The sequence below is a fragment of the Ruditapes philippinarum genome, unplaced genomic scaffold (assembly GCF_026571515.1).
Source record: "Ruditapes philippinarum isolate M1 unplaced genomic scaffold, ASM2657151v2 ctg923_1_1_1_1, whole genome shotgun sequence".
In the NCBI taxonomy this organism is placed as follows: domain Eukaryota; kingdom Metazoa; phylum Mollusca; class Bivalvia; order Venerida; family Veneridae; genus Ruditapes; species Ruditapes philippinarum.
The window spans coordinates 1-275,926 of NW_026855018.1; the positions used below are offsets into that span (position 1 = coordinate 1).

General features: G+C 32.3%; 2 protein-coding genes and 2 long non-coding RNA genes across 7 annotated transcripts; 3 read left to right on the plus strand and 1 right to left on the minus strand.

The window, feature by feature from the left end:
* The first annotated feature begins 9,205 nt into the window (after nt 1-9,205).
* Nucleotides 9,206-11,248, plus strand: LOC132741851 (uncharacterized). The gene is made up of 2 exons (XR_009627352.1): nt 9,206-9,382; nt 10,906-11,248. It is a non-coding gene; the product is annotated as an uncharacterized LOC132741851 (long non-coding RNA).
* Nucleotides 11,249-16,115: 4,867 nt separating this feature from the next.
* Nucleotides 16,116-37,886, plus strand: LOC132741853 (lysozyme c-1-like). Of its 4 annotated transcripts, none has more exons than XM_060730113.1 (5): nt 16,116-16,241; nt 20,047-20,221; nt 22,750-22,914; nt 25,481-25,556; nt 37,466-37,886. In XM_060730113.1, exons 2-5 carry the CDS (start codon nt 20,080-20,082, stop codon nt 37,527-37,529), a joined length of 447 nt encoding a protein of 148 aa, XP_060586096.1. In that variant the 5' UTR covers nt 16,116-16,241; nt 20,047-20,079; the 3' UTR covers nt 37,530-37,886. The 4 variants fall into 4 exon arrangements, with proteins under 4 accessions (XP_060586096.1, XP_060586097.1, XP_060586098.1 ...); XM_060730114.1 differs by lacking the exon at nt 25,481-25,556 and adding an exon at nt 36,577-36,652; XM_060730115.1 differs by lacking the exons at nt 22,750-22,914; nt 25,481-25,556 and adding exons at nt 32,485-32,649; nt 36,577-36,652.
* A 5,631-nt stretch (nt 37,887-43,517) lies between these two features.
* On the minus strand, nt 43,518-208,907 carry LOC132741855 (tensin-1-like). The gene is made up of 28 exons (XM_060730117.1): nt 205,958-208,907; nt 130,393-130,431; nt 121,723-121,770; nt 121,139-121,274; nt 120,115-120,212; nt 116,529-116,767; nt 115,413-115,496; nt 114,125-114,298; nt 111,701-111,903; nt 110,893-110,961; nt 110,113-110,223; nt 77,598-77,828; nt 73,792-74,661; nt 73,283-73,669; nt 70,557-70,858; nt 61,072-61,267; nt 59,323-59,412; nt 57,715-57,765; nt 55,657-55,893; nt 52,465-52,694; nt 50,860-51,041; nt 50,185-50,432; nt 49,567-49,788; nt 48,210-48,287; nt 46,658-46,738; nt 46,211-46,376; nt 44,957-45,025; nt 43,518-44,182 (listed from the first exon to the last, which is right to left on the minus strand). The coding sequence occupies exons 1-28, from the start codon at nt 208,598-208,600 to the stop codon at nt 43,990-43,992; spliced, it is 7,677 nt and encodes a 2,558-aa protein (XP_060586100.1). The 5' UTR covers nt 208,601-208,907; the 3' UTR covers nt 43,518-43,989.
* On the plus strand, nt 132,738-135,751 carry LOC132741854 (uncharacterized). Its single transcript, XR_009627353.1, has 3 exons — nt 132,738-133,684; nt 134,933-135,016; nt 135,324-135,751. It is a non-coding gene; the product is annotated as an uncharacterized LOC132741854 (long non-coding RNA).
* Nucleotides 208,908-275,926: the final 67,019 nt, after the last annotated feature.

The following is a 275,926-nucleotide window of genomic DNA, read 5'->3' on the forward strand; positions in this document are numbered from 1 at the left end:
GGGATGAAAAAAAAGAAATCAGTCAAACAAATAAAACACGTTGTTCTTTTAACAACTGTATTTTATGTGTTTCCCATACCATGTTGTTTATTTTCATTATCAGGTTTGAACACCGCAGTCAATTGTAATGTATATAGTTTATTTATTTTGTGTAAATAAACTACATAACTTCTATTAGTATATTTACATATTTTCACATGGAGTATCAAAAATAAATAGTTCTATGCTCGGGCCTCGATGAATTTTATGCTATTTGCGTTGATCATACTACAGAAAGTTACATTTAGTACAGCAAAGTTCTTTTAAAGTGTACATGTAATTTAGATTTAAAATAAATTGATTATCCATTAATTGATGGTAACAACTTGAATTGTTTTAATGTTTATGTTACTTTCTAATTAATGAAAAATGGGGGTTGGGCAATCAAATTTAAATTAGTAACTTACATGATTTTTTCGTATTATAGATTTTGAAAAGGGGTACCCTTTGGGAAAAGGAATTTGTCCAAAATCCCAAAAAGGCCCAAGTTTAAAATAGAAAAAATTTTGTTTCATACGGGCACTGGATAATTTTTTTTAATTCATATTGTATAATTAAATTTAAATTTTAATTTCAAGGTGTCGGGTTTACTTTTGGATATAATCGTAAAATTCCAGAAATTTGGGGTTTATAATTGTTTTTTGGGGGATTTTTCCCTCCAAATGTCTAAACCAAATAATTAAATATGTTTCAGAGCGAAAACCTCCCAATTTCCCTTTCTGGTACATTTTGGCAAATTTGTTCAACCTTGGGAAAGGGCTTCAAAATAAAAAAACCACATTCGGAACAAGATAAAAGAAAGACAAACACACCCACAGAGAATAAGACGTCTTAAAAACATTCTAACTTTTTTTAATCGCGTCACATGGAACTGTTCCTCCTTTGTGAAGAGTAAATTTAAATAATAAACCCAAAGTGACTTAAACTACAGACAAGAACTTCAATAGGCATGATCGAACATTTACTTAGGTTAAATTTTAATTGATGTTGTGTATATGTAATGTTGTTAATATAGATGTTTAAGATGCTGTTAAATGTTAGTGTATTAAGCTGCAATATTTTATGAATGTTTACTTGTATGCTTGTTGATTTTTTTTGTGTACTTTAATTTATTGTTAATTGTTAGCAAGTCTCTAATAAGGTGTGTTGCATAACTGTTATTTATTTAACTTACATATTATTTGGTCATTTTGACCAATGTGCATTGATCTAAGGTAGGGGGGTGTAATAGATGACCAAATTTACTTTATATAAGTACTATATTTCTATTTAATTCTGATACCTGAATTTCCATTATGCTAGTACTGATACTTTACAATCACTTTTGAAACACTATACGATCACTTTTGAAACACTATACGATCACTTTTCTTGTTTAAAGTTAGGCAACATTATCACGCTGCTAAACAATAAGTAATTGGAATCATTTGGCACTTTTGCCAACTTAAATTTATCCCATTTTGTATGTTAATTGCTATTAACAAGTGTTCTGTTAATGGACACGTTTATGACGTCACTTTGTGACGTCAAACTTGAACGAACACTTGGACGTGAAGGTTTGACGTCATAAAAGACCAGAAGCGCTCTGACCACCATTGCGGTAAGCCGTTGTTTTCATTTTTCGGAAGTTTTCCGATTTTCTTTTATTTCCCCTACCTTATTTATTTTATATGTATGTTAATTATGAAATATGATGACTTAAATATTTAATACAATTCATAAAACTTACATTTGCCTTTATTCTCATTTCTTTTGTTTAATTTACACAAACGGTCCTGTGATATCGAACCGAAAGACTGTTCCCCGTTTACAATATCATTCAATATTAAAATGACATAAAGTAGTTATGATGAACAGACCTAGAATATTTTGATAAGGAACTGTCAGTTGTAAAATGTTATTGTTATCTTATAATGAACAGTCGTCATACTTGCTGGTATGTCATTCATTATTGACAGTTTAGGTTTTTCAAAATTTGCATGATTAACAGTCCGAATGTAAACCTCAATGAAATGTTCTGGAATATTAACAAAATGAATAGTCAACCATAGTAATCATATATATGAATGGTTGAACACAACAGTAAGGATGAATGGCGCAATGTGCATATCTTCTTATTTTGGTAAAAATTGAAATAAAATCACATTTTATGCAAAAAGAAAAGAAACTATAAGTTTGAAACATTCTGTTATAGCCTCCCCATTAGTACATTCAGTGCTTTGGTTTGTATTTGTAACAAATTCAAAGTATGGTACACTTTGTGCAATTTGTTTTTATATCAAATCATTTTGTGTGTAATATTTATATCTTTGTACATATAAATTTCCTGATAAGACAGGTTACCATGCAATATGTACATACATATATGACCGGTACCGTTGGCCTAGTGGTTAAGGCGTCCGCCTTCGGATCGGGAGGTCGAAGGTTCGAGCCCCACGGGCAGCGTTAATTCAAGGATAAATGTTTCTCATGGGACTCGTTCCGAAATGGCCGCTTCGTGAGCCGCGAGGTAGTTAAAATGAATGGTTACCGATTTCTATCCGCCTGGCGCCTGGCATAGTGGTTGGAGTTGGGAAGTACATGGTATGCAAGCAAAAGGTGTCTCATAAGTCAGAAATGGCTGGCCCTTTCAGTAGGGGTGACACTATAATAAACAAGACCTTTACCTTTACCTTTATATGTCTCATGTACTAGAATATAAGGGAAACAAATGTGTCAATTCGCGGCTTTTCTTGGAAAGAGTTTCCTCCCTCATACACGTAGAGGAAAGGGTGGAACATTTAAATAAAACCCAAGTTTTTTTCGCGATTAATTTTGAGGCATGGAGGAGCACGTGACCTGTTTTCGGTACATGGAGGAGCACGCGATCTGTAAACCGTACTTGATTGGCTATTCAACCAAAAGAATTAAATAGTGTTGTAGTCTGTATCATTTAAGGGAAATCTGAATGTACAGACGGATGTCCTACATATTGACCCTCTACGGTTTCCGGTCTCCAAAGACTTTCTTCCTTTATACTATATTCATATTTTTGAAAACAGTCAAATGAAATATTTTTAAATTTTAAAGCAGAAATCATTTTAACTTGTCTTAAACGTGACATGATTTAAGAGAACCGTGATTGAAACAAATTGATGAAGAAAATTCGTGTTATTTGTGTTTTACCCTATTTGCTCATTTAAGGCCTGATTTGTTCCAAGAAATATGGACAATTATTTATATAATTTTAATTTCTGATAATTCCCAGGTAATATATTTTGTAATAACTATAGGACAAAACGCACCTTTGACAATCCAGAACAAGAAAAGCATTGATGCAAAGCATCAAAGGGCGTCCAAGCAAGAAATGCAGCAAGTGAAGATGAACTAGTACACTATGATGACAAGATATTCTTATAAACTACCAGAAATGTATACCATTTATGAATGAGCGGACGAAAGACATTGTTCATTATGAACTTTGATTGGCATGCTAGAGATTAGAATATTACTTGTTATTTCTTTATGATCGTGGTTATTAATAGCAATGGATATACATGTATGCAATCATTTATAATCCATATGTGTAACGCATGATCAACACGTACCACACATTTGTCCCTTATTATGTTATCGCTATTAGCGAAGACCCCCTTAAGGTATCTGTTCACACTTTAAGTTAGTAAAAATATGACAATGGTTATATTACCATGTTGATCATGTTGAGCATAATTGTTTATCATACAATAATTGTAATATCTATTAATTTTAATTAAAAAAAATACAAATTTTATGAATATTGTTTTCTTTTATTCTTTTTTGTGTTTTATGTGCTATTTTAATACTGAGTTTTTACTACTCTTTTTTATTAAAATTGTAAAATAAATTTTAAGAATTCAATTGTCATATTGACCGACGATTATAAGTCAAAGCTTAACTGGAAAAAGTCAGTAAATTATTAATTATGGTTTATCTTTCAATATATAATATTGTATATTCTTAAACCATGTACATGTACATTGTATTTTTCTTTATCATTTTTTAAATTATCGATCAATTGAATAATTCATAAAATCTAATTTGTAACTTTGAATAATTCCTCGGCATCTTTACTAAACACGGATAACAAATTAAATAATTAAATAAAATATTTCAAAGTTGATAATGTCATTTTAATACCATAAAAAATGTACCTTTTTCTCAATTATTGTACATATCACGGATTTATGTTACATATAAATCCGTGTACATATTTATTGTGTTTATCTCATATAGATAAAATGAAACATGCTATTGTTGTTGTTTTTTTCTAATTGTAACGATATCAAACATCTACTCCAAAACCGGGTGAGACCAGACAATAAACGTGTGGTACGTTTTCGCCGGTCACTAGTAAATCCTGGTCAAAATAGACCGGGAGAGACCGGCATTTACCGATAGGAGTGATAAATAGATATATCTATAAATAGGTTTTTGGAATATTTAGGTCATCAACTGATCATTCTAGGATACATGTACAACAATAACATACCATGATAACCGACTGTGTATTACAAAATGATAAATAAAAAATCCCGAAGAGCGCAATTTATTGACGGAAAAGGTTATTTCATTTGAAAATGTTTGCATTGCGAAAATTCATTGTAACATATCGCGACATTTCATTCTTATTTAATAATCAAGCACCCTCATACCGATCGGAATTATCGGCTTTTATTATGACCGACTAAAAGGCTCGAGAAGTTGCTGTCGCCCTTTCACAAAATCTGATCTCATTCCATAAGAGCGCCGCGCTTCGGCGCGGACGCCAACAAAGAAAATAAAATAATTCTTTGGTGAAGCATTACCCCCAAACATCGTCTGGCATTTGTCAGATCAATTTATACAAGATACGTCTCTTGCCTTAATAAACTAAACTTGTATTTGACTTGTATAAGACCACTTTATAAAATCACAATGCTTAATAAAAAAAACTGGTATAAGAGCAAACTTAGTGAAGTATTGCAATGCTTTATATTTAAACCAAGTTTAAGAGCTAAGTGAAATATCATAATGTTGAATAAATAAAACTAGTATAAGAACAGAATGAATATCATAGTTTACTGAAATCATGATAAGACACTTAGCTCTTACACTTGTTTAAAATATTAAGCATTGTAATAGTACACTTTGCTCTTATAACAATTCTCTTTACAAAGCATTATGATATTACACTTTGTTCATATACTAGTTTTATTTACTAAGCGTAATAATACTACACTTTGCTCTTATACCAGTTTTCTTTACTAAGCGTTATGATACTACACTTTGCCCTCAAACCAGTTTTCTTTATTAAGCATTATGATACTACACTTTGCTCTGATACCAGTTTTCTTTATTAAACATTATGATATTACACTTTGTTCATATACCAGTTTTATTTACTAAGCATTAAGATACTACACTTTGTTCTTATGCCAGTTTTATTTATTAAGCATTATCATATTACATTTTGTTCATATACCATTTTTATTTACTAAGCATTAAAATACTACACTTTACTCTTACACCAGTTTTCTTTATTAAACATTATGATATTACACTTAGTTCTTATAATAGTTATATTTGCTAAGCATTATGATATTACACATTGTTCTTATACCAGTTTTATTTACTTAGCATTATGATTCTACGCTTTGCTCTTATACCAGTTTTCTTTATTAAGCATTATGATATTACACTTTGTTCATATACCAGTTTTATTTACAAAGCATTAAGATACTACACTTTGCTCTTATACCAGTTTTCTTTATTTAACAGTATGATTTTACACTTTGTTCTTATAATAGTTTTATTTATTAAGACTTATGATTTTGTTAATATTTGTAGCTGCATGATCGTGCATATTTTCAATGTAGCTATTGGGCTGTTGTAATAGTATATTGCAAGATAGTGTTCACAAGTACATTACATTCTTAATATGCATTAAAACATTAAGATATACACATTGATTTTGAAGTGTAAAAAAAGCTTTAAATCTGCTGTCTGTAGTTAAAAAGTTATTAGCTGAATTTAGCAAAATTAGTTCTTCCAATAGATCCGTATGAAAGAATTTTGTCTGTATATTGAGAGTTAAATAAGAAAAGCGCAAAATCATTGCTATGTATAGGTAAGTGTTTGTATTAGGACGACCGTGTATAAAACTGCAAATTGGCTCTTACAACTCAATACCAGATATGAAAATAGTGAAAGTGTTACCTTTTTAATCAAGCACACAATGTCTGTCACCAGCAGTCACGTACAGAAACACTTTAATTTACGTTGACAGGTGAATGGGTCCAATTACTTAATCTAGCATGTAAAATAATGAGTTTTCGAAATATATAGGATTGTTAAATAAATGAAGTTTATTCCTGTCACATGAAACAACATAATGTTTTTCTTACTTGTTCTATAAAAATATAAACAGTCAGCAATTTATAATTGACATTTTTCTGAGAGTTAAAAGGATGTCAAAAAGTCACCGTGTAATGATTTGTCCCTGCGACCTCTACGTGTATTATCTATGAAATAAATTTTAATGTGTCCTCACTTTGGGTAATATCAACTGAAACACCTGATCTCGCCTAATGCAAATTTACCAATCACAATTATCACTATAAGCACTCGTCTCTTAATGAAAAAAGCGGCTACACTAATTTCTGCCAAATAAGAGCCAATTTGCAGTTATACTGTTAAAACTCTCTAGTTGGTGTGTATAAAATACTAGAGACACACAAAATAACAACTGTTTCGGAAATCAAGCATACGAGTATGGAAATAGAATAATTTAACGATTTTAATAAAAAATAATCCGTATATACTTCATCAATTACAGCTTTTTAATATTCTAACTTCCATTTTTAAAGAAAATGGTGCAGCGATTGTTAAGTCTCATTTACCTTTTGTAGTAGACTTTTACCTCCTAGGAAAATTGAAGTGTTTGTTTTTGTCTGCTCAGGTTGGGGTTTTTGTCAGTTCTGGAAAACTCTTACAGGTTGGGGTTTTTGTCCGCTCTGGAAAACTCTTACAGGTTGGGGTTTTTGTCCGCTCTTGAAAACTCTTACAGTTTGGGGTTTTTGTCCGCTCTTGAAAGCTCTTACAGGTTGGACTTTTGTCCGTTCTGGAAAACTCTTACAGGTTGTGATTTTTGTCCGATCAGGAAAACTTTACATGAAGGTGTTTTTGTCCGTTCAAGAAAACTCTTACAGATTTGACTGTTCAGCAATTAAATATTTAAAACAGTCTATACACGTTTATTCATACACGATTTAAAGGCCAAGTTTTCCTATAGTTACAAGTTCCAACTGTAGCTATTTTTTTCAGTATTTCTGACAGAGACCAATATATTCAAATCTACGCACAAAAACATTTTGTTTACTGCAAAAAAAACAGCTGTGGGAAATAGAATCCTTCATGTACTGATGCTTTAATGTAAAGCAAACTGTTCATAGATTATAAAGGAAAAGTAAAAGGTGGGAAGCAAAGGCCATGTGATGTAAACAGAAACATCAGCAATGCCTTGAGTAAATATTGTACATATTGTTAACTGAAATATATTCACGGTGAATGCCAAATATAATACATTTTTAGATAGTAATTTGTAATAATAGTATTGAAACGTAATCATATTTTACTATGCAACTTTAAATATATAATTTGACTTTTACCTCATCAATTTCCTTTGTTTCTGTTTCAGCAATTGACTGACTGTCCAGTAATCGCCATCTTCCCGTCAAATTAATCATTGCAATATCTAAACGGTAATCATTTTGTCTGCAAGCAATCCATCAATTATATCATTCACCTTTAAACCCACACATCCAATTTTAAATGATTATAAGTAAATCGAGTATATTTGTAAATGAAAAGTTACAAAAACAACATTGGGGACACATATTTTACGTGTTCAACATAGATGACCTCAACCAACCCGTTGAATGGATGGACCGAACCTCACTGATTTGAGAGACGGTGGAATTGCAGAAACGGTATACCAATGTAGATATCCTACATACACGACAGATGACGCTAATAAAATTTTATTCACTTTGAATTTATTGACAACAGGTAATTTCATGAAGGTTTTCGGTGACACCTCACCGAGAGATCTACCATCTCTCGGTAATAAAGTAGCTTCCAAAATCAAGGGTCGAGTGAGTACGTTTTTCTGTGACGGGTTATGGACCTTCGACAAGTCATGAGTGGATTTTACCCAATAAATGAATGTTGTTGTTTGTTTTTTTTCTATCCGTCATAGGTTATATAGGTTATAGAGATGAGACAGATGTAAAAATACAAAAGATTGCCTCGAGTTGACTGTTAAACCATCAATTATTGTTTCTATTACATGGGGAGCATAAATATATTTTACATTTCCCGAGGTTAACTGGTATGTTTATAGTCAATGATAAATTACTTGTATTTAATCACACTGAATTATGTCTGTACAGAAATAAAATAGCCAAAACCTTGTTATCTCATTTATCATATTACATAAAAGCTCCATATGCTAAGCAACATTACATTTCAACCCTGTAGCCATGGAAATGAATTCAGTGCGTTATCAACTACTCTGGTAATTTATAAACATGTTTTTTCTTTCTTTTTCTTGCCGACTTAGAAATATTTTTCTTTTTTCTTTCTTTGATCCGTATCGCAGCGGTCAGTCACACCAAGGATAACTAACCAGTACTTGTCAATTTGTTGCCAAAGGAATGGCTACTTAGCCCACTTGATCTCTGAATCAGCGATTTAGAAACACATGGCAAATAGTCTCAAAGTTCGAACCGATTTTTTGCCGAAAGGTTACGCCTCACACGATGATCGAACCAGCGACTCCTCCCTGTTTTACTAAATGCAATATTCTCCTAGATAAACATGCGGACAATTATTTACTGCTGTACAGTCTCAGTCAAAGTATATTTCAGGTGGAGTCGAAATTTTATGTTCTTGTACGGGTTACATATAGGCTCAAAAGTTTCGTGTCTTTTTTCCCCTTGTACGTTATGTTATTGTACTCATGCACATGTCGCAATACTAAGCAATATTCTATCTTATCTGTAATTATGACTGAAAAATAAGGTTTTGTATACCCCCTCCCGTTTCTGTCACAGTTAAGTGACAATGAATTAACTCTTTTTTCCTTTTTTTTCACTTAGATCCTAAGGACACTTCCATGCCTGTCAAATGTTACACAATGTCATCAAATGATTGAAGTTCCAACCTGTTACAGATTGCCTTCCAGAAATATTTGACAGCTAAGGGCAATGTCAAGTTCTAGCATTTACTATAAAAAGCGCAGGTTGTTCTAACATACCGAGAACACTTGAGCAGCTTGTCTGAGGTAAGATTTTGTGATACTTGTATAAAATAAATCATCTATTTGTGTGTAACAATATTTCTTCTATCTAACTAGTATACGAAACGTCTTTTACATCTCTGTATGTTAGAATAAGAATATTATAAAGTTATTTTGAATATATTAATTTATCATCATAGAAACATTGTACGCTTACGTAACAAATCAAAAGCTTTAAATGGTCCTATTTGCTTTCCTTGTAAAATTATGAATTTTAAAGATATAATATTTTTATCACAGAAATTTATTGAAATCAGGGTCACAGGTTATAAAGAGATTTTTCAAGCTCAAACTCAGATATCAGTTATTTGTTTGGTCAGAAACTCTTATAGGATGTACACTGACCAATAAAAATCTTGAGATTTAAGTCAAAACTCAGAAAAATGTTTTGTAACCTGGAGGCCAGTTTTATGAAATTCTTACTGAATATGTTTAATTTTGAGAGAGAAAGTTCAAGAAAAGCTCAAGAAAGCTGCTTCTTTCTAACAAAAATATTATTTAAAAAAAGTGATAATTTTCTTTTAAATGGCACTATAGATTCATAGTTTGACCACCTATAGTATGTAGAAATTTTGCGAAATCAAAACATGTTAATTTTATATCTACAAAAAGACTGTGTAGCGATCATCATTATTATATGATCTATAAATACCTTTAAAATGACTTTCTCCGACTGGTTAAGATGTAATTTTTTAGTAAAATATAACTAGTGAATATAAGAGTATATTCCCTGTTTTTTCGTATAAAAAGTATATTCATCGTTTTTTCTCTACAAATAGATTTTCATGAAAGCCCACAAAGACGCGGGCTATGACTTGACTTGACGCCAAATTTGTTATTGTTTTTAAACGATGGGCAACTCGCAAATAAAAGTCAAATTAGTCTAGTTTAGTTACCGTCTTTACATTTTTAAAAAATAATTCGAATTTAGCGTGCCATTGCGCTCATTAAATTGTCGGAAAAGTAGAACAAGCTAAAAAAAAGGGCAATTTTTGTCGTATTCAATGGCAGATTTGATATGATCCCATAAAAATTATATAATATAGTTAATTATAATTATAGATTTTATAATAAAACAGATATATACTTTTGATGTGATATGTACTGAAAAATGAATATTGACCGTACATATTACATCATATTCACCAGCTAAAAAGTCCATATTTGTATAATATTTTCAAGTCTCAAATTGGAGCATAATATATCTTTAATATATTCAATGGGCAACAAAATTATATGTTTTCTACAAAAAATATGTTTTCTTGATATTTCTAAAACTACAAAAAGAAAATATAAAAATTAATTAGGAACATGAAAAAGGAAGGACGATTTGGTTGTGTTTATGTTGGTTTACCATCGACACATAATTATGTTTCATTATAAAAAAGGACAAACATTGTACATGTGACTCCGTCCGAAACATGAACCCATTTTTTTTATTCTATTCTATATTTTCAAAAACAAATAATATACTGTTTGTCATCTTGGTTTATCGTTTCCATTTTCAGATATACGATAAAAATGAAGCAATTCATAGCAATTATTCTGGTCCTCGCCGTTGGTGTTGCCATGGTAACGTGCCAATGTGACAGGAAAAAGTGTGGCGGGAGAAGTCCTTCAATCGGTGATTGCAGGAGGTCTGACAACGTATGGCGATGGAACGGGTTCAGTTGCGAAAAAATGCCAGTAGCATGTTACGATGTAAAACCAAAGCAAAACGCTTTCGACACTATGCAGGCATGCCGCAGTCTTTGTGACAAATATCAATGAACATTTTTTAAATGAATTAATTGACGATTCTTTCCGTTTATTTTTGGCTATTTTAGTCAAACTATTACACTGAATACAATTGGGAACATATGATATTTTTGTTATAATTTTAAAGTCATCCTTTCATCCGTTAGAAATGGTTATGACCATGTAACTCTTGTCTCTTGTCATATTTTAAAATTATTGCCAATCGTTACGAAAATTGACGATGGTCGTTGTAAGTAAAATGTTTATGGTCATGTTGACGTATAGGATAAAAATAAAATCATGCATTATGATATGTACTTTAGTTTAGTTTAATAATATTTAATTGCATATTTTGTACATGATATATTTAAACAATCTAACATCATTATCCTAAGGATAAATGCAATTAAATGTACATACGAAAGGGTTTGACCTCAAGTTATACCAACATTATCTAGAGTATCATATGTACGTGCGAGATTGGTTAATTTATCGAAGAAAATAATTTCTAACTTTATTCCAATTGATTTAAGATCCAATCAACTGCAAATAGCGATAAAAAAATCAAAGGCATCTCAATAATTTGAAATAAAGCATTACCAAATAAATATATATTTCAGTACTTAAATTGCCCCTAATCGGATACGAAAATATTACATTCGAAAGTGTTCGAAAACACTGAGTAAGGAAGTGACATAAAAGGAGGTAGCAATCGTAACAACTCGGCAATCTCCGTCAACTTCGGAGATCTTGAAACCGCCCGAGGTGTTCCGAGTAAGGGGGCAGGGGACATATTCCGGTCAAATTTTTTAATAACTTGAAGGTACTGGAAACTTCTGATATTTCTCTGTCATTGTAATTCTTTCTTGATTGTGTGTAGGAAATGAGCAGTATTTTTGGGTTTTTACCCGGAACTAAGCATATTGGTAGCTTTGTATATATATTTGTGACTCTCCGAATGGAGGTGAAAAAGTTAAAAATCAAGCTTTGACAGTTGGCGTCAAACAAGTAAGAAATTTCAGATAAATTTTGTGAAAAGTCTAAACGTATGACAGACACTTTATTGATCATTTTTGAAAATGCAATAGCTTGCACTGCGTGTTAGTGATATTTTTAAAGGAACCGGGCGGATTCTGGAGTATTCTGCACCTTTATGAAGATTGCCAATATTGGTATATTTAAGGTGTGATTTTGGCTGGGTGGGGGTAAATATAAATTGCTGTCAGTCATGCATGCAAAATATTATTTTCTTCAATGTATGTCATATATCTTTGAATAGTGCTGTGCAACTGGTTATCTGCCTGTGAAACAGATTTTGAAATATTTGGAATTGTGTTTCTGGCCACACTGAAATACAAAATTGTTCATTATTAGGTCCCCTGCCCCCTTAAGCCTCTCTCTCACAAGTATGATGTTCTAATAACCCTAGATTGCCGATGTTCCACTATCGCTCACTGTATGAAGTAACGTGAGTATTTTCAATGAGCTGCGAAGAGAGCTTATCTACATACATGTAAGATAAATGTAAAGATAAGTGGCCAAGGCCGTCTAAAATCAGATGAACTTCCTGTAGAATATACTTATATGGAAGAATAAGACGCTTACATAACATAAATATAGCTCTGTTGATGAACTAAAGCAATTGCCAATAAATCTATGCGTATATTAGGAAAAATAAACTTACATAAGTTTGTTCTACATTATCAAATATCAAAATTGGCATGTGAATATGAAGACCATTGATATTTAGATTAATCTAAAGGAGTTCCGGAAACGAACCTTCTTCTAAAGATTATTTTTTAGATTTCTTTCTAAAGATAATTTTTTTTTAGATTTTTATCTTCTGTTTTATCATAATTCCTCTCACAATTTATTTAACATTGCTTAAATATCTCATTATTTAGTTTGTCCAAAATAACGACACAAACGGTAATGTTGTTCATGAAAGCAAATAAAACGAAATATTTTTTGCAATAAAACCAACTTTATCTCGGCCATATATCGTTTTAAAATATACTTCTTTTTTATAATCGAACGTGATTAAATATTGTTGTGAATTTATTGAAATTGTATGTAAAAAATCTCTTTGCGAGAGTACGAGACTAACAGTTAGTTAAGATATTATCACACGGAACGGTCGAATAATAATTGATAAACAGTATGGTTTGCAAAGTAATTATCTAAGACACATCGCTGATGATTTTCAGACGATTCACTTCTAACACAAGTCACCCCAATGCATTATGTTGAAGTACTTACTCTTAAGTTTAAGGACATCATATGAAACTATGGTCTAGCTTTAACAAAGTTAACCTTAACGAATTTCTTTGTATAGTCAGCTTGACTAAACGTACATTTATATACGTATTAACGAATCATCGTTTAGTATTTGAAGAGAATTAAGTATAGTGAGTTTTCATCTTATCGTTCGGCACTAAATTTTGCCTCGTAAGAATAATTCAGATTACATATTTGTTCTTGTATAAAAGGTATATTCAAAATTCATCGTCAGTGAACTATACTCTAAACTGTTGCCCTCTTTTATATTCTGTCGAATTCTAAACGACTCTATGAAAGCAGAACACCCTCAATAATTGTGTTGCAATCGAAAAAGGTAAAACAAATTATGATTTTGTGTATTAAGCTTATTTATGAAACTAACTTCACGAAAAAATGGTTTTTTATGTGTCAAAATATGCTGAACTTGCCACTACAACATATTTATTACTGCTATTATAGAATAGAACAAAAGAGAACATAATTTTGTTTCGCCTCTTTGTTTAGATGGTGGACATTTTAAAGGATGACTGGTATATGGTCGACAAATTTGTATAAAAGTTAAAAATGCTGTTTTATTTTATAAACAGAGGAAATGTCGCTAAAAGAAGGATATCAATTAACTCTCAGTGTCGATGTACTGACGTATTCGTCCAAATGTCATAGTCGAGGAAACGATAGAAAAGTCACATTCAGATGCTCATATATTTGTTATTTATTTTTTGGGTTTAACATTGTGACGACATAGAACATGCTTTTATTATACTCCCCTCGTACAAATCAGATAGCCTCGTGTTTCAATGCTCTTTCTATTTCATATTTTGTTTTTAAATTAGCTACACTTACATCATAAGTGTTCGATTCTGTCCCGTAGACGGTCAAGAGAGTCCAACAGGATGTTTTAATGATTCAACAACATCGGGAATTTTATTGGTCAAATTTATGTTAAATTCACAACTTAATTCACAATATTTTACCATTTTTTCCTTTCATCAGTACAAACCCATATAACCGTATATCTGTCTATATGATTATCAAAATGATAACAATTTTTCATGTCAGACTTTAAAGTGACATTATGATCATTATTTCGCTGACAATGCATGTAATATATACTGTATGAGGGTCTATTCGCCCGTTAAGGAAGAAAAAGTATCCTTCGCCATCGGAACAAGGGTAGTTTGGTCTCCAGGACATGCCCTTTATGTAACACAATAGTCGCTTGGATTTAACATGTGTCCACCAGGTTTTGATGCTCTGTGCCATGTGCCTTCTCTGCGACGTGCATGCTCCGTTATGAAGAGAGAATGTTTGCTGTCAAGTTACATATGATTACATGTAGTAATATATTTCAATAGATTTAATATCCTCCTAAACCACTTAGCCAATTTCATCCAAACTTCAAATGAATGTTCCTTTGGTGGTCGCCTTTTAAAATTTGTTCAAAACATTTATTTCCACTCAGAACTCTGGATGACATGGCACCCGAAAGAAAAAGCTTAAAAATCTTCTTTTATAAACCCAAAGAGCTATAACTTGGATATTTGGCAGGGAACATCTTCTAGTGAGTGTCTACCAAGTTTGTTCAAATAAAAGCCCCGGGGTCATAATTGGCCCCGCACCGGGGTGTCATTGATATTCCTTATATGTTTTTTGTAAAAACTTAAAAAGTCTTCTTTTAAAAAACCCAAGGAGCTAGAGCTTAGATGTTAAATATGAAACATCTTCTAGTGAGTGACTACCAAGTGAGTTCAAATAAAAGCCCTTTGGTCAAAATTGGCCCCGCCCAAGGGGGTTATTGATTTTCCTTATATGTATATCGAAAACTTAAAAAATCTTGTTTGAAAAACCCATATTTAGCATGAACATCTTTTAGTTTGTTCAAATAAAAGCCATGAGGTCAAAATTAGCCCCCCGAGGGGGGGGGGTCATTGATTATCCTAATATGTACACAACTTTTGGAACTGTTGTTTTTTCTTAGTAACAGCAACCAGTTATGTTTTTACAAATGTACTATTTCAGATACAAATATCAACTTTGTAATATCAGTACAAGATTTAGATTTTATGTCAGCTTTTGTTTATATTTAACAATATTACTTGTTCCTTGTCATGAAGGGTTTCTATTTTTAGGTGAGCGACTTCAGGGCCATCATGGTCCTCTTGTTTAGGAATTTAGCGTTATTTTAACGTCATTTTTTAAATATCTGTTGATTACGTGTATCAATGATTTTTATTTTTTCATTGTAAAAAATAAAACTGAGCACAACTATGGCAAAATTTATTAAGAAAAAAGTTATTTTTTTGTAAACTTGTTCGCTTGAATGGGCATAATGTCACTTTAAATGAGGTGAAAAGAAACAAAATAATACAAAGTGTAGATAGCCGGTCTATCGGTTCTCTGTATTTTTATTATTGTTATTATTATTTTATTTATGCATCAGTTTGATAAAAAAAAAAAAATTTATTTATTTATTCATTTTTTTAATTTAAGTGGATTGTTTTTGTTTTTTTCTAATTTAATTTTATTTTGTTATCGTAAAATATTTTCTTTCTATTTCTTTATTTTCGTTTTATTTGTTTTATAATGTTGTTAATGTTTTCAACTTTAATACATTTTTCTGAACTTGGCCAGGATGTTTAGATACTGGCCTTGGCTAGATAAGCCTAATGTTTTTCTCAACATTTTCATCAAACTAGGCGCAGGGTCCTATCCTATCGTAAAATATCATAATATTTCCTTGTTCCGCATTGCAAGACCTCCCAATATTGCACTATATAAAGTGACGGTCGTATGTACTTTAATCAGCTGGAAAGAAGAAAGAAATCCGGTACGTTCCTAATTTTTATTTCTTTTATTATTTTTATTATTATTTTATTTAATTATCATTTTTTATCTGATTAAGTATGATATAATGTTATTTGTTAATACGCATATATACTCGTACTTAACTATAACTAGGAAAGAGTGAGACTAAAAAAAGGATTGGAGCACCTCACTAAATATGGTATTCCGGTATATACCGGGCAAGGCGCTTGAATCATAAAATGCTAAAATCTTGCCTTTTTACCCAACGGAATGAACTTTAACAGGTCTAATTCATCTTTTCACACCGATTTATGTACGATAATGAATAAAAAAATGTAAAAAACGGCGAAAAAAAACGATATTTGTCTATTTTGAGATCATGATTTCTGAAAGGGTCTAGAGGTACTGCTCCAATCCTGTATTGAGTTAAATCCATTAGGAAATATATATCAATTCTGAGTGCATTGTTGTAGAATAATGCACGGTTTGAGTTCAAATGCGTATTAATATAATCACGAAGGCCGATAGGCCTGAGTGATTAATTACAAAGCATTTGAACGAAAAACGTGCATTATTATACAATAATGCACGAAGAATTAATATCTATTTCCATTCTAACACGTCAAGAAAAAATATAATTATTATTATTAAGTTGGACTTCATGTTTGGTGGTTAAATTTGTTTTTACCTCAGAGGTTCCAATAGAAACGTTTTTTAAAGGCTGTTCCAGTGGGTTGAAACAAAACTGTCGTTAAATCTACCGTGTGTAGAAACATTTTCAGAATAACGAATTTTGAAAACGTTGATAAAACTGTTTTTGTTTATTTTATTTCACTCTATAACTTTTCAAGCGAAATACAAATTATTAAAAGTGAAATAAATGTAAAACTTAACGGATTTAACCCAATACAGGATTGGAGCAGTACCTCTAGACGCTTGCAGAAATCAATATCACAAAACAGACAAATATCGTTTTTTTTTCGCCGATTTTTACATTTTTCATTCATTATCATATATTAATCGGTTTGAAAAGATGAATTAGACCTATTTCAGTTCATTCCGTTGGGTAAAAAAGCAATATTTTAGCATTTTATGATTCAAGCGCCTTGCCCGGTATGTACCGGAATACGGTTTTTGTATTTTCTGATCGCAAGATCAGTAAATACATAGCTAACATCCACGGTCTAACACAGAATTTCCTTACAGGCCTAACGACGCAAAGTAGTTCTCACGCAAAACGGCTGAAAAACCAGCAATTTAAAAGAAATTATAATTTTTAAAGCAGGCATTGAACGAATTACAGTGCATTTAATGTTTAGATTAGTCAACAGAGATATGAGGTTACAATCACAAATTTGGCGAATGAATATCTTTTTTTACCCAATGAAAAATGTTCAGCTATTTCCATAAAGCTTAATCAATGAAAATGCTATTTTTAGCTATGTCGATTACCGAATACTCCAGAGCGTAGTACACAAATAAATCTGACTGTCGAGTAGTGGAATATATACATGTCGTACTGTTTTGTCGAGAAGATTTTCGCTAAATTATTTTTATCAGTGTTAAACAACAGGTTTATCGTGAACAAAATATCTCGAAATTACTAAAAATTACAAACACGAAATGGAAATTCTCAAATTAGAATTACAATGTATTTGTTTTTATTCAAGCTACATATGTATTACTTCACCGTGGTGCAGAGGTAGCGCGCTCGTTTAGGGTGTGAGAGGCCTAAGGTTCAAATCCTAGTCGAGGCAACTTTTTTTTGAAGTGTCTTTTTTAAGGAAGTAGCCACGATATGCAAGGATAAAGTGTGGCTGTCATAAAAAATGAAAAATGATTTTTTGATGCAACTCGTCATGCAAAATTCCATATGTATCAATCTCAAACTGTTATAGACGCAATCACTGCGTAAGATTAATTACAGTATATAAAAATAAACTTATACAGGAAAATACATACAGATAGTCAGTATGATTTAGATTGCAAAGATCAGAAAATACCACAGATGTTGCAGCCCTTTGATTAGTGTGGTGCTCCAATCCTTTTTTTAGTCTCACTCAAACTTAACTCGTTTGCGACATTAAAATAACGTACTTGATTTGATTGTTTTGCACGTGATGTTTGGCGCTACATTGTGACGTCACGTAAACAACACTTTAAACGTCTGTACAGCGTTAACGACTGAATTAAAGATATTGGTGTTCGGATTCATTTTCTTAGTTAGACCATTTTCTTTCATTCTAGATACTTTTCACAACAAAATTCGACAATAAATTGATTTTATTTATCAGATTTTTCAAACAAAATGGCGCCCTCATTGAGAAATTACACAGGGAGATAAAAAGAACGGCGAGTGCATTGTTGTAGAATAGTCTTCTTTTTTTTATGTAGAAAAATTTCCGATAGTGTTAGAATATTTAACAAAGCATGGCATAGGAAGATCTACTTGAAGCAGGACGCCTCCAGTTTCAGCTAATTTTCAAGAATATTTTTTGAAAATGAATTAAAAAGTAAATTGTTGTCAAGTTAACAAAGAAAGTAAATTATTTTGATTATTCTTCATCTTTTTGGTACGAAGGACTGAGTAAGTCACTGAAGCACAAACTTCAAGTAGCACAAAATAAGGTTGTGCGCTTTATAAAAGACTATACACCTAGGACTTCGGTGACAAATAAGGTTCTGTCTGACCTTAAAATATTTAATGTTAATGATAGAGTTAGACAGTTAAGACTCAACCACATTCATAAAGTTTATTACAACAAAAGCCCTTCTTATCTAAAGGAATTGTTTAAAGTACATGTATGTAGAATATCCAATTTAAGATCTAGTAATTTTAATTTTGTTTTTCCTCAAAATGATTCTCATGTTACAAACACAATTTTCTTCAATGCCATAAAAGACTGGAATTCTTTACCAGACAGCATTAGGTCAATTGACAATATCCAAACATTTAAAACGAAAGTAAAACTGTTTTAAGTAATGAAAATGAAAACAAGTGAATAATATGTTTATTTATTATTAAATTGATGTGTAACTTATGATAAGGTTTTGTAACATGTTTATGTGGTACTTGATAATGTTTTAGTTCAAACGCAATTTATTTCATTTTGTTTGTGTACAATGTACTTGTCTTATTATATTGAAAAATGTGTCTTGATTGTTGAACATTTTTTTAAAAATTGTCATTTAATTTAACTTCATTTATTATTATTATGTAAGTTAGTGTGATAATTTTACAGTAAATGGACTCCAATGGAAATAAGCTTTTAGCTTAATGGGCAATCCTAGGGTGACATAGAACATACTCATTAATTAATCTGATAATTATTTTTGTTGCATTTATGTGTGTGTTTTTATATATATGCAAGTTGATATATGTGATAACATTGTATGTGTTTATGTCTATTCCCTGAATAAATCGATACGAATTACGCATTGCAAACAAGCAAGCTCTTTGCTTGTTTGTTTGATTGGGGTTTTACGTCACACCGACACAGTAAAGGTCATACGGGCGACGTTCCAGTTTTGCTGGTGAGACCTAAGGTGCCCATCCGCACGAACGGACACCTGAGTAGAACAACCGACGTTCCGTATGCTAGCTTGATAGTTTCCTCACATGAAAGACTTTCCAAAGTCCCTGTCGGGATTCGAACCCACAGCGGTGAGGGGCAAGTGGTTTGAAGTTAACGACCTTAACCACTCGGCCACTGACATATTTAATGATACTTCATAAAAAAAAAATTGTAACAAACTTTGAATATGTATATAACATATATAACCATTTCATATTACACGCAATTCCATTGAAAATGTTCATATTACAGTGTCGCAAAACTGAAAAAAGGTAATCCTCAACCATGTTGGAAGTGAAAATGCTTGCAGTACTTTTAATGACGATCGTCGTCTTGGATGCGTTAATATTCACACCAACAAAAACTAAATGCGAAGTTGTTGACGCTCTTCGTAAAGCGGGTGCTCGAGAAGAAGATTTAAGAAATTGTAAGTATATATCACTAGTATTGAAATGGAGAAATATTCAATTTTTGGGTCAGGTCCGTGTTTCCAAAATAATTAATTCAATTGTGAAAAATAATTCAAAAAATTAAAGAAAATCCAATATTTCAACAATTTTCACTTCAATCAAGCTTCGAATTGCCCAAAAAAATGCGATTTTCAATTTAATTTGGGTTACATTTGTGTTTTATCTTTTGCAATTATTTCCGTTTTAAGTGCGCCATTTGATCTATATAAGGAATTCAAATTTTATGTTTTTAGGTGTCTGAATCGCAATGGAGTTCCTTTAAAAAACGACAAAGGTAATGCTTTGAGCTCCGTCGAGGTACCAAAGACTAACTCATAGAATTGTAAATAAATTATAATATAGTAGATCAAGTGGTACACTTTAAACGAAAACTTATAACTAATTCAAAAATAGTAGTTGGGAAATATGCTTAGAATTAAATTTAAATCGGCGTTTTTGTGCAGTTATTTGCAAGATTTGAGTTTTAAAACTTTTTGTCTTGGGGTCATTTTATTATAAGGTAATGATCTGATTGCATACAAGAACTTCATATAAGGGTTAACCCATCTTGTAAGAATAACCTGTGTTGGGTCCCTATAAAAATCGGTCAAGGAATATGATATATTACGAATTTTTATGTGTCCAGTTACTCGGTTGGATTTATTTTAAAGATGAATTTGAATTTATTGAAATTAGAGTGATCGTGTTTGAAAATTATTGCATTAGTTACTAAATATAGCATTCTAGTATACATTTTAACAATATGTATGGAACGCCTTTAGTGCCTCATTATACATGTCATTATTATTTTATATGCATTAACGCTTATGTTATGTGCATTTTTTATCACATAATTTGCATTCTTTATTAGTCTATGTCCATTTTGTTATAACAATTTGTATAATGTTATGATCATTCTTGATTATATTATGTGCATTTTTTGGGGTTAAATCTTGATTATGTTATGTACATACTTGATTACATTATGTGCAGACTTTATAGTATAATGCGCCTGCGCCTGCATATTTGTTTTGTGTGCATATTTTTTTTTATTACCCCTCACTTTTTTCGAAATGTTTATTTCCCATAGGCCTCTGGGTGTTATTCTTACTGTTAATGCAAGTGTACCACGTGTCTAAGAATTTTGTACTGTTACATAGGCAACAGTATTTTTTAACAGTATAAAAACTGGTCACGTGGTCTATTTTCTAAATAAAATGAAATAAAATGGCCGCCATTTTTCTCTCGATTCATTCTTATTTTAGACGTTCACCACAATAAGAGATCACCATCTTCTCTGGAGTAACTGTGACACCAACAAAATATTGTTGTTTGCACCCTGGAGTGCTTTTCGCGTATAAAATATCTTTTAGTTGAATAGTCAAAAAGTAAACATCCGTTTTCAAAGGAAGTAATTGCAATGTGAATAATTATGTGTCAAACTGGAACATGCAGACGATTTAAGCATGCAACAAAGGATTATTTAACAATTTTAATAAGTGAAACGTTACAGATATTGTGGGACAGGCATAGGATACAGTATCATCGTCATTTTGAAAAATCATAAAAAACAATGCGAAGAATATTCTGGAAACAGAAGAATCAGATTTCACAGATCATAACCGTATGAATGGGTTAATGTTTTGTTTTTCTAAATAAAACACAGCTTATTGTATGTTTATGGCTAGTAGATATCGTGATGATATCTACTAGCCATAAACATACAATAAGCTGTTTAAGAAAAAGAAAACTTCTCAAGTAGGCCTAAAGTACACTTAAAACTTAAAAGGTAAGGACAGTTTATTATTGTTACTCTTGGTTTATTTTTGTTACCGTTTGATTTAATTGACAATTTCAGATCTGTCATCACAGTGTTTTTGTTTGGAGTAATAAAATAAATAACACATGGTTTTGTGAGTAACAGTAAAAATATCATCCCTCGGGTAACAGTATTTTCCTCGGGATGATATGTTTACTGTCACCCACACACCCATGTGTTATTTATATGATGTTATAAAAATTATTGTTTCATGCAAATAGGGGCGTCCGTGGTTGAGTGGTTAATGTCGTTGACTTGAAACTACCTTTAAACATTACAAAACTCACGTCTGTCCTTTCTATATATAATTATTTGTTTCTGAGATATGATGTGTCTTTAAGAATGCACAAACTCTGATAAAATGCACATTGTATAATAAAGTAGGTACATAACATAATGGGACATACACATAATACCATAATAGATGCTACTGAAAGACAGTTATAATGAGGCATTTAAGGCGTTCCATAAAAACGAATAGTATAGACGAGTAACGACGCGTTTCGTTGCTATGAAACCCGAACAGAGTGATAACCTGACGGTCACAAATAATCAACATAATTTCTGTATTATTTTTTGTTAAATAATTTCAACAAAATATGAATTCGATTATTTTCGAATGAGTATAGAATTAGCGTATTGTAAACGTTTTTTATTCACCCTGTTTTCTTTATTATTTTCTGTCAGGGGTGTGTTTGGTAGAGCAGGAAAGTGGATATCAGTACAATTTGCGACATTATAATGACTCTGGTATATTCCAACTAAATGATATTTGGTGTGACAGACCATCCGGGTATTTTGGTACGACGTGCTGGATGTTAAACACATATGGATGCAGTGACACGTGCAGCAGTAAGTAAAGGGTACGAGGTATAGTGGCTGATTTGGAACGCTTTTGTGCGTCGTATTGTCACTAGCGAAAGCACGACAAAGCGTCATGCGGTCCTGTCGCTAACGATGTACGCCAAACGGCGCGTTGTCGTGTGGCGTGTTCTCGCGATGTCATATAGTCGCTCGGTTCAAATCGAAGGATTGGCGACAGGGCCAAGCGACAGGGCGACATCGCGACAACGCGCCGCACGACAATGCGCCGGTTGGCGTGATTCTCTAAAGACAGGACGACAGTGCGACAATGCGCCGTTTGGCGCATTTAGCTAGCGACAAGACGAAAAGGTGATAACGATATAGGTTGCGTGGTCGCTATCGACAACACTACGCGTAAAGTGTACCAAATCAACCACCATAACGACGGGTGTTCAAATATGAATGCAGCTCGGTCAATTTTCAGAAGTGATAAACAGTGCCAAAAAAAATCTCAATTCTTCAAAATACTCACCAACATGTAATATACAAATTTTTAGTCTTTAAATCCAATTTTAAAATGCGTTTTTATTATATTTTCGAGGTATACTGTTCAGACACTGGAAAATAGAAGAACCAAGATTTTTTTCGTGTTTGATATTTTCTTCCAGCAAAATGATATTTGAGCTTCGGAAATAGGAAAAAGTCACACGGGGCAAGGTCAGATATTCTCGTGCAATGGCCGCTTTGTGTGACGAAGCATTCTCATGCAACAACCTGACACCACAGAGACAAGTTGCTGGTCGACCGTTTTTGAAATTTTTCCTTAATTTATGAAGGACCTTGCCTTTGTAAAACTTGGCATTTACAGATTTACCCTTTGATACGGCAATTTTAATAGCAGGACCTTGATTGGTAAAGAAAAAATTTTGACGCTCATGGTGCGTTTGTTATGCAAGGTTTTTGACTTCCTTTGGTTGCCCATATTTTGTTATGTATCTTTCGTTTTGGTTCATAAAGGTGTACCCACGTCTCATCGTAAGCGATGTTAAAAAACTATTTGCGAAAGATCGATTGTTGTATTTAGGGAACTGTTTCAACATTTGTTTGGAGATTCTTATCCGTGCAAGTTTTGGGTCTTTTGTAAGGAGGTGGGGTATCCATCTAGTACAATTCCTTCTCATTTTAAATCACGTCTGAGCATTGTACAGTGATACCAACGTATTTAGCTATATACCTAGTTGCATCAATAGCAATCAAATCCTTTACTTTCTCACCATTTTTGGCGAAGTTGCAGTTTTCGGACGGCGTGCATAAGGTGCATCTTTTTTACTGAATGAACACCACTTTTGAATTTCTTACAGCATCGTGTGACAAGAAAGTCTATTGAGCCCATAAACACGACATATTTCATTAAATATGTCTGTCGCCTGTATAGCAAGAATACAGCGGTTCTTGATATAGGACCGTACCCAACCATTTCAGCTTTAGTATACAAAAGTAGATAGCGTTAATCCAGCTATTGTCAAAGCTAGACTGAACTGATTTACACATGTATTGAATCAATTGAGAGCTTACGCAACCATCTATGCGATACATGTTTAGTCCATAGTTCATGCAAAACGTGGCTAAAAGCGAGATATGTGCCTAGTTACATTCATATTTGAACACCCCTCTTAGCTTGACAATTGAATTTATCAAAAGAATTGAATAAATATGAAATTTTGCTTGCCTCTGGCGAGTATAATATTATTACTTTCAATGTGTTCGATAAATTTCGCTCTGAGGCTCATCATGGTTCATCATTTTACATTGTGAGCTTTGTTGTTATATGAATTTTGACCAACTTTTACTTTGGAACAAAAATGGCTGACAAAGCGAAATCACCTTAACAGAAGGACATTTGATTCTACACATTGGCAATTTGGAGCCATTTACTGAAGAATTTGTACCACAAAATATCAAAATCGACTAATGTATTGATGCTACGGCTCCAAACATTATTGCCATGTTTTCATAAATTGTAAAATTTAGCTTATCTATATATACTGATAATTTCATCTCATATCAGGACATCTGGTTTAATATAATGTCAAAATGAAGCGATCTATTGCTACCTTGGTTTCATTCATGTATTTTAACTCTTGCTTAATATAATGGCTTCCCATTGGATATAATTGGGTTTTCAATTCATATAGTTTCGAAGTGAAATTATGAAATTTTATACAGAACTTAAACCTACATGATGAAGATATTTCGAGGACCACCAGTATAAATTTGTGGAACAACAGAGTGAATTTGTGGAAACAAGTGTAAATTTGTAGAACACCAGGGTAAATTTGAAGAATTGGTACTATATAATATCTGAATCGTCTTATGTACGTTGTAACCGATATCTCGCTGAAACCGACCTTGTTATAAATGGTATAAAATGAAAGGAAAATTGAAGGAAAAAGGCTGGGACACAATAGAATGTATGTCATAAGCGATACCTCGTTAAAACTGATCTCGTTATAAGCGGAGTGACTGCATATTGTTACTTCGGCTCCATAAATTGATTACATGGTGTCATAGAATGAAAGTCAGTTTATACTACTACATTATTTATTCTCAACAGGTTTACTGAATGAAGACATCTCAAATGACGCCTACTGCGCTGTGAGGATCAAGCAATGTAAAGGATTTAGCGAATGGTAATTATGTATTGCTAAATAACTTACAAACTGAAATACAAGTTCTTAAACAGTATATACAGTCAGTTATCATCCCGCTAATGATACTGAACTCCTTTAATTTGCAAGGGGAAATAACTTTTTAATACAAAATTAATGTGTACTGCACTTGAAAGTACTCTCCTGTTGCTAGCACGTCCCCGCGGACACCGTTGTTGCCATTACTGGCAAACATTGCCCACTTATAAACATGAAGATTGAACTAAATGTCTTTGAACATTCCCTTTCTCTTTGACGTCCCTGTGCACTTTAGTAAAAGTCGGTTAAATGAAATAATGAATTATTGTGGATCTTTTACCAGTACATTATGTACTGGTAAATACTATATACCGTACTCATGCCGTTAATAAAGTTGCGGCAAAAAGGCATTTCATTTGTAAAAAGAAATACAGTTTGTAAGATATTGAAAGTAAATATAGTTTAAGATAGCTATGAATGATATATTTGATTTGAATTTTGGTTTTCAAATGAAATCCCTAAAGATATAATTTATAATGAAAAAAACTACATTCTAACAGTTTAATATCTAAAATCTTGTTTAAATGTAATTATAACAAATCTTTTTACATTTCTCCACTTACAGAAAAAACAACATATTATTTACTAAACCATGACGCATCCCCCACTGCAACTCCCCCACACACCACCATCTCCGTCCCCTTATTCCCATGTAACATGTAACTTATTTGATATACAATGTTAATCAATTATTACATACTTTTTTTCTTTCTTATTTATACCAGGGCCAGATGGGCGAACTATTGCAGGGACTTAACAAGTGCAAGATATGACTATAGCGAATGTTGAATAATATTCAACTGTGTGTATCACCTTTTTCGGGACGGAACAAACATGTGCCATTTGTATTAATAAATATACTTGCAATTTAGAACCTTATTCTGTCGTTTTTTAATTGTTTACTGGGTTACGAAAGGTACGTTTGTATGTTTAAGTTATCTAAGAGAGAAAAAAACAGCATTTTTTGGAATAAAGTTTGCAAGAAAAATGTATCGACATATTGGCGGCCATCTTGAATTTCTGTACTTTTGCCCAGGCTGCGTAACTTAAGAAATGGGTTTTTAGAAAAAACAAACAATATGCTTTATAATGACAATGTTTCTGTTTGTGATACAGTAAATTGCAATAAAAAACCGACTAACTTGATAGTTTGGTTTTAATTAAAATTTGATTATAATTAGAATTTTCTGATACTTTCAAGCGAAGAGGTGAAAATGAAGAAGATCCAAATACAAGGGGTGAAAAGAAAAAATTTCAAACTTGTGTTTTTTTAGTAATTTTTGTTTGCCTTTGGATAGCTGGCAAATTTAAGGAAAACCATTCAAGCCGATAATATAAGACGTAACGCAAGTTTCATGGGAACTACAATTATACTTATAGACATTTCCTGCAGTTCTTTTTTTTTTTATTTTTGACAAAGAGGGAAAATTAAACCGGCTAAAAGAAAATTCTGTTCGTTAGTCTAAATATTACTTATTTGTCTATGTTAAATAAAATAAACAACTAATGAAAACGTCTTTAAGCTGGTTCAATGACGTTACTTGCACTTAAGATACTGTCTCTCACCGAGTGATAAAATGCCCCGTAAAGTTCTACATAAATATTTAAAGTCAAACTCAAAATGTCTGCAACTTTTTGTTTTAAATTTCAACAAGAGCCATGTCAACATGGCCATCCTTTGCTCATTGGAAGAATGTATTTGTAGTAGAGCAGAATAATTTCCTTTTTTTGTAATGAAAACTGATGGCTGAAGTGAATACAGATTTGAAACCTATGTGAAAACTGATGGCTGAAAATAACAAAGGGCAATAACTGAAAAATAATGCAGGGTAGGTTATCATTCTTGTGTGCTGCACCCCTTCTCAGTAAAATCTATTTTTGAGATAAGCTCCGGACAAAATAGTATGAAAAGGAACAAAGGGCAATAACTCAAAAATTATACAGCAAAGAGTTATCATTCTTGCGCACAGCATTCCTGCTCAATAAGATCTATCCACCTATGACATTTCATTTTCACATCTCAAACACTTTTAAGTTATGCTCCACTCAGGTGAAAAATTAAGTATGAAAAAATAACAAAGGGCAATAACTCAAAAATTATTAAAGGTAGAGTTATCATTCTTGTGCACTGCACACCTCCTGAGTGAGATCTATGCACCTATGAAGTTTCATGTTGATATCTCTATGGCTTTTTGAGTTATGCTCTGGACAAAAATTAATTTTGAAAAACAACAAAGGGCAATAACTCAAAAACTATGCAGGGTAGAATTATCATTCTTGTGCACTGCACTCCTCCGCAATAAGATCCATCCACCTATGAAGTTTCAAGTTGATACCTCAATTACTTTTTGAGATAAGCTCCGGACAAAATAGTATGAAAAAGAACAAAGGGCAATAACTCAAAAATTATCTGGCAAAGAGTTATCATTCTTGCGCAAAGCATTCCTCCTCAATAAGATCTATCCACCTATGACATTTCATGTTCACATCTCAATCACTTTTGAGTTATGCTCCACTCAGGTGAAAAATTAAGTATGAAAAATAACAAAGGGCAATAATTCAAACTTTGAAGTTTCAAGTTGATACCTCAAATACTTTTTGAGATATGCTCCGGACAAAAATGTCGGACGGAAGGACGGACATTCTTACCAGAGCTACATTATGGGGTTTTCTTTTATTATTTCTTTTGTTCTTTTTAACCCCACAATGCAGAAAATAACCCCACAAGAGAAACGGAATGAATAACATCAAAGACATCTATTGTTATGAGAACAATAGACTAAACCGTACGGACGGACGGAAGGATGGACGGAGACTATTTCTATATCCCCCGCCGCCTTTTCGACGGGGGATAATTAAAGAAGAAACAGTGTGTGCTTTTAAGAATCTATCAGACAATAAGTAATAAATTGTTTATAGATCTCTTTTACATTCTATAAATAGAAATGGATGTCCCTGAATGTCACTGTATAGTCTGTCTACAACATGACAGTGTGACAGCATGACAGTGTTACAACGAGACGAACAGACCAGGGCAAATATATATGTCCCATCATCCCCTTAAGTCGGGGGAGAGACACATTGGAATAATTTTCATGTCAGTGGAATGATATGCTTATCATGTCCAACATTTAACATATTTTTAACAGACAATTCATATACACATGGTAATAAAATATATTCTTTCACCATTTTTAAAAAGCATTTAAGTTTTTTATCGTGCCATGATAAAGTCGTATCACCTATGAGATAAACAGGTTGTATGGAATAATTTTAATATAAGGATGTCCTAATTTAGTGACTGTCCTTTTCTATTGATTGTTGTGGGCATGTTGGGTATAATACCTTATTGTAGCTTTGAAGAAAATAGTGAGAAAATACTAAGTGTGTTACATCATATCCCATAAGCAGTTTCATAATGATTGTTTTAAGATTGCAGTTTCCTTTTTAGTGTTTTACTTTTTTTGTGAATTAGTCAATTGAGCTAATAAACCATATCATACTATGCAAAGCGAATCATTTCATTGCGTTGTTTTGTCCCCACTTTTGAGGACGGGCAGATGTGCACTAGGTTATTTGTCCCATTGTCACTGTCAAACTGTCACTGTGTCACGATTTCCCGCTGTTTGTGCAATTCCGCAGACTGACATAACAGTGGAATGTGGGGGAATACATTTCTTTAATATAACTGAAAGAATGAAAATTGTTAATAATACAATATCGACCTAAAAATGTACCTTAATAATAGAGAGACTGACCCATTCCTTTTAGGGATTAGGGATTGAGTGCTATCGATACATTCTGGACGATATTTATTGAAATTTCTGTTGGCTTTGTGGATTGGTGATTTTGTTTTTCACTGTAAAATATAAAAATGATTGCAAAATGTCAAGTTTTTTTTCATTTTAGAGCTATTATTTTATGTATTTTATTTTTCTATATTTTTTTATTTATTCATTTTATTTTATTTATTTATTGTATTTTTGTTTTTGTTGTTTTTTTTTGTTTTTTTTTTTTTTTTAGGGGGGGGGGGGGGGGGATTTCAATTTCAGTGGAATATTTGTTTTTTTGATTTTTTCATTGTCTTATCATTATTACTTTTTTCTTTATTTATTCTTGTTTTTGTTTCGTTTTTTGTTTTGTTTTGTTTGTTTGTTTCGTTATACTATTGTTGTTGTTTTTTTAACTTTAATGCATTTTTTTCTGAACTGGGCCAGGATGTTTACATACTGGCCTTGGCTAGATAAGCCTAATGTTTTTCTCAACATTTTCATCAAACTAGGCGCAGGGTCCTATCCTATCGTAAACTATCAAGATATATCGTGTTCCGCATTGCACAAGCGCCCCAAATTTGAACTATATAAAGTGACCGTCGTATGTACTTTTATCAGCTGGAAAAAAGAACTTAATCCGGTAAGTCCCAAAGAATTATATTTTTTCTGCTCATTTTACAGCTGCCTTTGTATAAGATGATTTGTACTTACAAACAAAAATACTTTTTAAAACTGACTGAAAACAGCTAAATATTTTGTGAAAGCTTATCCGATACGATTAACGTTTTGCCCAGTGTCTATTTTTTCAATATGTTTACTTGTGTCTATATAAGTCACAAAGTTAATTTTGTATTAAATTGCTTTTGTCTATACCTGATAAAATATGATACAATGTGGTTTGCTAACTATATACTTACTTTTATAATAACAAATATAGCATAAGTATCTTACATGAATCTAAATTTGGTTTAATGATTTAGAATTAAAAGCAAGCACCAGTTCGCTATTCTACTTTTAATGAAATTATTGAAAATGATATTCTTAATAAAAATTGTTTCGTTGAACAAAAAGAAATTTTATTGTAATAAACACTTATTGATACCAATTTTTTTATATTGATATTATATAGTATGCCTGAACTGTATTAATGATACCATTATAAAACTTTGACTTATGTTGCTCTTAGAAATACGTAGTTTTAAAACTAGACATATATAGAGTATAACATAAGTCACACTTGATTACGTTAAATTATAGTAATATATTCATCTAAGAATTCAACCTGCAATTATAACATTTATGTCATGTCCAGATGTAGTTATAATTGATATTTTGTACTTGTAACTATTATTTCACGCTGTTAGATTTAAGCTGTTACAGTGTAACAAAGACTATAAACATCAATTCATCTTCAAAGGCAATAACATAATGCAGTGAAATTTTTGCACGATTAATATTTGTATGCAGTCGCCAAAAACTAAAATGTACAACAAAAATGTATGAATAAAACTATATCATTCCCTTTCCATAATGTTCTGTTCATCACATACAGCAGATTTCTTTCTCTTCGCTCAAAAACAAATTTTTCGAACGTTATAGTGCTTAGCGTACACCTATAACAAATATATCATAATATCACTCAGGTAACATTTAGTTTTTATATTTTTATGCTTTCGAAAAATACAATTCATTAACTTGTCTTCCGTTTAAATGTTCGTTTCTAAATAGACATTCATTTTCCAAAAGGGACCTCCTATCTTAATACTCGGTGGTATTTGTACCGGGTTTGTAGCTATCTTAGATAATTTACAAAACCCAACCCAAGGGACCTTTTACGTTAATACTCAGTGGTATTTTTACCGGTTTGTAGCTATCTTAGATAATTTACAGAAACTCAACCAGGTCGACAAAGTTTTCGCATCGACTGTCTTACAGAATCTCTAGAGTCGTGCAATGATATTATGATATCCATGTAGCTGAAACATTTCTTTGCCTGATGAAATACAAATACCCATCTACTTTCTTTTGTACAACAGATGAGTTAGATTAAGCTAACAATGTTAAAGGTACTAGACTAAACGGGACTGGCTTTTTTTATCTCGACTTATGCACCATTTCGCGTAGGTCCAAAATTATTATTTCACTTGTGAATAGTGACCAAAAGAGAAAAAGCACTTAAACGATTCTAACTTAAATCAAGCTACGAACCGCCCAAAATGCGATTTGCAATTCAATTTTTTGATTACGTATGAAAGAAGCTCCATCGAGGTCCCAAAGACTAACACATAGACTTTTTGTGCACTTATTAGCGAGATTTGAGTTTAAAACAACCTTCGTCGTCGAAATGGCTATTCTAGATACACAGTGTGAGCGAATGATCTGATATTTTGCACATAAGAGGTAACAAATCTCGAATAAAATTCTTCCAGTCCCTGTTGAGTCCCTTTGAAGCAGAAACAAATAAAACAAATCTTTAGAATGGACGAACATTGGTTTTATAACGTTAAAATAATTATTCTTAAGCATCATAGATGCTTGACAAACGTAGAAAATAGAAAATAAAGCTGAATGTAAAAGTATTTGTCCTGGAACTAACACAATAAAAGCAAAAAATATGACCTTCAAAAATACTAAATCATTGTAACTGTGCAACAAAGCAAAAGATGATCATATCTAAGTAGGCACAAGATAAAATAAAGTAGGCACAATACATATGAAGAACGTGGAAACATAATATGAGATAATAATAGTTAAGAATACATATAGTATCTTTAAGAATGCACATACCGTAAAAAGGATGCATATTGTATAATAAAGTGGGCACATAACATAATGGTAAATGCACATAATATATAATAAGGCACCAAGGCGTTCCATAAAAACGTACAATGTAGACAGTAATGACGCATTCCGTTGCTATGCATCCTGAACAAAAAATAAGAAGATGGTCATAGAAATTTAATATAATTTCTGTATTATTTTTTGTTAAATAAGATATTTTCAACAAAAAAGTGAATTCGATTTATTTCGAATTAGTATAGAATTAGCGTATTTTAAAAATATCTATTCACCCTGTTTTCTTTATTATTTTCTGTCAGGGGTGTGTTTGGTAGAGCAAGAAAGTGGATATCAGTACAATTTGCGACAATATAATGACTCTGGCATATTCCAACTAAATGATATTTGGTGTGACAGACCATCCGGGTATAATGGTACGACGTGCTGGATGTTTAACACATATGGATGCAGTGACACGTGCAGCAGTAAGTAAAGGGTACGAGGTATGGTGGCTGATTTGGAACGCTTTTGTGCGTCGTGTTGTCACTAGCGAAAGCACGACAAAGCGTCATGTGGTCCTGTCGCTAACGATGTACGCCAAACGGCGCGTTATCGTGTGGCGTGTTCTCGCGATGTCACATAGTCGCTCGGCTCAAATCGAAGGATTGGCGACAGAGCCAAGCGACAGGGCGACATCGCGACAACGCGCTGCACGACAATGCGCCGGTTGGCTTGATTCTCTAGAGACAGGACGGCAAGACGACAGTGCGACAATGCGCCGTTTGGAGCATTTCGCTAGCGACAAGACGAAAAGGTGATAACGATATAGGTTGCGTTGTCGCTATCGACAACACTACGCGTAAAGTGTACCAAATCAGCCACCATAACGACGAGTGTTCAAATATGAATGCAACTCGGTCAATTTTCAGAAATGATTAACAAACAGTGCCAAAATAATTATCCCAATTCTTCAAAATACTCATCACCATGTTATATACAAATTTTTAGTCTTTAAATCCAATTTTTAAATGCGTTTTTATTATATTTTCGAGGTATACTGTTTAGACACTGGAAATAGCCGAACCAAGATTTTTGTTCGTGTTTGATATTTTCTTCCAGCAAAATGATATTTGAGGTTCGGAAATAAGAAAAAGTCACAAGGGGCAAGATCAGATATTCTCGTACAATGGCCGCTTTGTGTGACGAAGCATTCCCATGCAACAACCTGACACCACAGAGACAAGTTGCTGGTCGACGGTTTTTGAAATTTTTCCTTAATTTATGAAGGACCTTGCCTTTGTAAAACTTGGCATTTACAGATTTACCTTTGATACGACAATTTTAATAGCAGGACCTTGATTGGTAAAGAAAATTTTTGACGCTCATGGTGGGTTTGTTATGCAAGGTCTTTGACTTCCTTTGGTTGCCCATATTTTAATATGTATCTTCGCTTTGGTTCATACAGGTGAACCCAAGTCTCATCATAAGCGATGTTAAAAAATTATTTGCGAAAGATCGATTGTTGTATTTAGGGAACTGTTTCAACATTTGTTTGGAGATTCTTACCCGAGCAAGCTTTTGGTCTTTTGTAAGGAGGTGGGGTATCCATCTGGCACATATCCTTCTCATTTTAAATCACGTCTGAGCATTGTACAGAGATACCAACGCAATTAGCTATATACCTAGTTGTAAATCTTGCATCAATAGCAATCAAATTCTTTACTTTCTCAACCATTTTTGGCGAAGTTGCAGTTTTCGGATGGTGTGGATAAGGTGCATCTTTTTTACTGAATGAACACCACTTTTAAATTTCTTACACCACTGTGTGACAAGACAGTCTATTGAGCCCATAAACACGACATATTTCATTAAATATGTATTTCGCCAATACAGCGGTTCTTGATATAGGACCGTATTTGGTCAGTGAACCCAACCATTTCAGCTCTAGTATACACGAGTAGATAGCGTTAATCCAGCAATTGTCAAAGCTAGTCTGAACTGATTTACGCAACCATCTATGCGATACATGTTTAGTCTATAGTTCGTGCAAAACGTGGTTAAAAGCGAGATATTTGCCTAGTTCCATTCATATTTGAACACCCCTCGTAGCTTGACAATTGAATTTATCAAAAGAATTGAATAAATATAAATTTTGCTGGCCTCTGGCGAATATAATATTATTACTTTCAATGTGTTCGATAAATTTCGCTCTGAGGCTCACCATGGTTCATCATTTTACATTGTGAGCTTTGTTGTTATATGAATTTTGACTTACTTTCACTTTGGACCCACTTAGTGAAAACAAAACTGGCTGACAAAGCGAAATCACCTTAACATGTTTTTTGAACTTGTGGTCCAACCCTTTTTCTTGTTATTTGAACTTGTGGTCCAACCCTTTTTCTGTTATTTGAACTTGTGGTCCAACCCTTTTTCTTTCAAAATGTATTTATATATTTTTCTTTCTATATATTTGCATTGTACATATTGTAAAAAATTGAAAGGAATAAAATATGTTTAAACTAAACTAAACCTTAACATAACGACATTTGATTCTACACATTGACACTTTGGAGCCATTTGCTGAAGAATTTGTACCACAAAGTGTCAAAATCGACTAATGTATAGATGCTACGGCACCAATCATTATTGCCGTGTTTTCATCAATTGTAAAATTTAGCTTATCTATATATACTGATAATTTGATTTCATATAAAAACATCTGGTTTAATATAATGTCAAAATGAAGTGATCTATTGCTACCTTGGTCTCATTCATTTTTTCATATATTGTTACTCTTGATTTATCTAATGGCTTCCAAGTGGATATGATTGGGTTTTCAATTCATATAGTTTCAAAGTGAAATTATGAAACTTCAAATAGAACTTAAACCTACATGATAAAGAATTTTCGAGGAACACCAGGATAAATTTGTGGAACACCAGGGTAAATTTGTAGAACACCAGGGTAAATTTGTGGATCACTAGGGTAGACTTGTGGATCACAAGGGTAGATTTGTCGAATAGTACAGTATTTGATATTCCAATGGCTACTCTGAAGAATTGGTACTATATAATATCTGAATCGTCTACTTTACGTTTAACCGATATCTCGCTGAAACCGACATCGTTATAAATGGTATAAAATGAAAGGAAAATTGAAGGAAAAAGGGTGGAACACAGTAGAGTGTACGTTATAAGCGGTATCTCGCTAAAACCGATCTCGTTATAAGCGAAGTAGACTGCATATTGTTACTTCGGTTCCATTAATTTGATAACATGGTATCATAGATTGAAAATCAGTTAATAGTACTTCAGTTACATGCACTGGCGGTAAGGTCTCATATATTGTAAGAGATAACTTTTATTTTGATAACTCGGTCTCATATAACTACATCTGGCTCATACATGACACTTTCTGTGCCATGTATCGAAGAATCAGTATCATCTAATGTCAACATGAACTCATAATTATATTGTTGTTTCCGTTCCATAAACTTATAGAATGGTTTCAAATGATCTTAAAGTGAACTAATATATTCAGTAATTCGGTTTCATATAAGGATATCTGATTCCATACATTGCTGCTTTTGTGTCATATATTGAAGAATGGGTATCATATAGTGTCAAAATTTATGTATTACTATTATGGTTACATACAGTGATGACGCTGTTTCGTTTATCATTTATATATTGAAAATAAGGTTCAATAAAAAATATGTGGTTACATTCATGACAAAATTGGTACCATATATTGAAAAATTGGTATCATAAATTTCAAAAATCAACTACTAGTATATATATGCTTCCTCTATGGTTTCATACACTGATGTACTGCATACTGGTTTCTGGTTTAATATCAATCAGTTTTGTTTCCAATTTATTTATTGTCTGTTTGAACGTAAAAGTATCACTTAAAAACGAACAATATAAAACAGCCATGGAGTTCTATATTACAATATGACTATATTACAATACAGATGCTCCTGTTGGTCTTGGTGTTTTGTTCTAACGGTATCTGATCTCATAAATGTTATTTTAGATATATTTAAAATAATAAAGTCACAGCAATAACACGTATAATATCTTTTTTTTTTTCCAACGTTTCGGCATTTGTATGCCTTTTTCAAGGTAAATAAATAATAATAATATCAACGGACGTGACGTCGTAATTTTACAATTAACGTCACGCCCACTTTAGCGGAAAAACGAACAAATACGAACAATTCCAATTCATGATAAAAGAGATAAGTGCACCAAACAAAGCATCAAAATATAAAAACGACACAATAGATATCGGATTAATAAATACGAATATTTCCTATAGGGTTTAATTATAAAAAAAAAAAAAACTTTTTTTTTTTTTTTTTTTTTTTTTTTTTTAGATATATTTAAACAAAGACTTATTATCAACAGGTTTACTGAATGAAGATATCTCTAACGACGCCTACTGCGCTGTAAGGATCAAGCAATGTCAAGGATTTAGCGCATGGTAATTATGTATTGCTAAATAACTTACATACTAATATACCCTTTCTTATACAGAAAATTCAACCTGGTATCATCCCGCTGATGACACCGAACTCCTTTAATTTGCAAGGGGAAATAACTTTTTAATACAAAATAATGTGTATACAGTGTGTTACATGCACTGCACTTGAAAGTACTCCCCTGCTGCTAGCACGTCCCCGCGGACACCGTTGTGGCCATAAGGCCCACTTATAAACATGGAAGATTGAACAAAATGTCTTTAAACGTTTCTTTTCTCTTTAACGTCCCTGTGCACTTTAGTGAATATCGGTTAAATGATATAATGAATTCTTGTGTTGTTTTTTTACCAGTACATTATGTTGGAAAAAAAGAAATACATGTACTAAGAATACAAACATCATTGTCAAGTCTCTAGTGTATGTTTTACACAACGGCGTTTATAAAGTTGTGGCAAAAAAAAAAGATTTAATTGTAAAAAAAAAACAGTTTGTAAGATATAGAAAGCAAATACAGTTTAAGTTAGCTATGAACTATTTGCATTGAATTTTGGTTAAATCCCTAAAGGCATATAATGAAAAAACTACTTTCCAACAGTTTAATATCTACAATCTTGTTTAAATGTAATTATAACAAATCTTTTTACATTTCTCCACGTACAGAAAAAAAACATATTATTTACTAAACCATGACGCATCCCCCACTGCAACTCCCACACACACCGCCATCTCCGTCCCCTTATTCCCATGTCACCTGTAACTAATTTGATATACAATGTTCATCAATTATTACATGCTTTTTTTCTTATTTATACCAGGGCCAGATGGACGAACTATTGCGGGGACTTAACCAGTGCAAGATATGACTATAGCGAATGTTGAAAAATATTCAACTGTGTGTATCACCTTTTTACGGGACGGAACAAACATGTGCCATATTTGTATTATTAAAGAGACTATCAATTTAGAACCTTATTGTGTCGTAATTTAAAGTTTACTGATTAAAGAAAGGAAAGTTTGTATGTTAAAGTTATCTAAGAGAGAAAAAAAAACAGTATTTTTTTAATAAAAAAATTGCAAGAAAAATGTTTCGACAAATTGGCGGCCATATTGAATTTCTGTACTTTTGCCCGGGCTGAGTAACTTATGAAATGGGTTTTTAGAAACCACAAACAATATGCTTTGTGATGGCAATGTTATTGTTTGTGATACAGTAAATTGCAATAAAACCCCGACTTATATTATAGTTTGCTTTTAATTAAAATTTAATTATAATTAGAATTTTGTGATACCACGGATTGTAATATAAATCCGTGGTGATACTTTCAAGCGAAGAGGTGAAAAAAAGAGGTGAAAAAGAAGAAGTTCCAAACACAAGAAATGAAAAGAAAAAGTACCAAACTTGTGTTTTTTGTAATTTTTTGTTTGCCTTTGGATGCATTTAAAAAAATATGGAACGCCATTAAAGCCGACTGTAGAACACGTAACGCCAGTTTCATGGAAACTAAAATTATACTTATAGACATTTCCTTGAGTTCTTCATTTTTTGACAAAGAAGGAAATTAAACCGGGTTAAAGAAAATTATTTTCGGTTAGTCTAATTTTTTTATGTCTTTGTCTATGTAAAAATGAATAAAAACTACTAATGAAAACATCTTTTAGCTCATCCAAGGACGTTACTAACACTAGAGATACTGATAAGATGCCTCTCAAAGTTCTATATAAATATCCAAAGTCAAACTCAAAATGTCTGCACTTTTTCTTTGAAATTCCAAGTAAAGAAGAAACAGTTAGTGCTTTAAGCTCCTGTCAGACGACAAGTATGAGAGATCTCCTTTACATTCTATAAGTAAAATGGATGCCCCAGCATGTCACTGTTATGTCTGTCTATAAAATGACAGTGTGACAGCATGACAGTGTTACAACGAGACGAACAGACCAGGGCAAATATAAATGTCCCCATCCCCTTAAGTTAGGGGAGAGACACATTGGAATAATTTTCGTGTCAGTGGAATGATATGAGACGCGTCATGAGAAAACCAACGTAATGCGTTTGCGACCAGCATGGATCCAGACCAGCCTGCGCATCGCGCATCAGTTTTTGATAGGAGCACACATGGCTGTGATCGCTATCCCGTGTTGTCCATGCTTTGGGTTTCAAATAGTGGTTTTTGTGACGCGCGCCATGGATCTGTCCATTTACATATTTCAGACAATTCATATACATACTGTAATAAAATATATTCTTTCACCATTTTTAAAAACACTAAGTTTTTGATGGTGCCATGATATGTCGTAGCACCTAGAGATTAAAGGTTAGTTTAGGAATATGTTTATATTAAGATAGCCCTGAAATTAAATCCCTATGTTTATATAACATTTTATTACAATTTTAGACAAGCATAATTTTTGTAGTTTCGAAGAAAATTTAAATTTAAAACATCATATCCCATAAGCAAGTTTTCATATTTCTTTTTAGTTGCAAACTGCTCAGAATTTTTCATGATTTAATAAAATACTCCTTTACACTGCATTCAGATCTTTTACATTTTAGCGAACTTTCTTCTTCATCTCGAATATGGTTTATTTTACACAAAATCTAAGTTTAATCGAGTCAAACGGAGGAAACAACTATCAGGGGCTTTTTTAAATGTTTAGTCTGTCTGTGAATCATAATTGAAGTTTAAAGTATTTCCATCATGCTTACATGTTGTGTCCGAATTTCTTAAACACGGAGATAGAAATTGAATTCACTTACCGAAACACGACAGGTTCGTTTAGAAACATATACATCTAAAAGTGTACCAATTTCTTCAAGAGTAATAACCCCACCAGTTTTACTTCGGCCGAGTACTTTTGTTTTAAAGATACTTCTTGTTTCAAATGATCGAATAGGTTTTATGACCAGTGTCATACGTTTAAGTACGACAGTCTCTTTCTGAGCAAGAGGGAGGCGAAGCACCAGAGAGTTGCAGGATATCGAATTCGCTTTGAATTGTCATACAGTTATTAATAGAATGACCTCAAAATTAAGATCACTTGTTTATAAAGAGCATGCTTTGTCTCTTACTTAGATGACCTTTGCTCACATGTTTGACTGTATTTCTTATTTGACTAGCGATCCATTTACAGCGGTAATCGGTGCCAGGCTACTGGTCAAAATCCTGTGTTATGTCAAAACCCTTATACTTTCGTGCTTTTTTGTTTTATTACAAAGGTTTTGATACAAATAAAAAATGTTGTGGTATACGGTAAGTCACTTCGGTACTGTAAGCACCATGGTTCAACTTTACAGAACAAGCTTTTTTCCTCCATGAAGACTAATGGCGCCCCTAAGCAGAAGAATAGAACCACTGACCATTCGTAAGCTGGCTGGATAGATTACTTTCACATAAAGTATACGAAATCTATAGGTGACAAGTGATTACAAGTAGGCAATCTTCATCACTCATTCGCCATATGTATATCTGAAATGAAACTATACAAATAATCTAGTGGTAAAACGCTCATTTAGTAATCCAGGAAAAGTTAGTTCAATCCCTCATATACACCAATAGCATAGTTACGTTTTAGGGTTGTTTTGTTTTATTTTCTGTTGAGACCTTAAGAAGTAAGGTCCAATATATCTGTGCATTGGGCTTGTTCAGATGGTCACCTCTTGAAACTGTTATAAACATGCCCTACCTCCGAACAAAATAAAACAACTCTTAGTCTACATTGGGCGTGGCATATAAGTGACAGTAAATTAAACCAGAAACATAAAAACAAATACAATGTATATGGTCATAAAATATAAGATAAAATATATTAAAATCAAGCCGTATTTTTTTATGAACGTTTATTTGTTCATGATATATATAGATACACAGTATGACATTTTGTTTAACAATCCTAAATCATTGAGGTCTCCTATGATAATCATGTTTTATAGCAAGGGTTGCTCCCCTTGGCAGCCATTTTATCGTGAGTTACTTCCCATTGCAGGTTGTTTCCCTTGAAAGCCATTTTAGTTAATTTTGCTTAAATGACATTACTTTTTAAAAACTGATAATACATAACAGATGTTTAACATATACTGCTTTTACCAAGAAACTGTTTAAATATATATATATTTTTTGAGTTTTTGCTCGGTTACAAATTCAAAAATGGCTTACAAGGGGAGTTAACTTTTGTATTGACCATATCATAGAAAGACCCCAATTACTAACAATCTAAACAAAAAAAGCAGATTTAACAATGATATATAGAAAGTTGTTTTTTGATGTTCTAAATTCGTGTTCCAACACAAAATTTCAGAGAAAAAAAAGACCGTGTCCTTTTATCAATAGGAGAGTTGATTTTATATTTTTTCATATTATATAAAGATGAATCATTCAGTAAAAAAATCAGAAATAACATTTTGATTGAAAGGTTAAGACATCAACAGTATGTGAGAAAAAATATACTATCAACCAGAAATAAAGAACAAATGAAAAATAAAACAACTTTGGTTTAGAGTTGAGAACTTATATTGGGGTAAATTTAAGAGAGATCTTGTACTTTATGATAATCATATTTTTAAATAGTTTAAACATATCACAGTAGTCTTACCTTCCAAATTATGTTTATATATATATCTATATATTCTTCTTTCCAGCTTAGACCACGTATCAAGTCGATAACAATATACTAACCATACTACTATCAGGTCATTCAATAGATCGATGTTCTTAGTTTTATTCAATATTTTAGAGAATCATTCCAGAATAAGAAAACCATCTATCCTCATTTACTTACTCTAAAAAGTTAATTTACTGACTCTTAAATTTCAAGGTTTTGACTGGATTTGTTTTGGTCAGGCATAAATCTGAGTCAGTCGTGAATGAATTTTATTTTCATGTCAACACGGAAGTCTACAGCATATTTTCTGATTTGTCACAGGAAGTTTTGAACAAAACTATATAAACATCTTCAAAATATTTAATTTTTGATGGCCAACGAAAAAAAAAAGGAAAACCAATTCTGTTATTGTTTAGTCAGTAAATTGTGATAGAATATACATAATTAATTGAGGTAAATTATTTGTTCTTATATATATATTATTGTGCATAATTTTACTTTTTTAAAAAATGCAAGCGTTATTAAATAAGAGGTACAATAGTGGTAACTAGAAAGCATTAACTTGGCATGATAAATTTTCGTAATGTGACGAGAATAAAAAACGCATATTACATATACAACAAATACATGATATAGCACCTTTAAAAAATCCATAACTAAAATCAGTAACAATTGCTCTTGAAATGTTTTTCAAGAATTAGTTCCGAAGTAAAATTTCTTTCTCTCTTTCTCTATCTCCAAGGCCATTGATTGGCTTTTCAACCGAGGGTTTATCATCTATTAATGTTTTGATTAATAAAACCCTCCAATAAATGGTAAATAGCCAACATTAAAATGAAGCTTTTTTCATCACCAGTGACCAAAACCAAACAATTTTGTAAAGTACCTTGTGATTGGCTGTTCAGGAAAACAGATCTTGAAATTGACCAATCGTGAGTATGCTTTTAAATTTGAGACTGGTACTTCTGACTGGTTCCCTTCCTTGTTAAGTCTTTCTCTCAGATCTTTTTCCTCATAATATCAAGAAGGCCCAAAAGCATTAACAAATACGAATAAATACATTCTTACATGTTTACATTGATAATGACATATTTATCAAATGTGTGGAACAAAATGTAAAGACGTTAACACGTAAACAAATGTAAAATAAAAACATGATGCAAAATTAAAATCCTCAGCCATTTTTTTTTCAGATTAAAAATGAGTCAATAAAGATAATAATAATTACATAATGTTTAGTACTACTTAAATTTTATTTTTTTTTATAAAAGATGCCTTTACATTGATCATGATTTTAGACTATACCATACATATTCTTTTCATTTAAATGAAATAACCTTATCATAATCATAAAACTTCACATAAATAATCACCATGGTTACAGAAAAAAAATCATGGATATCTCAAAAACATCTTCTACGGGGTGAAGATAGGTTTCAAACAACAAAAATAAGGCATAAACTGTTTGTTTTAAAAAATGCATAACACTTTACAACAAATATTAAATAAAATATTAATATATATATACTATAATATACACATCTTTCACATGCATTTTTACATTGTCAACATTTTTATTCTGTACGAACAATGTCATCTCAAATCAGAACCCTGCTGACTCAAAAACCGGAAGAATAAATACAATTTTAAATGGGTAAAAATGTTCTTTTTTTCCCTTTCATCCAAAACATTTTATAAAAAAATGAATTCAATAAAAATATGTAACATTACTAAAAATAGAGCATATATCGGTTATAATATGCAAAACATAATTTAGTTTGACCTTCACACCTCAACAAAGGTCATATGAATACATGTACAACACCTTGATGAAACATCTCTTTCAGATGAATTCGCTTGACTTACTTTTTCAATATTTTACTTTAGTTTATTATTATCATATAGAAAAAAAGTCATCATTTTTTTCCTTCTGAACTGGTCTGACCTTGTTTCTAGATTCTGACCTTGTTTCCAGATAAACTAACATGATGCCCTTTGTACATCAAAATCTTATAAATAAAATTAACATGATTTATGTCAATAACAAAACGTAGTAATAAAGCATTATATTGTGCAAAAAGCACTATGTCAATTGATAATTATAATAATGTCATTTACACCATGCATACAAAACAGAATAAATTTAAATTTATTTATAAAAAATGACAAATAAAGAAATGTTTCAAACATAAAGCAAGAAACAATGTATGTTCATTTTCATACATAACCCTTTTAAAATTCCGTAAGAAAAAAAATATTCAAAGTTTAAAAAAAAAAATTTACTATACAAAAATACATTTACATTCAATCAAGCCTTAATAAAAATTCATTGCCTAGCTATCTAACATATAACATGTTATTCAAAGCAATGTTACACCAGTCACTAACACATTACAATATGGTGTTTTCTATACATTATAAAATATTCATGAGTACAGATAAAAGATAGAAATGGTCACAACACAAAAATATAAATACATCACATATCTAAAAACAACCAGTGACATTAAGCCTTTTTTTATTTAAAATATCAAATCTGAACACAACTCTCACCAAAATCTGGATCTACCCTTTAAAGCATTCTTTTTTAACCAATCATCTGGCACTAATATTCTAAACAACCAATAATTTTTCTTTAAATCCTTCACTGCAAGGCACTCTGAACAAATTTTGCATAAAACAATGAACCATCCAATCAAAACAATTCTATAATGTTTCTTTTAATTTCATGTCAACCAATCAGCTATGACTTTATTTTTCCCTGTCCAATCATGACCTTTGTTACAAAGTTAACAATGGCACTGGCAGGCTGATCAGGATCACTTTCAGCAAAAAGATGACAGCAGTTGTCTGACACAGATCCCTGCTTTCTGGCAACAAAACCGAACACTCGGGCGTCTGCTTGAACTCCTGGCATATCTGTATTACAACGCCATCTGCAAAAAGAAGGTAAACTCAATAAAATATTATCCAGGTCTTTCTTTTCCATTAAAACAGAAACAAAGAGAAGAAAACAAGATAAATTTTAAATCTATTAAGAAAAAAAACAAAACAAAAAACAAGACATTAACTTTAGTCTGATAAAATTTGCTGTGCATATGAATAAAAAATACATGTTGTTTTTTTTAATCCTTTGTGTATCATACTAATACATATAAATTTTGGCATTTTTGGCAGTCCATAACTCATATACATCTGATGCTTTACAAAAATTGTAATTTAATAAAAGAAATATATGAACCTTCTCAATGCTACATACATGTGAATTCTCCCACTTTTAGTGGGAGACTCCCACTTTCTGCAGCCATATTTTCAAAGTTTTTTTTCAAATAAGGGGTATTTTCACAAATTAAAGAAATCTCCCTATTTTTGATGTCAGAATTTCCTTCTTTGTCTATTGCAAATTCTAAAATCTCCCTCTTTTTGAAGAAAAATCTCCCACTTTATCATCAAAAAAGTTCACATGTATGATGCTAGACATAGAAAATTTACAAATTTTAGTTTAAACATTATTTATTTCTTCCTCCGTGTTTCCAATGCAAAATAATACTAAACAAAGCAGCATAAACGAAACTCTCTTTCTTTAAAAATTTCATTGTTTGTTTCTCAAAACATTGGATGACAGCATGAATTGGAATTCTAACTTGTACTTTTTCAGGTAAAGGTTCTGAACTTGGAAATTACACTATGTTTATTCATATAAGACTTACTTTCTGTCTTCAGGATCACCCCCACAATAAGTTACAGCAGCAACTGGATAGTGACGACGGAAAAATAACCTGCAAGAAAAATAAATGTTATAGTATTATATTAATCAAAGTTTTCACACATTCTGTTTTTAACTAGTCTAGTACATGTAACTGACAATGCAACTTTAATTTACTTTTTGTATTTTTCACCCCCCCCCTTTAGTCTAGCAATTACTATAGGAAGAAGAGCACATGTTCCCCATCTTTTTATTATTTCAGAAATCACCTGAATAGAACCATTAACCTTCTGTAAGCTAACTGGATAACTCTGTAAGCTAAGTGGATAACTATGTAAGTTAACCCATTACTTCATGAGCATTTTGTCAAAAATGGCTGTTTTCATTGAAAAGTCTCCCGTTACAAGTTCAAATTGCTATAAAACTATAAAAACTGCTTCAACACTAATCAAACTTGGCACAAATGTTGACTGGACCATTGCCCTTGCAACAACATGCTCAGGCTTAAATTTTCTGTTACCATGGCAACAAGGGGACATCTCAAAATTGCAAAAAATCACTATTTGGCGTTGATTTTTTCCATCAAAATTGATTTCAAAGTGCTGCAACTTCTCAATGGATTGAGATAGAGTCAAATGCTTTTCAGCGTTGGTCACACGTTACCTTATGATCAATCTGGGGTCATTTATAGCCTCTCACAAGTCCAAAATTTTCTTTTGGTTGGGGGGCTGCGCCGAAAAAGAGGTCACTTTTTTAAACAACATTTCTCAAACAAAAGCAAGTGTTGGGGGCCTAAATAAGGCTTTTTTTCACCATTTGAGACAACAAAATGGGGGGGGTGAAAAAGGCGTTAAAAGGCGTGTATATAATGTAATGGGTTAACTGGATAACCTCCTTACATGAAATGATACAAAATTCCTGACCAGATTGGAACCAACAGTAGAAAAGAAACAAATAGTTCACCTCAGTGACCATAACAAGAAGCCCCTTTTATTTTCTATATTATCCAATCCAATCATAGATTTGAGTGCCTCAGTGGCTGAGGGGTCAATGACATGGACTTTAAATCATTAGCCCCTAACTGTTGTGGGTTAAAATCCTTAAAGGCTATCAAGCTTACTTATGGACAGTTGGTGGATGATATAAGACAAATTTGGTTGTCTTGTTTCATTTTTTACCACCTTGAAGCTAAGAAAGAGAAACATTCTAACTTTAAAAGCCCCTAAAGTCAATAATGAATTATCTAAGGATGACTTACTTGCGCTGGTTATCAGTCAATGTTATTCCTTGGTTGGACACCTTGAAGTGTACTTGAGTGGTTTTTGGGGGTGGATTTTCAAAGGTTACTTTACATGCCCTGGCCACAGCCTGGGGCCCTGTCAGAGATTCTGTGTCCACAGAGTTCAGGTACACAACATTGCAGGCTGAAATATAACAAAATTTTCTCTCCTAAGTCTTTTGAGTAAACTGTAAATTAATCATGACAATTCTGTTTTAGTTCTGTCTAAAATCAAGATATTTGAAATGAATATTTCCATTGAAACTAGTGACCTACTTTACACGGGAATTTCTATAACTCTATTGAGGTAAATATAGGTACTTGAATACCAAGTTTTGTTTAGAATTTTTAAGACTACAGAATAACCTCTTATAAGAAATTTCATAAAAACAAAATGCATTGAGATAATCTATATAAAGTTATTACCTGCCCCTTGTGCAAGAAGTTGTGAAGCTGAATTTGGCATCTCTTGTGTAGGTGAAATGTCAGTCACTATGTGTGAAGGATCTGAAACAAAATTAAAATGAATGTCCAGTATTTACATACTTTATTTTGTTACATTTTAAAGATCCATCTATCAAAGAAAGTAAGATTATACTAATTTAATTTGGTTTGTGTTGGAAGCTATAAGCTTATTGAAACACTCTGTAATCTGTTCCTGGAACCAACCAGTACTAAGCAATGAATGCAAAGTGACTTGCACAAGGAAAAACCAGCTAATGCCCCTGAGTAAGTTGGTAAAGCAACATTCTAGCTTGACCTCCTGTTTATAATGTCGGGTAAAACTATAAGTAGACACTTGGATAGAATCACAAACTTTCTGTAAGGTAGACAACTAGCTTATCAAAATGACAGCTTTTAAAACCAGGCCAAAAGTGTCTTCAAGTCTACATTTTAAACTACTTGGACACTATAAGGTGACAAGAATGCAACTATGTTGAGTTCTGCTAAAGCTGGTGCTAGAGGGGGTTAACAGTAACCTTACTTTTACCACTGCCCTCCACAAACATTTCAATTAAATGCAGTCTGAAACCGGCGGCACGAAATACCCAAATACACCCAAATATAGCAATATTTATTTTTGTTTGTATAAAATATAGATTATAATGAGAAATAAATATTTATAAAAAAATATGACTTAGCCTGCTATAACTTTCATTCATTCCGTTGAAATGGGCAGTTAAGATGTTGTAAGAAAATAAAGTTGTGACATTTTCTTATCTACTATATAGGTTCTTTATGGATGTACTTGCAATTTTAACTCAAGATATGGTATTTGTTGTCTACAGTACACTAACATTTTTAAGGTGTTATTTTGTTGACTTTTCATATCATATACAAGTGTCCATGTTATTTAAAAAAATAGCTTTAACGGTGTACATGTTCAAAACACAATGATAGGAAAATGTATATTTAGGTATGTTTGCTTATATCTTAGTGAATGAGTATATTGTATTCATGATTAAAACAGCACTTTTATAGTATGAAACATATATTTTTAGTATAATTTGGCATTATTTGGGTATATTTAGGCATTATTTGGGTATATTTGGGCAATATTTGGGTATTTCGTGCTGCCCTCTGAAACATTTTCAAATATGTCCTGTTACTACATTCAATCATCAATGCTTCACTTTGACTGTTCATACTTCTATAGGACCAAACATGAGTAAAATATAAATTAATCATGTTTTTCTGTATTCCAGATGAATTTTATCAAACTTTCAAGAAAGTGAAAGGCAATATAAAGCTGCATAATAACACAGATCAAGTCATAATCAAGCCTCAAGAGCTTCCCAATTATCCAGATTAAGTCATAATAAAGCCTCTAGAGTTGCCCAATAACACAGATTTAGTCAGAACACAGCTTTTAGAGCTTCCCAAATACCCAGATTAAGTCATTACAAAACCTCTAGAGTGGCCCAATAACACAGATTACATCATAATAAAGCCTCTCAATGAATAAGACTGCACTCACCATGTTCAGGTAATACAAGCTTACAGGGTAATGCCAGAGGTGTAATAGAATGCTGGTAAACCAGGGATGCCAATGATCCTGTAAAAACAAATACAGAATATTGCTTGATTACCTAATTTCATTCATCTAAAAAATATTATTCAGTAATGGATGATATAATTACATAGTCTTTTTAGAGGATAGTGAATGAATGTAAATTCAATACTGAATTTATTGAACAAGTTGAAGGAAATTATATTATGTGTAAGCTTCTGGCAAGCATAATAATATGAAAAAGGCAAAGCCTCAAAGCGAGCTCGATGTACTTTTTACGTGAAATAGTATGAAATAATCGCTCATTTTAATTTCAAATGCAGTAACGAGTGCGTGTGACGTCACACGTACTGTGTTAAATATGGCTCCGCCCCTGTCGTGAAATGAATAACGAGTTTTGAAAACGTTGATAAAACTTTGTTTATTTTATTTCACTCTATAATTTTTCAAGCGAAATAAAGATTATTTAAAGTGAAATAAATGTAAAACTTAAAACGTTTGCGACATTAAAATAGCGTACTTGATTTGTTTGTTTTGCACGTGCTGTTTGGCGCTACATTGTGACGTCACGTAAACATTACTTTAAATGTCTGTACAGCGTTAACGACTGAATAAAAGATATTGGTGTTCGGATTCATTTTCTTAGTTAGACCAATTTCTTTCATTCTAGATAGTTTTCACAACAAAATTCGACAAAAAATTGTTTTTATTTATCAGATTTCAAACAAAATGGCGCCTTCGATTTTCATTTTTTATACACAGCTTCCGTTATTCTGGTTCCCTGACCAATTATGGTTCCCATAGACGTGCGCGGGTGACCAGTCTACACATCCGTTTTCATTCAGAATTCCTCAGTTTTTATCGTTATCTTTAAATTCGAAAGGTTGCGATGTGTCCGATTCGGTACTTTGGACGAAAGTTTTCAAAACCATCACTTAGCAGGTACTCGCGTTACCGTAAAGCTCGCTTTGCGAGCAGGCCCTTCGGGCCAGCTCGTCGAGCTCGCTATTATTTTATTCAAGGAGTTCAATAAATTCAGTAATAAGCCTACATGAATATAATAATATTTTATAAAATTTTATCAGATACCCAAAGTAAGACTGTTTAAAGTGAAAAAGAATTATTTTTTCATTGGCACACTTATAATGATTACTGTAAAAGCAATTAAGCTACAATCACTTATTGATTTAAAATTTGCATACGTTTATTAAGCAATATTGAAACTGTTTTCAAATCGTGTACAAGATTAAACTTGTGAACTGTCTGAAATGACAATTCATGTAAGTTATTATATTCATTTCATATAATATATATTTTAACTTACCAAATACTGGTTCATTTGAACAGCCACGTAGACGTACACCTTTACTTGTGGGCTCAATAAGGAAGTGCCTGACCAGGTCAGCCTGGGGGTCACCTGTGGTTTTAGTCTGGACATTTGGTGGCAAGGTTGCAACCTTCAGAGCAAGTCCGAATGCCCCAGGGAAAGAGTTTGAGTCCCTGACCACAAAAGTACCTGGTGCCTTGTCTTTCAACATTATTATAGCTGGGGGTAAAAAAAGATTTATGTTTTATCATATACAGCAAGATTTTCAAGATTTTATTATTCACTCAATACACAATACATGTAAAATTCTACATAACTCCTAGAACTTATGACAAACTATAGGAGTAACTTAAGACTGTTTCAATAAATATTTTAATCTTTAATAAATGCTTAAGACTCTAATTCATTCTCCTGAAAAAAAGTACAAAATACAATGGCACAAGCTCCAATCCGCAATGTGTAAATGTTCATCAGACATCTACATTGCTATTCAGAAACTGAAGAGTCTCATAAGTGAGAACATTTTCTTTTAAACAAATATGTTTAAGACTGAGGACTTTCAAATGAAATGCAGCCCATATTTGTACCATCATCGTAACCTTGTACAAGACTTACCTTCTTCTCGGGAAATACTCGGCTTGTACCAGTATTTTGACGTATCTTTAACAAATCTAGGTGTAGTGTGCATCGCTTCGGAGTCAGCTAGGGAGGTGAGACTGCCACGTCTTGAGAGACCGAAGTAGACGCTCGGTGAACTTTGACCTGTGGCCGAGTGTGGGCCTGGGCTTACAGCATTGTTTGACATATTGTGGGCCACATGAAGTTGTTGCCGTAATGTATTCAAGTTACCAGGCGATGGTGGGCTGAAAAAAATAAGAGAATTGATAAGAATGTTATTTGTGTTTAATACAAAAGATTTATCAATGGCCCAATAGTTATTTTATTAATAATGATAATTTATGCGTAATATCTGGAATTCAACTATTAAATAAGTTTCAAAGAAATTTGGAATGTCCAGTTTCCAAGCTGATAAAATATACCAAGATGATGTGCACAATATAACTTTAATACCAACAGTATTTTTACATGATTTGTAAATGATTTATTCTAGTGCCATGATTCACATACATTGTATTCTTGCACCTCCTCTGTGGAGAGTTTAAACTACATTGTATTTTTGCACCTCCTCGTTGAAGAGTTTAAACTACATTGTATTTTTGCACCTCCTAGGTGAAGAGTTTAAACTGCATTGTATTTTTGCACCTCCAAGGAGAAGAGTAATTTTCTTACCTCCCTGGAGAAGAGGGGGATCTAGCAGGCTGGGTCATCAACATTCTGGGGTTTGTGTCTACGTGAAGACTGCCATCCTGCGAGCTAGTTGAGTATTGCTGAGTGCTGTACTGCTGACTTGAACTTGTCTGGTACTGCTGATACTGACGCTGCTGCTGCTGCTGAAACTGTTGATTTTGCTGCTGAAATTTATAGTTTATAAAACTTTGCTAACATATTTTCAAATGATAAATTTCCTTCAAAGGGCATTAAAAGAGAACCATTAATGTAAAGGTAAGCTAATATTATTACAACAGGGCTGGGATAATGACACAATCTAACTTCAATTAAAACCCATAGATTTGTTCATAAGTAAAGTAAAAAAAATAATCAAAAGTTTAACTAAATTTTATGAATACAAAAACCACACTTTGATTTACATCAACAAGAGTCTGTGTTGTTTTTTTACAATGTTTATATACAGTAGAACTTCTATGAGTCGAACTTCGGTTAGTCGATTTTCTCGATGTGTCGAAGTAAAATGAAAATCCCGATTTTTTCCCTTATATATTCCTTATAAAAACCTATGTATGAGTCGAGATTTCATGTGTCGAGTTTTTCGATGTGTCGAAGTTTTTTTGTGGTCCGTATATAATAAATCTACAATTTACCACAAATAAGTCGAAGTTCTTCGGTTATTTTGACACCTTCGATCTCGAGACATTTTCAAACCTTTTCTGGCCGCGAAGACGACTTCCGATCAAATTTAGGGACAGGTGTTAATTACACAGCCGAGTGTTCAAACAGTCTTTGTATGCGTTTAAATGTGTGAAAAATGCTCTAATCATTACTATTTAATTGCTGTAGCGGTATTTGAAAGTACATGTAAACAGTAAAATTTATCATTTGAGTATTTCCGTGACCCGTTGTCGCGTGAAAATCACATGCGAAATATTTACTATAAGCTGTTTTAGTTATTGCCCTTTTGTATTGTTCGCCTTTTGTAACTTCATTGTATATGTCACGTCAACAGGGAGTCCAAATCATTAGCCGTGAAAAGTAACTTAACATGTCATATTTATCTTTGTATAATGTAAAATATCAGATTAATGAATGAAAGAAAAACATGAAATAGGTTACATTATAGATCTTATAATTAGGGCTAGTCACGGTTGAAATTTTGTCATGAAATTCAGACCGATTCATGAGTCGAAGTCCCGATATGTCGAAGTTTTTACACAAGTCCCTCCAACTTCGACTTACCGAAGTTCAACTGTATAGGAAAACTGTATTAATTTTTTTTTTCATTGATTGTATGATACTATCAACAGGTTAATAAAATGTGACAGCTGCTGTTACAAAACAATAATCTAAATCAATGAATGACATACTTCCTTTACTTTGCGTTTGTACTTCTTCTTACATATCTGAGTAGATTTCGACTTGAAAATGGCATAAATTAAAGCAAAAATGACTGTTTCAAATGCAAACTAATAAACTATTCTATACCAGTCATGTGGTCAAGAAAAATGATGTAGGGGTCAAGGATATGGCTCATAACCCTAAGGTTTAGAAGTTTCTTTAGAATTTTAAGATAAAGGAAATAATTTTCTGTCAGTCACCCACCTGGTTGAATCCGGATTGATGTGGCAAGGTACTGCTTTGAAATGATTGGCTAACAGGTTGTGGTGCACTATGGGGAAGTGTGTTAGTCAAGTACTGCTGGCTGGCTAGAGGCTGTCCACCATGTGGCAAGGTGTTTGTCTGGTACGACTGTTGCTGAGTGTTATATTGTGTCTGGTATTGCATCTTCTCAGACTGTAGGGTACCAGTCGGGCTTGTCACATTGCTACCAACTATAATGTCATAAAAAATATAGAAATTTCAATCAAAATACATTTATTTCAATTATTCACAACCATATTATTATTGACTGTAGAAAAGGAAACTCAGGAGAAAATTGTTAGTAGATTGTTGTGTACCATGAGCCCCAGGTCAAATGCCTTAACAAGGTTTAACACCACACCCTCTACCAGGAAATTCAACAGCACACAGCAGTCAAAAATATTGCTACCCCTTTTATATTTTTTTTTCCATCTTTCATCCCCCAAAAACTCCATGTATTTGTTACAATGACCCCCCCCCCCCAAAAAAAAAAGTTTTATATTGGCATATCCAAGACACAGAAACAGGACTTTTAAAACAAGAGCTGTCACAGGAGACAGCGAAGCTCGACTAATAAAATACTGGACGCAGTAAGGAGGACAAACTATGAAAGAAAAATCAATTATGTATAATTATGTATTAAGTTATAGTAAAAAAATAACATTTGTTAACATAAATTCCAAGATCAAGGGGAATAATTCTAGAAATAGTCATGCTAGAGTTATGGACCTTGCCACACAACATTTGTGTAATGATAAGAAATATCTATTTGAAGTTTGAAGTAGATACCTTAAAAAAAAAAGAAGTTATTATATTTCTTAAAGAAAATCCTAAGTTCAAAGAGAGATAAATCTGTAAATATTGCTTCAAGAGTTATGAACATTGTCACATAAAATGTAATTGATGATAAGGAATAAGTATTTGAAGTTTGAGGTAGATACCTTTAAAAATAAAAAAGTTAAAATAAAAAATAACATTTTTCTAGTAAATTAATCTAAGTTTATGGGGAGATAATTCTTGCAATATTGGTGCTAGAGTTATGAACCTTGTCACATAAGATGTGGATGATGATAACGTAAATATATTTGAAGTATGAAGTTGATCCCCTTAGAAATAAATAAGTTAGAGTAAAAAATAATATTTTGTATGGAAAATTCTAAGTTCAAAGGGAGATAAATCTGAAAATATTGGTGCTAGAGTTATGAACCTTGTCACATAAGATGGGGATGATGATAACGTAAATATATTTGAAGTATGAGGTTGATACCTTAAGAAATAAAGAAGAAATAGTATTTTTTGCGGAAAATTTTAAGTTCAAGGGGAGATAAATCTGAAAATATTCGTGCTAGAGTTATGAACCTTGTCACATAAGATGGGGATGATGATAAGGTACACATATTTGAAGTATGAGGTTGATCCCTTAAGAAATAAAGAAGTATCAGTAAAAAATAGTATTTTTTAAGGAAAATTCTAAGTTCAAGGGGAGATAAATCTGAAAATATTGGTGCTAGAGTTATGAACCTTGTCACATAAGATGTGGTTGATGATAAGGAACATATATATGAAGTTTGAAGTTGATACCTTAAGAAATGACAAAGTTATAGTGAAAAATATTTTACTGCACCAAAACTTTAATCTAAAATCTGGACGCGGACGCCGACGCCGGGGCTATTGGGCAGCTCTCCATATACTTCGTATAGTCGAGCTAAAAACATTCAAATACAAAATATCATCACAGATACTTTTTTTTTTGTTTCTTGTGTACGGACATTCACAAACATAAATATATTAGAACATTTTTGTGTTAAAAAAATACAGTAATCATACACAAGTACTTTGTATACAGATAGTAACTGACAGGACATCTTTTAGTTTACAAGATATCACTCACAAACAAGTTATTTTGTGTACATATACATGATTGTGTATGTTATGAAACTGCTTAAATTTTTTGCTGAAGGTATAAATAAGCGACTTGTGTGCAAAATTTCAGATCATTTGATCACTCATTTTTTTCCAGAATAATTATTCCACTTGTGAGATATGACTGAAATTGAACAGCATCCAATTTATTTCTGAGTCTATTTCTTAATTTTCTTTTTCTGTTTTAGATTCCCCATTGATCTTCTGTAAGAAATTCAAAATTTTGTTTTTTTGGGTTTTTGACCTCTTATCTTACATTTTGTACGACTTTTTAAATCCACATTATATTAAGCTTATATAGAATTCATTTTAGAATGCTAGTGAAGGAAGAAGCTGTAAAGCTTCTCAGCTGTTCAAGGAAACAATGTCTTCTTGACTCCTGACCAGGTTTGAACCCATATGGCCAGCAATCTTTAGATGACAAGTCTAGTGTGTTAACCACTTGGTCATGGTGCCACATGCTATATTTGACAGTTACATTTGACTTTTTCATCTTTTTTTCTTTTGTGACATTGCTAATAATTGAAAAATATCAATCTCAAAGTTTTGTTTGTTGGACAACATTTATATTTCCTTACAAAATTGAATGACTATAAAAATCACTAGCTTTGAGACATTGTTCTTTGCATGAGATAGGTGCATATTTACTGACTTTTATTCCACTATCAGACCTCCCAGAACCTACAAGTCATTCAATCATTCAATGGTATTAAACAATCACTCAAGAACACTAACAACCTTGTGATGTGTAAAACTAAATAACTTTGTTGAATTATTCATCCTAAACAAAATTATATCCTAAACAAAATGACTATGTTAAATTCTAGATAAAGTGTCTACAGAAATTCTAAAAATAGATATATGAAGCACATTCAGAAAATGCAAAGCGTAATGATTTTTAAAAAAAATATTTTTTTAAAATCTAGTTATTTAATCATTTAAAACTAGTTTTTCTTTTTAACTCTACAAAATAATGACTATAAAATACTATAATTACTTCAACATAATATCACTTAAGTGCTCTAGTTAGAAAAGAGAAGAAAAAGAAACAACAACAATATATGTCAGTGAAAAGAACCAAAACCAATTAAAACTAAAAATCGAAGAGACAAAAAAAAAGAAGACCAAAATACCAAAAGAATGCTACAAGAAATGATAAAAATAAAAAAAAAGATTTCAGAGAGGGTAAAAGCAAATACTGCACGAAGCGTCTAAATGTTTACAAGATACCTTTAGCATTCCCAAATTCATGGTCTGTTATAGAAGCGTAAGTAGGATCGTTGGCACTACGCATAAGCTGCCTAGAGACTATCGTATTGTAATGGTCCCTCGGCTCGTCACGTTCAAAAACGCTATTCAAAGACTGCTGGGAACTGTACTGTCCCGAGGTTACAGAAGACCCGTAGTTAAAGGGGCTCTGCTGGGGTCGGTTAAACTGACTTTGAAGGTGGTAGGGACCCGTTGACACTAAATAAGTCACAAAGCAAAAAAAAAATTTTGTGATGCGATTATATAGGAAAAGAAAACCCATCAAACCAATTATATTTCAATGCTGTAAGCTAATGACACATGCAAGCATCCAAAACAATTTCGATCAGTAATTTTCAATTCTAGTTCGGATTTTTCGGGATTTCGAAAAAAAAGCTCAAAATAACAATTTCATTTTTCAAGAAAAAATGTCAAAAGTAGCAAAATAAGAATTTTTATTGCATAAAGCATCATGCAAGCATGTTCACTGTAGCTTTCAACTTTGACTACATGTGCAGAAACAAGCTATGTACAATCAAACCAAGGGAAGTTACTCTTCAAATGTGTGTGATTAAAGGAGAATAACCAATAGACACTTCAAATTCATTTTGCATGGGAGATTACTTATGAGACATGTTTTTTGTTTGTCTCAGATCTTCAAAAATGTTTTATGGCTAGCTGTTAAAGCTGAAACCTTTGGTCTGATATCTTTAATGTTTTAGAAAGTGAAAGTTATCTGACTGGTTCCCCCCCATCAATCACACTTTGAAGATTATTTTTTTCTAAAACAACATCAGTCACAAATAATGCACCAGTCTAATTTGAAACCCAGGCTTCCTCACAAGGGGACTTAACAATCATCATATTCTTCATACTGGCCTCTCCCTGCTGGAACAGTGCAGCAATAAAATCCCCCACACTGTGTGTTGTAAAATTTTAATATTATTGCCCCTGTTGTGGCACAAAACAATACCACCACTGGGGCAAAACCATGGTAAAAACTGTAATAATATACCCCACCCCGCATTACCCTGGGGTGTTGAGGGTACCCGGATTGAATATAACTGGTGCATAACTAAACTATATACATGCAAAGAAAAGAAAGAACATTATGGTGCTTTGAATAAGAAGTTAAAAATAAAACTCAACATTTTGACATAAAGTTACTTTATCCAAAAGGCTATAGACATGATAACATTTCCTGCATTGCAGTTGTTGTTAAACCATAATTATGAAAGAACAATAAACCTTTAGCACCCTAAATAATTATCATAAATGAACTTGTCCGTCTTTTCAAACTGGAAAAAAACATTCATCATTTAAGGGGAAAATTCAAAATATATACTGACTTATGTAGCAAACAGTGCAGACCAAGATTAGACCCCATGGAATTGTGCTGGCTATTCCTCTTGGTCTGCACTGGTTGCAAGAATTCAGTCACCCATTATTGCATTCCTATTCGTGTTTTCATTAACACAGTCTTGTGCTTTAAATCAGTCAATGCAAATGATCTTGTAACATTTAACAAAAGGGAAATCTTACCCCCCCCCCCCCCAAAAAAAAAACAACAACAAAAAACTGCACAATTGTACCTCACTGACAAAGAGAATCAAAAGCGCATAGAACATGCCAAAATTCCAACAACTCTAAAACATGCTAGATTTTTTAAACTTGTGATATTTTAGAAAAAGATTTTAAAAGAGACCCATCATACCATTGACTAAACAGGTTCAATATTCAGTAAAAGTGAATATACAAAAATAACACATAAAATAACATAGATATCTCTTCCCAAAGTCTCCAAACTAAAAATGGCAAGACTCATCTTAATCCACATAATCTCCTAGCAATGTTATAACCCCTTACATAGACAAAGATGTTCCATAAACATAATGTTATTTTTCATATTCACTTTTACTGAGCATGCAAAAACAACAAAAAGTGATGTAAAAATTGAAACTACTCAAACAGCTGCAATATAAATATGGGATGAAGGTAAAAATAAATAATTGAAATAAAAATAGTGTATAATCTATATACCTGAGATATTTGTATACGGGGTCCTAGGAGTAACTGGAAATGGTGGGGTCGCTACAACACAAATATACAAAAAACAAAATTTCAATCACAGTTCATGCATACAACACAGCAATTCATAGGTCAATTTCATGTGTTTAAACAAATTCATTGGTCGCTATTTATACAGTGTAACCTGTTTGAACCATTCCATTGGTCACTATTTATAGTGTTACTTGTTTGAAACCATTCATTGGTCACTATTTATAGAGTGAAAAGTGTTTTAACCAATCACTACCATATCATAGATGTTTAATAATGTATAACAAGATTTCATTGGTCTAAATTTCACAGAAATGATATATTTGTATGAACCAATCACAATTGATGTCACTTCAATAATATTACAATATTTTTTTGTTCTTAGAGTCTTGCTGATACATAATCTGATGTATTATTTATTTTAAGCTCAAATATTTTTTTTGGGACATCACAATTGAACAAAATAATTATTCATGTAACAAAAAAACATTAAAATATGAATTGTAAAGTGTTTAATCTAATAAAAAAACAACAGAAGCTTCATATATATAGTTGTTTAAATACTGTCTAACTTCTCCACAGAATAAATGTCACCCATTTATACTGTACATGCTACCATATATAATAGATATCTGCTTGAAAACACTGATTAACTATAGACAAGATAGATAAAACAGAACACATAAAGAAAATGAGAGAAAAAAATATTTCACAAAATGAAAGTTGTTTCATAAAAAATTCCAGTGCAGGAGCATAAACTAAACAAGTACAAGTGCTATTTTCCCTCTATTTTTGGTGAAAATCTTTGGTTTTGGCAGATATTTACAGTTATGCTTCTTTCCAATTAACCCTCAATATCACCCTATATATCTTAAACAGAACTGTCCATCTTTAAATCTGGACAAAATTTATCATCTATAGAAAAAGAGATTTAAAATATGTATTGACTGATAAGTGAACAGTTCAGACCATTATCAAATGGCACTGCACAAATGTGCCAGCTAATCCTAGTCTGCACTGGCTGCCAAGGTAGAATCTTTTCCTAGAGGGGTTTAAATTAATTCTGAACTTTTTTATATATTCATTTTATTTCCTTGACTTTGAGAACAACATAAGAGAAAAGGGACACAATTAAGTCACTAACACATCATGCTAGAAAATAATTATTTCCATGCTTACAGATAGAAAAAACACAAACCAAACATTTGTCAATTTCTTTAAAAAATTAAAATGCCCAAACACATATTTTTTTTACTGAAAAAAAAAATTAAAATGCCAACACACATAATTTTTTACTGAAAAAAATATCAAAAAGTTAAAAAAACAAAAAAAAACAATAATATTAAATATTAAAGAGTGAGAACACAAGGCTACAAATTTCATCTGCAGAAAGTGTGCAGGGACAAGAAATCAAAGAGTAATTGTCAAGGCATACAATATTATAACACAGTAGAGAAAACAATATAAGGAAATTAGGCGGGAAAGAAAAAAAGAACACAAAATAAATCATGCTTGATACAAAAAGGCAAAATGCAACATGGGTATATGATGGTTTATGTGTTTCCACGGTAACAAAATAATCATGTTTACCAAGGTAACCACCAATGCTATTCAGTGATTGGTTAGAGGAACCTATTGACATCCGACGAGCTTTCTCATGCACTGCTTGTATTATGTGCTCTGTACAAATCAAACAAGTTCAAGGTTGTTAGCAAAGGTCAAATTTTACAACCATATTCAATACAAACTGGAAGTTCAAGGTCATTTGCAAAGGTCAAATTTTCAACAATTTTTAATGCAACTTGAAGTTTTCAAGGTCAAATTTGGTAATAAAAGTACAGTTCCAAAAAAGAAAAAGGAAGTTCAAGGTCATTTGCAAAGGTCAAATTTTTAAACAATTTTCAATGCAACTTGAAGTTTTCAAGGTCAAATTTGGTAATAAAAGTAAAGTTCCAAAAAAAGAAAAATGAATTTCAAGGTCATTTGCAAAGGTTGAATTTTCAACAATTTTCAATGCAACTTGAAGTTTTCAAGGTCAAATTTGGTAATAAAAGTAAAGTTCCAAAAAAAAGGAAAAAGGGTTTCAGGAGGGATATTTTCAAAGGGGTTTATCCAAGGCTGCACAATAATTTTAAGAAATTAGTTTCAAGGTCATTTAGATAAGGTCAATACTATATTTTAAATTCTGATGAACATTAAAGTTGTGATCAGAGCGCTTTTCATATGTGACAAGAATTACCATATCTAATTTAAGAAAGTATATGCCTTTTACTGCATACTCTTTCTACAGCCTGCAATATCTATGCAGTCAATTTGTATATCCAGGAATTAATCCTTAAATTCCATGACACTTTACATAGAGAAAATACAGGAATCAGAGTTGTTTTTAGTATTTTGTATAAAACAAAAATGAAGAACAATCCAACTTTTAAAAGCTACTGTTATGAAAAATAATGAAATGCTTAAAACTGCAAATTCTGGCATAAAACTAATAATTTAATATCAAGAAAAAGCATGAAATAGAAATTTAATTATTAGTATGTAAAAATATCCAAATTATTCATAAAACAAAAATGCAGCCCTTCTAAAAAGCAAGATAAATCCTTAGGAGCACACTGGATATTTACCCCCCAAATTTCACAACCATATGATTTTATGTCTATTTAAAGATATCTAGGACACCAAGGACAGTTTACAATTTCAAAACACAATATAAAGCAGTAGAGACTTCAAAGATTACTTAAGGTACTGGATGCAGACAGTCACATGATAATCACATGATAGAGTCACATGACACACAAACAATGCTGCCATGACAACAGTAATTACAAATCAACAATATTCTTTCTAATTATTGCATACTTCAGAACAATTAAAATTGTTTTTTTTCTTCTTATACAATCAAATACAAGCATGATTTCAAACTTTCGAGGATTATTCTGTAAGCCGATAATGTTTAATAGTTTTCATCTTATATGTATAAAACAAAGATAGTAACAAACCAAGCTTAAGGTACAACAGGTATTTATAAAGTTTATCATTCTATTGATACAATTATTTAATAAATATAAATTTAAGGGAAAGAATATAAGAAAGGAAATGGTCAATAATGAACATAACATTATTATACATTTATAGTTATTTTTAAGGCACATAACATTATTTTTAAGGCACATAACATTATATATTAAGTAATTTTTAAGGCACATAACATAATATATAAAGTAATTTTTAAGGCACATAACATAATATAATCATATGATATTTAAAGTCATAGAAGGGAGATAAAAAATAATAAAAAATGTTAGTTTATTTTAATACAGTTAATTCAAAACTAACCTGCAGATGCAACTCCTGGACTTGTTGGGAAGCTAGGCGTGGTTGCACGACCAAGTGTGCTGTCCCTCCCTAGGGTACTGCCAGAGTGCGAGCCTTCAGGCTCCAACTGTTGAACTCCTGGGCCTATTGGCTTCAGCGTGATGCGATCTTCTTCAGTAACTTCAATCTTTTTAGGCTCAACATGTGTTTGCTGCACCTGCAATAGAACAAGATCTGTTTTAAACTATCTTTACATCATTTCAAATTCTTGTTTCTTCTTAAACTCTGCTAGTGAAGGAAAACTGTACAGGTGCATCTTTACCTATAAGATTTATTTGGGCCATTGAAATTTTTTTTTTTATCTGAAAAAAAAATCAAATACAATAATAAGTCAGCTGCCTTTGACCTTCACTGACAATGGGCTTGATTTTTATGGAATTGTTTTCCAATGCATTTAACATAAGAAAATTGTCTTATTTATCAAATACAATGTAATGAACAATTTTTTAAAGGAAAAATTCTATCAAACCTGTTTGAATTGTATTTTGTATAATATTATAATAATGTTACATAAAAACAGCAGACTACATCAACAACTCATCACATGCGCAGGCCCGAACATTTTCGGCAGACATCAAGATTGGCATCAAATCAAATCACTAAATTCCTCGACAATACCGTCAGTTTGATTTGCTATTATACATTTTTCAAAGAACAAATCATGCATCTGCAGCTGAGGAATAACAAGTGTTAGACGCATAACAGATCTATGTATATCTTTTAATAACAATATAAATAGCACAGTTTTGAGTATAGCGTTCAATTTTTATTCCTTGACATCAGCCTTCATGCATATAAATATATACTCAGCATTTTATTTTTATGGAATATATATTACATTTACAGAAAAACACATGCCATTTTTTATGACAATCCACACACAAAAGAGGTTTTTGATGCAATAATATTGTTACGCTTTTAAAAATTAGTGAACAATTTACAACACTAATGCATTTGTTCCAACAAAAATGCAATTTAAAACATGAAAATGTAGTTTAGCCAACTAATAAATAGTTAAATTTAAAAACACTTGCCTGTTTTTAAACAATAATCCATATGTTATTACAAAATTTATTTCAACATAAAATCACAATGTATTGTATAATTACCTATAAAATTTTATAAAAATTCCCTAAATATTCTTTAACATACCATACCTATTTTGTGTCAGAACTGATATTCACAAACATTCATCATAAAGTCAGAATTCATTTAATCATTAAGTTTTCACTGCAAAGGTTAACTCAGTGCAAAGAATTAATTTCCTGTCCTCAGAAGTTTTGCAATTAGGTTTTATCTTGGCAAAATGCCAAATAAAGGTATAATTATCATTTTACTTATCTCAGAATAAAGAACCTTGAAATTAAAAACCCAGAAAAAAAAACCCACCTAAAACATACTGTAGCATGCAAAGTAGTTCAACTTGTTTAAATTATTTTCTATTTTGTTATCTTTAAGTGTGAAGTATTATAATTTGCTTTGTTTCTTTTTTATTACATGAATTTATTAGTGCACAAATGTTTTATGTACGGAGCAATTCATTAATGATTTAATAAATACTGACAGGTAAATGTCATTGAAAACAATTAAACAACTATCATATTGAAGGTTATGACAATGATTTTAGCCAAGACAACTTGCTGCACCCAGAGTTGCTTCCCTTTGTTTAACTGACTTCATTTGTACAGAGTTGCTTCCCTTTGCTTAACTGACTTCATTTGTACAGATGTGCCTGTAGCACACCTAAACTGCTGAGAATCTTGTCCTCTTAATTTCTTTTGCCCATATGTACTTGTTGATCTTTAGCCAATATAATATATTACCCTAAATCTCTTAAATTTGGTCTTTATTTTCCAATAAAAGCACAATAAAAATCGGAAAACTGTTTTGCAAACAATTAAATTAACCTTGAATAGACCATTTTTTAGCCAATCTATAGGTGAGTTTATTAGGTAAGTTTGTTTCTGCGTAGAAAGTAGACACTTATAGATTTTCAGATTAGTACCAGATCGCTTTTAAAGTCAAGAGTTTCAAGTTTGAATAATTACAATCTAATTTACATATTTCACGAGAGGAAAGCTAAATTAAGTGATATTTTCCCACACAATCTTATGAATGAATACATTAAAATGCATTTAAAGCAATTTTTAAGCATTTTCTAACATGATCATATAAGTCTCCAGTGAATGCACTCATTGGAATTTAAAAACCAATTTAGACACAAATTCTTGTCAAAAAATTCACTTGGTCTTACAATGTTTAGACCTTAATTTTTATGCACAACATGGACATTTATATAGTTTTAAACCTGATATGGTTTTACATTTAAGCCTTAATAACACATGGACATTAATACAAGTTTTAAACCTGATATGGTTTTACATTTAAGCCTTAATAATATGCACAATTTTGCACATGGACTTTATGCTTGTGATACTTCTTACATCATAACAAACAATTAGTGTAAATATCCAGTTGAGTTCACTGAACATAATAATTTTGATTAAACAACACTAAACATTGTTCTTTTTTTCTTGTTACAAAAAAGCTTGTCTTACAATGTTTTTAATTTTCTGCATTAAGTCATTAAGTTTAAGTTCAAACATGCTTAATAAATGCCCATCCTCTCCCTCCTTGGCAAACACTTGGCAATACAATGCACTTACATAGAGACTATCAAGGCCAGATTTTATCGTTATGAAATTAATATTATTAACTTCAATTTCAAGTTTGAATTTGAATCTAATATGACAAAAATATGGGGTAATATAGAGTAAAGATGGGGGTATCAAATTCTATATATACATTACAATAAGGAATGCAGGCACTAAACTGTCAACCTTGTCAACAATAATACAACCTTGTAACAGACAACCAATAAACAAAGTTTGTCCTGTAATTATTTAAAATAAGAGATTAAGCCGGGTTTTATTGATTACAGCTATCTTTCTAAAATGAATGAACAAGCAAACTTATATGATAAAGTACGATCAAAATAAACAATTTAGGCGTATATAACTCAGGGCTACAGTCATATTGCTATGTCATTTTATGAATTTATTAAGGCTACAATCATAATGTATTACTATAGTCTTCAACAGCCTTTTGTGAAATATTTCACGGTTTGTTACTTAACAAAGTCAATGAGAAAGTTTCAAGCCTCCTTAAGTGTATAAATAATTCTCTTTTCTATGTATAAAATTACGTGCGATCAGCAGTGTATATGCCTTTAAAATGTACATAAACTTTAAGATGAAGCATAAAATACTGTCGGTATATGATTTTAGTATTATTAATTAAATGTTTCATTGATTTGTTTCAATAAATTTCAGCTTTGTTGGGGTTTTTAAGTGACATTGATATTGTAATTGTCACACAGACAAGTTGTAAATGTTTTATTAACACTGTAAATGTCACATAGCCTTTGTAAATGTCACATACTAGACATTGTAAATGTCACATAGACATTGTAAATGCCATATAGACTTTGTAAATGTAACATAGACATTGTAAATGTTTCAGCAACACTGTAAATGTCAAAATAGACACTGGAATTGAGGCATCTTTCTGTATCTGTACACAATGAAAACTTCTGAGGCTCAAAATTTATCTTTAATTCCAAAGTTTCCCTTTTGACAGTACAGTATGAGAAAGCAGATCCAGAAGCTATGCATCTTATAGAACTAGCCTAATATTCATTATCTTAAATTTATCAGTAAATTCCAACATTTATTAATACCTTAACTATTGTACATTAACAAATCATGCACCAGTCAGGTTAATGGTGACCTTTGACCTAGAGTGCTTTCATAGCAGAAATCAAGTTTGTTTATAATAAACACATTTTACCAATTTTCATTTATTTATCTTTATTTATCTTTCTAACACATCTCCAATTACTAATGTTTCCTTTATTTATCTTTGCCCTTAGTTCTGTTGTAAGATAATGTATACAGTATTGAACAGAGATAAAGGCCAATCCAAGTTTTTTTTTCCTTTTAGTTGTGTTTTACATGACACTGTACTAAGATCTTTACTGTGAATGGGTGACAATGTATGATGCCTCCTTTGCACAACTCCCCCCTCCCTCACTCCCGCCCAACCCCCTACCACACTCTAACCAAGTACTTAGGAACTTGGAAAGAGCAACTGTAAACTACAAAGGCAGACATTTCTAAAATGAAGCAACTATGACAACCTGATTTTGACCTAATCCTAATTTTTGTAGATTTACAAAAAATAATACTCATAATCAAATCTTGTATTCTTAATCACTTTAATCACTTTGATGTTAAATGTTACACCTTCAGGAACCCTACCAAGTTTAAATGACTGAATTCATTAAAATTGTGCATATTTTCCCATCATAACAAATGAAAATGTTATCCCCCCCCAAACATTACACATTCGTAATATTAACCTATGAAGTTGAACACACCTTTAACTGTTGAATTTAGAACAAGCCATTTCATTTCTTATTTTTCGATAAAATTCAATTTTAACCTACCTTCTATATATCTATATATATATATATCTACATGTAACATAAAAGTTTTAATCCACAACTTTCTGAAGATCTGTTTCACATGATTTGACTTTTAAACACATTCCATTAAGCCAATGCTAATGTACATTTGTTTACAAACTTTAAAATGGTTGGATAGTAAACCACTATGTTTACAAATGTCACAATGTGCTATTCTCACACCTGATTACTCAATATCCTTCCACTTTTTACCTTTAATATAGATCTATACTGTAATGTTATTATTTCTTTGTATATTTTTAACAATAATATCCGCCTTTTTTTTTCTTATTTAAAAAAGGAATCCTATCACTTTTAATCGTGTATACTTTTATACATTAACATCCCGGTTTCCAAGGTTCATGTACACTAAATAGCCGTACTAGAAGATAAACTGAAGATGTTTAGTGTGCAAAAATTACAGCTTGAAAAATTAAAGGTAGTTTGCCCGAGGCAGTAGTCTGCTCGTTTTATATGGCCGATGTTTTTAAACCATAAAGGTGGAGAGATTAAGCCAAATGATAAAACGTCTAATTAAAGGTGCTTCTAAGTTACAATGCCCAAGGGGTTATTTGTCATTAAATACCACTATATATATGATTTCCAAATGTAAAGAAAATAAGTAGGGGCACAGACACTGTACACTTAAGATCTAAAATATTTCACCACTATAAAACTGATACCATCTGGCCGGTTCTGATTTCATTTGAAATTGAATAAAAGAAAGGAAGTACTTAAAAAGCTGATCAGGCAGAGCTCGGATTTGTATAAAAATATGTGCATTAATACCACTGATATAACACTACGCCCTTTCATTTAAAAAACATTAGCCTTTGAAATTGAAGTCAACATGGATTGGTCAATATCATGTTTGCCGCAATTGTTGATCTCGGTTAACCACTGATTTTAACAATATTCAACTGAAACTTATCCTCTCCTATTGATAATCATTTATTCAGAACTACTTTGACAACCATTCCACAAGGCAAAGACAACTTCCTCAATCATTTGCTTATATATTTGATATTTCAAACAAAAAACAATGAAAAGATTTACCGTAAAATTCCTAATAAACGCCCCTCCCCTAATAAAGGCCCTATTCATCAGTGCTGAACTCATAATTAAAGCCATAATTTTATTCAAATCATTCAGAATTCATTTTATTTTATAGTTAACACAAATATGTATAATATGAACTTTAAAACCTTAACACTTTTTAATGTTATTACCAACACTTGCTAACACTAAATGTATTTACAGTGATTTTTGGATTAAGGAAAAACTGTATCGTAATAATGGCCCCCCTTTTGAAAAATGTTTAGCCCCCGGGGGCGTTTAATAGAAATTTTACGGTATACTAAGGAAAAGTCAATAAAAGACATTCTTTACAAGACAAAGAGTCTTTTAAAAGCAAAGACAATCTTTTTAAGAAAAGGAAATCTTGTTATAGAAGACAATCTTTTAAGGAAAAGATATGATCTTCAAAGGCAAGGACAATCTTTTTAAGGCAAAGATTCTATCTTTTAAGGCAAGGATGGGTTCAAAGAACAATCATATGGTGACATATACCTTTTGTAACCAAAGGCAACTCTAGAAGCTCAAACCAAATCCTCAGAAAATACAGTATTGTATAAATAATCTAAATTCATTGTATAAATAAGAATATAATTAAGAAAACAAGAGCTAGTGTAACATACCCAGGAGGTAATTGACTGGCTGTCAAGATATGTCACTGTGTATAACAAGATAATTAACTCTGACAAGATGGATGACAAAGTCTGTCTCAGCACCTAGCTATCATTATATACATTCTTTTGTATTTTACATTTTCTTTTTATTTTCTTGTGTGTTCTATATTTTATGGAGAGAGTTTGTAGTGGATGGAAGGGTTAGAGTTTGTAAGGTGGAGGGCATGGAGTTTACAAGGTGGTCAGAGCTAGGAGTTTGCTAGATGTTTGGGAGGTAGAGTTCTGTAGTAGGTGGAGTGAGGTGAAGTTATATTGTGGGTTGAGGGAGGGAGATCTGTAGTGGACGGGGGGTAGGAATTTGATAGTGGGTTGAGGGACTGGCATTTCAGGGTGAAGGAGTTTAAATATTGGTGGCATTGGTAGAGTTTTGTAGTGGGTGAATGTGGAATTTTTATAATTTAAACCAATTAAAGATGGCTTCTGTCTAAATTCGTCTTCACTGAGCAAGATAATTGACTTAATACACAACCAACAAATCAAACATTTTTCTCGTAATTTAACCGTTTGTCTTCAGTTTGAAAGGTATTAATAGTCAGTCATTTTAGATAATGATTTTATATGTATAATTCTTTTTATAAGCCCATTTAATGTATAAAGCTTACAACTAAAATAAACAACTTTTTCATAATTATCAGTGGTGGCCGGGCCGGGGACTTGTATCATTAAGTCTCAAATTCACTATCTACACACCACAATGTACCTAATTATATCAGACAAAGTTAATATGTTTGCTCTTAATTTGATGAACACAGGGTTGAAATTATCTTCAAATTACTTCTCATTTATGCAACAATTTTCCATCAAAAGTTTAAAATTTTGTGTGGGCTATGTTAATTTCACATACTTACATGAGTCACCCACAAATAAACATTTCAAACCTTCCAATATGCAGTGTCATTGTTGGAAGATAGTCAAAATTATTCTTACATTAAGAGATAAGGTGCCTGTAATTTTACATAAACAGTTTTGAACTTTGGAACTTTGAATGATTACTTTTAATTTGATTTTATCATTACTTTCAGATAACATCTTATAACATAATTATATTCCTCCTAAAAGAATTAAGTTTAAAGTTTAGTAAAAAATGTTTAAGCTTTCTTCCTTAACTCTTATCAACCTAAATATCTTAGACTTGTCCATTTTTCAATCAGGACAAAACATGCATATCAATTATTTTCAGGGAAAATTTCTAAATAAGTACCGATAGAATAGCAAACGGTGCTGACTATAACCTTAGTAAGTAACAGGTTAACTCCTATTTATAAGAAGTACATTTGTTATACATGTAGCACTGGACCAGGGGTCATACAGGATTCCAATCCACAACCCCTGGTTAAGAAGCAGATCTTTAAATCCAAATTTTACTGATTGAGCAGTTTCACATTAGGTACAAATTAAGTAACTTTACATGACAAAAAACTCCAGTGCTACCCAATAGTCAAAACCTTGTCATTAGTCAATAAAACATTTATAGAAATAGAGAACCTTGATTATTCATGTAATTATAGGGTTTTGAAAGAATATTTATGCAATTTAGTTTTAACTTACAATTTAATACATGTACAAACAGTTGTCATGTTATAACTAAGTATATGAATTATCTTCCCAACGAGATATATTAAAGAAGCATGCCTCCAGATTAATGCTAATTTTAATGAAAAAAAGTTATTTATAAATGTATTTAAAAGTAAAACATTGTAAGCAGACACAGTAATTTTCACATTACAAACAACACTTAAAATCCATATAAATTACCGCAAAAAGGTCAAAATATGCAGAAATAGGGCTGTGTGTTACTCACACATTAGAAATATGGTAATAAATACTCAAAAATCATTCATTAGTCACACAAAACATGTAACTTATTACTTAAATCTTGCAACTTTTTACTTAGTTCTTAAAATCTTAGCACATTTTATTCGGGTTTTATTATCTTAAACAATTTTCGCAATGAGTGCATCTTTAAGTTAATATAACAAGAAAAGATGGGTTTGTAACAGTCAACATTACCTTAGGTAACTATGCAGACTCTCAAATAAAGATTTCATAACAGTTGTTTCCCTTTCTTTTTTTAAATTCTAAGAAAGACAACTCTATATCATCTATATATAAAATGTATGTGAGAGTTGTTTCCCTTGCATTATACAATTTATTCAAAACAAAATATGGCAAATAGCACTTTAGCAGTCAGCTTATTATTTAATGCATATCTAATATATATATATGGTTAACAATCATTTTTGTGCAAGCAGCTCTTTTATTTTGTGAATAGGCTTAAAAATATCTTAACCCTAAACTTACTATATATCTATAATGGATCCTTCAGCTTTGAATTTGAAACAGTCCGGATTTCAATATCTAAATACATTAATTGAGCTACTAACAGTATAGAGCCTGGTCAGACTACATGGAGGTGCAGACTGGCCTGGCTCTGTACTAGTGGCAAAGGCTGATCACTTTTGTTCCTGCAGGGTTAATTGCATTCAAAGTTACAAAAACACTGTCATAGAGTCACTTTTCAGTTATAATTCTAATCTTAGGAATTTCTCAGATTCCTCTATATATACAGGCACGAAACTTTTTGAAGCTGAGTAAAAAAAAGACTATTTCATTTATAACAGTTGACTAAAATTCAGCAAAAGTAAGAACTGCTTACATAAAAATCATTCACATCATTCATACAAACAAAGCAGAAGACACTTTAACCCTTACCACTCTAAGTATTTTAAAACAGACACATCCATCTTTCAATCTTGGCAAGACTTTCATTATTTAGTGAAATTTTCAAAATTGGACACCATGTGATCAGACAGCATGGATGTGCCACTTGACCTAGGTCTGCACTATGCAGTGGTCACATGGGTAGATTCAGTTGCCGCAAACATGGTAAAGTTTAAGCGTATTCTGCTGTACGATTGAGGTCAAGGTCATTATAATACATGTAATAACAAACAAAATTTTAGACTTAGTTAACGGAACTGCATAGAATTTTATTGATTTAATTTTTTGTTAACATACCAAATTTTACAGCAAAATAGTTTAAATGAATGTGATTCTTGTAACTTGTATATTAAGATACAATTGTCCAATAAAAGAAGAAACTGAAAATATAGACAATGACCTTTAACCTCAATATATGAATTACATGGTTAAACAGGGTGACGGATGCTTACATGCTCAAAATTATCCCACACGGGCGACATGCTACGGGGATAACCTCCGTTAATTTCCTCTCTACTCACTCGTTGCTGCTCATGCCGCTGCTCTTGGCGTTGCTCCGTTTTTGTCTCGTACGTACGCGTCTCAAACTGACGCACTTCCTGTTTCATAACATTCTGTTGTTGTTGTTGTTGCCATGGAGATGACTGTATGATAGAGTGTTGCGCCGCCTGGAGGGATTTCTCGAGGGCGTCCAAACGGTTATCAGTATCTTGCCTATCCATTTCATTTCTGTTCAGAGTACTGTTCTTAGAATCTGCAACATAACAAACAAAAAACTTAAGAAAACTTATTTTATATTCCACTCACATTTCTTTGTAAAAATTCAAGTTTAACTACTCACTTATTATTTCAAAGCAATTTTCTGTCTTAGACACTGAGAAATTTCCAAAGCATCTTGCACATATTGTTTAAACACCTCCATTATTGTATATTTAAATATGTATACACACAGTTGGCCTTCTACATAAAATCCTTGTTTACTCTAACAATATTGAACTGTATATAATGTAAACTTGTGTCATCCGAACCATCAGTGTGTTTAATGTAGTATGTAAAAGTTCGAAAAACCTGATTTGAATACATATCCATGCATAATTATGCAACAACATTTCAAGAATTAAATTTTTTTTTTTTTACATAAAATTACGATACACAATCCAATTTCGCAGGAGTGTACTCTCTCAAAATGCACCTTAAGCAGTAAAATATCAGGTAGTAAGATGTTTTATGACCTAAAAGATTAACTTTTCTAAGCTGTAAATTTTGCAGTGTGAGAATGCTATATACTTTAGTTATGATGAAAAAAGGTCTTCTGATAATTATTTACCAAAGTAAATGCACCAGTCTTTTCTTACTCACCCACACCAAAGCTGCTTGAGCAAAGGGGTAAAGTCCCCATTTTTCCTAAAGGGTTGGATTGTCAAAAGTAACAAATGTTTGGTACCAAAATGACAGCAAATTTAACTCCTGACTTGCAAACTTTGACCTTCAACTGATCTAACAAAGGTCAGTTAGCATTTGTTCAATGAAGACACATAGTTAATTCACAGTAACACAGAAATTTATGTTTGAACAAGATAAGAAGAGCTTAAACCCAGGGTTCTCGGGGACGCTTATTTCGGCGTCCCGGTACGCATGTTTATTACAGCTGGACGCAAATATTTCAGAGCAAGGATTCCACGTACGCTTAATTTTGCCTGGGGACGCATAAAATTACCGATTGTTTACAACCACAAATACACAAATGCGTCAGCGCGTGTCAGTCTATAGGTAGGCGGTCCTATGCACATCGACCCGTGAAGCGATTAGCCAATCAGCGATAACGCTTCCGATCATTATCACGCAATAGTTATACACGCGCTGTACAGTACATGTAATTACCAGATATAACACGAGGTGATAATTTTATATCTTTGATCAACAGTTGATTGGAAATTAGCAAATTTTACCGACAAAAGGATAAAATTATCGACTATTTACGCCGCAAGTTTAAAGACTGTTTTCTCAAATTACAAATGAGTGTAATTTTGAATGATTGTCGAATATTTTCGGCATTTTCTAGGCACAATTTTGCTTTAGTTTCATTCTTGCAAAAACTTTCTATAAGAGTATTAAGAATTTAAGATATTGTGCCGAAATGCCAGGACAACAAACCAAAATACACATACGCTTTTCTTTGATATTTAGATTCTATCCGAAAAATGATCCCGAACATCGGCGATTTCACGTTCGCCAGAAACCCTAAAATTTCGCAAAAATTCTCGGTTTCCAAGCCAAACATGCGAATGAATTGTTCCTTTATTATTTAATCAACATTAAATCTTTAAATATCGATCTTCAATTTGCCCCCTTTTGAAGATATTTGCTAAAATAATTGTCGATCGGATGAATCTCTTACACACTGTGTGAAGCTGTACACGATTTTCCTATTCATTCCGCTAAACGCTGCCTATATACATTTACGTTTTTTTTTTACAAATATAATTTTTTTGTCTTTAGAGTGGACTTATTTAACCAGAATAAAATTTGATTTGGTATAAAAGTGAAAAAAAAACGATTTCCATGTGTTGATGCATTATAATGAAATAATTTCATAATAAATACTAACAACAAAACAATAATTATACTATGTAGTTCAGAGTTTCTTTTGAATAACTATACACTTTGGCAGTCTCTTGAAGATTCAAAATATCAGCAATGCTATTGTGAGCATTGAATGACTAATCTGTAAACATATTAATTGCGACGCACTTTTGGACTCCAACTTTTTCAGGGTTGGGAGTCCATGGACTCCATGTTTTAAAGTCCTAGTGAGAACCCTGAAACCATTCCACACTTTCCATCTGGACAAACCGTTTTATTGTTTTAATGGAATTTTCCATTAATATATACTGTACTGACTGAAAAGCAGAAGACCATGATCAGACTGAACAGACAGATGGACAGACAAGCCAGCAGATCTTGGTATGGGTAAAATCGGTTGCCATCTACATGCCAAGAGCTAAAATTGACATTTGAAATGTATATGTGTGGGTGACCATGATCTACTAAAAACAAGGGAATTTGTGCTAAAAACTGAATGGCTGAACTTGGTATGGTAGCGATATATTAGAAAATAATTATATATTTAACTAAAAACAAAACTCTTAATATCAGTGGTTACAAATAAATTACCCACCTGACCCTCCTGTCCTTTGAACTATGACCTCTGTTATGTAATGGGGTTTATTTGCTTCCTGTTTAACTGTTTGTTGTTCTCTTTGTATCTGTTTTTCTAATTGAACTTCTATCGGTTGAGGTTGCGAAAAGTCCGGTTCATCATGGTGTACTGTTTTATACACAGTTTTATAGCTTTGAAACGTATGGGGTGACACTGATCTTGGAGATAGTGGTGGAGTCCTATATTGCGGACGCGATTCTCTCTCGGTATGTTCACGATCATAAGTCGATTCAGAATTATGCCTCTGAATAACCCTGGGTTGTGTATGAGTCTCACTCCTCCAGGAGCTTGCATTCTGCTGGTAACCTCCCCCGCTATATGACTTTTCGCGTCTGTTTGGCTGTGCTGCGTTGGTTGCATTAAATCTCTACATTTGGGCGCGGGGGGGGGGACAGGGCAGTATTACTGTAGAAATAACAATCTCGTAAATAGGGATGGGGAGGTTTTTTTAAATTTTTGAAGGAGACAAAGCTGCTCCGTTATGTATGTTGTGTGCGAAGCAGCCACTGGCAATGTGTCATGAGGTCTAAATGTAGTTTCACTAGGTGATTTGTCTGTATTATATGTATGAGTACGTGAAATTGTATAACTATACGGGCTAGTGGGCCCATTTTGTAACGGAGATGACACTTGTGAGGACTCCTCACTTTGCGCTCGCTTTTGAAAATATTTATTTTGAGTTTGAGATTTTTTCAGTTCTTCGATCATCATCTGTTCATTTCTTTGACGTTTTGGGTCACGTTCCGTACTCTTTTCTCGCAATTTAGCTTGTTGTTGTTGTAACCATGACAACGAGTGTTCACCATCGCTAAGTGATGATGGACCATTTGTCTGGTAATTGTAAGATTCTTTTCTATAATTATTCTCGTAATCAGTTCTATATGGAGCTTTAGGGCTCGTAGGGCTCCGGGACATTTCTGGCGAAGATGGTGTATAGGTAAATGCATTCACTGGTTTGTACTTATCATCAGTAATAGTTTTACTTTCAGTTTTCACGGTATAATGTTTTTCTGACCTCATTTCTGGCACTTTGTAAGTAACGTCTCCTCTTTGTACCACTAAATTGCCCTCAGGGCTTGTATGTTCTTCAACAGTTTTAAAACTTCGTGTCCCCGGCGGAGATTTCTGACTCACGAATGCTTGATCGTTTAGCAAGTCACTTAAAATTTGATCAAGTTGTGTTTGTTCATCGAGCGCCACTTTCCCAGATCGTGGACTTGTTGAAGAACTATATGATTTGCTCATACTCGACATATTTGGTTGATGAAAATCTCGTTCACGTGTATTATAAGACCAACTTTCACTGCTTTTATGGGTGGTAGATGCCCCCATAGGTACTATAAGAGAGAAAGAAAAATAAACACATTTTATTATACAATTATAAGTTATAAAAAAATTCTTACATAGCATGTAAAGATTATCACAGGCAAAATGTTTATGAAATATCAAAATGTTGCAAATAGAATTCTGTTAAATACAGTAGAACTTCAACAAGTTGAACTTCGATTAGACCATTTTTTTTTAGTGCGACAAAGTAAAATGAAAGTCCTGAGACCCAGTGTAGGGTGATAATCACTCAGGATATTTTTTTACTATAAGCTGGTTTAGTTATTGCCCTTTCCTTTTGTTACACCTTATGTACCACGCTTGTAAACATCAAATGCTTGATTTGTCATTAAAATGAGACCCATTTATGAGTCAAAGTCCCGATCTGTTTTTACACAAGTCCCTTCAACTTCAACTCACCAAAGTTCTACTGTATACAGAGCAATATTCAACATATGTCACATCAATTTCAAGAGTTTTATTTTCATTTGGTTATTTTGTTATGAATAAGACTTAATGATATGATACTTAAGCAATAGTCAGGTAACTAAGCAATGTAATTTTACTACAGACATTTTTATCATAGTTCTTTAAACTTGTCTCAAAAAACTTTAAACTTTCCTCAAAAAAAGCAGACGACAAAGTTGACAATCATGCAGATAAAAGATATGAATAAACAACAATAGTAAAAGCCAGAATCACATCCATAAAATGCAAGTTTTTGGAAAAGAAGAACAATAATTTCAGAAGAGCTTATTAAAAATTACTGCTGTTTTCTCTTACTACTGGATAACAGACTAAGCACCGATAAAAAATGGTAGAAGAGATGTAGACAAATAAAGGTGCTAACAAAACCTGTACAAAATCGAATTGACAAGGCAATAACCAGTCAGAGCTTATGTAATGGCAAGCAATAAAATAAGTATGTAGGCATTCTATATACACAGTGATACCCTTAAAATATTGCCCTTGTATTGGCAAGCAATAAAATGGATACAGATATGAGATAAACAACCAGACCCTTCAAAATTTAGTAAGAAGTAGGCATAGCATTTCTAGCAATGATGTGGATATGTGATTTACCGTCAGACCCACAAAACTTTGCCTTTATAATGGCAAGCAATGAAATAAAAATGTGATAAACCATCAGACCAATAAATGTGATAAATGGTCAGACCCACAAAACTTTGCCTGTGTAATGGCAAGCAATGAACATGATATGGAACAGTCGTTGATTTCTTTTTGACAGTGTACATTAAATTCTAGGTATATGTTTTCTATATCTGCAATTTGATCACATAAGAGCAAATAAAGTAAAGCCATTACTTAAGTTTTATTACCTACACCAAACACAATTGTTTTCTTACATTTTTGCAAAAAATTTACATATTTGCAACAAGCCTACATTTGATGCTAAGGCATTTACACATAACTCATTCAGATAACTACTTCAACCATGTTAAAAACAGATTTTAAATCATGATGTAACGAATATCACAACAAATTTTATATTTTGTGAATAAAGCATAAAATATAATATAATGTTTGATACCAAATATGGTAAAATATTTTTTTTAGGTTATGATTTAATACCTGATATGGCAAGTATGTGTAATTAATACAGGTATAGGCATTATAAAACCACAATCACACACTAACAACAATAATGAAATGCACAGTACATAAAGACGAGAGAAGAAATTAGAAATTCGAGCATGCACTGAAAAATAAAAGTACAACGTAGGTGGAAACATGTGACATATTTCTTCTTTTTTTTTAATAATTAAAAAAATATATATATTATTTGCTTAACAGTGTTGCACAAACCAGGGGAGGGCAAACAATAATGTTGCAAAAACTTTTGGCCCAACTTGCGTTACAAGTACTGTTTAAGTTATGGCGTGTGTTAATATATGTTATCAAATAACAAACCAATGTTTCAAACAAAAATATAGCCAATATTTGACCTTGAACTTGTTTCTGATTTACATTATACTTATCATCAAACTGTCAGTGACCTTGACCTTTCCATGTCAATGATGGCAATATAGGGACAAAAAGGTCAACAATATTGGACTGTAAATAGGTTCACTACAAATTTAACACAATTTTAGAAAAAAAATAGAAGTACAAAGATGTAAGAAGTGAATCCATTGTTGCTTTAGAACATTTTGCTAGACTGCTTAACAATCATACTTATAGGCAACTGTGACATGGCAAAGGCCCCCCTCCCCCAGCTTCGTAGCCAAGTAGTAAACTTTTTAGTTTGTTTGTATGTCTAGGATTTTACTCTGCTTTCAACACGTTTTAGGTCATATGCAAATTGGTCAAGTTCATTGGGTTCCGGTTCAAATACTGTATCAAAATTTAAATTCTTCATTCACCTAGCTAGAAAGGCAGTGCTGCTATAAGGTTATCAACTTTTGCCACAAAAAAATACTTGCAGTGGCACATGAGGTAACCCCCTAAGCACTTGTAAAACTGGGATTAAGTAGCCATGTGACTTTTACAGCGTCAAATTTGATTTACAAAAATTCAAAGAGCCTTAAATAATTTATGAAACAAAATTAATGTTAGCAAGAAGATGGCAAAGGAACTGCTAATTGCTATAATTACTTCCATACAATCAATTCTCCCTTATTTTGAATAGAAAAAAGCAACAATGAATTTAGATAAAAAAGAAAGTAACCATTTAATTCCATTCTGTTCTATTATTAGCTTCATAATATTGAAAATAGAAAATTAAAAGCCCACTATCGAAGCATCCAAATTTTTGTTAATTCAACCCAAATTATTAACAAAAACATATTCATAACAAAATACAAAACATTATTTCTTTCATTTTGTAGTAAAAAAGTTCAAACAAATCATAAAGTTGATTTAAAATGTCTGAAGAACTAAATGGTTACTTTCTAGACCAAGATGCAACAAAAAAAGGGAACAATACCAGAGAATGCAGAAATACCCGAGTCTATGCTCGATGAATACGAGCCGCCATTTTGTAGTTTGGTCGGCCCGTTCTGTATGATTTGCGACTCCAGCTTTCTTTTGTTGACCTGCGCGTAAAGACTCCCGTCAACAGGACCTGATGAGTGGTCCAGTTGCGTTACTCGAAAACTGTCGACCCCGTGTTGTTGTTGGTGGTGATGAGAACTATGAAGGCCGTTAGCATTCACATCTGAAAATATACAAAGGATGGGTATAATTTTCTGAATATGTGATTCACAGATTCAACTATAAAATTGTATGTATTTATAATATGATGATACATAAAGCACTTTTATTTTTTGTTGGCAACAACCCCATTAGTGCAACTTGTTGTACTTCGCGATGAGATATTAAATGCCATTTTGTGTATGGGCAATATCTGCCTCTAGAAGCGAGATTCTGACTAAGAACAAACATATCTCAGAATCTAGCATTGGCACATTTTTATATTTTGACTATAACCCCATTTGCCTCACTTTAAAACCATTTAAAAAATAGGGCAAATAGTGAACAAGCCTATTAAAACAGTCATTTGTTGCTATAAAATCACTGTTTTTAAAGGAATTTAAGTCCTAACTGAGTAGGAAAATTACAATTCATTTACACCTTACAGTAAGATAAGCAGGGATGTGGGGGAAGGGCAGGTTACAATTAGTATTACTAAAAAACTTACTGTGTGTATAGTACATTTTACTATTATGTGAAGAATGATGCTTTAAGCTAAATCCAGTTTTTATTCCACAATGATATTCCAATAGTTATTTATTTATTTCAATATTTCTAACACATATTCAAAAAGAATTTTTTTCAAACTTAACACTTTTAAGGAACTGAATTTCTAACAAGAATTTAATACACATGCAAAATGTCACATTTTATTGCATCGATTAATCCACTCATTTGACTTTATTTTGAAGGTGTAAATTACACTGAGTGCATTAAACAAATTATCCAAACTTTCCATGTATAAATTACATTATTATAATCATCAACTTAAAAGTACACAAAAACTACCTCCAGGTAAAAAGGAGGAAGATTTTTGTGTGGGCCGAGTTCAGATGATTAACTCCAAATGGATGTCTTCAATTGGTATATAACATAGTTAACTCTGTACCTTTGTAAAACCACAAGATATCAGGAGTGTCAAAATGCTATTATCAAAATATCTGTTTTTTGTGTACCAAAAGAAATATACATATTATGTTTAATAAATTGGCAATGTCTACAGGATGATTCAACTAAATATTTACCAAATTATTTCAAAGGCTGTAATAAACATTTGGGATCTTATGCATTGAGTTGTTAATATTACAAAACAAAACATGGCGAAAAGCCCATTTTACTCAAGAATCTGTTTTTGTTTATATTATTCATTATGTGTTTATCACTCCTCCTTAATTATTAACAAGGATCTATAATTTTTCCTAAGCCATGATGGGCTGATAAATCCCCCCACCAATGCCATGGGTTTATAATTCCTCCCCCATACTGGAATTTGTTTATATTTCTATTTTTTCTACCACACCATGAGTTTACCATTCCAGCTATAAACCATGGCTCTATTATTTTCTTCCCCACTAATATTCTTAACCTCATTATCATGATCTTAAAAACTGCTCAGCCATGCTATGGATTCATAACTTTGTCCTCACACCATAGGCTTATAAATTCCTCCCTCATGCCCTCAGTGCATAAATCCCTCCCCCATAATATTTCTATCATAACCTGAGTTTTACATTCCTTCTCCATATCATAATGTCTATACAGTATGCCCCATGCCATGGATTTATTAACTGCCCTCATATCATGGGTAAATCAATTCCTCCCCCATACCATGGGAGCTAACAAATCCCCTCTGATACCATGGGTTAACCAATTCCTCCCTCATACCATGGGTGTTATTGAAATCCCCTCTGATACCATTGGTTTATCAATTCCTCCCCCATACCATGGGGATTAACAAAATCCCCTCTGATACCATGGGTTAATCAATTCCTCCCCCATACAATGAGTCACATTTTAACTCCTGTAAATCACCAGGAGCAGAAGCATCCTGTTATCCATCATTTCCAGGAATTCATCAAAACAATTGGAGAAAACATACACACATTTTGATTAGCTTCTGATATGGAGACTGCAAATTGTGGTTAACAGGCCTGTAAATACCTCTGAAAGGTCAACAAAGGCCAAAGTCTGATTTTATGCATTGATTCATGAATTAACAGATTACAACTAAGTGGCGGGATTTTTAGCTACATATTTGAAGACTTCACTGTTGTAAACATATTACCTTAGTGGCTGTTTTGGGCTATTTCTAGAGCCAAAATTTCCTTTTTCCAAAAATTTTTGATATGATACGTAAGCTTGGTATTATATTCTAGCAAACTTCATGTACACTTATGTTTACCATGTTGCTGTTCAAACTGAATATACCTATGGGACCGCGCCTTCTAATCATGGACTGTGCAGTTCTCTTTTTGGTCTAATAAGCTGAGTAAATACTTTGTAATTTTCCCTAAAAATGATGAAAGGTTTGGTTTGTCCAGAAAGATGGTCAAGTCATTTCATTTATTTAGCCTTGAAAGAGTTAATGTCCTCTTTTGTTAATCAAAAGATATACCTTTTTCTTAATGAGAATTATTCTAAATGCAGGTAAAACAAGAACATGTTATATCAATCAAAGTTGCTTGTTTGATTAAAATCCCAAGCACAAATCTTAACTCTCACAAGTGGAAAATCAAGTGTTTCTGCAGCTGCTTAAAATATCTCTTCTGCAAAACTAGAGCAGGAGGTATTTTACCGGCTGCATGAAGACAGAGAGCATGTGCCTGCAGATATATTCAGAAAACACGAAAATCCAGAGTATTAAGAAAGGAAGATAGTTCTCATTCTAATCAAAATTCCACAAAAATCTCAGCTTACTGTAGTTTCTAAAAATAGAATTTCTAAAAATAGAATTTCTGTAAGTACATACAGGTAATCTCTGAAAATTTTGGAATCTTTTAAAGAATCTCATAATCCTTTCATCTTATTATATGAGGTGTGTAATAATTTGATTAAATTATGAGTTAAACAGCTGCTCCTTTAAATAACTGCTACAGAGAGGTGAATGTTAAATCCAGAGGGGGCAGTAAATTATTAAAGAGCAAGTGGTAGCTGCCATTTTGTTTTCAAAAGATTCAAAGGTTTATATATCTTAAGATAATCCATTTTATTTTATGTACCTGATTTTTGTATCAAAACATAATTAATTTGTGACTATTGCAATTCAAAATAAAGGCATTTTCTTCTGCAAATTTCATTGAATATCTTTGATTTTATAAAAGAAAAATCGGACATTTCGAGTGTTTTTTTTTTTCCCTTTCCTTTTTTTTCTCTCTACAGATTGAATGCATCTCACCAAAAATTCATTTCCATTCCAACAATTATTCATCATGTTTTACAACCATTATTTCACTAGACTCTCTCTCTAATTGAACAACAAAAAGAGATGATTTGGCAACTATCACTTCCACAGCATGAAGTATTCTATAATATAGTTTCTCACTGATTAGAATGATTTATTTACAATAGAAAAAGACATAAACAATGGGCTATAAAACCTTATAGTGAAAAACAAATGGAAACAGAGTCCCTAAAGTTCATTCCATCCGTGAGAGTGCACATAATGAACATCTTAATATATCACCAACATTTTCAGTTTTGCACACAAAAAAATATTTTTTAACCAAACAGATCTTTAAATTTTTTGCTTCTGATCAACACTGGATTCCCCCCCCCCTCTATTTATTAAGCATCTATAGAAAGTTTTAAGGTTAACCATTTCAGAACAAAATTTGTTTGTTTTTGTTGTTTTTGGGTTTTTGTTGTTGTTAATTTTTTTGTTGGGATTTTTCCGAATCATGGTTATTTTGAAATATTGCATAATTATAATTATAAAATGGTTTTTAGATGGAGTTTAAAGAATGCAATAATATAAATCATAGTATTATCATTAACAATTACACAGCAACCAATAACAGAAAAAGAGTCTTTATATATCCAAGAACTTGCTTTATAATACTTGCAGTTTTAGCTTGCTTAAATACACCATTTTTGTGACATGATCACAAGCACAACAATTCACAGAAAACATTTACAGTGATATATATATATACATAACATTTTATAAATTATCTAAGATCCAGATTATACACTCATTAAACACTCCAAGATTTGTCTCAGTATTCTTATAAACTTACTAGCATTATATGTTTAATTACTTTGCACCAAGATGCCAATTTTCTACCAAGCATTCAATGAAGACACCATGCCAGAACAGCTGTTTTGTATCTATATCTATGTGTCTTATGTCTTGTTTATTGCCAATGAAAGCTGTGTTGATACATTCCCCTGCTGCACACCAATCTTAACATGTATTTCAGCACCATCCAATGTGCAAAATATCACTGCAGTGCAATAGGTGAAAGCTGGTTGCTAATTGCACCAGTTGTTTCATTTCCAAAAGTTTCAATTTGCAGCAAAAGCTTTTCATTAAACACTATATACCGGTAGAAGCAGAAACTTCTTTAATTAGCAATTAATTAGAAATTAATTAGCAATTAACTAGTAATTGTTACATGTATGCTCCTATATATAAATAAAGCAGTATTATGCTTTTCTCCAATATATCAATATAATTGAATTCAACATTACTATAAACAGCATTATAAGTCTGATCTACTCTTTAATTGATTTGATATTAATCAAATCAACATTCATATCAATTTAACATTCAAAATCTACTGTGAACTCTGACAATAGTAAGTATGCTCTGATAGATCCATGTTGTATATATTAAACACAGTGAAAAACACACACTTCAATATTCATGTTGAAATAATATACTTATGTTGTATGTAAAATGACACTTCTGATTATTAACATACAAAAAAGTCTCCAAGGCCATTAAGTTAACAAACATACAAAAAATGCAAAAAAACCAACCCATCCAATCAAAACATTGCACCACACTTACAAGAAGATCACAAACTTTTTCATCTCTTAAGGGACCAACTCCATATATGAACCATTAACTCTAATTAGTTCCTTACAACTTCCCATTCTCTGTATACAATACAGCATCAAAACTAGTTGGGACAATTCCGAGTCAGATACAATTACAATTTTTTTAAACTAAACAACCTGTATGCTTACTCAATGTTTCTGTTACATTGACCTTAGCCAGCACTGAAATATTCTTAAAGACCAAAAACGACATGCCAAAAATAGTGCTGATTTTGTAACAGAATAGTGGCAACTGTTTTTAGTGTTGAAGTAATGAAAAAATTGTTGTTTTTCAAGTAGTGTCTATAAAACAAAAATTTATTTCATAAAACTCTCAGTCTTTCTTGTCATTGTATAAAGAAATCAATTATATTTTTAAGGACTGATAGTACGATGTAACAAAAGTACTAAGGCACAAATTAAGAGGGCCATAACTCTTCTTGTTTGTCACAGAGTTTTTATGCCCATTTCAAGACATTTATGGTAATATCTCGATAGTCGTCCAACATAAACTGGCTTCCAATGGTAACTAACCAGTAATTAGCAATTTTCCACAAGTAACCAACTACTAATCCTAGAATGATTTCTGAATCCCAGAAAAAGGTCATAATTCATTAATGCAACCATAGGACAAATTCAAAGTCATGAAAGGTCAAAAATGTTTAAGATCTACCCTAACAAACAGTCTACTAAGTAATCCATAACTAATGGCATATATATATATACTTAATTACTAAGTTGCTGACAGGATTTTCTTCAGAGCATTTCTCAGAAATATTTTTTAGCCATAATGAATTCCAGGCAAGCACATGTGCCTTCCAGTATTGTGATGTACTGACCTCTATCATTATTTCCTGACAATCAGAGGTTGATTAGCCATATCATTATCGGAACAGGTGCAACTTCCATTCTTTTAGCATGACCATACTGGTGTGGGAGGTATTCATATTTATGGAGTGATGTAGGAGGGGAAAACATTCATTGGTATGTGGGATCAATTTAAAAATGCAAAAGCAACTTTTGAAGTATTTCAGTATTTTTCATTTTAGTGTAGACTGATTTGAGACCTTCTCTTTTCTTTTGGATTTCATCTCCTAAAACTTTTATATACCTTCTTCAGGGCACTTGATTTTGTGATCTTTATCTTTACACACACTCACTTTTTATGCCAAATCACATTTCATTTTTAAGTCCCATCCTTTTAATAAGTTACTTTGCCATACACAGGTGACATGATTTCAGGGCATTATAATGTTGCAATTTCTTGATTTGTCATATATAACTGTAGCTAGTACAATCTTCAGGAGTCACATCTTTTCTTAATCTGACCATGTTGAGGTATTTCAGTACAACTACATCTATTTAATTCCAAAACGTTTTGGTATGCACACATCCTGGTATTTAAGGTCATCTATTTAACTCAACATCATTTTGGTTTGTACTCATTGCAGTCTTCCAATCTTTTCTTTTTGACAAGAAGACACCAGGAAACAATTTTGTTGCACGTCTTTTCTCACCATGGTAAGTTTTCAATTCAATATCTGGTCCAAAGCACTCAGAAATTTGTCAAATTGGGTAATTTAAAATTGTTCACATTTTTTGCAAGAGCATTGGAACATTAATCCCTAAACCACTTTCAAAATAAAGTGGTGCAAATTGAACTATCTTCTAAGTAAATTATCTTATCTGCTATTGTGTTTAGGATAATAGAGGAAAAAACAAAAAATCTGAGGGACTTTTCATTTAAATAATTCCATAGGATCCTATTTTTGTGATGCTAAGGAATTTGCTTGGCTAAATTTCAAAAATAAAATGCATTTTAGATAAAAACTGTGTGACTTGATAAAAATTTCAGAACAAGTTCTGGCTAAAACTCAACTATTTAATCAAGCGCATAAAAAAGCTTACAGTTTGAACATTAAAATATCTATTTAAACATGAACCTGCCTTGGGTAGCATTATTTACGATTCAGCAGTTTGCAATAGAGCATCACATACTATAAATTAACTGACTGGTTAAATTTCAGCAGAAAAATGAACCCAAATTTTCCCTACAAAAATAATGTAGTATGCCATTTAAAAAATACACTTACATGTATCAAGCATCATTCAAAAATTATTCAGATATGTCGATTTCATACAATCAGTCATGTTGATTTGCTTAACAAAGTCTTGCAAGTAATAATAATCATTGTCTTCTTGAAACCAACAAATACTTGTGTCATATGGATAAGATATTCACGGCTGTGAAAAAAATTGCTGGTCTGAGCCAAAGATCTTAGGGTCTTCAAGACAAAACCCTAACAACTTAAAACCACTTCCATTCTTTTGAACTGTTCTTAGTTGTCATTGCAATGCACTGTATGACAAAAACATTTTTGAAGTGAAAGATACTGAAATCAATCTGTAAAAGAAGCACAAGCATTATTGAAATTCAATCACATTTCATCATAATTTAAACCAATCAGATGCCAACATTTGATATCAAATTTGTCATATTTTGTTTAAGACCATTGCACTTCATCACCTAATTTCAGACATATTATCTTATCTTTCGGAAATATCGAATATCTATACAACAATTTTAAACAACATAACCATCTACCAGAGTCTAGGGTAGTGGTAGCCTTGTGGTTAGAGGTGTCTGCTAATCATGGATCCAAACACTAATATGGTCATGACAATTGACACAAGTACTAGTTGGTTCCAGGAAGCGGACTCGAACGTGATTAATGTAAGTTGCAAGAACTCGTTTCGCAACCGGAGATAAATAAATATGTTTCAAACCAGAGTCTTCTACTGTATAATGTATCCTCAATATCTCAAACAATCTTTCAAGAGGGAAGACACAACTTAAAAACTTTCTTCATGAGATTTAGCCAAGATTTAGTTTTTCACCTTTCACATTGGGAGAGGATACATTCCAGAAATCATAGATTATGTAAACAAATATAAACAAAAAAAAATCTCTCAGAAAAAGTAAATAGTTGCTATGGCAGCAATTATAGTAAAAACACTGCAAAATGTTTGCCTGATGATTTATACAACAAAAACTTGGGAGAGATAGGATAGTTGGTAATATAAATCATCCTGTATTATATATATATATTGTAGCCAGGCAATATTTTGTTTTATGTTTATGATCAACCTAATAATATGCTAATATGTGATCTAATAACATATTTTGGTTCTTTGGAAAGCTGAGGGGGATAGACTGAAATTAGTTTTGGTCTGCTTCCTTCAGCTTCTCAAAGCAATATCACTTAGGTGTGAAATCCTTTGATGTAAAAACTTAGAAGATGGTCAAATGCACATGTGATAATGTTTTATTAATTATGATAGACAGATTAAAGATAAGAAATATATTATTTGATTGGATAAATTCAAAAAGGGGGCAGATACTTTGTTTTGGATAGAATTTTGGACATACAGATTGGGGGGGAAAGTTAAGTCAGTTTAGGTTTAAGTCTAGGTTAAAAAGGTTAGGAGAAGAAAAGAAAATAAATTGAGTAGAAAGATTGGAAGTGTATAAAAGGATTTAATTTGATATTGTAATAGATAATAGTTGATTAATAATAAGGTGGACTGGTGTAAAGGATTTAGCAAATCATTTGGAATAAAAGAAACTGAATGTGGACATTAAAGTTTGTTGTTTATATAAATTTCAAAAGCAATTGTGAAGTTACGAGTTAAAGCTAATTCCCCGAGTGGTTAGACCTAAGAAAGGGCGTCTGGCCACATAATGGTGTGAGAATCCGGAAGTATTCTTAGAACTTTTATTAAATTATAATGTCAAGAAATAAACAATTGATAGCAACACCAAAATATGAACAAAATGATAATGTAGACTTTTTTTGGAGAAATTCGAGAAAATCGGACAATTAAATAATTGGAGCAACGAAGAAAAGTGCTTTCAGTTTTGTTTAACTCTGAACCAAAGTGCTGAAGCTTGGTATCTAAATTTAAATAGAGAAACGAAAGAATCGTTTGAACTTTTAAAACAATCTTTTAAAAGCAGGTTTTCCCATAAGACTGACAGAGTTAACTTGTATGCAAAATTTATGAAAATAAAACAAGATGGCAGAGATGTATCTGTATACATAGAAGAGGTGGAGACGTTAGGGAGGTTACTTAAAAAAACGGAGGATGAAATTATTGACAGAGTTATATTTGGTTTGGACAATAAACTTAAACAACAAATAATTATTCGAGATATAACCAGTATCAATGAGCTGATCGAATTTGCGAAGAAACTGGACACTTTACATGCATCTGAGGTTGAAACATTAAGTGAAGTATCCATTCCAAAGGATTATCGTGACAAACAACATACCGTGACGTACAATCCAAGGAGCAGGGAGGAAAATTTCAGAGCCAGGCAACAAAGACCAGGACCATACAGAGGGCGTCAGCAAGGAAAAGATGGAATAAAGTGTCACACATGTGGAAGGTTTGGCCATGTTTCTTTTTCTTGTTATCGCAATAAACGTTGCTTTACCTGCAATAAGATGGGTCATGTTAAAAGTAAATGTTTTAAGAGTTAGGGGTGCGAGCCCGTCTCACAAAAATTGGGGGATGGGCAAAACATGGGTAAGAAGAAAAAGGATAAGAATATATCTATAGGGAAAACATATAAAATTGGAGATGAGAAAAATTTAATTGATGTAAGATTAGGAAATTTTTCTACTTCTGGTATGATAGACAGTGGTTCATCAATTTGCTGTTTAACCAATGATATGTATAAAAGAAGTGGTCTGAGTAAGCAATTTGATCTTTTACATTCAGATTTACCAAGTGCCCAATGTGCCAATGGCTCATCTATGAAAATCATAGGCAAGGTTGTTGTTCCTATATCTATATGCAGATTAACTTTAGTACAAACATTTTATGTCTTTAAAAAGTTAAATCAGTCTGTTATTCTAGGAAAAGATTTCCTTACTGAGCAAAATGCTACAGTTGATTTTGGTGAAAACATTTTAAGCATTCAAAAGGGTTTGATAGCTGTAAAAATGTTTGGGGCTCCATCTAAGTCCAGTCTAGCAAGACTTGTCAATAAAATCTCAGTGCCAGCTAGATCTTGTGTAATAGCAAAAGTAAAAGTGAAAGGGCAAAATCAAAATGGCTTATCTGTTATTCAGCCTATAAGAACTTTACCAAGCAAAGTTCAGGTTATAGGGGCTAGGTCAATCTCAAATGTCCAGGGTAATAGAACTTTTATACAATTTTAAATCCAACAAGTGAAGTGATGTATTTAAGGCCAAAATGAACCAGTAGCGAGAGTTGAACGAATTAGTGTTGATGATATTTGTGAGAATGAGTTGCATACTGGTGAGAAAATACAAATGAATGAGAAATCAGACAGTGAATACATTGAGATTGCTAGGTCCATAGGCATTGATCTTACTAATTCTGACTTGACTGATGAACAAAAATACAAGTTGCTCGTTTTTCTTGGTAAGAATAGAGATGTGTTTGCCACTAATACAGCCGAGTTGGGTCATTGTACAATTTTCCCTCATAAGATTGACACTGCATTCCCAGTGTCAATTTTCCCTCATAAGATTGACACTGGGAATGCCCCTCCTGTTAGAAAGAGGCCTTATAGGGTGTCGCCAGCACAAAAGCAAGTTATTGAGGAGCAGTGTGAAGATATGGAAAGAAATGGTATTATAAGTCCTTCTACTACACAATGGCAGAGTCCTGTGGTCTTGTTAAGAAATCTTCAGGTGAATATCGTTTTGCTGTAGATTACAGGGCTGCAAATAAATCTATTAAATTTGAACCTTTTCCTATACCTAAAATTGATGATGTTACTGATGCAGTAGGGGAGAAGAAACCTACTATCTTTAGTGTTTTGGATATGGCTCAAGGTTTTTTTCAAATTGGTTTGGACCCCGCCACGAAGGATCGCACAGGTTTTGTTACACATCAGGGTGTTTGGGAATTCAATCGTTTACCATTCGGGCTTATAAACAGTAGTTCTGCTTTCAGTTCGGTAATGCACGAGGTTCTACGAGGTATAAATTACATGTATGCATTGACTTATATTGATGACTGTTTACTCTTCTCACGAGATTTTGATGAACATTTAGAACACTTGTCTGAAGTTTTTAATAGGTTCAGAATGGCATCCTTGAGGCTTAAACCAAGTAAATGTTTCTTTGCAGCTAAGGAGGTAAAATTTCTTGGACATATTTTCTCAAAACAGGGTATTTGTGTTGATAAAGATAAGGTCAAGGTAGTTCGAGATTTTAAGACACCAACCAATCAGACTGAGGTCCGCTCTTTTTGTGGTCTTGCAAATTATTATCGACGTTTTATTGAGAAGTATTCCTGTATTGCAAAGCCTTTGCATAATCTTTTGCGGAAAGATTCAAAATTTATCTGGACTGAGCAGTGCCAGAATGCTTTTGACACTCTAAAGGGAAAACTAACAGAAGCTCCTATTTTGGTATTTCCTGATTTTGAAAAAGAGTTCATTCTTTACACGGATGCTAGTGGTATTTCTATCTCTTATATATTGGGTCAAAAGGATGAGCAGGGTCGTGAACATGTCATTTCGTATGGTGGGAGATCACTTCGTCCTGCTGAGAAAAACTGGGGTATTTCAGATTGGAAGGCTTAGCTTTAGTTGAGGGTATTCGATATTATCATACATATTTGACTGACCGCAAGTTTACTGTTGTAACAGATCATATTGCGTTAAAATCTTTGAAAGATAATAAGGCTAGTGGTAGGCTTGGTAGATGGGCTGTATACTTACAAGGTTATACAATTATGAGGTAGAATATAAAGCAGGAAAGCTTCACTCCAATGCTGATGGATTGAGTCGCCGAGAATATGATGTTGAGCAAGTGAAAGAAGACAAAGACATGGACTGCGACAACATTCATATCCACCCTCAGGTTTGTTCCATAGAATGCACGTCAACAACCATGGAATATAAACTAGAGTACCAAGAAGTTGTCACAGCAAAGGTCAACATGGTAACCGCAAGTAAAGAAAGAGATACCCTTTCTGGGATGTTAGATGCCATGGATGACTATGAAAATTTAAATCCTGCCAATCTTATTCAAGAAGTCTGCAATTTGTCTGCTGCTCAGTTGAGGCAAGAGCAAATACAAGATCCAGACTTCAGACTTATGTTTGAGTATAAGGAGCAACAAAAAGTTCCAGAGGATGTGCAGCTGCTAGAAGATTGGTTGCAGAAGCAGAGCACTATGAAATAGAAGATGGTGTCCTTTATCACATGTATCATCCAAGGGGCGAGAGGTCGAAAATTGGTGGATGTCAAGAAACAGCTGGCAGTACCTTTTAAATACAGGGATATATTACTTAAGCAGTATCACGATGCTTTGACAGGAGGACATTATGGTATTGAGAAAACCTACGAAGCTATACGTATATAAATTTTTCTGGCCATCAAATTTATAATGACATTAAGAAATATTGCCAAGTCTTGTGAGCCTTGTCAAATGTCAAAAAAAGGTATGTTCATCAACATATAGGCTTACTTAAAGCCATTGCCCTATAGGTGAAGTATTTTCAAGATTACATTAGATATTCTAGGGCCATTGCCGACAACAGCTGATGGTTTTAAATATGTTCTTTTGATTGTTGATTCAATTCAGTAAATGGTGTGAGGCATTCCCTTTGAAAGACATGGAGGCAAAAAACTGTAGCTTGGAAAGTGTATGATGAAATTATTTGTCGCTTTGGTTGTCCGAATTCTATTTTGACTGACAGGGGGTCTAATTTTATGTCAAAGTTTAATGAAAGGAGCTTTGTAATATATTTCAAATTAGTAAAATTAGCACTAGTAGTTATCATCCAGCAACCAATTCTACTGCTGAAAGGATGAATTCTGTCATATTGCAAAAGTTGCGGGTTTACTGTAATGATAAACAGACTAATTGGGCCCAACTTCTTCCAAGTATTATGATGAGCTATAGAGTCAGTCCTGCTATAGATTCTACAGGTTACTCCCCTTTCTATATAATGTTCGGTCGTGAATGCAGGCTTCCTCTTGATACTGCACTTATTCCAACTGTCACATCTGGAACAACTCAATGAACAACACTTGAGACGTATTATCGAAAATCAGAAAGTATGTCGGGAGCTGGTGAAGGAAAATACACTAAAAGCTCAACAAAAAGTTTAAAAGGTATTATGATAAGACAGCAGCAACGCCTAAAATTTATGGTTCGAGACAATGTATGGCTGTATAACCCAAAGACAGAACCTGGAAAGTCACCAAAGTTGACAAGAAAATGGACTGGGCCATACTACATTTCTGAAAAGTTAAGTGAAGTCAATTTTCGTCTACGAAATTTAGCCACGCATCAAGCTGTCAAAAGTGTTGTACATGCAAATAGGTTGAGACCCTACACCCAATCCAGCTCTAAGACCCGACAAATCCATCAGGGTTGCCAGACAGAATACAACAGCTGGAGATGGATGACCAAGAAAAGGATGAGACAGAGCCCCCCCGTCTTCATCAGTTAATGATCAAGATATACCTGAAGTTTCAAATTTAGATAACTTTGATTTGGAGAAAAATTGTTAAGGCAAGTTATCACAGAGGTAGATTGGTATAAAATATTTGGTAAGATACCGTAATGAAACTGGGAGAACACGAACCGAGTGGCGCTATAGTGGAGATTTGCCAGAAGATGTGAGAAAGAATTTTCACATTAAGTACAACGTTCTCAGGCACTGTGCGCGAAACGTCCCAGTATGTGAGAATTAAGAGTGGTATGAGAGATATAATTGTAGTAAAAATAAAAAATATAAAAATAGCAAAAATATAGTATAAAAAAAAAAATGAGTTTATATAATTATGAAACTGCTTAAAGTATGTTTATGAGAGTATTGTTGGTCTATTAAGATTCTTGTTGTTGGGGGTGAATAAAAATGTGATGTCCTTTCACTGCAATTTCCATTAGGGCATTGTGTTAAATGGTTTAAGTCTGGCTCATATAAAATTTCTATGTCATGTGTAACTAAATTCAAATTCTATATGCGCACATTTTTTTTTATGTTTAGATTTTTTTGTTGGCAACATTTATACTGGCATGGTAAATCTGAATATATAACCTTTCTTACTATTTTCAACTTTGTTCTTTATTGGTATAACGTATATGTGATACCCTTGCTAATATAAGAATACAAATTCGGAGGTTATTGTGATTTGATGTCCAATATAATATTATATACATAGGTATAGAGTTGAGGTGATTTAGAGAAAAATAGATGTGTAAGTCTAATTGATGAACTGGCTGTATTATCATAGTCTATTAGAATTTGTATCATTTTACTTGGGGATAATGATGGACAAAAAGGCATTTAAGGGAGATAAAATGTGAGTTTAATGAATCTTTGGTGACAGTTGAGCTGTGCAAAGCTTAAAATAGTCAAGTCCCAAGAATTTCTTGAGTATTATATGATTATTGTATATTTTTATATGTAAAGCAAAAAGAAGAATGTTATAGTTACATTTTTTTGTATAAACTTATTTTTTTAAGTTTGCTATTTTTCACATCTTCTAGCTTTACAGTCATAAATTAAAGTTTACAAAAATGCTTTTGTGGGTAAATACAGAAGTTTGTATGTTTAATGCTACAGGTGTTTAATTGAAATTAAGTTTATTTGTCGATGACATGATTGAAAAATATGGTTGAATCATCATAAGTTTATGCAATATGTGATTGAAAAATGATATGAGTGATTTAAGTGTTTTAATTGATTACAATGACAAAGATGACAGTGAAATGACAGTGTTGAAGTGAAAATGTGAAAAACATGTGTGTTTAACTGTAAATACAATTATCTTTATGCAAAGGAAATAAGACTAAAATCAAACAATCAAAGTAAGTGTTAACCAGACAAAAAGAACTAAAATGAAATGGAAATAAATGGAAGTCTTGTGGTGACATTATATCAGAAAAATGGATTTATATGGAAATTTAATTATGAACATAATTATATAAAGATCTCCTGTGGTTAATTAAGAATATCAAGACTTTAAAAAAATAATACTATTTCCTATAATTACACTGTTAACTGTGTTGATTGCGTAATGATTATATACATTGTATTGCATTTTAAATTGTGTTTTATATACTTTGAAACATTGAAGTTTTCCAGTCCACCTTATCTGTATATTTATATGTAAATTGCTAAGTAGTGATTTTAATTTTGTTTATTACTTGTCTTATTGTTAAATGTTCATTGATATGTTTATATTTTATGTATAAAGTTTGACGGAGCAAACTTAGCTGGGTGGCGAGATAATGTAGCCAGGCAATATTTTGTTTTATGTTTATGATCAACCTAATAATATGCTAATATGTGATCTAATAACATATTTTGGTTCTTTGGAAAGCTGAGGGGATAGACTGAAATTAGTTTTGGTCTGCTTCCTTCAGCTTCTCAAAGCAATATCACTTAGGTGTGAAATCCTTTGATGTAAAAACTTAGAAGATGGTCAAATGCACATGTGATAATGTTTTATTAATTATGATAGACAGATTAAAGATAAGAAATATATTATTTGATTGGATAAATTCAAAAAGGGGGCAGATACTTTGTTTTGGATAGAATTTTGGACATACAGATTGGGGGGAAAAGTTAGGTCAGTGGAGGTTTAAGTCTAGGTTAAAAAGGTTAGGAGAAGAAAAGAAAATAAATTGAGTAGAAAGATTGGAAGTGTATAAAAGGATTTAATTTGATATTGTAATAGATAATAGTTGATTAATAATAAGGTGGACTGGTGTAAAAGATTTAGCTTATCATATGGAATAAAAGAAACTGAATGTGGACATTAAAGTTTGTTGTTATATAAATTTCAAAAGCAATTGTGAAGTTAAGATTTAAAGCTAATTCCCCGAGTGGTCAGACCTAGAAAAGGGCGTCTGGCCATATATATACACACCAATTGTTTTATCTCAGGTAAGAAATTCACATACAAGCTGTAAAACTATATTACCTGGAGGGGGGGTCAATAACCTTATTTTGTCACAACTACTTTGTAAAAAGTGTCAAAAAGCAAAGAAACAATAAATTAAACCAACATGTCATTTTAGAATCACATTAAAAATGAAAATATATGTTTATAATAAAATAGTACCAAAATAGCAATTCCAAGTATTGCATTATTATATACTTAACGTCTATATGTTACTGTTTTTTGTTTTTATTGTGCGCAAAATAAACCCCTAATATACAGAGTGACACCATACCCCTTTTAAAAGGATGTAATCATTTAAATGCCCAAATAAATGTAGACACTGCAAAGTGGTAAGAACATATGAACAATAAATCAAATGAAAAATTGGTTCGTTTTTATGTACTACAGGATTTATTCAGCCATATTTCTGTCCTTATTATCCATTACAGAGTCCAAGCTTATCAACCTAATTTCAGAAATTCTAAGATCCTTATAAAAACTGAGACATAGGATATATATCATCCATTCACCTAATTCACACTGTCTGCATTTATAATACCTTTATCTGAAGAAAAGGGGAATATCACAAGGGGTTCCACTTAGCCCAATGTTATTTTGTTATCATTTTCATCTGTAATCTGTCTTATCTGGTATTTAGATAACTCATCATCTTAAGAGGGTAAACTATGGCCTAGATCTTTACAAAATAATGCCTAAATTGTATTTTCCTATGTAAGAATACATAGAGTGTGTAACATTTTGACTACCATAAAAATTGAATTTAAAAGTAAAAATTATGAACAATTCTTCATATACATGATTAGTTTATCAACTATTAAAGACTTATGTGAAATAATTATTTATATTATCTATCAAACAAAATTTCAAATCGCTTTCAAAAAAATAAAATATCATTATAATAGAAATCTAGACATTTCATGAAAATAAATATTAAGTATTAATCGATACAAAAAGTCAAAAAAATAAATAGAACATCATGATTGTGATGATTTTATAAACCTCAACAAATGGTTTTGGTGTGGAAAAAAATGTTCTCATTAAAATTACACATTTCCCATACCGTCTTCATAATTGGTGAGAAAGGTTATCAATTTCCAACTAAAATGGCTCACTAAATTAACATTAAACTTATTAAAATCAGTTCACCAAGTTAAATTGAGCTGAGGATTTTAACAGAGGGTGTATGGATTCTACAAACTGATGCAGCATGCGCATACACACCTCCACACTTTACGAATATGAACAGATGTGCAGAAGATAATCCTGGGTAAATGGGAGATTTATCTGTTGTTTGTCTATCTTCTACACATTATCTCCTTAATTTATCTAATTATCACCTAGTTGTTTGTGTCTAAAGGATAATCTAATCAAGCATATAGGAGAGCTTCTGGTAAAATCTGTGAAATTTTCAGCCATACATTAATAAAGATTGGATTAGTATTATTTGTATTGAATATTGTTTATATTGAATAGATCTTTCTTGCAATATTGCTACAGAACTCTTGCAATTTTGCTCATTCTTTACAAAACTTTTTATCTTAATGGATTGAAAAATTTCTCCATTTTAATGGTTACACACATTGCTTTAATTAAATATAGCCAGGTGAGAAAACCGAATAGCTTGACCAAAACTCAAATACAAGACTTTTAGTTTACCTCTAGAAACGTCTACAACTAAACTTAACCCTTGCAGATATGCATTTCTCACTTATAATGGAGAGAAAGTCTTAAGAAAGTCACTTAGTCTTGCATTAGTAATATTCTTGTTCTAGAATGTGACTAATATATTATGAATTCACCCATCAGGACACCTCTTATGATAATTTCAGTGTAATACCAGTCTATATGTCATCCACATAAAAAATTATGATGACAATTCATGTATTGAGAAATCTCTAACAAATATTTCTTTATCATTCTCTCCCATTTATTCCTCTAATCTTTATTAACCTTTGCCCTTTTTCTTGCTCATTTGGCACACCCTGGTAGGTTCTTATTCTCAGTGTTGAAATAATCATAATCTAGAGTATGCTTCTGTCAATCAAACAATTAATAGGGCACAAGAACATCATCACATGGACTTATGCCAGCTGATGCTTTCATTCTTTAATAACCTTGACAATAATATCAGTATTAACAGATTTTTATCTTACTATGAACTTACTGCTCTAAATGAAATGAATATGCGTTAATTGATTTTGGTTCATGAAAGTCTTCATTTAATTTAAGTCTTTGTTTCTAGACTGCTTTTCTTAAAAACAAATCTATTCCAATTTCCAGACTGCTTCCATAATTTTAGCTAATCTTAACACAATACTTGAATAGTGAAATTTGATTGTAACAAAAATGAGCTTTAAAACACTGACATGAACAGTTCAATAGTTATATTCACATTTCATCACTTATCCTTCACATAACTACAGTTATCAAAGTCCCCAGATATCTTCTGTTTGCTGATCTCCAATAATTGTGTGTTACATTTTATAAAATCCATCTTAAGTTTTCTAAATAATCCTCAAGTTTTCTAACACTGCTACTTATGTCTTTACTCCATTTTGTTAAAAAACTGTACTCTTTTTGTCTTTGAAACAATCCAATTTTTCAAGTTTATCATTTCACTCTCCTGAATGGCCTTCACTTTGTGTATCAATGTCATCCTGTCACACCATCTTCATTTCACTTGTATCTAATTTTTCCCCTTCTTCTTCCTCAATCAAACTTAAAACACTTTTTTCTGTGCCAAGTCAGCAAATGTGTCTTGACATTATTCTTCTGACTTAAGGAATTTCCTCATTTTACAATCCTTACAAACTTCACAATTTATATATCATAATGCAAGACAAAATAATACAAATGATAAACATACAATTATGAGACAAGAAAATGTAGCAAAACTTAATCTTACCCAAAGTAATCTTGATTTCTTTACTTTTCGACTTCATAATCCTGTATTTCTATTCTCAAGAAAAGACAACAACTTCACCTATGAAAAGTCATTAACATATTTTTCCAAAGCAGACTGTGTTTCATATTTTCTTGATTAACAGTAACAGAGACTGGTACCCCGCTGTTTTTGAGCCTACCTGTAATGATACCAGTCTACTGATGGAATGGTTCTCCACTGAGATATCTCATTATCTCTTTTTGGTGCATTTTTAGACTGGCTTTAAGCTTGTGCTTTATTAGACTTATTACCGCAGCACTTTCTGGTATGATATCACTTGTATAATTATACAAACATGACTTTATACTGTAGTAATATTATAAAGACAACAAGACTGCGGCAGAAAAAATAAAATCCCTTAAGAATGTCCAAAGCAGTAAAACCGAAAATGTTTGCAGACATGGTATGATAGAGCCTGTTCATGAACTGCAATTGTTAATTCAAAGAACTGTGCACTGATTTATATGTATACAATTATAATGGTACATTCTTTTCTAAAATAAATAGGTCACTGTACCAGTACCTTGGTTTATTATTTGTCTTGGGCTGACTTTTTTGCTGGAACAGATAATTATGAGCTATCCATGAGGTAAATCCTTAGATGCATTCAAAATACGAGTTCCAGATCAATCTACGGACAATATAATTATTTCAGATCTAACATAAGGAAATCAGAACAATGGATATTCTTGCTTGGTTTCTTAAGATCATAATAAAAGACAGATTAAAACTTCTATAATAGTCTGTCAACAGAAAAAAATTGTTGTTTTATCATAAAAGAAACTTGATGTCCCTACATTGACAATTCTTATTACAAATATTATATTGATTTAAGCTACATTATCTAAAAGACACAAGTAATTACCCATGAGAGGCAAGGTTCTTAATTAGTTTATGGAGCAAAAAGAGTAACAGGTATATTAAATTCATATGACCTTAAAAGAGAAACATATCTTAAGAGAGATTCTCATAGGGTACACAAACATTTTTTGTTTGTTTTGTTGGATTTCAAGTAACATTGAAACTTGTAAGGGTCATATGTTTTTTTCTGGCAGGGAAAGACCTCATCTTTGAGCATTATTTCAGACAGGAGTGAACTCCCAACCTCTACATACCAGCTGGATAGATAGCTTCCTCATATGAAAGAATCCAAAGTTCCTGAAGGAACTCAAACCCACAGCAAAGAGGGGCAAGTGTTTTTGAAGTTGGCTGTCGTAACCACATGTCAACAAGGCCCAATTAAACTTAAATAACACTATAATGAATTAGCAATAATGTGTATTGCCTGTCTGATATAAAATATAGAAGAAGTCTCTCCCATTTAAGTGAAAAAGATAATTTTCTTGCCAGAAATACAACACTTTAAAATGCCAAAAGAAGCAGAACGGCAGTGTTTGTAACAGCCATAATACTGTGTAACACATACTACATAATCTTATCTCTCTATGCAGTGGCAAGTCTAGTAAAAACATATATTACCACAATGCGGTAACTTAGTTCTTCAAATCTTCTCTCTTACATCATTATTGTACTACTCTCTGTGATATCTTGTGCAATATTTCCTCTGGGAGACTTTACCTTGATGATTCAATAACAAGGAATTTTAACCACCTTACATCTACAAGAGTTGTCAGGAATGGGTTTTTGACTGATGTTCCTTTTGATCCAATGTTACAAAAAGAAGATACCTAGTGAGATCTGTTACTCTCCAGGAAATGATTTTTATGTTGCCTGCCACACCGGCAGCCATGTGTGCCACATATGCCCTGTTAAACTAACGCTCTAAACCTTAATCTTTCAAACAGGAAGTTGTAACTTGAAGGGTTTTAAAATCAGAATGACTAAAGAAGCACTGGCAAACTGATTAATTTTCTTGATGTCTAATAAAGGCCTGGATGAATAAAATCAATGCTATGCAATATTGCTGTTGTTGTCAATAAATCCCAAATCTTTAACAGGTTTTTTTTCTGGGATATAAATTTGATATAAACAGAGTTATTGCCCTTGTTTCAGGAGCTGTAATCTTATTATTATTACCTGTGCTAAATTACTAAAATGGGACTTTTTTTGCAAAAGCTTAAAAAGAGGGTCACTTAAACTTGTCCAACAATGACAGCCAAACAATTAATTGCAAGTAAAGAAGATGTTGCAAATGGGATTCTGGTCAATTTGATTCAGATTGACTTTAAATTTATAAATTTAAAAGACCAAAATACTTTAAATTATAAGACCAAAATACTTATAAATTTATGAAACCAAAACACTTTAAATTTGCAAGACCAAAAAGACTTTATATTAATTAGACCAAAAGACTTTAAATTTATGAAACCAAAACACTTTGAATTTATAAGACCAAAAAGACTTTATATTAATTATAGACCAAAAGACTTTTAATTCATAAGACCAAACCAATGGTCCTTTAACACACTCGTACACTTCATTTAACAAAAAAAAATAAAAAAATCTCAATGATTTATATTCAACATAGTTTGTATGTGGACTAAAACCATTACTTTACATTTCTCAGATAACTGATAGTCTCTGTCTCCTATATTATAAACTATGTAAAATATACTAGAAATGTACAAAACATTTGTCACACTAAATCCCTATGGCAAGTTAATTTACATTTTTTTTCAAGCATAAAGATATATCAGTATGATGCCTTTATTATTTAAATGATAATAAAAAATAGAAACAAAATACAATGTATTAAATGATGGAAAAACAATTATATATATTTTAAACTGTATACACTAGCTTTTTACTTGTACAATTATATACATTGTAACTGAAACTATGAAACAAATTGGTTTTAAAGACATCTTCTATTTGGGAACATAAGTATATTCTGGGGTCAATATTGTGACTGAAATGAAACATACAAATGTGAAGCGTTTTTATTGGTCACCTTTGAAACTGTTCATCAAAATTAACCAATCATATCATAGATAATAAAATAAATCAACCACTGCCTTGATACACCTGAGGAAGGTCAAATTAAAATTCAGGTCACAAATCATACTGCTTATTCTTTTTTAATCATGATATATTGTGAACATTAATCTTATGTCATAAAGGTATATATTTATGATGTAAATGCCAAATAATTGACTGGTTGGAGCAGGTAGGCAATTTATAAATATACATTGAATAACAAATGCCAGACCAAAGCTTTGCATGAGTGCCAAAGAATATCATATGCAATTCATCAATGGTATGTCTTGTTTATGTAATATCAGTCATGTAAAGATATAGAAGATGAATTTCATTATTTATAGGAATACACTTGACTCACTGTTCCTGCAAGGCATTAAACAATTCATCATTAGTCATTTTATGCAATGTTACAATCAATTTAAAATCATGTATACCCTGTTATTAGAAAAAAAGAACCAAAGCCCTATTATACTCGTTACGTATATGTAATTAATGATTGGAAGTGTTAAAATGAAGAGGAAAGATTTCCAAAGAAACTTTCATGACAGTTTTAAGTATGTTCTTTTGATGAATCTTAGTCATACCAAGTTAACACTATTGGTAATCAGGCAATATGCAGGTAACTAATGCCTTGCTTTGAAATTTGGAATAGTCAGTTTTGAATCATCACAAAATATTACAGCAAAACTATTTCATGTATAAGCTGTAATGTGCATGATGTTAATGTGACAACGAAGTTGCTAGCTAAATACTATAAGTTGGTTAACAAATTTATACTCAGACTTGCTTTTTAGACAGAAAACCCAAATACCTAATGTTTTCCATACAAAATAAGTTGCCATTGTTTTTCCATCCAGTATTATTTGAAAGTGTTTATACTTAAAATTTCATCAATTTTTAAAACTTGATATTGCATCCAATTAGCAGACATCTGGTAAGAACTACACTCTTTGCACAAGCTGGCAAGATTGGTAGACCTTTATTAAAATTGATGCCATTATATGACAATGATCTGGTCATTCTAGATCAGTAATAATCTTATCCAATCAACCTGCAACAGCACCCCTTACGACTTGAAAATAAAAATCAGAAACATGTTTCATTCAGTAGTAACACCTATAATAAGAGCTTCAAAGAATGCCATCAGAAAATTCTTTCAAAACTTTTTCATTTTCAAAAATTCATTTATTTCTCATCAAAATTTCACACACAAGTTGACTAACCTGATTATAAACACTATAAACAAATCCCTTTACAAAAGGAAGTCTCAGATCTTTTTTCTGGTGAAGCAACACTTTTAACTTCCTATAAAAAGGTTGTGAGTTAACTATGAAAGATATAATCTAAATCAAAACCACTTTTCAAACTGGTATCTCCTCAAATCAAATTTACAATCACAAAACTTGAAAAGGTTTTTTTTTCTTCTTATTCCCGTTTTATTTGCACAGAGCAGCACCACACAAAGTATATTTATTCAAACGCAATTTTTTTTTTACAAACAAGTTTTTTTTTTATACAAAATGATAACTTTGACTTCATGAAATGATATATTGCCTTCAAGCAGAACGAAAAAGATAATAAAAAGATATCCATAAATATCAAAATTACTAAACCATATATATATATACCACTGAATAAAATTATTATCCACGAAAAAAAAACACATAAAATATTTGGGTTCACAATTAAGTTGCCCTGTCATTTTTTTTTAAAAATATTAAAATGTATAAACATCATGATGTTTCAAGTCTTTGATGAATAATGCCTTTTCATAATTGTGGTAACAAAATTGCCATGGCAACATTAGAATAAAGCAAATTTAGTTGATGTTTTTTTGCTACTTACAACAAGTAAATTTTAGATTTCCTTTAGATTGTTTATCAATGCAACAGTGACACTGGCTACAACGTGCACAGATTCCACAAGGGTAAAATAGGGAAGAACAGAATCCCTAAAGAATGTCCTAAACGACAAAATTCAGAATGTTGCAGGCTCGGTTTGATTGAGCCCGTTTATGGATGGTACTGGAAAATGCAAGCTACCGTCCACGGCCCCTAAACCCCTAAAAATGCAACTAGAAATGTATATAACAGACTTTACCGTAAATAACTTAAATGGACTTGTTCATTTTCCAATCTGGACATAACAATTCATATTATTTAGTGATAATTTCAAAGAAGAACTGACTGAATTATAGCAAACACTGTTCAGACCATGATGCCGACTACTCTAGGTCTGCAATGGAGACATGGGTGGACTCAGTTGCTGCCAAAAGGTTTTAGGCACAGTCAAGAGAATCAGGTAAATATGGCCATTGAAATGGTCAAGTGCAACATCTCTCCTGCCTCAACTTAAAACACTAAATCGAGGGTTGACCACAAAACTGTTGCAAGGTTTCTTTAATGATGAATTTTCATATATAATAAAAAATTATGTAACAATAAGATCAAACATCATGCTTGTAAAACTAAATGTTCATATCCAATGTAAAAATTGCTATGAAACTGTCCTGTACAAAAAAAACCAAATCCTTCTTTTTCAAACTAGGTGAATGAAACTTAAAATCAGTATTGACAAATTCATTTGTGAAAACATGTTGATTCAATATAATGAACCTAAAGAAGATAATTTAGATCCATCATCGGCACAGTGTAGTTAAATGCCATTGAAAACATTTGTATTGAAATTTTTTAAAAATTTGATCGTCCCTTTCAAAAACTGTGTCTGTTCAAATATTAAATAAATCTGAACATTTTGCAGAATATATTTAAGTGCCTTTTACTTCTCTCAAATTATATTCATAATTTGTGCTTGCTCACCAAAAAATTAGCTGTTCAATTAAAAATGCAATAACCTTAGCTTGAAAGAAGATCAAACAATGTTCTTACTAGAGAACTACTTTCTTCCTAGAAGAACTACTTTCAAGTTTTTTTCTGCAAGATTTTCTTAAACAAATTTGTTTTAAATAGCATAAAAATAAATACACCATACCATTTATACAGATTTAAATTCCAAAATCACATTCATTAAAGGTCCAACGAAAAAACAAACAAAATATCCCACCAGGCACTATTTTTTTTTTATCTCCAGGCAACAGAAATGGACCATAAAAGAATGGCAGGGCGATACAGTACAGTAGTAAAAGATGGATCCAATTTCACAGGATTTAGTGGATTATGCCAGGCAATAATGTTTCTGGGATGCATTAAAGACTTCCAGCCTTGATGAGACTGTACAGGTATGGAACTTACCGCATATACCTGCTTAAAAGCCAAAGCCTGATGTTGTAGAAAAAATTGTACTGTGTGTAATGCATATGTAGTTGATGAGGCACATCATTATATCATATTTAAATCGCATCTTCTGTAATCATGAATATGAATTGATCTACCCCCTGTATCATTGTCAAAAATCAGCTTTTGACTTCAAATATTGAAAACACATTATTATTAACAAAAATGAGTGTGTAAGTAAAAACAATAATGTTTTTTTTTTTTCCTGTTTTCATTTTAATTTGATAAAAAAACTTTAATAAATTCATATTCTGCAAATAAATGAATGCTGATGTTCATCAAATAAAGTTTCTGCAAAAATGTGCAAGAACAATGCAAGTTTCTTGAAAATAATATACCTTATCAATGTAATTTATTTTTACTGTGGTATTAACACTTGTATGAGAGACTTTAATGAGAAATCTTTAAGAGATTTCTAGAAACATGACAAAGGACTTAAGTTTAATGTTGCACACTAATAGTCTGACATCTACCTTAACAACATCAAACTTTCATCATTTATGCTATGAACAATTCATCTTATGCTATTAGCTATCAAGAAGATAAATCTGTTCAGAAATACTGGTTTCTTAATTTTTTATTTAAAAATTCTGTGGAATAATTTTACTATTTACAGGTTGATATATGAATCGTTTTGAAGATGATATTAAAATAGAGAAAGATTTTATAACAGTAGCATGGTAGATATAAAAGTAAACTGAAGCCTGACAACACAAACAACACATTTCAGGCTTTACTGATGTTTAAACATTCTAAATCAACTTCTCAATTTGTAATTTCTTCGTACATCAAAGGTAATCTGCTTAAATTTTCATCTAGAACTACTTTCAAAGAGTTCACTGGCAGCAGACGGCATTTGAATGGGATAGATAACAAGCCAGCAGAGAATGTAAGGTGTTGTGCTGCCTGTATGAATAATGCTCAGTGGTTGTAGAGGGAAGAGACTTCCATCTGATTACACAGGTAACATACCTACCTGAATATACATACATACAGGTAATACACAATAACTACACATCTCAAAACCATACTACACGGGACATAATTCAGTTTGGCATAAAGGCAGAACAACTGCCTATATGAGAATAAAAGATCTACCTTTGATTGAAATATAACAGATGTAGGTCAATATGGCTTTAATATTTCTATAGGTAAAATAAAACCAATTCACCAGGATGAACAACAGTGTATTTATATATAGAATTATTGTGAAGATATGACAGTGTTTGGTTAACAGTTTGTTACTAAAAATAGATCTGGTGTAGTTCCAAATATCACCATGTCTTAAATATCTGATAAAGAAGTGATAAAAGGATAGTGTAATATATATTTTCTCAATCAAAATCAAACAGTTGTGCTTCTTAAACATAATCTAGGCCAATAGATAACTGAGTTCTGATTCTGTTTTCATAGAGAAGCAATGTGGTATCAATTATAGTATTATCATACATTTAAAAGATACAATCTTGACAGAACAGAAACATTTTTTGCAACTCTCATTACAAGGGGATAGGACATATTCTCATGACAGTCAATACATTAACAAAAAAATCCCCCCAAAAAAGTTACCCTTCTAAGGGTATGAAATAACAATTCAATTCCCTTTTTTGTATCTTTTTGTTTGTTTGGTTTTTGCTGCACCATCACAGTTAAGTCATATGGCATCGAAACAGGAAAGATGATTTTGGCTAACCTCGATGTTAAAAACTTTAAACAACACCAGGGGTATAAACCACCTCACCTGCTGGAGCTAAGAAATGCAGAGACTCAATTAGTTTGAACCCATTTAGTAGCCTCTTATTATCCCGCAGGCTTAAACAGTGACTGCAATTCTGATGCCTCAACCTGTAAACGCATCCCCTCAGCCATATTTCATTACAATGGCAATAAAAATTTAAAATAGTTAAAGACCTTCAAAACATTCTTTGTCATGGGTGTAACAATATTCATACACATATAAACTACAGATACTGTTTTAACTGAGACCCCACACTAACATATAAAATTCAAAAGTTTCAACACATAGTTTCAAGATTGCTTTAAGCAAAAGTAGCATATCACTTTTAGGAAGCAGTAAAAATTAGTAACATGGAAATATTCTCCTGGTGTAACAGCTACATCAAATTAAATCACACCATCAATTATGCAAACACACATTCATAACCCCAAACTTCACAATCATACATCTTCAGATTTTATCTTGCCAAACTCTTTTTAGCTCTTATATTTTCAACTACAGTCTGACAGTTATGAAGAGGAGTTTGTCAAAAGGCAGAATTAATCAGACACTCTTTACATTAGACGATATATTTTTTATGAATTGCATGTGCACCTGTCGCTGTCGGAAACAGAGGGAGCAAAAATTCTTATCTTCCCCATAGGTTTGCAAAATTAGTACTTCAATAAACAGACACAAACTGTATATAGTTTAAAACATGGAATGTGTGTCATCAATATACCTCTACTTATTTTTGGCAAACATGTGTTCATCTAAAGTTATTTTGAAAGTATGTGTGAGTGATTTTCTTAGCTTAAAGCAACAAGAGCAATATTGTAATTCAGTTAATGTTTCATTAATTAGTATAAGTGTTTTGGAAGACTGGTTGAAATTAAGATAGTAGTAATTTTCATATAATTACACCATTAAAATACATTCTTATCAATTCTGCCATGTAGCTATAGGAAGATTGAGCTATTTACTAAGCTCGGCAACATGAACATAGTCTTTAAACTGCTGGAACTGTAAGTGATTAGTCTTTGCCACCAACACAGAGCCAGTCTTGCATGCACATTAACTATGTGCAGTCTGAGTCTTTGCCACCAACACAGAGCCAGTCTTGCATGCACATTAACTATGTGCAGTCTGAGTCTTTGCCACCAACACAGAGCCAGTCTTGCATGCACATTAACTATGTGCAGTCTGAGTCTTTGCCACCAACACAGAGCCAGTCTTGCATGCACATTAACTATGTGCAGTCTGAGTCTTTGCCACCAACACAGAGCCAGTCTTGCATGCACATTAACTATGTGCAGTCTGAGTCTTTGCCACCAACACAGAGCCAGTCTTGCATGCACATTAACTATGTGCAGTCTGAGTCTTTGCCACCAACACAGAGCCAGTCTTGCATGCACATTAACTATGTGCAGTCTGAGTCTTTGCCACCAACACAGAGCCAGTCTTGCATGCACATTAACTATGTGCAGTCTGAGTCTTTGCCACCAACACAGAGCCAGTCTTGCATGCACATTAACTATGTGCAGTCTGACCAGCCATACTTTTCTTATGTATATTGTTATTGAAATCTCTTAAGCTTTTGGATCTATAGCATGGCAAATATAGTACACAAATTACACAGCAGGTTATGGGTTAAAGGACTTACTTAAAGTTTAAAGTACTGCTCAGTGTTTGTACTTTAATAGTCAACAATGGAAAGTTTTGTACACAAATAGTCAACAATGAAAATTTTTGTACTCAAATAGTCAACAATGGAAAGTTTTCAAACCCAAGAAGGAAGTCCCTAATGCAAATTTAGTTCATTTAGTTAGTAAAGGACTCACCATTTTATGACTAAATATTTCATAGATTTCTGTAAAACATAAAATTACTTAGCATGAGTAGTCTATGGTACAATCATTGTGGGAGTAGTTACTAATTTATACCGAAACATAATTATTATTGCCGTCTCTCAAAATCCGAGGCAAAGTCCTTAGAAATATTTTTTGTTTTTGCCTGATGTATATTATAATCTTCAAATTTTCATCCCTTTTTCAGCACAATTATTCTAAAATTGAATGAAAAAAAATATCAAACACTTCTGAAGATATTTGGAGAATTAACAGTGTTATAGCTTCTTATCTCATTGAAGATGGGGAATATCTAAAAATAGGTCTTACATAGAGATATTCAAGGAGTGACTTATCTTGATAATGTAATTTCTTTGAAGAATTTATTTTGTACTTTGTGGTTTGTAGTAAATTTCCAGGAAAAAAACACACCCTCATAACTTACTGTGAGATGAACATGCTGGTTGTAATGTTGTTTGTCTTTTATCTACCTTTTGTTTTATCAATTAAATCAGTAGTAGTACTACAATTAGTATGCTTTAAACTTTAAACATACGTAGATCACATTAGATTTTAATAGGCATCAATTTGATACAATGTAATTATTAATCTTATTATATTCCTAAAGATAAGATTTTTTTACAGAGTATAATTAATAGCCCAGTAAATAGTGTAATTATATAACCCTTGAATCACTAGGAGAAGTTTATATGGCAAACATTTATATATGACCATATATGTCTTTGTACTTTGTAATAATTAACCTTTCCTAATTATATTCCTATACATTTGCACTCGAACTGTGCATTATTCTTCAACTGATATCTATTTCCTAATTCTAATTTATAAAAATTTTGATAACCAAAAAAAAATAGATTTTTCCAAATATTATAATTGAATAATGTAACAACTTCTGTCATATGACATAGACTTGGATAACCTTTGACACTTTGTAACATCCAGCATCAAGAGTGAACAGGTGCCAAGAGATAAAATTTCAGCCAATTAAAACACAATCATTGGGTTTCACTCAATTAAAACCTAATCTTTATCTGGCAAGTAAGAAAAAAATACCTAGATAAAATGTAATTTAGTGAAACATGGGGGAAAAGGTAATGGGAAAGTGGATGGTAAAGAACAAACAGGTGTAGAAATCTGTAAACAAATTACATGACCTTTCTCTTGTGACCTCTCTAAGGTTATATATATGCCAAAAATTGAATAATGTGAAAAACATGCCATACTTATGCTTTAACATATGTGTAAACAAACTTAACATGGCCTTTATCTGGTTATATGCAAGTTATTGAAGTACATGTATTTGCAGAATAAGTAAAATAATATGTGGTATACAGTCGGCATCGTACTTGCGGCCACCTTTATTAAGCGACTTTTTTATTAAGCGGCCGCATAAAATCCCTCCCGATGATTTTTACTATTTAATTTAATTCCATTAAACGACTATTTTATATCGCGGCCAGCGGCCACTGAATGTCGGCCCAAATGTACAAAAATAAGTGTTAAAGTATCTATTAAACGGCCGTGACAAACAATCGTCCCTGCGGGCATTCTCACCTGTGTAATTAGCGAGTAGGTTAGATGTGTACAAGCAAACAAACAAATAATTTTCATGGTCATTGGTCACAAATAATTGTCGTTTAAAAACGAAATGAATAACAATTGCAATCGTTTCAAAATCGGATTTTCCGATCGTAATATTTATTGTGACATATTTTGTCAGAGCAATAACGTATCACAACACCGCGTTTGCATAGTTTTGTCATGTGCTGAGAGTGACCTCCCTTATCGAAAATGATGTCGGATCGAGCGAGAAAAAGACAGACAACTAATAAGACCGGATAAATTGTATGAGGAAATCGTGCATGGAATTGAGTCTGAGTAAATAGCAAATGTCATCGATTGTAGTCGAAATAAAATCGTGAAACCTAGTAGACTAAACATTACAGAGCCGAGCCTTTCATTGCTGATGGTGTAGGTGCTCATCTGATGCTTTACAAAATACATGTAGTATCCCATTAAATATGGCCCTTCGACAAAAAAAGGCAAAAAAATCCTAGATCTCTAAAAATCTTATTGAATTTGAAACCGGGGTAGTGTGAAAACTAATTGTTGAAAAAATCAAGAAGTTTATTAAAACTCATTGCATACATAATTATCTGGAGCTCTGGCTGATGATTCTAAAGTATGTTCAGCAGGAGATGTGTATGAACATATTAAAAATATAAGACAATATGCTTTGTATCATGGTCAAAATGACCTGTTTACAGTATTATGAGCGTAAAACACATTTGTACACAAATTTCTACTAAAAATCAAAAACAAACAATATTGATGACTTTTTTTTTTTAAAAAAAGGCATAAATGTAATTATAAAACGGTAATACATACATAATATTGTATAGTTTTTGTTTTTATAAAAATAGATGTTATTATATCTATGACTTGTAATAAAAAGTCTCGAATTTTCCAGAATTCTATTGAGAGACCACTTTATTAAGAGACCACTTTTTGGCAGTCCCTTGAGTGGTCTCTTAATACAATGTCAACTGTATATAGATACTTTGACAAAATGTGTAAACAAATTACACAACTTTCCCTGAAATACTTTAAAATACACAACCAATAAACACAACCATTCTTCACTGACTTTTATACAGGTAACATTTAAAATTTAAATAAAGGATTTAAATAAAAAGAACTACCATAAGAGTGTAAAGTTGTTAAGAAATTTTCAGATCTCATGTATTTGATTTGTCAGAAACTGGCACATAATGTAAGCTGACCAATGAAAAGCCAGAGATTCGAGACAAAATTCAGAACAAAGTTTCACAACTTCAAGGGCTACAAGTTGAAAATGAGTATCTTCTTGACATTTTTGTTGAAGTTTTGTTAATAAGAAAACTACCTTTCCCATATTTTTTATATTTTACATGAGATGAAATTTATCTTTTCAAACGTATGCAAACGGAAACTCCCAATAAATGTTGAAATCAACGTCTGATATTTTGCATGATCTATGCCAGATCAGGGTATGAAATTACATAAATCAATCAGATACAGAACTGTTCTGTTTTATATAGAAATTATATCATAAAATAAAACATGAATCACCATTTTAGCTACATTTTCCAGGTATAAGTAAAGCCTGTTATTTCAAGTTACACATTGTTTTCTGAAGTGGCCTATTAGTGTAAAAAAAATTGATTCAGAATTATTCCTTATGCTAAACTGGTTAGGGACGTAAGAACTGAACCAATCATTGACCCTCTGTACATGTTTTGCATCATAATTCAAGACAGTAATTAGAGTGAGAAAAAGTCAACTGTAACTATGGGGTCCACACATGGAATAGCAGAGACTTTGATATTATGATTACAATTGCCAAATACACAGTAAAGACCTTGCCCTGTGAGGTCTGTCAAATGGTATAAGGTCAGCTATCCCCTGGGCTCAAACATATCTTGGGGGCCTGGGTCTCATAATTATATATATGATGCATAAATGTGTGCAATCATAAATAGGCTTTCTAGACAGAGGGCATAGTAGTCAAATCAGCTGATCAGAACTGCCAAAACATTTGTGACAATCAAGTGTTATTAAAGCAACAAAAAGATAAGACCATGTTGCAAGATCTTAATAAGATCATGATCTATTATAATAATCATATACAGATCATATAGTTACAGTAAAGACTTACCAGTTTCTTTGCCGTCGCCTGGCTTGCCAAAGTTCTCATAGGAGTCCCATCTTGTTAGCGCTTCCGTGGAGTCGTCAACGGGCACCGTAACATCTGACTTGAAATCTGCCACTGTGATTATAGATACATTATAATATATATACATTATTATAATGTACTATCATGTCAGACATAAAGACGACAGCTTTGTATATAGAACTATAACATTTTTTAAATTTTAATCAAATCATTTTCTTATTCTAAATGTAATATACTTTGTTTGATTGGTTTTTACATCACACTGACACAGTTTAGGTCATATGCAGACATTCAAGCTTTACTGGTAGAGGAAGACCTCAGATGCCCTTCTGTGAATTATTTCAGGCACAAATAGGCACATGCTTAGAACCACCAATGTTCAATAAGCTAGCTGGATAGCTTCCTCACATGAAATGTAATATACAGTATCTATTTTAGTATTGTGATTAAAGCTTGAATCACTCTAAAGTTCATGTGCTGGATCTAACCAGCACTGGTGACATACATGTATAAGTTGGGCTCGCACCCATGATCCCTGGGTAAGAGACCAATGGCTTTAACCTCTACACCACAAGTCTCTTTCTTGATAAAAAAATTTATGAAAAAGCAAAAATGCTTTACTTGACATCCTATGAAATGTACAGGCAATTATAAGAAGCACTATCTCAGTCAAGCATTGAAAGAACTATATAATGCAAATGATATTAAACAAACTAATCAATCCCGAGGGAAACCCTGGCTAAAAATAGACAGTGTGTTTACCTTGAACCAAGCCTTCCGAGTTGTTTCCAAAAACAAACTCAACTTTACCGGAATCAGGAAACCTTGGATCTGAAATCATACCATCAAAACATCTAAATATGACAATTTTATGGCCACATTTATGACAATTTTAATCTTACATGCTTGTTTTGTTGATTTATGTTTTGGATTATCTTTTATCAGGGATTGTTCCTAAGTGTGAATCATTATGTACAGAGATAGTAAATCATTTTCTTTTTTTCGCATTTGCAACACATTTCAATTTCCTGCCAACATCAATTTTTCATTATTTTTTTTTTCAGTTCCCAGGTAATACAGATTTGCCAATAAAAGAACATGTCCTGGATCAATCAAAAATTAATTCAACAATCTGGGATAAATATCAGGAAATCATGGCTCCAGGACATAGTTCTATTAACTCCTATTTAATCTTTTAAAATAAGGTAAAGCTGGCTAGACATGTGTCTGTTTTGACTTAAAGCTTTACAGAAACTTTGGTGACATTCAAACCCCTTTTCGATGGAAAAAATCTTTGAGGATACATTGAAATATGTCCAGTCATATCACACTACTTGAAACTTAATGACATTTCTTTGATACTGTTTGGCTAGTTAAAATGCCAAACAACTTAAGAAAACATTGGCTAGTTTTAATGCCAAACAAGTTTGAAAACAACATAAGATTGTTTGTTGTAACTATTTTATTACAATGCTATATATCTCACTAAGAAATGGCAAAGATATTTTGTTATATCTTCAAGAGAGCAAAAAACTTAAAAATAACTCCCAGATCTTGTATATATATTTACCATTTATGCCAAAGTCAAGTTCATTTTTGCTGAATACCAGGGAATTGTGGGATATAGCACACGTGTGAAACTGACATCCCCAGATCATTTCACGCTGTCCAGCGTTGTTCTTTTTATGGTAACATTTGATGAGAATGTCCCCTCTAAGTGGAATTCCAGGTGATATAGATATACACACCTTCTGCATATTATCTGTCACATTGCTGAAACAGGTAAATTTTATAATTTATAACGCTATTTAATAGCACTGCATCTTAATTTATAGCACTAATCTATAATTTATTGCACTATTTCATTATTTACAGCACTTATCTATAATTTACAGCACTATTTCACAATTTATAACACTAATTCATTATTTACAGCACTAATCTATAATCTACAGCACTATTTCATAGTTACTGCACTGTCTGATGGGGATGCACACTGATTGGCTCATTTTTTTTCTGGGGTTTACTTTTGACAGGGAAAGGGAAACAGTAGAAAAGTCTTATTGGGTTGCTCATATATTGGTTACTTTTTCTGGGGTTTCATATTGTGACAACAGGGAACATTTTTATATTTGCAATCAAATAGCCATGTGTTTTGATGCTCTTTCTATAGCTTAATTCCTGATCATAATTTAGATGCTCAAACCTATATTACTTAAAAAAGCACAGATAGATTCTATGAATAGATTATATCTGATTATTAATACAGTCTTTACCATTTGATTAAAATTTGCAAAGAAATCAAAACTAGCTTTGAGCCACTGAGAAGTGCAGTATCTTCATCTGAACATATTTAATTATTGTGAAGGTTATATTTTGAGCAAAAGAAAAAAGAATATTCTGACAAATTTCCAAAAATTTGAGACCTTGGAAATTTCCCTACAGCAAACTTGTGTTATTTCCAAGGGCAATAACCTTACCTCCCATGTTCTTCATAATTAACAAGTTTATACCTTGGCATATGATACATGTATTTTCTCTTCAAAGTTTATACAATGATGAAGTTACCAGGGTTTGAATATGCCAATTTACAAAGAAAAAATTTGTTTCCATTACTTGTCAATTTTTGTAAAATATGCAATATCACAAAAACCTATTTTTTGCAAAGTCTAGTTTGTAAAGCAAAATAGCATAGAGTCTGAATACTTTGAAAGTTGCACATATCTTGTTTGCTATGTGCAGCTGTTAAGAATTATTGGCAAGTAAATTCCTTCATTTAAAGTAGGCACTTCAAACAGCAGAAATATAAATACCAACTGTTTACATTTCATTCGTAATCTATTTACTTATCAGTTGATTTAAATCTACATTAAAGGCCCAATACTAAATCAAGGCAAATACCTGCTTTCTGACAGGTAGCAAGACAACTTTATAATTATATACAACCCTCTTACATTACACAAAACTATCACATACAGTTTGTTTTACATTAAATTAAATACATACATTACATTATATACAGTGAAATATATACAAATTGTACAATTTTGAGACAGACAAGAACAAATTATCAACAACAAAAAAAAACAAAAAACAAAAAAAAAAAACTTTTACACAATGAAATGAAGATTGATGCCATTTAACATGCTGAAAATTGGTAATTTGTAAAAAAACAACAGCTCTTTAATCAAGAAGACATGTAAAGTAGTAGCTCTTCAATGTAGAGAAGCTACAAAGAGTTACTTAATCACTTCTTGGTATGGGAAAACACATTATCTGCAAAAACGTAATGCATCTTCATTCTAGAAAACCTTTTTTTTAATTGAAAGAAATTAACTTAAGATATATAAACCCAAAGGCATACATTGTGTGCTTATATAACTAGGTGACACTTATATTGTAAATATAGCTTTATATATTGCCATATAACCAGTCAAATAGTCTTTGGAGCAAATTTATGACACAGTTTTCTGATAAAATGAAAATAAATTCTTTATTTGCATCAGCCTTGCTTATAGATAATAAATCAAAATAAATAAATTAATCATGATTGTCTGTTAAAATTGATGCTAAAATTATGCAACATTATAATAGTTAAGTACTAATTAAACATTCATCAGCTTAGTTTGATACGGACAGCATTGGATTTGTAATACTGGGGTGGCTGGTTCGATCGTTGGGCATGGAAACATTTTTTTGTGACGCTTCATCTCGAACATTGAATCTAATGGTCATTTGTCTCTCAATACAGATAACATGTGGAATTAGTAGTGTGTCACATGCGGAAAAACTGGTAATTATTGGTTACTTACTAAGGAAAGCCGGACAGATGCATCAACCACCATGTAATGACCTTATAACCAAAAAGTTTTTTTGAATCTTGTATAAAACAAGGGCTCTCAGTGATGACATATGTCGCCTCATGATAGTCATAACTCAACAAAAAAATCATTCAACTCCATAGAGGCGACACAACCAGAAAAAAACAACTTACTATACACCGGATGTGAAGATGGGATGCATTCCCTGGTAGACTTTAATGAATGGCCGACAGCCACCACGCGTGTCGAAATTGGGCACACCATGGATAAGTATGTGATGAAGGTAAAGAGCACTGCTATTGATTTGTATTGCACCGGAAAGAAGACCCGCAAAATAATGAACATATCTGAAAAAGAAACAATTTTTATCATAGACATGCAAGTTTTCTTATGAAAAGGGGCTTTTTTTAAGGTCAGATGAAATACATACTTCTAGATCAATTATTAAGTATTGCTTTAAAATTGTTACATCATTAATGACTGTGCCACCTATTTAAAGGGAAAAGTATTCCTCAGGATTTGCTCAAACTTTATGCATTCATGCATTCCTCTCTTCTATAATTACTGTGTAAAGTACATGTACGTTAAACTCATCTCAGGGAGTCGTTACCGACATACCAAGTGTAGTGCAATACAGCTTTTCTGAACATTTTTCAAGTTCACTACCTGGAAATTTAACAGTACTGGTGAAATATGAGAACACACACTAAAGTTAAGACTTACACCCACAATCCCTGGGTTTTGCAAAAGGCACCTTACCACTTGACAACTGCTCCAATTTGTTTTATTGACACAATTATGATAAATCATTTTACTGGATAACTTTATACAGATTTTTCTTATTAAGGAAAATTGAGTCACAGTCCTTATGGAGTAGGAGTAAGTGTAATCAAGCATTGCCTAATAAAATATATTTTTCCACAAATTCATCAAGTACATACATTCCATAAATCATAATTGATTTTTGCATGCTTATGTTTACATTAATAACCAATATTTGCAATTACCATACAGTACAATATGTTGATACCTATTCCAAATATGAAATTATTTACCGAGCAAACAATATGAAGTGTACTAAGTAAATACTCTGAGAGGAAAACATTCCGAATATCCTATCTCATTTCCTGTACGGGAGTACAAAAATATCAATCAAGTAAAGAAAATGAGTTTTTAAGTACAAATTCACCTATATTGATTTGAACACTTCACCTTCTAAAGCTATGTAAAAAAGACTTGAAAGCTTGAGTACCATTCTCCATATAGCCTCATTCTAAGCATAAAATTCAAATCAACCAATGAAATGTTTTGTTCTAATCTTTCACTTTCTGACCTTAAAATGTAACTTGAGATCTAGTAAAGAATCATCAAGAATACCTCAAGTCAATATGTATTTTTCTCCAAGCTATTTCTAGACATTTTTCCAGGAATTAAGCCAAGGGAGACAACTACGATACATACCTTCTCTGTGATGGTTGAGGTAATCCCCCAAGTTTATCGTCATAGAAACGTTTCATCGCAAATCTGTCTAATGCCTGGTCAGCACTGTAAAAACAGACAATATCATTTGCTCAAAATAACCAGCTTTTTCACAGGACATTGAAAATTTCAAAGCAGAATTTAGTTATCTTTGAGATATATAATTTATGGGGTATGCTCAAATCTGGGTACAACATTAAGTCTAGTCAATTGCTCAAAAAAGTTGCAAGACACTGAAAATTTCAAAGCAGAATTTAGTTATCTCTGAGATATATAATTTATGATATGCTCAAATCCGGGTACAACATTTTAGTCTATTCAAAACCTGTTTTATTATATTTTATACCTCTGAATGAGTATAGAGATTTCAAGAAACATTTGCATAACCTCTGGGAACCAGTAATCCTGGTGCAGTGTGTGTGATAAATCACTCGGTCTAAAATACCTTCATGCATTCAACTATGTGCTTTGGTCTCTTAAAGCTTTCAAGAGTCTCTCTTGTTTTAAAGTAAATAATAAAAAAAATATTTTTTACAATTCATTAAGAAATTGAATTTCACTGAAGCTCCATATACTTGAGTAGAGATCTATTCTTTAAAATATGTTCAATAATAAAGAACTATCTTCAAAGCTTTACAAATAAAACCAGGGCCAAATATAGGCCTTATTGGTTAATAAAAACTATTGGAATTTCCAAATTAATCTAGGAAAATCCCCAACCCTCCACCTCTGCAAATTTAAATCTGTGGCATAATAAGTGATATTTTAGAAGTTCAAAAAGGGCCATTATTATGTCAAAATTCATGTTAGAGTTATGCACCTTGAATAGTGACCACCTGTTCAAAAAGGGCCATTATTCTGTCAGCATTCATGTTAAGAGTTATGCACCTTGAACAGTGACCTCCTACTATACTCTCAAATAAAAGTGCAGTTTTAACACATTCCCTGGAAAAACAAACTTGCACCCAAAAACTTGACCAAAGTGTTGCCTCGAGGCCAAAAGCCTTTATTCAATATGAACACCAACTGTATCGTAATCTGGCAGCAAAATTTGTAAACGAGAAGTCCAGTTTGAACTGGAGTTTAACTGTATTTTACCTGGCACAGATGTTACTGTATCTCATATAAGCTGCTATTACAACAGCTATCCTGCCACGCCCACCTTTACAATGAACAACAACCACATGGTTTGGATCTGTGCCCATCCATTGGTCGATAGCTTTACAGATACTGCAGAGACGTTCAAGGGGCGGAGCCAAATTATCTGGCCAGCCATAATCCAACACTTGTGGGCAGTGCTTCGCAAGGTCAGGCCTCTTCTCGGAGATATTAATCACCTAGAAAAGAAGAAAGACAGATTAAAACAAAAGTGTAATACAGGATTATTTACATTACACATCCCTACAGTCTGATCATGGTTTGCACTCAGATTCTCTATACAGTCAGATAATATTTTGAAAATTTTCATAAAAAATGATGAATGACTTTGTCAAAATTGAAACATGGGCAAGTCCTTTTAAGATATTTAGTGTGGTTAGCACTATATATTAGCTTATTTCATATTACAGTTACGATAATATTACTATTATTGGCACCTATGATTATCAATAATAAAGGTACCCTAAATAACTAATCCATGTCAGTGACCATTCATGGCAGGCCATTGCCATAAGCAATGCCCTGTGAATAATTTGATCTAATTCTCATACATGTGTGTATGAATAGTTGATTAATGACCTTAACTTACTATTTTTACTTACATTGTAAATTTATTGTTGCAAAAACTTTACATATTAAGTATATGCATTAATGCTATAAGCTAAGTAAAAACATGAATCCTTTCATTGTTTCTGTAGCATATGAAGTACAAACTAAACTATTATCATAGCTCTCCCGGTTCGAAGCAATGTGATATGGGGAGTGTAATAGGGAGTGGAATGGGGTATGGTAATGGGAGTGGCATTGGGAATGTAAATTTGGGGGGGGGGGGGGCTCCGATATGAAATAGACTCCCGTATTTCAAACCATTTAGTCGCCTCTCACAATCACACAGGTTAAACGGTGGCTGCAATTCTGATGCCTCAAATTCAACCCTTACAGGCAACCCCTCAGCCATAAAGATTGATAGTGATCTTGACCAAGACATGGTCATACACTGTTAAGTAATTAGGTTTTCTTCTCTCCATATTCTGCTGTGTTCAGATCTGCTGTCTTAGTACACTGTATCAGATACAAACAGCAGAACTCTGCCTGGCAATTTTGAAGCTTTGAAATATCTCATTAAATTGTAATTATATAATTATATGCAAGCTGCAGCATTTTTCATGATAAAATTAAATCATTAAATTTTAACAGAAACAATTTCACAACTGTTGTACAATCCACAAAGGGTGTCCAATTAAAGAATCTGCTTCAAAGATCAAAGAAATGCAACTCAGGCTAATTGGAAAGTAGCTGGCTGTAAATTAAATGAAAACATAATTTGACTTCATGGTTTATGAACATACTATCAGAAGAAAAGTACATTTCCAGAATTATATCCATCATACAATACTTTCTTGCTATTTATAGATGAAAAGGGAATGAATACAATCTCATTGTCTTGCTATCTCATTTAACCCATACCCCACTAAATATCTTAAAATGGACTAGTCTGGACAAAACCATTATCATTTTAGGGATAATTCTATACTGTGTACTGACTAAATAGTCAACAGTTCAGACCATGATCAGACAGCACTGATGTGCAAGCTTGTTTTGGTCTGAACTGGTTGCATGGGTAGAATCATTTACCGCTTGCAGGATATACAAGGGTATAAGTACTAAATTTACAATTCAGTTGCCCCCACACCAGAGTTGAACTGTGAATCGGGCAATCCGGGTTCAATTCTTTGATGGTGCAAGTCACTTTCATTGTGATTGATCATGATATCATAATATCTATGGTCATTTGCACTGTACCTCTGCTCTGGCATGTATAGAACTATCAGTTCCTTGTGAAAGTTAAGGCAACTAGAACTGGTAAATTGCTTGACAGCTAATATACCCAGGACCGATGTGATGGCTGAACAATGCTCAAGTAAATTCAATGTGGCATACTGCTGTGATCCAGAGTGAAAACTACCAATGCCACCAGCAGATTAAATTAAGCTTAATGTTCTATACAACTGTTTGCTTTCATAAGTTTTTTTTCATCAAAGCTTTTTTAAACTAAATAAAAAATAATATTGTTATAAATCAACCCTCATAAAACTATGTCTAAAAAGGTGTTAAAGTATTTAAATATTCTTCTCAAAATCAATAGATCATTGAACAAATATCTGGATCAATGAATGGAAACATGTTAATTGAATTATTACCTTTAATATAGGACCATTTCAATAAAAGACTATGTAGTTAAAAAAACATACTCTTCAATTGAGGAGATTTAAGTAAAAATACTCTTCAAAATTGAAGAATTGATTTTGGATGAATTAATGGAAACATGATTATTGAAATACAGCCTTTCAATATAAGACTTTGGAGTTAACTATACTCTTCATTTAAGGAGATTTGATGTCAAAATACTCTTCAAAATAGGAGACTAGATTTTATATACTCTCTAATACAGGAGATAGATAATATATCAAATATTTCATTATCTTTGCATTTCAAGTGCTTTAACTGCATAGATTACATATCTTCTATAAATCAATACAGTTCGGTGATTTACATTTTTCTGTCAAGATTGAAGTAGCTGCCACATTGAATCTCTGATTTTTTGCCATTTTCTCTGATAAAATTTATTTATGCACCTGCGATTTACAACTTCTGAAAAGTGAATTTGCAGGGCCTGGTTCCGTTATTTCATGGAATATAAATCAAGCCTACCAACAAACACAATGATTAATGCATCAAAAATTGGGTATCGTGTAGAACTGTTCCTCTTCTAGATCTATAAATAACCTGTCAGATAGTTAAGTATCATAACATCCTGCAGCATTGACTAATCAGAAACAAAAAGTTTGATTGCAGTCAGAGTTTGACTTTTAAGACAAGTTTCCAAGTAAAAAAAAAGCTTAAGTAAGTTAGAACTTATGAACTGAGAGATTAGTAAAAGAGCAAGACAGCACCAACATATTTAAGGTCATATGGCACCAAAACAGAAAAGATGATATTGGCAAAGCTAAGGTGTTACAAACTTAAAGCAACATCAGGGGTCTAAACCATCTCACCTGAAGGAGTTAAGAGATGCATCACTTCAGTAATTTGAAACCCGTTTAGCCATCTCTATCAAACAAACAAGGATAACCAGTGACTGCAGTTAGACCCAGGTATTAGAGAGCATGAGCTAAGTAGGAAAGAAAGATCTGGGGAAGTGACCAAGAGCTTAACTGGGTAAGAGACAAGGTACTGGGTAAAGGAGCTGGGAAATAGACTAAATACTGGAAATGGGAGCTGGTTGCAAGACCATCAGTTGGGTAATATACAAAGAACTGGGTAAGGGAGCTGGCTAGGAGACCAAAAGCAGGGTAATATACAAAGAACTGTATATAGGACCTGGATAAGAAACAAAGAGCTGGTCAAGGACTGAGTAAGGTAAAAGACCAAGAGCTGAGTAAGTGACCAAAAACTGGGCAAGAGTGGTGGCCAGGGGAAATGAAAAATCAACTTGTGAAAGATTGAAGATGAACATCAGTCTTACCAGATAATTGTCTCCATGTTTGGTTTTGAGCATACGTGTAACTTCTTTCAGATTATACTTGTATGTGTTGTCATGTTCTTCTGAAGCAAAGGACATCGCTGAAATGAGAGAAAATATTGTAACAAAAAATTATGATGTGTACTTTATTTGTTCTTGGCATAATGGCAAACATTAAAGACTTAATTCATAAAATGTCAAAAGTCAAGTATCCGGTAAGTAGGAAAACTCTTTCATATCACAAAGTGTTGTTATTTTGCTGATTTAATAGCTGATACAGAGTCATATTTCGAAATGAAAAGTCTTCGAGTCTTTCTGTCCTATCTCATTACCATTGCAAATAAAAAGAAAGGACCTTTTGCCCATGATTTCTGTTTCAATTAAAGTAAGTAGTGCGATATTACAAATTTGTTATAAAGCATTATGACAGGTTATATAATAGTGTATTACCTGTTATTTTCTAATTTCTTATAAAGAAAACCAAAGACTCTTTGTCTTATAAAGGAAACCAAAGTCTCTTTGACATATAAAGAAAACCATATTCTCTTTGTCTTATAAAGAAAACCAAAGTCTCTTTGTCTTATAAACAAAACCAAAGTCTCTTTGTCTTATAAAGAAAACCAATGTCTCTTTGTCTTACAAAGGAAACCAAAGTGTCTTTGTCTTATAAAGAAAACCAAAGTCTCTTTGTCTTATAAAGAATACCAGTCTCTTTGTCTTATAAAGAATACCAAAGTCTCTTTGTCTTATATAGAAAACCAAAGTCTCTTTGTCTTATAAAGAAAACCAAATACTTTGTCTTATAAACAAAACCAAAGTCTCTTTGTCTTATAAAGAAAACCAATGTCTCTTTGTCTTACAAAGGAAACCAAAGTGTCTTTGTCTTATAAAGAAAACCAAAGTCTCTTTGTCTTATAAAGAATACCAGTCTCTTTGTCTTATAAAGAAAACCTAAGTCTCTTTGTCATATTAAAAGAATATTGCTCTGCAGAGGTTTTGAAAATACAGATATGTCGGTAGAACTTACAAATGATTCTCTCAGTGATGTAAACCAGGTCAAGAATACACGCCACTTCACCGCCATCTACCCGATCACGTGCAATCATTTCATTCAAGTTGGACGACATTGTGCCCCGTTGCTGCGTTATACCCGGCACTGCTTGCTGGAAGTAGCGACAAAAACTATAAATTTTCAAAACATAAAAATTATTTTTATATATTTATTTAAGCTTGATTTGTGAAGAAAGTTTGTAGCTTATTTTAAAACAACGATTGAGTTTACTCACTGGAATTAACATAGTATAATATTATATTAACATTCTATAAGGAATCACGATCATGACCTAAGATTTGAACCAGAAATCCCTGGTTTGAGAGGCAGGCTGACACCTTAAAACAAAATGCCACCACTCCCCTCAACTTGAAAACATAACAACTAATTCAAAATTTGAAAAGCTAAAAATATTTTCAATTGTTGAAAATAGGGATTGGGTGTCCCATTTTTATTTCAATGTTTGCATTGAACTGCCATTGACTGTCAGATGGACGGACGGACAGACTAGTGAAAATCTTATGTGGAGGCATAAAAATCAACAATGTTAAGATACTTACAACTTTTGGGTAGCCAGAGTAGTTATGATTTAAGGTGTCCTCATGACTCTGAAAATATACAAAAAAAGAAAATTCTTTAACATTAAAACAAACTTTTTACATATTTTAATTAAGTAAGCAAATGATCATTTTATTAGAATGATTATTAACAAACAGTATTGTCATGTGTTCTTTATTTGACCTGTTTGTCTATCATGTGGTCTAGATTTGTCAAGTGCCCTTAATTTGAGCTGGCCAATTGATTGGTCAATTTGTATAATGAAAAAAAATCGTATTATGTGTTCTTTGATTTATTTGTGTGTGATTGCAGCTATATTAAATCTGTTACAGTGTTTTTGAATTGATTCATAGTAGCCTGTGATTGCAGGATATTAAACACATAAATTAAGGTCATGATGAAAATGTACACCAAATATATTGACATGGTTCTACAGCATCAATATTGTTTACAATAGATTGGGATATTTCATCTTGAAGTACATGTTTTAATGAAATAAAGTTTTTTTTGTTTTCATGATGCACCAACACAGTATAGGTCATTATATCAGCACCAACAGGGGAAAGATGATTATGGCTAACCTTGGGTGTTACACACTTCAAAGCATTACCAGGGGTCAAAACCACCCCACCTGCTGGAGCTACATGATGCATAATACTCCAGTTATCTGGACTCATTCAGTGGCCTCTTACTATCAGACCACGCAGGCTGCAGTTCTTATGCCTCAACTATTAAAGGCAACCCTCCCCCCTCCCGGTCACTAAGGGTATGAAATAAAGTCCAGGGGTACGTTTCACTAACATACTTACATGTAAGCTATCATAACTCACTATTTGAGTAAGCAGAACGTAGGTATTTATTTGTATTTCACTAAACTTTCTTTATTTACACATTTACATAGGTTTAAACATAAAGTTGCTGGCGTAAATTGCACATTCTGTATAGTGAAATGCTGTAAGTCCAAATTTACCTAAAAGATATGCTAAACTTATGGAATATTAGTGAAACGCTTGCCTGATGTATTTTAAGCTTGACAAAATGAAGGAAACAAAGTATTTATTTACACAGAGATAAAAGTATTGCCCGCAATATCTGTATCCTAGATGAAGAAATTTACACCCAAACTTAAATTTTTATTAAACAACGCTTCAAAAGGTTTAAACATGTATAAATTACTTTTGTTAAATTTTAAAGTCATAAACGTCAGTCTTGTGATGAAATAAAATTCGTTATTTTGAAGAGTTCACAATGAAGTTAAAGCTTTTATTGCAACATTGTTACAAATGGCCAAGGACGTTAAAAGTCACTACAAACATAACAAAAATTCTTTTACTTTGGAATGTGGTTAAAAGCACCTTAATGAATTTCTTAACTTTAAAAGCCATGTTTTTAACATTTTGAAATTTGAAAAGAATACTTTGGTTACTAATGAAATAGCGGATTGATATCAATGCACTTGACAATCTTAACTTTGAAACTTTTCTTTTCACATTGCACATTTTATATTATACTTTACAGTTTCGTTTATGCTATGATAAAATTTGCCTGAAGTGTAACAGTGTTTTATAAATTTGTCTTAAATCAGATATATATTAAGTTGAACTATGTTAAAACTGTTGCTTTTTTATACCTTTTAAATTGAAATTGTCTTAAAATTTATGTTATTGTCATATATTAACAGCTAAACCCTTGCCCTGATGGGACTGAAAGGGAAGCCTTTGCTACAAGTATAGAGCCAGACCAGCCTGCACATCCGTCCAATCTCTAACCATACTGTACTGTTGGCCAATCCTTTTAGTGCTTAACAAGGGTCCAATCCGCCCTTTCAGACACTGAGAGTATGGAGCCCCCAACTCCTTTCACATTTTCATTTCATTTTGTTGTGTTATGTCGCAAAAAAATTGATAATTGACAGTTCCAAGACTGGAAGCTGGACAAGTCCATTTATGACATTTTAAGCAGGGTTTGGGTTTAAAGTGTTCTGTTTTAAACCTCTTTGTTTAATGGACTTATGCCCTGAACTTTGAAATTAGTAATTAATCAGTTTAAATAACAACACATGGGTAGCAATAGTTCATGAGTTTTGGTCAGACTGCACACATGATTGTGCTGGTTTGCCAGGGTTTCAACTCAGTGGTGATACTTTGCCAAGTCATTAATATAAAAGGTTAAAGCCTAAAGTCAAGATGTCCAAGGGAATAGTTTTGCATAAGTCATGTGTGGTCGAGTGATTTAAATGTTGATAAGCCATATTTAAGCATACAAATAAAAGGCATATTGCATTTTCTCTGCCAATATCCTCAAGATTAGATCAACATGATAACTTTTTGTCACAATTTTGTTTTTATCAAGGTATAATTTATTTCACAACTGATCTAAATCACGACTATATACAAGTGCATTCCAAACCGTAACTATCTGTTCAATAGTAAAAAAATTTAAAATCCCACTTAATCATTGTAGGTATAATACAATATACAGCTCTTCACCGCATAGTATTGTTGCTAAACAAATAGTAAACCAGTTCTTTTAACAATTCTACGATTTAATTTTAAGCAGAATAAGCCTAGCCTTTTATGCATACAGTATAATCTTATCATGTATTTTTTTTTCTTTCTTGTGTAGGGAGTGAGGGGGCATCTCAAACGTGTTTGATCACCATAAGTACAATGTCATTAGTCACGCCTGATGAGGTTGTGAAGATTAATACGTAAAATATATACCATTTATGCAAATAGGCCTGTACTGGGCTATATTTATTTATTTGTCATACAAGTTTTATTAAAAGGCGGTTCATTCACTCGATGTTTGCAAAACAAGTTTGAATGGTCCCTGAACAACTATACGTTAAAAGCATCAAAGGGAATACTTTATTGTAACATAAAGTCCATATTTCTCAAGGTCAATGAGCTTTTATCAATACAACATGAAAGAAAATGAACTCTTTTAATTATTTATTTTTTTCCCTTTAAATAAATTCTAACATTTTTAAGTGAAATTAGCACACTGCTATCAAAAATGTAAAATTCAATATGCAATATATATATAAATCATTTAGCAGTTTTTTTTCCTACAGGAATACCTTTGAAATGTCTGTGTAAAATTCAAAGAAAAAAAATTATGAAAACATTAGCTGAGAGATAAATGTTCAGTTTTTTTTATTTATCCTTTTTTTTTTTTAAAATAAAATATTTTCATTAAACACTTTTATTTTTATTTGATGATTTTATCAGGGTTAGTCAACTTGTTCCCTTCGTTACAATCAGCTAGACCTTTTTGTATCAGTATTTGGGAAGTGAAGCAAAACATGTTCATTTACTGTTAAAAAGTATAAAGCCAAAGTTAAGTGTGAATTTAAACTTTCTTTAATTGTTAAACTTGCAGTTTTTACCTTATCTTACCTTCATTTAATGTTTTCCTTCAGTTGTGTGCACAATTTGTAATATAATATTTCACACCCCCATAACTTTATCACTGGTAAGCCATTAACCAAATTTATATGAATACTGCATAGATTTACGCACATAAAATTTTCATGTGCATAAAATTTATTAACCAAACAGTTGCAATTAAAATACCATAATTATGGCAAATAAGAAATTTGACATGGCTTTTCATAGCAATTGAATATCAAAATGAAATTATTAAGCTGCAAATGTGACAAAGTACACAGCTAAGAGACGCATAGACATCATAAATTCAAACCCATTTAGTCGCCTCCTAAGATCAGGGATAACGAAGGCTGCAATTCTGATGCCTTAACCCTTAAAAGCAACCCTTCAGCAACATGGGGGAGGGGTGGAAGGGGGGGGTTCATGTAAACCTCATAGTGTTAGAAAAAACATAAACTGCCGTCACTCAAGTTGCCATTTTGCTTCAGCATCAAGTTTTACCATTCATTCATTGAATACAATGTTGAAATATTTCACCTTAAATCCCATTTACTGCACATTTAAATAGTCACGCACAATTTAAAGATTTGAATTCTATTATACCCTATCATTTTACAAAAGCTCAATTAAAGGAACAAAAGAACTCTTCAGCAGGTTTCAAAAGGAGATAGAATAAGTGTCATCTTTGCACCAAGTCAACCACAAGTCAAAAGAAGGTTAAACGGCTCGGTCAAAGATTTTAATCTTGCCATTTGCTGTTACTTAAAGGCTTGATTGTCCGCAACATCATATGCACAAGCGTCTCTTTTTATTTTATATGTGTAATCTGGTCTGACAGATTGCGTATTGGTTTAAGGTAAGGAAGGTTTTGAGTGTATGTGGGGCGAATTGCACCAAAGTTTAGACTCATCTTAAGCATGAATTTGTATAGTCATGAGAGATACTATTGTTACCAGTATTATCTTCAGTATTTGATTGGTCAGAAACAAGCTCAGAATGTACACTGATCAATAAAGATCTGAGACTGAACTCCAAAATAAGTGCCAAGCTGCAGAGTACTCGGGTATAACAAAGCCATTCACTGTTCTAAAAGATAATATTCAAAAACAAAAGTCAGAACCAGAATTTAACGGTTGTATCTTTACTGATTATTCTTGCATATCTTGCCCTCGGGAAACCCGTCCAAGGACCGCAACCTGTCATAGGGCGGTAACTAGGCAAGCCTTGTAAACGCCCAACCAGCGCGTCCCTTTGAGATGGATATTCCAATCCAAACCACAACATATGACAGATATTTCTTCTATACCATATACCTAATCTGCAACATTTTAAGCTGACTCTGCCACATTTCAAAATTGCTGCTCTTTATTCCAAAATGCTTTAACAATTCAAAAATAGCCGTCATAATTATTTCAAAATGGCTGCCAAAAATCAAAATGGCTGCAATATTTTCAAAATGGCTGACTAATGCTGCACTAAATGATGAAAAATAAATAATGCATTACAATAGTAATTAGAGCAACACTCACTAGAAAACTATTTACTATAATAAAGTGATACTAAATTACTTTTTATGGACTGGACAGACAATAAATAATTAGTAAGGACGAAGTAAAACTGTCTAAATACTGGGATTTGTTGTATGGCCTTAAGTGTAAGAAATGACACGCGGACGCGTCAAAACGTCTCCAGGTGTGTAATTATATCAGTAACGGTTTCTTATTATATTTCATATATCTTCATAATTGCGATTGTCCCGACATGCTTTTCAAACAATATAGACTAAACTCCAGGTGATGCATTCTTGTGACCTGACCTTTGTCAAAACTTATGACCCAGTACATATATACAACAGATTAGTCCTACTGTGAATTATCTGTCCACCTTTTCCATTGCTGGATAGTTAAAGCAATACAGAATTTTGAAAAAGGGCCATAACTTTGCAAAAATAGTTTAAGGATTATCTGCCCCTTTGAAATGGCTTTTCTTTATCACAATAAACTAGTATACCAAGGTTAGAGTGAAAAGTTTTTTCAGCTTCTCAGAAAATGGATCTTAACCAATGCTGATGCTTACAAAAATGGTTATGACCTATTTCTTGGAAAAGTGGAGCTAAAATCTATATCAAGAGTCAGACAGCAGAAGTTTGCAGCCTTGACAAACAGACCACGCATTTCTTGTTTATGGACAGGTGTTTCTCTTAAAAATTATACTGAAACTTTCAACTGGCATTGAGGGATGCCAGATGAGTCAGGTATTCCAAAATGACGTCTGCACATTTTATATCAAAATTTTGTTTAATTTTCTATTATTTAAACCAATTTTAACACATTTTTTGGGGTTGTATCTAGGCTTTCAATCAACTCAACCAGCTTTTCTACATAACAAACATTCTCGGAATGGACTTTTTCTGTATGTCCCGAGTGCTTTACTCTGGACAACAGTATTTTGCTGTTATAATTTTAAATTCATAACCGTCTATACGAAAATAGTAATGGATCAAATTACATTAATTTCCATGAAAAAACTAATTTATTGGGGTATTTGACATTTAAAATATGGTACAATATTCATGAAAAAAATATCTGCGATATATTAGTGGTTCAGATCAGAATACCCGTCCCTCAGGTACACTCAGCCCATGGACAGTAACTCGGCATGCCCTTATACTGCCTTGGTCAGCAGGTAACATTGAGACAGATTTTCGGTCCAAACAGCAATTAATAAAAGATATTATCAATAGTACAGCAAGCAGCAAAGGAGAGACTTATCGGCCCAAAATACTAGCATTCAATTTAAATTCATAAGCAATATTATTCAAAAATGAAACTTTAAATAACTAAGATCATGAAGAAAAAGTCTTACTGGCTGGCTTTCGTAAAATCGTCTACTTAAAAATGTTTTTGTAAGGTCTTATTTAGATTGTTATCATACAGTTCTTAATCTGGATTGCATATGAAAATAGTGTTATCAACTATACTAGAATTTATATATTTCTACATATGATGGTGTTTCTTGATTTCAATGAAAAATTAAAATTTACAGAAACTGTTTATGACTATAGGAGTTGGAAACCGACCCAAAGGGTCTTAAAGGGACTCCACTCAGCTTTTTTGACATGAAGGGACTGGAAATAATTTTTCAAGATTATAATGTTCCATTTGATGTAGGTCAAGACCAATGACTTGTGCATAATTTCACATCATTAAGAGCACTCTGTTTTTTAAGAATAAATTTCTAATTGTGAAAAAATAACCAAAAAATGAGAAACGTTGAACACTCAAATCTGGGTTAATAAAGCACAAACATGATTTTCGTTAATTATCTTTTGAAAATGTTTGTTATAAGTGCCCCAGTTGCTCTATGTAAGAAATTCAAATTTTATGTATTTAGGCTTTTGGACCTCAGTGGAATTCCTTTCACTTAAATAAATCCCACTACATGTATATCAAAAACTGATGACCATTATTTATTAATAGGACAGGCCAGGTACCTTCACCTAGGCTTAACCACCTGGTTTACAAATATGTCATTCAAAAAAAATGTTAAGTAATGTGAGCAAAGTTATTTCAACTGGGCCGATTAATATGTGTCTCATATGGCCGTTTAATGTTCATCTCATATAACCAGCCCCCTGAAAACAGACACTTGCATGTGTAAGTAAGTAATACTAAGTAATAACTTTATCCAATGAGGCTTACACATTCCGTTTCCCAATCTTTCATGTGGGTTTCAGGTGTAAAGTAAGAAAAAAGTAGTTTCATTTTTCACCCATTTTCTTTTTCAAAATAAACATCAAAACGAAATGTTATTCTGGCATTATATAAGATGGATGATAAAATTTTAATGTGCGAGGTCTTAAAGGCTTATGTTTGAAAACATGGGGCAAGTTGAATTTTACTCTCTGTTTGCCCACAGACAAGTCCGACACAATATGCAATGTTCGACTCATTCAAATCATAAACTTTCAATATTTACAGTGATTCTTTAGATATTTTGCTTACAAGATTATGAATATTGTCAAAATGCTAGTCATTCGCAATAATACTGTATTTCATGAAACAAGAAGCAACTTATGCCAATTGACTGTCTTAAGTCTAATCGCTCAGCCCTGCCCACTGGAAGCCATGCATTCTTTTCTCTTACTAGACCAAAGTGTAGAAATACTGTATAAACTTTAACAGAAAAAGTGGAAACGGTTAAAACAGAAAAGGATACTGTGCGCATCAACAGGTTTGACGTTTAAGGTCAAATAAGTTTATCAGTGAATATGCCGATAATGATAGCTTTGACAAACAAAATCAGTGTAAAAAGGACCTTGAAATTTTTTTGTTCCCCTTTGCTTCCTGATCCTGCACTAAACAGGTCAAGGTCATTTAAATCATGTATAAATAGCAGATAGTAGATAACCTAGTATATTATCATAAAAGAAGCAGCACTCTGGTTAACTTTTATATTATCATAAAAGAAGCGGCACTCTGGTTAACTTTTATATTATCATAAAAGAAGCGGCACTTTGGTTAACTTGTTGACAAATACTGCGACACTGAATAGGATAAAGATCTTTGCACCATTCTACAGTATCACTTGTTGTGAAGGTCAACTCGACTGTGCTAAATTTTATAATCTATGCTATTTGATGTAGCTTATCTGATATGCTACATTATTTAAGGATGAATTGAGACCAATTCAGGGCATTGTTATCAAAATATTGTTTACCATAAACATTTGAGAACATCTGTGAAGAATGGTAACAAAATTCTTATGAAGGACAAGATAAATTATGAATGGCGATACGAAAATCGCTGAAAATAGATATTTCTTTATACTTTGTTTACTCCCAAAAATATGTCTACAAATAGTCTACATTAATGAAATTATATAAAATACTTTAATATCATCTGCAAATGTTAAAATGTTTGGGTTTTTATTTTAATATTCACTGTTTGTTTTGTTTTTGCAATATGCAGGATATATTGGGTCAAAGGATCAGGATACTAGTTATTCCAGACCAAGTTACTTCCCCTTTTAAAATATTCTCATTTGCTAAGGGGATTAAATCTTATGCAGATGGAAAGTACAGCATTGTCTCAGACATTTGATTATGCTTAAGTTAGTTAATTCTAAACTAATTTAAACTAATCTATTTCTTCTATTATGTGATAAAAACTTTATGTGCAATTTTCTTTAACCAAAATGTTGATTTGGCCATTGGCAAACAGGAAAAAAAAACTATAAAAAAAAAAATATTAAAAAAATAAAATAAAGCAAAAAACTCACCAGCTCATGGTTCAGCTGAGGGACACAAGATGTAACAACCTGAAAGCAGAAAAAAATAAACATTTCTTTACATAACAATTAATTATCAATTCAAATCACTCAACAACCTAGTTAAATGTCACTGCATGTTACAATATTGTCACTTACATGACTTTTTTGACATTCTGTTTTGCTTAAATTTACATAAATACTGCCACAACATAACCATTTGTTGTTATATGCAAATGTGTCTAAATCAATCATTCAAATTAAACCTTTGCACTGTAATTTAACATAATGTTCATACTATTCAATGCAGTTTGTATTCATTCTCAATATAGGTTATACACTGGGCTTCATCACCAGTCTAGAGCCAGGCCAGTCTGCACAGTTTTCATGCAATATGACAAGGCTCTATAATGTTGACTGACCAACTTCAAATTTAAATCTTGATATCTACATACCCCAGTAAAAATGTCAGTGGAATACCAGTGGAATACCACTTTATTCCAGTGGTAACCATAAATCCACTGGTATTCCACTGGAATACTACATAATACCAGTGGAATAACACTGCATTTCAGTGGTTATTATAATTCCACTGGTATTCCACTGGTTTTTCACTGGTAACCTATATTGAGTAGTGGTATGCCACTGGTCAAATTTATTTCAGTTGTAAACCACTGGATTTCCAGTGTAAACCACTGGATTTCCAGTGAACTTGGTGACTTTATAATATATATACAATTTAATAAGGACACTTCCAGTGGACTAATTTTTACCATCGGTATGTACAATTACGACATGAAAAAAAGGTTCCATCAAAATTGTCTCTGTTCATATTTGTGTGTATACATGTTGGTAATCTGAGGTCAAAAATAGAATTCTAGGGTAAACATCATAATCAATATATAGTCATTACAATTAAGTAATTGAATTATTTATTCACAGTTAAAAACAATTGAATAATATAATGTTTCAATTATATGATAGAAATACAATCATAGTATAAATTTACTGGATGATTAGACAGTCATGGTTCAAACCAGTATATCACCCCTGTGAAATAGTGTTCTTGAAATCATGAACTTTTCAATACATTTAAGAACAGTTCACGAACTGGTCCTAAACACTTCATAATGATTGTTCAAGAACTTATGTTCATGAACAGTTCTTCAAGCTTGTTCATGAACTGTTCATTGGCATAAAAAGAACGAAACCAAATTCTTTAAAGGTTCATGAACTTAGGATCATGAATTATTGAAGAACTTTTGATGAAAACCATGGGTTTGTGATTTGTCCTTTAATAATGTCGCGAATTATTGAAGAACTTTTGATGAAAACCATGAGTTCATGATTTGTCCTTTAATAATTGCTGAAATAGAAATGATTACTGCTCAAGAACACTTGATGACCTAAATACATTGGTTAATGAATTTCTGAAGAACTTTTGATGAAGACCATGTGTTCATGATTTGTTATTAAATAACTACAGAAATAGAATGATAACTGGTCAAGAATAGATAAAGACCTGGGCAGATTAGCATAGGCCCAAAACATTTTTTTTGCATAAAATAAAGACATCAGTATTTTTTTTTATTGCTTGACCATGGAAATTCAATCAGTCGATTCTTTAATAAAATTCCCCAATTTTTACTCAACCAACTTATCTATCTATATACTGCAGTAGTGCTTTCTTCTTTATTTGTTTTAAATATGAAAGTGTATGTGGCAGGTCATATTAACATGTACTTCAGATGCTGACGAAAATTAACGATGATAACTTACTCTTTACTTACCCAGCAAACATTAACAATTATCTGTATATTTACGCTAACCAAGACGATAAATATAGGCATAATTCATGACGTATTGGATACGTATACTGATGACGTAGCAACACAAAATTTTTGGAAACTATGGTAGCTTTGTTTAAAATTCAAGTGCCTGTTGGGCAATAATAGATTTGTGAAATAAAATTTGTAGTCATTGTCATACTCATACATGCCATGGACAATCCCTGAAATAAGGTGTCAGTCCCGGAGATGATTTATGTCCCGGTAAATAAAAAATCTAAAATAATCTACTTTGAAGCAAGAAATTTTACTTTTTTATATAATTTTATTGTCAAGTTTTTGTAAACTTATCTAGAACGCTAATAACGAACGATTATCCCCCAACAGCATTGCAATGGTGACACTAATCCTTTGATTGGTATATCTACGTGCCCCTTCCAACAAACAATTATCGGCAATAATTTTGATTAATTAAAAGATTAATTACCCCTTGTGGCTTCCTGGGTGAAGGTGTCATACACTGGCCAACTGGACAGTATAAATTTAATCTGCCTGGAGACATTTATTAGCCAGCCCGCATTGCTCAATCGGTTAGAGCGCAAGACTTGTAATCTCGACATTGTGGGTTCGATTCCCGGGCTGGCCAACTAAAATTACTAATCAGTCTTTCGGATGAGACTTTAAATCGAGGTCCCGTGTATGGGTGCTTAAACACTTGGCACGCTAAAGAACCAGGAGAAGCTTCTGGAATTGGGGCATCTTTCTGTATCTGTAATTGCACTATCCTCCGAAAAATAAAATGACTAATTCTCTTCTGGAGGGCTCGCCCATATGGGCAACCGGTGGCGAGTATAAATAAACGCAAATACACACACACACACATTTATTAGTGGTCAAACACCGTGAAAATTGCCGCTAAATATGAGGTGATAAAATCTACAAGATTCAGTGAATGTTTCAGGTAAACGACGTGGGTAATTGTCATTACTTAACAAAGCTTTATTCTTTTCTGTGACTGATTGAATTAACGATGCCTAAATACTTAAAAAAGATAGAAAAACAGTTAATAATTATTGACATTCTGACTTTGTTTATGGTGTCATTAAATTTGCAAGTTGTAATTACCGGTTATAGGGCCTATAGGTTGTATGCCACTATGTAAATTTAAAAAAAAAGAAATACGTTTGCTGATCAATGCCCCACCTTCAAATGAAAAGTGTCCCGGAAATGAGTCTAAAAATTATGGCATGTATGGTCATTGTATTGACGGCAAAAACAACGGAATTACACGAAATGATGAAAATCGTGCACATGTTACTGACGTAGTACACAGGTTTATTGCGTAGTACACAGGTCTATTGAGCGCGCAATATTCAAAGACGGCAAAAACTTCGTCTCATATCAACAGTGAACTGATGATATAATCTCCCCAATAAAGATATACAACGAGGAAGGTGAAATTGCTCAAGCAAATTATCAGAAGAAGACCTTCAAAGCTGCAATCGGTGAAATTCACTGTGAGTATTATCATAAATGCACCAGTTGATTTTTTTTCCAAACTGAACCGGCGTGTTTATGACTCCTCCAAGAAAAAAATGAAGAGTCTATAACTATTTTAATGACCTTTCTTCACTTCTAAAGCATTATTTTGTAACAATTTGCCGACTGTAACAATAGAAATAATAATTGTATTTCCAGCTCATTCCTAGTTACAGTTAAGATACTTAAACCTTACTGGAAATATTGCGTAAACGGACATTTGTCACATATTTTCGCGACCCGTTTTTATTTATTTCTTTGTTGTTGAAAAGGATCGATATAAAATGAATAAAAAACAAAGCATCGTTGAAGATTGAAGACGGTTCTGTTTCCCTGCAGGCAATTATTTGCTAATGCCTTCTAAAAGATAGAATCTAGTTTAAAATAGTTTTTTGAAAAATGCATGGTAGCAAGTTTTTTTTACCCCCAGACAGTTCAACACCCTAGTATGCAGACAGTTCACTATCTTAGCAATTTTCCCTCATATTAGAAAAAAAGATTTTCATAAAGAGACAATTTTTTTATCACCATTAATTTATGTAGTTTTATTATGGAATATGATCAACAAGGAAAATAGCACATGACTGTCTGTATTTTTAAATCCAAAAATTTAATTGGCACAGAAATCCTGTTTTCTGTTTGTTTTTTTTGGGTGTGTGTTGGATTTAATCTCTAGATTTCTGTGCATTTATAGGAATTATTGGACCACTAAACAGTTGTGTGGGCCACCAAAATTTATAGGTCAGTGGTTCAGGATACGGCCTAGCTAAAATAGCTTGTCTTTGACACTGCCTAAGCTTATACTAGAGAATCTGAATACTGGTACATTAAAGTAAATCCCACATGATGATTTGCAAAGAACATAAATAGCATAAACATTGTCATACTTGAAGCACTGACCTGAATACAATTGAATTCTCAGGCATTGAATTTAAGATTTTTTGAATTTACTGGCCCGTATTCCAGTTTACAATTTATTCTACTATATATTTAACTAAATTCTCTAAAATTTACACTGGTCATGGTAATCTGTTACTGTATTAGTAAGGGGCAGGATGTGAAGTGGTTGAACATGCTTGAACAAGATATTTTGAGTATTAAAACATTACTTAGAACATGCAAATTGAAAAAATTATAATGATACGGTTTGTCGATCAGGATATTTTAAAGATATTGGTCAACTGTTTATGATGTTAGAAGTTTCTTGATTGTGATTAATATTATAGGTCCTGCTGATAGTGTCCAATGTGAAAGTTCATCGAAAAGGCAGGAACTGCTAGGGGTTGTGTGGTTGAGGCTAGATCTGACGGGTAAGTAATATAGTTGAGGTTACAAGGACCCAATTTTACAATTGTCTACAGTAGAACGAGATATCTTTTCATGGCAAAAATTACCGAAATCTTAATTCAGTCTAATTTCACGAGGATTAAAATTCGCATAATTAGCTTTTTCTTCTTAAATATTAATGAAAAACTGATTACCCTGATACTGGGGTATAAAAAAAGGTTTGAAGAGTACTATGGAAACGCATTTTTTCGTAACATTTGTGTGATGTTTAAAACTGTCATTTCAAACACTAGACGTTATATTGTTTTTTTTTTGGTATTTCCAAACTAGATGGGAGGATGAGTGCAGAAGCCTGCGTAGAAAGATTTGGCGCATGGAGGAGGGAATTACTGCTTTAGAGAGTCAGAATACAAAAGTGGAGGACCCCGAATTATAAGCTGTGGAACATCTAAGTGATACTCAAGAAGTCTTGGTTACATTAGCAAAGACTATCTTCACTGTGGAGGAACTTAGAACCCACTCTAGGACTGGAAAGATGACCAATAAGTGCAAGGATTCCCCGAGACCACCACTTGAACCCTTGAAACTCAGCAATCTTTAAAGACTAGTGAGGAAGAAAACCGGTGTATCAAAAGAAGTATTTAATAAAAAACTAGAGAACTTACAAAAGGTCATCAGAAGGAAATAAATCACAAAATAAGTGAAACATTGGAAACTAAAAAAACTAATTTCAAGTTTTTGGTTTTTGCACTTTTGAAAATCAGCAAGCTGTATTGAAGAAACTATTTCTTAGTTTCTTGTTAAACAAAGATGTGTAGTTTTTAAATTTTACATGTAGTTTTACATGTTTGTGGTTTACTTTTGAACAATATAGCTAAATAGAGCTTATGTTGAGTACATATTGTTTAGACTTGTCAGTCCACAAATTGATTGGTATCATCTGTCTGCTCTGTTCTTGCATTTTTCATGAATGTGAAATAATGTAAATGTAGTTTAGGAACTGTTCATGAACTGTAGTACTTGAACTGTTCTTGCACTTTTTGTGTTTTATTAAAACAATATTATTAACTTTAGGAAATCTTATTTGGGAGTAAGAGTGCATCTTTAACAAGGAAATATTATAAAACAAAGCAGAAGAGAATAACCAAAATAACTGTTTAGTTTAGGGAAATATTCTACATCTAAAAAAATGTGTTGAGACTCAATACTTACTATTATATATATAAAGCCAACAAATGTATATAAAATATTTGCTATTATATCTGCTCTTTGGAATGATTTTGTATTTTCAACTAATTCAACTACTATATCCAGTGATTTTTATGCCCCTGAAGGTGGGCATATTAAAATCGCACTGTCTGTCCGTCCGGCTCTGTATTTGGTAGTATTCTACCAAAATTTACTGCTGGTATTTCAGTGGAATTCCACTGGAAAACCAGCGGTAAACTTTTAATGGAATACCACCAAATTTTATCGCTGGTATTTCAGTGGAATTCCACTGAAATACCATCGGTAAAATTTGGTTGAATTCCACTGGTATTCCAGTGGAATTCCACTGAAATACCAGCGGTAAAATTTGGTGGTATTCCACTAAAAGTTTACCGCTGGTATTTTAGTGGTATTCCAGTGGAATTCCACTGAAATACCAGCGGTAAACTTTTAGTGGAATACCACCAAAATTTACCGCTGGTATTCCACTGAAAATCCACTGGAATACCAGCGGTATTCCAGTGGTATTCCACTGGTATTCCACTGAATTTTTTACTGGGGTAATTACAAGATGGAAACTGCATGGACATGTATTTTTAAGAAATTAAGCAAGTTAACAAAAATAATCAGAACAAGAGGGTCAGGACACAAAAGATTATTAAAGAAACATTATTTCTTCTTCATTTTCTAGCCCGAATCCTCCTGAATAAATGATATGCCTGATTTTACTTCTGCAAGAACTTTAATGGTAAAATAATTTCAAATCTTCACAAAAATGGAAGTGTAGTATAATGCTGTGTCAGTTATAATTCACTAATGCACCAAAGGAACTTTTACTAACAAAAATGTAGTGTTATTATATGCAAAAGATCAAAAGCAGGTCTCAAATTACTAATATTGATATATTAATGTTAAAAAAAATTCTTCGACCTCATTATTTTTCTAAAATTTTTTGTAACCTAACCTTTCTAACATTAAGGTACTTTGGGTCATTTGTATCAATTTGTGTTCCTCTGGGGCTGAACATCAGGCTGACTGTAATACAGTCAATTATATATAATCTGTCTACCACAGTCTATTGTTGTCTAATTTAAGACGGAGACAAGTAACAATTTTAATCGTTCAAAATTGTAAATCTTGCTAAATAATGATTTTCACTAATGAATGGGCACACCATTTTGGATAATTGATATGTTACTTTATAAAATTGCCTCCAGGGTAATTTGTCGCGTATACCTTTACTTAAATGTTTAAGTATTCACAAGTTAAATAGACAGTAAACTGTCATTTACCACTCGGAAATTGCAAATATGCCGAATTTAACAGGTTGTTGAATGAAAAGTACCAGTTTTCTAACACAAAATTTACATTAAATGTGTTTGTTAAATAAACACCGTGCTAATTATATTACTTACGGCAAAATGTTTTACAAGTATAAATACAATAAAATGTAGGACTTTAATTTATATCACAACAAATTTTACACCAAATGTTTAGCCACTTTTGCTGAAAAGGTTTAATTTATATTCAATAGCTTAAATTCACGTAGTCATAATATTAGAGCTCAATGGCCCTTTATCCATTGCCGGTATAAGTAACATCTGGTCCTGGTGGGCCTTTATATATACATTCTTATAGTCAAAATATTTGAACAAAATGGGTCTTTAAATCAATTCATGCACCTATATTATGATTGATCTTGATGGAGCCTTTATATAAATTCTTATTGTTTGTTTCATTTTACGCCTTTTTCCAACAGTATTTCAGTCATATAGGCTAGTAGTTTCCTAACCATCGTTCCTGGAGAGTTACACCAGTACTAGACAACCTTCCTCCTAGCAAAGCATCTCCCGGGGATCGAACCCACGCCAGAGAGGTAACTGGATTAGAAGTCATCAACTCTAACCCCTCGACCACGGAGGCGGTAAATTCTTATTGTCAAAATATCTGAGCAAAATGGGCCTTTAACTCAATTCCTATATCTGATCATGGTGGGCTTCAGTATACATTCTTATAGTCATATTTGAGTATTGTGGGCCTTTAAACAAACTTCTATGGACCTATCCATCTTACACCTACACCAATAATATCTGATCATGATGGGTCTTTAAACCAATTCTCATAGGCTTGTAAAATATCTGTAAATGTAGATTCCAGATATTGCAGAATTTCTGCCCCAGGAGGATCCAGGAGGATGATGTAAGAATGGTGTTTCTATATAAAGCTGAAGGCTATCTTAATGACAATCAATCACTCCCTATGTTGTTACATAATACAGATACAGAATGATGTAGTATATGAACAGAAACAGCCATGTACAACATTTGCATAATTATCTGTGGTATTTATATATCACAGGCTTTTTCCTGGTATAAACTCATAATGATGGCAAATTGTGGGAAATTTGTAAATTTATCATAATACAGTAAAACTTGTCTTAGATAACCATATATATTATTATTACAAGAGATAGCAACTTTTAGAGGGCTTGTAAAATTATAGTTTATTGTGTAAAATCAGTAATTTATTGTGTACAGCATTGCTTGTATTATTATAGTTTATTGTGTAAAATCATTAGTTTATTATGTATAGTCTGATTTTATTGACCTGTTAATTATGAATACATTATAGGACTCATTTAAATATTCGATCCCACTTCGGTTTGGTCCGTGTAGTTTACGAGAATTAATGTGGAGTATATTAGTCATGGATTGAAAGTCACGCCAGCTTAATGTGAAGGTTTTCGTTAATTCACAATAGGACAGTCGGTAAAGAGAATGCCTGATAATTGAGAGGTCTGTGGTTCGATCCTAACTGTTGTCATTGTTTTAATACTCTTTCTTTATTTTTGCAGCATATTTTAATGGAACAGATTTGTAGTGTGTTTTACGGCATTGAAAAGACATTTATTGATTTTACTCCGTTTTAATTTTAAACATGAATTCTTAAAAAAACATGTTATTTAAAAAGAGTATATACATAACAAAATTAAGTAAAACATAATCAAACAATACGAACAACATAAAATGATCATATATAAATTCAATAATGTTGGAAGTATTACTAAGAAAAAACATGGACCAACGCGGCCTCGAACTTAAAACACGTGTAGCACTTAGATTATAAACTCGTGATTTACCCTATTGGGCTATAACGCTGAGTACACTTAGTTTAGAGATAGAAATTAAATTAAATTCCATCGTACAGCGTACATCTCACGGAACTTACCGAACATCTCCCGAAGATTAATATACTGTGTGCATCGACCGTGTAATCAGTATGTAATTGACAGGTTAATAAAACCAAACAATACAGCTCAGAAATTTGATTGCTTGTATTATTATTGTTTATTGTGTAAAATGATTATTGTTTATTGTGCATAGCACACAGTAATTAGATTGCTTGTATTATTAGTTTATTTACAATTTATTGTGTAAATCACAATAGTGAATTGTGTAAAATCACAATAGTTTGTTGAGTAAAATCATTACAGTTTATTTTGTAAAATCACTATAGTAAATTGCGTAAAATCATTATTAGTGTATCGTGTAAACAAAGTCATTATTATTTACTGTGTAAAAACATTAATATAATTTATTGTGTAAAAATCATGTAAGTTTAATGTGTAAATACATCATAGTTAATTCATACATGCCATAACGTCCCGGATGCCCGGGATTGTCCCGGAAATCGGATGTCTGTCCCGGAGATGTCCCGGGCATCGATTTGATCCCGGAAAAAAAATTATGATATTTTGCAAAATTTTCATATATCAAATCTCGCACATTTCACCTCTCGATAGTAAAACATATTCTGACCTGGTACACATAATACACAGGAACGTTGACACTAACAAGTTTACAATATACAGCCCCCCAATTATCGACTGTCAATTCCCCTCGGCAATAGCTTTCTTCATGCATCGGCAATTAACATTCTCTGTTGAATTCGGCAGCGTTTAATGGTCGGGTTAAATAATGGTTTACGGCCCTTAACAATTATCGTTAATCCCCGATAATCATTAATTTTTAGATCAATCGCTAACTTGCCGAAAGTCTAATAATTACAAACAATGTAAATATATCTATGAAATAAAAAATTAAAGGTGTCAAATAAATCACCTTGCTGTGTTTGTTTTTATGACTGGGAGAATTGCATTACGTGACATGTAGTAATTATCACGACTTTAAGATATAACGGGTGAACAACATGGCTGCGCCCATTCACCGGGTTTATAATAAATAATAACCTACAACTTACTTGCTTTTAGGGAATAATAAATGAAATAAAGAAATACTATAAAATGATAATTATGTCGACGTAAAAGACTACTTATAAAACTAGTAAGTTAACTGTTTATCATTAAAATTCAGGAGAAAGTCGTCCTAATTAATAACGTTATACGATTGACACCCACAACCCCCCACCCTTTTCCACAACTGCCTACACATCCATTATTGCCGTGATGAAAAGTGTCCCGGAAAGCTGTCCAAAAATTATGGCATGTATGGTTAATTGTGTAAAATGTTAAAGTTTATTGTCTACACAACAAACCTACAGGACAGTAATGGTACAATTAATGCTCAAAGAATGTAGCGTTAAGTAATTTTTTCTTTATTTTACGTTTATCGATACAAAAAAAGACAATCATAAAGCAACATCTGCTGGTATTGTATTGTTATAACATTACTGAGTAAACAATAATCTGCAATACATGAATACCTTAATTCACTTTCAAAGAAAATCATATTAAGCTATGAAACCACAAATATATCATATAACCCATGACCATCAAACTTACTCCCACAACAAAATACTATAACCCAGAAAAAAAATATTCTTTTTCCCACACATATGCCCTACTACAAATACTAACACCCAATACTTCAACCCAGAAAAAAAGGAAATTTCTAAATATAACTTTCACTTGTCGTTATTGAAATACCTTACTTCACTACGATTATCTCTTTTGTGATTTTAAACTCAAATTTTTTTTACACCAAGGACATGCCTCTTGAGATAGCAGTTACGTCGTCGCCCATATTGACTACTATTTGAATAAAGATCGCCACAATGTCTGTTTACAATTCTTACGTCCTTAAATATTTATACGACAGGTGTCACTCTATCGAAAGGATTACATTTCCTTGTATATTATATATGAAGATTTTCATTTACAAAAATTTATTTTATTTTATTTTGTTGTTGGGTTTTACATCGCATCAACACAGTATAGGTTATATGGCTATTTTCCAGCTTTACTGGTAAGGGAGGACCTCAGGTGCCCTTCTGTGCACAAATAAACACCACCAACTTTCCATAAACTAGCTGGATAGCTTCCTTACATGAAAGAATCCAAAGTCCCTGTGAAGATTCAAACTACAGTGGTAAGGGGCAAGATAATAATTTCTGAAAAACTTAACATTTTATTGCATTTGACACCAAAACATTATTTTCTGATTTGTCACCATTAAACGAGGCATGGTTAAACATGAAATTATAAATTCTCCTCAGTAAAGAAATATCGAAATACATTTCTCTTCTGCAAAAAGTATTGAAATTTACTTATAAATAGAACAGTTCCTGCTTCTTAGTGCGTCCTTATGTACCTTCACAAAACATATCCCAAAGAGTACGAATCAATATGTAATTGATTGCTAAAGCGGAAATGCCTACTTCAAATATATTGATGCAATCACCAGATTATACATTCCATTCCTGCCTCTTGAACAATCTGTCGTATTAAGGACAAAACTGATGCAATGTCCTACATACTTATCATTACTTTTGTTTCTTTATTTGATTGGGGTTTACATCGCACAAACACAGTATAGGTCATATGGCAACTTTCCAGCTTTACTGATGGAAGTAGACCTCAACTGTCCTTCCATGCATTATTTTAGGCCCTAACGAGCACCTTGATAGAACCACTAATGTTCTACAAGCTAGCTCAATAGCTTCCTCACATGAAAGAATCCAAAGTCCCTATCGAGATTCAAACCCACAGTTGTGAGGGGCAAGTGGTTTGAAGTCAACAACCTTAACCAATCAGCCACGGATCCGACAAAACAACCATATGACCAACATATGAAAACATCACTTAACAGTATGTTTATTTGGCTTATTTATATCAATTATATTTTGTCAATTTAAAAAGACTTGCACTTAATCGAACAAGAAAAGTTAAAATGCTCGCTTCAGATTAGTGTTGCAGATCTGAACTTTCCTAATGACTTCTTTTATACAAGTGAAATACAAGTCAATATTAACATCATTCTAACTTACTAACTAGGTTCCTGCAGTGAACCAATTCTTTTTAAAATGTATACTAAATACAAACTAAAGATGACATACTTATAATGAGGATAGAGTAGTTAAAATATCATCACTTTAAAAAGAGATACATTAAGTGTCAAAATAAATTTGTTGTATAAAGACAGGACACTTGAATGCTTCTTCAGATAACAAAATTACCTTCCCTGACACTGAAAAGTGGTACTTAAGTATTATATAATATATAAGGTTCTTTTACAAGGTCCTTTTATAGACAGGTACATTCAATTAGGTACGTTTCTATTTTCCAGTTTGGTTTCAAGTTTACATTAGGTTTTGTAAGGTCATATGCCATCTTCTACAGCAGTGAGTGTAAGTAAGTAAGTAACGACTTTATTTAATGAGGCTAACACATTCGGTTTCCCGATCTTCCATGCGGGCCTCAGCATATACATAGCATATACATAACAATATATACATTACACATTTTAAATAACATATATACACAAATAGAAAAAAAAAACAAAAAAAAACTAAAATCAAACAAAAAAAAAAAAAAACAAACAAACATCAAGAAACCACATTTTCATAACCTGGGCATGAAAAATACATTTTTTTACAAGTAAGATTAAAACAATATTGTAAAAACAAAACATTATACATTCTATTCTTGTGTGGCATTATCATTACAACAAAATGTACACTCATTTAATTAGAAAATTGCCACTTAATATATGTGGCTTGAAATTTCTTCAAAGTATCTGAATTTCGAATATAAATTGGGATGTCATTCCATATTTTAGGACCAGAATAGTCAAATGATTTCCTAAAGTACTCAGTTGTTGGTTTCGGTATGACTAGTTTCTCATTTTGAACAGATCTTAAGTTGAAGTTGTGTTTGTCATTTATCATTTGGAATTTATTTTTCATATAATTAGGAAAAGATGGCTCATTAATAGATTTATACATGAGAATAGCTTTTTTGTACATAATTCTTTGATCAAAGGACATCCAATTAAGCTCTTTAAATAGTTCATTTGATGGGGAATCAAAACTTTTATCCAAGATTATTCTAGCAGCTCTTTTTTGAAATTTGATAATTTGTGAAAGTAATTCACTACTACAGTTTCCCCATATAGTGCAACAGTAGTCTAAATGAGGCAGAATATAAAAATTATGCATTGAAAAAGAGTTTTCTAGAATGAAGATCAAGATATTGTTTAATTCTAAGAAGCAGGTAGAGTTGTGAATTGCATTTTCCAATAGTTTTTTTAATTTGAGTTTTCCATTTGAGATTGTTGTCAACAAAGACACCTAGTACTTTTTCTGTGTCTGTAAATTCTATTTCTTTGTTATGAAGATACAGTGTAGATGTAGCATTATTTTCTAATTTTGTATTCCTAATTGACAGAGTCATAGCTTTTGTTTTAAGTGCATTTAGTATCATTGAGTTTTGGATGCACCATGTGTTAACATTATCAATATCTGTTTGAAGATTTTCATTGACTTCTTGTACAGTATTTCCTATAGAAGTTAACGAAGTGTCATCTGCAAAAATATTAGCATTAGATCTTTTTATATGCAGATGTATGTCATTTATATATATTAAGAAAAGTAAGGGTCCTAGGACTGAGCCCTGGGGTACTCCTGAGACAACGTCAGCAGATTCAGATAAAAGACCCGACACACTTACTTTTTGTGACCTGTCTGACAGATATGATTTAATCCAAGTAATGGCCTGTGATGAGAGATGATAGAAAGATAGTTTTTCAAGAAGAACATTGTGGTTTACTAAATCAAAGGCCTTTGATAACTCTAGAAAAACAGTTCCAACAAGTTTTCCATTGCTTAGTGCATTTATCCAGTTATCAGTTACATTTATAAGTGCCCTCCCGCATGAATGGTGTGACCTGAAGCCTGATTGAGCAGCGTAAAGTAAATTATTTCTTTCTAAAAAGAGTTTTAAGTGGTCTGATACATGTTTTTCAAATATTTTAGAGATAAGTGGGAGTACTGAAATTGGTCTGTAATTGTTTTTGTCTGTCTTTGTACCTTTTTTGTAGATTGGTGTTACCTTTGATTGTTTTAAAAGAGTTGGAAATTTTCCATTTTTGATACTTAGATTTATTATGGCACAAAGTGGCTCATCTATGACATCTGCAGCTGTTTTTAGAAATTTGGCACCAATTTCGTCTAAGCCAGTTGCTTTTGTTATATTAAGACAGTTAAGCTTTTGTTTTACATAACTTTGTTCAACAAAGGGTATTTCAAATTTATCTGATTCTTTAGTATTTTTTGATAGATTTTGTAATGCAGTCTTCATTTCATGTGATAATTCTGTTATATTTTCAGCTTTTTTAAATAAATTTGCAAAGAATGTATTAAACGTTTCTGCTGTTAGCTTTGGATCAGTAATTGGTATGCCATTCTCAGTATGACTATATATGATGTCTGTTGAAAATCAGATTTGCCAGACAAACTTTTCAAGTTTTTCCAAAGTTTTTTTGGATTTTTCTTATTTGAGTTGATCTCCTGATTAAAGAATTCTGTTTTTGCTGTATGAGTCAGTTTTTTAACTTGTGATTTCCAGTATTTGAAATCTTCAACATTATGTTTCTTTTTTGCATGGTCCCTATTACGCATTGCATTTGCTATATCTTCATTAAACCAATCAGCTTGATTTTTATGTTTTACACGTTTTTGTTTGTATGGGGCATGTTCGTTAAGAGTTTCTAAAAATAATTTATTAAAAGTATCTAAAGCATCATCTGGATCATTAAACATATTTATAATAGACCATGGTTGCTTTGAAAGGTCACATAAGAATTTGTCAGCATTAAAGTTTTTTAGGTGCCTGTATTTAATTGTAACATGCAATGGACCCTTCTTGATATTTTTTTGGTTTGCCAGTTTTGTGAAAAATATAGGATAATGGTCACTAACAGAAAGTATAGGGACTGCAGTGTATGATATATTTTGTGGTTGGTTACTGTAAATATGATCAATAATAGTGGAAGAAACTGGTGTTACTCTTGTTGGTTGTGTTATAAGTTGTGATAAATTAAAGGAATTGATGATATTATTCCATGTGGAATTATTTGAGCCTGTAGGTCCGAAATTGTAATTAAAATCTCCAAAAAGAATTACTTCTTTGTTTTCTATAAATGTTTTCTCTAGAACTTCTTCAATTTTTTCATTCCAAGAATTTAATGATGAAGGTGGCCTATAGATGTAACCTATCAAAAATGATTTCTGCTTATCAAGTTTCATTTCAAGCCATATTGATTCAATGTCATCAGATTGTAGGTCAGACCTTAACTCACAAGGAAGTGTTGACTTAACAAACAAAATAATTCCACCACCATTTGATTTCCTATCACGTCTAAACATCTGATAATTATTTAAAGATATTTCAGAGTCAGAAAAAACATCACTTAGAAAAGTTTCTTGTAGTCCCAATACATCAATGTCTGGATATTTATCTACTAAATATTTAATTTCGTTTAATTTTGGATACAGATAATGAATGTTTAAATGTAAAAAGTTTATTCCTTTTTTGTTAAATGTTATTTCGTCGAAACTGGAATTCTGATCAATATTAACATTTTTTTCCATAGAATGATGATTTGTAGATAATGTTTCAGTATTGTTTATTGATTCAACCAGGTTATCATTTAGTACCAGTGTGGTAACATCCATGTTGTCCCAGGCCAGGAATTCCATGGTCCCTGATACCCTCTGTTCTTCTGATGATGATGTTGAGGTCTCCGAGCATTTAATTGCCTGCTTTTGGCATTCCGAAAATTTATGTGCTCCTTGGAAGGCCCATTTATTTGATCTCTAGGAGTGGTGCTAGAGATGCCAAGGATTTTTCTAATTCCTGCATTTAGTTGTCGTCCAAGTACAGCTGAACCTTCTTTATTTAGCCTAATTTCATCATAGAAGAGACTTTGGTTAACCTTATCATTTATCATAAAAGCACTGGTGTTATCAATAAAGATGAACTCTTTATTCTTGCAAAGTTCTTCAAGAAGACTATTTGCTTCAAGGATATTTGTCCTAGACAATAGATCTTTTCTTTTGGGCAGTATAGGTTCATTGATTGTAGCAAAGAAAAGAGTTCATTAAAGTCTTCACATACAGACTGTGGTGTGTTGGCATTTGAAATGTTGTCAATGCCTGTATGCATAAGATCTATTGTCTAGGACAAATATCCTTGAAGCAAATAGTCTTCTTGAAGAACTTTGCAAGAATAAAGAGTTCATCTTTATTGATAACACCAGTGCTTTTATGATAAATGATAAGGTTAACCAAAGTCTCTTCTATGATGATATTAGGCTAAATAAAGAAGGTTCAGCTGTACTTGGACGACAACTAAATGCAGGAATTAGAAAATCCTTGGCATCTCTAGCACCACTCCTAGAGATCAAATAAATGGGCCTTCCAAGGAGCACATAAATTTTCGGTGTTGGGGGGAAGGGGGAGGTAATCAATGCCCCTATTGCATTATAGTCAATAATGTCAGCCATACGCATAAAGTATACTCCTACCAGAACCACCGTCCGTCTGTATGCAAAATTATAACTTCCGTACACCAAACAAGTCAATCTGTGGTGAAATTTAAATCAAGTTGCAAAGGACAAGTGTTTGGAAGTATTTAAAGCAACAGTTACAATAAGAGAATCATAGCACGGTCCAAGGTCAGAGTTTACATACATTCATCAAACATATGATAGGACAGCTAGAAATATTAGACTACACTTAAATTCATGTTTGGCTCCCCTGATGATTTTTATTACACATATTTCATTGTGAATACAACTATTTATGGCAAATTGAAATTTACATTGTCCTTCAACCACTTTTTTGTAGACGCATCGTCACATCAAGCGTGTAACTTTGTGGTTACATTAAATTCCGATTTTATCTTCCTAAAAGTAAAATTTTACTTGATTTCAACTTTTATTTTTTCAGTTATATAAGCATGGTTTAAGTTCCTGTCAACCGAGGTCAAAAGCGCGCAACTTCCATAAGGTTATGATGATAGCTGTGTATGGCAAAAGGACAAAACAAATGGATCAGTTTTCTTTTTTGGAACATAATCAGGTAAAGCAAACTCTATACATTCATATATTACAACCAAAGTACTACTTTTTTCAAAATTCCATGCTCAAATATTTGCTCTTTTCACAGAAAGCAAATAAAATATAATCATGGTCACAAAAAAACCTTCGATCATTTGGTTTCAATTGCCTCAAATTTCAGGTTTCTAAATGTCTATTTATGTAAACACCCTCAAAGAAGGGTTGTCATACAAGGTCTATACCTTCTGTCCTAGTCCCAATATTTTGTCTGCAAGACCAACCGATTTTACAAACTGATGTTACATTGATGTTGTTCTTTGAGAAGAGCGACCATCGTCTATATAATATAAAGGCCTACGCGCACAATTTGTTGGGCTAATTTCGTCCATGATTGGTCCTCAGGTTTTGTTTTACGTGTACTCGCATTATTCATTCGATATAATCAGTCAAGCTCGTATTATTTTACTAACCAGTTTCTTTAATCACATGTTCACCAACCAAGGTCACGGGTTAACTAATTTATTTGAATGTTTCGAGCCCGGTTTACTTATTAGTTTCAGAAACTACATGTCTTTCCATGACTGATTTCTCTAAGTGCACTAGTTATAAATTTTTGCCTATAAACTTAGTTCAAATTTTTAGGCCCATTAAACCTCAAAAATGTTATCATTTTCATTTCACAAAAAAACTTTAAATTTTTGTTATCTTGCTACCAAAAAATACACTTTTGTTATAAAAATTATTTTGCTTTGTCAGCAATTGGTACAATTATAGTGAATTAGTATTTTGTATGGAAGTCAATATACTACTTTGTTTACATTTTGCTTTGTACACATTACTGCACCGTCAGCACTACTTTCTTCAGTTGATCATAAAACATTAAATTTTAACATGCTCTAAATCCATTATTTAAACATTATTAAACACATGTTTGACATTTCTAAAGAATTTCACAAATATGGATTTCTTAGGCATAATGTGCCTGTAAAGTAGTGTTTTTAAAGCGATACTGTCAAGATACTTGCTTCCATAACAAGTTACTTTGGACCGATTCCAAAAATAACCGCACTAACTGTTCAAACGCAGGCAAAGTCAGGATTAATTATGAGTCGCCTCAATAGTTTTTATTAATGATTTTCAGTGTATGTAATCACCTAAATTGACCTTAGTTGATATTAAATGATCTTTTAATAGCACCAAAACAGATTTCAGTATTGAACGCTGACTGGATTATACCCAAATAAATCAATTTTTGTCGATTTTTATCTTAAGTCATGCATATTACCAAGAGTTTAGTATGTCAGGTACACAAATCTCGTGTTCCATAAGAAAAATAAAATTTGTAATTTAATGCGGTTTTAATCTCGAAATTCTCAAGGACACATTTCAGTTGCATGCATGAATAACAGAAAATAACTAAGCCCTTTTTCACTGCAGATTTCTAACATATTTGTGTGTTGCTTTTTATTTATAAAAAAAATCAATCAATCGATACATTCTCTTTCTATGCATTTTTAGTGCCCTGGAAAAAAATCATATAATACATTTTTATTTACATTTGATATAAACCTGTAGCTTTAAGCATGCGCAAATAATTTTGGAATGTTTTAAATGATGTTCATGTGTTTAACCCTTACTCCACTAAATGTGTCACAAGGTGAGAAAAATGTGCAGTCTGACCGGGACTCAAACCCGGAGCCCTCATAATACTGTACCGCAGCTCTACCGACTTAGCTATCCGGCTGCTTACACATCTTCTCCCCTAAATAGTGAACAGTTCTGAACCGTGACAAATGTATTAAATAGACTTGTCCGTCTTTCTATCTAGACATAACCATGCGTCATATTTAGGTAAAGCATTTCAAAATAAGTACTGACTGAATAGTGAGCAGTGCGGACCATGATCAGACCTCACAGATGTGCCAGCTGATCTTGGTCTGCACTGGTTACATGGGTAGATTTAAATTCGCCAGCAAGACCTATTATAGCAACATTTAATGATCTGCTTGCAAAGGCTCTATATGAGATGGCGAAACATCCCTGCAGCCCGCAGGGACCTGAAATTTGAGGGGTCTTTCTTTTGAGAAAGTATTTTTGAAAGCACCTTGTTCAATAAAACATGTCAATGTTGAAACCTTTATTTGGAAAACTAAGACATAGTGATTTCAGTTGCTGAACTTAGGTGTCAATCAGTGAGTATTTTAGAAGACATCAGGAGAAACCTATCTGACCAGATTAAATAACCTACCACTTTATCATTACAAGACCAGTGTCATTCTTCCACATTCTAACTCATAAATTTATTAACAAAGTTGCTACAGAACTCTATACATCTCCTAAAGGAACTCCACTGAGGTCTAAAAGCCAAAAAAACATAAAATTTGATTTTCTTTGGGGCACTTATACAAAGATTGTTAAGAAATATAATGTACTTAGAAATAAATTGAAAATCATATTTTTGTGATTTTCTTAACCTGTTTTGAGTGATAAGCGTTGAAACGCTTTCAATTTCAATTTGGTAATTTTTAACAACTTGAAATTTTGAATATTTATCCTGGAAAATCGGTGTGAGCGAATGATCTGAAATTTTGCACAACGGTTTTTGGTCTAGCTGTACATCAAATGGAAAACTTTTCTCCAAAAATTATTTCCAGTCCAAAAAAAGTCACATCAAAAAACCTCAGTGGAGTCCCTTTAAACTGTTAAAAAGTCCAACAGACTAAGATAGACCTTCTAATTGTCGCGAATTTACTTAAATATGCTAAACTAGGTTGTAAATAACATCATAAAAACCTTACAGTTTCTTTGCTTCTCATTGAATAAGTTTCACATTTAAATAATTTATAATACCATCGTATTTATAGATCAAAATGTCCTGATACTTAAGTTATGTGACCGCTACTATTAAGTTAGGTTATGAAAATCCTTGTCATATGTAAATACATAAAAGGAGTAATATCATTATATTTACCTTTTAAACACACTGTGTTAGTTATATATTCCTCTAGAATAAATATAGTTATATATTTTCAATCACAAATAGTATATCCAAACTTTAACACTAAACCAGGTGTCAACTTAATTCCACAACAATAATTTTTATATAATTTAAATTTAGAAATACTTTCACTTAGGTAAACAGCATAGAGAAGGGAAAAAACTACCTATATATTAAATCCACATGTACTATGGTTTAGAACACTCTCTACTTTGACAAATCCGATATACTCCAATGAACTTTACCTGGGGGACCTTATCAAAAGTGTTCTTTTTGTAAACTGGATACACAAATATGTTATAATGGGAAGTAACTCTTGCATGACTTATCAGATAGGTGGATCAAAGCGATTTTTATCAACAGTGTATCATGAATGGCCAGATTGACATATGCAATATTACTCTGTATGAATCAGTGATTTTTATCATGCTAGCTGGTGAATTATCTAAACTAATAAGGAAATATCCCACTGATGCACTGATTTTGAAGGTCAGAATATGATGATTGTGCACTTAGTAAACATTTGATGATATTAAATTTGCACATAATCCATAAAGCATAATTACAATAAAACAGTACACCTGGACAGGTTATGTCTATATTGTGAGGTCAGTCTGACCAGGGTCAAAGGTTTTAAATAAATTGTCTGAGCTCAACTCAGATCTCAAGTATTTGATTGGTCAAAAACATCACAAAATGTTTACTAACCAATGAAAATCCTGAGATTTGAGACAGATCTCAGAAAAATAGTTTTATGATCTTCGGGCCAGGCTCTATACTGTTGGCTGGCCAATTTTTAGATTTTTTCATCTTAATACCCATGAAATTGATAATTGACTGAACTTGTTGAGTCCATTCAAAAAATTCAGCAGTTTTAGGGTTTAGCTAAATTTATATTTTTTCTAATTTTCAAATTTAAGATTTAAATGTTTTCAACCAAAATTTTCTCAGGTACTTTCCATACTCTCAAATATAATATCAAGTTAGGGTAGTACTGCACTTTTATGTCAGGGCACAACTTCCATAATGTAACTATAATGTTTAGCACAAGTACATTAACAATCTGTTACAATCTGGCAAGATATATAGGTCAAAATAATCTAATCCTTTAGTAAACCTAGCTACTTTCTAAACTTTAATCCTTTTGGTATTTTGTATTCAAGGTCAATGATGCATTTTGCAAAATGACTGAAGGTGTTCCGTTAGCAGATTTTAACGTCTTTCAGCAGATCTGCCTAAAAAATGCCTATATCTAATCAGTATGAAAAAAAATTAAGGAGAGTGACATTTTTACTTATTTCTACAAAAAAAAAATTCTTTGGATATATTCTGACAAGTGGGCCATTCTTTTTATTTTGGTTGGGTTTAACATCGCACAAACACAGTATAGGTCATATGGTGACATTCCAAAATTTAACAACTGAAGGAAGACCTGAGGTGCCCCTTAAGTTTGTTCATTATTTCAGGCACAAACAGGCACCTGAGTGGAACTGCTGACATTCAGTAAGCTAGCTTGATAGACAAAATATTCCTATGCCAAAAAATATAACTTCTGTCAAAAATGAATAATTTTTTTCTATTACAATATGGATTTATTTTTCATTGAAAAAAAAATCATAATTTTTCATGTTTTAATGATGTCATATTAACACTTGTTAGGACAACCTTGAACATCAATAAAGCTGAATGGTGAAAGTCAATTATTATCATAATAATATAGACTTCATAATAACTTTTCCCCCTGCCACACTGATAGTATCTGAGAAGTCCTTCTTTTCAATATGAAATGCTAATTTCTCCATTACAAATTTCAATCAAGCAGGTCATCAATCATAAATTTTGAATGAGACCTAACTTCATTGATGTATATAGAACATGTTAATAGAGGAAACGTCTCTAATGTGAATATTTTGCTAAATATTTGTAAGTAAGTAGTTGTACAAGAAATAGAAGCAAGCCTGTTCATGATCCAAAGTCTTTAAATTCCCACTTATGTGCAACATTCCCGTCACTTCCCCTTACTGAGCTGCAAGATCACTCACTTCCCCTTGCAACGCAACAAGCCTCACTTCCCACATAATGTGCTGCAAGATCCCTCACTTCCCCTCTCTGTGCTGCAAGATTCCTCACCTCCCATTACTATGCTTTAAGATTCCTCACTTCCCTTTACTGTGCTGCAAGATCCCTCACTTCCCACTTAATGTGCTGCAAGATCCCTCACTTCCCATTACTATGCAAGATCACTCACTTCCTCCCTAATGTGCAAGATCACTCACTTCCTTTTAATTTGCAACACCTCTCACTTCCCCCATCTGATATTATGAAAGCACAACTACCAGGAATGATAAGCACAATTTGACACTGATTAAGGCAAAATCCTGTGACAGTAAACTTTAAAATAACTGATTATTTTTTTCATATATTACTTTACTTAAGATTGCCAACTTTCTCGTGACTTTGATATATTTACTGTAACATTGTCTCCACTGTAGCAACTTTGTAAACATTGTTAAATAATAGGTTTTGTATGCTAATTAGGGTTTGTGGATATTTTTGGGCAACTTTTTTCAAGCTTGTGCAGTCTACTCCATTAAAACATGAAAACAAAATTCTACTTTCTATACAGAAAGTGCAAAGTACTTTTCATAATGAAGATAAATAGAACAACGTTTGAACAAGTTATGCAGGTACAGATAAAGATTTCTTTATATATGTATATATATAAAAAAAATCTTAAACATTGCATGATGTATGTGATGCATATTAAATTACTGTAATCTATGAGCATATCGCCCACATCATTTTCTCCCCGTGGAGGCTCGTTTAAAACTATATACTTAAAATCTGGCAAATGACACTTGAAAGCTTGAAAAGAACATTTTTCATTTTACTTAAGTACATAGTATATAATGTCTTAACATTTATCATTCTGATGTTCATATTTTGATATCCTAAGTCCCTGAGATAATCATTAAAAAGTATCATTTAACTTACAGTACATTATGTACAGGAATAACTGTGTCACCCTAACACATTATTCTATGGGTACCGTTATTCTGTCAAATTAGGGCCACACTCACCCCAATTAAATTACAATATCTGACATTTTGCATATTGTTAAATTTTCTAAGTTTTAATTTTAACTTGAAGCTTTGATTTTATTTTATCATTTTCGATACTTGTTTCTGTATTTTTATAATTTTGGGTCCCGGCTGTGCAACTTTTATAATACCCTGATGAAGGCTTTTGAATGGCCAAAACATAGGTCTTTAATAAATTGACTGATACCTGACCCACTTTGTTTCCAGTGTGTTTCACATCCTAAATTTTTTACTAATTCATATACATAATTATACACATACGTACCCTGAGAATATCGAACTATCACCTACAAGAGATCAAATTTAACATTATACCAACTTTCTTTACTTCAAGTGATGGCTAAGTATTCATTGGTTAAGGTGTCAGCCTCGCAACCCAGGGACCAGGGCACTAAGCTCAACTTGCGCCAAAACCATGATTCCTTATATGACGTTACTTCCAGTTAACAGTTTTGAATGAGCACTCTATCAAATCATATGCTTCACAATCATCCTTAAAATGAATATATTGTTACGTTAGTGCAGTAACAGGTTAACTCATATTAAATTTCAATGGTATTTAACCTGTTATTGCACTAAGATGACAATATCTAAGTTTTAAACTAAGTTGTTTATTTTTTTAATTCTCTACAAACACTGACTTTTTAACGAATTTACTGTGAAACTTTTACCTACCTTTTTCTCAATTACATACTACTTTTTATGCAACAATGAATAAAACACATTCCATTCAATATAATTCCTGTTTTCCTAATAATTTTTTCCAGAATTACTCACCAGATATCACACTATGCCAAACTAATAAATCCATGTGTTCAATATATAAAATCCAGCAGCCAGAAAGGCTTATCAGCAAAGAAGATGGTTACATGAAGTATAAGATAATAAATTATTGGAGGAACAGTGTATCTTGTTCATGTTCGGTTGTGTAATATATTCCAAAACACTGCCAAATCAGATAGCAAAACTTTTCACCATTCAAAACAACACTATTCACCCATCTATAAATATAATCAAAGGTTTCTCTACCTTAAATTTTTATAATGTTTCAAATGCAAATTTATCCCTTCAAAAACGTGCCTATGAACATCAAGATAATAAGTTTTATCTAAATGAAAAGAAACAAGTACTTTGCATAAAATGTTCATAACCAGTCTTAAAATAAAACACTTTCATTGGTCAATTTCAAATCCTTATTCATAAACAGCCAATCAAATGCCTGCATTTTAGACTGGTGTACAATCTGTACAAAATGGCAAGAAGCCAGACTTGCCCACTTACTTCACACACACACATAAATGTTGCTTTTGAAATAACTTATGCACTTACAAGCAGTACATTTCATGATTTAATGGGCCACTATGATTCACTTTCTGTATTTAAAGATCAAACCAAATTTTCTAGCTTTGAGCTGGTGCAGCTGCAAAATTTGTAGTATGCAATCATTATGAATCATTATTTCAACATAGTGCTTAACTAACATTTAGAGAGTTGCAAATAACTTACTGACAAATTTATGTCTTCATTTCCATGGCAAATGAGTTTCACCCATGTGACTATTTCAGGCCAAGATCAGCCAGCACATTCATGCCATCTGATCATGGTCTGCACTGTTTGCTATTCAGTCAGTACATATTTTGAAATTTTCCCTAAAAATGCTGCATGGTTTTGTCCAGATTGAAAACCGGACAAGTCTATTTAAGATATTTAGCAGGAAAAGTGTTAAAAGTATCCATGGCAGAGGGGAGCAAGAGCTTCAAAATCAGCAACTGTAACCATTTAACCACTGTAGCCACTGGAGCACCCTAATTACAAAGTTAACCTTATTACAAAGGTACCCAAATTACAGAAGCACCTTTATTACAAAGGCACCCTAATTACAAAGGCATCCTTAGATTACAGAAGCACCCTTTTTACAGAAGCACACTTATTACAGAATCACCCTTAATGAATACTAAGATGAATAAAATGAAGGGCCACCTAATTTAAAAAAATGCAAAGCATTTTTGTCCAATTAATAAAAATAATCAATTGTTTTAGAATCTTTCCTCAAATTACATCATATTCTTTAAATCAAGTATATTTCTTAAATTACTTTTAATATGCAAGCATTATAAATTCAGGGGATATATGATTTCTTAACTGCTTGAATTTAAGTACTTGAAAATATATTGATATTTTATATAATCAATATATATATATTGATGAAACCCTACATGATTCATTCACAATATGCAAATTAGAGGCATAAAACGGCTTAAATAATATCTATCATACTACAAAATTAATCGTAATCAAGTTTCTACTTTTATTATCAATACCTCGATTTAGCAACGAAATAATAAAATCATTTATATAATCCATCATCGTGTCCCGTGTAAATGCACCACGCTGTGTTTTATAAATGTATTAAATAATATTCCTTTACATGGTTATCTAGAAATAAAACTTAATGTAAAGAAGTCATCTAATAATAATAATGCATGGAACGTCATTATTTCATAAACAGAAACAATTTATCACCGGTTCTTGTCATTATATAATAAGACGCAGCTTTTTTTTCATGAAATAAGACCCAACTTCAGGGAAATTTTACGCGTTCTATGCATTATATTTTCAACACCAAGTTTCTCTTTACGACTTGATTGATGTTATGTGTAAATGTGCATTTGAAATCGTTTTTTTTTTTTGGTAAATGTTCAAAACATTTAAAAAAGAATAAATGACATTATAATATAGTATACTGAAAGCGCAGTTTTAAGATTTCTGCATTTGAATGCATTAATCAGTTAATGCAAGATCATTCCTTTCAAAACAGCATTGATTTTTGTAAGTTCCTCATAATAGGAATTTATTATAAAAGTCATTGAACTAGCTTATAAAACAACATTTATCATTACGACAAAATACATGCTGAATCTGTGACCTTTTTCGGAAAAAAAAAAAAAAAATGTAACTGCGGAGGAGTTTCTTGTAAATAAAAACCACACTGGTAAAATGTTTTACTGCTAAAGCCAATTTGTTGATTTTTATCTGATATTGACGTTTGTTACAGTTTAACCTTTCCTTTTAAAGTTATTGGTAAAATATTTTAACCATATCATGGATGTCTTTTATGTAAATCCTCACCGCCCCCATACTTCCATTGACATAAAAACGTATTTTCACAAAATCAAAATGTTTAAGTGTCCTATATTGGTTTTGTGTTTATGTAAATTAAATACAGCTGTTAATGTTAAGCCCATTCTTGATTTCTACAGGCATACCTGCAAGGCAACATTCTTTTATTCTGTAACACTCAAAGGGCTGCAACATTTTGATTTTGACCATGTTGGCTAACCAGCTGAATTTTTCTTTAATAGGACATTGAATCACAAAATTCCCAAAATTTTGAACTCCCTATCTATGATGAATGTTCTCCCCAAGATTTAAAGACAACATCAATGGAGGCAAACTTCAGGCTTTAATATACCATCAATAGACACTTTTTGGCTTGACTTTAAGTCTCCATAATTCTATCTATAACTTTTTTATATTGTTTTAATATTTTTTGTTAGTTTATTTTTAACTCATATCTATTAACAGACTTGGGGGTAAAACCACTGCATCAATCGCTTTTTCATTTGAGACACGTCACCACAAAACCAACATAATGGGTTTGCGACCAGCATGCTGCAAATCCGCGCAGTCTGATCAGGATCCATGCAGTTCGCTTACAGACCCTATTACAAGTAGAGAAACTGATAGCGAACAGCATGGATCCTGATCAGACTGCACGGATGCCCATGCTGGTCGCAAACGCACTATGTTGGGTTTTTTGTGACGCGGCAAAAATAATTTTCTTTTCATGCACATATTCATGTCCTGTACTTCACACCAGACTATACGTAATAAACTTTAAATAATTTCATGTGAAATCTCATACAAAATGCATGTTTCCGATCAGTTAAACACACTTTATATCCCTGCAGGTGCATTTTCCCATCTTTATAAAGGAAAATGAATACTGTAAAAGGCTTTATTAAAACAACATTATTACATTTAAATTGGATACCACTTACACAGCCTTGATTGATAGGGAACAGGAGTATCTTACAAAAAAATCTGTTTTTCACAAATCGCAACTACCGGATGATGTAATCGAATCACGTTGCCCCCCAAAAAACATGCAGGATGTAAGTTAAATTGTCTGTAAGGAAAGTAGTTGTTGCAAAAATAAAGTTTTTTTATAGGTCTGAGGCCAAACTTTATAGATTTATTGTCTGGGGCATCTGTGATTGACCCAGTGGTAAAGGTTTTAGACTTCAAACCACTTGCCTTTCTACTGATGTGGGTCCAAATCCCGTAAGGGAAGCTATCCAGTTACTTAAGAGATTGCCAAAGGCTGCTCATGCCAGAAATAATGCATGGAGCACACACAGCACATATTAGTGGCTATATGACCTTTGAACTGTTGGTGCAATGTAACCCCACACCATAACCCCCCTCCCCCCCCCACACACACACCCAAAAAGAGTATTAATAAAATAGATTTATTGTACTTTATGCCTGGTTTTCTTGGATGTTAAAGTTTTATTTTACTGAAAAGCCATGTTATCATTCATAGGATGAACAGAAAGTTTAAAATTCATGACCAACTTACAAAGCCAAGCGATAACATTATCCCACTCTGGAACTTAGCAAAATGTGGGTTTTTCCCATTCTACCTGGGTGTACAAAGGTACAACTTGGCTTAGCTTTTGCCCTTTAAAATGCATTGTTTAAACAAATCTTAGATACTTTTAAAGACTTTATTTTAGCTATAAGTCTTCTAAAACAAGAGCTGTCCGTAAGACAGCGCGCTCGACTTTTTTATTGCTTGCCAATAAAAAAAGTTTTTGCAGTAAAAGGCAATACAAGAATCTCTGTATTTTTAAAGTGAACAATGGCCATGAGCATTAAGATATTTAGTGAAGAATTATTTTACTGAATTGTGTGATACCCTTGAACACTGCAGCAAAGTTTGAAATGTTTAAGTCAAAAGAGGGCTGGTAAGAAAGAAAAAAAAACTGAGTTGAGCCTTAAATAAATTTAATTCTAAGTCGATAAAAGGCCTTAATTTTTAAACAAATCCTTGACAGAGTTTACCTTCTCTTGCGTACAGATGGGGGTAATGATGTGAAATAGCATTAAAAGTTTCAAAGCAATATCTCAAAGGGTTAAGGCAATATAGTGGATTTTACCCATATTCAATGTATTTTCTAAGTCAAAAAGGGGCATAATTCTGTCAAAAACCTTGACAGAGTTATGTCCTCTTGTCTGTTGATGAAGGTCGTGATGGTAAACAAGTATGGTCAGTTTCAAAGCAATACCTCCAATGGTTTTGAAATAAAGTGAGGTGGTACAAAAAACTTAACCAAGCTCAATACACTTTCTAAGTCAAAAAAGGGCCATAATTCTGTCAAAAACCTTGACAGAGTTATGTACTCTTGTCTGTAGATGGAGGTTATGATGGTGAACAAGTATGGTAAGTTTCAAAGCCATACTTGTAATACTTCTGAAATAAAGTGGGGTGGTACGAAAAACTTAACCAAGGTGTGACGCCAACGCCGACGCCGACGCCGACGCCGGGGCGAGTAGGATAGCTCCCCTTTTCATAGAAAAGTCGAGCTAAAAATAATATAATTTTCAGTCCATCGATAAGCAGTCATAGAATCAAATAATTCTATTTTTAGTAACATCTTGGTCCCCATGTGTCTCTCATTGCCACACAGATAAAGTGTCAATCTGGTCATAAATCATACATAAATTAGCTCTAATTAACAAGAACACTAGTTTGATCTAATTGAGTTGTCAGCCATTTTGACTTTAATGAGATGCACACATGCCTAGAGCTGTCATCACTTTGACAAAAAGTTATCAGCATCATCTATTAACAAATTTGTTCTCTTTTTTTTACATTTCAACAATAACAGTCAGACAATCTTAATTAACATGATGTAAAAAAAAAACATCACATGTTAAAATGAGCCCTAAAGTGGTAAAATATTTTAGAAAGTTTCTTTATCGAAAGTCCTATACTCTGGGTTGTCAAATTATATGTACTCATAATTTTGCTATGAAATATGATTTTTTGTTACATATTAAGGATGTTGTGGCTGTAGCCCATTGTGGCTGAAGGGTTGCCTTTACTGGTTGAGACATCGGCATTGCAGCCACCATTTAACCCTGCGTAATCATAAGAAAGGACTAAATGGGTTTGAATTTCTGGGATATATAGATCTAATAGCTTCAGCAGGTGCAGTGGTTTTGACACCTGTTTCTGTTTTGGCGCCATAATACCTAAATTGTGTTCGTTTGCCACATAAATGTATACTTGGAGGCTCTTAATTGTCTCCAAATTTTCTTCCAAGTTTTGCAGTATGATTTAAATCAATCTAGGATTGTTACACATACAGCAACAGCTGTTTGCCAATGCTAAACTATTAATCATAATACATATATATGTTCATAATATATACATACACACATACATATATGTATAAATATATTCATCATGAATATGGCATGGTGCCAAAGTTACCTACATCAAAGAGAAATATAAATCAAATTACCCCTTTATACGGTGCCTGCTCCAAATCTGGTGATGCTCCGTGTACGAAGCACCCTCCGCATAACTTTCCGAAGTCTTTCATTTTCGTACATGTACAAATTCAATTCAAACTACGACCACCATCATTAAAATCCTCTTTATGGATATTTTGTAAAGTTTTTCACCGTAGTAAAGTATGTCAACCACTTATTGCTTTGGTCAGTTTTTTTTTCACATGACCTTATTTTTCTTTAATTCACAAGTGTCTTTTTTGTACGTTGTCAGTTCAAAAAGAATCCCTGGATCGCTTTTTACGAATGCTGTGCCATTGTTGTATACATAATATTAACATGATAGAGTAGTCTTCGTAATGGACATATTATTTAAATTGTTTCACATTCACAATGACTTATCCCATAGAACTTACATTTATTAATGACTTATCCCTCAGCAGAAGTTACATTTATTAATGACTTATCCCACTAAAGTAACATTTCCAGTTTTATTTACAAGCCTATCGTGTATTATTCATGTATAATATAATGTTGTTCACATCCATTAGATTACAAACACTTGGGCGATATTTGTCGTTGTCGCTAGATTATGTTTATAAAAACTGGTCACAGTTTTTGTTTCATTAGTTGCCTGCGTAAGGGTCAAATACCTGGGTCACTGGCAAATAAATATCATATAGTATGAAACATCTCATCAATAACTGTTATATAAATCAATTAATCGCCTAAGAGAATGAAGCTGCTATGTGGAAATTGTATAGAATATTAATAACAGTTTCCGATTTCTACAATAAAATCAATTACAGTATCAAGCTATACTAAAGAACTTTAATAAACAATCAAACAATTAGAATCCTGTTTCATATACACAATCTGATGAAATACACCCAACATTGAGTTATTATAATAGTAGCATATGTATTTGTTAAATAAATGTTGCCCCTTCAAATAACAAGGTAAAGCTATTAAATCTAAAACCTTTTGATTCGAATACACTATAGAAAAATTAACACAGCCAATAATGCAAATTTATGTCATCTAGAAATCCACTTTTATATATTTTTTAATCCATAAAATTTCAATTAATCTAAGTAATGCTTAATTGTTCCATCAAAAAATTAAATACCATCCTTCAGAATACCACCTATCAGCAAAAAAAGCAACAATTTTACATAGCAGGGACAAAGGTACAACAGAAATCAAATCTCATTTTCATTCGTTTTTTTCATTCATATGAAAACACAACAGCCATACTGAATAATAATATCATTTTGATGAAAACCTTGTAAAATTAACAAGTAGAAAACCTGGGAATAAATATCAATCAAGTAACTTTGTAAAACAAATTTCAATGCAAAAACGACTTGAGTTTTCAAAGGACTTCAATGTAAAAGAACCTTAACTGTTTGTAATTAAATTTTACACTTTTCACCAATACACAATAAACATGACAATCATGAAGTGTCATAAACTTGGCATAAAAAATTTATTCAAAAGTATAAAAATAAAAGCAAAACACCAATAGACCATAAAATCTTCTCCTGTCTCAACCATCAAGAATAATCATATCCAAAACCTACAAAACTGTCAACAGAATTATTTTCCGGAGAAAAAAATAAATTTGATTTTTCATCAATAAATGTCACAGGAATCAATCAAACTAATCAGCAGAAGTCTGGCTTTATTATTATACAGGAATCAATTTAATTAATGACATCAAATTTCTGGATGGCTAACCAATGACACAACCAGGAAGTGATTGTAATTGTCTGATTTTTATGAAAGACCAGTGGGGACATTTTAAATTCATGAACTCCAGCTTCATTTTCATGAATTCATGATTTTAACTTAGCAGATTCACAATAAACTTTGTAAAATAAAAGATAACTTAATAAACAAAATGGAGACAAATAAACAATTGCCAAAGAAAGACCAAAAATTGTAAAACAAAGCAAAGACAATCATTATAAGATGATAATGGCATTCAGCACCACAAATAAGGACCATAATTATTTTTATGTTTTTTTTTTGTTTTGTTTTGGGTTTTACGTCACATCGACACAGTATAGGTCATATCGCGACGTTCCAGCTTTACTGGTGGAGGAAGACCTCAGGTGCCCTTCCGTGCATTATTTCAGGCACGAACGGGCACCTGAGTAGAACCACCGACGTTCCGTAAGCTAGCTGGATAGCTTCCTCACATGAAAGAATCCAAAGTCCCTGTCGGGATTCGAACCCACAGCGGTGAGGGGCAAGTGGTTTATTATTATGTCTTACACAAGGAAATAATAAACAAGTCTGGTGTGACAAATTTATTTGCCATTAAATTCAGTTTTTGATATACACATTTTATTTGTACATCATTAAAAATAACACCTTGAGATTTTTTTTCAACTCATTATTCCCAGTTAATTTACCTTACATGTTCCCATCACAATGTGACCTTTCTGTCAATTAAAGGCTGTATAAGAAGCTTGGAATTGTACTAATATGTAATATTTGTATAACCTCATTCTAGGCTATCTCAAGCCTCAATCTGGGCATCCAAAATTTTCATCCTGAACTAACATAAGCAGGGTAACCTTAAGCCTCATTTTGGGATGCATAAAGCCTTGTTCAAATTCCCATCTTGGGATATTGCCTTAAGACGAAGTTAAGCCATTCCAAGATACATTTAAGGGTCATTCTTGCCTACATAAAGCCACATTCTGCACTGTCCTTATCTTAGACTTCCTAAAGCCTCATTCCAGGATATAATAATATAAGCCTCATTCTAGGCTACCTCAAGTTGTCTGAGCCTCAAGTTGTCTGAGTTCTCTAAACTGTCTTAATCTTAGCCTCATTTGGGGGTGTCAAACTCTAAAATGCTCATCATGGAATTCCTCCAGCCTCATCCTGGAATATATTATAAAAGCCTCATTCTAGGCTACATAGAATTGTAAGTTTTGTTCTAAGATTCCTAAATTCTCATTATAGACTTCTTAAAGCCTAATTCAAGGATATATTACATGAGCCTTATTCTTGACTACCTAGAGCTGTAAAAAGTCTTTTTCGAGGCTTTCTAGATTTTTTAGCCTTCTTAGGCTTGTAAACTACAGCCTCATTCTGGGCTCTATAAAAGCATCGTTCAGGGCTATTTTCCGGGCTTCTCCTTTTGGGCCACTACCTTAAGGGTCAATCAGATGTATTTAAAGCATTTATCTAAACCCTGACATTCTAGGCTATCTAAAGACATTTGTTTTAGCCAATGATTTATCTTTTGAAACCACATAATATCATACAAAGCTTCAATTATCTCTGTGTGCAAGCGATAAAATGCTTCAAATTATTTATGATTTACTTTGTAAAATGCAAAATCTCAAATGTCATATAGCAACAAAACTGTAACACAATATAATAGCTTGCATAATATATTCTTTATGTATGACACTTGAATACTGTAACATTATATGATGTTTGTTACACTTAAACTCTTGAAAAGACCTTTTAATTAAATCATTTTGCAAATCAGTTAACACCTAGGCGTATGAATTCATTATGAATTGCGCACTTGATATTGTAGGTGGTATTTTATGAGTGCACTGCCCAAATATAATATACTGTATTGGTATTTTATTGGTGCTTAAACTTCAAGAGCATTCTTCAGCATTGTCCGAGACTTTATAAATAATCTACTGACTTAAAAACTGCCACAATCTCTCTATATGTTAAAGTTTAAGCCCAATTCTGTACTGTATCAGAACTGTCAACATAGCTTTATAGATCTAAGGTTGGTAATGCATGGACAGATTTGGGGTAAAAACTCAATTACCCAAGCCCCCCCTCCCCCAGCACAGCCAGTTGGGGTAGGGTACAGATTACAGTAACTGACAGGTGCACTGATTAAAACTGTCTGATATACCTTACAGAAAAAACCAAATATCATTCAAAATTTGAAAGTCCAAAGTTTTCATATAAACTTAAGCCTACAAATTTCCCTTTTTTCTTGAAAAAGAAGTTATACTTTAATATTTACAGAAAGTTTAAATGAAGATTGACCTAAAACCACCCTATATCTAACAGGTTTCAAATTTATCACGTAAAACAAGGAATCCAAAGCCTATATATCCAAACTCAAACACAATTATTGAAAAGAGGATTTAAAAAATTACTTAAACTGTTGGCAATCTATCTATTACCTCGTGATTTTGCGACATTATTTGACACCCAGAGATAGTGACAAGTCAAAATTTAAATGAGCTGAAAAAGAGCTTAGTCACTGTATAAAAAAACCTTTTCAACATTTAAATTTGTCCAATTTTATCACTTTTAAGGCAACAAAAACTTTGAATCCATTAACCATCAAGACAACATCAGACCATGTTTTGCTTTAAGTTGGCCCTACAACCAATTACGACAAAGATTAATGTCAGTCAGCCTCCCATCTTGACCTTACTTCAACTGAAAATACTTGACAATTACATTTGTTATACATCACCCACTCAATTTATATCTCTAAATAAATTTAACTGTTCCACTATATACTCCTTCAATATGTACCCCAGCTGCACACCCTTCTGATGATTAATAAGGAGTTGTTGCCCTTGATTTTTTTTGCAGATTTTTATTTCCAACTACAATGTAACGTGTGCAGTAAATTTATCTTAAGGCTTTGGATAAATTAAACTATTAAGGTAATTCAAAAGCCAACTAGATCCATTTTCAGTCAACACTAAACTATTAAGGTTGATTTAAAAGCTAATCAGATCCATTGTGCATTAAACTATTAAGATTAATTCAAAAGCCAATTAGATCCATTGTCAGTCATCACTAAACTATTAAGGTTGATTCAAAAGCCAATTAGATCCATTGCCAATCATCACTAAACTATTAAGGTTGATTCAAAAGCCAATCAGATCCATTGTCAGTCAACACTAAACTATAATGGTTGATTCAAAAGCCAATTAGATCCATTGTCAGTCATCCACTAAACTATTAAAGGTTGATTCAAAAGGCCAATTAGATCCATTGCCAATTCATATCAGCATAAAACTATTAAGGTTGATTCAAAAGCCAATCAGATTCATTGTCAGTCAACACTAAACTATCAAGATAATTAGATCCATTGCCAGCCAAGTCTTAAACTATTATGGTTAATTCAAAAGCCAATTAGATCCATTGTCTGTATGGTTAATTCAAAAGCCAATCAAATCCATTGTCAGCCAACACTTAACTATTTTGAGACAATAAAGAAGCTTTATTTTCTGTCAGATGAATTACATTTAATCTCCCACATACCAAACACTGTAAAAATAATGTAATAGTCATCAACAAAGAATTACACACCATTTACAACTTCTTCAAAAACACTGTGCAGCGAACATTCTTTATTTATCTAAACCCAGGCGTCAAACAATCTTGTTTTATTTTGTCCAAAACTTATTTTTACAATTTTTCCCTACTTGTATGTCAGTAAATGTGTTGAGATTTGCAATATCAAGAGGGTTGGTGTTGTTGGGGTTTTTTTTGTGTATATATACAATGCAAACTTTATCTTCTTAAGCCTTTTACCAGATATCATTTTCCGCAGAGGTTTATACTTACATGTTTGAAGAACATTTTTGCATCTCTCTTTTTTATTTATTTTTTGTGCATGTTGTAAGCATAGTTTCAATGATGTAAGCATCATTTGAGATAACATCTTTATTCAGCTTCAGGGTACATTTTGCACTATTTTTTTTATCTCTTTGATGTTCAAACACAGGTAATATTTACTGTCTTATTATGTGCAATAAGTGAGCATCATGCAAGGTGCATTTGAAAAGCAGTGATTTGCTTAATAATGGTCATGTTCACATGCTAACCTGAAAGTTGGTCTGCAAAAATGAACATAATATGTATGTACATTTAGGATAAGGCCTTTCCAAGTTCTAATTTTGAAAAGCAAAGTAAAATGCATTATATGACTGAAAAGTTTAGTTTGGTTTTACAGTCTTTTGAGAAAATATTAACAGAAGTTTTCTGATTGATATAATGACATGCCTGATTAATTGCTTGTATCAGTAAGCTGGTAATTCATTGGTTGTAAATGAATAACTGGTCAGCAAATTTAACCTGGTCATTTCTGTTCAGTTGGACAGTTAAAAAGACACTTCCAGGCTGACCTGAGTTTTTTATGTGATTTATAAAAGATATATATTGCATTTTAAAACATATACTCCATCGCAAACTTAATGGCAAACCATTCTCCCAAATGATATAGTTTTCTGTGGATATTTATATTCTAACAGGACATGACATGCAATTTAAATGACAAATATTTGACATTAATTTCACTTTCCTGATAAATTTCCCATTCAACAAAGACAAAAACAAGTGTTTAAATAACCCAAGTGTTACATAACATTGAAACTTACGTTCCACTTTAAACCTCAAGAACAAACAAAACAAAAGACCTTTGACATACTACAGGAATTCATCAACATTATCTTGTCTGTAATTGAAAAAACAAGCCTTTAAAATCTGTCTTTATTCTTTAGTGGTGTGGTTGTGTTAGTAGTTTTCACTATAAGACACACTGACTTTTCCCACTGCATCGTCCCTGGGCAGGCTGTCAAGCAGTTTACCAGTACTGATTGCCTTCACTTTCGCAAGGAACTGAAACTTCTGTACATACCATAGCAGAGGTACAGTGAGTGAGAATGACTGTTAAGAAAAGATTTCATGATCACTCACAACAAATGTAACTAGTGTGCCGTCCGTGAATCGAACCCTGGTCGCTTGATTCACAGTCCAACACTCTATTGAGCTAACCTGTTTGGCTATTTTCTTTACTCTTCACAATAAAACATAAACTTATAGGAGGGGGCGTGAACCACTGCCAGCACTTTCCTGAACTGTTTATGAACAAACTCGATCAAACCAAGCCTGCAACATTTTTGAATTTGCAGTTTTAATTGTTCTTTAGGGATTCCATTTTATAGAAACTGACAGTGTATCAAAACTTTCAAATAAAAAAAAAGATTCCCGGTTTGTGACATCATGATAGAAAACGTTATTTGAATATTGGCATGGTTATCATTTCAAGCTTCAGTTAATTAATTTTCAATTATTCATTATTAATGGGTTCTGTGTCACTAATTTTCATTCCCTCCCAAAGTGACATTTTGATGCCTTTCTTTTATAGACTTTTTTATGCCCCTCTCTCTTCAAGTTTCCCTTCTTTAAAAGACTTTTTAACTGCAGTTTAATTTCATTTATTTCTTTTTAATGCAACATTTAAGTGACATAACTAATCGGGTATGAAGTTACATGTAATCATGAACTCGCCTGCCATAAAATTACAGACATTTCCCACTTGGTTCCTGAGTAATGGTATTTTGATAAAATACAAACAAATATCCATGAAAGAGACAAAACATGTGCTTGTCCTGTCTCATCATTAAATAAACCTTGACTTAGTAACAAAATTAATGTTGCATGCCAGAGCACATACTTTCCTCTTTTTACAGAAAAACTAAAAAGAACATTGATTTTTAATGACACTAATATACACTTATGAAATTTATCATTGCATACCAATGACATCATTGCGGGTTGACAATTTATGATTCCTTCTGTTCAAAACTTTTACTTTTTAATCTTTCCCTTACTCTAACTGATATAAAACATTTGAACAACCATTTGAAGTTTTAAGAGAAGTCTCTCACTGTCCTGATAATGTTCATTCTCAGGTTTTTTTACATGTACTTTCTTTCACACCTTTTACTAACACATCTGACATGCACTATTACTGCATAAAACACTCAAGCAAGAGGTGTTGGTAGTAGACCCAGAGATAGATTACAGAATGATGTTTCAAAGAAACAAAAACACCTTCTTTTGCAAGTTACAATGGCCAGGTGTCACTAAAATAAATACATGCCTTAAAATTAAAGATTTTATTTCCTTACTGCTTCTGTTTTTTTACTCCTCTCTATTTTCACAATACAATGTGAAATATTTTGATAACATTAAAATTGGGTGCTGACAGATTTTAAGATTTACAAGTATCATTGTAAACATTTTACAGCTTTTTTCAAAAACTACCATATAAAATCTGAAATAAGCAGTGAAAAACTACCATAATTATAAATATTAAAAAAGTACTTAAAAACAACCAATTTCACCTTAAGTAAGCAATGCAAATAACCAATTTCACCTTAAATAAGCCATGAAAACAACCCATTTCACCTTAAATTTTACCAGGCCGTTCCTTAAAACCTTAAAACTTATTTTTTCCCCTACAAATTTTTAATTTTATCAGAGCACCTTTACAAGTTAAACTTTTACCAGACTACTTTTCAACATAATATATCTCAATTCTAAATATCTGTTCAAACTTCACAGAAATAAGCACATTATAAAAACAATTTATAGCAGGCTTCTCCTGTTTTTGCAGATTTATTGGGAGAAAATGTGGCAAATTCACTGACCAGATTCCTGGGAAATGGCAAGTTATGATACAGCCCATTAGTATAGAAACCTGCCTCGATACCATAATACAACATGACACTTCCCATTTTACAAAACAGCAATTGTTTTCAACAAATGAGCATTCCATTAGCCAGAAAATACAGATACAGTGGATATATTAAGTTAGTTATACTATTGAAAACAATTGACCCCTGAACCTGCAAAGTTTGTGCAATGGAGTTTCCATTGTTTGAATTTGTATCTATCCATTCAAATTATATATTTCTATAGATTTCTATGTATATTTCTAGCATAGTTTCTATGCCTTGTTTGCTTTACCAATAAAATTCCTAGAATTTCAGTTTTCCCCTAGTTTTCAGGTATTGAATAACATGAAAATTAATCTGTAAGACCTCTGCTTAAGTTGCTTGATTACTGTGCTTGTGTTGCCTAAATTATTTGCCTAAGTTGCAGAATACATACCTAATGTGTTGCCTAAATTATTTGCCTAAGTTGTTGTGTTGCCTAAATTATTTGCCTAAGTTGCAGAATACATTCCTTGTGTTGCCTAAAATATTTTACTAAGTTGCAGAATACATTCCTTGTGTTGCCTAAATTTCTTGCCTAAGTTGCAGAATACATTGCTTGTGTTGCCTAAATTACTTGCCTAAGTTGCAGAATACATTGCTTGTGTTGCCTTAATTTCTTGCCTAAGTTGCAGAATACATCCCTAGCAGACTCAAACCAAGGGCAAGTGGTTTAAAGTCAAGAACCTTAACCACTCAAACCACTTGATGTAGAAATGATATCAAATAATACAATATACAAGAAACAACATGTATACACCCAACTTCTGTAGCTGAACCTTTTAAAAGGTTGTGATTGGCTGACTGCACTTAAACACTTAATGTAGATGAAATATTTTCACATGACATAATTATTTAAAGTGTTGGGAATAAACCCAAACATGATGCTATTTAAAAACCCACAATATTTTCAACAAATACCTATGCTAATTTCTTTTCATAATATAAAATATGACTTTTAAAAGATAACATTCATTTATGGATGAAAGAACACAAGATTTTGTTAAAATATTTGATGAAAAAAACCTGTTACATCGAAATCAAAGTAAACTGAGTACTGTTCACTAAATGTGTTAACATATGTCATTATATTCTCAAATTAAACACAAATAAAGCACTTTAAACACAGAACAATCTTTGTATCCTTGAAAAGCACAAGAAAAATAAACAAAAATGTCACAGAGTAAATATTTCAAGAATAAATTCTGTCCAAAAATCCATAAAAACGCTTAAAAGAATCTATGCACACTTCAGAATGTTATTCCTTTCAGAGAATATCCTTGAAATGCCTGGAAGAAAAAAAATCTTGATGAACAAAAACCAGGTTATGTATGATAACAGATACAAAAATCTCAAAACCATGAATGATTCTATCAAACATCGGCACACCAAATGAGTGGGCCATATGTTTTATAGTATGTACCACCATGATCCACAGTGAGAACTTGTGAGCGTACCTGAAATAATTGCTTGAAAAAAAAATTAAGGCTAAGAAAAAATTATCCGTTGTAACCATTTAGACATAATTTTGTCTTATGTTAGTATCAACACCAATTTTGCAACCTTGCATTTTAAGGAAAGCTGAACTGTACGTGGAAAATTTGGCATCATTTCAGGCACAAGTTCAGCAAATGTCCATCAGCCAGGCGGATTGTGGTAACTAATATGTACCAACTCATACATGTCTTGATTAATAAGAATTTCAAATTAAGTAAGTAACCTGTGCTCCTTTATAACCACTACAGCTACTGGAGTATCTTCTTAACTACTGAAGTATAACTAGATAACTACTGGAATATCAATAGATTACCACTAGAGTATCACTGGATAAGCACTAGAGTATCAATAGATAACCACTGGAGTATAACTAGATAACCACTCAAGTATAACTAGATAACCACTCAAGTATAACTAGATAACCACTCAAGTATAACTAGATAACCACTCAAGTATAACTAGATAACCACTCAAGTATAACTAGATAACCACTTGAGCATCACTAGATAACCACTGGAGTATCACTAGATAACCACTTGAGCATAACTAGATAACCACTGGAGTATCACTAGATAACCACTTGAGCATAACTAGATAACCACTTGAGCATCACTAGATAACCATTGGAGTATCAATAGATTACCACTGGAGTATAACTAGATAACCACTCAAGTATAACTAGATAACCACTGGAGTATAACTAGATAACCACTGAAGTGTCACTAGATAACTACTGGAGGATAACTAGATAACCTCTGGAGTATCACTAGATAACCACTGAAATATAACTAGATAACCACTTGGGTATCACTAGATAACACAAGACAACAACTAGATAACCACTAGAGTCATGATTGGCAAATGATGCTTCATAACAAAGACTGCATTCAGGTTTGTGATATTTGACTGGTTTAGAAAACCAACAACAAGTTCATAGTTTTTTAACATAACAATATATTCTTGGAGGATACATCAGGTGAGGTAAATTATTGAGGTTATATTTCAAAACCAGTTTTGATTCCATTCCAATTAAAACTCGCCTTCTGACATCATCAACATTCAAATATTCTTGGAAAATTTATGTCAGATCAAAAAACCTAAAAGATCTGGAAAAATTTCAAAAAACCTAAAATAAATACAGGTTATCTACATTGCAACATAGGCTAGCCATGTTGGAAGCACAAATCCCATACTGTGGTAATATCCCTAACATGTTTCATCTTGCCTCAAAGTCAAACAACAAGAAATCAATTTTCTGAAACCCCCCTTGATTTTCTTCCTAAGTCATTTAACCCATCTTTAACCATTTCATCTCTCACCATGGTGACTTATCTGAAGGTAACAATCTTCCATATAATTCCCCCAGGTACTCCGAGATAGCTGGCAACATAACCACTGGTTTTATTATGAATAGTTTTGATAATTTTAAAAGATTGCCAATGTTCTGTGGCTCTTTTCTTCCTGTTTATATCCGGATCATTATGATAAGGTAAATAAAATTCAAGCACACCTTGCTGATTATCATTAACAGTTTGTGTTATGAATTTTTTTTGTTTTGTTTTAATTTCAGCTTGGTTGGACTTGACAAATGTTCAACATTAATGGAGCCTCGCAGAATACAAACAAAGACTGTAAGAACAGCAAAACCATGATGCAAATGAAAAGTTAACATTATAATGCCTTTTAACATATAATATAACATCTTACATCCTGTAAACTGAGGGACATTTGAGGAACATGATCTGAATATCCTTGAAGCTAAAATATTTTAGAGAAACATGACAATATATTCGAGAAACATGATCTGAATATCCTTGAAACTAAAATATATTAGAGAAACATGACCTGAATATCCTTGAAACTAAAATATATTAGAGAAACATGATCTGAATATTCTTGAAGCTAAAATATAAAAGAGAAACATGACCTGAATATCCTTGATTAGAGAAACACGATCTGAATATCCTTGGAGCTAAGATTATATTAGAGAAACTTGATCCGAATATCATCAAATCTAAAATATATTAGAGAAACTTGATCTGAAGATCCTTGAAACTAAAATTATATTGGAAAACATGACCTAAATATCTTTTGCAGTTGGAGTTTTAACATGAACTATTAAAATCAATATTCCGAAAGAATAAGTAAAATGGTAAACATCACATTTGCAAGCCGATGGCAAAGTCATAAAGCAGAAATAGACTTATAAATTACATATGATGATGGCTTTTGCAGACTCTAAATTATTGGAAAGGTATAATAAATCAATATCTAAAGAGAAGAGAGGAAAACAGCATTGCAGTGACATAGTGAAATAATGTACATGTGACAGTTTTACTGACATGCTGGGCAAGCCAAAAGGTTCATATCTGAAAAGCAAAGGCTGTAGACAAAAGCTAAATACCCAACACTCTTCCGAACTAACTAAACATGTGTCAACTGCTTAATAAATAAATTAATAAATGTTATCTAGACCACAGCAAATGTGAATGTTTTTCCAAGCTACTCCCCTTCTTAAAATACTTTTGCCATTATAGCTTTAACTAAGTGCCCTACTGTTCACAATAGATTAAATTAACAAATGGGTAAGAGTGGGTCTTTAAGTGTCATAACTTATTTATTAAACCAAAGAGTGAGTAAGAGTGGGTCTTTAAGTGTCATAACTTAAGTTTCCCATGAGTAACAATCAGATTATTGCATGTCCGCCTTTTCGAGGCATTATAATAACCCCATGTCATATTATCAACAGAAAAGAGAACAATCAATACTACACAGGTAAATGTTGATTCTTACAACATTTCCACAGAACCTATTTCCTATCAACTTTATTACAATAACATTCAAAAAAGCACTGAAAATGGTTTTCAAATCAAGGAAATGCATCAGGCATTTGCTACAGTAGACAAGTTTCCGCCCACATCTTTGATTTTCACGATAAGGTCACAATTATTTATGCAAAAGCACTAAATGCAAAATTTCCCCCCCCCCACCCCCAATAAAATCCATATTCCTGAAAATGAAAAATAAATATCACATAGGTGTTCACATCAAAGAACATTTGTCACTATCCAATCCTCTTATCCACTGATAGTCACCACTGTACTTCACAACGAAATAATGTTTCTACAGCTAGAATGCCATGAATTAATTCCAGAACATTTTCCCCTCATACACATGTTAGCTCCATTAATAATTTTGAGTGCTATAAAAATTTGCTACCCCTCCCTAACAACGCAGGATAATTAGACTGGCAACTGCATGTTTTATAGCTCTTCAAATTGGAGGTAAAATTTTGCAGAAAACGGTATCACTTCAAATTAAAAACAAATTACAGCTGTTAAGAGTTAAAGGTGGTTTGAATTTTATTTTTTTATTAACTGGCATAAAAAAAACAGGCATAATGCTCACAGCACACCATTTTATCAACTACAACAATGATTGACAAGAATGAGTGAAATTCTCTACTGGTTTGAGTGCTTATTATGTTATAGTACTTCTCATGTATGAGCACTTTAAAGGCCTTAGAAGCTAAAGTGTCCACATTTGAGCCCTACTTGGGTCACTACCACATGGTACACATAGAATTATATAGGCTCACAAGACAAGGTACACTGATTTTGTTTATATACTTGTCATTTAACACATTTCATAAGATTTTTCAAGTTATGGGCATGAGGTTATGAAAAAAAAAATCTGAAAAAACTTGATATTCCAACCAGAGCTCAACTTTGAGGCCAGGTTCTAAATTTAAGCATCTTTTTTCTCTTTTCATTTTTATTTTATAATCATGACAACAAATATATCTCGAGCTTCTAAAATTGTGTTAGTTTTAGGTAACTAACTAGTCAGTATAATAAAAGTTTTGTGCCAGTCTAAAGGCAATAAAGCATATGTCTGTAAACAAACGTATGTGGAACCTATGAGGAACAGATTTTTACCAGCAAGTGGTTCAATTACACCTGTCCATTTGAACAAGGTAAGACATTGAGTTATGACCTAAATTCTTCTGTTAGTGGAATTTTCATTGACCTCCTTGAAGAACTCCTGAACATGTTTAGCAAAATTCCGTTAACAACACCACATGTTTTCTTAAAGCCATGCTTTATTACCTCCCCTTAATTTCTCAGAAATAATGAAAATCCACAGATAACTCCAGCTGATCAGATAGTCAAAATGAATTGTCTCCCCTGGTAATAATAATTTCATGTTCTGAGCAAAATTAAAATTTTATTGTAAGAAGCAAAAGAAATGTGTTATAACTGATTATACTTAATTTGTAAAACCTATTTCATTTACCTATACAACAATAAATATTTTTTTTAAATATAGAGTCTCCATTGCTAAATGTTTTACTCAATGATGACAGAGATGTAGCTCATGTAATCTATGAGCCAACTATCAACTGGTTGTGAATGCTGTACATGTATTTCAAATCAAATCAATAATCATACAATATTGATGCTGTGACAAACAGAGGACATTCAGATTAATGTGATACAATGGATGCTAGTCATGAAGACGCCAGTTAGGTATAAAATATGAGCCGCGTCACGACAAAACCAACATAGTCCATTTGCGATCAGCATAGATCCAGACCAGCCTGCGCATCCTCGCAGTCTGATCAGGATATATGCTGTTCGCTTACCAACCCTATTACAAGTAGAGAAACTGATAGCGAACAGCATGGATCCTGATCAGACTCACACGGATGTGCAGGCTGGTCTGGATCCATGCTGGTCGCAAACGCACTATGTTGGTTTTGTCGTGACGCGGTTTATACATATATCAGCTCTGATTATGTAACATTTCCTGAAAATGGAGAAACATCTTATGACATTACACTCTATATCCTTGCAAAGGAGTGACAAATACCACAACCACCTATTTTCATCACCTTGTTGAGGTGAACATTTGTGCCAATTTTTAAAGTGATCCTCCAAGAGAAAACAGGCTTAATAGAGTGACCACAGGTTGAAACCTGACAGACCAACACCACAAAGTGATGCCAGTACAGCCGCCTCCACACTATGTGGCAGTTCAAAGATATTTATCTAAACTCCAGTTAATAATAAGTTCTTCAACTAAACAATCATGTTTGAATCTGCTACTAGAATTAACAAAGCAGTCCTATGAGGAAACAAGTTTGTGACCCAAGAACAGGCTACAGAAGCAAACACACACTTCCACAGGTTTATAATTTGTATATCCTTTTGATATTACAACACTTTCAACTGCTGCTTCATTAAGGAACAAGGTACAAAGTTTTCATCATTAACATATCACAAGGTGAGAAAAATTTGTGACCTGACCGGGACTCAAACCTGAAACCCACATCCTCTTCCCAAAATACTATCCGGAACAGTTCTGAACCATGACAAATAGATTTGAAATCTTTATCATCAGTTAAAATGCTGTTAAATCACTTGTATTTTCACCCTGTATATTAAAATATCACCCTTGACCCTTGGAACAATCAGTTGTTTTCGAAATGGCGCATCTTTTGCTTCCGATAAAAATGATAACTTTGTTAAGCTGGTGCACCTAACTTTTCTCATAATTATAAAATAAACATTCCATGTCCTTGAACTTATAACTGATACACGCTATTGATCCCACAGTAAAAACATATATTAATTTTGTTAAAAAATTTCTGATTTAATGATAAATAAAAAAGCTTGATAAATCAACCTTTCTCATTTTTTTACAACCTATTTATTGCAGTATGGTTAATAATTGCAAATTTCCAAAAAAAAATCAAAGCACAGAAGGCGCTGAATTTGTTTGGGTCTCAGAATGTAAGAAAGGTGCAGGTTGTGAGATTATATGTTTAGTGCCACCAATGCTTTCCAGCGTTTTAATTGTAGTAAATTGGCTATAAGACTAATTGCAACACTGATATTCAATCCAATGTTTATTTGACTTTAAGTTTAACAATTTAAAAAAATGAGTTACCTTTACTGGTATTTGAACTCCAGACCTCTCGCTTCCTAAGCGAGCCCGAAAACCCTTCAGCCACGGTTAAATTTATATGTGAACGGCCTGAAGAAAACCATATTATTCTAAATTAGGGCTTGTAACGACTTTTAACTGTTGTTTAACACAGATGTAAATAATCCTGAAGCTTACTATAAGCATGTATATTTATAAAGAATCAAAGGGCTTCAAGTTCTTTGGTATTTTCTGATCTTTGCAATCTAAATCGTACTGTATATCTGTATGCATTTTCCTGTATAAGTTTATTTTTATGTATTATAATTCATTTTGTAAGGCACATACGGAATTCTGCATAACTAGAGTTGCATCAAAAAATCATTTATGTACTTTTTTACGACAGCCACACTTTATCCTTGTAAATCATGGCTACTTCCTTAACAAAAACAATTAAAAAAAGAATTTAACAAAAAAAAAAAAATTCCTCGACTGGGATTCGAAGTCGAGACCTCTCACTCACAAAGCGAGCGCGTTACCACTGTACCACGGAGAAGCTTTACACATAATGTCTGAATAATATCAAGTGATTCTAAATTTAGAACTTCCATTGCATTCAGGTTTGTAATCCTTATTAATTTCGAGGTATTTTGTTCAGGGTAAACCTGTTGTTTAAAATTGAAGTAAATATTTTAGCGAAAATCATCTCGCCCAAACAGTCCGACATGTAGAATCTATATATTCCACTACTCGGTTTGTGTAGTATTCGGTAATCTACATGGCTAAAAATAGTATTTTCATTGATAAAATCATATTCATCCGCGTAATTTGTGATTGTGCATTTATTGACAATTCTATAAGCCAACGCTATTGTTTAACTTTAAATGCGTTGTAATTTGTTGGATACTTGTAACAAAATAAAATATTTCTTTCTTTTAAATCGCTAGTTTTAAAGCTGTTTTGAGAACTACTTGTTGTTAGGTTTGTCATAAACTTCTGTGTCAGAGATTGAATGTCCGCTTTGTATTTAGTTATTTTCGATCAGAAAATACCAGAAAACAATATTAGAAATCTTCGACCATTCGGGAATTACTTTGCTTGAAAATTGATGCGCCTGTCTTTGACCATCTTTACGCAGTGATCTCCCCTGAATTTTTCGGCTTTAGTGTACATACAAAAGGGAAGTAACCGCTTCAAAAAAGTGGACTACTTTCGGCATTTGCAATTAAGAACATTAGACTCTGAAATTTCGCTACCATTATTTGTTTGGCCTGACGACCCAAACAAATAAAAACATTTATAACTATAAAAAAAAATTCTGTTAGGAGTATAAAATCCACAAAAAAATGTCATAATCATTTAAAATCCAAACATCAATCTATTCAAGGATCCTGCTCTATATGAACTATAGAGATAAAATATGAATTTTGTTCAAATTATATTATAACATAATATATATTTGATTGCCTTCATCATTCATTATATTGTCATTTTTTTTATGATAAATTGCATTTTATTTTGTTATTACTTTTTCTCCCTTTTCGAGAGCTCATTATATTCTGGAGTGATGACAAAGTCAGGGGAAAAATTCACACGCCCTCCATCACTTTTGTTACCTAGTTTTCTTTTGTAACAACCCAGGCAAGTTAAAGGTCAATAAATTTACCTTCAGGATAACTTTAAATATTATTTATCTATTTATTTATTTATATCATTATTAATTAACTAATTTATTTATTCATTCATTTTGATTAATTTATTAATTTATAATTTTCATTATTCATAATTTATTTATATTATATTTAATGATTATTTTACAAATTTATTTATTTATATTTATTTATAATTAATCTATAATTAATTAATTAATTAATTAATTAATTAAAATTAATTAATGTATTTACTCTTTTATGTCCTATATTAATCTCTACTACTATAAAATTTAACCCAATTTTGAATATTTTTGAAAAGAGTTATCTCCCCTAAATGTTCATATCTCGTAAAACAATTCATTATTATTGTATTTAAATCTTCACCATATGTTCACATTACATGAGACATCATATCTTCATTTTATCACAGTACTTCTAGCAAATGTGTCTGAGCTGTCTAAACATCTGTCTTGGCTCTTTATTTTTGTTGTTGTTGTTGTTTGTTTTGTTTTTTTCCTTGGTTGTTTTGTTTTTTACAGAACAGAAGAAGTATTCTTTTTGAATGCTTGTTTATAGCAAGCCTAGCTGCTTTAATATATTGTTTACAATTTGCTGTAGCAATCTATAACTTAATTCTCAGTTGAACCTTGCATCAAGATACTGACAATCACATGATAAAATGCATCAAAATATTGTTACCTCCCTTTTAAATACTGTCCATCATTTGTAAAAAAAAACAAAAAAAAAACAACAAAAAATGAGATGTGAAATAACTATTTTTCAAACAGAAAATTAACAAATGACACAACAGCTTCTTCAACAATTATCAATGTTTTGAAATTAATTTCATATACATGTACTTTTAAAAAAAAAAAATCTTTAAAAGTAACAAACTATCACTATTGATTGGTGATTAATGTGTTAACTGAAAAGCAAAAATTGTAGAAAATCAATTACAGCTAATTAACAGATTCTTACCTTGCGGCTGATATATCTATCATTAACAAATTTATTGTGATGTGACCACCTGTAATTAGGGTCTGCATACACTAATTTAATCATCTTGACAAGTTAGTTTTTAATCATGCAACAGTTACTATAAGCCAAATTTACTCCTGCACTGGTTTTTACAATTTAAAAGTGTCCTTTTCTTCCTGCACATGTAATGTTTTCACTGGAAACATTACACCATTATTATGTAAATTGATTTTTCCAAGGTTCCTAGTCACACTAGCTAGCACAAACACTTCATAGTTACTAATTCCTGCAGACAGTCGTCAACGCATTTTCCCCGTGCAATGTTATTAGTACATTATAGTGTCATGCAAAAGAATAATTAGTATGCATGATTTACTAACAACAAAACTTCACCAAAGGCAGGTTATAAATCCATCAGCGAATAATACTGAAGATTGAAATAAAAATGAAAACAATATTTTTCCGCAGAAAATTCTAATGATAAAATGTTCTGTTTATACAGAACAGTTATTTTTTCAACATTATTATCGTAAGTGCAATTTCTGGAAAACAAGCTCTAGAAATAATGCATAAAAATCCCGATAATTTTCACATATTGCAGACTGTCGTAATCTCCGAAATAATTACTCCCTAAAAACCAGTCTTACAGCAAAGATGTATATCATGAAAAATGGTACATTTAGATTATAAATAGGCGACGTCCTGACATCTATTTTACGAAAAATACATAGGCTGGAAAAGATGTGGTGTTAAAAAAGTACTTTTAGCTATATATCATATTTTATTCACCTGAATTTTAAATGAAAGTAAGCCAAGCTGATAAAACAAAATTTTGACACAGATTTTTATAAGCAAGCTTTTTTTTTAAATAGGTAGGTAAGAGATAGATATGTATCTATATATATATATAATTTTATGATTTTAATTTCCGCGAGGCAGCAGGGCATGTTATAACAAATCTTACACGATGATTATGTATCTTTTAATATAGTCAGGTAAATGATATGCATAAGTATAGATCTAGTTACATAATATCCAATGCAAATCTTGCTGTAATTTTAATTAAATCTTAAGCCAATTTGAGAGATAGAAAATAGTGTCAAATTTTCATATTTCCTCATATCCTTTTGCGTCAGTACAAAAACACTGTGCACATGAAACCAATCTTAACGACATTATGGGCAAAATTTTACACCAGGTTTTATGAATTTATAAATTTTAAATACATTACAACAAAAGTAATTTCCTTTAATTTTGAATGATGGCCTTCTTAAAACATTGTAACAAATAAAATAAAACCTACTTTAAGATGTGTTAACCCTTTACCACATATATACGCGAAACAACGCATTTTCGACCCCCCCCCCTTTTTTAGGCCTCAAATGGTGAAAAAATGTCCTATTTGGGCCCCAAACATAAGTTTTCGTTTGAGAAATGTTGCGTAAAAAATTGAGCACTTTTTCGGCGCCGCCCCCCATCCAAATGATACATCAGGGGGTTGCCAGAAGGGGGATGTGTCCCCTTTTGTTTAGGGGTTTGAAGGGGGGCGGTAGTCCTCCCTCATCGCCAAGAATATTTAGGACTTGTGAGAGGCTAAAAATGACACCAGGTCGATCATAAGGTAACGTTTAACCAACGCTGAAAAGCCTTTGACTCTGTCTCAATCCCTTGCGAAGTTGCAGTACTTTGAAATCAATTTTGATGGAAAAAAATCAACGCAAAATAGTGATTTTTGGCAATTTTGAGATGTCCCCTCGTTGCCATGGTAACAGGAAATTTAAGACTGTGCATGTCGTTACAAAGGCAATGGTCCAGTCAACATGTGTGCCAAGTTTGATTAGTACTGAAGCATTTTTCATAGTTTCATAGCAGTTTGAACTTGTAACAGGAGGCTTTTCAGTGAAAACGGCCATTTTTCACAATATGCTCATGGGGGAAAGGGTTAAGTGATGAATATTGTTAATAAAAAAAAAATAATTTTAATTGATTATGTTAAATCTAAATGTTGACGCCTAAATATAATTTCTGAATAAATTACAAAATTTACCAGAAAATATTCCAAGATTTAATTTATCTACTTGGTTGCCCATTGGCTATATTTAGGCATTCCAAATTTGCTGGGAGAGGAAAGCTTCAGCTTATGCAATATTTCAGTCAATTTCCCAAATATTTTGTACATTTGAGTTTATTTATACTTGTCACCGCTTGCCCCATATGGGCGAGTCCTCAAGAAGAGTATGGGGTATTAGCATTCGCAGACTCTGGAGGATAGTGCAAGGTGCAGATACAGAAAGATGCCCCTATTCCAGAAACTTCTCCTAGCTCTTTAGCTTGCCGAGTGTTTAAGCACTTAAACACAGGACCTCAATTTAAAGTCTCATCCGAAAGACAGATCACTAATATTAGTTGGCCAGCCTGGCAATCAAACCCACAATTTCGAGATAACAAGTCTCAAGCTCTAATTCATAGTTCCTAATGGGCATTTAAACCTACAATGTTGACTTTAGATTTAAATTACAAGACTATCAATTCATGTACCAAAATATTTCAATAAAGCACCAAAAAAATATATGTGAATATAACAGCCTAACAGAAAGGGAAGTAATAAATGTTTCTCAACATGAAAAGGGAGGCAACCAAGTTGTTGTTATTTGCTACAAATTTTGCAACATTTAAGGTGTTATTATTATCAAGTGATTAAAGTTAACAAGAATTTTAGTGACATTTAACATACAGTTATAAAAGATCCATGCTACGACATAAAAATTATTTATCTTGACAGAATGATTATACTACTTGATATTTCTGTACCCACTGCAGTTCATCTTCAACATCATAAATATCACATAAATGACATATTTAATTTTTTATGACAATGAGTACGCATTTTTTGCACAAATATTAATTCAAAATACCCACACACCTATTTAAATCACTACCAAAATACTTAGAAATTCAAATTTATTTTCAAGTATTTCCCTAGATCTCCTTCATTCATTAACACCCCCCACCCCCACCCCCAAAAAATAGTGCAAAAATTGAATAAAAAATATATAATATATTTATTAGTTTTAAATCTGTATCTATTTACATGCAAAACAACATATCTTATCACTGCACCATGAATTTTATCTATTTAATGTACTTAATATTATAATTATTTAAAGCAAGCCTGCATATCTTTGTATTAATATATCTTCTCAAAACATATCTTTCTAAGTTCTTTAAGTCTATTTAACACATGATAGACTTTAAATGTGCAATTTAATGCATAATTTGCATTCCCATAATATGCTAGATGAACATTTATAATGAATATATTAAAATCTGCTTTAAAACATATTTGATCAAAACATCAACAAGATGGCATAAATTTAATGAACAGCTTTACCATTTGAAGCTGGGTATAAAAAAATAACATCACCAATTCATTACTAATTCATTAAAATTTCATTTGCAAGAGTGACCAACATTGACCTACACAGGAAAAGGACAATTATGAATTTACATCATGAAAAACAAATGTATGTCAATACCAATCCAATTCTACACCATTTAAGAGTCAAAGAGTCAAAACTTTATATTCTAAATTTCTATCAATAGCCAAATTTCTACATCCTCTTTTGATTTAGAAATATGTTCTTTAACTTTTCAATATGAGCTAAACTGTAGGATCAGTGCAAAACAGTTATATCTCTTTCTTTATTCCATAATTATGATTTATTACCATTTAACGCTGTAAATATATTAACTACACATCTACTTTCAGACAGGAAGGAAAACCACACTGTTAGGTCTTGGACTTATTGTTTCCTCTTATACTTCAATACAGTAAAAACTGAAGAACTTTTACCATTTCATGTCTATCATTTCAAGAGATTGTAATGTAACATCTGCAGTGTAAAAAACTTGTTTCATGTATACAGAGCCTTTTTCTTTTTTTTTATTTGAAAATGAAATACATTAATTTTCACATTCAAAGCAGGCCAAATCCCTTTGTATAAATTGAGAAGTCTAAGGTTTGGATTTACCTGAACAGTACCTGCAAAAAATCATGACCACTATGTAGAAAAATATTGTTTTTATTTTTGTCGATGTTGACATTTTTCATTCATAATCACATATATTGATGTGAAAAGATCAATCAGGCATCTTAAAGGTGAAAAGGCGAGATTTTAGCATTTAATCATTCAAGCGCCTTGTCCGGTATATACTACAGTATTTAGTGTGGTGCTCCACAGGACTACGGTATTTAGTGTGGTGCTCCACTGGACTATGGTATTTAGTGTGGTGCTCCACCTATGGTATTTAGTGTGGTGCTCCACCTATGGTATTTAGTGTGGTGCTCCACTGGACTATGGTATTTAGTGTGGTGCTCCACCGGACTACAGTTTTTAGTGTGGTGCTCCACTGGACTACAGTATTTAGTGTGGTGCTCCACTGGACTACGATATTTAGTGTGGTGCTCCACGGGACTACAGTATTTAGCGTGGTGCTCCACCGGACTACAGTATTTAGTGTGGTGCTCCACGGGACTAAGTTATTTAGTGTGGTGCACCACCGGACTACAGAATTTAGTGTGGTGCTCCACCGGAATACATACAGTATTTAGTGTGGTGCTCCATGGGACTACAGTATTTAGTGTGGTGCTCCACGGAACTACAGTATTTAGTGTGGTGCTCCATCGGACTACGGTATTTAGTGTGGTGCTCCATCGGACTACAGTATTAAGTGTGGTGCTCCACCGGACTACGGTATTTTAGTGTGGTGCTCCAATACATTTTTTAGTTCAACACTGCTACCAATAAAAACATTAATGCCTCATATAGAAGCAAGCTTTTGCACAGTTTTGTTTTTTGTATTTTGAGTCATTGCATTTGTTTTAATCGGTTTTTACTTCAATGGCCTTTAAAATTCTGTTTGGTCAGACTGACAGCAAGAAATGATGTTTTACCTATGTTGGCTAGGGGATGAATAATGATCTTACTTTGAGCACTTGACAGGAGTCACATGCAGCTAATGTGTGTTTATGATTCCAGGTATGTGAAACTAATTATATATGAGCCGCGTCACGACAAAACCAACATAGTGCGTTTGCGACCAGCATGGATCCAGACCAGCCTGCGCATCCGCGCAGTCTGATCAGGATCCATGCTGTTCGCTATCAGTATCTCTACTTGTAATAGGGTTGGTAAGCGAAACAGCATGGATCCTGATCAGACTGCGCTGATGCGCAGGCTGGTCTGGATCCATGCTGGTCGCAAACCCATTATGTTGGTTTTATCGTGACGCGGCTCATTTACATATTTATTCATAATACAGTAAAGACTGTCTTAGCGACCCCCTGTATATAGCGACGTTCTGTCTTTAGTGACCATAGTTAGGTGCGCCGAACAGTATTTACTATAAAAATGGTCTGTATGTAGCGACTCCCTGTCTAGTCCGTACAACGACCATGATTTAGTCGGCCGTTACAGTATTTGAGCCGTGAACAGCGACTTTTGCAAGAGGAGCAAGGCTTGAACTAGGTGACGCCTTCGGCGAAGAAGTCGCCTTCGGCCTAAAACAAACTTCAGAGATTTTGAAGTCGCCCAATTTTAATAATTTTCCGTCATACTTATTTACGCCGCTAGGTCTGTTAATAATTTGTTTACCTCTCAATTACAACCAATTACCGTTAATCCGCTAATTAAGAACGCGTGTCAACATCAACAAAGTTCTATACACGCCGCAAGGCAAGAGTTCACTATGTTTATCTTTCTCATTACGTATTTATGCAATTGGCGAATCAGTACGCGCGTTGTATCTACGGCAGTTTGCATCGACCAATCGGTGACACGCTAATACACTGTGGCTGTTTGTTGACAATTACACAAAATGGCGACAGATTCAATCAATTTTCGCCGATAGAATGATTAAAGACACCTGCATATACATAATTGCTGCGGTGTTTTGGCGAGTAAAGATAAACAATGCCAAATGTCTTAAAGGTGTGGTTATGTTTGAAACCTCGATTGTTTTCTTTTTCTGAGCACTTATCTGTATCTGATATGTTCATATATCCGAATTATGTAGAGACTGTCCACAGTGACTCCCTGTCTATAATGACCTTTTTTCTTTTCTCCCATCGAAGGTCGCTGTAAACAGTCTTTACTGTATTGCATTCTATCCCAATAAAGCTCATTTTGCCTGCACATAAAATTGATAATAATTATTCTTCTACAGTCTTCAAAATTTTTATATCAGTTTTATTCTGGGTTCTAAAAACAAGCTCCAATAGATCTGTTTACAGCAGTGTTATTATTACTGCCTGGAAGCCTATATAATTTTGAAGGCTGCTTTGAAAACCTACACAAAATATTACTCATACCTGCCAAAATGATTACATAGTTGCCATGGAAACGGTTTCTTGAATAACTCTCTAAGATAAATGAATAGTTTCAAAAGATTTGCGAAATTCCATGAAAAGATCATGACTGTTCAGGAAAACTGACTGATAACTTCCTAAGATTATAATTATTATCTTCCTATTATCATTCAAATTATCATCTAAATGATCAAATTATCATGCTTAATCTTAAAAAGACTAGTTCTGTGTTTTATACTATTTGTCTTTAAGAATTGTTCTTGGGTACTTGTAAACTAAACACTTGACCATACTTTATTTTGAATACCTAAAAATTATAACTTCATCACAGCCCCCCCCCCCCCACTTCCCCTACCCAACAGACTCCCAAACCAGGGGGATAATGGAAGACGGGAATGAGATGGGCATAATGTTGAAATATGTGTTTAATGCATTTTGGTGTAGGAATGTATCAACATGTATTAGGGTTTGTTGTTGTAAATATTTTTTTTAACCGATTTTTTAACACCCACTCTCTCTAACCAAAAATGTGAACTTAAAAAAAAACTTGTCACAAATGACTGGATATGTCAATGACCCTGAATTAAAAAATTGTCACACTTGATTTCACTTTCTATAAATTTTAAAAACTTAAAATTGCAAAACAAATTTCTTGTTTAATGATCAACATTATTTTTTGTCCAATCACATTGTAGTATTTTTCAAATGTCTGCTAAGTCTAACTTTGGTTAATGTGTACTAACTAAATAAAATTTACTTAATCTGTCGTCTAACCAGTTTCAGTAATGCATTTTATTAGGGAGGAGTTAGAGGTGTGGTTTGAACTCTGAATTGTAAATTATAAAGGTTAGCAAAACAATGCCAACGTAAAAATAATTAGGCTCTCTAAATGTGAGGATACGATCAATTGATTTATTACATAGATAATACATGTGGGGCACGCAGAGACAAATGATTACATAGTAACTTTTTTATATCCGTTTAACTCTAAGAAAAATGTCTGTTATTAATTGCTGACTGTTTTAACTTTATATTTTCTAGAAAAAGTAACCAAAAAAATATTTTCTTTCACTTGATAGGAATTAACTGCATTAACAATCCTTGATATTAAGAATACAATGATTATATTTTTAATGGAAAACTCATTGTAAACTGACCCCCTCCACCTGTAAACCAAAATTGACACACAGGAAAAAAATGAACTGTTTTTCAAATGAGCAAATCAATAGGGATTTTAAATGTTTGTGAATAACTTGAAGCTAATAACGAATTTGTATCAATTAATAATCTCTAATGTATTTTTCTCACATTTTCCATTTATTTTAAAAGGATGTACACATTTCATTAACTCCATTGTTTTTACCTACATGTAATTACTGTAGATAAAGGTATAAATTCTGTGACATTTCAGTAAAAATGTGCATGATTATATGTTGAAAGGGCCTTTTATTTAGCTTATCTAAATGTGAAAAGTTAGAAACTTGACAAGGTGTAGACATCTTGTAGAGCGAAAGGGCGGAGCTATCGGTGATTTAGAGAAATGCCTTGTTTTTGGTTGAAAAAAATAATGTTGATCATTAAATAGGTTAATGTTTAATAATATGTATTAACAAAAATAATTGGTCGCCTGCCTGCGGCAGGCTTGACCAATTATTTTTGTTAATACATATTATTAAACACTAACCTATACTTATCATACACTCTATCAAAGTGTGGGAGGACTTTTCATGTTTTAACAACTCCAGTAACCAGACCACCAAGCGCCTCAACAATATGAGTGATGTCAAACACAGGAATATATTCTGAAACAATTATCCTAATCAATCATCTAATCAATATACTTATTCTATTAAACTTGATTGATGGTAAAACAGAAATAATGTAATTAATCAATCAAAGTAAAGATTGAATTTCAAAGTGGGTATTACATTTCAACTTGTAGTTCTCATTTCTACCCACATATATAAAATGATCTCCAGTTATGGACATTTAATAGGCCCTTAGCAAAATGTGTCAATCTGAACAAAAATTTATCAGTGTAATGTACCCCACCCAAGAGATTGGGGCTCTAGGTAGAAGTTTTACCCCCATACTGTGGTCAATGAGACTGTTTTGGAACTAGTGGGTTAAATGTCCAACTTGCAGTACATTGGCAATAAGTAGGAGTTTTACCATGTAACTGAATCTCTCTACAAGTTAGAATCATTACCATCTATTGCAACTGACCTATGTTATAATATTAAGTTGTACCATTATCACAAGAGCAAAAAGCCAGAAAAATATTGTCCTCTACTTTCCTGTCAATCTTACTTTGAATTTAAACAACTTGTCCTCTATACTTTTCTTATATCACCAGAACTCTTTATTTGTCCCTAAAACTCCAATGCTGAGCACTAGTTCTGTGAATGTTTGTTTGATTGGTTTTAATATGGCGCCAACACTGTATTGGTCATATGGTGACTTTACAGCTTTACTTGTGGAGGAAGACCTCAGGTGCCCTTCTTATGATGATGCATTATTTCAGGCCTGAAAGGGCACCAATGTTCTGTAAGCTAGCTGCAGTAGCTAGTTAGCTTCTGTGAATGTAATAAGTAAGGTAAACAAGCATTCAGACATAAACAACTGAGCTAGATTTTCTAAGACAAACACAAAAGACCACTTGTTGCTCTGGGACAAAAACATGGAAGGAATGTAGTAATGGCAGCCCAGAATGTAGAACCTAGAGATTCTCATAGTGATAGGGAGGTGTATAACTGGCAACTAACATCAAATGCAATTTACATCTCATTTAACAGAAAGCACTAGAAAACATACAACAGAGACATACTGCGCAGTTTGTTTACTAACAAAATTAAGCACAGCAAAGCTCAAACACATCTGTTACCATTTACATTAAAGCATCTGTTTCCTGCTTTGGTGACTAAAGGGCCTGGAAGCTTTTTTTTTTTTTTTTTTTTTTTTTTTTGAGCTGTGTCATGACAAAAAGGGACCTTAGCAATCTTGTATCATACCAAAAGAGGACATACATGTAAGACTGTCACAGAGTAGAAGATGTTCTTGTGGCCATTGAAACAACATTGACATGCATTTAATACACAGATAAAAAACAAAGAAGTGCATGAAAAATAAACCGAAAAATAATTGTGTGCTTTGTCAAGTAAAAATGGGACCCAAGTAAAAATAGGACTCAAGTAAAAAAATTGGACCCAAGGTAAAACAAATTCTAGCAAAGGCAAGCTAACCTTGTTGAAAAGACCTACTATGCCTTACTCATTGGCATATATAATCAAATAAATGGTAATACTGTTAAAAGCTCCCTTCTGCAACACAAGAACACTTCAAAGATGACGATAATCATAAATTCTCCAATTTTCCATTTATTTAGTTTGATGTTTCACATTATGTGAAATGGATTGTGTTAAAAACAAGTAGTCTAGAATAATTGAAGTATGTAAGCTGCAAGCTGCCTGCTTCATGATTCATCTGACTTGTATGATTTGTATGATTAAAGGCAACTTGCACTGGCAACAAAATGTATGATACAAGGGATGTTTTGTTCCCTTTGATTTTATACAGTGTCACTCACAATGGCATCTTTTCATCATGTTTGTAGTTATCAGTTCTCAAAACATTATATATGATCAGGCTAGCTCTTCCTAAGCGGACACTTAAACATGTACAATAGAATCCACCTGTCATACTTATTCCTGAAAGTGAGCAGTTACTCTGAAACCTAAAGTAATTAAAAATAAGAACCCAGGCTGACAAACATGTACGTAAGTTTAATAGTTAATTCTTGTAATTACATTCAACATCCTTATAATTATGTATGCAAAATATACATAAATCAAAGAACAAGGTTGTTGGTTTTTTTTCCCCTTATATAAAAAAATATCCATTGAGACAGACATGATGTGTGCAACATTTTCAATGTTATGATGTTCATACAAATTTCATTAATGAATTAAAGGATACTTACCTTTACAATGGAATGAATTCCTGCACAAAACTTCAAAGATGATCAAACTAATGTTCCTGAACAATATTCTAATAAAATTGGCTCTAATCAAACAGTCACCAGATTCAAAAATGTATAAAAAAAACACTTTTGATATGTATCAAACACAGAGTTATATGATTATTGTAAATGTGCAGAGATCTTCTTATCGAAAAAAGTGCCCCTTGTGTGCAAATTCACACAATGATACCTTCAGAAGTTTGAAAGAAAGTTCAAAAGCTTAATCCAACTGGGTAATAAAACTTCTTGCCTAAAACACACTCCTGGCGTGGAAAAACGTTATCCATGAAAAATCGAAAAATAAACACACCTAAGTCAGGATTTCTCATTACATCCAAAACATATAACTCAAAAATTCTTCTCCCTTGAAAACACACAAAAAAAAGTTAAAACAAAAAAAAAATATGAAAGCATGGAATTCATCAAAGTAAATTGCTAAAAAAAGATTTTTCAGCTGCATATTATGAAGCGGATATAAAGAGTTTTGGTTAACCTCAGCAGGCTATACAGTATATAATTGCCTGATTGCATACTGTAGGTAATTAACGGCAAATACTTCAAATTTTCTACCATTCAAGGGGAAACCACAGTCTAAAATTCATCAGAATATGTAAAACAGATGTAATTGCATGTAAATATTTTTTGGGGGTTATTGCCCTTTGGTACTTGTAGAAACTCCTTAAAATGCATACAACATCTAATTTATTTATGTGAAAGACTCCTCTGTAAGTTCTATGATGCATGTGTTAATATTGATATGCTATATTTATCATGTAGGTAGTTAATTTTGATTACTGTACATTGGTATAAGAAATTGATTGCATAAACTCAATGGAATCATCCATGCTAAGCTAGCATAAGTCTGTGGACACTTGATAAATCAAGAACACATACTAACACTGTCATAACTTGTTCCTTTGAGTTAACGTCATCAAGTAAGATTTTTTGTTGACGTGTAATGTAGGTAACGATATGAGTTAATTGAGATATATTTTTACTTCATATCAAAAAAGCATATTACTGTTTTCATTCATAGATCATGATAGTAATATAGATTACAAATGTATTTTATGTAGTTATGAGCAAAAGCTGGATGTAATGTCAAACAGATACTGACAAGATATAGTCTCATGTGACCTTTTCCTAGGCAATAAAATAACAGTCACTTTGGTAGATTAGATGATTATTTGTTATTTCAGCAATTTGTCATCAAATTTCTCATCAAATTTCTCATCAAATCTACATTCAGTGTCTTCTGGCCCGGCTAATATTTTTAAACAAGATGGAAACTGCAGTTGCTGAAGCAACTTGTCCACTTTGGGCATTCAGGGCTTTTTCCCCTTCTACCTATTCTAGCAGGAGCCTTCTAAGGACTGCTTCCCCTCAGAAAAAATCATGTAGTTCACTCCTTTATCTCAATTTACATACAGATTTTCTTACAAAAACACCATGCTATTATCCCTAAATTTAAAGGGAAACCCTGTTCCCTGTAAACAAGCCCTGGCATGATTACTGCTCTTTCTTATGCTCACACCACTCAAAATACTGAAAATTTCTGCTTTTAAAGGAAGTCTATTGCTAAATACAATAGAGGGTGGCATTCAATGAATGCATCCCCCAACACAACCCAACAATGCAGGACTACTGGCAAGCAGCCCAGCAGGACACCATACAAAGATAGGACAGGACACACTCAGAGTCCATATTTGAACACAAACTCAAGGTTCAACATCAAATTTAATGTAGCCATGATTCTTATACAAATAAAAAGATAAAAGTGTCATAATGCTATTTATGAGTGTTAAGCCATTAATTTACATAATGACCTGGTGATCTTATTGAAACTTTAATTCTGGTTTGCATCCTTATCATTAAAGGGTTTTCATTCATATAATTGCTCTATGTTTTAGATTAAACACTAATTTCAAAGCACTAATTTACTTTTCTGTCAAAACAAGGTCTTTTCTGTTAAAAAAAAAGACTTTTCTGTTAAAAAAAGGTTTAAATCAGCAGTGTTGATTCTCAACATCATAAATACAATAACTATGTCAGAACAGAACCCTCCCCCACCCCACCTGATTCTATAGGTATTTTAATTTATAGCAGCAATAATTACCTACAGTTACTGCAGACTTTCCAAAATAATAGAGTAGACCAAAACATTGGCATCAAGACTTGAACCCAAAGGGGAGGCCACTGTTATTTCTTTGAAAATAAAGCTAAAATTTAACAACTTTGTTGTTTATGTCCCATTATCCCGTCCTGTAGTGAAAACAAATAACAATAACAATTTATTATAAATAAAAAAAACTAATCTGTTACTACCTGTTATTTTCTCAGACACGCAGTCTTGGCATGACAACGTTAATTTGCCAATCTGCCAAATTACAGAAGAAACTGTAGACAACTGGTGATAAAAAGTATTGTCAGAAATTTTTATTTCTACAACAGATGCAGAGCTATATCATTCAATGTAGGCTGAAATTAATGTCCTATGAATATAACAGCAATTTGGGTGTTCCTTTTATAAATCACAAATGATTAGAAGAGATTTCTGTACAATCCATAAATTATAAAGGAACCAGTTCAGAATGTAATTGTTTTCGTAAATAAATTTTTAGAAGAAGCATTTAAATTATAAAGAGAAGTTATTTTGTCAGGTATATTCATTCTAGAATATTTCTTAAGACATGAAATAAACATAAAAAAGCATCCCCACCCACTCAGCATTGAGACTGCTACTGTTAAAATATCAAAGAAAGACAACTGTTTTTCACTGTAAATACCAAGTAATCTATACCATAGTTGTGTCCCTTTACATGCATTACAAATCTTTATAATGAAACAGTAAAGAAAAACAAATCATGAAAATGCCATGGAAAAGACATAAATAAACATTACCTTGGTATTTCAATTATCCAAAGAAAAAAAATTGAGAATAATTTTCTTGTTTTTCATATTTATGAAACAAAAGAAAGCAATTGTTGGCATTTATAGAAAGCTCTTTGTATATAGGCTATAAATATTATATATTTTTGAAAAAGGGGGTGGAGGGGGGTGGGGGGCGCCAAATTGCGCTGTAATTCTCTAACATAGTTTCTGTTATCGGTGATACACCTGACCACTTCAAACATTTCACTTTGATTGTAACAATTCATGTTACCCCCATGTTAATCTTCAGCCAAAAGTTTTTAGTTGCCAAGATTTCTCAAATGGCGAAAGCAATTTCACTTGTAGTCTACATCAATTTACAGATGTCATGCAAAGTTCACATTGATTATACTCTACATGAAAATTAAAACATAACAAATTAACAAATATCTCTTCTTTACACACATTTTCTTGTTAGCCTTCGAGGATAAACTTTTATATTTTGTTACTTAATTTTATAAGGATATCTTTTATTGTTAAAGACCCTGTTGATTAATATAATATATGAGCCGCGCCATGACAAAACCAACATGGATCCAGACCAGCCTGCGTAGCCGCGCAGTATAATCAGGATCCATGCTGTTCACTTAGACCCTATAACAAGTAAAGAAACTGATAGCGAACAGCATGGATCCTGATCAGACTGTGCAGATGCTTTTTACCTGCTGGAACCAGGTCTGCTTTTAACCTGTTGGAACCAGGTCAGCTTTTAACCTGCTGGAACCAGGTCAGCAACTTGGTCAGCTTTTAACCTGCTGGAACCAGGTCAGCTTTTAACCTGCTGGAACCAGGTCTGATTTTAACCTGCTGGAACCAGGTCAGCTTTTAACCTGCTGGAACCAGGTCAGCTTTTAACCTGCTGGAACCACGTCAGCATTTAACCTGTGGAACCAGGTCAGCTTTTAACCTGCTGGAACCAGGTCAGCTTTTAACCTGCTGGAACCAGGTCAGCTTTTAACCTGCTGGAACCAGGTCAATATTTAACCTGCTGGAACCAGGTCAGCTTTTAACCTGCTGGAACCAGGTCAGCATTTAACCTGCTGTAACCAGGTCAGCTTTTAGCATGCTGGAACCAGGTCAGCTTTTAACCTGCTGGAAGCACGTCAGCTTTTAACCTGCTGGAACCAGGTCAGCATTTAACCTGCTGGAACCAGGTCAGCTTTTAGCCTGCTGGAACCAGGTCAGCTTTTAACCTGCTGGAACCAGGTCAGCTTTTAACAAGCTGGAACAAGGTCAGCTTTTAACCTGCTGGAACCAGGTCAGCATTTAACCTGCTGGAACCAGGTCAGCTTTTAGCATGCTGGAACCAGGTCAGCATTTAACAAGCTGGAAACAAGGTCAGCTTTTAACCTGCTGGAACCAGGTCAGCATTTAACCTGCTGGAACCAGGTCAGCTTTTAGCCTGCTGGAACCAGGTCAGCTTTTAACCTGCTGGAACCAGGTCAGCTTTTAACAAGCTGGAACAAGGTCAGCTTTTAACCTGCTGGAACCAGGTCAGCATTTAACCTGCTGGAACCAGGTCAGCTTTTAGCATGCTGGAACCAGGTCAGCATTTAACAAGCTGGAACAAGGTCAGCTTTTAACCTGCTGGAACCAGGTCAGCATTTAACCTGCTGGAACCAGGTCAGCATTTAACCTGCTGGAAGCAGGTCCCCTTTTAACAAGCTGGAACGAGGTCCCCTTTTAACAAGCTGGAACGAGGTCCCCTTTTAACAAGAGCCATGTCAACATGACCATCCCCCGCCGAATGTGTTTGCTCATTGGAAGAATGTATATGTAGTACAGCAGAATAATTTCATTTTAAGAGGACTTTTGGTAATAAAAACTGATGGCTATAGTGATTACAGATTTGAAACCTATGTGAATACTGATGGCTGAAAATAACAAAGGGCAATAACTGAAAAATAATGCAGGGTAGGTTATCATTCTTGTGTGCTGCATCCCTCCTCAGTAAAATCTATCCACCTATGAAGTTTCAAGTTGATACCTCAATACTTTTTGAGAAAAAAATTGAATTGAAAAATTAAGTATGAAAAATAACAAAGGGCAATAACTCAAAAATTATAAAAGGTAGAGTTATCATTTTTGTGCACTGCACACCTCCTGAGTTAGATCTATGCACCTATGAAGTTTCATAATGATATCTTAAAGGCCTTTTGAGTTATGCTCTGGACAAAAATTAATTTTGAAAAATAAAAAGGGCAATAACTAAACAATTATGCAGGGTAGAGTTATCATTCTTCTGCACTGCACTCTTCCTCAATGAGATCTATCCACCTATGAAGTTTCAAGTTGATACCTCAAATACTTTTTGAGATAAGCTCTGGACAAAATAGCATGAAAAAGAACAAAGGGCAATAACTCAAAAATTGTACAGGGAAGAGTTATCATTCTTGTGCACAGCATTCCTCCTCAATAAAATCTATCCACCTATGACATTTCATGTTGACATCTCAAACACTTGTGAGTTATGCTCCACACGGGTGAAAAATAAGGTATGAAAAATAACAAAGGGCAATAACTCTAAAATTATGAAAGGTAGAGTAATCATTCTTGTGCACTGCACACCTCCTGAGTGAGATCTATGCACCTATGAAGTTTCATTTTGATATCTCAAAGGCTTTTTGAGTTATGCTCTGGACAAAAATTAATTTTGAGAAATAACAAAGTGCAATAACTCAAAAATTATGCAGGGTAGAGTTATCATTCTTGTGCACTGCACTCTTCCTCAATGAGATCCATCCACTTATGAAGTTTCAAGTTGATACCTCAAATACTTTTTGAGATAAGCTCTGGACAAAATAGCATGAAAAAGAACAAAGGGCAATAACTCAAAAATTGTATAGGGAAGAGTTATCATTCTTGTGCACAACATTCCTCCTCAATAAGATCTATCCACCTATGACATTTCATGTTGATATGTCAAACACTTTTTGAGTTATGCTCCACTCAGGTGAAAAATTAAGTATGAAAAATAACAAAGGGCAATAACTCAAAAATTATGAAAGGTAGAGTTATCATTCTTGTGCACTGCACACCTCCTGAGTGAGATCTATGCACCTATGAAGTTTCATGTTGATATCTCATAGGCTTTTGGAGTTATGCTCTGGACAAAAATCAATTTTGAAAAATAACAAAGGGCAATAACTCAAAAATTATGCAGGGTAGAGTTATCATTCTTGTGCACTGCACTCCTCCTCAATGAGGTCAATCCAACTATGAAGTTTCAAGTTGATAACTCAAATACTTTTAGAGATATGCTCCGGACAAAAATGTCGGACGGAAGGTCGGACGGACAGAAGGAGACTATTTCTATATCCCCCGCCGCCTTTTCGGCGGGGGATAACAAGCTGGAACCAGGTCCCCTTTTAAAAAGCTTGAACCAGGTCCCCTTTTAACAAACTGGAACCAGGTCCCCTTTTAACAAACTGGAACCAAGTCCCCTTTTAACAAGCTGGAACCAGGTCCCCTTTTAACAAACTGGAACCAGGTCCTCTTAATCAGGTCCGCCCTTATACTGCTGGAACAAGATCCAAGAAATAACACAGACAACTGAAAGAACTAATATACCAAGTATTACATTTGTTATTTACTGGCCAACCAAGAACTTTCCAAGTATTCAATAAACCTATAAATCAACTTAATATTGACATCACTTCAAAATCAATACAAGATTTAATCATAACCTAATTTGAAAATTGATTTATTGGTATTGAATAACTTAGACTTGTACTTATAATTCACCTCCCTAACAACAAAAAATATGAAATCAGAAATCTGCCTGCTGATCTTGGTCTGCACTCATGTCACATCAGTTAATTCAGTAGCTAAATATGATCCAGTTGCTACCAGAAAGCCAAAGACCAACAAGTTCTAGTACTTGAAATTTTTCAGTCTGATTTGAATTTGCCACTGACAGCAAGCCAATTTCTCAATTAACATTCATTTTTTCCAATTAAAAGCTCACCAAACATGAAAAAAATGCATTTTTTATTTTTTTTACTAGTTAAATTATCAGTGCAAAGAAACATGCATTCTGCTTTAATCTATGCAGAGGTGATGCCTTCTCAATGCATGCCTGGAACATGTGCAACATCCATAACAATTTAACAGGAACTTAAATTGAAACATAACACAACCAATTAAATCTGAAAATCAAACTGCAGAGATCATTCCTATGCGTAGGAAATTGAGTATATAATGGAGTCAAGAAAAATTCCAAAGAAATGAGTCAAATTCTACCTGAAATAGAATAATTGTGAAAATATGTAAAATTCTTCAAATAATACATTGTCAGAACTGTGAAAAGATTTGGAAAAAAGAGATCACCCAGAAGCATTTAAGTCAGCAAAATTACATGACAATTGCAGTGGTGACGGGGGGGGGGGGGGGTTTCATCAAAAAGACAAAATCTCTGCTATTTCCACAGGCAGTGTGCTTCAGGGATTAAACTGATTGGTGCATTAAAAATTTAAATTAATAACTTCTCTTGATGATTAAAACATCTTCATTTATGATGATATTACTATGATTTATCATTAACTTCTGCCTGCCGTAAGTTTTAATCAGTTTTGAATGTTATACAATCTGTAAATATTAATAATAAAACAAAATCCATTTCATGAAATAATGTTGCATCTAATGATGATATAGCCAAGCTGAGCCATCTTATGTGAAGAATAATTTCTTACTTTATCACTGAGCGGGCGTTTTGATATTTTCTCTTCATTATAATGGTTAAAGAAAAAAAACACATTTAACTAATTTCCTTTTTAATTGGATAAAATCCTGGAAATAAATGCTTTCGGAAATTGTTTTTAGCAGCAAGAGTTTCGGAATTTCAAAGTTAATTAAGGTGAAAAAAGCACTTCTAAACACAGTTGTTCAGTAGAAAATTTATTGCAAGGTGAATTAACAAATCACTTTGAAGGTTCTATTTATAGGGTATAAAAGTTATGCAGTAATGCAATAGTTTTCAAAGAAAAGAGACAATAAAAGTCTTAGCACAGGTATGAAAGCTAAAATGTGCTATTTTTAGATCTCCTCGACTATTTATAGGTGATAAAAAATTTGTAATGGAGAAAATGCTACATAGTTTTATGACAGTCACTTTGTATGCAGTCTACATAATCTGGAGTGTTTCAAGAACTCCTAGAACATCTACCATACCAACAAAGTGGCTAACCAGCTGTGCACACAACATGTAAAAGGGACATAATTCATGTAAAATATGTTGATTGAAAGAGTAATTTCCCTTTACAACATTACAATACTTTTTACAACCCATTTTGGTTTCTCCAAAGTTTCAACCAATTTTAGTTTCTCCCAAGTTATTAAATTATTTCGAGGCCACTATTAAAAGAGATAAACAGAAAGATTACTGGAATTCACTGGCATTTAAAGACTGAACAAGAAAACGAGGGCACTGTTCTGTAAAACATGCCATTCCAAATTTCACCAAAGATAAACTTGTAAGATATAAATACCCAAACAATTATTCACCTTTTATTTTAAACACTCTCGTTAGATGTTTATGTTGTTTCCAGACTTTTTGCAATATAAACATCCAAAAATGCCATAGCTGCCAAAAGAAAGGATAGACTGGTTCACTGAAATATGTCTGCTATATTGTACTATTATCTTTATAGTCTGCTGCAAAGATAGTGCACGAAATTAGTCATAATTTAGTGGCTTGATCCTACATTTACAATTCTCACTGAAAGTAAATTGCATGGATAAAAATACCTCAGATACCATTTATTTTATCTAAATTAAACAAGGTAGTCTCCTGATGTGCTATGAAAAAATTTGATAGAATAACAAAACGAGATACAAATCTTTTGTAATTTAGTGTCACAATGCCTTAAAACACCATTTTTTTCACAGGTAGTTAATTTCATGCAATCATTATAAACTAAAGGCAACCCTTAGCCTACTGAATCAAGTTTATTTTACAATTAGTTAGTTAAATATTGTTGTTTACTATACTGAACTAGTAAAATTGATATTTCCCGATTCTTTAAATTCTAAGTTTAGTCATTTGAAGGGATTTCAGAAATAAACTTCATTGATCATTGATGCCAGCACTATTATGTGTTAAGTGTTGGGAATTGTGTACCGCTCAAGCCAATGTTAGGGGGCGTGAGGGATGTTGCACTTATTCATTATCCCTCATGTACGGACTCAATCAAACCGAGTTTGCAATTCTTACGTAATTTTGTTGTGTCGATTAATGCTTCCGAGGGATCACTATGTTTCCAGATTTTTTTTACTTGATTCTAATAGAAGCAAATATTTATCTGGTGCAGCTGCACAAAATATGCAAACCTTTCCTTGACAATGGAAGCTTTGAAATAGCTAATTAAAAACATAAAAGACATAATAATTCAGTGATTCAAATGTCTACAGATTAACAAGGATTTGAGTCTGTTGGCAAGAGCCTCATGGTAATCTGTAAGCACGGTACATACAGCATGCACCTGTTACCAACAATTATAATTGTTGTTTTATATATTGTGGTTTAATTAGTGAGAAATTACTACTTCATTGAAAGAAATAATACTTTAATTTTGAGTTTATACAGAATTTATTTCAGTTCTATTGTAAGCTTAAACTGGCACACTCAAATCTGTTCCTGAAACAAAACAGTAATGCGCAATGAGTGTAGTTTCTTGCTCAAGGAAACAACACTTGGACAATTGGATCATTAATAAAATTTTTGATACTTAGTAACTATAAACCTTATTTATTATCAAGGAATCACAGACATACTTATTGTTACAGTAACAGAATGGTGCTAGTCACTTTGTTCACTGTGCCAAAGTCTTCATGTAAAATTTTGGCCGTAATTGACTTTGAATTTCAAAGGATTGGCAATTGATTACTTTTACATTTTATTGGATTTTTTGCATTTGATTGGCTTTTAGATTTGATTAACTTTTACATTTGAATGGCTTTTGCATTTTATTGGCTTTTACATTTGATTGTTTTTGGTTTTTTTCCCATTTGATTAGCTTTTCCATTTGACTGGCTTTTGCATTTGATTGGTTTTATATTTAATTAACTTTACATTTGACTGGCTTAAAATAAAAAACATTCAAGATAAAAGCAATAATTTCCATGGTGTGATTTGTGACTTACAGATTGTGCAGTATTCTTTGCCATATTTTTACTGTGTTACTAATGCAGTATGGGCTTTTTTGCATATTTTGAACTCTTTTTGATAATTTACATAAGATGTAAGTGCCATTTGCAATGTGAAAATTATTTTCTTCAAACTATTTTACTTTAAAATACATTTTCAAAAATGTTCATAAAAATAAGCATGAATCTGGAGGCATGCGGCTTTAAAGCATTTTGTTATTCCATAAAGATGTTAAATCAGGTAGGTTCTAAAACAGGCTACAAATAAAACAACTTTCATTATGTAGAAGATCTGTAACTGCAGAAATAAATTTTCCATGTACATTTACAGTGCAAGCTTCTTAGTGCAAAACCTAGAAAATCTAGTGCATGTTAAGCATAAAGGAAAAAAAGTCATTCATAGCATTTTTAACAAATTGAAGAACATAGAGTACTCATTCTTTAATCTATTTTCAAATTAGAGTGATTTACCAGACAAAAAGACCTGTGATGAATCGCGTAATTACTACAACCAAAGGGAAACAATTTGACGAGCTTCCAGTAATTGTTTTTTCAGGCAATGTAACATCCAATTAAGTTCTTCCTTTTTGCTATTTCTAACACCTGTGATGCAAAGAGAATTGAAGAAACAATGTTACACATTACAGTGGCCATTGAAGAATATTTCTAATAATTTTTATCTAAACTCTATGTTTTCCCTTTTTGTTTCCATTTTAATGGTATTCAAGCAGACTGAGACTGTTTTACTTATTCATAATTTATTATTTCAAGTTTACTGTTTTGTTTAAAACTTAAACTTGCTGCATGTTTAAAGCAGCATGACTCAAGATTCATGCTTAATTACATGAAAATTTGAAAAATGCATTTTAAAGTAAAATATTGTGAAGTGAGCTAATTTGTTGTTGTTTTTTTTTATTATTATTATTCTTATTGTTATTTTAATCAAAATCAGATGATCCTCACTACAGTTTTTGACTTATTTTCCTTTTTTATCAAGGAAAAGATGACATAAATGTTCGAATTGAAGCAAAAAAAACAACAAAAAAAACATAATGAGTTATTGCCCCTTTTAATCTTCCAGCTATCTGTGTAACATAAATCAATGAATGAATTCTCATGGAATTTTCATGAGTTATCACCCTTTCAATATATAAATGGAATTAATCTTTGGAAAGACAATGTCAATTATTATGAAAATTAAGAGATATTGTTCATAGAAATACACTATTTACAGATAGTATCATTTCTAAAATTCCATCAGTAATCAAAGCACAGAAGGCGCTGAATTTGTTTGGGTCTCAGAATGTCAGAAAGGTGAAGGTTTTGAGATTATAAACCAATTTGTTTTTGTATAGTGCCACCAATGCTTCCCAGTGTTTTAACTGTAGTAAATTGGCTATAAGACTAATTGCAACATTGATAGTCAATTCAATGTTCATTTGACTTAATTTAAAAAAAATGAGTTGCCTCAACTGGGATTTGAACTCGAGATCTCTCGATTCATAAGCGAGCGTGCAAACCCCTCGGCCACGGTGAAATTATAAGTTAACGACCTGAAGAAAACCATATTATTCTAAATTAGGGTTTGTAACTCTTATTATTTCGACGTTAAACACAGATGTAAATAATCATGGAGCTTACTGTAAGCATGTATATCTATAAAGAATGAAACAATATTAGAAATCTTCGACCATTCGGGAACTACTTTGCTTGAAAATTAATGCGCCTGTCATTTGACAATCTTTACGCATTGATCTCCCCTGAATTTTTCGGCGTTAGTGTACATATAAAGGGAAGTAACCGCTTCAAAAAAGTGGACTACTTTCGGCATTTGCAATTAACAGCATTTGGCTCTGAAATTTCGCTAACATTATTTGTTTGGTCTGACGACCCAAACAAATAAAAACTATATATTATGAGCCGCGTCAAGACAAAACCAACATAGTGCGTTTGCGAACAGCATGGATCCAGAACAAACTGCGCATCCGCGCAGTCTGATCAGGATCCATGCTGTTTGCTACCAGTTTCTCTTCTTGTAATAGAGTTTGTAAGCGAACAGTATGGATCCTGATCAGACTGTGCGGATGCGCATGCTGGTCTGGATCCATGCTGGTCGCAAATGCATTACGTTGGTTTTGTCATGATGCGGCTCATATATTTTTACCTCATCAGAAATAGTGAAACACCATTAATTTCAGAGGCATGAAATAATTACATGACCAATTAACAATATTTCTGAAATTTGCCCAAAAAAAATGTAATAATAAAAAAACATCTCTCAGCTCCCCAGATAAGAATATGAAGATTGCAGAGGTTCTAGATTAGGTAATTAGCAGACAGTAATGATATTTAAGAAAAAACACATTTGCCAACACTTCAATGGCATTCCCATTACACACAAAAAATATTTGATTGATCTTGCTAAGCAAAAAAAACAACAGTCCTGTCTCAAAATAACTTATAGGCCATACAAAGTTAACAGAAATATTAATCAATGTAAGCAGAATTATTTCTATTTTTATGAGCTGAAGAAAAAGTATTGTTCTTCTTTTTACATGTACAACAATGATTTAATGAAACACAAAAGTAAGTAGCCTGTAAATAAAACTGAACTATTTCTATGTTATAATTGTGAGACGAAAAAAAAGAATTGTTTTTCTTTTTACAACAATGAAAATAAAGTACAAGCTTTCATATGTTTTTTTTTATTCATTTTGATAATCTTTAAAGGGACTCAACTCAAGGTGATTTTTTTGAGATTTTGACCGCACCAGAAATATTTTTTCGAGATTTTTATACCACTTGATGAAGGTCTATACAAAAATTTCTTTGCAAAATTTCAAAATCATTAAAACCCGGTCTGAACTTTTTCCAGAACAATCATTTTTATCCTGCAAATTGATTAAAAACTTTAAAAGCTTTTAACTCTTATCCAACTAAGAATCACAAAAAAAAATCAATTAAGAGTATATTTGTTTATTTAAATTACCAATTTCATCATATTTTTTTTTCTAATCACAAAAGCTCTTGTTGATATATGTAAGATATTAAAATTTTATACTTTTAGGCTTAAATTTGAGCTCTTTTGAAATATAACTTCAATTGTTGAACATAACTGTCACAAAATCAGGACTTGGAAGTAAGGTCAATACATTGTATATGAATTCAAATTAACAGTCTGATTGAGTGAAACAAGCAGCACAGCTTTTTCTGCCCCCTATGCTGAATTTGGAGAGCATCAGATTTCCAATCCTAAAGGGTGATGGGTTTGATCCTCAAGCGAGGCAAAATTTCTCTGTGACAACCAATCAACTGAAGACGATTGGGATATCGGGTTAAATGGTCATTTCAGTGCTGATTCTAAAATCATGAAATAACATTTGTAACCACAGTGGTTACTTATTCAAGAAAATCAATAAGGTAAATTTACTGTTGAGACTTGACCACAAATGTGTTAAAATCAACATAAAAAAAGAGTGGCGGCATAGCTGAGAGGTTACGGCATTGGACTAGTTATCTATGGATTGTTGAGCGTATGGGTTTGAACCCTGTCAGACACAAGCTGTTATTTCCTTCAGCCAGAAACTTTACACTCATTGCTTAGTACTGAACAGATTCAAGAGGGTTTCTTAGTCTAAGCTTATAGCTTATAACTGAACTAAAATAAACTAAACTAAAAAAAATACAGAAGCATCACAGCCTCTTCAAGAAAAATTTACATCTTTTTTTAGCCTAATTTTTTTATACCACAGCCCTCTTATCTCTAGGAATCCAAATTTTAATTTAAAATGACATTTCATAAAATCTACAAATATGAAACAGAACTATAATAAACCAAAAAAAAAATCTGACAAACTTTAAATTCTAAAATAACAAATGAGTAACTAAAAAGAGTGATTAACTGTAGACCACACGTGGAAAAATGTGAGTTAGCCATAAATCTTTTTAAAAGGTTTCCCCATCTTGATATATATATATATAAAATGTTTTTCAGGTATTTTACATGATATATTATGATACTTTAATAGCTATACAAACATTTCTTTCATGACAAGATAAAATTTCAACACTATCAATTAACTTTTTCAGTAGCTACAATGATCTGGTCAAATATTTAGAACATATTCCTGTGTTCAGACTCATTTGATTAAAGATCATTTGATTTCTATAAAAATTAATTATTGTTGTTGTTTTTGTTTATTAGGAAATTTTATTGTTGTTGTCAGTTGCACCAACCATGTTAAGGTAATGAATATGAGGCTAGTTAAGTTTTTTCCAGCTTTTTTCTCTTTCTTTATAATGGAAAAAAGGTTAAATGCCCATTATGCTTCAGAAATTCTTTTATTTCTATTTCTAAGTTACTTATAATATATTTTTTTGAGTCCTGTTATAGTTTCCAAAAAGAAACTTATTCAGGCCAGTTATCTGAAAAATCTTTGGCTTCTGTTGCTTTTTAGCAATTAGTAAAGTTATATTGATTTAGTATTTTCTACCGAAGTCAAAATGCTTCTCATAACCTTTTTTATCAATATTTTTTTCCAAAATAAAAAAAAACTACCTTAATTCTCATGTTTATTTCAAAAATAAAACACCAATAAAACACAAGGTGAAATTCCTGGTATGAACTTTACTTATTAGATACATGAATTTGATACAGCACACACAATGGTGTTACCTAGTATTGGGTATCATAAACAAACATGTTACTTGTGCTACCTATCTTACAACACAAAAAATAAAACCTAACCACCCTAAATACCTTAAATGGACTAGTCCATCTTTCAATCTGGACAAAACGATTCATCATTTATAGGGATAATTTCAAAATAAACCTTTACCACCCTCAATATCTTAAATGAACTTGTCCATCTTTCAATCTGGACATAACCATGCATAATTTTTAGGGAAATCCTTTACCACCCTAAATATTGTAAATGGACTAGTCCATCTTTTTTTTTCAATCTGGACAAAACCATACATCATTTTTAGGGAAAATTTCAAAATTATGTAACTATGCTAGCTGCCTGAATAGCAAATAGTACAAACTGTGACCAGGCAGATGGGCCTGCTGATCTTGGTCTGCAATACTTACATGGGTAGAATCATGCTAAAAGTATTGTATGCTTCTCTTTCCCCCTAGCCCTAGTTCTTCATTTACTTTCTTATATTACCTGTTTATTACATATGATGAGCTGCAATGGCCTTTTTTTCAACACATAATGTGTTTAACATGAAGATGCTTAAATTATCTAGTAATTATTTCAGTAAGACAGTCAGTACTTGCAAATAATGAGATGAAATTCAAGTTTCTAAAATGCTATTTTAGTGAGTTTTTATGAATAGGAATTCATTCCTTTTTTATTATGAGAACGTTATGTAAGCTAGCTGGATTAAATAGCTTCCTCACATGATAGAATCCAAAGTTCCTGTCAGAATTCAAACACACAGCCGTGAGGGACAAGTGGTTTGAAGTCAACAACCTTAACCACTCAGCCACGGACGCCCTGACATAAGTCCAACATTGGTTTTCTAGGCAATTCCAACAATGAAACTTCAGGACAAGTGTTGAATGACTTTGTGAGCAATGCAAATTATTTAAGTTATATTATTGGAGGTTATTTAGGGATTCTTTTTGTTTCTCTATTTTATCATAAAGTATTGCTGCAACATCAACCAGATCTTAAAATAACCAAACACCTAAATATAGACCACTTGTAAAAGATAGCACTAAGTCTTGTATTAAATACTTGGAAAGTTATGACCCAGAAAATCTAGAAATACCTGGGAAATATTAGAAAAAGGTGTTGAGAAATAACTTTATAGATCAAAGCCTGAGTTATCTAAATAGACCATCAGAACCACAACAAACAAGACTACTTGTAATGTTTACAATTTGAACCAGAGATTATTTCCATATTATTCCTGCTCTATCTTAAATCAAAAAGATGTTTCTGCCCCAAAGTGAAAACAGACACTAAACTTTCTAACACCCATTTCTACAGTTTTTTCAATAAAGTATTTTTTTCCTCTCAAATCTTTTGACCTTAATAGACTGCTGAGTTTGTGTAAAGGTATCTGCCCTCATTTGAATTTAAAAAGTCCATTAAAAAATTTAAGAGTTTTATTACAACAACAAAAAAGACACCAACAAAAACACATCATACTGCCTGGTTAGAATTTGCTCAAGCCTGGCCTTATACTAAACCAGCAGGGTAATTAATGTTGAAACCCTTAAAAAGCCAGAAAAAAAATATACATACACTATAAAGAATGTTTAGAAATTCCTTCAATATAAAAGTATATGATTGTTTTTCCTTATTTCATTTTTCTTTTATAACCAGTTATTGTTATTTCATTAATATTTGTATATTGTAATTATTAAATGTGTCTGACCTCAAAATGTTCATTGAATCATGCATGTTTAATTCCTTTTACAATATTTCATTGGCAAGATACTTTTCTGACACATGATGTTTTTTTAATTACATCAAATCTGGTTTCATGCTGCTATAATCTTTGAACATGTTCAATCATTTCTCTGAAAATCAGTCTGCAAATAAATCAAGCACACCTCAACATTTTAAACTGATAGGATCCAATCCAATAAATAACTGACACTGCAATAGACAAGAATGTCATTCAAATATCAGTTGTCATGCCAATAAATAAATAAAATCTTACCGGTCCGTTGCTCGATCCCTCAAAGTCCAGCTTTCTCCTTGCTGTCCTTGACCTTTCTCCTGTTCCCGGGGTCAAACCGAGGCTAAGGAACACTTCATCATCATAGTCACCCGTGTCCTTTTCGTGATATGTACAAGTGTCTTTAAACTTTGAGTTCTCCATCTTGACATTTAGATTAGTCTCTCTGAATGTTTGACCAACAGGCCTTTGACTCATAAGTTCAAGGTCATGTAACACTTTACCAACATTTGAAACCCCTGTTACTCCTGGTGCTGTTGTCACAAAAGTTGAAGAAGGGCCAGATAGTTGGCCATAAACACGATTTTCCATCTTGTAAGGTCCCTGTGACCCTAATGCACTAGCATGACCTTGTGACCTTTCACTTGAGGTCAAATCTGTCCTTGTATGCATCACTGGTTCTCTTGAGCTAGCTTGCACAGACTGAGTAACAAATGGCACAGAGGTATGCTGCTGGGCACCAGGAGAGCTGTAAGTCCAACTTTGAGTCACACTTGAATCAACCTGACCATGATGGTCATGATGAGATCCAGAAGTTTGTAAATAGTTCCTTCCTAAATCAGACCGGTCAAATGCACCAGCAGACGACATTTCATGACCTAGATTATGAACATTTCCAAAATTTCCATTTGGTATTGGTGTACTTGTTGCAAATGGTCTACCATGTGTGACAAATGTATCAAATGTAACACTAGACTCTGTAGGCCGCCCCAGTGTCACATAGGTGTCAAAAGTAGCTGTAGTAAATGGTGGAGTAGATTGAAAAACATTTGTTGTCTGAGGATTTTTGTCATACAATTGTGTCTTTGAATTATTACCTTGATGTAATGCATTAACTTCATTTTTATCCTCTGATTTGACACTAATTACATGAGATTTTTGTGGTTGACTCTCAGTTTCTGAAAAGTTATCATAGTCTTGGATTTCACTTGATTGCCCATTAATGAGAAATGGGCGTACTGAGTTGACAGGACTTCTGCTCAGGGGTTCCTTTCCAAAAATAGACTGGTCTCTGCCAGAATGCACTATGGGATATTTAACAGCACCAGTCTCTTGGACAGTGTCATAGTCTTGCCAAAAAGTACCATCAAAACCACTATTAAAATCTGAATGAAGATTTGCTTGAGTTATGTTTAATTTCATTTGATGTCCTCGCTCTTCAGAATTTTTCTCTGGTGAATAAAACATTAGGTTATCTTGTTTGTATCTTAAAGATGCCAATTCATTGCTTGTTGTAAGAGGTTGGCTTTGAGCCACTAATGGTTTCTTCTTTGAACGATAATCTAAAAATTTTCTCAAGGTTCCTCTATGATCAGCTGTATCAGAAGTAACTTTTTGGTCTTTTCTATAATTTTGGTTCAAATGGTCACTTTGGGTTAATTCAGCTCCATGATCTGATTCATCGTCACTCATAGGAAATTTTGGTAAATTTAATAAAGAACGTAAAGAAGTCTTCTTTTTACCTTTTTTCGCTACAGGTGGCCCCGAGTTCACTGGGGACCTTGACATTTGAGGTTCAATAATCTGATGACTGTTAACAACTCCAGGTCCCCATCTCACATGATGACCACTCTTTAATCCAGATGGGCTCTTTCTTAAAGATGATGTAATGTGGCTGTCAGATGAACCTGGTCGAGTTGGTGATGGAGAGGGTTCACACACGCCATGGGTCCCTCTTCCCACATGAACATGATGATGCTTATGCGGAACAGGTGGCTTTTGTTCAAGTCTCTTTTTAGTAACCTGAGGCATTTCCATTATCATATCATAGTCCAGATTATCTGATACGCTTTTAGAGGAGCGATCCCCGCTTGTGCTCATTGAGTCAATAGACATACTAGCCGTAGAATCTAAACTGCTCACTGGGCCATAGTGACTGTTGTTATCCCCTGTCAATTGAGGTGCAGGAAATGGGCTTTCATGGGCAAGTCTTGGACTTGCAGGATATGAAGTTTCATACTGACGTTTCTTACCATAACTGGTGTATGCATTGTTCTGGTGTGCATTTAAATTCGACCTTGACGTGTCAAATTGACCTTCAGATGCTGGGAATCTATAACCACTTCCTTTTGAATAACTTCTTGCACTTTCAGTGTCACTTAATCCATCAGAATAAACATTCCTATTGACATCATATGGTCTTCTGTTCTCCAATGTATTTTCCATAAATCCTGGATTATACTGTGACCTCTGACCTGAACCTTGTGAACTTGACCTTTCACTTATATCACTCTTGCCATTTCTTAAATACCCCACTTGTCTTTCTTGCTGATACTGTGGGTAATCTATTTCTTTCTCAACACCTATTTTCCCATATTTCACATTATAAGCTTTCCATTGCACATGTGGTGGGCTCAAATCCCTTCCAACATTTCGCTCAAAGTTTTCCTTGTTTTCATTATAATTGACTCCAATATTTTGCACGGGTCTCCCAAAGCCTGCGTTCTGATTGGCTGCGCCAATCATGTCATCTCCGTTAATTTTTTCAAAGCGCGTAAAATCACCGCTCACATAATGCGCCCCTTCATCACTCAAACCACGACCATGTTCAACCAGGTGTGCATGCCTGTTAGCTTGCTCAGAATGTTTTAAGCGTGGTGGCTTTTTTGTGGCAAATTTAAGCATGGTCGTTTACAAGCACTGTTAAAACAGCAGTAGTTAATTATGAGTAACGCACAGTCTGGTATTCTCTATACAGAACTCGCTGTAAACATTGGTAAATGAAACTTCCGTTTTCAGTTTCAAAAACAGGCTATTAGCCAATGTATGGCTCTACGGTGAAAATTTCAAGAAAGCTTTATCCTTCAGGTGTTATTGCGCAGGTAACTAGGTAACTCAAAAAAAATGTCTTCCATCAAATAAATTTCAGAATCTTCACAGTAATATCATCCACTCATCCTCAACTAACTGTTGAAATATTTCCTCCCAGAATCTCTATTCAATTACACTTAAAATGAATAACATATTGCAAAACAGAACACTAAGCTTCAGCAAAGGTGAATCCGCAATCAGAGGTACTCAGTCTTAGATAAGCCACCTATTTTTTTTTCCTCCAAATTCAGTGAACCAGTCAAATTTTAAAACTCTGATTGAAAAGTTACAGGTCAGAACTTTACTTACTTCCTTCCTGTCTTTAAGAAAAATAAAAACAATCTAGAACAATCCCATGAATTTAAAACATTTTATAGTTTTCTATGTACATGAAAACTGGGTAACATTTGTGAATATAAACAAGTAACTTTTGTGAATTGAAACAATCAAAAAATGTTTCCGAGAAAGTTGCTCCCTTTATTGCACTAAATGTACTGCTTATGATTGATAGGTAAAATTACATTATATTGGTTGTTGGATTAAAAGCCATATGTAAAGATTCTTTTTATACCGCTTTTTGATAGGTTGCCTTCCAGCAAAAATTACATTTAGATAAACTTCTCTCTGAGTTTCTCCATAGAATTGATACAACTGGTGTGAATTTACTGAAATTAAGAAAGGTGAATAAAAATTTATTACATCATTTCGAAGTAAATTTCAATTATTCATTCTTGTTTTTCTTGGAGGTAAATCACCAGTCCAATTTAAATGGTGCAAACAGAAAAGATTAACTAAATTAATAGTCTAATATCCATATGAATTAGGTTTTAAAAAAAAAATTCTGAAAATTTATCACCAGTCCAATAGAAAAAGCGCAAAAAAAACAAACTAAATTAATTGTAATATCCATATGACTTTAATTAATTTATGTTTTAAAATTCTTTTCCTGAAAATTAATCATCACTCCAATAATTATAATAAGCGCAAAAAAAAATGATTAACTAAATTAATAGTTATATTCACATTTATATCCATGTGAATTTATGCTGAACAAATTTTGCCACAAGTTCCCAAAACTTTTTTACCATTAATTATGTAGAATAATACTTGAAATATTGTAACCTCTGAAGAACATAGACTCACTATAAACCAGGAATACTGTCTCAAACTGACTAAGTGCCAAAATGTCCTCATTATTTTTATTATTTTACCCCTATCCTGGTGAAATTAGTATAATGAACTAGCCCTGCTTTTAAATTTGGAACAATTCATTGTTAAATAGGGGGGGGGGTTTAAAACCAAATCATTATTTTATCCTTATGTATAATGATTTCAACGAACCTGTCCTGCTTTTAAATTTGGAATTGTCCCCTGTTACTTTTTTTTTGGCGGGGGGGGGGGGGGGGGGGGGGGGGGGAAATTAAATTAAATTGCCATATTATTATTATTATTTATTTCCTTTAGTCACTGCATGCTTAGTAACCTACATAAAATTGCAAAATCAATCTTTTTTTTTTTGCTATTATAATCAAATTATTTTTGTTTTTTGTTGTTTGTTTTGGTTTTTTTGTTGTCCCCCCCCCCCTTTTTAGAATTCATGTGGATAACTAAGTGATTTAAGGTCTTCCTCTAAAATAAGGGATGGTAGATTCGAGCCAGATCAGTTTCCTCATTTAACACCAGTACTGGTTATAGTTCCAGAAAGCAGACTCAAAAATATGATCAATAAAGGAACTTTAATGATTAGGATAACATTTAACCATTTGAAGCATTTCAAATTTTATGTGATTGACCTATTTCTAGAATAACTTAAAAATGAGAGAATCGTAAATTTGAAATAGTGGAATCCTTTCTCAAGAAATAATCATCTCAAGAAATAATCATCTCAGACTCAAGAAATAATCATCGTTACTTAACAATTTCTCATCACCACATGTCATATTTCTAGACCAGCATGACTTTGTGTGGTTTTTGTCCTCTTAATTCATGCTATGAGATTTTATTTAGTGACATAAAAGCATTCAATTTGGATCTTTTTTTATCAATTTAGGTTTAAATACATCTAAAGAATAATGACATTCTTTTGAATTGATAATTTCCTTTGAATAATGGATATTTACTTGTTATTCACATGAGAATCCATTGAATTGATTTGTTCCTTTTTTTCTTTTCTTTTTTACTTATTCTTCACATTTAATTTATCATATCCTTTGATTTTGATATTTACTTCTTTTTTATGTATGAATCCGGTTTAAAACTTATTAATTCTTGACAACTCTTTTTGCATAACACTTATGGACCTATGTATTTTATCATTTCCCTTGACTTTGATTTTATAAAAAAAAAACCTCAAACACACAATTTTTACTATTTTCCTTTGAACTTGTTTATTTACTTATTAAGACAATGATCCTTTGAACTCTGCAGGTTACTTACTTTAGAATCCATAAGTTTATCATTTTTATTTATTTTGGTTATTACCTTATGTTAATCCACTGAATTTATTATTTTTACAACAGTATGAATCTACTTATTAATCAAATATTGAATTTCTTATTCCCTTTGAATTTTGGTTACATAATTTACTAACGAATCCACTGCATTTATAATTTCCTTCCAGCTTTTAACTTACTGACAACAATTACCATTCCATGAATGTAACATAGGTAACAACTTTATGTTCAAAGTTTAAGATAACAAAATTAATAAAGAATCCAATTTATATTTTTTTGCTGCCAATCTGTGAAGCAAGTACATAATATGTTCAGAAAATGACAATGTTCCCATTATGAACATGTATATTGTTAAAGGTGTTACTGGATTAACAACTGTGTAGAAAGATGATGTGTTATGTATGTTACAATATGTTATATTACGTTACCTAATTCATTATCAGTAACAGAAACAATTAACCTTACTGCTCAACTATCATAACCTTCTTGTAGATAAACGAGATAATCTATCTCCCCATGTAAATTATAACAAGGACAAAATATATTTTGGCTTACTGTTCAATAACATGTAAGGCTTAAATAAACGCATGTTCAAATTAAAAGTTTAAGCATTAACAAAATTTCTGCAAAATTTGCAAGCCAGACTTGAGAGTTCCTTATTTTGAGAAGATTTCTATTCTGAGAAGTTAAATCAATCATTGATATCATTCAAGTAAAATTACTGATTTCTTGTATCTAAATTAAACTTTTTTTAATTAAGTTGCTTATGCATGGCCTATAAATTGGTTTTCCTCTGCCCAATCAAGGGGGTTTTGTACATCTCATTGAAGGTATTTTTGTACACTTTTAACCACGGTATGGTGGGGCTCATTGTGTGCATTCTACTGACACACTTTTGGCAAGATTTGTAGCTCCACCCTATTGAAGAGCAAGATTCCACCCATAAAGGGGCTTTTGGCAATTCCATAGACAGGATTTTGGTCAATAATTCGAATAATTCAAATTTTACTGAGCACATTTTTTATTCTTCTGTAAGGTAACTGTGAACAAGCCATTCTTTAGAGCAAACTCAGCAAAAATGACTCAAAGTTTCATGCTCGATTTTTAAAATTCACTGAAGTAATTAATAGGTGGTGCCATCTTCATAGAGGTGGACTCTCTCCTACAAACAAATTCATCAGCTACAATTTAGTTATTGGAGAAGTGAAGTGGTATTGCTCTGTAACTTGTAATATTCAGAAACATTCCTATAATCTGTGCATTAACAGACATGCGTTATCTAATATTGCGTAATAACGTCCCTGCATTATCATGTTATTATTATATGTGCAAGATAATTTACATCATTATACCAATAGATCTTAATCATTGCATTATATGTGTAACTTGAGACATGTAACAAGACGTAATTTTTTAGCAACTGGCAACATAAATTTCTTGGCTTTTTTTGATATTACCATTACCAGTGTAATTGATTTTTAATTGAATTTTTGCGTAATTTAATAGTTTTCCTTTGATGAATAGGTGATTGTATACTTGCATAAAAAAGCATTTTGATTCCATTAATGAAAATCTTGATTAACAGGTAAATAAAGCCAGGAATGAATGAATGTTTTGACATCAGATTTAATGCTTTTTGTTGTATATATATATGATTAAAATCACATTCATTAAAGTTATTGTAATGTATCAAAACAGAATAACAACTTGATACATTAAAATACCTGTGAACCACAATTGTTGAAAAAAATACCTCTTGGTGATGTTAAACAATAAAGGGAAGCAACTCTTTTTTTCTTTACAATTAAAGGGAGGTAACCATTTAATTTTCTTGAGCTAAATCAGTAAATGACAACTGCTAGATGGCATAAACAATAAGTACTTATAGTTTTCAGCTGACAGTACAGTAGGTGTGTAGTTATTTTTTGCTGGACATGATAAAAAAGAACCAGTTGCTCTGGTACCATTTCCAGAACAATCCTATACATTACCTGACCCTAATGGTCACTGGAAGAACATCCAGTTCAACTGATGGAGGTTGCCCTTGGTGAATTATTTATCGCATGACTTGGCATTCTAGTAGAACCACCTATCTTCTGTACAGTAAGCTAGCTGGATAGCTACCTGGCACGGAAAAATGCAGGGTCTCTGACAGTATTCAAACCAACAGCTGATAGGGACAAGGAATGTATTATCCTCGACTTGCGTAAAAAGGTCACCATTTGTGACCATTAATTAACCTACCTACACACTGTGACACAAAATCATATTGAAAATCTCATTCTTGTTATGAAATCCACTTTTTGGTTCTGTTGCTATGTAACTTTGTCATAATACCCTCTGACATCCAAGCACACACACAAAAACAAAACTTTATTGATTATAAAATCCAAATTTTCATTATGTTGTCATGTTGTACCTTTGTCATAATTAACCATCTCACATTCAAGCACACATAAAACAAATCTTTAGTGATAAGAATAAATCCTACATCCACCCCCACTACATCACTGTGTCTCTTAGTTTCACCACTAAAGACCACTTAAAAAATCCAAATAATTCATTATCACTTTGTAAAGAAAACAAAATATTTCTGTAGGTCCAAAACTTTCACCAACAATGTTTGATTTTAACCTAGATAATATATATATAGATGTATATATATCTATGGTAAAGTATAAATAAAATTAATAGCTACTCACTTTTGTTTACCAAAATTACCTACATTAGTACATTAATATGTATGTTTATGTATATAATAAATATTAAAAGGTGAAGTCTACATCTTAGGCGGCCTATCATAAAGTAACAATAATCCAAATGACTTACACAGATTTGTCTTGATGAGAAGCAGGTAAATCATAAAAATTATCATGAAATCAATCATAAAATTAATCATAAAATTGATCATAAAATTGATGTAAAAAGAGAAGCAGTCTTGCCATAGTGACAGTATATTAATGAAAATTAAGTAACCAGTCTGTCTGCAAAATAGAGTAATATTATGGCTGCAGTGATTGATTTAGAATATCTTTCACATGTTTTAATCTATCAGTGTCACAAAAGTAAAATTGGTATGACATAATGTTTGTATAGCCTACGATCTAGATTTCTCCTAGTCCCTATCTTATCTATTATTAATTTATCATGTACTTTTTTGTTTGTTTTTATTGTTGTTTTTTTTTTTACTTCCATTTACCTTATTTTTATTTCTGCTGGTGGAAAATAGAATGATGCCCAGTGATAAGATATAACAATTTCAACAACAAGTTCAGACAATCTGTATACAAACCAAGGCACTTTAAATCAAAAGGTAACCATTAAAGGAACTCAACTGAGGTCCAAAGACCTAAAACTTTAAATTTGAAATTTGTAGAAATATTAAGTGAAGCATATAAAATGAAAAATCTGCAATGGTGAAAAAAGAAATATACTCAGAATTTAATTGAAATTCATTAATTTGCCTGATTCTTGTGAAAGCAATTCATTTTGGGGTCATTTTGCCCAGTCAAAATAATTATTCTGGAAAAACCAATTGAGAGAATGACCTGAAAATTTGCACACAAGTTATTTGTCCAGACCTTCATCAATAGGTACACAAATCTTGGAAAAATATTTCCAGTTCCATTGTGTCAAAAAACCTAAGTCAAGTCCCTTTAAGGTAAAATTGTTGACAATTACTACCTGCAGCAAATGAACATGGAAATTCTGATAATTTATATTTAGTAAAGGGAAGATAAATCTATAATTACATATCATTAGTTGAATATACATCAAACCACCCAAGGACATATCTGTGTAAAGAATGCATGGAATAATTAGCAGAGCAACTGGTAACCAATTAGCAGCTTTACTGTGAGCCATACTCAATTTACCACAGTGTCTTAAATAAACACACAGAATAGAATCAAGCACATCTCCAGGTCATTATAGCAATTATTAGCACACCAACTCGACAATTCTGTGCCAATAAATATTCTGTGCCAATAAAAACAATCATGCATCAAACAAAAAGACAACAATGGATTTTTCCTCTTTCATAGCATAACAAAATGTTCAAAACTTGATGGAGACACCTTCCTTGAGGACACAATTCTCAAATTAGACAGCTCATTTAAAATGTGACAGTTCAGTCTTTCATTATTTATAGCACATTTATTTTATTGTTATTTCTCTACCTGCAATTTGGACAAACTTCCCTTTGGTCAAGCACCCTGACCTGGCTGTGCAGGTCCACTCAATTATTGTCCCCTGCTTCCTGTCTCACTGTCCCTAGGGGGAACCATCCTGGCTGGCTAAGGAATACCAATTAAATGAACCAATTGCAAGAATAGAATGTAAGCCAAAAGGACTTGAATCACACAAATACCACACATATTAGGTCCTCTCTTTAAGAGCCTCATTGCTTCCTGGAGATATGGGCAAGAATCATTGAAATGAAGACAACCACAGGTTTATTCAGCCATTTCATGATACAAATACAAGGTTTTCTAACTTATGTTAATCTCAAGTACCTATCAATCAAGTTTAATTAGCAAGAACTTCAGAACTGTCCATAGAAAAGTAAAAAACAATACCAGTTCCTGGACAACTGGAATACAAGAATACAACATTGCTAGCAACAGGTATTAATTTATTTCCAAGCAAAACAATAAACAATGACAGGCTGCCTATAAACAATGGTTATATCTTTGTTAAATGAATGCTGTAGAATTAACTCTTTAAATCATGCATTTTATCACTAACAGGCATGTTGGTTCCTGGCTTTTAGTTCCAGTATTGCCACAGATTCAATTTATCAAACCATCTGTAATAAATTATTGTATAGCATGTTTTCCCTCAGTTCAAGCAATAAGGAAACCATAACAGATTGCCTTGATGTCTCGAATCCATCAAAGTCTTGACATACATGCTTCACCAGAAAAATGCATTTCTCGACACTGATTAACAGGTTTCCAGAAAACATTTTGTTAACTGAAGGATACCATTGACTTTGTATTAGATTGTTCATATGGTCAGAGATAAAAATAATTTATCACATCTTGATATCAGATCTGATATTGATATTGGACCTGAAATTGATATTGGACCTGATATTGATGTTTGACCTGATATTGATGTAAGACCCAATACTGATAATAAACCTGACATTGATATTCGACCTGATATTGATATCGGACCTGATTTTGATAATAGACCTGATACTGATATTAGACCTGACATTGATATTGGACCTGATATTGATATTGGACCTGATATTGATATCACACCTGATATTGATATTAGACTCAGCTGTAAAGAAACCTTTAACTTTTACAGTTAAATAGCTCAACTGGTTAACCAATCTATTGTGACCAGTAGTGCACTGTGAAGCTATAACAATTAAAAGTTGGGGGGGGGGATTAGCTTGGAAAACCCACATTTGCTGTGTTTCTCTATAAACTTAACAGAGATGCGCTATATAGAAGGAATAAATAAACATATATTCATAATATACAACTGTATACATGTGCTAACTACATATTCAAAAGCCAAAATTTCTTATCAGCCCCTCCTTAAAGAGATACTTGCTTTAAACCAGTCCCTTTATTTATCTGTTACTTCAAACAACTGTGGCTTTGAACTAGAAATTTAAAGACTATAAAATTTTGAGGAGATTTCCTGCAATTTCTAAAGACAAGCATCTGGTTATTTTACCTGAGATTTTTCCAGACAGGGACACTTCTAGATGCTTACATCATGTTAATAAGGATAAAGTAAATACCTAGCTTTACATTTTGAAGTTAATATGTTCATTATTATTATTATGATTATTTTTTCATTTTCTGAACTATTTAATGTTGAAGTATTATTCTTTTTTTTATATTAAAAACACAAAAGACTATTCTAATAAAGATATAGTAACATTATATCTTAAGTACATTTTCTTGAAAATTTATGTTTCTTTTAATTAAACTCTGAAAATAAAACTGACAATTTTCTAGTATTAATTTAGACTTTTTCCTTGATCTTAATTAATACTGAAGACAGATGTACTATTCATAACAAACTCTTCAATAGTAGAGATACTTTTCAAGTATGTTTTTTATACCAAGCTCTTCAATATTGAAGACAATTTTCCTGCATACAAGTTCTTTTTCCAATCGCTTATACATAACACTCTTCAATACAAATGACATGCTGAGTAACTATGTGTTCTTAATACAAAAGGAGAGCAAAATTTTTTAATTAATAAAGAAAGTCAAAAATGGCAAAACTGAAAATGTTGCAGGCTCAGTTTGATTGAGCATGTTCATGGATGGTAGCACCAGCTTAAGCAGTAAAGAAAAATGGCAAAATCCTAAGATGTGTTCAGGAAACATCCTCAGATGTGTTCAGGAAACATCCTCAGATGTGTTCAGGAAACATCCCCAGATGTGTTCAGCAGGACACATCCTCAGATGTTTTTAGGAAACATCCTCAGATGTGTTTAGGAAACATCCCTAGATGTGTTCAGAAGGACACATCCTCAGATGTGTTTAGGAAACATCCCTAGATGTGTTCAGCAGGACACATCCTCAGATGTGTTTAGGAAACATCCTCAGATGTGCTCAGGAAACATCCTCAGATGTGTTAAGGAAACATCCCTAGATGTGTTCAGGAAACATCCTCAGATGTGTTCAGGAAACATCCTCAGATGTGTTCAGGAAACATCCTCAGATGTGTTAAGGAAACATCCCTAGATGTGTTCAGAAGGACACATCCTCAGATGTGTTTAGGAAACATCCTCAGATGTGCTCAGGAAACATCCTCAGATGTGTTAAGGAAACATCCCTAGATGTGTTCTGGAAACACGCCTAGATGTGCTCTGGAAACACCCCTACATGTGCTCAGGAAACATCCTCAGATGTGTTCAGGAAACATCCCTAAATGTGTTCCAAAAACATCCTCAGATGTCTCAGATGTGTTCAGGAAACATCCCTAGATGTGTTCTGGAAACACCCCAAGATGTGTTCTGGAAACACCCCCAGATGTGTTCTGGAATCATTCTTAGATTTGTTCAGGAAACATCCTCAGATGTGTTCAGGATCAAAACCCAGATGTGTTCAGGAAATATCCAATGCAAGCGGTATATAGACCACAAGTGAATACCTATTAAGAATCTTATACACATGACTTGTATTCCCATTTTTTTTTACCAAAGCTATATTGATTATATCTTAAAGATAAAATAAGACATTATTTCTGATTTTTATATATCTACTAAATCTTATAAATGTGCCAAAAATTAATTAACAAACTCAATTAAAATAACAAATTGTTTAACAGACTTATTCCTTTCCCATTTTCACATTCCTGGTATCAATCATAAAGCACTTAAAAGATGTAAAGCATCCATTAATATATTAATTGGTTCTAAAATATTCAATATTATATACTGTGTCTGGTTGCTTCTTTATAAATTATTTGAATTAGGAAGTTAGTCACTCCATTCATTGACTGGTACCTTTTTTCTAGCATTTGCAACTAAGTATAGAGCAACTGGCTAGCCTGTGCCTCCATGCAGTCTGACTGGAAGAATTTTTAGAATTAACTTTGAAAACTGTAAGTTTCTTTACACATCATAGTCATAAAGGAATATTTTATTAAATTGTTTACAACAAAACTGCAAAATAAACTATCTATAGCCATATATGGCACTGGTAACCAATTAGCAGTACCTGTACTTCTATTGGCACTTAAACAATGTCTTTTTAATTCATATGAAAAGTAAATGATTATGAACGTTTACCTAATGTATAGAATTTTTTTAAAATTTTATAAATTTTTTAAAAAATACATCATTAGGCAGTGATGAAAAATCTCATTTATCTCATTAATGGAATAATATTTCATCTATGTCGTTTAAAGTGCTTGATGTCTTAACAAGCATCTACTGCATCAGATGATGTTTATAACTCGGCAAGAAAAACCTGTCAGCTGCAACAGACTTAGTAAAATTCTAAAACCAATTTACTTTGCACATGAAATTGCTGTAAATATATTTCTATGATGATAATATTAAACCTGTCAAGATCTACTTCAGACATACCTGCAATATAATTTTACTTCATAGCTTTTACTGTCTATATATGCGAAAGTTTTGTTCATGTGGGAGGGGGGAGAGAATTGCTTGTTTGTTTGATTGGGTTTTAAGTCACACCAACACAGAATAGGTCATATTGCGATGTTCAAGCTTTACCCGGAGGAACCACCGACGTTCCGTAAGCTAGCTGGATAGCTTCCACACATGAAAGAATCCAAAGTCCCTGTCGGGATTCAAACCACAGCGGTGAGAGGCAAGTGGTTTGAAGTTATGACCTTATGTCATTAAATCTAAGTGGAGTCCCTTTTTCTAGTACATTATTCCATAGAAAAACATGATTGGTAGTAGTTTTTGTCTGGTTAGAAATACACTTGATGATCTAATAAATAAACAGTCAAAATATTTATTATTTCAAAAAAAAATTCTCCTGCCAAACTTTCTAAGATTCCACCAATAATTGTTGATAATTGATTGGCTAAAAATAATACTTCACATTTCACCTGTCATAGAAAACCATCAGCTTTTCGGAGCACCTGTTCCTTGGAAAATGCAATCAAAACATTTCTAAAAATAAATCCAATTTCCAAAAAGTACGGAAATGGAATTCTGACAACCCAGTTGCAGCAGTGCATTAACGAATGATCTGATTTTTTAATTAATACTCAGTTACACTGTTACAATCTTTAAGCAAGATTTGTAATATTTTTTTTTTCTCTAACAAGAGTTGGATATGACATGCAGGGAAAAAGCATTAGGAAAAATGATCGTAAATTCAGGCAGGCGCACCCTAATACAGATTGTAAAAATGTTGCATGCACAAAATGCCATGACACTATCTTGGCAGTTTAGTAGTCTTGAAATCTTCATCTTATGATTGTTACAGTAATTAAACTGATTACGAGTGATTCATATATTGAAAATATCCTATTTCAAGTTACCTAGGAGTGAAATACTGGGGTTGTTTTATTGGTTATAAAATTAATATAATCTATATCACTCACAGTAATATCTCACTGACAATATAACATGCACTTGTTGCGCAATAAAATAAAATTTAACCTTCTTGAATGTTCAAAATTGCCTGATTTTGAATGAAAAACACACATATTCTAACAAAAGTATAAAGTGAATTTAATTCAATCAATGAAAAATTCCAAATTCTATAATTTTTTACAATTTAAAAAAAAATCTTATTGATTAATCAGAAATGGTTACAGAATCAAATAATGATTTATGTGTCAAATAAACTATATAATTTATCTAGTATGAAATTATATACTGTTAAGTCTAGTGCAAACTTCTTAATCAGTTACACAATTGAATAATGATAATTCTATCACTATGTAGCCTTCATTATACAAGGGAGGTAATACTGTGACAAATTTATGATCATGTTCTACTGTGTTATCTTTTCCTTGCTACATCCATCTCATTTAATCAAATGTGCTTAATATATGATATGAGCCGTGTCATGACAAAACCAACATAATGGGTTTGCGACCAGCATGGATCCAGACAGGCCTGCGCATCCGCGCAGTCTGATCAGGATCCATGCTGTTCGCTATCAGTTTCTCCACTTGTTATAGGGTTTGTAAGCGAACAGCATGGATCCTGATCAGACTGCGCGGATGCGCAGGCTGGTCTGGATCCATGCTGGTCGCAAACCCATTATGTTGGTTTTGTCATGACACGGCTCATATAGTGATACAATATGGTGAGAGTAAGTAAGGGAAAGTAAAATTGAGGACTCAAAACCTTTCAGAAGTAAATTTTTTTTCATAGCTGTGTAACCATTTGTAAAAGTTTGTATTTGTTATATTTTGGTTATCTAAAGCAAGCCTTATGCATTTTCATTTTATATGCTTAACAAATATCCTCTATATAATGACTGCCTGCTCAGACAGTCAGAATTCTGCTTAAATCATCTTGAAAATTATGCAATTTTAAAGAAGGCTTGTTTCATACAAAAGAAAGAAGGAATACACTATTTAACTATATTCAGTATATACTTATATAATAAAATTATAGATATACAGTAAACTCCGCTTACAATGATATTGAGGGGACCTCCAAATTCATATTGTTATATCTGGATATTGCTATATCGAAAAGGCAACAAATTTGAAAACAATAGTCGGTATGGCAACAACAGCATCATTATAAGCCAGATATCTTTATAAGCAATATCATTATCAGTAGAATTTACTGTATCTTTTAAAAAGAAAAAACTCACCTGTAGCTCACACTTCCTGTGACATATATAGCGGCAAATTGTGCATGCTGAGCCAAGGTGCCAGATCTGTTGCTTGCAGTAAAAACATATCCTTGGACGCTGGAACTGGTAAAATCGAAATTTGTGACGAATCCTCCGAGGTTCCTCTGACTGTAAAGATAAAATTAGACAATGTTACTATGGTTCTTAAATATCTCCTTATTCCAGAAGTATCTGAAATGAAAGACTTAAGGGGTTACCTAAGTTGACAATTCTATTTTAATTTCTTATGAATTGGAAATTTGGGACTTTGGTTACTTAATTGACAAATCTAACTATTTGCTAAGAATTAGAAATTTTGGAATTTTGTTACTTAATTGACAAATCTAGCTATTTGCTAAGAATAAGAAATTTGGGACTTAGGTCACTAAATTGAAAAATCTTACTATTTCCTAAGAATTAGAAATTTGGGACTTGGGTCACTAAATTACTAGATTGCAAATTTCTCTGTTGGGACTTAGGTAAGCAAATTGACAAATCTCTTTTTATTTCTTAAGTATAAGTATTAGAAAATTGGAACTAATGGTTACAAAATTATAAGAATGAGAATGTCAGAACTCAGTTTCTAAAATCAACTGATTTTTCTTAGTATTTAAAGTATCAGAACACTGAGACACTTAAAAGTCCACAAATATCTCACTATTTATTAAGCTTCAGAAGTACCTAAAATTTATATTTTCATATTTTCTAGTACCAGAATTTTAAGATTTAAAGATGCAAAATATTGTCAAATTCCTTATGTATTGTTGTTCAGTAAAAAAGGGCCAATCTAACTAACTTTCCTCATAAAAATGACTTTGTTGATCAGCCTAAAATCAAGAAATAGGATCAAAATAAATTGATAAATATCAATGCAACAGATCTTCAACAAGAAGGGTATCTTACTCATCAGTAAGCATAGTTAAGTATGTCTTGAACCTGGTTTTAAATTTTCAATTCTTGATTTTGTGTTTTGAGTGTGTTTTGGGTGTTTTATGTGTGAAGAAAAATGTTCTACGTTATGCAATGCTTCCATTTATTTTTCAAAACATCAATCAAGCTATAATGATATCTCAAACCGACTTTGATTTATCATAGACTTTGTTTGACTAAAAACCAAAACAAATTAAAAACAAATATTCATCATTTTATAATCACTCAAATATTCTTTGTCATTAAAATTCAAATTACAAATTCTTTACAACAAAACAGGCGCTTGTCTTAAATAATCTAGATTTAGTGTTGTCCAACCTCTATAGTGTCGTCCAATTCAATCAATTAAAAGAATTAATTAACCGTTTTAATTAATGTAATAAATTACTGATCCCCTATCAATATCTCTTTGCCACTTTAATCAAATGACTGATCCCTTATCATCACATGATAGCTCTCCACTCCGGGAGTTACAAAAGGTCTCCCTATGGTTTTTGTGAATGGGAACATAACAACAATGCTAAACCGATAACCTTACACCTTTGTGCCTTTGATCAAAGACACCTCATATCATTAAAGCAACCAAGGTTAATTCACACTGCTGCATTTTCAAGACCCCTGTGGTTTAAAGTTGACAAAAAGAATCTTAATTATATTTCAAAATAACATGTGTGGTTGAGTTGGAGTAATAAAATTAACAAATCATGGCTGAACAGGTCTGAATATCAGCTTAGGAGGATATGAAACTGTACAATCAGCAGAGAAGAAGAAGAGTGTATGATTAGGTTGAAAGAAATGAAATAAAAGCCCAAATAAGGAGATAACTACAACAATGTTGTTCCAAGCCATAAACAGACATTTCCAGGAGTTTTCATATAGACAAACAGGCAAAATTAAAACTGTTCAATAGAATTTCTTAAAACTTGCATAACAGAAACATTTTAAGTGGAAAAAAATTTGGGGGTCGCCGTCCTTGCAGTGTTTCTGCCAGCTCTGATTTTCTGAGGGTCTTTTATGACCCCCTGTATGATATTTTAGGGGTCATTTCAAATTCATAAGGGTCATGCCAATAAATATAACAAAAATGTAAAAAAAAAAAAAACAGGTAACACTTTATAAGTTTTATTTACAATATTTTGTATATTTTTCGTGAAGAAATTGGTCAATTTCTGCTATTTTGGATTATTTGTCATCCAATAATAACGCTGTATTTCTTAAAAATTATGTGTGTTAATTTTCATAGAAGAAAGAAAGTCGATACTATATTGAAATTCGTTTATAGTCGCCTTCTATTTTTCATAGTGCTTCATAGTACCGCCTAGTGACGTAATCAAGGGCCAAATAAAGCTTGACACTAAATATGTTAGTGTTCATCCTTAGCTGTTTTACAGAAATTAGAAACATTCTCCTGTCGCTATCGCTCCCTTCGAAGTTTCTAATTTCTGTAGAACAGCACAGATGAACACTAACATATACGCAGACTGCATTTTCCAGCAGACAGTTATTCGTTCGCAGAATATGACGACAACAAAATAAATAATTTTGTCTGGGCGCTTTCAATATATGCAGTAACGTATAAATGCAAGCGTTTATTAACTAGTTGAAATTGGCTAAATGCCGGACTACGGACCCGGTAAATTTCATTTCTCATTAAAATTATAGTGGAGCCCACGGTAAACATTCCGTACATTTTTATACTGAATTGACGGTTTATAGTCTGTTTATCTGACTTGTGTTGAAATCATCGACGGTGAAATTCTTGCGTCACAAAATACGCACTAACTAAATTTCATTGCGTCATGACTGAAAATAGTGCGCCAAAAACGCAAAAACGCGCTCTGGCAGAAACACTGTCCTTGTTATTGAGTTATCTGCCCCTGAATTGGACTTTTTTTTTGCTTAACTGCAGTTGATTTTAAGAAGTGCAATTTTTATCTCAATCTTAAATAATTACATATTCCTCCTAGGAGCCAATCAAAAGCCAACCTTGGTTGGGTTTGTAACTTATTGTATTTCATGTTTAAAATGCTCCTGCAAGTGTTAAGAGATGGGTGATTAGAAAGAGGAAATAAAGAGCAACAAAATTAAAATTGCAAAAGCCCAAAACTTAAGTAGCAATATAAGAATTTGATAAAATGTTGATTCACCTTATCTTTCTATTAATTATGCACCCAGGGTGAAGATGGGGGTGGGGGGAATGCCAGTGTGGGAGGATGTATAGGGAGAATCCATTATTTAGTGAGAGTCCCAGCTAATATTTCCAACTCAAAATGTGGGATCATTTAGAGGGAGATTTTACTTTGAAACTCTCTTTGCATCTAGTCAGTGTTTTCATTTTATGATTGTGAGGCAACAGAACTGATATGCCAACGAAAACAACCAATTAAGCCAGTGGTCAAGTGGGATATTTTAATCTATAACTGACTGAAAATACAACCGATTTTGACAGCATTTCAAATGATGACATGGATCGGTAATCTGTTGATAATAAAAACCCTGAGAGAGTGGAACTACAGTTGATCATGCTTTTTAGTCTGTCCTGGTAAGAGCAGAAAAAAAAATGCACTCAACCACGGGTTCAAACTCCTAACCTTTAACCTCCGATGGTCCATAGGGACTAAATTCTCATTGATTGCTAAAAAGCAGCTGGTTGTTAATTCTTGGAAAAAAATAACATTCCATAACAGTCATCTGCCAAATGACTCATTGATAAAAATCATCTGTTATTTTTCATTTCCCATCAATATAACAATGGGCATTATAATATAAGATCAATCTATGAGCGGGAATAATTCAAGCAACATATGGCACCAAAAAAAAACAACCCAGTATGACAATTACTTGATTGGTAGAATTTGCATTTAGTGCCCGTCTAAAAACTATCATTTATACACTGATTACGTTCCGGGACTATGTTATTTTCACGCTGCTACACATGTAATTATATTAACGTTTGCCCTTAAAGGGACAAATTAAACATGGGGTCCTGAAATATAATGTGACGAATGTATGCATTTGTGGTTAGATTGTATTTTTTCTGCAATGTTGAGTTTAAACACACAGTGTTGGCAGTGAACTTCTTGCATATCATATGGAAGCATGATTATAGATTATTGTGTGCTGGTATTTTCAAAAGTGTGATTTTCAAAAAAGACATTGTTTAATGGTATAATTAACTTTTTTCTTGTTCGCTCATTTTATGCTTTATATCTATTGGGCCTGTTTTCACTTTCCTGTTTTATTTGTTTATTTCAAAAAATTAATTTTCACAAAACTTTGATTAAAAACCTTTTTCCTGTGTGAAATCTGAATCTACAAGAATTAAAAATACCTTCAAAAATAGAGAGTATGTAAAGTACATTTATATAACCCATGATTTCTGTCTGCATGACTAATATAACACCATTATCAAGGTTATAATTCAATACAATATATATACTAAATTATAAACATACTAAAATCCTTTAAACAAATACGTCTATACAAACAACATTAAAATTCCATATACAATACCAAAATAAACAATAAAGTTCATGCACCGAAGTTTTCAATATGTGCATATGTTTACTTAAAACACCTGAGCAAAAAAAATAATGTAATTAAATTTATCAGCTGGAAAAACTTTGCCTAGTTTAAACAATGGTACATTTCTGGTTTCTTGCTCACATCTGTGGATACATAAACCCATGGGAGGCAGACAGATGGTACCCATTATGACATACTAACTGAGGGTGCCACATGACACAGTTACACTGCAGTAGCTCATCCTTTGATATCATTGAAGTTACAACAGTCTTGCATTTAATTTTCAAATTATTACATAAAGGTTAATTATTGCACAGAGAATAGTGAAAGATCCCCTTAATTAATATAAACAGAAATCCCTTATGGGATGCCTGGCTCAACATAGGGTTACTTTGTAGAACTTGTAAATCTGCAACAGGATTACCAGTTTACCTCATAAGCCCTCCATTGTACATTACTCATCAAATAACATTCTGATTTCATCAATAGTTGAAGTAGCTAATTGGTGGGGTGGGGGGGGGGGGGCGCTGATAAAACTGTCAGTACACTGTTTATCCAGTTAAAAATATTTACAGGTGATGAAAAGAAAGTTAATCAATAGTTAATTGGTAGTTAATTGACTTAAGGTCACAGACCATATAACATTACTGTGCTGAAGGTCAAGGTTAATTATGTCTTTGACTCCTATGAGTGATCTATAAAAGCCATTGTTTTCATGAGCAAGAAACTTTACAGACATTGCTCAGTACTGGTTGGTTCCAGTAACAGATAAGAGAGCACAATAAAGCTTAAAGTGTTAGATACAATCAAATTATGATAAATTAGTTAAAAAGTACAAAACAAAGTTTTTAAAAATTCTAAAATCACAATGTCAGCAAAAGCAAATTTATGTTTTAAAACCTTGTTACTAAAGTCTTTATGATTGGTAACATGATAAAATCTGATATAATATGCTTAAATGTCTGGAAAATATGTTTCTGAGACAGTGAAATCCTCTTTATTTTGTACTCTAGTATTATAATCTAACATCAAACCACCTGATGCTACTAAGACCATTGACAATTTCCTTCTGTCTAGCTCAAGCAAATGTTACAATGTCTTTGTTTTATGAAATGAGGATATTTTCAATTAAAATTATCATTCAAGATGTCATTATGTTATGCAATATTTTCTTTGAATTTTGAAATTAAAAATATTAAACATTATAAGGCATTAAACTAAGTTCTAGCAGAGACATAGATATCATCTGCGTCTCTGGTTCTAGTGAGAAAAAGACATAATAATGCAATTGTGTAGCGCAAATGAAATTGATTTGAATGTTATTATGAATGACTGTAGTGTTACTGTAATACATTTTGCTATATAATTGCGTAGATAATATAAGTTTATTATATTGTAATACAATTAAAATAACATATAAATGTATTTAAATCTATATGTTTTGTTTCTTTCTTGTGTGAAGTTAAATTTAATCATTATTGATATTTTCTTACAAAAGATTAAAGTGCCACCTTTTTTTGGTATCTTTTCAACGCACAAACATTTTCCCCTCCCATTATATCTAACACCACAAAGGAACAATTCTCCATCCTCCTGCCGGTCACAAATATTTAAAAAAAATAATTTATGAAAAATGTTCAGAACATTTTTTATGCACATGCTTGTTTAAAATACAAGTTGAGAATTGTCTGAGAGTAGAATTGTCTGAGAGAGGAATTGTCCGAGAGCAGAATTGTGAGAGGGGAATTGTCTGAGAGTGGAATTGTCTGAGAGGAAAATTGTCTGAGAGGAGACTTGCCTGAGAGGAATTGTCTGAATACAGAATTGTCTGAGACGGGAATTGTCTGAGTGATACCTGACTAGCAATATCAAGAGCTAGCTTTTATAAAGATTTCCTTCATTGTCTTTAATAGTGTTGATATTTTCTAAAAACCATATTATACAAGCAAACATTTCTCATTTCCTGAAAGGAAACCATTTCAGCGTAGATTGTGAAATTTATGTTTGTCAACACGTGCCTAACCGTACTTTATACAAGATTTAATCATTCATTTTTATATCCAATCAATATGTTTGAACAGTTAACCAAAAAGCAACAATGTTTTTGTCATTCTTTGACTCGGGTTTTCCAATATCAGACACATTTTTTTTCCTCATTCTTCGTCTTGATTCTCAAGTATTACACTCACAACAATGGGTAAAACAGGGAACATTCTATAGAAGTCCATTAATTGTCCTAGTCAAACAATCCACCAGTGTTTACATATTTTCAACAATTGTCAGGAAAAGATGAAATGTGACAAAAGGCTTTTATAGCTTAATTACAAATTAACTGCTTTTTTATGAAGATGATTGGTGGAAACGGGATAATTGGATATGTTAGTTTAATGCTAGCTTATTTAAGTTAATTTTAACAACCCTTGCTCATTTATTGAATTGCTAAAAAGGTATCAAAATATTTTCAGATATTTCCACAATAATATTAACAATAATATCATCACAGTTGTATCACTACATAGTCCTTTAATACTTTTAAAGGGACTCCACTGACATTTTTTATCGAGACTGCAAATATTTTTTCGAGATTTGTGTACAAATTAATGCAGGTCGAGACCAAAAACTTGTGTACAAATCTAAAGGTTTTTCCCCCTTCTCATCTTTTCCATAATACTCATTATTGTGCAAAATGACCCAAAAATGAAAATGGTTAGCTGAGCGATCTTCACTGAAATTCTACAAAAAGTCTCAAAAAAAATTATTTTGCAATTTAATTCTGAGTATATTTCTTTGTTTTCCATTTTAAGTTCTTTGTTTTCCATTTTAAGTGTTTTACTTCATATTTTTGAGATTTTTATATTTTATATTTATACATCTTTGGACCTCAGTGGAGTTCCTTTAATATATCAATATACTTAGCACTTGTATCTTGTATACCAGGCTTAAATGGAAAAACCACAGATTGACCTGGTTCCAAAAAATCTCTTACTCAGGGTAATAGGATAAATATACATCATGATGTACATGAATGATAAGGTCATATCATGATTTTTCAGGTAAATTTGCTATTAATAAGCTAATTACATGAGACATGTATGTTTGTAATTATTTTTTTAAGCTAACAACAGTACAGTTAAGCTTGGAAATGATTACATGTGGTGTCATGGGAATCACATAAACAATATGTTGAGAATATTTGCTATATGTGTGTGACATCTTGTATATCATATAGGTTAATTGTAAACTATTGACTTTTCTATGTATACACTTTTCTCCATCATGTAAACAAACATTCCAGGTATATTCTGATATATTGGTAATGAAAATATATGTTTATATTTCACCTAGATTGATAAATCTTATGTTAAAATAGTACATAATTGGTATAAGGTAGAAACACATTCAAATCCATTCCCTAAAGTAACCAGAATGTTAAGTTTCTTGTTCAATGATCATCAGGTGGCCCCTGGTGCAAGTTTTAACCCAACCAGCCATCAGATCTTAGATTACTTTAGTTGGCAATACCATTCAGCTATATATCAAACACTGTTTACCTTAACTTATGTAAACTGTTTAAAGCAGGCAATAACAGTATTAAAGTTACTGAATGATACTGGATCTCTGACTCCATAACCTGAGTCTGATACTGATTGCCTATTTTTCTTGTAATTTTGAGCATTATTCAGGGTCATAAAGATAGTATTGATGTTTTTTCTATCAAATCCACTCTCATGTTCCAAATTTTGCAAATTTAGGGACTTGTCTAAAATAAATCCCTAAATTTTCAGAAAAAGGTGATGCATGCATGTTCAAATCTTTGTTAGATCAAGTGTTACTATCATTATTGCAATATGTGAACCAGCTCTTAACTGTCACAGCTTAAATTATCCTTTAATTTTCTTCTTCTTCTTCAATTATCATATAGTCAGTGGCATCCATAATTGACATTAAATTGTTTATTGCCTGTCACATTATCAGTCCAAGAGATATTCCATGCCAAACCCATATCTATGATGTTTCTGTCATACATGAAGACTTCTTATCATTATCTAATTAGATTTTATGGTCAATAATTTCTATATCTAACCTCTATTGATGAGCTGTAATAACAAATTGATATGTAGGACAAAGATTCTTGTTAATTAATAGCTGAATCAACAACAAGAAACTTTAGATATAAGCCACTAGAGCCTGCGTCTGCTAAAGAAACAAGGAGGAGGACATGTTAAAGTAGTCTTGCTGTAATATGCTTTCCTGCAAATCTGTTTATTTTTGGAACATTATTCTTTTTTTAAAAAATCAAAATCTTGGGCATCAGATTATTTACAATCACTCAACCTTTATAGCTATGTACTAAATTCCGGTTATCAATGGTTAAAAATTATTGAGAACCGAAGATTGTGAAGAATAGCAATAACCGACTTATTACGATATTGGCTGATGTAAGAAAATTTTTGGTGGGGAAAGCATTGCTTAACTACTAGGCCATGGCTACCTTTAATGTCAGTAAGCATAATGATATGATATAACTATTTAACTACTTGTCCATTTGGTTGGTTTTACAGTGCACCAACAGTACTAATATCATTAATTATCATCTATATTATTAAAAGCTAAAAAAACACTGCTTTTTTATTGTTGTTGTTTTTTTGTTTGATTTTATGGCGCACCAACACAGTACAGGTCATATGGCACTGAAACAGGAAAGATGATTTTCGCTAAACATGGGTGTTACAAACTTCAAAGCAACGCCAGGGGTCAAAACTAGCTAAGAGATGCATAGACTCTAGAAATTCAAACCTATTTAGTCCACTCTTATGGTCTAGCAGGTATAAACAGTGGCTTTTATGCCTTAACCATTAAATACAACCCTTTAGCCACAAGGAGCATGATGTTACAGATATATGCTTATTGACATGATGTAACAGATATATGCTTACTGACATGATGTAACAGATATATGTTTACTGACATGATATAACAGATATATGCTTATTGACATGATGTAACAGATATATGCTTACTGACATGATGTAACAGATATATGCTTATTGACATGATATAACAGATATATGCTTACTGACATGATGTAACAGATATATGCTTACTGACATGATGTAACAGATATATGTTTACTGATATGATGTAACAGATATATGCTTACTGACATGATGTAACAGATATATGCTTACTGACATGATGTAACAGATATATGCTTACTGACATGATGTAACAGATATATGCTTACTGACATGATGTAACAGATATATGCTTACTGACATGATGTAACAGTAAATGCTTACTGACATGATGTAACAGATATATGTTTACTGACATGATATACATATAAATGCTTACTGACATGATGTAACAGATATATGCTTACTGACATGATGTAACAGATATATGCTTACTGACATGATGTAACATATAAATGCTTACTGACATGATGTAACAGATATTTGCTTACTGACATGATGTAACAGATATATGCTTACTGACATGATGTAACAGATATATGCTTACTGACATGATGTAACAGATATATGCTTACTGACATGATGTAACATGTAAATGCTTACTGACATGATGTAACAGATATATGTTTACTGACATGATATACATATAAATGCTTACTGACATGATGTAACAGATATATGCTTACTGACATGATGTAACAGATATATGCTTACTGACATAATGTAACATATAAATGCTTACTGACATGATGTAACAGATATAAATTTACTGACATGATATAACAGATATATGCTTACTGACATGATGTAACAGATATATGCTTACTGACATGATATAACTGATATATGCTTACTGACATGATGTAACAGATATATGCTTACTGATATGATGTAACAGATATATGTTTACTGACATGATGTAACAGATATATGTTTACTGACATAATGTAACAGATGTATGCTTACTGACATGATGTAACAGATATATATTTTCTGACATGATGTTATAGATATATGCTTACTGACATGATGTAACAGATATATGTTTTCTGACATGATGTAACAGATATATGCTTACTAGCCTATTTTTATTTGCATAATTGTCTAGGCTTACTGACATGATCTTTAAAGTTAATATGATTGGAAGGACACAGAGTTTGACAATAAACAGTCAGCAAGAATTCCCCTCAATTAATCTTGTATAACATGTTGCATGTGGGCTGAAGATTGATTAAAATTCCCAACTGGCTATATAAGGAAATTAACTCCAGTAAAAAACTGGCAAATATAAGATTGGCACAATGTCAGTCTGCCTTTTAACATAAAGTGACCAGCCCTGTTCTAGTTTTGTGATAAATAAAGAACTCATCATTTTTATATGACGTTTCAGGGAGTAGTCCAAATTTTTACAATTTGTTGTCATCATTTTTTTTCTTATTTAGTTTTGTCTTTAAGCGTACTAGTTAAAGTTTTCCTTATTTGCATATGGAACACACCCAGAAACTTCTTTTCAAAAACACTTAAATAAATACATTTGTAATGTAATATTTCTAAACTTTAAATTGAATTAATGATATTTGTTTTTTTCTGTGTATGGAAGGGGGGGGGGGCGGAGGGAGGAGGGTGGTGGCACATGTGTCTTTTATTGCACCAACACAGTATATGTCACATGGCGACTTTCCAGCTTTACTTGTGGAGGGAGATCTCAGGGTTCCTTTCCTGCATCATTTCTGGCATTGGTGTTCTGTTAGCTAAGTTGTATAGCTACCTCACATAGAAGAATTCAATGTATATAATAATAATATTCCATGCCAATACATACACACATGATTCAAGAAGATACATTGTATTTACTCGATTTGGTATAAAATGACATACTGAAACTCTGCAAAGGCATTTTTTTCACATCCTCCCTTAAAGCGGCCTTCAACTTCTTTCTAAAGTTTAAGTTTATGTTATTTTCAGATAAATCGTTTCATATGATTGTCAAGGGTGGAAAATGATATTTGCGGTGGACAAAATACATAAGCAATAAGGTAACCTCAACAATAAGGAAATCCACTCAATTCCTCTAATCTACCAGTCTGCTCTCTATATGTTAATTAGTAAAGGGATGATTTCTTTTAAGTGATCATCTATATTTAGAAACAAATGTTACTGATGTGCTATAAATAACTCTGTGCTATAATTAGCTCTCTGGACGCTGTTTTAAAGAATGCTTAACAGTGTTATGATACAATTCTTCAAGGAAAAATTAATGTAACACTTAGTTTAAAACAACATAGAATTGTTTTTCCAACAAAAAATAAAAGATGAAAGCCACTTTAAAGAATGTCAAAATTTTGTACTTGTGTTGCATTTGTGTGCAAAATACATTCAGCTTTTAAATATGCGCATTTTAAACTAATGAGAGAGTCAAGTAATTTTGATGAAAATGATTTTCAAAAATTTTCCAACAATGCCACTTTTTACTGATTAGAAACATGAAAATATCCTTGTTTTATAAATCTCCGGTCAACTGCTCTGTCAAATCTCATCCTTTTCTTTGAATATATTATATATTTGTATTCTGATTGTATTGTATTATGTATATCATGTAAATATTCGGGAAATAAATATGTTTAAACTAAATCCAGTGGAAAGGGAGGACACTGACTTGCAATTAAAAACTTTCTAAAGGCCCATCTCTTTTGGAACATTGAAAAGGGTTTTCTGGAAGCAGGGCTACAATTAAGTTCCAAAATATCCAAGTCAGAGACTGCAAAATGTCTGACATTATATTGGTAAAGAAGGAAAAGGGTTATATTTTAAAAATCACAAGCCAAAATCAGGAATAAATGACTCCCAAACTTCCCCGAATGGCTGATGCCTGGACTAAACTTGCATATAAGTATTAAGTAAGTAAGTAACAACTTTTTTTAATGAGGTTAAGCATTCAGTTTCCCGATCTTTATGAAGCTTCTATGGTAAAAGTTTCTACCTGGGGATTTGCTTGGAAAAACCTTCATTTGCAGAGTATGGAATTACAACTGTTAAATGCATATATAGAAAGAGTAAATATTTCTGGAAAAACAATGCATGACTAATTATAAGGAAGCATTTATTGTACATATAGACAATCTGACATCATGGGAAGAGGATAGTCACATATAACCAATTTCTGTAGACTGCATGCTCATCACTGTGATCCCCCGGGGGATATTCTATTTCATTTTTGAGCATACACATCACTCAAAATCTCCCCCACTGCCCCCACACAGCAAATTGCTTTATATAGAAGTTCAAAATGATCCCTGCAGTAAATTTGCTGAGTACTGGAATTGTACAAGCTTTTATGATGGTAATTTAATGCAAATAACCAGCTTTGAACAAATACTCAGTTGGATAACAAAAGAATAAAACTGTATGTGTTAAAAGTAATAAAATATGAATAATGCATGATAAATCCCATAGATTGTATTATGGTAAAACAACAAAATACAATGCTGTTAAAATAATGGCACACACTTAGACAAAGGCATTTTGGCGTTATCATGGTAATATCCATGATGTTGAAAATTTTATGTCAAATGTTTACTTTTAAGCTGCTGTTTGAAAATTTGTTTGAAAATTTATGATAATGTTACCGGAGATTATGGCTGACAAAAATCATAGAACGGGAAAATGCCGACAATATGCACAACTAGACTTGGTACTGACCATTCCTGTAAAGTTTGGATGAAATTGCACCAGTTAAGCTTAATACAAGTTTGGTGACAGACAGACAGACAACAGAGAAGTGATCCCTATATGTTGCCACTACTCTGTAGCAAGTGACATAAAAAATCATTGCATCACAGAAAATATTTGTAAGAAAAAAAAAATGTCTAATTTAAACACATTTAAAGTACTGTATCAACTGACAGTAACTGGGTTGTTACAGAGTAACACACAGTAATGCACAGTAGTGTTGGTGAGAACTAAAGCAACATTGTGGACGCATGCGACTGTGGAGATGATGGTACTGATGACAACCTGTAACGAGGATGACACTGATGATGGTGATGTTTTGATGTTTGGGGGTCAGCAATGTAAAATCCAACCCCCAAAAATAAACACCCTGTTAACTTAACTGGTTTTCCTGGATAACTTACTAAGTAATAACCAACTTTTCAACATGTGACATATGTGGAGATGATGGTGTTGGTGATGATAATTATAATGATAACGATAATTGTAATGATTGTAATCATGAAAATGATGATAATAGGGCCATCAAAAATCATTTGCTGATTATATAGATAATTGAAATTTTGATGATATTACTGCAAACCTAAAATGATAATTTTCCAATTCCAACTTTATATATATAATGATTGTAATTTTAATGATAACTGCAAAACCTAAATTGATTTTATTTTTCCATTCCCAAATGTTATATAACATTGAATAACAAGAATTTATGATACTTCTTAATTGTAATCAATGGATGAAGCTTCTTAAAGCGAAACATGTTTTGATATAAACTGTGTTAGTTTGTGATCTTCTTATATCATAATACTTCTAAACAAATCCCTTTAAAAACATTGAAGAGTTGTCCTAAAAAAGGTAAAAAAAGACTTGTATAACCCTTACCTTTTTATCAGAGAAGCAACTGAGAGATCCTCGAAGACTCAGCTTCCTCCGTTTTTTCGGAGGCATGTTTTTAGTTCCAACAAATCCAAGAAACATTTAGGACACTGTCGTTTTAAATCCACACAAATGAACCCAAAAACAATTAATATATATATCCAACACAAAAATTAAATTTTGCCTTTTATATATACATGTTTTATATATATCACATTTATTTCAAACAGCTTGTTTTTTTTTCAGTTTTTTATTCGCCCCTTATTCAAATACAGACATAGAATTTCCAACAACAGCCAATAAATGTTCAAAATGGCCTTTCAACCAAATTTTATTTCTTAAGCTGTTTTCCTGTTAAAAGAATTCAAGGATTCAATATCTTTGAAGTTTTTTCACCTTGTTACTATATGATAAACTCTACAGTTAATGTTGTCATTAAACCATAAACATTGACACTTTTTTTTTCGCTAATGAAGAAAAACAACAGCTTCTGCTGAAGGTGATTCACCAATATCTCATATGACAAAATGTGAAACTCAAATTCTCCCTATAAATATCTATAACAATATTAAAGAACATCTCTCGACAAATTATTTCCGACTTCGATGATGCTTTCCCTTTTTTTTCCAATTGAAAACTTATCAAGCTGATTGCATAGATTTATTCAAGTGGGATAATATCCTTAAATCCTTCAGTTTAACCACTTATATGATATATAATTATAGATATATAATATTCCACTTAGTCAGTCTTTAAAAATAGTCAAGACTTACTACTTTTAAATTTTTAACCAATGCGCAACAATGGGCAATACTTTATCGAGATCAACATTGCAATGTTAAAAATAACTTTCCTGATGATACGTCAATTTTTTTAAGTTTCGGAAAGTTTCGATACTGCAATTTTTTAAAACTTCCCTGCCTAAACCTCATTCAAGATGGATCGTTAATGATCAGTTCACGTTTTTTTTTGCGGAGAACGATTCAGGCAACTGCTTGCTTTTCTACTGATGTATATTGCGCAATTATTCAATTCCGGAAAATAGCAATTTCTGGTACTCAATCTTTATACCTTTAAATGTTGTCAACTTGAATGATCATATGATCAATAGTTACGTAGGTAGAATACATGCTTTACAGAAACAATCTTCCAATGATATATTGTAAGCCGATTTTCCGAGCATTGAAGAAATGTAGAGACAAGTATCAAATATTGTGATCTTCACGCTGTAGTTTTAAATCCTGCGGCTGTCAACAATATTTCTTTTTTTATGCACGTATTATATTGACTTAAATGAGATAAAATCCATGATCGAATGTTTGAATAATAATTGTTTGTTACAGAAATTCTTTTATAATATCACAGAATAGATGTTTCAATTAATGTTTTTTACTTAATGAAACGAATATACGGCTACTGATTCAGGTTTTAATATATCCAATAATGATATAAAAAAATATATCCAATAATGATATAAATTAACGCATTCAAAAGCAAGATTTGGTACGAAGAAATATTGAAGCAACTGATAAGTTCAGATCTTGTGAAATTTCATCATTCTTCACCAACTTTTAAAAATGTTGCAAAATGCCCTTCTTATATCACTCATGAAAAATTTGTCAACAGTAGCTAGGGTCTGCTTTCACTTGATTTAAAACGTCTTATCAGATTTTTATCTTGTAAAGTCAATTAGTTTGAAAACGCGTCTCTGAGATCAGTATCTCCATTAAAACCAAATGCTCAAACATGTAACAAGATCCCTTATTAAGATTCCATTTTAAAAAGGTTGTTAACAAAGGACGTGTATTATTGAGAATTCATGCACATAAAAGGCTACAGGGCACGTGCATCAAACCTAACCTGTTATCGAAAAACTTGCGAAAAACACTTGTTCACAAAAGATGCTTGATATCGAAATACGCTCACAGTCCTTTGTGAATTTTCTGTTAGAACAAAGCTAGATTTAATTTATGCCTTCTGTAAGTCCTTTTTTTTTTTGGTAGCTCCTACTACCCGTGTATGTACGGTAAAATACCAAAAAACGTAGCAATGTTAATGATACTATCTCAGGGAATAAGATCTCAAATAATTGAATACTTCAAGGTTCTTAATGTCTTTTTTGAAACAAAACGCTTTTTGTCTTAAATGACAAAACGAGTGGGTCTGTTTGTCAAAAACTATTTTGATTAGATATTAATTAGTTCTATACAAGGTGTAATTAACATCCTGCCAGGTGCATCAAAATGTGAACTATTTTAAATATCTGTTTATAACCCTTAATTTGGCTATTTTAGTTTTCTATCTTGAAGTATTCCTTTCTCTGCAAAGCTTAAATGTGACGAGTCAGCAAAACTGAATTTTTGAGAAAACACAACCTATGCCTTCAGCTATCTTTCTGTCGATGCCCTATGTATAATATCTAAATTTGGACTTTTCCTTAGATTTTCTTTCTTAAGCTTTATTTAACTTTCCTTTTCCCTCTTTTAAATTGTTTCCTTTCTGTCTTGGACTTCCTGGTTTTCTTCTGTTTCTTTTATCAATAATTAAAATCTTGAAAGAACTGGGTGTGTCCGCAATTAAAAAAAAGTCATTAATTTATGTTCTGTAATGCAATACTGTTGGAAAATCCATTCACAGAAGAAAAAAACACGCTAGAACGTTCATTGGCTAGAATATTAATAACATTGCAGTTTCGTTCGAAATTGCGTAATTTTTTATAGACACAATAATTTCCACTATATTATTTATAGACTCTACAAACACTTGAGTTGTAAGTACAGGATCATCAGTTTCACTTATATTCACAATTTCCCCCTACTTAAAGTGTAATTGTCATGATGTGTCATTCTCATGCAATCACCACTTCTTCCATTCAAATTTCATTTTCGCTGATTTTTATCTCTGAAAATTGGGATGACAAATCTCGTATTGTGTTTTAAATTCCACTTAGGGCATTTCCATCTATATTCTCAATCCACACAATACACAAGTTCTTTGCTTTTGTTATGTTGTTGTTGTTTGTTTTTTTACACTGGATAAAGTGAAAATCCTTTATATGTATTGTTCAGTATATGAATTATCTTTGTTTTTTGTCACAATGAATATAATCACAATTGTTGATACTGTCAAGTAACATATGGGCTCTCATAATGAAATCCTACAAATAAAGAATGTTAACATTTTGTGTTTTGTATCACATCAACACAGCAGTGAAAAAAATATAGACGTAACTGGTATATCAATTCTCACAAACTAATCATTTTTTTACACATTAAGTAAAATTTTGTTGCTTTTTATCAATGAAATAAAAATATTTGCTTATTTTTTTATTAGAATATTTTTTCACAATTATAACTGAATAAGATCTTTCCATTTGTTTGTTTGTTTTTTGTTTTTGTATTTTTGTTTTTTTTAATTGTTCTTTTTAATTTCAAAACCTGAATAGTATGCAAACATGAGCTTAAGATATTAACCATTTGAAAAAAAAAAACTGGAAAAAAAAAATTCCTAAAATATTTTTCAAATATATTTTCAATTTCAATTTTAACTTTCAAAACAAAAATCGCCTGTATTAAAGTATTCCCATAAAAATTCCCTTTTCAGCCTTCACTTGAACTTAAATCAATAATATATAAAGTCCAAAATAAACATTATTCACGCAATCACACTGAAGTATCACCCCAGTACATTAAAATAATCACTAAAATTAAGATATGTCGTGCCATTTAACATAAAACTGTCAAGTCAAGATGACTCTTTCACTTTTCCCGTTGACCTTTTTATTTGACTTTAAATATTTATTTCTATATATTTATCAAAACTCCCATTAAAATGATTGAATGTAACGTAACTCGATACCACCCAAAGTGATTTAAAAAGCTGCGCAACTTTTTTGAAACAATTATACAATTCTTTTGCAAATGAAAAACTAAAAAAGTCTACGAAATATAAGGATTCATTTTTTAATCATAATTATTTTTAAACCTAATCAAATGAAAAACAATAACATATAAAGCCCCAATAATTAAAATGAAATTCAGAAAGATTAAAATCTGTGAAATATATATTGCATCATTGAATGTCATCGAATAGTTCAAATACTGAGAAATTTGAAGTAATCCATTTTTATTTTTCAATCAAACAATCCAACAAGTTTAAATACACTTTACAATACATCAAGGAATTTTTATTTCCCATCATTCAGTATTTTATTTAGGTCCATTCGTTCTCAACTCATCATAATTATTCCAGCCAATTTTGAGGAGACTCTTTCCCTCCCATCCAATAATCTATAGTTTGACAAAGGCATCAATAAAATCGCCAATCAATAATTTAGCCAATCAGAACGAAGATACTATCTATACTATCTGTCACGTAGGGTTTGTCAAAACCATTCGCAAATAATTTTGCAAAAATCTAAAATATGTCCAGTAAGACCATCAAAGATGATCCAATATAATAAATATGATGAAATTTACGTTTCACACTATACTTCGATAATAAACAGCATAATTGTGCTATTGAAAACATAACATTTGAAGCCCATCAATTTTCTGACCACTGACTGATATCAATTCCATGGAACATATTTATTACAGTATCTGTAAAACTGAGGACCATTAACTTTGAATCAAAACATCATAAGAATATCAATAAACATTAACTGAAAGGATCTAACATTTAATAAACAATTAAATTCTTCAACTGGTTCTAAATGAAATAAAAAATTTATCCAATCAATCTTTATCAATGGCTGGTGACAATTGTTGTTGTTTAGTTCTTGCTGTTTTTTGTTTGTTTTTTTTTTCCAAAGAAAAATTAACTGACAAAGGTCAAGAATTAAAAATTTACCCTTACACCCCTAAATATTTTAAATGGACTTGTCCATCTTTCAATCTGGACAAAATCATTTATCCTTTTTATGGGTTTTTTATAAGCACTGACAGGCACAGTCCAGACTAAGGTAAGTCTTGGCATGAGAGTGCCAGTAAATTCCGAGCTGCACTTACCACATGGGTAGAATTCTGCTGCTGACAGCTGACTAAATGTTAAAGACATTTTATTGATTTTCAATAAAAAAAGAAAAATCAATAAAACTGACCATCATAATCTAAGGGACTTAATTACAGAGCTTAATTGACCACACAGTGAGATTACATCACAAAGTCACATTAATGAAAGAAATCAAAAACTGACCCTTTGTAGGAATCGTATTGGTATTTCCCAAAATAAGATAGATTTTCCACCAGATAACAAAAGCCCCTGAAAACAAATTACCAGCACACAAAAAAACAACCAGATTGATTTTTTATTGACGAAAATTGTTCTAATAACATTCAATAAGATTAAGATGGTTCTATCTGAGTCCCCATACCTACAAACATGTTTTTTTTCTATGGTGGGTATTAATTATTCATTTACTTGATCAGGAGATAGATAAAGGACAAAAACATAGTATATCATCAAATGTATTGAACATTGTGAAGGAAATTATCTGGAAAACAACAAGAGAGATCTGTTTGTAGACAGTAATTTTTATTGAAAAGGGTCAAACTACCAACTATTTTAACCTTCACCTTACTCTCAACCCCTAAATATCTTAAATGGGCAAATCCATTGTTTAATCAGGACAGAACCATTCATCATTTTAGGGAAAATTTCAAAAATATGTGCTCACTGGCTCAAGCCAACAGTGCAGGTCAAGGTCTGCACTGGTCACATGGCTATATTTTGTTGCCATTTGCAGGATAAAAAATGTCCCAATCAAATTAACATTAACATCTTAAAATGTACAAACTTATTTTAATAACTGAGCAGCAAGAACAAATTGCTTGCTCAACAGTAATTTTAGTTGAAGAAGGTCTAAGGAAAGATCATCAAATGACCTCTTTAAAGGATTTCCCAAATTAAATTAGCTGCTATTATATCCAAAACCGCAACAAGGCACAGGCTGGAGACACTTCATAACTCCAAAATAAATTATTTCCTGCCACAAGGTGAGGAAAATATGAAAACCTGTCCAGTACTCAAACCCAGAACCTTCGGATTACTGCTCCGCATCTCTAGCAACTGATCTATATAGCAACAGTTTTATACCATTACATTTAAGAATATTCCAATATACTTTATCAAAATTCTTAAGCACAAAAAGACGGAGTTGAATGTGTGAAGTAATATCAAAATTTAAGTATAAATAATGCTTTGATTAATTCCGTATAAATTAATATAATGCTTTAATTAATTCTCTATTAGTCACTATACATGTGCATAATCCTACAAGAGAAATTCCCCCATCTGTTGAATCACTATTAACAATTTTCACCAAAGGATACTACTAGTTCAAGGTCATTGATTTTGGTACAGAGCCGAAGGTCAGTTATTAACTTGTCAATGAAGTTTATAACTTATTGCTTGTGTGACTTTCACTCCTAGTGACACAGAAGATTGGTTAAAAATTAGTTAAAGATTAACTGAAATCTCAATAACTATAATACATTTGGAAATGAATATTAATGCAATGTGTGTAATACAAGTACAATATGATGTACTGGTACAAAAAAATAATAAACGAACATTTTAGTATTGGTCTAATACTTGATAAAATAAAATATTACATTTTGTCCTTTATAGGGACAGTATCAATCACTGTTAAACTTGCTATTGAAATAGACGTGTATAAATAGTTGTGTATGATACGCTGGGGCATTGAAGTACCTTGCACTATTTGAAGATGTTTTAGAGGGTTTGATAAGAACATAATTAGAGGTTGAAATCTTAGATTACAATTGGAATTCTTTTAAATTGAAAAGGTACTTGTGGGTAATTGGGATGCGTTTGACACATTTCCACTCAATAGAAATTAAAAAGGCCATGAATTTAACTCTTTCACTTGAATACAGCTCCTGGTTATTGAGATTTCAGGTCAAGATATTAGATAACAAAGAAAATACTCTTCACAGAGAAAACCTTTTCTAAAACAGCTGGAAATCTGAAGAGTTTCAACCTTGAACTTTGAGCTGTGTCAAGAAATAGTAAAAGCCATGTTTACATTGTATCAAAGTACCTTTTTTGCTGGATGAATTTCAATGAAAAAAATGCATTGTATTTCAAAAAACAAGCCCAAAATTGTTCAGTACATTGAAACTAATAGCCTTAGTTTTCAAAGTGACATCATGGAGGGACAGGAAGTGATCACTTGATAGTGGTATGGGGTTTTTACAGTTTGTTCAAAGAAATGCATGGCTTCTTTGCTAAGTATTTGAGTTTCATATTATAAACAAGCATTTTTGCATTTTTTTCACATTAAAACAGCACTGATACAGTATAATAACAGCTGACAGCATCACTACATCAAATGAAATTATTACAGTTGTCAATTTCATTACAGCAGACAGCATCATAACAGCAGATGACATTATTACAGCAGATGACATTATTACACAGCCCAAATAAATCACTTATACTGTGTTCTTGAGTAAGATACGATAGTCTTGAGCTGATACAAAAACAATGTAGTCATAAGGTCAGCAGTGTATGTTGTTATGACAACAACAAAGTAAGGACAAACAAACAGACTGTAGCAGTCAAGCAAAAGGCAAGTATCTCTCTATTTCAAACTACTGATAGGCAATCAGTAACTTGAGAAGACACCATAAACAATCATTTACAGAAGAGGTCAACAAAGTTAATCAGTCATCAGACACATCGGAGGCAGTTTCTAATGAAGTGGTGGAGATAAGTGACATCTTTATCTAGATAGGGAAAGTTCCAGTTGACACATTGGAATCTTGGGAAGGTACTAAATGTATCAATTCTCATTGTCTAGTTGTCATGACAACCAATCATTATCTCAACATGCAGGAAACAGAAAAATAACAATAGTCCATGGTTTTTTAAAAGAGATAATTGAAAACTGGACAGATATATCTCAATTTATGGCCAATAATGCCCACCCATATCATAGCCAAAACATCAGGAAAGCAGCAAGGGGCCATGTGTTCTGATATTTTTTAAGAAGATTGAGGGCCATTTGTCTTAATGGAATTGCAGTCAATTAAGGGAGAGGGTTTTTGATTTAACGGTCCAAAGCATGGAATGCATTAAACACTTAAGGAAGATTTATATTGGTTAATATTTTGTACATATGGATCCGCAGAGCCAGGAATGCTTCAACTTTTTGCCAATATGAAGACGATTAATTTATTGACAAAGACATTTCAGTTTATCAAATAGCCTTCAATTCATTTAAAATTTTGTGTTCTTTAAAATTTAGAAAAACTTGATCTACCCAAGTTGTTTTTATCAATTAAGAACACATATGAAAGTAAAAACATTTTAATCTACTCAATGAATATAAATTCTGATATATTAAAAAATAAAAATTTTCATTAATATTATCAAATGACCTCAAATTCTTTTCAAAATCCGAAAAATATTTAAACTATGAAAACTTGATCCAGTTGAGATCAAAAATAAATCCCAAGCGGGAAATATAATTTCACTATGTAAACAGTGTTCTATTCTTTGATGACAAAATTGATGTTTACATTTGATGTGATGTCGGGTACAACTACAGAATACAAGAGATAATTTCAACATCAATTAAAGCTCATGGATCTGAAGAATAAGCCTTTTCATGTTTATAGGTATCATAATATTTCTACCTTATAAATATTATATTTATGTATTAAAGGGACTTGACTCAGGTTTTTAAACCATTAAGGGACTGGAAATATTTTTTTCCAGATATGTGTGCCCATTTGACATAAATTTGGACCAACAACATTTGTGCAAAATTCAGATCATTTCCTAACTCCATTTTTCATGAATAATCATTTTTATTGGGCAAAATGACCCAAAATTAAAAGCATTTAAATGTTTCTTAATTCAATTTGTAATTTTTTTTTTTTTTGGCTTTTGGACATTTATGGAGCTCCTTTAATTTCAGCCAAAATGAAATGTTGGTATTTTTGCGGGACTTTGAAAATAAATATGAATTAAATTTTAAAAGATAGGGAAGATTTTTAATATCACATATTGAAAATTTTGTTTTAACATTGTCATACCTTAATTTTATGACTGATAAATATTTCAGATATTGTGACTCGGATGAAATTTGATTTTAAACTTTTGAAAATAAAAAGTTTTTGCAGGACAAGTAAATTTGTAACCTAATGTATTTGCAAACAATTAAACCTAGGAAATAAAGTTCTCAAATGTTTCATTTCTCTCCTTTTGAAATTCTAAACTTCTTTTTTGATATATCAAACAATCATTTGTAGGACTTTGTTATCAACAAATTTTGTAATGTCTTTTGTTATTGTAAACCTTGAAAATAAACTTCTAGAATAAATTTACTCATGATTATAAATATGCTTATGACATAATCATGTTCTGCGAAAATTACATATTCAGTGCTGACTGAACAGCGGACAGTGCAAACCCTGATCTAACGACTGATTTTGATTGGTCTGCACTGGTTTTATTGGTAGAACCTGGCTAAGATCTATTCTCCTCCCCCTTCAATGTTTTGAGAATTTTCAATGTAAGAGTCTGACTTATAATACCATAAAACCATGAATTGTTGTAAAATTAAGTCTTACACAAATATTGATAACTTTACAGTAAACAAAAAAAATGTCACTTCAAACTCCCATTAGTGTCACCTTAATGGCCATTAACTTAACATACATTTAGGAAGTATACATTTAATTGTGTCCCCTAAGATGACCATTTAAAGGCACTTTACATCAATTAACCTCTTAAGCTAATTGTTTCTTTAACATATATACTTAACAGTTGGTAATATTAATGTAATTTGCCATAGTCATTTGTTGCAAAAGGTCTCCTAAGGTTATCTAAAGTTATATACTATTTAATTAATTACAAAACATACAATTATCATCAAGACGATGAAACATTTTCATGGCATTTGGGAACTATAATTATCACTGTTGGTGGGGTACATTGTATTTTAGACTGCAACCTCTGCAGAGCAATTACCTCTCTGTAGAGCAATTACCTCTTTATAACAACCAGAGACTCAATGTCTTCTAAAAGTAAAATTTCATAATAAATTTAAACTTTGTTACAGCCAAAATAAAATTTTCATAATAAATTAAAACTTTGTTACTGCAAAAGTAAAACTTCATAATAAATTTAAATTTTGTTACAGAAAAGTAAAACTTCACAATAAATTAAAACTTAGTTACAGCAAGGAAAACTTCACTTTGTAACAGCAAAAAAAATTCATATTAATAGATACAACAAAAGTAAAACTTTACAATAGATTTAAATTTTGTTACAGCAAGGAAAACTTCATAATAAATTCAAACTTTGTTACAGCAAAGTAAAACTTCATAACTAAAACATTGTTACAGCAACGTAACACATCATGATAAATTTAAACTTTGTAACAGCAACGTGTAACTTTATAATTAATTTAAACTTTGTTACAGCAAAGAATTTAACTCTATAATAAATTCAAACATTGTTACAGTAAAAAGATGTCCATTTAAGATATTTAGCAGATTTAGGGTTAAAACGTTTCTATTGTTCTGACAGAAATATCAGATTATTAAAAACAGTTGTGACTCACTGCTAAAATCAATTTCTAACCATTCTAATGATTTATATTTGGGTTTGGGAAATTAATTTCAATAATGTTGGCCCCAAAAAAATCCATGCAAATACCTCAAGCTTTCTTAAAATTAGTAAATTTTAAAGTTCATTATAATTGTATTTTGATATTACTTTATTACACTCTACTTAACAGTTAATTGAATATGACTGGGAGCAACCCCTTTAATAGAATGAAAACCAAGAAAATATCACATGCTTTACTCAATAATTGCAACAGCTGGTTTTCTTCCCCAAGATTTCCCTTAAACTTGACCATATGTATAAAATAGTCATAAAATGACCACAAAATTGACCATTAAAGTGACCACCATAGTAAATATTTACATATAAATGTACCAGCTAACCTATGTCTTATCATTGATCTGTAGTATCAAATATTAGCTATGAAATTTTAATGATGTTTTTATTTCAAATTTTTATCCCCTCAAGGCATTTTCTATACCTTTATGAATTAAAGCGTCGGACGCAGATTTCAATCTGAAAGTTAAAATTTAGTACACTTGACCTAATGATCAAATTAAATATCAAATTTTTTGCACAATTAATAATAATTATTAATAAAAGTTAAAAAGGAACAAACTCGCCTCATTAATTTTGTCACAAAAATATTTTGTGACACTCCCATTTATACAAATTTTAACCAATTTACATCATATTGTTTGTTATTGTTTCATTATTAAATTTTTTTTAAGCTTTTTATTTTTTTTGTAAATATTAAAATGATTTTTACAAAACTTGAAGAACGGGATAATATAATTTATATAATAATGTATGTAATATGTATTACAACACCCTCCAACTTATTTTAAACTTCATTGAGCCGCGCCATGACAAAACCAACATAGTGGGTTTGCGACCAGCATGGATCCAGACCAGACTGCGCATCAGCGCAGTCTGATCAGGATCCATACTGTTCGCTGTCAGTTTCTCTACTTGTAATAGAGTTGGTAAGCGAACAGCATGGATCCTGATCAGACTGCGCGGATGCGCAGTCTGGTCTGGATCCATGCTGGTCGCAAACCCACTATGTTGGTTTTGTCGTGACGCGGCTCAATTATTACTTAAATTTATTGAATGGAAACAACACTCATCAATTTTCCTGCAATAATATTTCGATATTAAAATCATAGATTTATATTAAACTTATATATTATTTAAATTCACCTTTTTGAATTATTGATCTTTAAATTTTTCCTATCATAAAATTTTCCCAATAAAAATATAAAAAAATTTTATAACATTTTAAAAATTTTAAATTTCCAATCCCAAAAACCCTTTGCAGAAAAATTTTCACTCATTTTAAACAAAAAATTTTAAAATTTCATAGAATCAAACCCAGATTTAAAAACTCAAAAAAATATACCCAGATTAAAATTTTTCCAAAGAAAAATTATCCAAAAATTTAAAAAACCCCCCCGGAAAAAATTTTTTTCCCCCCCCCTTTTAATTTATTTTTAGCCCCACCAAAATTTCAAAACCACAAGAAAAACTGCTTCCCCCAATTTCCTTAAATTAATCCGGGCCCCTTTAAAAGCCACTTTTCTTTATCAAAAAAAATTTTCAGGAAAAAACTGCTTAGAAATATCTTATTTCATTAACAAAGCTAGCCATTTACCCCGGTTAATTTTAAAATCCCATTTTTCACTAAACTGTATTTATTTCACATAAACACTTTTTATTATGTAACATTATCTACAAAAATTTAAACCCCTTTTCTTTACATTTTAATTTTTCCAAATTCCCATAAAATTTTCACCCTTTAACCCTTTTCCCAAAATTTACCGATATTAATTATTTCCCGATATTTACAGTTACAAAAATAACTTTTTTTAGTTACTATTTATGACGCTGTTTTATTTCCAATGAAAACAACAAACAAAATCTTTCATTTTTTTGAATTTGTTTATTACATTTTAAAATTTCCCCTTTCAGTTTGGGTTATAAAAAAAATTTTTAAAATTTTCTAAAACCTACAAACCTGATAGGGGGGTTTAAAGGGGTTTTCCCCTTTAAAAACTGTTTTTTTTTAAAAGTTTTTAAATTTTTAAAATTTTAAATTAAAAGCAGGGGAAAAGATTCACACCATGTTCTCTAACTTAATGACAGACTAGAAAACTCTTCTCAAAGGAGGCAAAAAAAGGAGGTAAAACACTATAAACAAGCAAATTCACCAGGTCTGTTCCGCTCCAAGGAAGTTGTGACAGATTTCAAAATACCACAAAGAAACTTTAGGCTTCTGCTATAGTTTCTTTTTTCTAAATGTTTAAAAAGACTGGATACCATTTTTTTATTTAAATATGCAAGGAGCTGTCACATCTCCAACAATGTCTGATTTTTGGATTTGACAAGGTAACTTGGTTATTGCTATTACCTGTAAAATAATTTCATACAAATTTTAATTCAGACAAATTTTAAATCAAATTTTAATTCATTCAAATACAACAGCTGTAATCAGCACCAATCAATTCACCATTAATTATGCTAAAGCCTGAATCCCTGATTCCTGGGTTGAAAGACAGACTCCTTTACCATTAGGCCGCTGCTTCTTGATCAACATTTTACTCTTATAATATAATAAATATATTCATTTTTCTTAAGGAAAAACTGGGACAAATTTGGTTTTATGGGGAATTTTGATTGATATTAGATGATTATAAAAAATTTCTCAATTGACCATTACGATTTAGACAGGGCAATATTTTTGAAAAACTGACCCCAAACCTTTCTTCAGGAAAAAGTAATATAAACAAATCCAGAGGGAGTGAAAAAAAGGGGGTTTTAAAAAACAGTTTTTTCACTTTATGTTTTCTTACCCGTTAAATTTGGTTTCTTAAATTAGTTACCCCCATGTTACATGCTTTTAAACCTTTTAATTTTTTGACATATTCGACCAGTTTTTTAAAAACCTTATTTTTAATTTAAAGATCTTAAAAAATCTTTTGAAATTTTAAAGAAACTTTTTTCTCCTTTTTTACAATTTTAATGAAAAACCCGTTTATAAAATATTTTACGTTACCGTTAATGTATGTAAACAATAATAAATTACCTAATTGACAGAAAGCACAGACTTTTAAATCTGCTTATCAACTCGGTAAATCATACTTAACCATTAATTGTATGATTCAAGTATTAACCCTTTTACCCTGTTGTATTTGTGGAAAAATTGGATTTGCCTTTCTTTGGATTTGTAACAGTCCATTCAAAAATTTTCATGGTCCAAGCATGGCTGAGTGGTTAACGAGTCAGACTAGTAATCTAAGGATCGTTAGGCTGCATGGGTTCAAATCCTTTTTGGGTCAAGCCTTAGTCTCCACAAGCAAGAGACTTGACACACATTACTCAGCACGCGTTAGAGTGTGTTATACTTATCGGCAAAAAAACGCATTTGAAAATTAAGCATAAATTTAATAGCGAGTACATTTATATAATTATAATCTATTGCATAGTTTTTAATTTTAAGTGTACCAGTTAATTTAAGAAAGAATTTCAAATTATTATTATTTTAGGCTATTAAACCCGAGTGGAGTTCCTTTAATCATAAAATTGAAATATCAAAAACTTATCATTCTTAAGGAAGTTTATGTCTTGTCTTATATACAATACACAAATATCTCCATCTCCATGGCAATAAAAACATTTTTTTGTTAAAGTTTGTGCAGAGACAAAAGGTTTCAAATCACAATAATTATTAGAAAAAAATTCAGTGTTGACATTACAACATTACCACACTTTCTTTATAGTTTGCACAGTATGAAAAGTGACAACTCTACAGCATTTTCTGCATTGAATAACTAATGAATAAACATTTTTCATCTGATTGAAGTATTCTATTAATAGACGTATTTTAATCACTTAAAACTACGTTAAACTCCATTTCTTACATTCCGACTTTCCGACAAACTCAAAAACAAAGAATCGTTCCTATCTTGACAGAATAAAAACATCCATAAACATTATTGCTAAGAACTTTCAAGGAAACAAAATATTTCACATATTCCCTCACACATTCTAATGATTTTTTCAGAATTCAGGAGGATATCTTTTTATCAAAAACATATTGTATAACACATGAACGTACATCAAAACATTGTAACATCCCGAGTCACTTGAGGGTTATAACCGTTTGAACCTGACACAAAAAAAGTGATAACTCGCATAGGTTTTTTTTTGCTTCTGAATTTTTCCATATGTTTGTTGGAAAGTGGGTAAAAGTGGTTACAGAAGTTTACATGCAACAAAATTTGTTTAATGATTAATAAGAGTTCATCTTATAATAGCACATCTATTGAATTGAAAAATATTGCACAACCCTCAAAGAGACTTTCGAGAGAACAATATTAAAACTAATTTTTGATTCTACATCACTTCAGGTAGAAATAACTAGAGAAATTTATAAGTTTTTGTTTGTGAATTATTGTAACTTAATTAAAGAACAAGTGGAGGCCACCATCAAATGGTGCCTTTATGATTTATATCATTTCAAGAATTTAAAAGAATTATAGCGATTCAAAGGAGTCTGTTGAAAGGGATCTAAAACAGCAGAAAAACATCAATGCAATAGACTTGAATTTGGTAAAGGCCCATTTGTATGGTCAAATTTAAAACTCAATATGAAATTTTACTGTTATAATATATCCTTTCAGCAGCTGTAACGTAATAAAACGTATTCGCGAAGGTGGCACTTTTGGGCTTCCGTAGATTCCATATTAATTCCTCAAATTTGGATTAGGCTCCAACATTGAAACATATGCATGGCATAATACAGGATGTCACGTGATCAAGGTCAAGGACAAATTTCGAACACCGCTATTTCCATTTAAAGACGTGTTTGCGTGCGAATTTGACAAAATTGGAAATTTGAATTCTACCGCCAACACATGTTTCTCACCAGGTGGGTGTCACGTGACTTTTCCTGCCAAAATGTTATATTTTTCGAACAGATAAATGGTCAAGGTGGGGAACAAACACAAAGTTAACCATGTAGGAGACAGCTGCACTGCGTTTATACTTCCGGTTTCTTTTTTTTTTTCTTTTTTAAGTTAGCCGCGCATACATCACCATAACAGCCTGCGCATGTCGTCACGTCCTGAAATCGCGTGCTCTGACGCGCGCTTTTATGTCACACACCACTAAATCAGAATGTCATAGGGTTGAAACATCGCCAGTGTTACTGCCTATACGGACTGAGAGGCGACACTTTGAGGTAGGGGGTCTCTATGAAAATGCTTGAAAAGGTAGTGGCCGCCGAAAGGATATGACCAAAGCTAATTTAAATTGATAAAATACATTGAATATAATATTGGGTGAAATTTTGATTATCAAAAAATTAAAATCAGTCACAATACTTTTGAATTAAATAAACATATATTTTAATTAACCTCTATAATAATAATTCTGTCCATTTATAATTCCATAATGTACAAAAAAATCCAAACAGATTGATAAAGCCTTTGTTTAATCAATAAACAAGAGAAAAAAAAATATTGATTGGCTTAAATTAAAGAACCCATTTTCTCCCCACCCCTTAATGGTAAATGTTTGTAACTAATGTACATCATCAAAAGTGATCAATTTGGGGTTTAAATCAAAATCTCACATTAAATTACTGACCCATGAAGGTACATATGTTAACAAAATGTGCAACTAAACCATCTGGTTTTATTTGATCCAACATAAATTTCAGACATATAGTTTCTATCCTGAAGAAAAAGAGAATACACATACATTCAAAAATTAAAAGGACTGTCTTTTAAAGTCAAAGAATTTTTGTCATGGTTCAAAACTGTTCACTATTTTTGGGGAGATGATGTGTTAGCAACCAGATAGCTAAGTCGGTAGAGCCACAAAACAGTGTTCTGAGGGTCCTGGGTTTAAGTCCCAGTCACTCTGCACATTTTTCTTGCCTTGTGATGCTTTTCAACAGAAAATGACAAAAATTGACCAAATTTTAATCAACTGTAAATCATCTGGTCATAATTTGTTATTGTTTTATTTAAGACCCTATTTCAGACAAAAATGACCTCTAAATAGTTTGATCAACAGAGTTCAAAATCATTAATTGATCACAAAACAGTGAGGGACGCGGGTGCTTTGAGTAAGACATCTTAACCACTAATAACCACCGAGGGCATCCCATAGCAGAAATAAAATCGTTTTATTTAAATTCTAAGCTACTTTTGTGATTAGAATCACTTCAAGCACTAAAATTGATTTTCAAAAAAGTCCCTAGAATTAATGTCTGCCAGGTTCACAGACTATTGAATATTTCTATGTTTGTTTTGAAACAAAGAAACTCCGGCTATGTTTAAAAAGAAAGCCCTCAAGAGCACAAAGGATAAACTCAACATTCCAGACTGACCATCAGCTGACCATTAATATTTATTGACCAAAAACTTGAATTTCCATTATGGGTATTGCAAGAGTTGTTTTCCATTATTGACACACTCCTTCAGTTTTCACATTAAAGGGGACATTCTGTATTGTTCTTTCTGAAACTTGATACTGAATATTCATATAACTATCATAACACTACAAAGGTTAGCTATGCCTTTTTCCTCCCCCCACCCCCAAAAAAAACCACTTGCGGTAAGGGCTTGTTATATATATAATGCCAAATTTATCCAAAGGTTTAATGTCCTCTATGACTTCATCACCTGCCAGCTAGATGGTCATCTAAACCTTAACCCTTTTAACAAACTGTATATGTTAACATGTCAATGCCAACAGTTTCCACATAATTATATAAAGTACATTTTTTATTAAAATAAAGTTCAAATTTTTTATTTAAGAAATACAACAAGAACAAAACAACTGAATATGAAGAACTTGTAAAAAAAAGGATAAATGTCCAGCGGCTTGGTAATGTGAATGTTATAAATTACTGACCAGTAACCCAAGTAATTTACAAATAACTTACAATGAGGACATGTCAGAAAGAAAAATAGGTATAACACTTTTTAATAAGTTATTTAATATGCCTAGGCAAAAGGAAACATAGAGATGCCTTTTAACATGCTATTCAACCTTTGTTGTCACAAATCATTTAGCAATATGGCAAGAACAAACTACATTGACCTTGCACGTCAAGCCCCCCCCCCCCGCCATTACCCAACCTCCCTGCCCCCCCCCCTGTATACTTTTACCGTTATAGCTAAACGGCCACAGTAAATAAGTCAACTGTTGCGCATATTTATATTTTGAAGCTGTAACTGTAAGTTTGTTTGTACGGTTCCATATTAGCTGGGAAAAACCCAAAATATTCTTAATCCCAAAGCATTAGTCTATTACAACATACCCATATATATGCTCGCACTGACATACCCCTATTTGAAATATTCAATTTTCATTGGCACACATCCCCCATTTGTATGATTCAATTTTTACAGCTTAAACCCCTATCAAGACAGTTTCAAATGGTCAAATCCCACTGGTTGCTCCACCAGTTCTTCATCAAATCCGTGACATCAAACAAATGCAATATAAAGAGAGGGGAAAAAAAACATAATGAAGATCCAATTAACTGATACTACCATTAAAACATGACAATAAAAACATTTGATGTCCTGTTTATTATCTCCCTTTATTGACAATTAAAGCCAAGACAATGACCAGCCGCCGTGGTCACTCAGAATTTTATATCCTTTGACACTATTTAGGTAATAAAATAATAATGGACACATGTATGCATATGACAGGTCAACCAGCATGTGTCCAGTGCAGTCCAGGCACCACATCACAGCAGCCTTTGTTGACAAAAACTACTTAACTGACTTGTTACAATTATGTCCATCAAACAATCATTTGTCATAAATACAGTTAAACTTTGTTTGCTGGAACTCGGATGGCTCGAATACCTCCCCTCGCTCGAATTCATCGCCCTGTGCTGACAGTAAAATTATTTTTGAAATCTTTTATGAATTCCTAGTTGAAAACATTATTTACACCATGATAAACATATAAATATATTTTAAACATTGTTCAACAAATTTGGAAAATGATTGCCCAATCAAACCCAACCAATTACAAAATGCATGAATACATATTAATACTTGGTTGAAAACACTGGTAGTTTTTTTTTTGTCAATTATTCTTAATAATATTATTTAGAAGAAATGTTGTATTCGATGAAGTGATGTACTAACAAAAAGTTATGTTGTTGTATTTATCATTCAACCAATCTAAGCTGGAAAACCTTCAGGACTTGTCCTACACATGTAACACATGATAATAGTTCAACACTACCAATCTCTCAAACAAATTTGCATAGGCCCTCAGAGTTCAAGAGAACAAAGTTTGACTGTTTATTCCCTGCGGTCTGGAGACCGCAGGGTATTGGTACGCGTTTAACTTTTGAGGCATTGGAGGAGCACGTGACCTGTTTTCGGTACATGGAGGAGCATGTGATCTTTAAACCGTACATGATTGGTTAATTGACCTTTTCGGAAACCTGGATAAATACCGTTTGCCGGTACGTTAAGGATAATCCTCTAGGGAATAAGACACCTAATTAAGAACAAAAAACTATTACGTAATATTTTTAATTTTCTATAATTATGTTACCGTTTAAGGTGGAAAATCTTGAATGATGTGTTTGAAAATTATCAATGTTTCTTTAATATGTATCTCAAAATGTTACAAACAATAAATTGTTTATACTGAAAATCTACAAAATTAAAATATTCGTAGTGGCATCTGCCATAATAAATACTTGTGTGTTTACTTTATTAATTTTTTTTTGCTCGGAATTATTCATAAAAGGGTAGGCCTATTTATTTTCTTAAACTAGAAATGTGTCCATAGGACACGGATGCCCCCACACGCCACTGTTCTGTCAATCTTATGACTCTAGGTCAAATATTTTTTGGACTACATGTGCCACAAGTTGAAAACTAAAAATCAACAAAGGGCCATAATTCTGTTAAATTTGGACGCAGCAAAAATTCCTTCCTTTACTACCATCTACACATTAAGGTTGTTAATCCCTGGAAGTTTAAGCAAAATCTGCCATCCGGTTTAAGAGGAGTTGCGTTCACAAAATTTCTACATAGTATATAATGAAAAAATCAACAAAGGGCCATAATTCTGTTAAATTTGGTCGCAGCAAAAATTCCTTCCTTTACTGCCATCTACACATTAAGGTTGTTCATCCCTGGAAGTTTAAGCAAAATCTGCCATCCGGTTTAAGAGGAATTGCACTCACAAAATTTCTACATAGTATATAGTGAAAAAATCAACAAAGGGCCATAATTCTGTAAAATTTGGTCGCAGCAAAAATTCCTTCCTTTACTGCCATCTACACCTTAAGGTTGTTCATCCCTGTAAGTTTAAGCAAAATCTGCCATCCGGTTTAAGAGGAGTTGCGTTCACAAAATTTCTACATAGTATATAGTGAAAAAATCAACAAAGGGCCATAATTCTGTTAAATTTGGTCGCAGCAAAAATTCCTTCCTTTACTACCATCTACACATTAAGGTTGTTCATCCCTGTAAGTTTAAGCAAAAATCTGCCATCCGGTTTAAGAGGAGTTGTGTTCACAAAATTTCTACATAGTATATAGTGAAAAAATCAACAAAGGGCCATAATTCTGTTAAATTTGGTCGCAGCAAAAATTCCTTCCTTTACTACCATCTACACATTAAGGTTGTTCATCCCTGGAAGTTTAAGCAAAATCTGCCATCCGGTTTAAGAGGAGTTGCGTTCACAAAATTTCTACATAGTATCTAGTGAAAAAATCAACAAAGGGCCATAATTCTGTTAAATTTGGTCGCAGCAAAAATTCCTTCCTTTACTACCATCTACACATTAAGGTTGTTCATCCCTGTAAGTTTAAGCAAAATCTGCCATCCGGTTTAAGAGGAGTTGCGTTCACAAGATTTCGGGACGTACGGACGTACGGACAAGTGCAACGCTATATGCTCCCACATTGTGGGGGCATAAAAAGAAATAATTGTTTTATGTTCGACCTTCTCCGGTCATCAACGGTCACCAGTTTCCAAAGACCTTCTTCTATATTAATTGATTACTGTCAACTATATTCCTGATACAAACGTTTATTTATCCTCGCCCCCCCCCCCCCCCCCACCTATTGAAAAATATTAAATGAAATATATTCATATCATTAAAATCGTTGCCCGCAGGAAACCATTTTACTTGTTCTCACTGGTCAGTATCTATAGTTTTTTTGCAGGATCATTTACATCATATCATGAAAATCATATCATTTTAAAGCAGCACACCTCCAGATTCATGCTAAATATCATGAAAATTTTGAAAATTTTAAAGTATTATAATATTGTAGAGTAACCAGAAGGAAGCAATTTACATGTTATCAATGGCATAAAAATACAACCCACGTAAATTACCAAAAAGAGGTCAAAAGATGCAAATATAGTCCTTAGTGCATTTGTCACGCAGTAGAAAATTAATATAGTTATGAATACTAAAAAGTCAGTCATTCATCGCACATTACATGTAAATTATTAATTATATCTTAAATCTTTATATTTTTTCTAGTATCTTAGTACATATTTCTCAAATTTGACTTTGAAATATTTCGGCACATCTGGAGTCGTGCTGATTTAAGACCTGGAGACACTTACTGAAGTAAACATTGAACATGTTTAAGTAAGGTATAATATTTTACAAATCATGATGTCACATCACAAAAAACACTTTCATAATTATGTCATGGTTCAGAACTGATCACTATTTATGAGAGATGTGCCAGATGCTGAACAGCTCTGTCGGCAGAGCCGTGGTACAGTATCACAAGGGTCCCCGGGTTCAAGTGCCGGTCAGGCTGCGCTTTTTTCTCATGGTGACATTTGGCGCCCAACGCGGAGCTGTGACTGCATATTGCTTAAAGATTCATTTACATTGCTCTGTAACCCAGAGAAATACGAGGATGAATTGATTCATAATAAAAAGAATATCGACCACATGACACATAGCTTTATAAATATTTTTTACAAAAATTTGCCCCCCCCCACCTCCCCCTTAAAAACAACAACAAAGTAATGTAACAGTGAGAAGATGTATCTTTAACTTGTCATAACTATCTTATAATCATAGACATTCCATCATCTGGAGAAAACCTGAGCTCTCTTTCAAGTTATGCTAAGAAGTTTACTCTAATAACAATAAATTGCCCCTTAGATCTAAAACAACATATCAAAATGTCATGTAACAAATTTAACTTACATTATTTGTTTACATGGTGTTGTCTCAAAATTATATCTTTCTATGTAGTTTTCTTAAAATAAATGTTTTTGTTCTTTTGGTACTTTGTTGAAATGGCAAAATGTATATTATCTCAGGAATGGGGTGGAGCCAAATTTCCTGAAACAAAGCAGTGTTCAATCTAGAGCGCGCCATTGCGCCATTGACCCCCTGAAAAGACCGCTGGCGCAAAACAAATTCAACTGTGGGCCCGATTGGCGCACTCATAGAAAATGCCCTAAATGACATAAGAATGCTTTCTTAAACCTGATTAAGTACATAAAAAAGTTTCTTGTGAATAATATTAATAAATACTGAATTCAAAACTGAAGTTTGTATAGAAAAACAAGAGCATGTTGGTAAGATAGTTACCGCACTCGGTAACCTTTTTAAAACCTTGATCGTTACGCTCTCTCGGGCGGGGTCTGTAAATACTATGTAGACTTGTTATTCGTACCGTAACTATTACTTACTTTTGAGTCACAGTTTTTATAAACAAAACAAATCGTCACAGATGATCCAATACGTGCGTGTAGTTATATTTTTATCACGGTCAAAAGTCATAACTTTCCGAAAGGAAAAAAACTATATATTTGTGAAAAGTGCGAGTTAATTATAGAGAAGTGTGCATAAATTATTACGAACACGCCTTCATCCAATTAAAAAAGTCTTAAAGATAGAGCTAATCAAACACGATTGGCAAGGGCGTGTCTGACAATTGAGTAAATAAACTTTGATTGGTCTTTGGCTGGTCGGCGCTAAAACATTGTGCATATCATTAATCAATACAGACATCTTAAGAGTGACGTAAGAACTGCTGCCCTGACAAAAGATCAAAGGTACCGGTATGTCAATATACATTGTCTTAGCACCTGTTGACACTTTGTTTTTGGCTTGGATATATTGAGAAGGTTAAATGTTTTAGCGACTATTGTAAGTTTATAGTCTTCATCAACAAAGCTAATTGGGAAATATGATTTATTTTTATACATGTATATCGGGTGCTGATTAAAAAACTGAACATTATTATCAAATATCCCTGGTAACATTAAAATAAGATTCATATGTTTCTTTGAACATTATGTCATCGTTTCTTTTACCAATAGTAATAACGCTAACAGAACTCTCAAAAAAGGTCAATTTTTTTTTTTTTTTTTAGTGAGTTGATTGTTTTCGAATTTTGCAACCGTTTTTAGTCTATATATGGTACGTAACTTAAAAAGATACAATACATTTTTTGAATTTGATGTTCTTTTAAGTGTGGGCCCCCTTTTTTCACAAATGACCCCCTTTTTAAAAGTTTATGGGCCCGAAGGGCCCCCTGGAAAATTGTTCTAGATTGAACACTGACAAAGACTCTGACAATTTAGAAATTTTTCTATTAAAGTTAAAATAGTTATGACATTTTAACAGACTTTAGCATGGTGAAAGCACACTAAATCATTAAGGTATTATTCTTAATATAGCCTTGGTCTTAACCGAAAGTAGCCTAACTGATCTTAAATTAGACCTAATTCTTCTTTTTTTAAAATAGCATCTCTTCGATCTAAAAAAAGCCTTACTCACTTACTGAAAAAAACAACTCACTTTGTTACAGAACTGACCACTTATTTATTAAATAAATGAACACCCTTCACAAACACACAAAAACATACTGTGCAACCAAAACTTGAAACAACTTGGCTATAAACCACCTTCCATAAATACAAGTATATGGCAGCTTATTAAAACCAACATGTTGACAAAGAATAGCAATAAATGACCAACCAAATTCTTTTGTACTATTTCCTTGAGAAAAAAAAGAGAAATAAACTTGAAAGTGAGTGTATCTTTTTTCTTATTATGAAAATTTGTACAAACTTAAAACACTATAGAACTGCTACAGAGCTAGATTTCTCCCTTTTTAATTTTTAAAATTCTAAAACCATGTATATATATCATTATTTTTCTGAGAATGGTTAAAAAAACCCACTGTATAACTTTGTAATCTTCATCTTTGGCTATTATATTCATTTCAATTTCTTTCATTTTTAGTTATAAATGATCAAGAGCAATATATATTTCACAGCCTTAATAAATTATAGGGAATTGTTAATTTCACACAAAAATATCTAATTTATTAAAAATATACCAGGAAAAATATCTTATTTATTAAATACCTGAGGTACAAATATCTAATTTATTAAATTCACCAGATAAAAATGTCTTATTTATTAAATATCAGGTAAGAATATCTTAATTATTTATTAAATATCAGGTAAAAATATCTTATTTATTAAATACCAGACATGTATCCAATTGTAACCTATATCCTTTTTGTATCTTAGATAATAATGCCACTTTTTATCCCAATGTAAACAGTTATCCTTGTTTTAATTTTAATTCAGCATTTTACATGTAATTTAACTCCTTTTCAATCAACATTAAAACATATTCTCTTGAAATATAAAATCCATATTGTATTCAACTTTAATTAAATTCCACTACCCACTTTATCAAATATGCTGTATTCATTCAGTTAAGCATTATAGCAGTCTGATTGCTTGACCATTTTCCCACTTGACCACACTACTCTAACACTGTACTGTGCAAACAACACTGACCGGCAATAATCAATGATATTGCTTGAAATTATTCAATTAATTCACCGAATATTGCCAATAGTAAAATTACTTATTCAAATTTATTCTTCCTTATTTGCACAAATACTTCATAGAGAAAACCTATATAAATATTATGTTTATTATACTTCTAATTAATTTTTCCCTTTTGTAAAATATGAAATAAAAGTAGAAATTTCTCTTTAATTTAATATCATCACTGATAATGGCTGTTTTAATTTAGGTGAAAACCCTGTTAAAACTATCTTTCATCCCCTGTAACAAAACTGCCATTTTAATAATTAATTAAACATATCAATTATGTTTTGAAAAGCATATAGAAAACCTGTAAACATGTTTAATATTATAATATTCCATTTACTTTCCATTTCATTAAATGGACTATTTTCTGCTGTAACATTAAATATTAACTGACTGTAACACACATTTTACAACCCAAATCACAGATAGAACATATCATGTCATACAAAAATATTAATTTTTCCCGAACTGTTACAATCCAATTCACAAAATGAACACTGTATTTCTAAATACAAACATTCTAGTATTTTTCAATTAACCACATAAAAAACGACAGGAAAAACAGCAATTACTGTTGACTAATTAACGCGAGTCGTTAATGACATCGATGTTTGACAACGCAGCAGATGTTATGTTTACGAGACAGGCAAAAGTAACGTATGACAAAAAAAATCATTTGAAACTGAAGTCATTATCAAAATAAGGATGCAATCTGAATTATCTAAATTAGTTTATATGAACATGTTTATAATACATGACTGTATAAACTTATAGGCACATCATGCCTAAGAAATGCTGCCATTTTTTTAATTTCTCAAAAACTATTTATGTTTGGTGTCTTTTTAATACAGTTTGCACAAACATACTGATTTGCTATATATATGAATCTTTTGCATCTTTAGTCCTGTTGGCAAATGGTATAATTATAGTGAATTAGAATTTACTATGGAAGTCAAAATACTACTTTTTTTTACATTTTGCTACCTTTTAAGCCTTACGACACATGCTTGTTAAGCGCTACTTTTTCAGTTGTAAAACATCTAACATGCACTTAATCTATTATTTAAACATTATTCAACACATGTTTGACATTTTTAAAGAATTTAGAACAATATGGATTTCTGAGGCATAATGTGCCTTTAAACAACCCAGCAACAATAAATGCCATTTGCACTGATTGTAACACTAAACATTTTAAATATTTTAAATGGACTTGCCCGCCTTTCAATCTGGATAAAACCGTAAATCATTTTTGGGGAAATTTTCAAATTATATACTGACAGAATTGCAGACAGTGCAGACCATAATCAGGTGGGACAGAGGTGCTCTGCACTGAAGACAAGGGTAGAATTTGTTGCGGCCAGCGGGCTAAGGATAACCCTCTTTTCCGATCTGTTAGCACATTATTACATGTGGTTAATTGTGGTTATTTATATAAACAAGAGCTGTCGGCAAAAAAGTTTCAATCCATTCCCTTCAGTAGTTATGAAGATACTTGCTAACAGGCAAAAACTTAGCCACAGGGATGCTGACACCGACAAATGGGTGACTGCATAAGATTGATTATTCTGCGAAAAGTCAAGGTAAAAACAATAATAGCATAACATAATGCTGCCATAATGTTTTAGGATCATCAATGTCAGGGTGAAATTTAAGTTGATAGTTGATACAAATTTATTTTAGTTTGATTTCGTTGGAAGCTATAAGCTTATTGAAACACTCTTGATTCCACCAATACTAAGCAATGAATGTAAAGTTTCTTGCTCAAGGAAACAACAGCTTGCCCCTGACAGGGTTTGAACCCACATGGTCAGCAATCCTTAAAGCATAAACCACTTGGTGACGCGGCCAGTCCTTTTTAAGACATATTAACAAAAAAACATTCCCAAAAAACAACTGTTTATCAATAACTTGTGACTAACACAAACCAAACCTTAAATGCATAAAAAAATTTCATACTTTTTGTGAACAAATTCATACTATTTTTATATCAACAGTACAATTAAAAACACCAAAAAACAGTTTTTTTAATTAATGTACTTGTGATGAAACCTTACACATAAAAAATGTATACTTATTGCGAACAAATTCATAACATGTACATATTAATAGCATAATTAAAAGGTTTTTTTGTTTCATAATGACTTATTTCACCACATCACCTCCATACTGACATCACTATGACATTAACATTTAAGTTTTTTTCTGTGAAACAAAGTAACTATTTTACTACAATTTTCTGGCTAATCTCTTTTGCAATTAAAATCAAAGCCTCTTATAAGCAAAATTGTTTTCTTATTTAAATATTAACACTTTTTGTTGTTTGGTGGTATAAGTTGGGTTGGATATCGTTCTTCACGAAACGGTCCGATACCGATACCGGTACTGACGAAACGATACGGGTATTTTATCGATACTGATACTTTTACAATACCACATCAAACCCTTTGCTGCAGGTATAAGAACTTAAGAGATATAACATGTAGTGCTAGAAAATAAATATGTTACATTACTGGTCTTTCTGAAATTTCATGCTGTAAAGTATACTTTTCTCAATTTCCATGTTTTGTTGTTTTGTGTTTACTCTTTTTTACAACATTTACACAATCATGTTAATTGTAAAATATTTTACTTTTTCATCAAAAGAACACGACATAATTTAAACACAGAAAAATATCTTATGCAGGACAGCGGTCTGCAGCTGAGAAGTCTACAAAATTTTGTTTTAATCATCTGAAAAAATTTAAGACAGTTGGTTATCTATTATTTTCTTACAGCTATCATTATTACTGTGTAGAAATTTTATTCTGATGATGATATTCTTTTTGAATCACATTATTGTTTACTGTAATAAATGAAATCACTGGATTGGTTGGCTTACTTTGCAATTTGGAATTACATGTAAGAAATTTCATTAGATGCTTTTTCAAAGTCACTTATGTTTCCAGTCTGTTCTACTACAACAGTACAAACATATTTTCCACCAGTAATGAACTTAGAAATTTGGAAATACATGTATATGCACAGACTGTTTCCAAAATGACTTGATTACATTTTCATGTTAACCTAATATTAGTCCTTGTAGAAGTCATAAAGAATACATATGCTTTACAAATAATAAGGATTTGGTATTTATTAATATTGAATTTACCTTTCAGTTTTATACATCTTTTATTTTTCAATAGCATGCACCGTGAACATCTTGCTACAGAAAAAAGGGTATTGTCCTCACCAAATTGCATAATTCCATACTGCTCAAATAGCAAAAAATACTAGCCAACATTTGCAAAAAAATCCTACAAAACACTATATGAAATATGTGTATCACAGATCTAAATGTGTAATACACACAAGTTGACCTTTGACAGGTGCATAATTGGCTATTCAAAAGAATATGCCTCCCTTTGATGTTATTACTCTATCACCATCAAAGAGTCCCTGACATTCACACTTTTTAATTGAACTTCTGTCAGCATTCTTTTGTTAAGAAAATGTATACATGTTTAATAATAGTTCAGTGTTACACCAAAAACAAAAGGAAGCATATTTTGTTGGAATATTTCGGCCTCATTTATGTTCAAATCGTAATTCACGTGTGGATTTGTACATGTGGTAATGGAAGAAAAGAACCTAGAAACATTAAATATGTATTCATTATGAGTGTTTAGAGACTTAAACTGAAAAAAGTTTTTAATTATTTTTTAAAAGCATTGTTTGAATTAACAATTGTCATATGTTGGATTTACATTGTCATTACGGCAAAAGCTGTGTGCGATGTGTTTGGAAGGACTGTGTGCGATGTGCCGATGATTACTCAAGTATTTGATTTGTTTTCTCCTTGTTTCTTTGACATTTAAAACTTACAAACTTTTACCAAAATCAGTTTAAATAATTATATTTTCCTGCCGAGTGCAAAATATTATTATCTTGAGGATAAGCGGCACAATACTTTTACAAAAAAATTGCCACATCACAAACTTCAACTTTGCCGCGAAAGCCGTACTCGCTGCATGATAATAGTAGTTCATAGTTTGTTTTACGTGTTTGTAGGCTTTTTTTATTTAAAAATCTTCTTGTCTTTTTACATATTGACTATTTAATTATTTTTTTACAAGATTTCAAGAGAATCAAATCACGTACCGGTATTTTACGAAACGGTATATACCGGTAATTTACGAAGTTACTATTCGGTATAGGATCGATACCGGGAACCGGTGTCCAACCCTAGGTATAAGTCACATATTCTCTGTAATGGTCATACGGTGACTTTCCTTCTTAACTGGAGGATGACAGCAGATGCCAATAATGTCAACTCAGTGCAAGCATTCTGTAAGCAAGATGAATAGCTTACTAACATTAAATGGTCAAAACATCTTGCGAGATTTGAACCCATAGCGGAAATGGGAAAAGGGAACTGTTCTTGAAGAATGAAAGTCAGTCTTAACATTCTTATGTATTATGGGATATACAGAAATTTATTGTTGCAATTCATGCAACATTGTTAAAAAAAAGTAACAAGTTTTCAAAGGTCCGTTAAGTTTTTTGAAGGTTACCATGCTAAAATTTCCCATTTAAATAAAACACTGACTGCTGAGTAAACAGTAACAACTTGTTACAGAGATGGCCAATGATGTACCTGTGAAGGAAACAGTTTTATAACTGTCATCATAAATCACTGACAACATGTGGTCAGTTGGTCAATAAAATCACCCCTGGTACTCTTCATAAAAGAGAGAATTAAAACACCATGGGTACTCTTCAAAAAGGAGTCAAAATGTTCATGGTCAGTCTATTATAATGACAATAGTGGGCATGTCAACTATTCATTGTATTTGAAACAGTACCGGAAGACGATTACAAAAGTTTCACAGGTCTTCTCATTACTGGACATCAATGCAGATAAAATCTTTCCCCACCCCTCAATAATAAAGCTTGTTTTGTGTTAAATTAATAAGGTTTCATAAAGCAAAGTTAAACCCTTTTGTAAAGGACAAATTGACCATTTGCTCACACTTGTTAGTGAAAAGAATCGCCCATATTGTCAACTGCACTGAAATTGAATACAACAAATGTCGCCCACTCACTGTAGTAGTCTGTTCTAAAATGGACTGATTACTTGGTCAAAAAAATCTGTTCAAAAATGGCCAGGTCGACACTGTTTTGTCTGTTTCAAAATGGTCTGGTTGCACTGGTTGCACACTCTGATTTGCTGTCAAAATGGACTAGTAATACAAGACTGTTTTTAAAATGCACAGGATACATACTTTGTTTTGTCTATTTCAAAACATACTGGTTGACACTCTGTTTATTCTGATTCAAAACTGACTGGGTGCGCATTTAATTTAGTCTGTTCCAAAACAAACACTAAGTCAAGTCAATTTTGAACTAGCCAGTTTTTTTAATGGGTCGCACACTTATTTTAATGTGTTTCAAAATGGACTGGTTGCAATCGGTTTCAAAATGGACTGATTAAGACACTCTGTTTAGTCTGTTCCCATTTCAAACCACTGACCTTCACATAGCTTATACGGCGACAGATTTCCCCCACATGAAAATTTGAAGTAGCAAGTGGTTCGGCTTTGAAAAGATCTCTGGAACACTGACTTGCTGTCAAACTGGGATCCCAGCATGAAATATATCTAATATATATAACTTGGAGGAATATGTTATTTTCGATATCTACTTGTAAAACAGGACAGTGTGGCATACTGGTTACATTGTTAAAACAATAAATTATACATTGAAACAGCTGTGTGAATGATAAAATCTGGTTGAGACATAATGCATATTGTACATGCATATTGAATATAGGTCATTTCAATATGCATTATGAGAAACATATATATACATGTATTTTGTACATGAACACATATGTATATAATGCAAATAAATTAATAGAGTTATAAACAAGTGTAATATGTATGTTCATATCTTTGACTTAAAACTGTCAAGCTGTAGGACATTATTCAACTGACTTTTTGTTATATTCTTAATATTCTTAAGCTTATTATGATCACCTTCTCAGGAAGAGGGACTTTAACAGGGATCATTCACAATAATTCTCAAAACAACCTATGGCTTTCTGAAGTGGAAAATCATACCAACAACTGAGACCAAGACATTTAATAAAATTTTCAATTTAAATTCAATTTAACATGCATGGTACATAGCAGAGGCTATCTATAAGTCTTTCAGGCAATTAAAGTTATCAACTGGCTGATATAAGTCACCTGATGTCAAGTCATGGTTCTACAAGGAAAAATATACCTATTTTGGGCTTATATAAACAGCCCTTATCTGGTTGTAAAATAAAGGGGAAAAATCACTGATTCCTTAGGTCAGGTAAACTACCCTGCTCGTTTCTTGCTGGCTACTTTAAGAAATGACCCAGCATTATTATTGTCCAAGAAGTATCAGGCAACACAACTTAGACTAGAAATAATACCATATTTGTTACAAAAAAGTTGAGAACAAAGGGAAGTTACTATGCAATTACTCACGTAGAACAACAAAGGGAAGTAACTATGCAATTACTCAAGAAGTAACTATGTAATAATGGTAAAATTTTTGTAACATGCTATGTCTAATGATTGTAATTATGCAAGTGGCTATCGGGTAAAATTTTTGTGACAATTTGCTGTGTCTTATGATTTAATTCTATATATTTCCCTCAAGCAAATAATTATTAATAATTTATCATAATTATAATATGTAAGTATCATAATTCCTGTAATCCTGTAAATACAACATTACAGTATATAAATAAAGGTAGACTGACCACATGTATTGCAAGCCACCAGAAGATAAACACCAGATAAACCATTAACTATGTAAATAAACCACCTGATGTAACTGTATATAATTACCTCCCTTTATATCAGATAAGTTTTGACATTTGTAAGCAAAAATGATGTCATAAATCTGCCCTTATGATGATGTTATCAGAGAAACATTTCATTGAGATTAAGTTACACTTTCTATAGCTGTTACTTTGAATAACTGCTGAAAAAAAGAGTCTCACTCTGTATACAGTGATTTTTTTGTTGTTTTTATTTATTTATTTTTTTTTTTATTTTTTTTTTTTTTATATTTTTTTTTTTTTTTTTGCAACAAATTATGGCTTTTAAATTTAAAAAAATTTAGCGTGTGTTAAACCAGCTCAATGGATAAACATGAAAAAGAGAAAAACTTGACGAACATTAAAACAATTTTTTTTTTTTCATGACATATATTTTCTTTGAATGCCAAATTACTGAGCGACAGGCTTGATGTAATGTTCATAATTGAAATTTTTCAAGATTACACTTTGACTTTTTTCAATGATGTTGTCAATGGGAAAACATTATTAACTGCATTTCAGATAAAACTGTAAACTAAAACAAAGACAGTAAAATACTTGTATGACTTCACAATGATCTGGGAATCCTGTGCATGCTTACACAGCCTCCTATAATTGCTTCAGAATTTAAAGGGACACACCTCACAAGTTTCAATATTTACTGTGCTAATTTTTCAGTGGACTTTTCAGTTCCAGTCCCTGTCTGGCTTCCCCTATTTTTCACCCTGTAATAAGAGTATTTGTCAATTTCTAAACAAATTGACAAATTAAAGCTAATTTCTGTTGAAATAAATTGTCTTAAAGTAAGTATCTCTTTATTTATATACCTCACAAATCTTGAGGTATGCTGCTTTAAAGTGATATTATGCCCATTCAAATCTCTATGTTGAGTGCACAGGTGAAATTCAAAATAACTTAACATTTTGCCATAATTGTGTTTTACTATGGAAAAATAATCAATAATCCATGTGACCCATGGTCGTTTCTATTAATATCCTTAGAAATATATCCTTAAAATTCAATTTTTAATTAGAGTGGTGTTGTCTTTTTATAACTGAGGTACTTTTTACATTTCATCTTTAACATTTTTATTATCGACTATCAGTCAATCACTCTTATATTTGTCAAACTCTTAAAATATTCAACTAATTCAACTCAACTTGACAGTGAAAAAAAATAAGCATAATATGTCACTTTAAAAATCTATATCCTGCTTAAAGACAATACATTTACTGTGCTATCAATAGTAACACCCAAGCAAGTTAATAGATTTCGTTGTTTTAATCTCAGTCAGTGCTTTTATCCGAAGCCAAAGAAAATTGCTTTAATTAATTAATTCTCGTCACATACCGACAATAGGTCACTAACAGTTAGATCTAGTGTGTTGACCACTCAAAACTTGAACTTGTCAACTTTCTACAACCTTTTAGCAAGAAAAAGACAAAGAATCCCAAATAAGTGCATGCAAATTTTATTTTCTCAGTAGGAAAAAGAAGACATTGAAACTATAGTCTTTAACGCTTGTCATGTTGAGTTTATATGATCGCCATGACTCCATGCCTTGAATTTTAAGAGCTAGCTAGAGCCTATATTGAATTAGATTGTAGGAATTAATATCAAAATATTACATATGTGCGTAAAGAGTATATAGAACCTAGGCAGTCTACACCAAATATACAAGCTGACCTTGGCAAAAAAGTCACAACTTCCACACATTATACACACAATTATTCTGAGAAAATTCTTAAAAATGGACAATCCTGATAGAATGGTCGTTGTTGACAGAATTAGATGTTGTAAGTTGCACTCAAGCAACAAAATTTTCCTAAAGGTAAAATGTGATATTAAAATTCATTAAATCTGTAAATAAGTAAAAATAATTATGACAATTTAAGACAATTTCAATAATTTGACCTTGACGGTCAATGTCAAATTAAGGTCAAGGTCAATGCATTATTCGCCAATAATAAACCCAGGTTCCCAATTCACAGTCCAAGGCTCTTAGCTGTGATATCCTGAATGTTACATAATTATAGCAATGATCCCTCAAGAAAAGTCAAGCTAAAAATAGCAGGAAAAACATATTACCACCCTTTTTAAAACAAAAGGAAAACATATTTTATTCTCCCCTTTTTAAAATCGTATTTCATATGTTCTTATTAGTGAAAGCCAAATTTTGCATAAATGACTGTTCTCACAACTATTGTTAATATAAAGTCAATTACTTTATCATCCATTGGTCACGTTTTGTTTACTTCACACTAGGGAGATAAATATATATGTAAATACAACATGTGTTAAATGTATACATGTGAAACTTGTTAAAAATTTTCATTGATTTAGTTTACACAATATTTAATCATGTGTACAGTGAATAAAGTGTTCTTTCTTTAAGAATACTTGGTTAAAAACTACCAGCTGTTACAAGCATACTGTTTCTCAAATTGAAACTCAATTTTTTCAGAATCTGTAAAAATTCTTAATCTCGATGGTTTCATTTTGTTGCCCCACTTTACCAAACTTCTCAACTTAAAAAAAAATATGCATCAAATCTTTGTGGCAAAAATCACCTGAATAAGGCCAAAAGCAACATTCTGATTGGTCAAAGAATAGTATGACGGCAGCATCAGAAACAAGACTTGACTGACTCTGATGAGTCTTTCTGATAGCAAAAACATTCTCTTAGTCATGTTGAATAATGTTTGTAATGCTTGTGATTATCAAAGCTTGTTAACTATCTAATTATATCTAATTAACTTCTATTCATTGTTAATTCAATGTAATATAACATATCTAAATTAAAGTCTTTACTGAAATGCCCTGCTCCCCAACCATTACGACAGTAAGTGTAAACAGCAAAAATGGCAGCCCTTATCCAACTGTAAACAGGGCTAGCCAAGACCTGTTTTTGTGAACTAATCGGTTTAAGCATTTGTATGAAACTTCAGAATGGACACAATAATGACACCCAATCAAATCAGTATCATAGCTTCCTGAAAGCCATGTAAGCCTTGGCCTTGACTCTTTAATATCAAAAACAATCTGTTTGTCTAATGCAATTTCAAATGATCCCCTGTATACCAGTAAAAGCACTTCTGCAAATCAACAGCAAAAACAAATCCTTTGTGCTGCATCACACCCCTCCCCGCCTACAAAAGCACCAGGACAATGGTGAACAGGGCAATGGTAAAACATCAGTCTGCAAGCACTTAAGTTAACTAGTGTTCAAGCATAAAACATAACAGCCAGTGTGATGGTAGAAAAAGGTGGGAAAAACCCTTGATCAGCAAAACACTTGTGTTGATAGCTCTCATGTCTTGAAGCATAAAAACACAACAGGCTGCAAGTTCATGTCACTGACACTCTTAGCCTTCTGCCTTCAATAAATCTCTAAAAAAACAACTGTTGATTTCTTTCCCAAATCAAAATATTAAACTGCTATCATTATTGTGGTTATGTTACTGGTTCATTTCCAAACACTACTATCTTTAGTTTTTACAGTTCATATAGTTAGTACATTGTAGCAGAAATCTCTGTCAAATATCAAGAATTTTTAGTTCTTTTATTGTGCAAAACAATAAAACCTTCAATGTTAAATAAAATTTTAGCTTAGTTACCATTTAAAATAAAAATTGTTTGTTTATAATTGTTTGATGTTACAGCATACCAACACAATTTAGGGCATATTGCGTTGGAACATGAAGGATGATTTTGGCTTATGTGACTCCGTGCTTATTGGGGCGTTACTTTTTGATTATCTCAGGTAGCAACACTAGCAAAACCACCTCATCTGCTGAAGCTAGTCACATAGACATGCGCCTTACTATCAAACAGGGATAAGATGGCTGCAATTATTATGCCTTAACCATTAAAGGCACCCTCTCCGCCACAAGGTAGGGGCCCAAACCTGATGATCAAATGGCACAGTCTCATGTCCTCACTGACCTTGGTCTGCACTGGTCACATGGAAGATTTATTGGCCCCTACAACAAGGCTAAGTGTTATAAGAGTGGCAGCATTATCAGGCCGAGTGGTTAACAGAGTGGCGGGGTGGCGGAGTGGTTAACATGTTGGACTAGTAATCTATGGACTGCTGACCGGGGTTCAAACCCTGATAGGGGCAAGCCATTGTTTCCTTGAGCAAGAAACTTTACATTCATTGCTTAGTACTGGTTGGTCCCAGGAACGAATTTGAGAGTGTTTCAATAAGCAAATAAAGCTTCCAACACTATCAAACTAAAATATATTTGTATAAACTAAACTAAGGGTTATTAAATCATGATTTTCATACAAATTTCTAGGATTCTTCATATCTTCCCATTTATGGAGATATCCTCAAGATTATATTTAGAATTTCTAACAGTTTTATCATGTTTATCTGGGGGGAAAAGGCTTATAATTATTCAACTTATATTTCATGCAAAATGGAATCAGTGATTTTTCTCAAAGATACTGTTGTTGAATAAAACATTTCTCAGTAAATCTCAGTCATTCATACAAGTTCTTATGAAGGCCAACAAATACATCTTCATAAATAATTTTAGTATTAATAAATCAAAGCTTTTTGGGGGATTTTTTTTCAAATGTGCAAACAAGTTTCTAGAGACTGGAAAAATCATGCCATGTTTTTACCATTATTCCATATCACCCCTATGAGAAATGAACTTTTCATTATAAATCATTCTCAGGTTTCTCACTTTTATGTTGTTTTTATTACTTCTGATAACCTTCCCACTTTCTTTTCTACCTTTCAAAACTGACCACGTTTCAGAGGAATGTTGTTGAAACTAGAGTCTTTAAAACAGCAGCTGAAAACTACTTGAAGATTAGTTTTAATCCATCTGTTTATTTTATCTGTCTTCATTTTCATGAACTTTAACATTGTTTATTGTTTGTAATTTTAAGATGTTGTATGTTTATGAAAAGTTGAAATATTTAAATGGCGCCTCAACTGACCAAAGATTGAATGAAATTTGTATCTGTGTCTTGAATGTGGCTTAGAAAATATAAAGATACGGGAAAAGAAACAAGAGGACCATGATGGCCCTGAGGTCGCTCACCTGTATATAGGCCCCCCCAACCCCCACCCCCCCCCCAACGTTGCAGGGCCAATTTAACCCAAGGGCTTTTATTTGCACAAACTTGGTAGACACCCATAAGAAGATGTTTCATGCTAAACATCTAAGCTCTAGCTCATTGGGCTTTTTAAAAGAAGATTTTGTTTTTAAGTTTTTACTATACACATATAGTTAAAAACAATGACACCCCTGGGGCCGGGCCAGTTTTGACCCCAGGGCTTTTATTTGAACAAACTTTGTAGACACTTACTAGAAGATGTTTCATGCTTAATATCTAAACTCTAGCTATTTGGGTTTTTTCAAAGAAGATTTTAAGTTTTTGCTATACACATATAAGGAAAATCAATGACCCCCGGGGCGGTGCCAATTTTGACCCCAGGGCTTTTATTTGAACAAACTTGGTAGACACATATTAGAACATGTTTGATGCTAAATATCTTAGCCATAGCTCTTTGAGTTCTTTAAAAGAAGATTTTTTTAAGTTTTTACTATTATGCATATAGGGAAAATCAATGACCCCCGGGGCGGGGCCAATTTTGACCCCAGGGCTTTTATTTGAACAAACTTGGTAGACACTTATTAGAACATGTTTCATGCTAAATATCTTAGCTCTAACTCTTTTGGTTCTTTAAAAGAAGATTTTTTAACTTTTTACTATATGCATATAGGGAAAATCAATGACCCCCTGGGGCGGAGCCAATTTTGACCCCAGGGCTTTTATTTGAACAAACTTGGTAGACACCTATTAGAACATGTTTGATGCTCAATATCTTAGCCTTAGCTCTTTGAGTTCTTTAAAAGAAGATTTTTTAAGTTTTTACAATATGCATATAGGGAAAATCAATGACCCCCCGGGGCGGGGCCAATTTTGACCCCAGGGCTTTTATTTGAACAAACTTGGTAGACACCCATTAGAACATGTTTCATGCTAAATATCTTAGCTCTAGCTCTTTGGGTTCTTTAAAAGAAGATTTTTTAAGTTTTTACTATATGCATATAGGGAAAATCAATGACCCCCCGGGGCGGGGCCAATTTTGACCCCAGGGCTTTTATTTGAACAAACTTGGTAGACACTCACTAGAAGATGTTTCATGCCAAATATCTAAGCTCTAGCTCTTATGGTTTTTTAAAAGAAGATATTTAAAGCTTTTTCTTTCGGTTGCCATGGCAACCAGAGTTCTGCATGGAATTAAATTCTTTGAGCAATTTTTAAAGGTGACCACCAAAGGAACATTCCTGTGAAGTTTGGATGAAATTGGCTTAGTGGTTTATGAGGAGATGTCATTTAAAGTAAAAGTTTACGTACGGACAGCGGCCGGACGGACGATGGCTGGACGCCGGACGAAAAGCGATCACAAAAGCTCACCCTGTCACTTTGTGACAGGTGAGCTAAAAAAACAACTTTAAGGTTTGTTCCTCCAATAGCAATGATGATTCAACTAGCTTGTCAACTTAAAAGCTTCAGGTGAGAGTTTCATATAAGCTTTAAGCTTAAAACTACTCAATCCTGAATTGAAACTATGGAAGAAGAAATAAATACTGTTTAAACCAAATCCAAAAGCATGTCTTACTAAATATTCTTAGTGGACATTCTTGACCATTCAAAACATGTAATGACTGAATAGCAAACAGTACAGACCCTGAATAAGCTAACTGATCATAGCCTGCTCTCAGGTCGCATGGGCCATGCAATACAGCTTTTAAAATTGATGAAATTATACATTATGAACTTTGAAGTGTTAATGCCCTAAACAATAACCAATAGACTAGTGAATAATGATGATTTTACTATAGCACCATTTCAATCAGTTTAAACAAATCATTTCAAAGTCACTTGCTTCAAATATGTAACACAGAGCTATAATAATGTATTGCCAATTAATAACCCCTATATTACCTTTCAATAAGATCTGTATTGCCAATTAATAACCCCTGTATTGCCTTTCAGTAAGATCTGTATTGCCAATTAATTAGCCCTGTATTGCCTTTCAATAAGATCTGTATTGCCAATTAATTAGCCCTGTATTGCCTCTGTATAAGGTCTCTTTTGCCAATTAATTAGCCATGTATTGCCTATCAATAAGGTCTGGTTTGCCGATTAAGTAACCCTTTATGGCCAATTAATTAGCCTTGTATTTCAAATTAATAAGCCCACCAAAGGCTCATTTTATCATATTCTTCCTTGTTATAGATGTCACAGCAGTGTGATCAAACTGTACTATGATACCAAAAACATTCAACTTCACAATGTGTCCCAGTTGTTAAAATATATTGATTGATTGATTTGTTGAATGATCAATCAATCAATCTTTATTTAGAAATCAGCATAAATATGCCGTAACCATCATTTAAAAATATATCTATAGAATATTGCAAAGACAAAATAACTTATATATCTATGATGTGGAATAATAATTCCTGGAAAAAAAATTACCATTGTGGAAATTGGTGGTTACAAAGCATTGGTTTCACTGTATATCAAACAAAATTACTAGTCAATTAAGATAAATCAGTACTTACTGGTGCTAGACACTTGGACAGAGGCTTTCCCATAATACAAGCTCACTTTCCTCAATTAATCCAAACTTATACATGTATCTTGACATTAATTAATCCAAACTTGAACATATCATTTGCCATCCATTAATCCAAACTTGTACATGTTTCTTGATATCTATAATTAAATCCAAACTTACATGTATTTTGATATCAGATTCTATTAAATCCAAACTTAACATGTATATAATGGCATCTATTAAATCCAAACTTATACATGTATATTGGCATCTATTAAATCTAAACTTATACATATATATTGATATCAATAAATCCAAACTTCCCAAAGATTAATCCAACTTATATACATTTGTAATCATGTATTTTGACATCAATTAATGTTTCTTGAAATCAAATAATCCAAACTTTGTATTTTGACATTAATTAATCCAAACTTTATACATGTATTTTGACACAATTAATCCAAACTTATACATGTATCTTGACATTGATTCATCAATTGATTTTTTAATCCAAACAAAATACTCAATTAATCCAAACTCTTATTTCTTCATCACATAATACAAACTTCATAGCACTCACTTAATATTCCAGCGAAACACATTTAAACTTGCCACCCTTTGAACATCCAACATGAAACTCTTATAATGCGGTCAAAACTTTTTAATCTGAACGTTTATTTTGATAACATCCACTGACCATAATGGTATATCTATGTAAATACACAGCTTTACAGCATTTATTAGCAGATTTAAGCTAATTTATTCTGAAACTTTATGAAAACCCTCTTTTTATCATGTAAATGAAGTTAAAACTACTATATGTACATAATTTAAGATTTAAAAGGGTTAAGTTGTAATTCCAGAATGTATCTTAGAAAGAAAATCAACTCTGTCAAGGGTATAAAAAACACACTACATGTATGTTACAGTGTTCAGTTTTATCAAAACTGTGCTGTCTCTGAGAGTATCTAAAAAGATGCATGTAAGTAAATAGTAAAAGTGAACTTTGACCTCTGTTTGTTAAATGAATTATCATTCATTTCTAAAGTGCAGCCAGTTGTATGGTGGGCAGCTGTCAGCTGTAAAGTGGAATGACCATTTAATTAAAGTACAGCTTTATCTAAGTGCCCATGTTACATCAAAGTTGGGGTGGGGGAGGGGGTTCAATGTTATATTGCTGTGGGGGTATATTAAAATTTAAAGCAGCACACCTCTAGATGCATTTAATGAAAAACTGAATATTGTTTTTAAATAAGTAAAAAATGTTGTCAAGTGCAGAAATAAAGTTAATTATTCATAATCCAAAACACTTGATGTTTGCAACAGAGATTTCCTGTAAAATATCAAAATATACAGAAATTGTCATAAACTCCTAGTTTGTTTTACAACAATGG

Bases quoted from the DNA above. Each gene is read 5' to 3' on its own strand.
- LOC132741855 (XM_060730117.1), bottom strand. From the start codon at position 208,600: ATGCTTAAATTTGCCACAAAAAAGCCACCACGCTTAAAACATTCTGAG. The intron at 73,670-73,791 runs GTCTCCTTCAAA...CAACCAACGCAG, and splicing joins ATACATAACGGAGCAGCTTT to CACAGCCAAACAGACGCGAA. The intron at 55,894-57,714 runs GTATATAGATTA...TGACTTATTTAG, and splicing joins CCCGTATACAAATATCTCAG to TGTCAACGGGTCCCTACCAC.
- LOC132741853 (XM_060730113.1), top strand. From the start codon at position 20,080: ATGTTGGAAGTGAAAATGCTTGCAGTACTTTTAATGACGATCGTCGTC. The intron at 20,222-22,749 runs GTAAGTATATAT...ATTTTCTGTCAG, and splicing joins AGAAGAAGATTTAAGAAATT to GGGTGTGTTTGGTAGAGCAG. The intron at 22,915-25,480 runs GTAAGTAAAGGG...TATTCTCAACAG, and splicing joins ATGCAGTGACACGTGCAGCA to GTTTACTGAATGAAGACATC.